The sequence below is a fragment of the Carassius gibelio genome, chromosome A9 (genome assembly GCF_023724105.1).
Source record: "Carassius gibelio isolate Cgi1373 ecotype wild population from Czech Republic chromosome A9, carGib1.2-hapl.c, whole genome shotgun sequence".
Classification (NCBI taxonomy): domain Eukaryota; kingdom Metazoa; phylum Chordata; class Actinopteri; order Cypriniformes; family Cyprinidae; genus Carassius; species Carassius gibelio.
The window spans coordinates 15,503,001-15,746,983 of record NC_068379.1 but is presented as its reverse complement, the minus strand read 5'-3'; the positions used below and the strand labels follow the sequence as shown (position 1 = coordinate 15,746,983).

At 38.2% G+C, this 243,983-nt stretch overlaps 7 protein-coding genes across 11 annotated transcripts; 2 read left to right on the top strand and 5 right to left on the bottom strand.

Annotated features, from left to right (window-relative positions):
- Window positions 1-10,152: 10,152 nt before the first annotated feature.
- On the top strand, window positions 10,153-69,581 carry LOC128019727 (nebulin-like). Its single transcript, XM_052605894.1, has 139 exons — window positions 10,153-10,270; window positions 10,981-11,093; window positions 11,354-11,416; window positions 14,956-15,072; window positions 15,447-15,554; window positions 15,760-15,864; window positions 15,980-16,084; window positions 16,179-16,283; window positions 16,469-16,573; window positions 16,866-16,970; window positions 17,100-17,207; window positions 17,807-17,923; window positions 19,206-19,307; window positions 19,387-19,494; window positions 19,591-19,695; window positions 19,784-19,882; window positions 20,449-20,553; window positions 20,957-21,064; window positions 21,166-21,279; window positions 21,372-21,569; window positions 22,272-22,379; window positions 22,475-22,573; window positions 22,667-22,771; window positions 22,864-22,971; window positions 23,074-23,385; window positions 23,666-23,872; window positions 24,011-24,115; window positions 24,211-24,318; window positions 24,409-24,720; window positions 24,823-25,029; window positions 25,124-25,228; window positions 25,539-25,646; window positions 25,768-26,079; window positions 26,174-26,380; window positions 26,469-26,573; window positions 26,692-26,799; window positions 26,924-27,235; window positions 27,331-27,537; window positions 27,666-27,770; window positions 28,038-28,145; window positions 28,239-28,550; window positions 28,647-28,853; window positions 28,942-29,046; window positions 29,125-29,232; window positions 29,334-29,645; window positions 29,713-29,916; window positions 30,014-30,118; window positions 30,307-30,414; window positions 30,503-30,814; window positions 31,020-31,223; window positions 31,315-31,419; window positions 31,529-31,636; window positions 31,725-32,036; window positions 32,180-32,383; window positions 32,488-32,592; window positions 32,682-32,789; window positions 32,924-33,235; window positions 33,326-33,529; window positions 33,623-33,727; window positions 33,820-33,927; window positions 34,036-34,347; window positions 34,447-34,650; window positions 34,883-34,987; window positions 35,153-35,260; window positions 35,472-35,783; window positions 35,886-36,089; window positions 36,232-36,336; window positions 36,450-36,557; window positions 36,649-36,960; window positions 37,052-37,255; window positions 37,409-37,513; window positions 37,630-37,737; window positions 37,912-38,223; window positions 38,307-38,411; window positions 38,518-38,616; window positions 39,169-39,270; window positions 39,372-39,479; window positions 39,566-39,877; window positions 40,026-40,130; window positions 40,241-40,345; window positions 40,446-40,550; window positions 40,643-40,750; window positions 40,960-41,070; window positions 41,190-41,387; window positions 41,466-41,570; window positions 41,664-41,768; window positions 41,887-41,991; window positions 42,078-42,185; window positions 42,284-42,397; window positions 42,481-42,678; window positions 42,825-42,929; window positions 43,020-43,124; window positions 43,218-43,325; window positions 43,412-43,519; window positions 43,602-43,709; window positions 43,801-43,905; window positions 44,003-44,107; window positions 44,216-44,314; window positions 44,426-44,530; window positions 44,633-44,737; window positions 45,354-45,458; window positions 45,561-45,665; window positions 45,758-45,862; window positions 45,949-46,053; window positions 46,150-46,254; window positions 46,363-46,467; window positions 47,300-47,404; window positions 48,453-48,554; window positions 48,700-48,807; window positions 48,904-49,008; window positions 49,091-49,195; window positions 49,287-49,391; window positions 49,475-49,579; window positions 49,671-49,781; window positions 49,885-49,995; window positions 50,067-50,168; window positions 51,964-52,068; window positions 52,511-52,600; window positions 53,695-53,808; window positions 53,916-54,020; window positions 58,830-58,934; window positions 59,471-59,575; window positions 59,977-60,087; window positions 61,097-61,207; window positions 61,652-61,765; window positions 61,868-61,972; window positions 62,349-62,453; window positions 62,766-62,870; window positions 63,403-63,495; window positions 63,882-63,974; window positions 64,261-64,353; window positions 65,066-65,158; window positions 65,620-65,712; window positions 66,102-66,209; window positions 67,161-67,347; window positions 67,487-67,579; window positions 67,750-67,893; window positions 68,510-68,613; window positions 68,789-69,581. Exons 3-139 carry the CDS (start codon window positions 11,375-11,377, stop codon window positions 68,960-68,962), a joined length of 18,936 nt encoding a protein of 6,311 aa, XP_052461854.1. The 5' UTR covers window positions 10,153-10,270; window positions 10,981-11,093; window positions 11,354-11,374; the 3' UTR covers window positions 68,963-69,581.
- Window positions 69,582-70,561: 980 nt separating this feature from the next.
- On the bottom strand, window positions 70,562-84,796 carry LOC128019728 (telomere-associated protein RIF1). Its single transcript, XM_052605895.1, has 36 exons — window positions 84,608-84,796; window positions 83,509-83,630; window positions 83,119-83,197; window positions 82,841-82,937; window positions 81,956-82,086; window positions 81,777-81,868; window positions 81,517-81,706; window positions 81,339-81,431; window positions 81,087-81,225; window positions 80,634-80,785; window positions 80,395-80,509; window positions 80,043-80,219; window positions 79,685-79,795; window positions 79,476-79,538; window positions 79,286-79,386; window positions 78,761-78,847; window positions 78,566-78,639; window positions 78,229-78,409; window positions 78,012-78,119; window positions 77,771-77,920; window positions 77,555-77,654; window positions 77,199-77,475; window positions 77,075-77,117; window positions 76,775-76,974; window positions 76,556-76,649; window positions 76,315-76,446; window positions 76,073-76,215; window positions 75,806-75,895; window positions 75,663-75,723; window positions 72,609-75,548; window positions 72,386-72,508; window positions 72,194-72,280; window positions 71,835-71,950; window positions 71,371-71,524; window positions 71,170-71,290; window positions 70,562-71,081 (listed from the first exon to the last, which is right to left on the bottom strand). The coding sequence occupies exons 2-36, from the start codon at window positions 83,619-83,621 to the stop codon at window positions 70,846-70,848; spliced, it is 7,170 nt and encodes a 2,389-aa protein (XP_052461855.1). The 5' UTR covers window positions 83,622-83,630; window positions 84,608-84,796; the 3' UTR covers window positions 70,562-70,845.
- A 766-nt stretch (window positions 84,797-85,562) lies between these two features.
- On the bottom strand, window positions 85,563-90,034 carry LOC128019779 (tumor necrosis factor-inducible gene 6 protein-like). The gene is made up of 6 exons (XM_052605985.1): window positions 89,916-90,034; window positions 88,647-88,784; window positions 87,706-87,867; window positions 86,198-86,426; window positions 86,030-86,070; window positions 85,563-85,870 (listed from the first exon to the last, which is right to left on the bottom strand). Exons 1-6 carry the CDS (start codon window positions 90,022-90,024, stop codon window positions 85,749-85,751), a joined length of 801 nt encoding a protein of 266 aa, XP_052461945.1. The 5' UTR covers window positions 90,025-90,034; the 3' UTR covers window positions 85,563-85,748.
- Window positions 90,035-95,908: 5,874 nt separating this feature from the next.
- LOC128019740 (zona pellucida sperm-binding protein 4-like) lies at window positions 95,909-98,038 on the top strand. Its single transcript, XM_052605924.1, has 8 exons — window positions 95,909-96,550; window positions 96,626-96,813; window positions 96,888-96,985; window positions 97,057-97,214; window positions 97,285-97,477; window positions 97,550-97,697; window positions 97,782-97,854; window positions 97,929-98,038. Exons 1-8 carry the CDS (start codon window positions 95,935-95,937, stop codon window positions 98,003-98,005), a joined length of 1,551 nt encoding a protein of 516 aa, XP_052461884.1. The 5' UTR covers window positions 95,909-95,934; the 3' UTR covers window positions 98,006-98,038.
- A 5,618-nt stretch (window positions 98,039-103,656) lies between these two features.
- On the bottom strand, window positions 103,657-133,689 carry LOC128019734 (integrin beta-5-like). 3 transcript variants are annotated; one of them, XM_052605911.1, is made up of 16 exons: window positions 133,347-133,397; window positions 133,173-133,260; window positions 132,656-132,741; window positions 132,129-132,336; window positions 131,779-132,028; window positions 128,765-128,933; window positions 127,799-127,960; window positions 126,904-126,999; window positions 126,730-126,819; window positions 125,311-125,445; window positions 120,933-121,362; window positions 108,677-108,899; window positions 107,409-107,509; window positions 105,636-105,755; window positions 105,274-105,440; window positions 103,657-104,979 (listed from the first exon to the last, which is right to left on the bottom strand). In XM_052605911.1, exons 1-16 carry the CDS (start codon window positions 133,386-133,388, stop codon window positions 104,881-104,883), a joined length of 2,466 nt encoding a protein of 821 aa, XP_052461871.1. In that variant the 5' UTR covers window positions 133,389-133,397; the 3' UTR covers window positions 103,657-104,880. The 3 variants fall into 3 exon arrangements, with proteins under 3 accessions (XP_052461871.1, XP_052461869.1, XP_052461870.1); XM_052605909.1 differs by having other exon boundaries at window positions 133,173-133,689; XM_052605910.1 differs by having other exon boundaries at window positions 127,799-127,957; window positions 133,173-133,650.
- A 9,589-nt stretch (window positions 133,690-143,278) lies between these two features.
- Window positions 143,279-154,815, bottom strand: LOC128019739 (ETS translocation variant 5). 2 transcript variants are annotated; one of them, XM_052605922.1, is made up of 13 exons: window positions 154,647-154,815; window positions 152,909-153,044; window positions 152,716-152,809; window positions 152,456-152,503; window positions 152,068-152,118; window positions 150,107-150,230; window positions 149,741-150,022; window positions 148,450-148,736; window positions 146,702-146,761; window positions 146,533-146,601; window positions 146,108-146,277; window positions 145,153-145,260; window positions 143,279-145,037 (listed from the first exon to the last, which is right to left on the bottom strand). In XM_052605922.1, the coding sequence occupies exons 2-13, from the start codon at window positions 152,954-152,956 to the stop codon at window positions 144,807-144,809; spliced, it is 1,572 nt and encodes a 523-aa protein (XP_052461882.1). In that variant the 5' UTR covers window positions 152,957-153,044; window positions 154,647-154,815; the 3' UTR covers window positions 143,279-144,806. The 2 variants fall into 2 exon arrangements, with proteins under 2 accessions (XP_052461882.1, XP_052461883.1); XM_052605923.1 differs by having other exon boundaries at window positions 145,159-145,260.
- A 2,350-nt stretch (window positions 154,816-157,165) lies between these two features.
- On the bottom strand, window positions 157,166-237,986 carry LOC128019732 (diacylglycerol kinase beta). 2 transcript variants are annotated; one of them, XM_052605901.1, is made up of 26 exons: window positions 237,632-237,986; window positions 224,010-224,366; window positions 214,726-214,802; window positions 212,682-212,702; window positions 212,091-212,244; window positions 210,228-210,485; window positions 209,925-210,071; window positions 208,707-208,756; window positions 208,385-208,459; window positions 208,178-208,297; window positions 207,970-208,087; window positions 207,677-207,765; window positions 205,946-206,062; window positions 205,243-205,341; window positions 204,304-204,411; window positions 204,151-204,224; window positions 202,404-202,478; window positions 200,244-200,329; window positions 198,322-198,411; window positions 195,783-195,943; window positions 187,040-187,104; window positions 176,049-176,139; window positions 174,877-175,078; window positions 163,654-163,774; window positions 162,805-162,865; window positions 157,166-161,655 (listed from the first exon to the last, which is right to left on the bottom strand). In XM_052605901.1, the coding sequence occupies exons 2-26, from the start codon at window positions 224,068-224,070 to the stop codon at window positions 161,560-161,562; spliced, it is 2,616 nt and encodes an 871-aa protein (XP_052461861.1). In that variant the 5' UTR covers window positions 224,071-224,366; window positions 237,632-237,986; the 3' UTR covers window positions 157,166-161,559. The 2 variants fall into 2 exon arrangements, with proteins under 2 accessions (XP_052461861.1, XP_052461862.1); XM_052605902.1 differs by lacking the exon at window positions 212,682-212,702 and having other exon boundaries at window positions 237,632-237,966.
- Window positions 237,987-243,983: the final 5,997 nt, after the last annotated feature.

Genomic DNA, 243,983 nt, shown 5'->3' with positions numbered 1-243,983 from the left:
TACACATAATATTATAAGAGTATTTATAGTGGAAAAACATTTTTCCATTATAGAGAACCTTTTGTGCAATGGAAAGAATCTATGGATGTTAAATGTTTTTCACTGAACCATCAATGCCAATAAAGAACCTTTATTTTTAAGAGTGTAGTTAAATTTAAATGTAAAGAGAAAGTGTTTTATTATTATTTAAAATGTTTTTAATGTGGATAGATTATTTTTGTAATTGAATTTGGTATCACTGGTAGAAAACACAATGGACTTTAAAACGTAAAATATTTTGCTTGAAATCTGATCAAGGAATATGTAAATATGGCATCAATGCCAAAATAAATAGCAGGTACCACTGTTCAGGATATTTTAGCAGCTTTTAGAAAAAAAAAAAGTTTATCTAACCTTCTTACCTTATTTAGTGGTAAATGTTCTTTATATAAGCCATTAATTGGTATTGTTATGGAGCTCTTATGATGCTTCTCTCCACAATGAAGAGTCCTTGACCCTCGACTTACTCTCTCCAAAAGATGATCTCATGCAGAACATCAGTGCCTAATAATGTGAGATACCATTAACCTGATAGTTATTTTTGTATCTATCTGAAGCAGGACAACATATGGATGAGGCTGTTAATATTCATAAACTCTCAGTGTACTTGTTTTATTTATATATATATATATATATATATATATATATATATATATATATATATATATATATATATATATATATATATATAACACTTCGCAATGACATTTCCACTACCATGACAGAATGATATTCCTATAAACCTACTTTTCTGGAATTTTATGTAGCAGATGTTGTTTGTGCAGACATAGTTAATTATATTTTAAGGTTAATTTCTTGAGTCATGGTATACAGGTTTTCTCTGACACAGTAGCTGCATCTGTGAGCCAGTGTTTTGTTATCCAGAATGAGAGATGTGGGTTTTATTTAAACGAGGAGTCACAGAAGGTGTTTAAATACTCCTCCTCAGCTGTTCAGACCCCCACCCTTATTACCTACTTGTTTTTTCCAGTGACTAAGCTTCAAAGCCTCATACCACTGTAGTGAAGAATTGTGCATAAACTCAGTCAACAACAGCATATATGTTTTCACCTGTTCCCAGTATTGCTTTCCATCCTGTTAGTATGTACACTTTATAGTGGTAACCTGCAATTGTTACCTTAAAATCCTAATGGTCAGACTTCAGTTTGGGGGCCAATACTCACTATTAACTACAGCTTTTTACAGTTTAGTTATTGTGTGGGATTAAGGGATCTTAAATATGGTTGTGCAGAATAAGGCATTAATATGTGTTTTATAAGAAGTAATAAACCGCCAATATGCTAGTTATATGCAAGCTAATAAACAACCAGTTAATAGGAGAATCTGTCCCTAAACTAAAGTGTTACTGAGCTATTTTTTTCTGCTTTAAGTTTTGTTTATATAAATGGATGAGTTTATGTTGATTCAGTGGTGCTAATTTATTTATTTAACCAGTTAATTTAGATGTTACCTTACCTTTTAAGTGTACTGATTAGGCCAGTCTTTGATATTGTTAAGATATTATCTCAACTGATATGAAGACTTGTTCTAGTGTGACTGAATATAGCTTAATTTAAATATTAAAGTGCCCCTATTATGGATTTTTGGAAATGACCTTTCATACTGTGTAACACAGCTCTAGGTTAATGAAAACATCCTGTAAAGTTTTAAATCTGAAAATGCACCGTGTATAAAGTTTTCATCTCTCAAAAGAAAGCGTCGACTCTGAATCATTGAAATAAGTCGTTTTTTAAACGAATCCCAAGCCATTTCATGTTGATGTCAGCATGAAATATTGGCATATTGCCTTCCCACTTATTGGTCTGAATGAAAATGGAAATTAATTATTTGCCACTAGCTTCTGTTTTTTTTGAGTGGTAGAATCATAGACTGTAAAAAAATATGGACGTAGTGTCCGTGACGTCACCCATAGACTCCTCAATAGCCGTTTTAAAGCCTAAAGTGTGCAGAGCGGACCGTCGCCATCTTGGAATCCACCTGTCACTCAAGTGACCACGCCCTTAATTATGCAGAACTTTAAGGCTTAATATAATTTAAAAGGATGAGTTTTAAAAATTTTTACCCCCCTCACAGTTGTCATGAAGGGCAAATTTAGCAATATAGACCAAAATCATTTTTTTAACCAGGCTGTAAACATGTTTTTTTCTGCTGTAAAGTTGGGCATTTTAACATGGGGAGTCTATGGGACTGACTCCCTTTTGCAGCCAGCCTCAAGCGGCCAGTCGATGAATTGCAGTTTAAGTCACTTCCTTATTGGCCTCACGAGAGAGAGCGGGAGGTTGCCGCTCGGGTAGAATAGCTGTTTCCGTGGTAATGCTGTACACAAAGCAGCACTGCTCAAAAATGTTAAGTATGTTACTGTGGTTCCGTGAATTTCAGATGACCACCAGAGGCCCTCCAAAAGACTCAAAAACATGGGAAACTAAGGCCTGACTGGCCATTGAGGTGCAACAAGTAAGGATCTGGGATTGCACTGTGCTGTCCTGTGCAAAGTTTCCTACAACAGCGGAACAGGAGGGAATGCATAGAGAAGGCAGTCTGGCCATTTGTGTGACCAAGCATCCTGCCCCAACGGACTGGATGTCTCGATTCTTGCAAACCACAAGCGACAGTGAGTGGTTGCCTCTGTTTCAAAGCGGTCTATTTCTGCTCTTCTGAATTTTTGCCATATCATCTGCACCACATTCAGTTAAAGCCTCCATTCCCCCGGTGCATAAGATTCTTAGAATGAGCATCTGCTACTTGGTTACTGGTGCCCAGTTTTTCCCTTAATAACTTAAGGTGTGATTTCCCCTTACCTAAGGGAACAACTTAAGGGTTTTGCATATAGTCCCTTAAACACTTCCCTTAGCAAAGGGAAACCATTAAATATTTCATGACAGTGACCCAGGTTTTGCCTTGGAAAAAAAAAAAAGGCAAAAATATATACCTAATATGAAAGAGAAGGACCAGACCAGATTATCAAACTCAAATTGATAATCCAAACGGAAAATTTAGAAAAATAATTTACTCACCCTCACTCACTTTTATTTGTATCGAAAATGGTGTGAACATTAACGCATTCATACTCGAAGCCGGGAGGTGCTCTCGTGCTGAAAGTCCAAACTGGATTCATAGAAGAAGCCTATCTTATAAGCTGAATAAAAGGCAGAATTTAAACACAATAAAATCAAGATTGCAGCAATACATGGTTTATGTGTGTTTTTCAAGTTATCTCCAGGTAATATGTAGGCGAATACAAGAATAAAAAAACTATGGAATATAAATTTGCTCTCTAGTGTTATGCACTGACGTTTGAGCTAATTATGAGTCGTAAGACGTATGTAAATTAAAATATGTTTAACATATAAAGCTGCCGATCATGACTTGTAGTAGATTTTTGTGTTACACTTAAGGTGACATTTCCCAACCCTTATGTTATCCTTTGGAAAATGACAGTTAAGGGGCTTTATGCAACACTTGGGTTTTAAGGGATAAGTGACTCTTAAGGGTAATTTTCAGCAAGAGTTTAAGGGAAACTTAAGGGTGAACTTAAGGGAAAATTACACTTAAGGTGTTTTATACAACCGGACCCTGAGAGGTGAACTGCCCTTAGCAATGCTAGACGAGGAAGAGACCATGTGAGGATCTTGCGAGTGGATGCAGAGACCTGAGTGACCTTGTTGAGCCACCTTGATGATTCAGATGAAACCCAGTCAAGGTGTTGTCTGATTTAATGAGCAAATGGCAACCTGCCAGAATCGGTAGAAAACACTGCAGGTCAAGGAAGGACTCCACACAACTGCAGGAGATTGATGTGATCCCTTTATCGAACTGTAGACCATTGGCCACAGACACCCCTGTGGTTCCATGTGGCTCCCCAACCAAGGAGAGAAGCATCATTCGTGACCACTTCTCGATGAAAGGGAATGACCCCTAGCGATACTCCTGACATCAAAAACTTCCGGGGATTCCACCGTCTTAACACCTGAATATATCAATATGTGATAACTATTAAGTGATGACAATGTCATCCACTGAAGCGGCCTGAGGGGAAGCAAGCCCAGTGGTATCACAGAAGTGGCCGCCATCAACATATAGAATATCGAATCTAAAATATAGAAACTTTCAGTGATGGGGAAAAATCAGAATATGAAAATAAGCATCCTTGTAAACAAGTCTCCCTTCATACTCCCACGAAAAATGTTGGCTGCACACAACATCCAAAAAGGAAGAGTTTTTCAAAAATTTTCAAATGCCTCATATCTAGAATTGGACGAAAACCGCCATCTTTTTTTGGGAACCAGTAAGTAAGTTGAATAAAACCACCCCTTTGAACAAGGGGGTGAACTCTTTCTGTCATTCTCTTCTCATAACAGCAAAGAAATTTCCTGAGAGAAAGCCTTTGAAGGAACTGCATCTCTTATTACAGTACGAATAATCCTTGAGAGATTTGGTGGCCGGCATCTAAACTGCAGGGTATAACCCTTGCTCAAAGTAGTGCAAACCCAAGGATCTACTGTTGTTTGCCTCCAGTACTGCAGATGTCCAATCAGATCATGCCTTGTGTGTGCGGAATTTAGCGGCAATGGGAGGACATTGAAGTGGGCCACCTGGCACTTGCCAGTGATGTGGTCAAAAACCTTGTGTGTCCTCAGTGACACAAGGTCTCTGTGGACACGGAGACTGTGGAATAGAGCGCTGACAAAATCGTTGCTCTGGCCTTGCAAAGGGTTGACGAACCTGAGTGTGTGGCACCTTGAAAACAGGGCCAACTGACACATTGTGTTCCCAGTGAGGGTTATATATGTAGTTGACTCAATCCGAACTGTTCGGTTCACTCAACACGTTTCGGCACGCGCTGGGAACACGGTTCAACTTAAATCTGACAAAGCATTTGTATTATGGTTAGCAGTAGCACGTAAAACAAACTGGGTTCAATTAATATATGCTTCTGTTGATGGATGCGTATTCTGGATTCCCACATATTACAACAATAGCGATGAGAAAAAAAAAAAAACCTGGACAAACCATTCACTCTTGTTCAATGTTTTTGTATTCGGATGCTGATAGTGCGTGCGCACAGATGAGACCTGAACAGCACACGTTAATATGTATTTAAACTAAACTCATTTAAGATTTGTCAGTTTAAACATTTAAGAGCCAGAGGACGCGAGCTCGCGCGCGCAGTGAGAAGATTTGTGCATGCGCTCATCTGAAGTGCGCAAACCCGCGCCTCAGAACGTGCATTAATATAAGATCTCTCTGAAGTATTGTGTTTAAATGGACAAATTCACACAAAAATTATGTTAAAATGCCCATCTTGGTAAATATCCTACAGCAGACATGGCCGGCTGAACGTAGGCCTGCTGTATCAGTGCATTCTCTTAAAGTGACAGTCTTTATATTAATCGAACAGTAGGGGAGAGCAGGGGCGAAAGTACCATTTTTCAGAAAAATATCATTTTGAAAGATCATGTTGTAGAAAGAGATATATTTCTGGTGTGGCCAGTAACTCAGAAGTGTGGTCTATCAATACCAGGTGGTATTTTGTAGAAATGCAGAAAGACTTCAGTATAATTTCACTTTGAAGATAAGTTGCATATTGTTACTTTCGACCCCATCGGTTGGGACGAAAGTAACACAACAATATAAGCTAGATTTTTTGCTGTTACTCTTATTTTTCTTAAGAACACCTGATTGTGACCTTGTTAATATGTAACTGCAAACATATTTTGTCCTTTATCTTTGCAAAAAAAAAAAAAAAAAATGACATCTTCATATTTTCATTTTAAATTTAAGTTTCATCAGATGTCTCAAAACATGACTGTATTTTTTTATTGTCAATTTCAATGTATTTGTATTAAAACAAATTCAACAGAATGTACAATATAAAAAACTCAACAACAAATTTTACTTTCGTCAAGACAGGAACTTCTGACATTTAAACTCGATTTAATTTTATACAAAAAAATCTGAAAATGCAAACTTTAGGATGTGTTAAAGCACTAAATAACCTGTAGATTGATCATTACTGTGATCGTCACGTAGCACTTTATTTTACAGTCCTGTTCCTCATGTACAGTATTGTTCAAAATAATAGCAGTACAATGTGACTAACCAGAATAATCAAGGTTTTTCGTATATTTTTTTATTGCTACGTGGCAAACAAGTTACCAGTAGGTTCAGTAGATTCTCAGAAAACAAATGAGACCCAGCATTCATGATATGCACGCTCTTAAGGCTGTGCAATTGGGCAATTAGTTGAATTAGTTGAAAGGGGTGTGTTCAAAAAAATAGCAGTGTGGCATTCAATCACTGAGGTCATCAATTTTGTGAAGAAACAGGTGTGAATCAGGTGGCCCCTATTTAAGGATGAAGCCAACACTTGTTGAACATGCATTTGAAAGCTGAGGAAAATGGGTCGTTCAAGACATTGTTCAGAAGAACAGCGTACTTTGATTAAAAAGTTGATTAGAGAGGGGAAAACCTATAAAGAGGTGCAAAAAATGATAGGCTGTTCAGCTAAAATGATCTCCAATGCCTTAAAATGGAGAGCAAAACCAGAGAGACGTGGAAGAAAACGGAAGACAACCATCAAAATGGATAGAAGAATAACCAGAATGGCAAAGGCTCAGCCAATGATCACCTCCAGGATGATCAAAGACAGTCTGGAGTTACCTGTAAGTACTGTGACAGTTAGAAGACGTCTGTGTGAAGCTAATCTATTTTCAAGAATCCCCCGCAAAGTCCCTCTGTTAAAAAAAAGGCATGTGCAGAAGAGGTTACAATTTGCCAAAGAACACATCAACTGGCCTAAAGAGAAATGGAGGAACATTTTGTGGACTGATGAGAGTAAAATTGTTCTTTTTGGGTCCAAGGGCCACAGGCAGTTTGTGAGACGACCCCCAAACTCTGAATTCAAGCCACAGTACACAGTGAAGACAGTGAAGCATGGAGGTGCAAGCATCATGATATGGGCATGTTTCTCCTACTATAGTGTTGGGCCTATTTATCGCATACCAGGGATCATGGATCAGTTTGCATATGTTAAAATACTTGAAGAGGTCATGTTGCCCTATGCTGAAGAGGACATGCCCTTGAAATGGTTGTTTCAACAAGACAATGACCCAAAACACACTAGTAAACGGGCAAAGTCTTGGTTCCAAACCAACAAAATTAATGTTATGGAGTGGCCAGCCCAATCTCCAGACCTTAATCCAATTGAGAACTTGTGGGGTGATATCAAAAATGCTGTTTCTGAAGCAAAACCAAGAAATGTGAATGAATTGTGGAATGTTGTTAAAGAATCATGGAGTGGAATAACAGCTGAGAGGTGCCACAAGTTGGTTGACTCCATGCCACACAGATGTCAAGCAGTTTTAAAAAACTGTGGTCATACAACTAAATATTAGTTTAGTGATTCACAGGATTGCTAAATCCCAGAAAAAAAAAAATGTTTGTACAAAATAGTTTTGACTTTGTACGGTCAAAGGTAGACACTGCTATTTTTTTGAACACACCCCTTTCAACTAATTGCCCAATTGCACAGCCTTAAGAGCGTGCATATCATGAATGCTGGGTCTTGTTTGTTTTCTGACAATCTACTGAACCTACTGGTAACTTGTTTGCCACGTAGCAATAAAAAATATACTAAAAACCTTGATTATTCTGGTTAGTCACATTGTACTGCTATTATTTTGAACAATACTGTACATACTATGTAATTATTATAGTAATTACAATAACTATGTACTAACCCTGAACCTACCCCTAAACCTAACCCTACCCCATGTAGTTACCTTGTATTACAGAACATTCTTAGATAAATACACTGTAAGTACATTATAAGTACATGTAAATAAACGTACTGTAAAATAAAGTGCAACCAAAAATTTTGTACTAGAAAACAGTTTTACGGACATAACTTTGGGAAACGATGAGGAAATCACGTGATATTTCTCAGCTCCGTCAAGGATTGCATGCTGAATATGCTGTCATAGCTGGGAATGCAAATGTAGAAAGAGGCTCGGAGAAAATCGCTTTGTAACTTTCGTCCCACGTTACTTTCGACCCCGCTCTCCCCTAACAACAAAGAAATCACTCACTGCTCTTGATTAGAAAGCTTTTATAACTTTAATAAAGAATACTCTTTAATGTATACAGTCCAATATGCAATGCTATTTTACATTTGCTCACTTTATTCAATTTCTGTACCTAAAAACTTATGATAGACCTTCCCAAAAAAAAAAAAAAAAAAAAAAAAAAAAAAACGGAAAATCACTGTTTATTGTTTGTATCTTTACTCTATTGTATTTATTTGTGCTGTTGCTTGTTGTTGGATAGAATATTCTTCTTTTTTTTATTAGAAACTATAGGTTTTCCATAAACATAGCACATACCGAACTGTACCGAAAACCGTGAAACAAACCGAACAGTGAACAAGTTGAACCATGCCATTCCTAATATTTATAGATAGATAGATAGATAGATATTATTTTATTTAAGGTAACATTTTTAAGTATAATAACCCTGGTCCGTAAATCTCCTGGCATCATTTAAATCTGTTATGCCTCATATATTAAATACAATGTGAAATTTATGCAAATTCGTTAAAAAGTTTTAAATGATTTGAATAAATTACTAGAATTAAAAATTTTTCATTATAGACCGAAGGTGAGTTTTGTTTTCAAATGTGCACTGCATATAAACAAGTACATTTGAGCATTGATGTGTCAGTTTCCAGTGATAGGTCTTGCAGAGATGAGCACTGAGCTTGTCCATCATTGTTAGAGTATGAGGACAGTGGGAAACACTGAGCTGACACAGCTGCTTCTGTCATTCAACTCAGTCATGCTGCCACACAATGGAGATGCGGAGAACAACAGGACTTCTGAGGAGGAATGGCTGAAGGACATCACTATAAAATCATTGTAGGCTAAATAATGTGTCTGGAGGTGTATAAGATGTATTGTATGTATTGTTCAAACTGTTCCCGAGTGGTATAATGGGCTATAGTAATACGCTTATGGCAACTGTGCCTGAAGATCATTATACCCCCTTGCTGCCGCTCAGGTTGCTTCAAAAATAGTGTCAGCTGTATTTTTATGTCCCTGAATAGTTTTAATACTATAACATGCTCGTCAGGATTAGATTATACCCCAAAGAGCACAGAAGGGATAGACAGCAGCTGTCTGTCTGCAGAAGCACAGAGACATCTATTGCAGACAACTGAAGAGGCACTTTCTACATTTCTAAAAAAGAAATTTCTTAACAATTCACCTTAGATAATCTTAAAAGAGTGATGTGAATTATAATGATTTTCAATGTTTTTTTTAAAGAAATGAAAGAAGGGGGCACATCGGTATTTCATTGGTGTTCATGCTTTAACTTGTTATTAAACTTTTAACCTTAATAAAACATTTAAAATCCCTATTAAAATGTATATATACTTACTCAAAAACGACTTTTACCAGACTTAAACCCTATAATTCAGACCCCCTATGATTCCCACTTCCCACTATAATTGTGTTAACAAACACAAAACAAGTAAATTGCTACAAATTGTATGAGAATGCTTTACTAAATGGAACTTATTACAGACATGTCTGGTCAAGAATGCAGTCAAAGAACATTTAGCCAAAATCCAAAAGAAAATCCAAAGGTAATATATGAGGATTTGTGCTGCGCTATAATGTGTTTGATGGAAAGTGCACAGGCATTGAGTATAGTAGATAGAATATGACTGAGAATCGAATTCTTATCCTCAATCGCTTTAGATGTTTGTAATTGGATGGACAAGTGGACAGTTTATTTCCCTCTTGCCCCCAGCCTTGACCTGATTCAGCCTCAGGGTTCCATGTACCCTTGGATGCAAACCAGTGACCTCAAGAAATTTCTCTGGATGTCTTCATAGAGGAAACCTAATTTTGCCTCGGGATCTCTACTACCCCTGATAATACCTCCATAGAACTCCATCTTTGACAATTATAGTTGTATTGCTGATGATTTGCTGAACAGGTGCACTTTTGTGAAGGGGTCACTGATGTATATTTAGCTTTTGAAACCTGAGAATACTGGCCATTGATTGGTGAATAGGAGCACATGATAATCGGAGTGCCGTTGCAGCTGTGAGCTGTTGCAGCTGTGAACTGTTGCCCAGCGTTTCTCAGGAGGGAAGAGTTGGGGAGGCTCTGGCAGCTTGGGAAACGTTTTAACTTTAAAGTCACCGGTAAGCAAAGGAAAAACTATGAAATCAAACTGCGCACCAGATTTCACTCTCTAGCACTCTTTGCATGACCTGCTAAGTTGGATTGACCATCTTCTACAACCGGTTGGTAGATGGATGTGATGCTCAGGGTGATGCTGACCACGGCCTGATAAGAATCAACTTTCGAATCGACTTTATTGGCCATCATTGCAGGAACAAATAGTTTACCAGTTACTCAAAGCTTATTCAACTTATTCCTGGACTTTGTTCTTCCTGAAAGACTATGTGAAGCATCTCATCTCACGGGCAGGAGTTGGTTATTAAAGTCCCGTCCACGTTCCTCTCAATCTTTCTGATGAAACTGCACAGAATACCACCATTTGATGTCATTTTCTGGGATTTGGGTCCTAAAAAAGGGTAGTTAGTGGTCAGACCTAAATTTAACCTGCAGCCTCAGAAGGCATTGAAGCTCCTCTAGCTAAACAAAGCCAGCCAATCACCCATAGCATTGGCTTACATGACAAATAGCTGGAGCAATTCAGAGCAGCTGTCGCAAGGCTTCAGCGAGGAGGAGCAGCGTTTGGGGAGTCTTAGGTGTTAAACCATCTCTCCTCCCAAGGCCTGCAGAAAGATTCCAGCCTAAAATTAGGATTTTTGCTTTTGTTGGTCCACCCACACTAAAGCATCAGCTCAGTCAGAACAGAACTGACACGTTTTTGTCTTTGTTTAAGTTTGCAGGAATACATAAAGTGGAATAGCAGATTGGGACACGAGTGGATGGAAAGGGAATACCTTTCTTTACTGTAGGGTTGCTGAAATTCTACTGTAACCTTCTATAGTAAAGGTATGTCTTTAGTTAGTTCTTTAACTTAACAGATCATTCCTGGTGTATTGTTAACATTGTGAGTGTCCTTCAAGTGCTAGTGAAATTCAAAACCTTCAGTGAAGGTCACTTTTAACTTCCTATGTTTTATTTGCCTTATCTATTTAATTCTCATCGAATCCTGCAACAGAAATTAGTTTCATGCTGTTAGTATTTAGTTACATATGTACTATACAGATTAGCTTTGCAAGTGTCTCACCATTTTTAATGTGCTTGTGTAGACTCACTAAATCAGTTTGAAGATGTCATCAGAAGAAGAGTATGAAGAAGAGATCGTGGAGGAGGTAAGATACAAATCTGATTCTTTGCAATCCATATTTTATCATCTGTTTAAAGGTTGTCCACTCATTTATTGAAAGAATGACACTATTGCTGCTCTACATTATATTGCTTTAACCTTTGAATAGCATATATATCGGCTCTTCAACTTAACGCCCCCTAGAACTCAATCCTATAGGTATAGTGGCAAACCTTATGAATAGTGATCTAAGATACCTCCACCATCTGCAGTTTAGTAGAAGCTGGCATGTTGTATATGATTAGCATTGAATCTTATTTTAAATGACCTCTTCCATGGAGGCTGTAGTGCAGTAAATTCCCTTCAATGCATGTTTTATTCCCAGTAATCAATGTATCAATGCAGTCGTTTCGATCGATGTAATACATTTAATACCATAAAGAGATGTCAATTAGATATTTTGCAAACCGTCATTCACATGACAGTTATGTAATGACCCCTGCAGCAGTTTCTCATAATCTGATAAGATCTTATAATGAACATGCTAATGCAATTTTTTTCCTGATCAAACCAAACAAGCCTGAATGGAAATAACCATTGTTAGATATAATACTCTCAGCTTTATACTAACAGTGGGATTATGGTCTGTTCAGAGCACTAAATCGACTGCAAGCTTCATTAAGAGCAGAAAACATTAGTGTTGTTTCAAAGCAAATATGTACTGTAGTCAATTTAATCACAATTGCTTAATCAGCATAATTTTGCGTATATTCCATGTTTTGTAATAGTTCAGCTCCTCCTGAAGCTTGCAGCAGTTTTGTTTACTTCAATGTGTTTCTGTCATGTTATTCCTTGATATAATGTCTGTATGAATGGTAAATGTGTCTGAGTGTTCAATGGAAGAGTGAAAGCAGAAGGTTGATACTTTAATTCAGTATTTCCAAGAGAAATAGAGTTAAAGTAGACCTTGTATACTTTCGTGTCCATTTCTGATGTAGATATCTTACAGGGGTTTACCAAACTATTGCATTAACATGACTTCTCATTATTTACTGTAGGTACTTTTGAAAGAACTTTTTAAACATATGCTTTTGTATTCCCCTTTAACATATCCAGGAAATGGAAATTCGCCCATTTTGCACCTCAACCCAATATTTTGGAATATATACGCTCTGATTTCACTACTACTTTCATCTACACTACACAGAATAAGACCTGAAAGACATCAGCGTTAATTCAGTCGGCTTCTTTCATTGGATCTGTGGAAAGCAGAGATTCACATTTTGTTATTTAATATATATATATATATATATATTTTTTTAAATCAAGTTGTTGATAAGGGAAACAAATATTATTATTATATTATATTATACATATTATATTTTTTCCGGAAGTTATTATTTACAGGTTACTCAAATTTCTGCAAAGATTTGTTATTTTCCCCCATTAATGGAAAAGCAGCCTTCAGCGATGGCTTAGTTGTTCTTTCCAAAGATACAAATATAGAAGTTGACATCTATAACAGACTCGCAGAGAGGCAAATGAGCCGTGTTGTGAATTGCACTCCTCTTGCTGTTAACGTCATGCAGTTAGAATGCTTTTGGGGGAGGACCTGTGGAAAAAAAAATATCTGTAAGTGGTGGAGAGAGAGAGAGAGAGATTTAGATTTACCATGTATTTTATTGAATATTCACAACTTTCCATCTCCTGTATCTTGTCTGTTAAGTGAAAAAGTATATACAAATCGCAGGATCTTAAAATATATGTATTTTGGCTATCCAGTGGTCCAAATAAAGAAGCTTTAAACTCCTGTAAAATCATAGTTTTGGGGTGTTTTTTCCTGCTCTGGTTTCACACTATTTGAAGCCTCCTGTGATGTGGCAGCCAAGTACTGAGAGATTCTGTCATGATATCTGGCTAAATACCAGAAGGTATAGTTCTGTCTCTAGACAGTTCAGGAATCACGTGTATGGCTAAATGTGATACACTGCTTTCAGTCGTGTATGTGTGTTTGGGTTGGAATTTGTTCCCTGACCCGCTGTTTCTATTTCCTACCATGACAATAACATTAGCTGCAAATAATAATAGGGTTGAGGTCATTAGGGTGCTAAAATGTTCTTAGCACCTGCCAGTCGTTCGGCTCTGTCAGTCATAGACAGAGGTCTTCTGGGAAAATGGCGGCATTACTATATTTTTATTCCCTAACCAACTCTAGCGATTCATTTTACAGCAAGTGAAGAGAAGGAAACAACATTCTGGGCGGAAAATGTTCAATATTTAAGTAGTGTTTTTATAGATCAATATAGTATTGTTTAGAAAGACGCGTACCACAGATTATTTTTAGGTTTTAATGTCCCAAATTACGAAGCACAGGACATTTTGGGGAAAAAAATAGGATATCATGGTAACGAATTCCCAATCATAAGGGATCAAAAAGGTACAATGTGGCCACAAATTTGTTAACTATAGGAACACATTCTTAATTCAAAGCCACAGTATCTGTTTTTTTTCCCTCTGCATGTCATGTGCAGGGCTCTGTACAAAACCAAAACATAGCTACACATTTATTTGTGATATGTTAAGCCTAAAATGTTACTTGTATGGGTGTGCGAGTATTTCTATTCCCAATGGTTGTCCCAATGGTTGTTTTAAACAGTCTACAACAACCAGAGCAGGAAAAAGTCACTTTCCTAGATTGTAGTGTTTTCCAGAAGTGTGTGACCATCCATTTTGAAAGCCCAGAGTTTTTCCTATATTTATAGTACTACTATGAGGAGGGTCCAACAGTCACCACCTCGACCACCTCAATGTCTCATGGTGTGGAGGTAAATGAATGAAAACTGATGAAACAGATCTCTGTTCCTTCCACATGCCATGGGGGCTATTCCATTGTCCTTTCAGATACTTAGAGTAGTTTTGATTAGTAATATCTATCCAAATGGTATACCGACTTAAATAGTGGATTATTAAACAAACTCCCTTGTTTAACAATTCATGGGTCAATGAAAACAGAATACATTCTTTAAGTTGTGAGAGTAGCACATTTTCAAAAAATAGCCCCCATGATTCAGAGCCACGCAAATGCCAGCGATGACAGTGAGGTTGTTTTAATAGAGCTTTCTGTATGTGAGTTAATGTAATGTTTACTTTAGTTTGTCTGTCTAAAGCTGTAGTAGTATGTGGTATAACCTATGCTTAATGCACTTGGTTTGCTTGTCCCAAAAGTGCATATTCTGCATGTAAAAAAAAAAAAACATTTTAATGAAATACCTGTTGAGCCAATACTAATTTACTGACCTATCAGTGAAATATAAAATTTTCTGAATTCTGTATAACCTGTTCACTCATACTAATCTGCATGGTAAACAAACTAATTAATGTTTGCAGAGGACTTTGAAGGTAAGTGTTGGAAAATTCAATGTAGTATTTGAAAATTACATGTTTTGGTCCCCCAGAACTGTTCCACATAAAATGATGTAATGTTATCTTAAACTGCTTGGCTTTCAGTGATGAAATTCTGTAAAGTGAGAGATGTTGCTCTTAACCACGTGCATCTGTCTTAAATGCTGATTGCTATTTTTTAAGCTTGGACCTGGTGGCCTTCCCAAACGCGTAGTTAGGAAGAAGGCGAAGGTGGACACCTCCAAGTTCATGACTCCTTACCTGGCACACAGTCAGAAGATGCTGGACCAGTACAGCCATGTAAGCAAATGACAAAGGAAATATGTTTTGCTATTAATCCATAAGCTACCTAGACGGCTGTTTTGTTCTTATTTCATTGAAAGGAATTAGACCTAACTGTTAATGATCCCAAATGAAAACTGAACATGAGACAACAGAATCAATCATGTCCGCAGGCCACAGTTTGAGAACCATTAGAATAAAAAAATATATTAGGTAGAATTAGAGTCGGTAGGGGTTTGATTCAAAAGTTTTGAGCCAGTAATTTAATAAGAATAAATTAAATTAATATTTTATTCAGCTAGAACGCATTAAATTAATCAAAAGTGACAGTCTGCTCTATAATTCAAACTGAATTTGTATGTTTATGTTTTATTTATTTATTTATTTTTTAGAATAAATACAGGGAGGCATATGAAAAATCAAAGGGGCAGCCCTATGACATTTCGGCTGACACACCAGAGATGATTCGCATCAAAAAGGCCCAGGAGCAGCTCAGTGAGGTATGTACCCCTGATCGATCATATCAGTGCTTTTCAATCTGTCAGAATATAGTTTGCAAGATCTATGTATTTGCATGGGGTGTTTTGACTGATGCTTTTTTGAAACCTCCTTAGTTTAGATCTCCTAATAAACCACAACCAGACACTTCTTAATTCTGGCAGATGTTGTAAATTGAACTGACCGTGAATGGTTTTGGTTACCCAGGTGAAATACCGTATGGAAGGACTGAAGGCCAAAACCACCAGCCTTTATGATGGCGAGGCTCGTGAGATTGCCCATGTGAAGCACGCCACTGAGCTCATCAGCAAAGTAAGTGCTTGTGTCAAGACAGTGACTACCCAACATCTAGTCAAATCCCGATTCCTTTCCTTGTTTTTATTATCATCATGTCATAACATAAGTTCTTTACATATGCTTTTTCCAGGTTTTGTACAGGCAAAAATGGGATGAGACCAAGGATAGGTTCTCGCTCCCTCCCGATGCCCCCGAGTTGGTCCTTGCTGTGAAGAATGCAGCAAATTACAGCAAGGTAGACCTCTGATTCCTGTCTTGGCACTAAAGTGATATTTATACTGTCATTACTGGCTGATTTACCTTCTACGATGATTGAATATCCCTACCAGAAACTGTACACAGAGGCATGGGATGATGATAAAACCATGTACTATCCATACAGTGACAGCCCAGAGCTGCGCAGGGTGGCCAAGGCCCAACAAGACCTCAGTGATGTGAGTAAACTTGTGATATTATAATGTGGAACTTGAAACAATTTGGGGAAACAACACTTTTTGTTTCTAAATGTATTTATTAAATTTTTGTATTTTACTATCCCTGTTAAAAAATACTGTTACATGTGCTCTATTGCTCTTAGAACTGCTCTTGTTTCAAAAAGCTTTGTGCTTCATCTGTACAGATTGTTTACAAGAAGGGCCATGATCAGCGCAAGGCAAAATACACGTGTCTGGCTGATCCCCCAGAGGTGCAACAGGCCAAGAAAAACTTCACCAATCGTAGTAATGTATGACTTCCCTGGTTTTCTTGCTTTCTGAATCAATTTCCATTTTCTTAATTGTTAATAGAGGGTCATTTTTAGTTTCCATCTATCAGAGGGGTTTGGTCTACAGTATTACATTTTATTTGTATTTATTGTAGTTTTGTATTGTAATATATTTTACAATGTGAACATCAGGGTCTGATAATCATGTAAATATCTTCTGTCCCTGCAAGAATAGATTATGCTCGCCAAAATAGTCTCTGGGAATGACATGTGAACTATAAAAATAATGAAAAACACACACAATTCTTCACAGCTTAAATATCATGAGGATTACAACAAGAATGTGAAGGGCAAATGGTGTGAAACCCCTTACTTTGATGTCGCGGTTGCTAGAATGGCTATGGACAACATCAGTGATGTAAGTGCAAGAAACCCAGCATGCTTCAAAAACATATTCTGTTGAAATAGTTCAAATAAATGCATTAATCAAAGTCGAAAATGTTTTAAAAATTGTAAAAAGCTTAGTGTCACTTTGATTTCTTTCCAGAAAAAATATACGTCTGCTTTTGAAGACATGAAAGACCAAATTTATTTCATGCAAACAGACACCCCAACATACGCTTCTAATAAAAAGGCTCGCGAAGCTGCAAGTACGGTAAGGTTTTTAGAAGGTATTTTTTTTTTCTTCATGCATATAATGGAGTCTGTAAATCTGATACCACACGAAAAGCTGGTATTTTCTGTCATTTAAACTTGGACATGAGCTAAATGTTTCAATGAATTAGTTTCTAGAAAATGTCAAACGAATTTAAACATTTTTTTAACATTATGTGCATTAACTCCCAATGAAAGTAGTACTTACTGATGCTAGACATACTTTTTTAGTCTCCATTGCATGGAAACAACCTTGCTGTGACGACTCTTTAAACAGATCATGAGTCAATCCAGAGATTCACATGTCTGATCTGGTTATCTCTGTTGATCCGTGCTTACTAATTTTCATTGCCTGCATCACAAGAGAGGACATAAAAAAAACAAAGAGGATTAGATCCCAGGTATTTTCATGCACTGTAGCTATAAAAGAGACCAGAGATAGGTATCAAATTATATTTACTGAACTTGTTGTGAATTTATTGTGTTGTCTTAAAAGAGAAAAGTCCTAAATAATCTGTAAACAGTGCTAGAAGAACCCAAGAGTCATATCAATTTCACAACCGTTTGCCATTTAATATATGTATTTCTCCACCTCAACAGGTCAAATATAAGAAGGACTATGAGAAGACAAAAGCAGTGTCCGATTACAACGTTCTCCCTGCTACAGAGAACCCCCTTCTCAGACAGCTGAGATACGCAGGCACCATCTTGAGTGATGTATGTTAATGCAGATCTTAATCAAGTGGTCTGCTTTGTCAGGAAATGTTTATGCTCTAAAAGGTTGTGCATAATATATTGCCACAAGGCAGCTGAAATAAATGATTTAGCAAATACAAATACTGAAAGCATTGAAAAACCAAAGATGTTACATTGAGTTCTTCTCTAAAAACGAAAGATATTTAGCAATGCTCGTATCATAGTGTTACTGATTAAATGATGGTGTGCGTTATATCTTTACATCTTTAATTCACACTGTAAAAAATTTCTTGTTGTTTTTACAAAAACTTTTTGGCAGCTGTGGTTGCCAGAATAATTTTGTAAAAATACAGAAAACTGTAAACACATTTACGTCAAAAACTGTTAATTTTACAATATAAAGCTGTAATTTACAAACAAGAAAATGTGAATATAAACCAGTAAATTCAACAACACACAAAATTAAATCTGTTTTGTACCTTGAAAATACTGACAACCACCATAATAATAAAGATGGTACTGTATAAGAGAAAGCCACATGAAGTATCAAAGCTCATCACAAGTAGCTTCACCACAAGCAGAAGTATATATTAACATATAGAAGGTGCACATTTATGGAAACACAAAACACCATCATGGTAACACACGTGATACTTAAATAATGCAAAAAACTTTCATTAAGCAACAGAAGATGTAACATAAAGCTCAAATGTACATAACTGATAACAAGAACTATTTAAAAACATGATTATTTAAACAAAATACTTTCAAACGTGGAGTGTCACGCAGGGAATTCTGGGAATATCAGTTTACAGTTTTAGACTGTAAATTATACATTGATTTGTTCTTTTTTTACTTCTAAAAGCTGTATAATTAACAGAATTTTACTGTAAATTTACATTAAATGCTTTGTTAGATCTTTTACAGTTTTTCCCTGTATATAGTACGGGAACTTACTGTTAACCTATTATCAGTTTTTTTCCGTAGCGTTTTTACAAAATTTTACAGTTAAAATTACACTTATTTTTTACAGTGCAGTTAGTGTGAATATGCAGCTCATTTAAAATGACCACATCTCATTACACCTGATAATTGAATGGGATTCTGTCTGTGTGGCCACTGTTTGGCACACGGATTAAACCAAAACCTAAAGATTTCTAAATGAGGATTATAAAGCGTGTCTTCTCATCATTTACTAAAGGTGCTATTTTGAGAATTTAAACATACTTGTATTGAAATAAATGTAGTTTATATCTCAAACTGTTGACTTATTACTGACATGCCTTTCTTTTGCCTTTTCTAGAATGTATATAAAGCGAATTATGAGAAAGCGCGGGGATTCAGCATCAATTACTGTGACACTCCCAAATTCAAGATGGACAGTGTCTTGAAGAAGTTCAGTGATGTGAGTAACGATTTCATAACTTGTTGAAAACATCTGATATTTCCTCATATCTCAAGTTTATGTTGTTCTCTTTCCTCAGGTCCGTTATAAAGAAAAGTATGAAAATGAGGTGAAGGGTCATTATGTTGGTAGCTATGAAGATATATTTACAGTTCACTGTCAGAAGATGGAAGAATTAAAGAATGATGTAAGTTACCTTAATGTAGTTTTGTGTACATTTAATCTTCTTGATATAAAAACAATTATGTGTGTATTAACACTTACTTCCTTTGTCTTTTAAAAGCAAATCTACAAAGCTGATTATGAGGACATAAAGACAAGATGTTTCTTCCCTCAAACTATGACACCTGAATATGAAGCCACTAAGAAGCTTCAGCAATGTCAAGATGTAAGTATATATATATATATATTTAATGGCATGGGTACAGAACATGACTTTACGTGATTTTTGTTTGTGTGTGTGTGTGTGTTTGCAGAAAGTTTATCGTCAACATCCAGACAAGGTGAAGTTCACACAGGTGACAGACTCACCTGTTCTAGTGCAAGCTGCCATCAACGCCAAACAGCTGAGTGATGTACGTGAAAAAGCTTTGATTACTACGACTAAATAAAACCAAAGACACTGTAAAAAGTTTACCAGGTGGTTCGTGGACCTTGTCAAATGTTGCTCTAGAAAAATCCCCTCATACATTATTAGAGCACAGTTGTCATCTCAGTGCTGCTGATAAAAGAGTGAATCCCTAGACATATTATTAGAACTGTTATTTGTGCTATTTTGAGTTTGAGTGGTAAGTCACAGGCAAACAAAGCCTGATAAACAACTGACCAATCCTTTTGAGACCGAGGAGCCATCTGGTGGTGTTCATCGAGTTCATCATGTCTCACTGAACACCAAAATCATGGAGCAGTAGGGAAATATGGGGAAATTTACTAGGGCAACATGAGGCATACATTATATATATATATATATAGAGAGAGAGAGAGAGAGAGAGAGAGAGAGAGAGAGATGATTATGTATGAACTTATATGTAAGATTACACTTTCATTAGCCATTATAATTATACATTTGGTGTGGAATGCTGTATATTATCATTTTATTAACACTGTATATTAACACTTTTTTCTCTCTTTTTTTTTACAGCTCAACTACAAGGAAAAGTATGAGAAGGAGAAGTTTAAGTGTTACCTCCCTCCTGATTACCCCTTCTTCATTCAATCTAGAGTTAATGCGTATAACCTTAGTGATGTAAGTTCATTCGTTCTTCATTCATGCTCGCCATGATTTTGCCAAGTAAGACATGTTCCTGGATCAACATCTTCTGATGATCCTGGATCAACATTACTGTACAAAACTACAGACTTAACCCAATCCCTATCCCTAACCCTACCCATCATTTATTCCTCAAATTAGTAGGAAATGATAGCTGATTAAAAAGGGAGCACCTAACGCTGATTGTAAGCCTAAAACCGATATTTCCTGAAATGTTATATCTCATTTCTGACTGGTTGATTGGAATGTTGTTCCAGGATCAACAAGGATGTTGATTCAGGAACATGTTGTAATTGGTGAAATCACGTTCACCCTTCATTCATAGCAGTGAACTGAACCCTGATCATAATGCACTGTTTTCTCTATTACATGTTCACAGACGTGTTATAAGTTTGAATGGGAAAAAGCAAAAGCGAAGAAATTTGAGATGAAAGGAGATGCAATTTCGATCCTTGCAGCCCGTGCTCACACTAACATTGCCAGCGATGTAAGTAAATGGGATATTTGGGTCATTTACCTGACAGTATGTAACAAAACAATGACAAATATTTCATGTAATTGTGACAATGATGTGGTCTTTCATTTTAGGTGAAATACAAGAAAGAATATGAGAAGAACAGAGGACAGATGATTGGGGCCCTCAGCATCAAAGATGATCCCAAGATCATGCATTCAGTACATGTTGCCAAGATCCAAAGTGAGGTACGGTTAGTTAGTGCATTACTGATTACTTGTATACACAATCATGAAGTTTTTTTCTGTACTAACAGTACATTTTTGATTCTCTGAAATAGCGTGAGTACAAGAAAGACTATGAGAAGATGAAGACCAAGTACCATTCTCCACTGGACATGATGCTTGTGACTCTTGTTAAGAAATCTCAGGCCATTGCCAGCATGACTGGCTATAAGAATATCCCAAACCGTTACCTCCTCCCTTATGACAGCATACCACTGGTCCTGGCAAAGAATGCCAATGCTCTTCAGAGTGATGTAAGGATCCCTGCTGCTTTAGACAAACTAGAATTAGTACAGATTGACAAGTTCTGTGTTGACAAGAGCAGTCATTGCTATACTGAAGTATTTCCTATTAAAACACGAAGTTGGGTGAGAAAGGCTTATTGAAAATATTGTCTTTTTTAAATGGTCAATAACCTAACATCACAGCTGTGAACAAATGCAAACCATGGTATTTTAGTCAGAAGACTTACATTACATTTAGATTCGTGCATTTAGCCATCTTTCCCCTTGGCTGACTGCCTGATGTTCTTTTATAATGTAATAAATGAATAAATACATTCTAATCAGAAGTGGGTGGTATCAGAGTGAGGAGATATTCTTATTCTAGAATATTTAAGAACTTGAGTATACAACATTTAAGAGTGCAAGATTGCCCCATTTTGGTCCTGAGAGAAAAAGACAAAATTTTACATGCATATATCTGCTAAAATATATATATGATATATGGGCTCCCTGTTCTAAAAGAGATGGACTAAAAGCCACAAATACCAATTTAATTTGCTCAAATACACATAATTTGTCATCTTCTGAACTAATTTGTATTTTTTTATTTATTTTTATTTTAGTTATGTTTATCAAACATGAACCAAGTCCACATAGCAAAAGTTCATTCTATATATCAATCATACCTTTATTTTTTTGCGTTACTGATTTTTCTGTCATTTGTAACCACAGAATGAATACAAGTCCGACTACAATAACTATGTCAAAGGAACACCTTGGGTGCCTTACGGCTCCATGGAAGTTGAGAAATCCAAGAAAGCAGGGGACATCTTATGTGAGGTATGACACATTATATTTTATCTGTATAAAGAAGAAATTGATTTCTATTGTTATCAATAATGACACTTGACTATATCTTTCTTTTTCTTACTTAGAAAAAATACAGGCAGCATCCAGACACCATACCTTTTACTGCTATAGATGACCACCCTCTCCAGCTGCAAGCTAAAGTCAACCAGATGATAAGAAGTGATGTAAGCAATATAAAAAAAATAAATAAACATGTTGCTCTGAATAAATGCTAAAGCAGCATGTTTATGTGATCTCTGAATATTCCCCCACTATAGCTGCACTATAAGAAAGGTCTGGATGAAGTCCATCAGAAATACTCCCTCCCTCCTGATGTCCCACAGTTCCTTCAGGCCAGGTGTAACGCCTACAACATAAGCGATGTAAGTGAAAATGCCCTTAAGATGTTTTTTTGTATGTAGTTTTTTTGCAAAGTTGATGCCTCTGTATATCTATTGCATCTCTTCTTTTCCAGAAATGCTATAAGCTTGAATGGCTGAAGACTATTGCAAAGGGGTATGATTTGAAGTCTGACGCCATCCCTGTACAAGCTGCGAAGGCGGCAAGACATGCTGCTAGTGATGTAAGAGATCCCTTCATAAATCCATAAAGAGGAACAATGGATGGGAAACTCCAGTGTGGAACGGAATATTAAATACACTGTTTGATTTACATTGTCTTTCAGGTTCAGTATAAGAAGAAGTATATGAAGGAGAGAGGCCACCACGTTGGCTTCCGTAGCCTCCAGGACGACCCCTTGCTGGTGCACTACATGGCGGTGGCTAAAATACAGAGCGATAAACTATACACAAAGGATTATCACAAGGCTAAGCTGAAGTACCATACACCTGTGGACATGTTGAGTGTCGCACATGCCAAACATGCCTCAAAGGTTCAGACATATACGGGATACAAGCAGCACTTCCATCATTACACCCTGCTGCCCGATGCAATGAACCTGGAGTTAGCTCGCTCCATGAACATCAGCTCCAGTGATGTAAGAAACATTTCAGAATATATGTGTGACTCTCTTATCTAGATTTACCAAAATCAATCGCATCATACATTTTCCTTAACATTGATCAAACCGAACATAGCTTTCAAGATTTGGCTTAAAACCCATCTATTCCATATTTATTTGACCCTCTAGCTTTAGCACTCACTATTCTAATTCTATTCTTAATAAATATACATCTTTAGTATAAAAGATGTGAGATACTAAGCAGTTGATATTTCTGTGAATGTTTTATGTAATATGTGTTGTTTGATTCCAACAGGTCCAATATAAACAGGATTATGAGAACTATGTAAAAGGCACTGGCTGGATCCCCATTGGTTCTCTGGATGTTGAGAAAGCCAGAGTTGCTGGTGCAGCTCTCAATGAGAATAAGTACAGGCAGCACCCAGACACTATCAAGTTCACCAGCGTTCTGGACACCCCAGTCATGGAACAAGCCAAACTGAACGCAAAGCAGCTAAGCGATGTGGGTGAAAAATGCATGCTGTTTGTTCTGGTGCCCATGATTAGTGTCCACAATGTTAAACATGTTTAACAATGCCATGAGGTTGAATATGTTAAATTGATGTTTTACTTTCTGAATCATGTCAATTTTGTTTTTCAGAGGCTGTACAAAGCCAGTGGTGAAAAGTTCATGCACACTTACCATCTCCCTACGGATACACCAGAGCTTCTGCAAGCCAAATACAATGCTGTCAATGTCAGCAAGGTAAGAATGCTGCGGATCTTAAACAGTATATAACAATGAGATGGTTAACGGTATCAAGTTCAACTGAAAGCTTGTGTTTTCTTTTGCCTTTGCAGACCTACTATACCTATGCACACAAGCAGGATCTTCTGAAAGGACATCATATGAAGCATGATGCCATTCCTGTTGTTGCTGCAAAATCCTCTAGGGATATTGCCAGTGATGTAAGCAAGCATACATTTAGTTTATTTATATTTAATTTGTTTGAGTGCATTGTTGACTTACTTGCAACTGTGTTGCGTTATTTTTTAAAGTACAAGTATAAGCTTGCATATCAGAAGGCTAAAGGTCACCATGTGGGCTTCCGTAGCCTTCAGGACGACCCCTTGCTGGTGCACTACATGGAGGTGGCCAAGATGCAAAGCGAGAGGAACTACAAGAAGGATTACCACAAGGCCAAGCTGAAGTACCATACACCTGTGGACATGTTAAGTGTTGTGCAGGCCAAAAACGCTTCCAAGGTTCAGACATATGCAGGATACAAGCAGCACTTCCATCATTACACCCTGTTGCCCGATGCCATGCACATTGGACTGGCTCGCAACATGATGGAGATCCAGAGTGATGTAAGAACAACTGAATAAGGATATGACAATGACCCAGTCATCCAATGACAATCACCCACTGTTTTGTCAAAATGAATAACAGGTAATTTTTTTTCTCTTCAGAATTTGTACAAATCAGATTTCAACAGCATCTTCAAAGGAGCAGGTTGGGTTCCCATAGGTTCTTTAGATGTTGAGAAGGCCAAGGCTGCCAATAAAGCCCTTGATGAGAGGTCATACAGAATTCACCCCAGTACGCTAAAATTTAGCAGTCTAACAGATCAGATGAACATGGCTTTGGCCATTAGCAACACAAAACTACAAAATAAAGTAAGTGTACTTTGATAATTTATTGTGAATGATAATAAGAATGATGATCTAAAATTGACTTGAGAGTTCTTGCTTGCTTTTTATTCCATTTTAGGCTGCCTACAAAGCCTCTGGAGAGAAATTTATGCACACCTACAATCTACCACCTGATGCTCCAGAGTTCCTGCAGGCTAAATATAATGCGCAGACTGTTAGTGAGGTGAGTACAATAGCATGTCAAATCTCATAAAAAAAAAAAGATACACACTTTTCAATAGGGTTCTATGTGTTAACATTATTTTGTTAATTTTGAACTATTGCATTAACCGGTTTCAGCACATGCACTCTAATCTTGTTACTACTAAAGTGTCTTGCAGGTTTTCTTTTTTTTCTCAAGTATTTTTTTAATGTTATTTTTTATTCTGATTTGATCAGTTAATTGCATTTAATTGTATTTTAAATTTTTGTTATTTTTATTGTCAATGAAATAATAAAATAATGTAAATGTTAAAAAAAAACTTATTTTATAGTCACGCTACAAGGCACAGTGGCTTGTGGACATTGCCAAAGGCTATGACCTGAAAGCTGATGCTATTCCCATTGTTGCTGCTAAACAAGGAAGACACATTGCCAGCAATGTAAGTGTAAAATGTATCTTGCCTTGAAATGCTGAAGGACTTGTTCAGCAATACCTATATATATTGCAATTACATGATGAATTTTCTGGACTGATTAGCATCCACTGTTCTTTGATCACAGTATCAATACAAAAAAGCATTTGAGAAAGCAAAAGGCCATCATGTTGGCTTCCGTAGCCTCCAGGACGACCCTTTGCTGGTGCACTACATGGAGGTGGCTAAGATGCAGAGTGAGAAGAACTACAAAAAGGATTACCACAAGGCCAAGCTGAAGTACCATACACCTGTGGACATGTTGAGTGTTGTGCAGGCCAAAAATGCCTCCAAGGTTCAGACATATGCGGGATACAAGCAGCATTTCCATCATTACACCCTGTTGCCTGATGCAATGAACCTGGAGTTAGCTCGTTCCATGAACATCAGCTCCAGTGATGTAAGTCCATCTTATTTTAGATCCACACTTCCCATATGAAGGGGGTACCATGGGATTAACAAATGATTCAATCATTATGTTCATTATCTCCCAGGTTGAGTATAAGAGTGAGTACAATGCCTCCATGAAGGGTATGGGTTGGGTGCCCATTGGTTCACTGGCTGTAGAGACTGCAAAGGTTGGGGGAAAGATCCTGAGTGATTACAACTATCGCACTCACCCCTCGAACCACAAGTTTCACAAACTTATGGATTCTATGGACCTTGCATTGGCTACCGCTAATAATAAGATCATGGACAAGGCAAGTCTGGATTAAGTTTATTTTCATTGTTTTGACTGGTGTAAAAATAATGGTCAATCTATGAAAACTGAATTGCTTTTGGTTGCAGAAGTCCTACCATGCTGCCTGGGAAAAGGACAAGCTCAAGATTCATGTGATGCCTGACATTCCTGAAATTGTCCTGGCCAAAGCCAATGCACTTAACATGAGTCAGGTAAGACTGACTAATACATGTATTCAAATGATTCTCATTAATAACCAGAGCAACAACAGCAACAACAAAGTCTAGTGCAGTACAGGATATTCAATTTTTTTTTTCTGTGTATTTTCAGAAACTCTACAAAGCTGGCCTTGAGGAAATGTATAAGAAGGGCTATGACCTCAAACCAGACGCTATTTCAATTGTGGCTGCCAAAGCCAGCAGGAATATTGCCAGCAATGTAAATGTCCTATCATCTTATCTATTGGTGTCTTAGTACTTTGTTTTAAATGTCTGCAAAATTATTCATGTGTTGGCACAATGCCGTAATCTTTTCTGATAAATCCATGTTTCTGTAATGACAGTACAAGTATAAACTTGCATATGAGAAAGCGAAAGGCCACCATGTTGGCTTCCGTAGCCTCCAGGACGACCCCTTGCTGGTGCACTACATGGAGGTGGCTAAGATTCAGAGTGAAAGGAATTACAAGAAAGATTACCACAAGGCCAAGCTGAAGTACCATACACCTGTGGACATGTTAAGTGTTGTGCAGGCCAAAAATGCCTCAAAGGTTCAGACATATGCAGGATACAAGCAGCACTTCCATAATTACACCCTGCTGCCTGATGCAATGAACCTAGCGCTAGCTCGTTCCATGAACATCAGCTCCAGTGATGTAAGTCCATCTTATTTTAGATCCACACATCCCATATGGATGGGGGTACCATTGGATTAACAAATGATTCAATCATTATGTTCATTATCTCCCAGGTTGAGTACAAGAGTGAGTACAATGCCTCCATGAAGGGTATGGGTTGGGTGCCCATTGGTTCACTGGCTGTAGAGACGGCAAAGATTGGAGGAAAGATTCTGAGTGATTACAACTATCGCACTCACCCCTCGAACCACAAGTTTCACAAATTTATGGATTCTATGGACCTTGCATTGGCTGCCGCCAATAATAAGATCATGGACAAGGTAGATTATATAGAAATTATCCATAATTTCTGAGATTTATGTTCATCTAATCTAATTGATGGAAGTTTTTTCTGGATTACTTGGCTGGTCTGATCAATATATGATATTTTGAATGTGTTTTGTTATAGCAAGCATACACAGATGCTTGGAACAAGGACAAGATAAAGGTCCATGTCATGCCTGACTGTCCCGAAATTCTACTTGCAAAGGCTAATGCAATCAACATCAGTGAGGTAGGTGTACTCAGTGTATTTGCAGAATCTTCACAATTTTTACAAGCATATTTTAACAATTACTTATGGAGTAAGATAAATCTATGAATAACACATAGTAGAGGTGTTTTCTTTGAGTGAATGTATCAGTCATTTATTAAAACACTCACATTTCATCACTTATGATGTAACAGTGTACCTACTTGAAAGGGTCACTGAAAAATCCCCTGTTCCCTTTAGAGATTTTATAAAAGCAATAATAACATATATAACATGTTTTGATTATAGAATGCCTACAAAGCAGGACTGGAAGCCCTAAAGAAGAAAGGTTATGACCTCAAGGCTGATGCTGTATCAGTGGTTGCAGCTAGGACATCCACAAATATTGCCAGTGATGTGAGTTGCTCAGATAGATAATTAAAATGTTTCTGTCACTAGTGTTATCCAAATGTTATCATTTCTTACCTCTACAAATATTTCTTGTTATAGTACAAGTATAAGAAGGAGTACAATAAAGCAAGAGGACACCATGTTGGCTTCCGTAGCCTCCAGGACGACCCCTTGCTGGTGCACTACATGGAGGTGGCTAAGATACAAAGTGATAAACTATACAAGAAGGATTACCACAAGGCCAAGCTGAAGTACCATACACCTGTGGACATGCTGAGTGTTGTTCATGCTAAGCAGGCTACGGCTGCTCAAACCTTTGCTGGATACAGGAACATCATTACACATTATAAAGTTCTGCCTGATGCCATGAACCTAGAACTAGCCCGTAACATGCAGGCGATCGCAAGTGATGTGAGTCAGAATTGTGATGTTGTATTTTAAATGTTTATTACATTTGGATTCTTCAATAAAATGCTCGATTTGATGGCATTCTATCTAATTCTACAGAACATCTACAAATCTGAGTATAACAGTTACATCAAGGGAGTTGGATGGATTCCCATTGGATCTCTGGATGTGGAGAAAGCGAAGACTGCTAGTCGGATAGGCAGCGAGAAACTGTACCGCACACATCCTAGTAACTTCAAGTTCACTAAAGACATGGATTCCATGGATCTGGTTCTAGCTACAGCCAACAATGAAATCAAAAACAAGGTAAGAGTTGAAACCATTTGACACATAATTAAAAATAGCCAGTATGTTTCAGAATAATTTAAAATGGACCCATTTACTCTTCCTTCAGCAAAAGTATATTGCAGCCTGGGAAGAGGACAAAACCAAGATTCACATTATGCCAGATTCGATGGAAGTGGCTCTTGCCCGTCAAAATAAACTTAACTACAGTGAGGTGAGTGATTTCGCCAGGTTCATAATTGTTGATTGATTGCAAACAGTGTTTAAAAATTATTTTCATATTCTTCTTTAGAAACTCTACAAACTTGCCAATGAACAAGCAAAGAAAAAGGGTTATGATCTACGTGCTGATGCTATCCCAATTCAAGCTGCAAAAGCATCATGTGCAATTGCTAGTAATGTAAGTTTATTATTATTATTATTATTATTATTATTGGACCCAGCATTTGATTACTGTGTACATAGCCAATTGTAATGGACATTTTAATGGACTTTTTACAGTACAAGTACAAGACTGGTTATCGTAAGCAAGTTGGTCATCACATTGGAGCCCTCAGTGTCCAGGATGATCCTCTGCTCATGCTGGCCTTGAACTCAGCTAGGATTGCTAGTGATGCCCTCTACAAGAAAGACTTCAACAAGTCCAAGACCAAGTTCAACCTCCCAGTGGACATGATAGCTTTTGAGTTGGCCAAGAAGAACCAGATCCAGGTCAATGATGCCAACTACAGAACCTACCTGCACAACTGGACCTGCCTGCCCGACTCTAATGATGTTGTCCAGGCCAGACAAGTCTATGACATCCAGAGTGACGTAAGTCAGATTTTACTGCAGTTTTTAGAGTTTTTAAAGCACTCTTTTCACATATTTCTGCTCTTAGGCGGTGTACAAGGCAGATCTGAAGTGGCTAAAAGGTCTCGGATGGGTCCCCATTGGTTCACTTGATGTTGAGAAAGCGAAAAAGGCTGGAGAAGTCCTAAGTGAAAAGAAGTATCGTCAGCACCCAAGCAATTTCAAGTTCACTTGCACAACTGAAGACATGCCACTGGTCTTGGCCAAAGCCAATAATGAAATCATGAACAAGGTATCTTTACATTTGATATGTATACCCATATGGAAAATATCTCAGTTATTGTTTGTGATATCAATTTTGGTGCTTAATTCCCTCTTCATTCTTGCAGTCAAAATATATTGAAGCTTGGAACAATGATAAAACAAAGATTCACATAATGCCAGATGCAATGGACGTGGTTCTTGCAAAGCAAAACAAAGTCAACTATAGTGAGGTCAGTGTTTCAAATTTAAAGTTGTATATAAGAGTATTTTTTTTTTTACATTTAAGCAAATATTCCAAATATAAACAATGAGTCTATACTGTATAGATTAAGAGCAATGAGCACTGCTTTTATGACAACAAAAGATAAATGATATGTATTTAAGTTTGTTCAAAAATTTTGTCTCATTTGCTCTGCAGAATCAATATAAACTTGCCAATGAAATAGCCAAGAAAAAGGGTTATGATTTACGCAATGATGCCATACCCATCATCGCAGCCAAAGCCTCCAGGGACATTGCTAGTGACGTAAGTATAACAAACTCATAAGGCAATATGTGACACATTGAATATATGCTTTCATTTGCTACACTAAGGACATTTACTTTCTTTGCAGTACAAGTACAAGACTGGTTATCGTAAGCAAGTTGGTCATCACATTGGAGCCCGCAGCATCCAGGATGATCCTCTGCTCATGCTGGCCTTGAACTCAGCTAAAATTGCTAGTGATGCTCTCTACAAGAAAGACTTCAACAAGTCCAAGACCAAGTTCCACCTCCCAGTGGATCTGCTGTCTCTTGAGCTGGCCAAGAAATGTCAGATCCAGGTCAATGATGCCAACTACAGAACCTACCTGCACAACTGGACCTGCCTGCCCGACTCCAATGATGTTGTCCAGGCCAGACAAGTCTATGACCTCCAGAGTGACGTATGTAATATCCAGTTTCTATTAAGAGATAATCCTTTATCCATTTCTGGCTCTTCATGGAATTGACTTTCTGTTTTATACTTTAGTTTGTATCTAGTTTGCATTGGAAAAAGCCAAAACATTTTGTTGGTCTCTGTTGTATTCTTTATATAAACTATATTGAGTCACTAACAGGTATTCTTTCCATATATGTGTCTGCTCTTAGGCTGTTTACAAGGCTGATCTGAAATGGCTTCAAGGTCTCGGATGGGTTCCCATTGGTTCAATTGATGTTGAGAAAGTGAAAAAGGCTGGAGAAATTCTGAGTGAAAGGAAGTACCGCCAACACCCAAGCAACTTCAAATATACCATGACAACTGAAGATATGCCAATGGCCTTGGCTAAAGCCAACAATGATGTCATGAACAAGGTAACTACTGAACTGATTTTATTTTAGGCAGTTTATGTCTGTATGTTAAATGTTTTGTTGATATCTTTAAATTCATACTCTTATTTGACAGCAACAATATGTTGATGCATGGAACAAAGACAAGTCAAAGATCCATATAATGCCAGATGCTATGGACATTGTACTTGCAAAACAAAACAAGGCCAACTACAGTCTGGTAAGTATGACACAACATTTGCCTCTTTGTGATGCATAATGGATGTTCTTGATTAATAATTTTTTTTTTTTTTTCCATAAAATAACTGTTTTAATGAATGTTTTCTAAGAAATTATACACGCTTGCAAATGAGGAAGCTAAAAAGAAGGGCTATGACATGCGAAATGATGCCATCCCCATCAAAGCAGCCAAGGCCTCCAGGGATATCGCCAGTGATGTAAGTACATTGAATTATAGCATCTAAAAGTGAATAAAACATTCCATAGAACTAAGTCATGCCTTAAACTTCTCTTTCTTTTAAACAGTACAAGTACAAGACTGGTTATCGTAAGCAAGTTGGTCATCACATTGGAGCCCGCAGCATCCAGGATGATCCTCTGCTCATGCTGGCCTTGAACTCAGCTAAGATTGCCAGTGATGCTCTCTACAAGAAAGACTTCAACAAGTCCAAGACCAAGTTCCACCTCCCAGTGGACATGTTGACACTTGAACTGGCCAAGAAATGTCAGATCCAGGTCAATGATGCCAACTACAGAACCTACCTGCACAACTGGACCTGCCTGCCCGACTCTAATGATGTTGTCCAGGCCAGACAAGTCTATGACCTCCAGAGTGACGTAAGTATGCTACATTTAAACATGGCAGATTCATGATTTGATAAGTAAGATTCTCAAATTCTCAGATATTTTCAAATACCCAGTTTATGGAAGAGTATTGTATCACTACTTAATGCTAATTTTTATGCTATGTTTGTTCTCAGGCGGTATACAAAGCTGATTTAAAATGGCTTCAAGGTCTCGGATGGGTTCCCATTGGCTCGATTGATGTTGAGAAAGTGAAAAAGGCTGGAGAAATCCTGAGTGAAAGGAAGTACCGTCAGCACCCAAGCAACTTTAATTTCACTTGCACAACTGAAGACATGCCTCTGGTTTTGGCCAAAAACAATGCAAGCATTATGAACAAGGTAGCCTGCTTTGATCAGCAGCATAGTTTTCTTCTAATTTCCAATGTAATATGTAAAGATACTTTGCATTAATGTTTTGTTTTTTATTTTTCCTTACACTATAGAAAAGCTATGTGGAAGCTTGGGAAAATGATAAGACCAAGATCCATGTGATGCCAGATACAATGGAGATTGTGCTTGCTAAACAGAACAAAATTAACTACAGTGTGGTGAGTCATTCATTTCATGTCTCCACTTGAAGATGAAAAGCTATGTTTGATTTTCCTCATATTTCCATTTCTACCTAATCATATTCCAGAAACAATATACGCTTGCCAATGAGGAGGCCAAAAAGAAAGGCTATGACATGCGTGGTGATGCCATTTCTATAAAAGCAGCTAAAGCCTCTAGGGATATCATCAGTGATGTGAGCGCTCTTTTCCTTTGTTCTTTGTTATTTGTTCTTCTTACTTAGTCTTATAGTTTATGGTCCAGAATGTGTAAAATTGTTTATTTAGATTTTTTTATTATTTTTACTGTTCTTTAATTCTTCAACTGTAGTACAAGTACAAGACTGGTTATCGTAAGCAAGTTGGTCATCACATTGGAGCCCTCAGTGTCCAGGATGATCCTCTGCTCATGCTGGCCTTGAACTCAGCTAGGATTGCTAGTGATGCCCTCTACAAGAAAGACTTCAACAAGTCCAAGACCAAGTTCAACCTCCCAGTGGACATGATATCTTTTGAGTTGGCCAAGAAGAACCAGATCCAGGTCAATGATGCCAACTACAGAACCTACCTGCACAACTGGACCTGCCTGCCCGACTCTAATGATGTTGTCCATGCCAGACAAGTCTATGACCTCCAGAGTGACGTAAGTCTTATGAAAGAGCTCTTGACTTTTATTGACATTTTATTATTTTATTTATTGACATTTTACATTCTTTTTTGCATGACCATTTAGGCAGTGTACAAGGCTGATCTGAAATGGCTTCAAGGAATCGGATGGGTTCCCATTGGTTCTATTGATGTTGAGAAAGTGAAAAAGGCTGGCGAAATCCTGAATGAAAGGAAGTACCGCCAACATCCAAGCAACTTCAAGTTCACACTTACAACTGAAGACATGCCAGTAGTTTTAGCTAAAAATAATGCTACTGTTATTAATAAGGTAAATCTACTCAGTAGGCTTCTCAACACAATAACCCTAACCAATAGCTTAAAAGTAAAATGTCTGACATCTCATTTAATGTAACTCTTATAGAAACTTTACACTGAAGCCTGGGACAAGGATAAAACCAAAATCCATGTTATGCCTGACTGTATGGACGTTCTGTTGGCAAAGCAGAACAATATGAATTACAGTGAGGTATGTATATGTCTTAAAAATTTACATTTTTTCACATAAAACGTTTTTAAACCTGTAGTGATGACACTCTGTAAAATATTTTCCAATTTTAGAAAAGGTATAAACTTGCCAACGAAGAATCTAAGAAAAAGGGCTATGATTTGCGCAGTGATGCTGTTGCTATCAAAGCAGCGAAGGCATCCAGGGATATCATCAGTGATGTGAGTACCTATTAGAAAATCATTTTTGTCAAACATACTTTACTGTGAACAATCAACTTCTAAGCAAATGTTAAGATGGTGTATAATCACCATCTCTAATCTTTTTAGTACAAGTACAAGACTGGTTATCGTAAGCAAGTTGGTCATCACATTGGAGCCCGCAGCATCCAGGATGATCCTCTGATCATGCTGGCCTTGAATTCAGCTAGAATAGCCAGTGATGCTCTCTACAAGAAAGACTTCAACAAGTCCAAGACCAAATTCCACCTTCCAGTGGACATGCTGACTCTTGAGTTGGCCAAGAAATGTCAGATCCAGGTCAATGATGCCAACTACAGAACCTACCTGCACAACTGGACCTGCCTTCCCGACTCCAATGATGTTGTCCAGGCCAGAAAAGTCTATGACCTCCGTAGCGACGTACGTTTGTCAAACTAAAATGTCATTCAAATGTCAGATAGTTGTCAATTAAATATGAATTGTTTAGTTCTGCAAAGTCACACTTTATCTCCACCTCAGGCTGTGTACAAAGCAGACATGGAGTTTATGACTGGTGTAGGATGGGTCCCGATTGGCTCGCTTGATGTCCTGAAAGCAAAGAAAGCAGCTGAGATTCTCAGTGAGCGACTCTACAGACAGAAACCAGACACATTTAAATTTTCACAAGACATGCAGTCGATGCCATTGGTGCTTGCCAAGGCAAATGCACAAGTTATGGATCAGGTTAGTAGAATAAAAAAGTCATATGTATGGAATCCAAATAAACCATGTCAACAAAATTCTCTGGAGAGCAATTTAGGCAATATATCAATTAGAACATAAAGTTTAATATATACTAGTTTGAATTAATTATTAATTTATTTTTTATTTACTGCAGGATATTTTAATTTCCACCATAACATCTCTCACAGCAATACATTTGTCACTAAAACTTATATATTTTTCCCCATTTTAGCATCAGTATCATGCAGCATGGGAGCGTGACAAGGTCAAGATCCATATCCCTCCTGATACCCCAGAGATTGTCCTCTCAAGTGCTAATGCACTGAACAATAGTAGGGTAGGTATCACTTCTGAATGATTGTTCGTTCTTCATTATATATTTGTTTTAATTGTTCAAATAACATCTCAAATTCATGCATTCCGTTTTATTTCCAAAATTAGTCCTATTCATTGTATTACTCAAAAATAATAATAATAATAATAATAAAAATTTTGCTTGCAGAAACTCTACAGACAAGCAGTTGAGGACATTTTCCGGAAAGGCTATGACCTCAAACCTGATGCTGTTGCCATCAAAGCTGCTAAAGCATCCAGAGATATTATTAGTGATGTAAGTGTATGCCTTTTTAACATTTGCTTAGCTGACTGATACATTTTCTTTTTTGTTGTCCTGTCACATAAATATAAATAGGATCCATCTTTAAAGCTAAAGCATCATGTGCCATTTCTAGTTATGTATGTTTTTCTTTCTTATTGAACCCAGCATGCAATTGCTGTGTACTTACTTGAATGTAATATATGTTTTAATGGACTTTTCACAGTACAAGTACAAGACAGGTTATCGTAAGCAAGTTGGTCATCACATTGGAGCCCGCAGCATCCAGGATGATCCTCTGCTCGTGCTGGCCTTGAACTCAGCTAAGATTGCTAGTGATGCTCTCTACAAGAAAGACTTCAACAAGTCCAAGACCAAGTTTCACCTCCCAGTGGATCTGCTGTCTCTTGAGCTGGCCAAGAAATGTCAGATCCAGGTCAATGATGCCAACTACAGAACCTACCTGCACAACTGGACCTGCCTGCCCGACTCCAATGATGTTGTCCAGGCCAGGAAGGTCTACGATCTTCAAAGTGATGTGAGTTTATGCAGAATTTTAATTTGTAACCGGTATAAATAGACCTATCATATACTACCAGCATTGTCTTTTTACCATTTCTCATGTATTTTCTTCCATCAGGCTGTGTATAAGGCTGATATGGATTGGATCAGAGGTACAGGATGGGTTCCGATAGGCTCAGTCGATGTAGAGAAGGCTAAAAAGGCTGCTGAGATTCTGAGTGAAAGGAAGTACCGACAGCATCCAAGCGATTTCAAGTATACAAGCAAGACAGATGCCATGCCTTTTGCTCTTGCCCAGGCTAATGCCAAGGTCATGGACAAGGTACTATTTTCCTAGACAATTTAACTAATCTGTGTAAAATTTTAAAATTAAATTGCATTTTGAAATCACTGTTGCAGGCTGAGATTTGTACTCCATAGGTGAACATATCTAACTTTTTGTCTTCGTTATTATTGCATTGCAGAATGCATATGTTGACGCCTGGAATAAAGAAAAGATCCAAATCCACGTCATGCCAGACACCCCTGAGATCATTCTTGGAAAACAAAACAAACTCAACACAAGCATTGTAAGTACAGCAGCTCTGTTTTGTAGTGACCATTAAATCACAAATACATGCACACTGGTATAGTTTTAAATCACGTTAAATCAGTCTGAGTTGCTTTATAATGTTCTGTGCAGAAATATTACCGTCAAGACTATGAGAACAGCCTTAAGAAGGGCTACCTCCTGCCTAAGGATGCTGTCGCAGTGAAATCTGCCAAGGCCTCCAGAGACATCATTAGTGATGTAAGTCTTACTGTGTATCTCATCTAACACATTAAAAACATACTGTTAAATGATAGTGCTCAAATTTCTTTTATGTATTAAAACCTTCCAGTACAAGTACAAAGCTGGATACAGGAAGCAGCAAGGGCACCACATTGGAGCCCTTAGCATCCATGATGATCCCTTGATCATGCTGGCCTTTAACTCAGGCAAGATTGCAAGTGATCTTCTGTACAAGAAAGATTTCAACAAATCCAAGACCAAATACAACCTCCCAGCGGATCTGCTGTCTCTTGAATTGGCCAAGAAATGTCAGATCCAGGTCAATGATGCCAACTACAGAACCTACCTGCACAACTGGACCTGCCTGCCCGACTCCAATGATGTTGTCCAGGCCAGGAAGGTCTACGATCTGCGAAGTGATGTACGTATATGCGTCGTTTCACACGCTGTGCTGTTTACAGTGGTTTGTTATATTGCAACATTAACTACATTGTTGTAAACTTTCAAACTAGGCTGTATACAAAGCTGATCTTGAGTGGATCCGTGGATGTGGCTGGATGCCGCAAGGATCTGTTGACGTGCTCAAAGCCAAGAATGCTCAGGCTATCCTTAATGAGAAACTGTACCGCCAGCCCCCCAGCACTGTCAAGTTCACAAGTGCTGTGGACCTGCCTGCTATTGTTCTAGCCAAGCAAAATGCTGACATCCTCAGCGATGTAAGATGATTTTCTTTAGTTGCCTTTAAAAATGCCTTTAATAATGAATGTGCTGAAAGAAAGTAACAGATGTGTTTTTCCTGTTTTTTTTTTTCATCTTTGTGTGGCAAACAAGACATTTAACCTTTTTTATTTGAATTATTTTGTTTTCAGAGGAAATACAGAGAAGCATGGGAAAACGATAAGACATCTATCCACATTATGCCAGATACACCTGCCATTGAGTTGTCCAGAGCCAATGCCATTGCCGTCAGCAATGTAAGCAAATTCACATGCAGGACTGCTGAATGTAACTAAAATGAACTCTACTTTTTGAGCATATTATGCTTATAAAATATTGTTCTGAAATTCCATTTTCTTTTGTCCTGTTGCAGAAAATGTATACCAAAGACTGGGATGCTACAAAAGCAAAGGGTTACCAAATCAAAGAGGATGCCGTGTCTGTGATCAAGGCTAAAGCCTCCAGAGAAATAGCCAGTGACGTAAGACATCACAAAGACATGTTTTTGTGTTTTCTGAATTTGATAGTATTTTTATATTGAGAATATCTATATTGAGAAGTATCTCAAATTTTGTCTTTTATATCCCCTTTCTGTTATTTAAGAGTAATATAAATACGATTTCTTACAACTGATCCGATCATCTTTCAAATACAGTACAAGTACAAGACTGGTTATCGTAAGCAAGTTGGTCATCACATTGGAGCCCGCTGTGTCCAGGATGATCCTCTGATCATGCTGGCCTTAAACTCAGCTAAGATTGCAAGTGATGCTCTCTATAAGAAGGACTTCAACAAGTCCAAGACCAAGTTTCACCTCCCAGTGGATCTGCTGTCTCTTGAGCTGGCCAAGAAATGTCAGATCCAGGTCAATGATGCCAACTACAGAACCTACCTGCACAACTGGACCTGCCTGCCCGACTCTAATGATGTTGTCCAGGCCAGGAAGGTCTACGATCTACGCAGTGATGTAAGTTGAGCTTTGACTGTGTTTAAAAAATCTTTAAAGCACAGTGTTATACATTGTTTCATTTGATTGTCTTTGATGTTTAGGCTGTGTACAAGGCTGACCTGGAGTGGCTCAGGGGATGTGGATGGATTCCCCATGAGTCTGTTGACGTTGTCAAAGTGAGGAATGCCCAAAAGATTCTGGCTGATGTAAGTCCTTGGGCACTATATACTGTAATTATTTCTACCAGTGAGTTTCTTTTCAAATTATGCAGTAGAGAAAGTAATGAATTGCTGTTTTTTTTTTCTGATTCAGAGAGGCTACCGTGTGAAAGTGGATGAGCAGAAATATACAACACCCATTGAAAGAGTTGACTTTGTGTGCTCCAAAAATGCTGCTGATGTGCTCAATGAGGTAAGTAGTAAAAGTAGTAAAACATATATTATACAATTATCCAGTCATAAAAAGGAAAACAATGTTAATTTTTTTGTTACTTAATTACTAGCTCTGTGGTAATTGCATATGTTCCTCTGTTGTAAGCTGCTTTGCAAAAAAAAAAACATAGTCTAAGTAAATAAATGTACATTTAAATACTTGCTTGATTGTCTAAACATAATATACAAATATTTTATTTAAAATTTGAATAATATATACAAAATAGAGCAATAGTTTGAGGAAAAACATATTTTAAAGGTCAATTTTAAATGATTTAAGAGTATAAAAAATAATAAGAAAATAAAAAACTAAAAGAAATAAAACTGAATAAAGGAATAAAAGTTTATTTTGAAGATGGAAAAATACAAGTGAGTCAAATAAGTATTGTTTTGTCATAGTTACTCAGAACTATTACAGTATATGCATATAAATCATGTTCTCTCCGCTGAAATGCTGTCATGCCCAAGACATTAGTTTCACACGTGCTTTTCAGATGCGACTCTTCTCTAAATATCTCTTTTTTGTTCTCAGGCTAAGTATCGTGAGGCCTGGCACCAGGACAAGATTAAATACACGTTGACAGACTCTCCAGTTTTGGCTACAGCCAGGGAAGTGGCCAAAATGTACCACCCGGTAATGCATTTTTCTTTTTGAGAAATAAATGCTGTCTGTAATGATTGCTTAGTAGTGAGGATGTGTAGTAACAAAAATGTCATTTTAAACATCACTCATAGCATTTATACACCAAAAGCTGGGACAAGACCAAGTCCACATCATACTTCATGCCCGGAGATGCAGTTCCGATTAAACAATGCATTCAGACCACAAAAGTACAGAGTAATGTAAGTAAATAAATAAAGCTATACATAAAACCATTTCACCTTAATTTAAATAATGCACACAAATAAGTTCTCCTCTTTTTTTCCAGTACAAGTACAAAGAGGGCTACCGTAAGCAAGTTGGTCATCACATTGGAGCCCTCAGTGTCCAGGATGATCCTCTGCTCATGCTGGCCTTGAACTCAGCTAGGATTGCTAGTGATGCCCTTTACAAGAAAGACTTCAACAAGTCCAAGACCAAGTTCAACCTCCCAGTGGACATGCTGTCATTTGAACATGCTAAGAAATGCCAGATCCAAGTCAATGATGACAACTACAGAACTCGCTTGCACCAGTGGACATGCTTGCCTGATCAAAATGACGTCATTCAGGCCCGTAAAGCATACGACTTAGCCAGTGATGTAAGTAATGGGTGAAAAGGTTTTTAAATCAAAATATTTTTTCTTGTTCATTAAAATATGAGTATGAAAGTAAAGTTTTGTTTTACGTAAAAAATGTTTTTTAATTAATTACAAATTATAATACTATATAAAAATACTTTTCCTCCAGAATGTCTACAAAGCAGATCTGGAATGGTTACGTGGTTGTGGATGGGTGGCCGCTGATTGTGTGGATCATGTCAAAGTCCGAAAAGCCCAAGAGATTCTGAATGATGTAAGTTTGACCAACTGCAGTTTTTTGCACAAAGTCTCAGTTAAAACGGAAACCTTAAATTATAACAAATTATAAAATTATAACAATGCCTGTTTATTTTCCCCACGCAGAGACATTACAAGAAGGATGCTAAGGAAAACTTTAGCAAATTTACCCACGTTGTGGATCGGCCTGAGGTTGTTCTTGCCAAGGTTAACGCCTTTAACCTCAGTGATGTAAGTGTGTCTCAGATTTGGGAAATTTCATCATCATAGTGAAAAACTGTCGTCGAGAGGTTAACTTATCTACCACACCAATCTTTCTGTTGTTACTCAGCTGAAGTACAAGGAATCATTTAACCTGGAGAAGGGCCACTACATTGGATCTGATGATACACCACAGCTGGCTCACTCTAGAGACGTTGCAAAGATGATCAGTGAGGTAACAATGCATATTCCAGACTTATTTGTGTATATTTGCATTTTATTTATGTGATGCATAACATTCAGAATGTTTTGTTTTTGTTACTCTAGAAATTGTACAAAGTCAGCTGGGATGAGAGCAAAGCCACTGGCTACCAGCTGAACCATGAATATATACCAGTACAACAAGCCAAGAGGACCAGAGACATTATCAGTAATGTAAGGATTAAAAGTGAATAAATTAAATGGAATATACCCTTTAAGTTTCGCCACAGATCAGTGACAGGGCAGTATCACATATGTATAATAAAATCTTTTTAATATGGTACCCCTGTTGATGTCTTTTTTTTTTTTTTTTTTGGCTTCAAACACTGATTTAGAAGTGCTGTAAACAATTGTTAATTGTTTCTTGTATTGAAATACTGCAGTGTAAGTACCTTGATAGTCATGAGAAAGCCAAAGGCCACTACATGGCTTCAACACTGGCTGACTTCCCTGAGGTGGTTCGCTCCGGCCAAATGGAGAAAATGAAAAATCTGGTGAGTTGTTTTTATTATCACTATGCCTGAGTTCTAAGGTCGCTGTTCTTTGATATTCACTCGTTAACATTTATATTTGAATTCCTCGTTAACCAGACTTTTTTTGATCTGTCCAACAGAGAGACTACCACAAATCTTACAATGAAACCAAAACTAAGCTCCACATTCCCTCTGATATGGTCAGCCATGTGGTTGCCAAGAAATGCCAGGAAATCCTGAGCGATGTCCTATACCGTTCATACCTGCACCAGTGGACATGCCACCCTGATCAGAACGATGCCATCCGTGCACGCAAGGCCAATGAGATCTTGAGTGATGTAGGTTATTATTGCAATGATATTTAGACTGGACTGGGTTTGCTGGATGGCTCCATTTGACTAATTTCTCCCTGACAGGTATTCTACAGAGATGACCTGAACTGGATGAAGGGTGTTGGCTGTTACGCCTGGGACACTCCTGAGATCGTGCGTGCCAAGAAGTCATACGAGCTGCAGAGTGATGTAAGTAAAAGTTTTGAGTCTCATCTAGCCGTTGACAAAGAAGAGACATTATGTTTTCAGCTGTTTGAAGGACAAATGTTTGTTTCCAAACAGATTAAATATAAGGCAGAAGGCAAAAAGGAGTGGAACAACTACTCCATTGTGACAGACACACCTGTATATGTGACTGCTGTCCTGGGCCACACTTGGGCCAGTGAGGTTAGTAATCCCATTAATCTCCATTTAATTGCTTACTGAAGTATGTGAGTATTATAAAGAGCCCATTATTTTTGAGTTTACTTGGTACCATGGTGCATATTTTATGTTTTATCCACAGCTGAACTACAGAGAGGCATATCATAAGGAGAAACACATTTATACCACTGTTCTGGACACCTGCGACTACGCAAGATGCTTTAACCTGAAGGAGATCTACAGCACTGTAAGCCTACGGGAAAAGCTCTGAAATGCTGAGTTACTGCTTTTATTCGTTGTCCCAGTTTCTGAAATATCTTTGTGTACATTCAGAAAGCCTATACTGCGGCTTGGGACAAGATCAAGGCCAAGAGCTACAACATCCCTCAGGATTCCCATGCCTTAGTCCATGCCAAACAACAGAAGGTCATCATGAGCAACGTGAGTCCCTTCTCCAGTTCTTACTAATGCCTTCATAGAAAGAGAACTATCTGAATGTCCAAAACATACAAACGTTAAAACTTTGTTTGATTCTATAGATTAAATACAAGGAAGATTATGAGAAGTTCAAGACCCTCTACAGCTTGCCTAAGTGTCTTGAGGATGACCCTGCTACTGCAAGATGTATCAAAGCTGGAAAACTGGTTCTGGATGTGAGTAAAGCATCAGCTGAGGTTCAGTTTTGTAACTTACTAAAAATCTAAACAATTAAACCTTTGTATGCTTTTTCCATTAGCGCCTGTACAAAGACAAATATGAGAAGACCAAGGCAAAGGTCCATGTACCTCCCGACATGCTTGACATTGTATCCGCACGCAGTACCCAGAAGATGGTCAGTGGGGTTGACTACCGTAAATATCTGCACCAGTGGATCTGCCTCCCTGACATGAAGGTGTACGTGCACGCCCGGAAGGTCAACGAGCAACTGAGCGACGTGAGTTATACCTGTACCTCGAAAACCGTTTCATATTTTCATGTACTGTAATATGCAAATGCAAGTTAGGTTCCACTGGTTTAAATGCAATTTTGAACTGGCTTGGGGTCTCTTTGAAGCTAACCTTCACATTGATGTAATTTCAGATCTTCTACAAAGATGACCTCAGCTGGATCAAGGGTATTGGCTGCTATGCTTGGGACACTCCTGAGATTCTTCGTTGTAAGCAATCTATGAAACTGCAGAGCGAAGTAAGTTTCATTTCATTTTCTTTCAGTTTACTCCTCCTTTTCCATCAGCTCAAATGTTGCCGTCTTCTCCTATGTGCTGTTCTCTTTCAGAATCTTTACAGAGCTAAGGGAATCGAGCACTTGAAGGACTACACTGTGGTCACGGACACTCCTGTCTATGAAACATGCAAGCAGAGCGCTAAGAACTTGAGCGAGGTATCTTCTAAAAAACCATGCATCAACATACATTAAAGTGCCTTCAATTAAATTAAAGCAGAACCTTCTAACTCTTAAACTTCCTGACTACAGCTCAACTACCGTCATGACTACACCACAAATGTCATGGGTAAAAACACTTCTCCTGCTGTGACCGTCGATACTGAAAGGGCCCGTCAAGCTAACTACATCCAGAGTGATGTATGATGCCTCTTACCAATACATAAAAATGTGTGCTGATCTCTCCATTGATGTATGCTTCATATCACTTTCTTTATTTCTTTCAGAACTTCTACAAAGAGGCCAATAAGATAATTATGCCCACCGGTTATACTCTGCCCTACGACACTCCCCTAAACAAACAGGCCAAGGCCAACAGTCTAATCACCAGCAATGTACGAGAACACCTCCATTTTCATAATAAAAAAGCCATTTAAGGTTATGAATACATCTCATCTTTTGTTCCGATGTCTGTAGATGAAGTACAAGGAAGCCTATGAGCTGATGAAAGCCAGGAACTACAAACTAGATCCTGAAGGTGTAAACTTTGTCACCATCAGGAAAGCTAACAAGGTCACCAACCAAGTAAGTGCAAGATAAATATAAAGCTTTTAACTCTGGAGATGTAAACTTTGTCACAAACGAGGGTTTTAACAAAGGTTTCCTTTTGTCATAGCGACTGTATCGTGAGAAATATGAGAAGGAAAAGGACAAGATCCACTCCGAGTATGACACACCTGAGATCCGACAGGTTAAGGCCACCCAACAAGCAATCAGTGATGTAAGTATGTCTTTATTATGAATACATGAGTTCTGTCTCGCATGTTATTCCACCAAAATGATTAAATACTCTAATAATGGTTCTTTTCCACCTACAGCTGTGCTATAAGGAGAAGTACTTCAACAGCAGAGGAACGCTTCTGCCCATGCCCATCACCCCAGCGCTGATGCACTGCTTCCATGTCAACGAGATCAACAGTGATGTAGGTGTCCCTCATATATGCACCTACATTTACTATGGCGTACTGCAAGCAATCTATTTCCTACCTTGACATTTGCAGGTATGTTAACTGTGTTTATATCTTCTGCAGCTGAAATATAAAGAGGATCTGCACTGGCTGAGAGGTCTTGGCTGCTTTATGGTGGACTCCCCTGAGTTGGTCCGAATCCGTGAGATCACCAAGTTTAGAGTAATTATTCATTCACTTATTATCATGCATGTCATGTTTCATTCATTATGCTTCATTTTGATTATTTTTGGTACTAATCAGGATTTTTTTTTTTAAAAACCTATTTGCTAGAAATCATATGACATTGATGCCAAGAAGAACTATTCCAACTTCAGTGTAGTCCTGGACACACCAGAGTACAAGCGTGTGACTGAACTCAAGACCCACATGAGCAATGTGAGTGATTTTATATCAACCTCAGGCCTGACTTCTCACTTTTAGACTGTTTTAAAGCCTGTCCACATTCCTAAATGTCTCTTCATCTGTTTCTATCCACAGATTGTGTACCGAGCTGAGGGCAATAAGGAAAAGACAAAATGTTCTACTACTGTGGATGCCCTGGAAATTAAGAGAGCCAAGTGGGCACAGAGTCTGACCAACAAGGTAAACCATTTTTAGCCCTAAACCTAATTAAATCTACATAATGACTTGTTATAATGCATCAAGTTAAGAGAACATGCTCGGTGCTGAGAATTAAATGGGTCAGGTTTTACAAATGACACTATGACCCTCACTGATATAACTGACAAAAGCGGTTTCCACTCAAAGATATCCAAAACATTGATTGAAGAAAACATCTGGCTGGAATACACTACATGACTTTTGCACAGATTTGCAATCTTGACGGGTCCGCAACAGATGGCTGTCATAATTGACAGATTTCATAGAAAATTGCTTAGTGTATAATGGGCACAGACTCATTTTTTAACTTTAGACTATGATTTCATCCAGTCTGAGGATATCAAACATACTTGATATTTTGAGCTGGTTTTAGAAGCTCAAAACCAGTTTGTTGTGTTCAGAAAGACTTTAAAGTCTGGTATTGTGATCCTTATTCGTTTAGTGAGTGATGCCCAGTTGTTTCTCTTAACCATTTACAAAGTTGGAAAGTGTATGATGCCTGGTGTTTTAAAATCTGTTCAGATTTTTTAAGTTGTGTAAGGTATTTCAGCTTTTACGTGTCTTTTACCAATCTTTACTTTTATTTGTGACTTCACAGTTTCAGTACATTGATCTGGCATCCAAGGAGAGGGCCTTCTTCACCCCAGAAGCACACACTCCCATCTTGAATCACGCCCGTTCCATGAAAGTGGTGTACAGTGAGGTAACTGGAGCTTTTTTTTTTTTTTACAACACTAATACCTTTTTACCACTAAATAACGTGTTTGCAGACAAGCATGTAATTCATCTTTTGTATCATCTTTAGAAAAAGTACAGGGAGCAGTATGAGAAGATGAAGCACAAGTATACTCCCATCCATGACACACCGATCCTGGTTCGTTCCAAGAAAGCCTACCTCAATGCCAGCGATGTAAGTCAACCAGATGCTTTATTTCTTCCTTTATTGGCCTGTTCAACATCAATTAAAAAGCCCTTCTAACAATCTACATCATTCCTCTCCAGTTACGCTACAAGGAGACCTTTGAGCTCTCTAAGGGACACTACCACGCTGACAAGGACGCCCGGGATATCCTTTGTGCCAAGAGGGTCAGAGATGACATCAGTGAGGTCAGTAAACTAAGAGACTTTTAGTTTGCTTTAAACATAAATGTGGTTTAGTGAGGAATTCTTTCACTCACTTTCTCCCTTTACAGGTCAAATACAGGGAGAAATACATCAGCACATTGGGCACCTGGAAGTCTATCCCTGACCGCCCTGAGTTCTTCCACAGCAAGATTGTGAGGAACTGCATCAGTGACGTGAGTATAACTATAAAGCGGCCCTCTTGTTTCTGCAACTTGACAGCGTGCAGAGTCATTGACAGAAACTCTCTTACATGTTCTTATCCAATTTAGGTCAAGTACAAAGAGGATCTTGACTGGCTCAAGGGCATCGGTTGCTACGTGTGGGACACACCTGCCATGGTGCATGCTGAACACAACAAGGCCCTCTACAGCGATGTAATGAGAAACCAGAATTGTATTCATTTTTACTCATTTCGGGCTCATTTGTACTATGGTATATAACAAAGCCTCCTTCTACTCTCTTCTATCTGTTTTTGATAACAGAGACTCTACAAAGCATCATTCGAGAAGAACAGAGCCAACTTCAAGTACACATGTGACACACCATTCTTCGCTGCTGTCAAGAACGCTTCACTTTTGATCAATGATGTAAGTCAATGAAAGCATGCCTTTGTTTCATAATACTCAGGTATATTAATGGCTAAATTCAATGTGAGTGTTGCGAGAAAAATACAAAATGTATGCTTACATAACCTGTTTCTCTTCCACTGCCTCTGTAATGGCTACAGCTTTAAGGGTAAACTATTACAACATGCCTATTGCCATCTCACATTGATGTCTGTTACTTTTATATGTCATGTTTTTTCTTTACTAAGATTTAACTTTGAGTTCACCTGTTATGAGACTTTTCTCCCCTGAATGAGTGCTCATCTTCACTGCTCTCGAGGCAGTTGTCTTTAACTCCTGTTTTGAAATCCTGAGCAGAGGTCCTACCGTGCCAGCTATGAGAAGAATAAGGATAAGTACACCGTAGTTGTAGATGACCCTAGAAACGTCTTGGCTAAGGAGGTCAGCAAGCTGAGTCAGGTAAAGCCACCAGGTCCAGCTGCTCCCTACGGGTTCATCGCCTGCCACATGACGGGCCCGAGCATGAGATCGTCTCCGATCCACTGGATGACTCTGTCGCATGGCTACAATGTCTCTCGATCGTGTCTCTTTCTCTCCCCTGATTTTGGTGTCTACTAGTGCTCCAAAACCTAAACAGGACCGTGCACAGCTTCAACTAAATCTGTGTGCTCCAGATACTGCTTCATCTGAACAGTTTGGTGGTAGTTTTATGAGTTAAGGGATAAGGTTTTTGTAAATCTCTTATCTGGCGTACACAGTTTAGTAGAGCATCTCTACCTGGAGCCACTTTCCGTCTCTGTCTTCATTTGTGGCATGATTTGTGTGTATGTGTTTTTTTTTTTTCAATGTACAGGGAAACTATAAATTCAAGGCCAAGGAGTTACTCAAGAGCGGCTGCAATGAGCTGCGCCGTCCTGAAATTCTTGTAGCCATGTACAACTCTGGCATGTGGAGCAAGGTAACCATCTGCCCACTGGTAGTCCTCCAGGCCCTATAAAATTATCATCTCTTCATCAATGCACCCCTAACTTCACCTTTAATGATCATATGCAGCCATTTACTACTTTTGATTTTCTACCATACCCTGCTTTTAAAACATATCTAATGATCACTGTCCATAACTCCATTGAGTTTGCTAGGAAATGGGTATATAGGAGAGACCGACACTATTACACAGTATGACCATGCTGGCATGCATTAATGCAATTCAGCTATATAGATTAAGCTAGGTAGATTTTAACTGAAAGTTCAGCTATGTTATGTTAAGGATGTTTTCATAAATGTCACATCACAGGGCAAGTCGTCACAATTTGTGAGGGCAAGATGTCACACGTTTTACCTTGAACCATATTCACTGGAGTAACAGGTGTGACAACTAGCCCGATCTCCTGTACTTTAAGGTGTCATGGTGGGGTTCTCCTCTAGTTTCTTTGAATCAGGTTATTACTTTACATAGAACAAAGAAACATTGATGCATCTTTAAATTAATTAATTAAAATCTAATTTAATAAAATAAATTATTTTGCTTTAAAATACATTTAGTTATTTTATAATATCTAATATGAAATATTGTTTTTATAAACAAATCATTCAGAAATGATATGCCATGTTCAAAAGTTTGCAGAAGAATAAGCATAGAGATGAAGACATTATACGTTAGCAGTAACTTGTGTCTAAGTGTCTTTCTGAATACTGTTGCCTGAAGCTGCTTTCCACTTCCATCTTTTGGCTCACTGCATATTGCATGTATGTACTGTATGTGTGCATCTTTATGGACTGCTGAATATCCTAGTATCCATAAACCATTATCTGCATGCTTTCCACTGGATGAATTTTGTGGAAGGCAAATTTCAGTTTAATGAAAAGTCATGTCATGATTATCCCTTCCCTTTTAATGCATGATATTGCTAGTTATTATACTACTTGCCATAACTTTATAATAACTTATTTAAGATTCGCAGAAGTGCTTTCCCTGACTATCATTTCTTGTCCATCAATTCCTGTAGTGGAAGTACAGGGAGCATTATGAACGTGCCAAGTCAAAGTACACCGCAGTGCTGGAGACCCCTAATTATCAAGTTGTCAAGCGCAGCAAGCAGACCAGCGATGTGAGTATCACCAACATCTGCCTTCCATAATGTGGAAAGCATTTCTACATACATATAGTAGACGTTCCAAATTTTCAGTGTCACTTGAGAATTACTCCAATTGTATGTGAATGCATTCATCTGGCATCCCTGTTCTCCTTTTTAGATCAATTATAAGATGGACTACAACAAGAATAAAGCGACAAGTTACACTCTTGGACATGACACTCCCTCGAGCCAGCACATGAAGAAGGTCAAGGAGCTCACCAGCAATGTAGGTTTACACTTATTAACATGTAGTACAGAAAGAGTTTCTTTTTATGTCAGTATATATTTCATTTTAAACTTCCGTTTTGTTTTGTTTTTACAGATGAAATACAAGGAATTGTATGAAAGAAACAAGGCTCACATTAACATAGCACCTGATGCTCACGACATTCGTGCCGCAAAGGAGGCCTACACGAACATCAGCAATGTAAGTCTGCATTGATCTGCACTGAGCATCTATGAAACTGAATTGCAAATCAGTGTCTCATTTTGCGTCTTATTATGCGTAGCTTTACTACAAGAAGAAGTATGAGGCCACCAAGAACAAATGGATCTGGACTGTGGACAGACCTGATTTCATTCATGCAGCTAAGAACAGCTTCCAGCAAAGCGATGTCCGTGCCGCTCCATTTTCTACAACAGTTTCAGTTATAGAGAAAATAATTCCAGATTAATGAATTTAATTGTTTTGCTTGTAATCCACAGGTTGAGTACAAGTATGATAAGGAAATGTTGAAGGGCTGTGTAATGTCGGTTTCTGATGATAAATACACCATTCTGGCTAAGCAGAACTCTGAGCTTTCCAGCACTGTGAGTGACATTTTCCATGTACATTTTCCATTTTTGAGAATCAACATATATCATGACTAACGGAAAATGTCACGGTTCTTCAGGTGAAATACAAGGAGAAGTATGAGAAGGCCAAGGGCCAGTGCATTGCTGTCCATGACACTCCTCAAATCCTTCATGCTAAATCAGTGGCTAAACTTGTGTCTGAGGTATGGCCCAATGTAATGTTTTAATGTGAGCAGATTCATTAAAGCACTGTACAATATTTAGAAAATTCATGTTTTGCAACTTATTCTGCAGACCAAATACAAGGAAGCCAGCAAAAAGGATCACCAGTCAGGTGGCTTCACCACTCTTGCAGAAACTCGCGACACTGCCCACAGCAAAGAGGTTGCCAAAATCACAAGTGCTGTAAGTCTAAATAAAAAATGTTTCACCCTTTTAATAAAATTAACTTTATTTGTAGCGATTGTATTGTGAATGGCAATCATAATCTCACGTGAACTTTTCACAGAAATTGTACAAGCAGAAGTTTGAGAAGGAGAAAGGCAAGTCTAATTACAACCAAATGGTTGCTCCACCTGATGTGCAACATGCCATGGAAGTGGCCAAGAACCAAAGCAATGTGAGGAACTAACATTTATCTACCTCAAATAATAGTCTCAGAGTTTATTTTAAATATCTCTCTTTGTATAGATCGCCTATAAGCAGGAGGCTAAAGCCAAGTTGACGTACACTTCGGTTGCTGACCGCCCAGACATCAGGAAAGCCACTCAAACTGCTAAGCTTGTCAGTGAGGTGAGGGTCACTTTAAAAGGAGATTCAAATTCTGTTCACCTACTCACCCATGTCATTCCAAACACACAAGGCTTTGGTTCGTGTATATATATATATATATATATATTGTGCTTGACGCCCAAACAAACCTTGTTTTATTTGGCCTTTTCTCAAGGCCGTGGAAGCCTTTTTTGACTTGTTCTTATTTATTTGATTTAATAATTGATCAACAAAACATAGATTCAAATTAAGATACAAATTATACAATACGGTTTTTTTTCTTAGGAAGACTTTTCACAAAATAAAACTTATGAAGTGGTCGAAAATTGTGTCTGACCCACTTTATGTCTCCCGTAGTATCGCCGTCCAATTCATTATCACGCCCTTTATGGCATTTACAAAATAAACAATTTTCTTTCTGAATTAACAGAAATTGAAACAAAATAAATCATATTATGACATTTAAACAAACAAAAAAAGTATTTTCTTGAATGGCTACAACAAACCTTACTGGTTCTCGCACATTAATGCTGCGTTCCAGGCAGGTTTTTGAGCCCGTAAGTCACGACTTCAAACCACGACTCACGACTTTGTAGCGTTCCAGGCAAGTCACGTCAAACTCCCTGGGCGCAAGAAATTGTATGTAGATTATTAATTTTATTGCAACGTTATAATGTCCTAAAATCGTTTTTTCAATGTGTACCACTTGCATAAACATTGCATCCATTTGCAATATTATATGTAGGGGCTGCCATTGTTGTTTCACGTGCTGTGTGACATCAGAACTCGGAACTCAGAGTACATCGATCTAGCAAGAGTTCACGGGTGGAAGTCACGTGTTTGACTGCCGTTAAAGTGCACTTTCATGGGTATAATGTTGGAAAAACATGGGTTACTGGTTGCCTGGAACGTGGCATAAGCAACACATTTGAGCTTCCGTGTTTACGGAATGTTTTTTTGTTTTGGGGGGAACGGACTTTCAGTGGAGGTTTGGAAATCTCTCAGGTTTCCTTAAAGGTGCTGTATGTAGGATTGACACCGAGTGGTTGAGCTAGGTATTGCAGTCCAAAAAAAAAAAAAAAAACTGTTCCTTCTATTCTGGCAGCCAAAAACGCAACAAGACGATATTTTAAAGAGAAAAAACCTCAAACTTTTAGCGCGCCTGATTTGAGTTCTTCCCATAGATTGTATAAAAACAGGTTATTCCTTATGTTTTGCCTCCAGCTATAGCGGTGATGTCACAGTGACGTAGGCAATAAAGGGGTCTATTGGACAGGTTTTTTTTTCAAACAGCTTCTCCTCCTCAGACTTGACACTCACGCAGGTTGCGAGATTGATGACACTAACAGGAACGAGCGCACTTGACAATGAATTAATTGAAATATGCTGTGTTTTCTGCCAGCTGGCAACCCGGGTTGTGAAATACAATTGGGTAAACTGGCATTGGACGGGTTTCACAAACCAAAACAAATACAGACGTTCCGACCTGGAATGCACATTTTCAAAAGAGAATAACTGACTTTAGCATTGTTTTTCAGATAAACAAGTATGTTAACTTAGCATGTTTCTTAAATATCTGCAAACAACTCATGGTATTTGTTATGCTTTAGTAGAGTCAAAAACTTACATACAGTACCTTTAAAAAATATTTGTGTTTCATAGATGAACAAAAGTCCTATGGATGAGTAAATAATGACCAACTTGTAATTTTTGAGTGAACTATCCCTTTTAGTAGGCAATCCTCTATATTAAAAACTTGACAAAAAGCATGTATTGTTGAAATAGTAGGTAATGGTTGCAAAAACTGTTCTTGTAGATCGGATACCGTGATAAGGCTCGCCAGGAGGCCAGCCGTGGTGGAACGCTGATCTGCCGTCCTGATATCACCCTGGCCACCGAGGTGTCCAAACTGAATAGTCAGGTAATATTGTTCGCAACTACACACTAGACACGATTCAGTCCATAGACTTTCAAGGTATTTATCCACAAGGACCACTGGGGTTTAGTTTGAAGCCACTGTATATGTATTTTGACAATAATTTCCTTACACAATTACCATTGTTACAGCTGCATGTCATCATTATACAGTAATACTCAAAATGTAACTGTAGAAGTAGATTCTAATGCCTCAGCAGTGCTTCTCATGCCCATCAGCATTAATACCGTCATTGTCTATGTGAGCCCTAAGTGTCTCTTGTAATCTGTACCACCCCCATCTGCTCACTCTGCCCTGTATTTAATCATGTGTATCCATCTGACTCTCCTTTCTCTGTATTCCATCCATCTGCTCATTCAGAAATTCATTTTCACTGTTCTGTCCCATTCTCATTGACGTTACCCTGCCATTTCACTGCGCTTTTTAGGTGGAGGAAAAACCTTCCCTCCATGGCACTGCCTCCTTTGACACTCCTCAGATGCGGCACATTAAGAAAATGAGTGCCATTACTAGTAATGTAAGAAGGGTCCCTGGCCCCTGGGGGCAACATTTGCACTTAATTTGCACTCTGTCTGCTGTCTGTTCTCTTTCCCTCTGGCTCACCTAGTTGTTAAACTCTAGTGGCACTCAATTTGAAAAGATATCATGAAGATTTCTGGGTCCAGCAGACATTGAAATGTTTTTGTTGGTTTTCAGTGGTTTTGCCCACCCAACTTTTATATCTATATATTTTTTTGGCCTCTGATTTTGTCTCTTTATGTTTGTCATGCAAGCTTTTGCCTTGTTGCCAAGCATAGGCTTAACACTTACAGTCACAGTTTTTTTTTCTCATCAGTAGAATTTTTCCCCCATTTATTTGCCTGGCATGTTTAATCACTTATCGCTCAAATTGTTAGAACTGGTGTCTGGTTTTCTGTTGCAGTCCTTTGGCATGCTGTTGTGTTGAGGAGTGTGCAGATTCAATAAGCAACTATGTTATTTATTAGCTATGAGATGTACAGAAATAAATATTAAATCACTCATCACTGCTGATTTAGAGACCAAAAAGACACCTATGATTGATTTTATTTTATGCTATATTTAAAGCAACTATTTGGTCTACACACTCCTCGTGACTCTCTTTGTTTTATGTCATAAACTTGATTCCTCCACAGATGTGGAGATTTTTCAGAATCTCTGAGAAAGTGATTCCACCTCTCTACTACCTTCCTTCCAGTTAAAGCTGAAGTGTGTCATTTTTCTTTTAGTATGCCATTTCTATGATACTTTTGTTTTGTATGTTTTGTGGCACAGAAATCACACACTTCCGGTTTAATACCCAAAAACAATTATACGTTGATGTGATGCAATGCGTGATTGAATGCTCCGATATTTATGTTGGTCTTCCCATTTGGGACTAGTACAGTGTGAACATGACCTGATTGAATCATACTGTATTAGACCCAACTGAATCCCTGTTGTAACGTGACTCTTCAGTGTCACTTTTTGATGATTGCATGAATCTGTTTATTGGATATTCATGTCTCTGTGCTTCTGCAAGCATTTTGGCACCATGTGACAGAGATCAAACCACTACCAGCATCTAACAATGTCACTGTCCTTTGTCAAAAGTTGAAGTACAAGGAGAAGTTTGACAAGGAGATGAAAGGAAAGAGACCACAGTATGATTTGAAGAACAGTAAGATTTATCAGACTCTGAAGGATGCCAGTGAACTTGCAAGCGAGGTGATTAAATCTTTTTAAAAAACATTATGAACTGTATTTTACCAATCAAATATCACATTGAAGGTGTTTCATATCATGCTGCATGTTTGCTTTTATATATCACGCAGGTGAAGTACAAAGGTGACCTGAAGAAGATTCACAAACCCGTTACGGACATGGCAGAGTCTCTGTCCATGCAACACAACCTGAGCACTAGCAAACTGTCCAGTGACGTAAGAGCTCTAAAGATGGCTTCATTTCCCTCTCATCAAAACTGCTTTATCTCACACACTGTAACAATAAAATATCGCATCTTCATGTAATATCACAAGATCCATCTATCATCCCTATAGAAAGCCCTCATTTAAACTATTTACTCATTCCAGGCTATCATTTGGTAGTGACCCTCATCCAATTTTAAATGTACTGCTACTAGCATTAGACTTTAACAATCTCCATTTTTGCTCACACGTGACTCTAGTGCTAGTCTTTTCTTCCTTTTTCTCCTTCTTCTTTTTTAATTAACACACCTACTGCCTAAAAGCACTCTAACATCTCATTTTTTTTCTTCAATTTTTTACTTTTAACAACATTCCCAGCTTAATCTCTCTCCTCTGGATGCACTTTTTTCTACCTACCTTTTTAATTCCCATTCAAATGTGTGCATAATAAACTAGAAAAGGAAAGCCTACCAATGCAAACCATGAATGTTTACATAGTTTTCTCTGAAGATTAAAAAAGGTTATTGTTATGGATAACAATTGGACTTAATAATTGGACAGTTGAAAACAATTGGCAAAGGGTTTATTTTTAAGGATTTGTAGATTTAATACTTACATTGATTGAAGTTTGAATGCTACATATGCTTTATATACTTCCATAGCTAATGTGTTCTGCTTGAGCATTATCGGTGGTCGGTAGGCAGTTGTTAGGCCATTCTGAGTGGTTGCTAGGGCATTATAGGTGGTTACAAAGCCTGCGGAGTAAAAACTGGCTGAAGGAAGTATAGACCTGTATTCCCGATGGACTAGTACGAAACCGTGGAGAACGTGTTCCCCCTGGCGATTTAAATAAGCCACCACCATCTGACTAAAATGTGGTGATTTCGTTGGAACTGCACAAAATGTTTCAATGCTAGAAACACTGTTAACAGTTTCAGGAAGTTTATATGCGTGTTCTGTAGCGAGACGGGCCATTTTCCTTTCACTATTCTGCCCTCGCACACTGCACCCCCATCTGTGAGCTACGCATCTGTCATTACTACTTTTCTCAGAGAAATCTCTCCCAGTGGAGTCCCTGATTCGAGAAAAGCATGATCTCTACAGCAGCAAAGAGCTTGCAGCCAATGTGATGACTCTATCGCTTTGCAGTTGAGGTGGTGCTTTGAACATAATCGCTGTTCTGCAAACCAGCACTGAAACTTTCTCATTCGCAGCAGTCCCAATGGGATGACAGACACTGCCAAGGCCATCAGCACTAGAAGACATAAACATAGTCTGAATGGGACTTTTGTCCCTCTCTGGAAAAGGGAGAGACAACCACGAATCTGATAGAGATGCATGATATAGATACAGTATTGTTCAAAATAATAGCAGTACAATGTGACTAACCAGAATAATCAAGGTTTTTCGTATATTTTGTTATTGCTACGTGGCAAACAAGTTACCAGTAGGTTCAGTAGATTGTCAGAAAACAAATGAGACCCAGCATTCATGATATGCACGCTCTTAAGGCTGTGCAATTGGGCAATTAGTTGAATTAGTTGAAAGGGGTGTGTTCAAAAAAATAGCAGTGTGGCATTCAATCACTGAGGTCATCAATTTTGTGAAGAAACAGGTGTGAATCAGGTGGCCCCTATTTAAGGATGAAGCCAACACTTGTTGAACATGCATTTGAAAGCTGAGGAAAATGGGTCGTACAAGACATTGTTCAGAAGAACAGCGTACTTTGATTAAAAAGTTGATTAGAGAGGGGAAAACCTATAAAGAGGTGCAAAAAATGATAGGCTGTTCAGCTAAAATGATCTCCAGTGCCTTAAAATGGAGAGCAAAACCAGAGAGACGTGGAAGAAAACGCAAGACAGCCATCAAAATGGATAGAAGAATAACCAGAATGGCAAAGGCTCAGCCAGTGATCACCTCCAGGATGATCAAAGACAGTCTGGAGTTACCTGTAAGTACTGTGACAGTTAGAAGACGTCTGTGTGAAGCTAATCTATTTTCAAGAATCCCCCGCAAAGTCCCTCTGTTAAAAAAAAGGCATGTGCAGAAGAGGTTACAATTTGCCAAAGAACACATCAACTGGCCTAAAGAGAAATGGAGGAACATTTTGTGGACTGATGAGAGTAAAATTGTTCTTTTTGGGTCCAAGGGCCACAGGCAGTTTGTGAGACGACCCCCAAACTCTGAATTCAAGCCACAGTACACAGTGAAGACAGTGAAGCATGGAGGTGCAAGCATCATGATATGGGCATGTTTCTCCTACTATGGTGTTGGGCCTATTTATCGCATACCAGGGATCATGGATCAGTTTGCATATGTTAAAATACTTGAAGAGGTCATGTTGCCCTATGCTGAAGAGGACATGCCCTTGAAATGGTTGTTTCAACAAGACAATGACCCAAAACACACTAGTAAACGGGCAAAGTCTTGGTTCCAAACCAACAAAATTAATGTTATGGAGTGGCCAGCCCAATCTCCAGACCTTAATCCAATTGAGAACTTGTGGGGTGATATCAAAAATGCTGTTTCTGAAGCAAAACCAAGAAATGTGAATGAATTGTGGAATGTTGTTAAAGAATCATGGAGTGGAATAACAGCTGAGAGGTGCCACAAGTTGGTTGACTCCATGCCACACAGATGTCAAGCAGTTTTAAAAAACTGTGGTCATACAACTAAATATTAGTTTAGTGATTCACAGGATTGCTAAATCCCAGAAAAAAAAAATGTTTGTACAAAATAGTTTTGAGTTTGTACAGTCAAAGGTAGACACTGCTATTTTTTTGAACACACCCCTTTCAACTAATTGCCCAATTGCACAGCCTTAAGAGCGTGCATATCATGAATGCTGGGTCTTGTTTGTTTTCTGACAATCTACTGAACCTACTGGTAACTTGTTTGCCACGTAGCAATAAAAAATATACTAAAAACCTTGATTATTCTGGTTAGTCACATTGTACTGCTATTATTTTGAACAATACTGTATATAGAGATTGTCCAAATGAACTGACACTCTGAGACCCGCTATTCTTGGGTCTAGAGCCTAACCAAATTGAACTATCAAAAATTAGCAGGCTGTGCCCTGAATGTCTGTGTGCTGGGTAAATACTTATGTGAAAGTAAGCATCCTTCAGATCTACAGATGTAAACTGGCCTCTGGCCTCTTTATTATTTTTATTGTGAGCATTTACTTTCTGAGGTGTTTGTTGAGGTTTTGCAAGTCCAGAATGGGGTGGATACCCCCACCCCTCAACCCTGGGAATCACAAAGTACAGGGAGTAACCTGGGGGTTGCAGCTCTTATCTGGGAGTATCTGTGTGCATTTTTGTTTTTATTTTCACACAAAACTGTCCCCTTGTCCCACTGCCTGGATGCACAGGAAACATTTTTATTTCTTTCAAATGGAAACACTTGTGTAAACTTTCGTACCTTCTCTTTCCTAACCCCTCGGGTTGAGAGGGGAGAAACAGCATGTGGGGCACTAGATGAACTGGTGCCAACACTTCAATGAGAGAATTTCCTTCCTTTGAACATTTTTCTTGAACCACACTCCATTGCTTCTTTGCTAGAGGCGGGGAACAAGACTCCTGTGCTGTGCAGAGGGGTGCTACAGAGACTCCATAAGTCCTGTTGTCCCTCTTTTAATTAAACCCAGACCACAGGTTAGGTCGTCCACCTCTTTTTGCCTCCCTGAGGGTTAGCTGGTTGATGCTTAGCCGCTGCTGCCGCAAATGAGGCCTTGATTCTGGGCTGGGGCTGTTTTGGGTGAACCTCTGCCTGCATTGCCTCAATGAGCGCAGGTTGAGATCTGCAATCTCTTCCCACAATGCTGAGTCGGTTGACCCAGCATCAATCTGCCTCCTTATATCCTCCATGAGCTCAGCCTGGTATGTTGTGAGCAGTGAGGTGGTATTTAGGGCTCTGACAGCTAAGGCAGCGCGGACAGACTCAGGTTCCCCTTTATTTTTATATTAGACAAAATCATAGACCCAAAAGTACACAGTTGAGAGGGATCTTTCCCCTTCGCAGTGCCACTGGATGAGCAATTATTCCCTTAATGTGAAGGGATATTTGAGTGAAAGGAGCTATAACTGCTCGATAAAGAAAATGAGAGGGTGTTATAAAGAAAATGCAAGGATGTTATAGCTAGGTGACATGGACCTTACTATTTCATGGATGTACTGGGGTAAATATTCTATATAGGCTACTTTTATGTGGGACAGAACATGGACTGGACAAGATAACACATTTCTGTGGGAGTGGGACTGAAAAATCAATCCAGCACAGGTCCCTGGTATCAAGTTTGATGGGCATTGCTTGAAAGCTTTAGAAGGAATTACTTAATGCATTATCAAAGGAAGTCTTGAGAGATTTCGGCTAACTTTATGGCCCGCTATGGGTAAAATGTACATCTGATGAATTTGAATCAGTATAACATACTAAGTAACAACAGTCTGTAGGTTTGTTCTGGTGTGGTTTAACTGCTCTAAGAGGAGTGGGTTTACTCTTGGAATAGATTTTAGTCTTGGGATAGCAATTCTGATATTAGAATATTTAATATAATATAATGATATGTGGTATTACATAATTTGACTTTAGAATATTTGAAGTTTACAAAAAAAATCATTCAGTTATCAGTGCCATTTTGTCAATATACAGCTTCCTTCATGGAATGTGAACATGACAGTCATTAGTCTTTCTTTGTTTTTGGTCCCCACTTTTTTCATTTTTTTGGTCATTTTGGGCCTTTTTAACATGGGAGAAATGAAGCACTGGATTTCCTTTTTGTTTTATTGAGCTGCTTTATTGGCCGTCCCTCTTTAGTATCAATACAAGAAGAAGTTTGAGGAGAGTAGGGGTCACTACCATATGATACCCGACACACCTGAGCAGCTTCACCACAAAGAGGCCTCAGAGCTGCAGAGTCAAGTAAGTCCCATCCAGTTCTGGAGCTTTCTGTAGCCGATGTCACCTGCTTCTCTGTGTGTGAAACCAAGACTGATTCTACACTTATTGGACCTGTTTATTTCATTATATCCACCTTGTTAGACTCATGCATCTATGAAACATTTAGTTATCATTTACATTTTATTTGTTTGGGTTAGTGTGTCCTGTAAAACTGCTTTACAAGGCATCGTTTCAACATGTAAAAACAAAGCTGTAAAAACACGTCACTTCATTATTAAAACCTCAGACATGTTATATTGTGAAAACACCATAAACATCCATTGCGTTAATTAATTTTCCACACTGTAAATCCTATAGTAAACTATGTTCTCTGTCTCAGTGCTTAGGAACATATACAGCAAATTAATTGACAACCAGTAAAAAAAATACACTACAAAAATATTCAGTATGCAAAGAAAGCTTTAGTGTTTGCTTAGCTAGCATCATTTAGTAAACCATTAAATTAAGCAGCTTTTTTCTGTTGTATGTTCCTCACCTTTGGGCTTTTCTGACTACAGGTGAAGTATAAGGAGAAATATGAGAAAGAAAGAGGCAAAGCCATGCTGGACTTCGAGACTCCTACTTATGTAACTGCTAAGGAGGCTCAGCATCTGCAGAGTGAGGTAAATACTGCTGCCCAAGCTTATAGTATTCACTACAGAACAAATGGCAGTGTACATATCCCTCAAGAATTCTTTGTAACCCAGTGTGAACGACTGAGAAATGCTAAGTGGAATTTAAACACTGTGCTTTTATGTGGATACAAATATTATAATGCTGGTAAGTAATAGGGACACCACAATTTCTGACCAAGACCCATGGATTTATGGTAGGCATTTATGTGTGTCATGTATTTATAGATTTATAAGTATTTTGATAGTTTCAATGAACTGTTCAACACACTGATGGGAGAAAGCAGTTTAACTGAACATCAAGATACTCAAAACATTATGACCATGGTGTACCGGAGCCGTATTCCAGAAGCTTCATGTATCTCTCACTCTTCTATCTTTGCGGTGGATAGAAAGAGTATAAGAAGGACTATGAGATGACAATGAAAGGAAAGAACCTCTCTGGGTTGGAGGTCACCCCTGCGATGATGCATGTCAGACACGCCACGAAAATTGTTAGCGAGGTAACATGAAGCCCCTTATATTCTCTTCTTCCCATCCTGGTAATAATACTAAGACCACATACACGTAATAATCCTTACATGAGTGAGTGTCTTTGAAGTTTCCATTACACCCAAGTAAGTTTTGGTTCGTATGCATGAACCATCCTTCCACTGTAATACCCTTCCCCTTCCATCATCTCATCTGTGTGTGTTTGTTTTCTTGTTTTTTTCACAAGGTTCCCACAATAATGGAAAACCTGGAGATAATAGGAAATTTAGATCCAGGCCAGGATTTCTAGGCCAGGAAAAGTTGTGAAAACTAACAACGTACTAAAAAGTTATGCTTGGCCAAAAATTATAATTGTGTCTCTTTAAAATTATTTTAAGGAATTCATTAAAATTAACTGAATAAAAAGTGTGGGAACCCTGTTATTAAGGTTTTTCAAATCGTTTATGGTCATATACCTTGGAATCTTTTTTAAAAAAACCTATGTCCACTACTTCCACTCTACTTCAGTTATACTGAGCATGCACGTTAAATAACAATTTATTTTTTAAATAACCTCTTTAGATCCTTTAGATCTTGGCTACCCTGAGCATGTACATGAAAACATTTCATCTTATTACATATATATTTTTAATTCTATTATAACCTCTTTAGATCTTGGTTTGGCTTAAAAATCATATGAATGTTGCTACAAAAAAGCAATGTACATGTTAAAGAGTCTCAGACAATGTTTTTTTTTTTTTGTCAATATTCTTGCCTGTCAGATTTCTGATAAATGTTGTTTATGTCTTTATCAGGTTGCTTTTCAAACTCAGCAATGCCTTTGCTCTAAGTAGATTTTGCCTAGTTGCTTTATTTGTGTATGGAAAACATGCACCTTGATTATATGAATGTAAAGCTTTAACTCATAGTCAGAGCAAATGCTTGGTGATGTTGAAATAACAATGAGTGCAATACTGCACAAGTACTGTGTCAATGTCTATGTGTCTGCTATGTGTCTTTCTGTTCTTCTCCGCCTTGTAGAAAGAGTACAGGAGGGATCTAGAGGAAGGGGTGAAGGGTAAAGGGCTTACAGTGCTGGAGGAAACTCCTGAGTTACTGAGAGCAAAGAATGCTACTCATATCCTTTGTGAGGTAGGATGGCTAAAGATCAGCTGAAATGTCTTACCTGCAGTCCTCTGCCTCAACGCTACTTTCTCCTCAACACACTAATCAGGCAGAAATGAGTCCATTTGAGAAAACTAATCAAGCTAATGGAGTTTCCTTGTGATGCGCCGCCTAACTAGGTTTGGTTAAGCAACTCTGCTCATCCCATTGAGACTCCCCCTAAATGTCATTTTGTCTTTCCGTTCCCTTATTTATTTAGTTTTCATTTACAGCTCCAATGTTAATATCCTCTTATTCTTTTCAGGTTTTATTTTTGCTGATTTTATTTTCTTTTATTTGTGTGTGTGTGTGTGTGTGAGTGAGAGTTTTTAGCCCACAGGAATGTTTCTTGGTGTGATTGTAAAAATCTCTGATAAACAAACCTATGTACATGCTCACATGAGTATGATGATGTCTGCCTAATTCCTGCAGAGAGAGTACAAGAAATCACTGGAGCAAGATATCAAGGGAAAAGGCATGTTGGCTTTGGCTAATGACACTCCAGACTTCTTGAGGGCACGGAATGCCACAGACATCCTCAGTCAGGTACACAAATGATCTCCAAGCCATAATTCCAGTATTTCAGAGATCAGCGCCAACATTTCAACACTGATCGATACATCCATTTGTTTTGAATTGTTTTTCCAGACCAAGTACAAGCAGAGTGCTGAGCATGACAGAAGCACATACACCACCGTCATTGACACCCCTGACATCCTCCACGCCCAGCAGATCAGGAACATTGTGAGCCAGGTATGAGGATTGCATCTTTGTGAAATGCTGTGATTGTTTGGTTTTTATTAAATTTGTACGTTTTGATGTTTATTGCTTGTGTGTTGGTAGAAAGTCAGGGAATCACACAGCAGACACGTTTTGGTTGCAGTTCATATATTTTTTCAGCTTGACCTCTTGAGATAGACAGTGAACGGTTTCTGAAGGTTATTTACCATAAATTCAACAAAAAGACTTTTATACATTTGTAAAAGTTTTTTTTTTTTTTTTACCTTATTAATGGAAAGTGAAAGTCTTTACGCTATCGCTACGCTATTGTTGATTATTAAAGTGTAATCTCATGAACAACTCAATTTTGTCAACTCAGAATCTCTGTGTTTTGTATTTTATCTTATAGAAAAAGTACAAGGAGGAGGCTGAAAAGAATATGTCCCACTATGTGCCTGTGATGGACACTCCTGAGATGCAAAGAGTGCGTGAGAACCAGAAGAACTTCAGCACTGTAAGTGTTTCTTCAAGGGTTTGAGCCAGTCCATTTTATGTCTGTTCAGTCCATATTATGTTCCTGTTTTAGTCATCTTAGCTTAAAAATGATGTTTGTACCCATTGTTGTCTTTGGTCCTTGTCTTTCCTGTTTGTCTAAGAAATAAAGCTCAAAGAGTAGGCAGATTCCACATTTCTTATGCTGGCTTAGTTACAGTAGTTGTCTATATTGCAATTCTATCGAATGATTTTGAAAATTTTTGGTTGCTCTGTTTTCTCTTGCTGCATTTTTGTGTCATTTTTGACTGCCTTTGTGCTCTTTTCTTTTTAGCTTCAGTACCAGATTGACCATAAAAACAGTAAGGGCAAAGTTTCAGCAGTAAAGGACACCCCTGAAATGCTTCGTGTTAAAGAAAATACAAAGAATTTCAGCTCGGTACCTACTGCCCAATGCCTTTTTTTTTCTTTTTTCTTTCTACATTCTAACCACAAACCTTTTTTTGGTCTTTTTCTGTTCTCATTTCTTGCTTTACACCACCTTTTAGTTTTTTCTGTACTGCAACCACAAGTTAACATTTCTTGTTAACTCTTTTTATATCATGTAAATGTAGATATCCTAAACAGACCTTAGTCTAATATAGTTATTAACTTGTCATAAACTAGCAAAGGCACTAACGGTAATCATCAAATTTGATGCTGTTGACCTTTCTTCATCCTAAATAATATCTCTAACCATTTTACAAGCTTAATATTTACATATTTGACGTCTTACTCGTGTTGCTGTCTTCAGTGATGTGTTTGAAATGTTTTTGTTTCTTTGTTTGTCCTTTCCTCAAATGTTTAGTCTGGTTTTAATGTTGAAAAAGAACACTCTGAAGCGTCCCCAGACAAAACAAATGAAAACTACTTATCCCAAGAGATTACAAAGACAAATGTTAATGCCTCCTTATGCTTGTACAATCCCAAAGATCCGGTACAAGGAGGAGCTTGGGCAAGGAACAGCCATATCTGAAACCCCTGAGATGGAGAGGGTTAAACGCAATCAGGAGGCTGTTAGCACGGTACACCGCGGTGTGACCCCATCATTCACCCTGCTTCCTGTTGGAGTGTCCCAAAAATATGCCCCCTGATTTTAATCAAAATACTGTCAGCATCCTAAAAATTTTAATATCAAACACAAGCAATCATTTTAATATATACCATCTCATATCAGTTTACAATTTGAACATCTCGCTGAGTTGAAATAATAGCCTCTTCCTCTCATCATTTTAAATAACTTAAATTAACATGGCCCATACATTTTTCCCTCTTCATTTGACACCGGTCCCGAGACTTGACTAGTGCTGCATTGTTTAAAACACTCAACCTCTATTTTCTTCTTAATCTTATGCATATGTGTCATTATCACAACTCTTCCATGCTGCTAATGGACTGAAATGTGTATTAGATTAAATACAGGGATTCCGTAAGTCGAGGCATATCTATAGCCGACCTTCCCGAGGTGAAGCGTGTACGGGAAACTCAGAAGAACATCAGCTCGGTAGTGTTTTTTTCTCTTTAAAGAAGACTTCTTGTTCTGACAGATTTATACTCTCATTCTTTAAAGTCTCATTTCACCCTCCTTCCCTCTTTATTACTCCACCACATTTTTTTCTAGCTTAATATCCATGTTCTTTTTCTTACATTGACATTTTCTTCACTTTTGTTTCCAGGTGTCTTTTTGTTTTATTTCAACAAAGTTTTGTCTTTTGGTTTTAAACATTAATATTCAAATGATTATTGACATTTTTACCTTTTTTTGCCCCATTGCCTCTTCATGCTTAAAGATCCAATACAAGGAAGATTTGGGAGTAGGAACAGCTATTTCAGAAACCCCAGAGATGGAGAGAGCTAAACGCAATCAGCAAAATATTAGCACGGTACACTACGGTGTGACCCTCTATCCCACCCTTAAAACATTCCCTGTTCCTCGTCTCTCCTTCATCTAAGAAAACCTTTTAGCCTCCATCTGTTTATACTAGTCCCTCTAGTGACCCTAGGAATACGTCACTGCATCAAATCCATCATTTATAACAATATGTGTAACTCTCATCTAGCTCATGTGACAAAATCCTGTTTTCCCTTTTTTCAGTAATACTTGGTAAATACTGGATGTAGATGTAGGCTAATAATTAGCAACTGATTCTATCATGTAATAATAAGGGTACCAATCAGGTACCATAAACTTTACTTCAGTTATTGTTTATTTATTTATTTTACAAAAAAAATAATATCTAGTTTTGTATTGTCAACAACATTATCGATTTCTTTAACAATGCAGTTGTTTTGCTCCAAAACCTATCAAGCTGCCTATGTAGAAAGCATTTTAAAGCATGCTCCAGGTTTTGGCACCTTTATGTAATTTTATGCTGTCTTTTGTAACATGAAAATGAAGCAGTTGCTTATGAAGAGATGTACAAATATGGCAACCTAAAACCAAATTTTAGAAGGCAGCTGGCTATGTAGGCATCTAAGGGTTTGGAACAGAGCTAATATTGTTATGTATGTTGTCTTTGTGGATGTTCGTTTTTTCGCTGTTTTGGTTCATGTTTGTGTTGTTTATTTGATATGTCGAAATTGATCCTTGGGTAGATAAAATACAAGGATTCGCTGGGTCAAGGCACAGCCATACCGGACCTCCCCGAGATGAAGCGGGTCAAAGAGAATCAGAAGCACATCAGCTCGGTAGTGGAAGCTCCACAGGGTTTACTTGAGAGTGGCTCTGATCCCATTAACGCTCCCAGTATACTGTACTTCTTAATTTGCAATTTATACAATCCCATCACTGATGCAAATCAATTAAAGCATATGAAATGTAATGCTTAAACCCCATTTTCATCTAATATAATTAGATAACCACTTCATATTCCACCTTAGTAAAGGTCCCCTTTCTGCTGTGAGTTCTTAAAAAATTATGGGATTATTCATCTCCAGACATTGTTGCTAATCCAATATCAGATGAGCTCTTGTATCCCACATTTGTTGTTTTCCCTTCCCAAACAGGTTCCTATTTTTTTTTTAAATCTGGGATATAAGCTCATTGTGTGTTGTGTGTGAAGTTTGATGTGACTGATCTCCAAAGACTTGTGTGTCAATGTGTTCGGTTTCTGACTGGCCTCTTGGGACGCTCTTCTTTTCTGCTCTAGGTCTTGTATAAGGACCTTTCTGTGAAGGGAACGCCTGTGGTGTTCACTCCAGAGATGGAGAGGGTCAAACGGAACCAATTGCAGATTAGCTCGGTACTCACAGCCACAGGACATGAGTGTGTGTGTGTGTGTGTGATGTGAAAATGTAACCACTCTAATACCTTCATTTCAATTAGGAGGCTAATAATATTAACTGTACTCTTCCATATGCTTAATTTAAATCTGTAATTGATCATCATCACTACAAACCTTCACTTCGGGACCCATCTACTTTTAATCCAACCCTCTGAAGATCCTTCTAATTCATCTGTCTGAAATCACAATAACACCCAGGGTTGTGTTGATGGATGTCATATTCATTTCCTTTGTCTGGCTAATGTCCGGATTTCCTGGCGTGTCTTCCAGAGTGTGTTGACACATAATCATAATCCAGAATGATATGGTTTCTAATATATGTATGTGCTCTGTTGTCCTTTGTCCAGGTTCTGTACTCGGACAGCTTCCGTAAGCAGGTGCAGGGTAAGGCCGCATTTGTGCTGGACACCCCTGAGATGAGACGTGTTAAAGAAACTCAGCGTAACATCTCTGGAGTAAGATGACTTTTAAATCTTGACCTTTAGCAGTATATTGCAAGGAAATTATTTTTTTATTTTATTTTATGAAGGTCAACCTGTTGCATTCAAAAATGTTTTGGAGTTGAATGTTACGTGGTTAAGGATTTTGAACGATGTAATATACCTTTTTTATATATATTTTTGCACAATCCAATATTATCTTCTGTCAGTAGTCTTGACAACAAAAATTCTAAGAACAGAAACTCAGAAGTGTCATAAAATTAATATTCATAATAGTTTTAGCTGTATGGATTTAATTTATAGTATGAGTTCAAAGCTGTGCATCAAAAGACTGGAAAACACTACTCGACTTTTAAATCCTTTTAAATTTAAACAGATTTGCACTCAGAAAAATGTGCCTCATTGCTAGGAGACTAATGACAAATGAAAACAATATTTGTTGTAAAATCATTTAAAAAAAAATCAAACATGTTTAATCTCCTCCAACTAAATGAAATCATAGTTTGAGTCTGTGTCCATTATACACAGTGTCATTTTCTGTGAAATCTGACAGGCCTGAATTCAAAATCAGGATAAAAGTCTTGTTGTTTATTTAAGCTTTAATGTCACAATGAAATCAAATTTGACTCTTCTTATTTTTTAATTAAATATTGCAGAGTCTATTATATATGATTAATCTGTACACATAATTTAAACTCATTTACTCTCTAATCTTGAATCCAAAAAAATCAGTTTCTTCTTGCCTTAGTGCAGAGATCTCTTCTCTGATAACGGGACAATAGTCCGTCCTCTCCAGTGAGATCATAGACAATTCCCAGTATACAAAATCAGTTTTATTTCTCTTGGATATATGTTCAAAGGGGAAGACAGTCTCAACTTCCATTTCATGTCTACTTTGAAGCAATTAAAACCGTAGCAGTTTCTTTCTCTCCCACCTCATGTTTTGCTGTCTGTTGGTCTTCTCAGGTCAAATACCACCAGGAATTTGAGAAGAGCAAGGGCAGCTTCACCCCCACCATCTCAGACCCCATCACTGAGCGCGTGAAGAGGAACACCCAGGACTTCAGTGACATCAGCTACCGCGGCATCCAGAGACGTGTGGTGGAGATGGAGAGGAGACGTGCAGAGGAGCACGATCAGGAGACCACCACTGGTCAGCTGACATGCACTGTGTCCTGTACACACTAAACACACTTCCTATAGAAACACATGACATATACAGATCATACAAGGAACCAAGTGAGTTTTGAATAGAAATGTATAATAAAACTGACTTACCTTTTTCCTCAAAGACCTGCGTGTGTGGCGCACAAACCCCGGCTCTGTCTTTGACTATGACCCTGCTGAGGACAACATACAGTCCAGAAGTCTTCACATGATGTCAGGTAGGACACTCCTCCGCTGTCACTTAAAAGGCCTTATTAGAACAGTTCTCTGAGATACTTGATTCTGATGATTGGAAATACTCTGGATGCATATTTATCTGCCAACTTCCTTGATTAAAGGCAGTCTGTCAAAGAGTTGGTAACGTTGACATGTTTGTCCCATTCTTCAGTCCAGGCCCAGCGTCGCAGTAAGGAGCACTCCCGCTCCACCAGCGCAATGAGTGGTGTGGGCGATGAGAAGTCAGAGGTGTCTGAGAATGTGGACCACCACACATCCCTCTACAGCAATGGCTTTGGTGTCTCCGCTCTACACGGTACATGTTTAAACTGCTTGGTTTGCCTTCACCCTAGGTTTAGCTTGATAGTCTGCAATTTATTTTCTGAATGCATGTCAGTGACCTTTTTGTAAATGATTTAGCCATGTGTTTGGTAATTTTTTAATTCAAATGTTGTAACTGGATCTTTCAGTGAAATGCTAGACTCTCTGGTGACATGCTAGACTTCTCCAATCTTTAGATCCACTTAAACTCCACCCCTTTCTGGCAATCAACTGCAAGCTGCCCACAAATGCCCACATCTCAAAATCCAGAACCAAGTCCCAAATCCTACATTTTTTTTTTTTTTTTTTTAATATTTCATTTCATTCAGACGTGTCACAATATGGAAGAGAGAGAATCTGTCAGTACTTCAGTTTCATCGCAGCATTAAAGATGGACGAAAATAGATGAACAAATATCGAATAATTCAGCTTGTTTTATATGCATGGAATGTAAAACTGCTAATCTGGCCTACCATGTCTGTATATAATATAAGGAATATAATGAATAATGACAGCAAACGGCTTATAGGAAGTTACAAAGGGCAAAATCTGAATGCTAACTAGTGCCAGAGAAATATGTAACATTAAATCTGTGCTGTTGTGTCAAATAGGTTACACACAGACCAAGACGATTGAGGTTCAGCAGAGATCCTCCTCTGTGGCAACACAACAGACCACCGTTTCTTCTGTCCCCTCACATCCCTCAACCACTGGAGTAAGAGAGACCACTGCTAATATCAGTATCATAGTAGTATAATATGCTAATATCATATGTGTATTTATATATGCTGTACTGTACATATAATATCTTAAACCAAAATGTAATGGCATATTCACTGTTTATTTGATGGTGAAGTTGTTTTTTAAATATTGTTCTCTGTCTTCACCAGAAAACCGTGCGTGCCATGTATGACTACTCTGCTTCAGACAACGATGAGGTGTCCTTCAAGGACGGTGATGTCATTGTGAACGTGCAGGCCATTGATGAGGGTTGGATGTATGGCACTGTGCAACGTACTGGAAAGACTGGAATGCTGCCCGCCAACTATGTGGAAGCCTTCTGAATACAGCTACTGTCCTCTGATATCCACTCAGACGGAGAAAAAAAAAACTATTTAATGTGTACTTATGTTAGTCAAAGTAGTTATGCTTCTGTTTGTCCTCATTACTCTTAGGAAATTTAATTTGTGCCCATGTCATAAAATCTATTGTGGTTGTGGCATGAGAAACTGAGAAGTTATACATACCTATATAAGTCACAGACAATTGTATTTATCTTTGTTGTTCTATTCTAGCAGTTAAATAACTGGAGCCCATTATTTTTGTATATTGCAATCACACTACATTTCAAAGAAGTAAGTTTTAACGTTGAAACATTTGCAAAACCAGAGATGGGCTCATGGTTCACTTTATACGTTAAAAGGAAATCCTGAAATTCAGTGTTTATGAAAACTGAACTGAGGCACTAAGGTTGCCACGGGAAAATGTAAAAGGAAAAAAAAAAGGCCATCAGTACCTCTAAAGTGAAAAAGTCTTGTTATAAACAAGCCTCCTCCCTCCCTTGCTGAAGGCTGGCTACTATTTGCATGTGTTTTGTTTCTTTGATTCTGTAGGTGTGGGGTTAGAGGAAGATGTGTACCTTGAATCATTAGCTAATAAAGCACACCACGCTTCTGCAGTCAATCTGTTTTCTGTCATGGATTTGAAGTTTGTTTTCTTAATTGACCATCAAAGGGTTGAAGTTTAATCAGATAATTCACCCAAATATGACAATTCTATCATTTATTCACCCTCATGTCATTCCAATCCTCTATGACTTCCATCTTCCAAACAAATTTTTTGTCTGTGCATTGAAATTCAAAAATATAAAAATACATAAGTCAATATAGCATTAAACACATTTACACTTTTGTCATATCTGAAATGCTCAGTGTGCATTGAATTGTCGCTTATGTATGAATAAAAGCTTACATTAAATATTTATCACAAAGCGTTCATGTCTTCAGAAGACTTATTAACCCACTCAATTCATGTGGATTATTTTTACAATGCCATTTTTTTTTTTTTTTTTAACTGGACAAAAAGAGACTATAAAAAGTATCTTAATATGTTTCAAAGATGATCAACAAAAGGGAGTAAAATACAGAATTGATGCATTGGCTAACATTAACAATCTATTGAAGTTTACTTCACTTCAGGACATTCGTTCACAGACTTTCGCTATGCCACGGCCTTCAGAGTCTTCACACACACACAAAATTTACTATAGAAGTGTATATACCCTTTGTGAATAAATAAGATTTAAATTCACATTTCACACACTAATGCTTTGAATTAAACATTTTCACTCCCTTCGAACTGGAATCGTAGCAGAACATCTGGTGATGTCCACTTTGCAGGGCACTTACAGTTGAACAGAACAAACTTTTGAAGTGGTTAGAGAAATTTACAAAATTTGCAGATCGGTGGTATGTTAGGATGGAACTGAAAACCACTGAACTAATGCAAACAAATGTTAAAACCTTAAAATCATTGTAAAGTTAGTATAATAGTTAGTAAAATAGACTTGCAGCAATAAAAAAAGCCATCATTGTATTTGTAATTTGGTCGTTTGTTCAAAGATCCATCCAAAAAAAAAAAAAAAAAAGCTCCGAACAAGGAAAAACAGGGATAAATGACATTTTTTATTAATACTATAACTTTATTTAAAAAAAAAAAAAAGTTTCCTTGGCATCTCAGCACAATTTTACAGTCTTAAAAAGCACTCCATAAAATACATTGTCACTTGAGTAGCACAGGAAATGGCCATTTAAGTCTATTCTCTGAAAGAGCATAATTAAAAATTCATCTACTCTAAAATTTAAGCTAAAATTTGAGAAATGAGCAGTCCACTGTTAATCTTCAAGTTAAAAGTGAATTCTGATATCAGGAAAATGTCTCAATGTCCTTATGGCAAGCTATCATCAAGATTACTCAGCAAGCGGGACTGCATATGGGTCACAATGCTTCTCATCATCCCGCTCAGATGTTCGTGCATCTGGCCCAGCTGGTTGGGTGAACAGCGGCCAAGTTCCTCTGAAGTTAGGCATCCACCAAGGGCTACGACATCTGATAGCAAATCACAAGATTTGTTCTCCTCAGCCATCAGTTCTAAATCTACACTCACCTCTGATGGTTTGTCATCTGCAAAAAATTGGGAGTCATGAGTTATGCTGAATGTATCAGCAATGATGGATTTGACAAAAAAAAAAAAAAAAAAAAAAACAATTACCTTGAGCCTCTCCTGATGTTTGTTCCTCATCTTGGTTTTGAGGAAGCTCCACCTCTTCAGGCTCAGATGTTATTTTCTCCATTTCGTCAAAGCTCTTCAGGTCATCAGAACGCCCTTTTCTCTGTATGGCCAAATGTGAAGTGTAAGAATGATCTCCCATAATTAAAGGTGAAGAACTAATGTAAAGATGATGTACTATACCTGTTGTTCATGATAGGTTTTAAGTGCTTTCCTCACATTGGACAGCTTGGGTGAACGAATAGGAAGAGACTTGATTTCACTCGGAGTAAGGGCACTCAGGTCTCCAACCGTTTTAATGTTTCTAGCTCTAACAAGCTGACCAAAGCCACGAGGCCTAAATACACAACGGAATAAACATGCGCGCAAATTAATTACATTCTTAACATTATCACCCCAGAAAACAACCTTCAGATCTGTGATGAAACCTACTGATGAGAAGAAATGGCTTGTACGGTTTGGATAAAGAAGAAATGGTATGTGTACTACCATTGACAGATCTCGGCTGCACTACACAATCAATACTTAAACGTATTTGGAATTCACAAGGTCAGAACATTTTTTGAGGATTTAAATTAAAACTGAGGAGTGAACTTAATGAACTGAACCCAAGCTGTACTGGAGGAGAAATGGGCGATCTGGCTTACCACATGTTGGAGGATATCTGCGGTAAAACAGCCTCTATTGGGGTAGAGCAGCCAACAAGTGCTGGATAAACACAATCTTTAGCAATAGGACGTGGCTCCTGACTCATTTCAGAAATCTATGATATAGAAAGAGGAACCTTTTAACACCATTTCCACTTGGAGCTACTGTTCAAATAAACTTAAGTCTGATGCAACTGAATAACAGTATTAAACATTAACAACTTTAGTCTTAATTTCTCAGAATTAAGATAATAAAAAAATATTAATTAATAGTTAATAGTCAGTAATAATATTAATAGTCAGACTGCATGAGTAATATAAACCGTAGCAATTGAACTACAAGGCAAGGGAATAATTACCAGGCATTTTTTAGAGCTTTTGGATCCAGGGCTACGGAGGTTCCGTGGACTTAAACTTGAATAGCCTTTTGTGGGTGTAGTGATATACTGGAATGAAATTGAAGACATTTAACAATAGCCCATGAAAGGTTGAAACTGAATCACAGTTTTAGATCCCAGATGTACTCATTTCAAAACTAGCATAGCACACACCTTCGATTGCCCACTCAAGACTTTTGACCTAGGCGAGCTTGTGCGAATAACTGGACTACGTCGATCAATATCATCAGCCAGTTCTTGATGATAAATTGGAGTTGCAAAAGACACTCGACGAGACTACAAAAAAAAAAAAAAAACATTGTTACAAATAAGGTTAAACTGCACTTGTTTGTTTTTAAGTCCATTTTCCTACATATCAAAGTATACTGTCAAATACCTTATTAAGGGGGGAGGGTGTATCCTCTTCATATGTTCTCTTTTGTCCCTTCTTCAGAATACTGGTGGATGGAGAAGCGGATGGTGACCAGACACAAGATCGGTTTCTGCTCGGACTCTGGCCAGGCTCTAGCTCTCCGCTGAGAGCGTCCAAAGGTTTAGGCTTGGGTGGAGAATCTAAGCATGCTTCAGATGTACTACTCCGAGGTGGCACAGACAACGACTCTAGTGAATCCACAGGAATATTGAGGTTGTCTACAGGAGTGTCTTCATCCTTCTCGACAAAAGCAACATCCTTGGCAAGCAATTCTTTGTTATTTGACTCTTCTGGCAACACCACCTTTTCACCACTTGGCTCTGAAACAGCAAGGTCTTCACATTCCTTCACTACTGGGTTAACTGCATCCTCCTGCTGGACATGGGAAGACTCTAGTTGCTCTTGGCATATAGGTGCATCTTCCACTGGACGACCTTGACTTGGAGATGTGTCTTGAGGTGTTGAACTCTGGAGATGTTCTTGACTTACTGAACCATTTTCCAATCTATCTTCTGCTTCGAGCTTTTGACTACCTGCACACCCAGAACTCTCTAACTGATTTGTTTCTGCCTCTGGGACCTCTACGTGCTCCTTGTTCGATTTTTCTGTAAGTTTAGACAATTCAAGCGGTGCTCCTTCCTGTGCTTCAGGCAGCTGAGAAACAATTACACCAAGCTTTGCAATGGGACTTTCAGAAGGCAAAACCTCAGATTGGAGCTGTGCAGGCAAGCCTGAAAATGTATGAACATCAAAATCTGAGACATCTGAAACTTCTGAGCTCTTGCTTTTCTCCGATACAGATGTTGTGCTTGACTGCTCAGGTTGAGAGTTCAGGGCATCAGAGGCAAGTGGAACCTGCTCATTTTTCAGATCCTGCGATTCTTGGAAGTCACTGTCCTGCGAGAACACATCACGGTTGTTTGAAAAGCAGTTGCATGTTCTCGATCGTCTACGACCACGTCCCCGTCCGCGCCCCCTGGTATGTGGGCATTTACGCAAAATGTCAGTTTTCTGGGTTAAATCTTCCGATCCAGTCTGTGAAGATGAATTCAATTCTTCACCCTCCGACTTCGCAATAATGGCCTCCTTTTCATCTGTATCAGTTTCAATTTTGGCATCTTCTGCTCCTTTTTCAGAGGAAATCTGTTCATGTGGTGCACCATTAGGGGAGGGGACCTCTTCTTTGGTCTCACTGACAGAAATATTCAAACTAGTTTCATGATCTGCCTCATCCTGTGACATTTCTATTGAAACATCAACACCCTCCATATCTGGCACCATCTCAGTACCTTTCAGTTCTTTGGCAACTGGCAGAACCTCTGTGGATAATGGTTTCCGGAGTCTCTTTTTAGGCCTTGGTCCATCTTCTCTGCTATCAGAGATTTCAGACTCCGTGTTGTCGGTAGGAGCCAACAATCCTTTAGATCTTCGAGTTCTGTATCTACCAAGACCTTCAGAGGAATCTTGGCTTGCACTTAACTCCTCAGCATTTACAGTTGATGTGGCATCTTTATTAGAGTCCGCCTCATCTTCTGCAGCTCTCCTCCTCATAGCTCTACCTTTCACCACTGTGAGTGTTTGAGAGTCTGTCTGACTCAAGTCATCTTTGGTCTGCGAACCAGACAGCTCCAGTAATTGAGATTCAGATCTCCTTGATCTTCGTGTTCGGACAGTTTGCTGGCCATCAGCCTCAGAATCGGAAAGAGGTGTCTGTGAATGTTTCTTTTGCAAAGCGGTTGCAACATTTTGAGGAACATTTTGAGAGTTTTTATCTGCCTCCTTGTCTATTGACTCCTCAAGGTGCATTTTGGTCTTCCTTGTAGTTCTACCCAATGAAACGCCCTCAGACTCATTCAGAGTTTGTGGTTTCTCTTTGCTTTGGCGATTGGATTGAGTTATAGGAGAACTCTCGGAAGAGGGCACAGACTGGTTGAGCATTTCATTTCCAGGCATAACTACCTCATGTGGAACTGCCTGAGGAGATTCTCCAGAGGAAATCTGCGAATTACTTTGACTAAGCTCTCCTTTAATTATTTTGTTCGGCTTGTCTCCTTCGGCTTTACTGTCCTTAATAGCCTTACTTCTTCCAGTCAAAGTGCTACATGGAGACAATAATGGTGTTTGTGTATTTGTCAATATGGAGTCTGCAACCTGTTCTTGACATTTGCTTTTCACCTCCCCTGAATCTTCTCCTGGGCGTAAAGGTTTACTTCGCCTTCTACCCGACCTTCTTAGTTCTTGACTAGCCTGAGAATCAGCAAGACTCTGTGAATCTTTTTCAGGAGAATCTTGTTCCTCTACATTGTCTTTAGACACAGGACTGTTCTTAAAACCTGATGCTTCACCAGATAATTGGGTCTGGGTATCTGGGACCACATCATCCTCTTCCTCATCTGTACCTTCAATGTGATGACCCGTTAACATCTCATTTTTTGCTTCCTCATTTTGAGCAGATGGGTCAGTGCTGCTCCTCTTACAAGATTCCTTAGAGTCCTCTTTTGTAGTCTGAAGTTGTGAACCATTTGGAGTAGACTCCGATGCCTTTGAAGAACTTAGTCTACTTGATTTGCGGGTGCGTGGACCAGCAAATGCAACACTTGCTGGACTTGGTGGTTTCCCTTCTTCATATTTCTCTAAGGTTATAAATGACTGACGCCTGCTGTTGGGTTTAGGTGGTGTACCAGATATCATATCAGATGAACTTGAAACATTAGGGCTGGTAACCTCAACTCCACTTTTCTTATGCCCACTCACATCAACCGAGATGTCACTCAATGGTGACCGATTCTTCTCTGAAGTTTGATCTTTATTTTGTGTATCTTTCTCTGGTGTTTCTACAGCTGATCTGGTGCCTTCTTGCGTTACTCTAACATCTGTGATTGGTTCCTCACTTGCAGAAACCTCCTTTGGGGGAGGAAACATTACAACCAATTAATTCCTTTAACAGAAAGCATGCACACATCCTCCACAATCAAAACATCAATGCCAGAGTAAAAAAAAAAAAAAAAACTGTTTTACCTTGAGCTGAATATCAGCCTCTTCCTCTGGTTGATGCTTTTCATCTTTTGTCAATTTGTCCCTAAAAAGAAACTTGTTTACAGTGGGTAATATACGCATACATTTGAGTAAAACAAAAACAAAGTCATAACTCTAATACATACATGGACTCCTCTTGACTCTGAGTATACTGTGAAAAGACTGTGGTGTCCAGGGATGCATCCAGATTATTATAGAGCGCAGGAATGTCAACCCTTACACAAACACAAAATCAAGGCAGAAAACATCAACAAACAAAAAAAACATAAGCCCTGACAAATTCTTATTTTCAAAATGCTTAGAGAATCTTAATGGTGACATCTTTACTACCACAATTAAGATTTTAGACATCTGCCATGCCATGAAAATGAAAGAATTTAAACCAAAATTACCGTTTAGTCCTTTTGACCTCTTTCTGGTGCTCAGTTAGCACTCTATCCTTGGTCTCAGGTGGAATAAAAACAAAATCCACTGAAGCCTCCTCCTCAATAGCTTTCCGCCTCAATGGCTTGGGTGATCCAAAATCCAGCTTTACCTAGAAAGGCAATAGGTGATTTGTTGAGGAACCTTTATGCTAATTAAGTGACGCCATTGATATTTTCAAGTTTAGATGCATTTTCACATTCATACTCACAGACACTGGCTTTGCAATGGTTAAAGAGCCTCTTCCTTTAAGCTCTTCTGCCTTCGCCAGGAGGGAGTCCCTCTTTCCCACAGAGGTCATTTTTACCCCGCTGATCTGAGGGTCCAGCTGAGAACTCTCACCCTTATAAGAAAACCAAACATGTTTGACTGAGCTAAATTTACAGCCTGTTTTAATAGAACATATCACTGCAGGGACAATAATTTGCACATGATGAAACACTGAACTGTACCGTATACTGTCCACTGCAATCATCTGGTGCATCAATAGCTTCAAAACCAGGTAAAATCAATGGAGTCTTTTGCTTGACCTGACTTAAAACAGACCTGAGGAAAAACATATACATTTAAATACAAATTTTAAGACAAGCATTCTTAAAAGATTTAAAGATCTGAAAATGTGCCTATGCTACATTTTACATAAAATACCCAACAATTGAATGAAAACATACTTAAGAGGATCAGGGTAAGTCAAGGTGAGTGCATTTCCAAAAGTGGCATTCCAGAACTGTGTGACCACATTGCGAATGTGCTTGCTCTTGTGCAGAAAAAGCACGCAGAGCAAGGGCGACAACATGGCAAGCATCTCATCATCATGCAGAGTTGATTGTGTTTGAAGGCAGCCAAGCAGGTCCGTGGCCAGTTTCTCCAACTACGAAAAAAACAGCAAATAAATACGAGAGACAGCCAAACCCTACATAAAAGACACATCAGACCCGTGGTTTTAATTTCAAAGCTGGGTAAATTCTTACCTTGGGTCCTAGTGTTGCACTGAGCTTTGATGGTTCATCATGACTTTTATAAATGAAAAACAGTGTTAGACAATGAAAAAAAAAAAACCATTCCAAGTATGAAAGATAAGAAACCATCACACACCTGGAGACCAGTTCAAAAAGGCGCGAGAGTGGTTTGGTGAGGGAGGACAGCACCTCTTGTATGAACGTGGGCAGTGTGATATTAGTGAAAACGGTTGACAAGTTAGAGACCAGCGTCAAGCCAATTCCATTTAAAACTCCGGTGGACTCTACAGATGCTTCTGAGAAGTCCACAGAAAGGAATGCCTCTAGAGTCTGCACCAGGAGAGTGTGGAAGGTCGAGAGATTCCCCAGGGCTTTGCTTCTCTTGCGCACCCAACTCAAGGGTGTATGAGGAGCTAAGAATCAAAATTGAAAACATGGTGACACAGTGCCATTACACACCTTTCCCATTTGAATCTGCAGCAAGCGCCTTACATTTCATCTTCTGCTGGAACTGTGGGGTGTAAGGAGAGAAGTCCATACTCTCAATGATGACCAGCAAGATACTGGCTATTGCATCTAGCATAGGCATACTCTAAAAAAAAAAAAAAAAGTAACACAAATTACATTTAAACACATACACACACAGAAGAGAAATTAAAATATACACAACATCCCAATTAGGTGCACAACTGAACAAATCTTCCATACTTTAAGAGCCTCACTGTCTAGAGAGGCACAGATCTTGGCACACAGCTCTTCGCAGCTTGTGTTCTCCTCCGCTGTGGCTACCAAAGCGGAGCATCGAGCAAACGCCTTGTATAGCCTGGACCAGGTACCGATCATGGTCTTCTGAGTGGTCTATTAAAAAAAATCAATGTCAAATAAGGACATATGAAGTATTTGCATTATATGGCAGAAAGCATCTCCACAAAAGCTAAAACGCTCTTACTTGGGGCAGGGGCAAACCAGGCAGCAGATGAATAACTGGGAACATCAAGGCACTGTAAATGGCACTGAAATTATGCTCCAGAGCATCTCCTTGATTCACTTCATTGGTCTGTGTTGGAATAATGAGTTTTCACTTAGAAGTGAGACACGAGGTTTGACTAGCACTGAAATGCACATTCATGCATCAGCAGACAGCATTGAGGATCTGAGTTTAGTACCTGAGTGATTGTGTCTGTCAGAGGGTTTACCACCACACTCCACATCCTCCAGAGCTGTTTCTTGATCTTAACAGCCTCCACACTCCCACTTATCGCTCCTAAAACAGCCTCTCCAAACGCCAGGGGAGATGTAGGTCCACAAAACCCACAACTCACAAGGGTCTCCAGGCTTGAAAAAAACCTGCCAGATGCAAGAAAATGTTGCACCCGTTAAGCAATCAAACTAGAAACACGAAAGGTATTACTTTAAAAAGGTGTATGCAAAAAACCTCTGAAACAGAAGTTGTGTTTTCTATATTAGACATTGAAAGACTTATCTTAAAGGATTGATGCTTACCGGTCATCTTCAAGAAAGGAGGAGAGCTGGTTACTCTTGTAGAATAGCAGTATTAGGAAAAGTGCTGGTGTACCCTGAAAAATGTGGAGAATCTTACAGTCATGATCTATAGCCACGCATGAATTCAAAGGTTGAACATTTTATGAAAATAAACACAATAAGGGGTAAAAAAAAAAAAAAAAAAAAAACACTTACATTTAACACATCCATGTTTGCCACTTGATAAGCAGCAGAACCAAGCACCTTCTGAGGTAATCCATTAACAGTGGCTTCCAGCAAAAGCTGCAGCAAATAATAAAGCAATGAAAATGTGTTCAAACAAAAGGGTCTAACCAACAACCTACACAACCTTTGAATACACCACGAAAATAAAAAAATTACATTTTAACGGCAAAGCTTTTGAAGTCTCATGCTCACCAAGGCATCATTTATGATTAAAAATGCAGTAAAAAGAGTAATAATGAAAGCCTTATAATTTAAATAGCAATGTTTTATTTAAATATTTTTAAAATGCAATTACATCCTTGTGATGTGATCCAGTCTTCGGTCTTACAGTCTTTCAGAAATCATTCTAACATGCTGTTTTTGTGGAATGGGAGGTTATCTCACTGAATCTAAACTTTTAAAAGGTTGTATGTGTTCAGCATGCCAGACTGCAGCTGGGTTGGGTAACACTCAGCATTCAAGCCATTTAGCAGGTCATTTTCACCATGATCTTACCAGGGCACGTTCAGCAGGCAGAACATCTGAGGACAGGATGGCCTGCAGAGCCTGTAGAAGCAGCGTGAGAACCTCGGACCCCTGTCGTTCCTTCTTATTACCTGTAAACAAATTACTATGAGCCAGTATCCACAACACAAAGTATCTATGCAAATGATCTGACTCTTAGAGAATGTAAATGTTAACATACAAGCTTCTATTGTTGTGCTGACAGAGCAGATCAGGTTGCTCCAAATGAGATTAAGAAGCGCTTCTGTGGAAAATAAATACTCATATCAGGTGAAGGACATGGACAGCATCAGCACTGCTTTCATTTCCTGATGAACTCAATAATAAACCTTTGATCTCAAAGCACGGCAACAAGAGAAACGGCTACATTGTGCATGTTATGTTGAATACCTGGAGCATGCTTTCCCACAGTAATGAAGCCTTCTTTGACAGCTGATATGAGGGTGGAGGCATGTCTACTGAAGGAGGAAGGGCTGGTAAAGAGCGGGTGCGTCAGGGGCTCTGGAAACAGACAAATGCTACACTGACACGGCTAGTATATAGTAATAACAAATTTCATAACTTTTTCTAAATATTCTAGGTTTATTTTCCCAGGTTTGCAAACCCTGTATTAACATACGAACATTACGATTACTAATCAAATGACATTCACAGTAACTAAAATGTCAAGTTGGGTCCACTTTACCACAAAGGCATAACTGATAGAAAACAACTCTTAAAGCTCAGACAATACTATGCGTAAAATTACCCAGGCTAAGCTGAAGATTTTCTCTAGCTGCTGTGACTGTAACCTCTGGACCCACAAGCCAGTGCAGGAGCATCTCTAGTCCCAGGAGCTGAATGGAGCGGTAGGTCTGAGCCCCCAGCACACTGCTGTTCAGATTCATGCGAGGAGTAGCGCTTGGTGTGCTGCAGGAAGGAATGCCTGGAGAACACAAAGATGAAGCATTAAGTATTAAAAAACAACAACGGAAGGTAAGATTTATAAACACGCATTTAGAAAATATATGGAGTGAACTGCCACTTCATACCAACTTGAGATATAATCTCCTTCATAAGAAGGCACAATGAGAAGAAATGAGCTGTATTTGTCACTTTACCTGATTTGGGGGTGTTAGGGGTGCCACTGCTTGGGTTAGAGGTTCTAGCAGGTGTAGTCGGAGACGGCAGTGGAGAATCAGAGGGAAGTGTGCTGTGCAGTAGCGGTACACCAACCTTTAAGAGAGAGAGTGATGGGAATATACAATTCTCTCAGTAACTAATATATGACCATGGACATACAACGGTTATAATTGGAACAAAAAGCATAATTCATCAATGTAAGCACAGTGAATTTTACCTGCTCAAAGTTAGTGGACAGGTTGGGTCCGAGCTTGACTACAAGGTACCACCACACCTCCAGCTTGGTGAGCAGCAGAGCTTCAGTCCTGACTTGGATGGAACTGAGCGGCTGCATGAGGAGCTTCAGACGCTTGCTGCTGCACAGGATTTCTGCACAAGAGAAAATATTACAACTTAAACAACAGCTGAGAAAAAGCAAGATGTTTTACAAAAAATTAAATAACAATAGAAGAGCTATGAACTGTTGCTATCTAGGTCCAAAAGGTTCCCACATCTTTTGACCAATGAATTTCCATCTCAATTGAGGTTACTGAACTCCAAAATGCAAATTTACAGCATAACTAGAGAAAAAAATTAAAATACTTTCCTGACTTTCCACAAAGCAAAGTTATGTAATTCTCTAATGTGTAAGTCTTCAGTGACTATACACAAAGTAAATAAATAAACTTGCCTGAATTAAGGGCGAAGTTGTCAATGAGGCTCTTCCAAGCGATGAAGGCAATCTTCTTAATATTAGGAGAGGAGTTGCGAAAACCAAGCTCCTCTAAATACAGCAAGGAATTAATGAAAGCACCACCTTTGTGGAGCAACTGAAAAGAGATGCATACAATAGAAACGCATGCTTATCCACAATGACAATCTCAAGATTCAGAACTGAAATTGTGAGACTTGAAGAGCAGCGCATGTTGACCAAGTATTTTACCTTCCCCAGAAGTTTCACAAACAGAGGCCACAGCTTCAGCATATTGGTCTCGTTTTTAGATGCAAACAGCTTCTGCATTTCAGGGATGAGCATCTAGATACAGCAGAGCATTAGAGAAGCACTATGGTTATTTATATATGCACCAAAAAAACAAAAAAAAACTGTTGTATACACTTACAGAAGACATCATTGGCTCTACAATGGCTGCCACCTCCTGCTGTTTCTCCAGAAGAAGAGGCATGCCCAGCTCCAGGGCTGCTGCCGCACGCAAGCGCACTTTATTGGCCGAGTGGATCACCAGAGGAATAACCAGCTTGGCCCAGCACACGGCTCCTGCAGCCATCTGAGACGGGGCCTGCTCCAGCAACCTGATGTTCATCAAAAAAAAAATTAACGGCACTACCATGATAGTGAGAAGTACGGGAAATTGCAACAAACCTTATGATGACATTAAGTGATTCATGTTCAATGAGGATGGACTGAACCTCTCTGGTCTGCATGGCCTCTAGACTCTTCAGAATCTCTGGGACCTGAAATTTATTAAGCAACATTTTTTAGTCACAAAAAAAATTAAAAAAATTAAAGCTCTAGGGACTGACATAACCAGGTAAACAAACCTTTTTGGATGCCACTTCTGGCGGGAAATTCTGTTTTGAAATCACCCATAATGCTCGAGTGCACGTAAACTTCTCTTTTGATTTTACCACCACATTACAGAGCGTAGACAGTATATCTTCGGAAATATTTGCTGCAGCAAAGAAACAGATGATGGAGGCTAAGCAAATTAACAAACACTTTAGAACAAATATAAAATAAACGTAATTTATTCAGCTACAGTAGGTTTATATAGCATGTAAGAAATATTACAGAAATCAAATAAAGTGTATAAATAAAACACTGCATAGTCTTCACTGGATCAACCAAACATGAACGGATTCTTATTAAAGATCCAAAAGTGATTCAGTCAAGTCCAGTGAGTGATTGACATTAATAATGACAGACAGCAGCAGATACATTAGACTGCTGTCCCTGTTTGCTTAACACATAACCAATTGTGTTTATTGGAATACTCCACACAACGGCATTTTAACATAATTGTGTGCATATTTAACCACTCAAGAATGAAAGAACGGTTTTAGTGATCACATGCTGTTTGAGAGAGGCGTTTAGCTGTGTGTCAGTCAGCACGAGAAGTGGACAGTTCTTTTTCACTGCTTATTGCGCTTACCTTTATTAAGTGCCAAATTCGCAAATGCATGCAGTCTGAAAGAGGCGCTTTTCTGAGTGTGTGTGTCAGCGCGAATGTGTCCCAGTCTTTATTTTCTCATTCATGCAGGTGTGCTTATCACTCAAAGGTGTATATAACTTTTAAGCAATACTGTTATGCAAATATATTTGCCTACCAAAGAATACACAATATAGTATAATCTCTAATGCCCAGCCCTAATGGAAAGTAATAAAAAAAAAGTATATTATACTAAAGAATTCAACAACTTCTATACCTGGTATGACTGAAACAATGTGCGAGTGGAAGACACAGAATCCCAAAGCCTGCAATGCAGCCTGACACAGCTCCTCGTTCTCACTGGAGATATGAACCTGAAAGGAAAAACATAATTCATCTGCAGGGCTGATGACACAGCAAAGACATAGCTTTCTGAATGAATAACTTTTGCCTATTTTTACTTACAAACAAAACAAAAATAAGTGTCAAATGTTCAGTTAAATTAAAAAAGTTCCAGTATATGAGTCTGGTGACCCATAGAGGAGAACAACTTACCAAAAGGACTTTACTTAGACGTGCAAAATGCTTTACAACTACAGACAGAAACTGACGCCCCTCGTCTCCATTCAGGCGGCTAAGAGAAAGAAAAAAAAAAAAAGAAAGTCCAACAATCTAGAAATACCTTTATAAGTTACAGCTCAACTGCATGCCCACTAGACATGCAAGAACCAATAAGGTTCATTGTAATGCAGAGCATGTACATTTGAGTTTGTTTACCATAATCAATATGCTCTATACATACGCAGTGATCCATACTTGCAATACGAACCAACATGTCAAAACAGTATCACTACAACACTAAATAAGATTTTATCATGGAGACATCCATACATGACTAAAACTCTTCTATACTGACAGACATAAGAACTGTAGGTTAACACTTACTTTGCGATGGTGATGTAGGCATCCGTCTTCTCTGACAGCCCGGCTGCTTCATCTTCCAGACACTCCAGAAGAGAAAGGAGGCTGGCACTAGATAGAGGCACTGCTGCCATCATCCTCACAACCTGAAAGGCAGGAAAGCACATTAAAGTCATGCATACAGCATTGACTACAAGGAAGAACGAATATAACGCAATAAAATTTGATTTTTTTTCTGGTTCAGTTATTTAATTGTAGCAGGTCATTAAATGGCTTCAATTGCTTTGTTGCTTTAAATAAAATAAAAAAAATTGAAACTCTTCTGCCCCTTGGACCTGTGGGAACCAAGAATGAGTCTTTCACCTTTCACCCCCTTAAACACAGAGTTGAGCATCAGATGTTTAATAGTCTGCAATTGTGCATATGAAATACTATGCATAAATGTGAACGTGTGAAAAGTGAATATTCTAACTATTTAAATGTTATTTTGGTAGTGAGCTGGAGCCAATGCATGCACTGCAAGCAGAACATCGTGTGCTCTCGATGCACACGAGATCTCTGATGAACAAACGGCAATAAGGTCTTCAAATAAAGACCATGAGATGTAAATTCAGTCGTCTATGTCTCCTTACTGACACATATGTGGAAAATAAAACCTCACACGCATCTTAAATGTGTTGTTTAGCTAACTTAGCAAGGTGCTCGTGAGGCTAATAGGAACAAACCACCTATTATTACCAAAACTCTGCCAAATATCACAATATATTTGCTTTTAAATACTATTTTGTTTTACTGGTGGGTGTGCCCAAATTGATTGAGCTGTCCGAAATGCAAACATTAGACAATGTAGTTGTTTGTATCTTTAAGCTATTGTGTAATCATGTGCGTTGAGCGTAAAACTTGTGGGCACCTCGCGTGCAACAAACACGGATCAAAATATGCCGTTTATTGAAACATTTAAACCGTCGCGTATGCGTTTGCTGTACTCAATCTAATCCAACAAGAACTTCCCCTACAAAGACTGCAGAGTTAGCGAGCTAACGATAGTTAAGTTACCCTCTTCATGTTACCCACCCAACCCCCTGAGTACTCTCATCGACACACACAACTCAAGATGTCTCACCTCGCGCCTGAGGACTCGCTATCGACCACTGAAAGCGATCTCATCGACACACGAGCTTTATCAGAGAAATCAGGGAAGTTTATAGCACAATGTTTGTAAATGATCAAGGCTACGCAGCGTCTGTCCAGTCCTCGCTCCCCGCGAAAATGCTGGCGCCAAACATGACGCGTTGAAAACGTCACCTTCAACCCGACGTCATCTCCTCCCTCTCATAAATGACGTATTGAATGAATTAAGATGCTTTCCCAAATCTTTAATAAAAAATGTAAGCAAATTATTAGGACACTTTGGTCATGTGTTTTGTCTAGCGCCATTTTACAGTAAGGTCTCATTTGTTAAATGCAATAGTTAACATGAGCTTAGAATGAACATTTCTGCAGAGTTTATTATTACTAGTTCATATTAACTTCAAAATGTAATAAAACTTTTAAAATCAAACATTTGTTAATGAACTAACGTACGAACAATAAACAATTGCATTTGTATTAACTGATATTAACGAATATATTCTAAGAATAAAAATAAAAAATAAAACCTTTTTTTTTTTTTTTTACTGTTTAGCTTTGCTAAAAGAATGTACATTCTTTGCAGTCTGGAAAGAATGTACATTTAATGGCATTGCATTAACAAAATCTGATTTTATTTATTTTTTCTGTTAGTGTAAATGTCATGTTATGTTATCTTTCAGAGAAACAGAGTAAGTGAAGTGAAAGTGACATACGGCCAAGTATGGTGACCCATACTCAGAATTCGTGCTCTGCTTTTAACCCATCCAAAGTACACACCCACACAGCAGTGAACACACACACACCGTGAACACACACCCGGAGCAGTGGGCAGCCATTTATGCTGTGGCGCCGGGGGAGCAGTTGGGGGTTCAGTGCCTTGCTCAAGGGCACCTCAGTCATGGTATGGAAGGTGGAGAGAGAGTAGAATACTAGTAGAATACATAAGTGAGAGTGTGAAAACTTTGTTTTATGAGAGTTTATTTATTTTTTTAAGTTCACATGCCTATAGACTTACATTTGTTATTATCTGTAGCTTTAATATTGCACCCTTGATTAAAGAAATACAAATATCAACAATTACAGTTGTGGGTTTGTGTGTATTAAAGAAGTGGGTTTGGGGCATTAAACATAGGTCAAGTGAAGGCATCAGTGTGTTTATCAAAGAGCTGAGAGGAGTTGACAGCAATGTACTGCAGCTGAAAACCTCCACCCGTCACCGAAGAATCAGAGAGGAACTTCAGAGTCATGACGTTTCCTGTGCAACATATAACGTAGGGGCATAGAAAGAGAGAGAAAAAGAGAGAGAGAGGAGGAGAGGGAGATATTCTAAAATTATTTGTAAGAAATACATTAAAACGAATGTCTTTTCCAAGAAAAACACACTTTTGAAATTAAAATCACTGCAACAACATACCTGTACTTATGAAGTCCTCTGGAAGTTCATCCCCACAGTATCTTTCCAGAACAGACACAATTATTTTATTATTTTTGAAGCTAATTTAGATAATGCCAGAACTGTAAACTCTCAGTAGCAATAAAAAAATGGAACATAAAGGTCAATGGTAAAATGTCTGTTATTTACCTTCCAACAAAGCCAGAAACATCATCATAGCTGTCATAGATCTCCAGGTAATCACTGATGCAAGCTGTGTCCTCCTCAAGATCAAAGTCTAGGAAGTGCAGGCGGATTCGTTGGCCATAGCGCACACGAATGTGCCAGTAGCAAATCTGCTCGTCCTGGTAGTCCTCTGGATAACCAGGAGAATCTAAAACCTTCTCCTGATCTGTGTGCACTCCTCCACACTCCTTTGCTGTAAAGACAGTAGAAAATCTGTACAAATTAATACATGCAAACAATTGTGATTATGTGATAAAGTGGTCAGACCTACTACACCCTACAGTTTGATTAGTTTGAATCATGTGATCTGTTCATCTTTCCACGTGTAGCAGAAGTATAAAATAGAGTCAAAGGAATATAAGCACTATGCCTATGCAGACAATGACAAATCCAAACTCTGTCTGTGGTTTGAGTGGGTGCTCAGTGACACACACAACCGGTGCCCTGCCCTGAATGAGGTAGTGACTGGACACAATATAGAAAAGTACATTTAGACTATAAAATATTCTTATTATTAATAATATTAAAATACACCCCATCCTCTTGGCATTGTATTGTACTGAACATCAATCTACTTCTTGGAGGCAAGGCTTTGTCAATCTAATATTAAAAAGAAATTTTTCTTTTGTGTGTTGATCTATTAACAGTTTCATCAGATGAGATGATAGTCAGGTCGTAATGACTGCTTATACAGTATGTGATAGTGAGCTTACTTTGTATACCACATTAAAAAAGACACAAAAATGTGTTCAAAAATGCCCATACCAGCATCTCTCACAGGACATCTCAACCTGAAAGCCTATCACCACTATTTTGACTTCTCTTTGAGTTCACTGTTAAGTCAAGTACTCCATTGGGAGAATTTCTTTCACGAGCTCTGGGGGAAAGTGTCAGTCAAAAACTCAGCTGGGTCTCTGGTAATGCATTACCACACCTTGTACAACTTTTACGGGGCTTCATTTGGATTATTAACGGTGTGAAGTAATTTTCATTAGACTCTTCCATATTAAAACAAGAGAAATCAGCCAGAGAAAACAAGCAGGCATTTTACAAGAAATGTATTATGTGTTTGTTCTCACTACTCCACATCATTTGTCCTTCATGTAACAAATAATGACCTGTGCTGAGGTTCACTGTCCCCTGTTTCTGTGCATCTGTCATTGTGTGTAATAAAACAGCCATCACTTTTTTCTCCAACATTTAGTCATGGTTGTCTTTGTCCAGGCCACAAGTTATCCCACCCTTATAGAGCCTGAATTATGATATAAAGTCATTGTCTTTAACCTATGGAGATTTATACTTTTCTACAACACTAATTCCTTTGATGAGTCAGCTCACTCTGGGGAGCTTTCAAAGAAAAAAAGTTACAAAACTATATGATTTGTTTAACTATTTTGTCCAAATTTTCCAAATCTCTCGACGGATGACTAAAATCCACCCAGGATTGCCTAACTGCCGTTTCTCAAACTCACCCTCAGGGTTGTAGCAGTAGACGTCCCACTTCTCACTTTTGTTGAGCCGGTATCCGTAATCAACGATTCCAACCTTTCCGAAACCACAGTTGGTGCCAGCTTTAACAATCGGATAGCCCACACGTCCTTTGTCAAACCATCCAGCTGCACACACGTGGAACCCTTCGGGAGAAAGACAATGCTGTAATATTGTGGAATATCAGGTATTGTGAAGCATCTCTCTGTCAAACACATTTGGCATAAATGTTAACTGATCTAAAATGCAATTAATAAAAATATATCATTTAAAATGATAACTAATAAAATAGAACAATTTATAAAATACTGTTTTAACCTAATGATCAATAATATTTAGAAATATTACAGTACAATTATAAAAAATATTAGTTAATGTTGTATTTCACAAACAGGTTCCATCTTTTTTAAGGGGATCATGAATAAAGGGCTTTTGTGCACTGAGGGAGCCATGGGCACCATTTGAAGGCTGCAAACAGAGACGATTAAAAGAAAGCCAAGCAGACCTCCTACATAGAGTGCCACAAGCCTGAACTAACCACATAATGTTGGCATTACACTTCAGTCCTCATGTCTGGAACAAATTTACTCTTAAAAAAATTGTTTTACAAGAAAACAGGTGTTACTGCTCAGGCAACACATGACAATGACTTTTACAGTTCAAACAGAACACTGGTTGGCACTGGGGATGGTTTCTAACTTTATTTATATGATGTGTGCAAATATTTATTATACTGTATATCTGTGAGAATGCTGGTCATCATTCTGCTTGCTGCTGGATTCAGATGTAGTTTACTGTAAAGGCTATTCAGTATGATCCAAGTTATGACTTGTTCAGATTTCAACACTTTCGCTGTAGGACAGACCCTCCATTACTGTTTCTTTTGGCATCTGATCTTCATGAGATATGTAAGTGTGATACAAACCAATCTGGCGAGCTGCTTCCAGTTGATTATATGTCGCAAGAGTGCCCCCCTCAAATTTGCACACAGCCTTGGCTTCCCTATACGTCAGCTGATATCTTCCTTTGCGAGATTCACGGTGGTAAACTCCGGCTGCTTGCTCTGTAAGGAGAAAACGTGTCTCATTTGGCCACACTATCAGCTTCGAGGACTCATGTGGAGTTATCTGGGTCTGTTCAGTCTCTCAATTCTACTTGTCTACTCAAATTACATCAGACCTAAAAAGGAAATTTATTTTAGAAAATGTTTTACCCAACATAGATGTTTTATTGTACAGGACATCCTGAGTACATAAGGGACCAATAAACTGTACATCCAGTTGCTGATGGTAAGATCACTAAAGCAGATTTTGCCTGTTTTGAGCTCTGTGTGCTGCTCACAGAACATCATGCTGCTTTGCAGTTGTTCTCAAGCACGCATGCATAACCTTAAAGAAGTTGGATCCTGTCTCAAATAAGTTACAAGCCAATGCTTTTACTGAGCTGCCTTCAAACATCAGAAGATTGCAACCATTTGTGAGCTCCAAACATGTCTCGGAGAAAAACACTAAATTGTAGAATCATTTGACACATGTATGTAGCTTATTTAAGTGTTTTCAGATGTGTAGTGGTGGTCAAGCCACTATGTCATGATAAGCAAATAAAATAAAAAATTGCTTAGAGTATTGGAAATAGCTTACAGTGAATTTTAGTGGGGTTCAAAAAGTTTTGCTTTATGAAGACCTAAATCAAAGGTTAAATTTTCAACAAAAAAACAAAACAAAACAAAACAAATCTTTACTGAAATGAGTTTGAAAACTCTGCTGAAAACTAAATATATTTCGACACACTGTTTTGACTTTCTTTGTGGCGTTCAAACCATATTATTTTACCCTATAACCTGCATGTTAATTAATCACTGAATCATTTGAAAGGGTTTTGGGGTGCAGTGGGGTAAGCTGCAGTATACCGTAACAGAATGAAGTCATTTCCCTGTGTTTACAAGGTTCCTTTGGACTGGCCACACATCAGCTTCACAGAGCCATAAATATACAGCTCTCATGACATGCAATATAATATTATAACATTTAAATCCTGTTGGAGAGTAAAACCCATTAAACCATAATGCAGTATATGAGAGGGAAATCCTAAAGAAACAACAATAAAAAATAAAAGTAATTTTAAAAATCCATAAGTCATGTATCATTGATTCTATGTAACATCGTTTGAATCAACACATCAGAAATAAAATTACCCAGCCAGATAGAGTTGTGCAGTATTCCATTCTTGTAACCCCAAGCTTCAGCCTCATTCAAGACAAATATAACGGCGAATATGACGATTAACACGCGCATTTCTCTCATTCCGCAGTGGATCTATACAGATGTTAGCCCAGCTGTCACGCAATGAACTGGGCACATCATGCGCAAGCCAAGTTTAAATGCTTTCCTGCCTACTAGACTCCTCTACGTGGGGTCTGACGTCTGATTTCAGTAAACGGTGACGATGGTGGAAAGGGCTGGATCGGGAAAGACCCCCAGTGCAATACACTGCGGTTACTACTTAAATAAATAACTGAATGGACGTGAAATATTGATTTGAGTTTAAATGTGCAGATTTAGATTTGCTTAAAGCGATAGTTCACCCAAAAATGAAAAGTGATATATACTCACCCTCATTTCGTTCTAATCCTAAAGTCTATGAGTTTCTTTCTTCTGTGGAATATAGCTAATGATATTTCCGAAGAATGTTGCTAACCAAACAGTTTAGCAACATTCAAACACTCAAACAAAGTCATACAGGTTTGAAACGAATGAAGGGTAAGTAGCTAAATGATTTGCAATCCAAGTTATTTTTTCCTACTGAATACTTAATTAAACACACACATATGTGTGATAACTCAAGAGTGTGTGGTGATGAAATTACTTAAACTCTTCCTAGTTTTAAAGAGATTTTCAAATCTCTTTATTTTAGTTAAAACAAGAAAACTGATATTTTCAATCAAGAAATACTTAGCTGTGAACCTTCCTCTGGAATGTACGATCTCGTCTGATGAAAAGATGACATGCCTTTTCTTTATTTGATTGGATGGAAAATATTAGGTTATATAAGCTACAAACTGTTCAGTGATATATGAATTTGTATATTCTTCTATAAAAAAAAAAAAAATACAATGTGACTATTAAAAAATGACAAAGAGCCTATTAAACATATTTTAAAATAAGATTTTAAATTAAAAATCCATAATGAAGGTCTTTGGGGCCCCAAACATAAAAACCAATCAACCTTAGCAGAAACAACAGAGACAGTTAAGAATATTTGCTAGCAGACTTCACAAAAAAAAAAAAAAAAAAAAAAAATGTGCCCAATCTTTTGTGCTCTGAATTAAATGTAAGAGGTGCTGAGTCACCCCCTCGGTTAAAGTCGTGAATTTAATCACTTATGATTTAATACCATACAGTAACCTGTAACAATGTCCAGCTCACTTTGTGGTTTCATACAGTCAGTTTCTAGTCTGTGAGTCTAAGATGTGCGTACACACCCTGGAATACATCATGAAAACTGCCAAAGTAAAAAAAAAAGTTCTTCCAAGAACTTTGGACATTTGTCAGCCTTATAATTCATTATATTCATTGTGGTTTGTACGCCATACTTTGTTATAAAAGTTAGAGAAGAAATTATTAGATCACGATTACTAAATTAATTCCAGATTTACAGTTTAAAGGGCATAGCTTTATTACGTGCATGTAGTAAGATTGTAACTAGACATAGAGTGTAGGGTTGTAACTGTTTCTTTCCTAAAAGTGGATAGGAAGCAGAAATTTGTTTTTGTTGTAGTGTGCGTAACTGCGAAAAAAATACAGGTGGATATGACTTAACTACTACCATCTGCTTGTTTGGGAACAAACCAGTTATGTCACACTACTGCAAACAAACTTATTTCAAGAACTGGTCTCAGTCTGCAGGTCACGTGAAGACATGTGTCTTTGAGCTGCTCAATTGCATCACAGTATAGAATTTTATCAAAAATATTTTCTGCCTCACTGAAGAGACAGAAGCAACAGTTTGTCATGAAGTGCACACAAACAAGAGGATCCAAAAGCACTGTTTTATTAGGGTAATCCAGAATCATAAATCAGCCAGGCAAAGGTCAAAATCCAGAAAAGCAGTCCAAAACAAGAAACACGACAAAAACCAGGGAACACGAAAATAAAGGATGACATTAACCAAGGACTCCATGACAATGACCGAAACAAACAGGGTATATATATAGACAGGTGCAAACAATGTGAGTGGGAACAGCTGTGTGCAATGAAGTGATTAGTTCAGATAAAGGCTTGTGAGAAATGCAGAACTGAAGTGGGGTGATGATATGGGGAAGTGAGACCTCTAGTGGACAAACAGGGAGACACAGACCAGACACTGTGACATTACCCGCCACCCCCCCACCAAGGAGCAGATGCTCCTCTGAAAACACAAAAAAACAAAAACAAAGATACCAGGAGGGAGGTGGAATGGTGGAGGATCAGGGGGAGGGAGAGAGGGCCACGTCCGTAGAGGGGAACAGGAACAGGAAGTGATGGCTTAGCAGGTAGCCAGAGTGGATCAAACAGCTCAGGGGCCCAGGGCAGTGCTGACAGAGCAGGAATCCAGGGTTGAGCAGGTGGAACTGGAACCCACCGGCGCGGCACAGGTGGAACTGTAGCCCACCACAGACAAGCAGACGGGACTGAAGCCCAACAGGGTAGAGCAGAGGACCACCACAGCCGAGCAGATGAGACAGAAGCCCACCAGGGCGGAGCTGAGAACCACCACAGCCGAGCAGACGAGACAGAAGCCCACCTGGGCGGAGCAGAGGACCACCACAGCAGAGTCGATGGCCCAGGAGAGCAAGTCTGGTCAGGTAGGACTGAAATAAAGAACATGAGCAGGTTAATGGCGGCCTCCGTGGCCATGATGAGATGGTAGATGGCCTCCATGGCCATAATAGGACTGGCAATGAGTTCATAAGCGGCCTCCATAGCCATGACGAGAGGGTAGATGGCCTACGAAGGTTCTGCAGCAGTTTCCGCAACCTCTGTAGGTTCCACTGCCGTAACAGTCTCCTTGACACCATTAAAATGGATAGAGGTAGCATTGCTGGGTTCATCAGACAGGATGTGACGAGGCTCTGGAAGTTCAGCTGAGACGTGACCAGGCTCTGGATGATCTGTGTGATATAACGAAGCTCTGGAAGATCTACTGAGACGTGATGAAGTTATGGAAGAACGATAGTGATCTGACTGGGCTCATAAAGACCAACGGTGACTTGACCCTGTTCACGGAGATCAACGGTGACCTGACTTTGTTCATGGAGATCAACGGTAACTTGACTTGACTCATGAGGTTTAACTGAGGTTTTACTTAACTCATGGGTGTTAATGGTGGCTTGACCTGACCCTGGACGGTCAATGGTGACTTGACCTGACTCTTGATGGTCAATGGTGACTTGACCTGACTCTGAACGGTCAGTGGTGATCTGACTCGACTCTAGGAAATCAATGGGGACCTGACTTGACTCTGGAGAGTCCACAAGGACCTTACTCGACTCTGGCGAGTCCACTGGCGGCAATCTTGTCTGGAGACACAGGCGTAGAGTCGGCCATCACCCCAGCCCTACTGCCATGGTCCAAAACATTTGAGCCAGACCACCCACCTCACTCCCGCTTTGACGGAGGGTGGTTAAATTCAAGAGTCTCCCCCTCCGCTCCTCCATGGTGGCTGGTGAATGGATTTGAAATCCCACACTGCTGGATCTGGGCATGATGGAGTCCTTCTGTCACGAAGTGCACACAAACAAGAAGATCCAAAATCAGTGTTTTATTAGGGTTATCCAGAATCATAAATCAGCCAGACAAAGGGACACCCAGGGATACACAGACCAGACACTGTGACACAGTTTTCCCAGCATTCATTTTGTTCATTCTGTGTTTGTCCCTCACCAGTGTCCCATTGACACTCATAAGGTTTTGTCAGAGAACGGTGTGATAATCAGCGGTATTCCCATGCTGCCCGTGTTCCTGCACCGACCCCTGTCTGAGATCCGTTTGCTCATGGAGAAACTCAAGTACCCCATTGCTCCAGCTACCAAGAGCGTCCAAATCCACAGCCCACCTGCTAAACCCAACTGCACCGCCTGGTTAGGAGGTGAGCAAAGAAAGGCACGGCCGAGGCTTTGAGACTCCTGTCCTCTGCATGGGACGAGAAGAGTTTTATAAAGCAGTAGTGACAATGAAGATTTGCTGAAAATGAGTTTGTTTCTTCATCAGGTTTGTAGAAGGAAAGAAAGGAAATTCTCCAGAAACGGTTTTACATGTCCATTTACAAATTTAGGATTTGTTCCTAGAATTATTTGGAAGGGTCATGAATAATAATGTTGAGCTCTGCTCTGATTGGCTGTTTCACAGCACAAATCTTTTCTGTCCAGCATGAACGATGGAGAGATTAGGCATCCAACCTGATATGTCTGAGCCTGTATCAGACAAAGATACAGATTTTAAGAGATTTTGAAAGAATGTTTAGCGTCCGAGTGATCGATGCTTGAGAGAGTTGTCGGTGAAGATGTGGACGCAGCCTCTGTGTTGCTGTTATAAGCATTTTTGCACTTATCTTTCCCACTTTTTTTGACACTTTAGAAAGTTAATAAAGTAGGACGTTGCAGTTTAGGGTCAGTGATATCTTTATCTATCTTAATTGCTAAATATTTGAAAACATTTCGTTTTTTTTTTTTTTTATTTATCAGTTTTAATAGCAATATCTGGCAACATTGCATCGATGTGCAGGTCTTGCTGGCCTAGAATATGGGCTGGAAAACGTTATGCAAATGTTGGGGTGTAAACATTAATGATCCCTACTGTGATGTCACAGTCGGTGTTATGTTTGGATTCGCCTCTTTTTCAGTGGACTATTGCAGCACAAGATTTTCAGTGGTGTTTGAGGCTCTTCATTTTCATGTACATAACTCTTATTCAACTATGCCAAGGTAAATACAGTTTTCCATTCTGTGGCACCTTTAACAGAAATATGTTCAAATATTATTTTGCAAGCTTTTCCAAGAAGTTATTAAAATGTTGATTTTTGAATGTTCACTGGATGTCCAGCTTTTTTTTTTTCTGGTTATGAGAAGGTTAAGGGAACATTTGATCAGTTTCCTAACATTATGGAAACGTTACTTTTGAATGTTCTCTGAACATTGTGAAACAAGTAGAAATATTTAAAAAGATTATATGAATAATGTTTTTTTTGCCAACATTTTGAGAACACTATTAAAGAGTGGATAACTTTGAATGACAATAAAAACACAATTGCAATGCTAATTGACAGGAAATAAATAAACATATAACAATAAACAAAATAAACATTCCAAAATTGGTGTTTGCAGCTGGGGTCTTCTATTGTATTTGTCCATTAAGTGTCAACTGATTTAGTCATGTTAACTCAGATCGCTCTTTTCTTTTTCTTTTCTTTCTTTTTCTTTTTGCAGTCATGTTTTACAAAAGAAAGTTTGAGGTCGGATCATAAAATTCGATAGGTTCGATAAACTTGCTGACAACCTTCTATGGATTCTATGGAATTATGTCCCCCAAAGAATCAAAAAAGTCAATTTGGAGAACAAAAGTCAGCAAACTTGATATATTAGCGGACTGTGAGATAGATCAGTCGTGACATATATAGTCAAAATGAATTTAACTATTTAAAATGAATATTTAAAAATATTTTTTTCTTCTCTATTTATTTATTTAGTTTTTTTTATTCTGTGGTGGAAATAAGCTTCTATATACTATATAATAATTTACTGCTTAATATAGTATTTTCCTCATATTTGTAGGAGCACACTTGTCTGTGGAGAGTGGTAAGGAAAATGGCACCAAAGAAAAACATCTACTTTTGGCAAGTTCCAGTAAACATTGGACTTGAACCATTCTTATTTGTTGTCAATATGACATTGGACTCCAGAAACACCATGTTAACAGAAAATGAGAACCAATTACAATCAGATAAGATAGTAAGATTTTTCAAATTCAGTTTGTGCATTTATGTTCAAAATAGGGAAAATAAGAATTCTATCTTGGGATCCAATGAGAATCACCCAGCTGCATAAGCTCCCCTTTCTGCAACACATGAGAACCATGAGTGTTAATGAAGAGGGAGGGACTATCGTTAATTAGCTGAAATCTGTAGAATACAAAAAGACCAAAGGGCAGTATTTCCACATTGTGTTTAGCTGTTAAACAATGGCTGGAAGTTGGTGTTTGGTTCAGATTTTGCTGGTTTGTGCTTTCTGCCATGCTGTTCCACACTGGAGTAAATCGCTTCAGGATGTTCAATCTCTGATGACCCAGCAGTTTCCGCTTCAGAAGCCAGTTCAACAACCAAGTAACCAGCAGTTTCTGGTTCAGAAGCCAGTTCAACAACCAACTTACCAGCAGTTTCCGCTTCAGAAACCAGTTCAACAACCAAGTAACCAGCAGTTTCCGCTTCAGAAACCAGTTCAACAACCAACTTACCAGCAGTTTCCAGTTCAGAAGCCAGTTCAACAACCAAGTAACCAGCAGGTTCCTCAGCAGATTTCGCTTCAGAAGCCAGTTCAACATCTACCTAAACCACAGTTCCCGCTTCAGAAACCAGTTCAACAACCAACTTACCAGCAGTTTCCGCTTCAGAAGCCAGTTCAACAACCTAAACCACAGTTTCCACTTCAGAAGCCAGTAGTGCAGACCGATCCTATTGATAAATGTGCTGTAGCTGATTCTGAGCAGATTCAATGTGGTCTACCTGGCATCAGTGGTGCTGAGTGTGAAGCTATCAACTGCTGCTTTAACGCACAGCAGTGTTACTATGGGAGGACTGGTAAGTGTTCTCTATCTTATTCTGTTCGTGTTAAACTGATTCTCTGCATTAACCTGCTCTTGTACCTTGTTCTAGTAACTGTCCAGTGTATTAGAGATGGTCAGTTTGTGGTAGCGGTGTCTAGAGACGTTACTCTGCCTCGACTGAGTCTGGATTCGGTTCATCTACTGGGTGGAAATGACCCACCTTGTGCTCCTGTGGGGTCCACACCTTCCTTTGCCATATACCAGTTCCCTGTGACCGCATGTGGCACGAGTGTGATGGTGAGCAGCTGCTACTGGTTTTATTCTGCATTTGCTTATGATGGACTGGATGCTGCCACGGTTTCTGTTCACAGGAGGACGGTGGATATGTGGTTTATGAAAACCGAATGACCTCATCCTATGAAGTGGGAATTGGACCATATGGTTCCATCACAAGGGACAGTCATTTTGAGTAGGTGATCTATGACTTGGTGTGAACATTAGTCCCTAATAAATGCTACAAGCTTGCTGTGTGTTGTCCAGGTTCCTCTTCCAGTGTAGATACTCTGAAACTTCTGTGGAAGCTCTGGTTGTGGAGGTCAACTCCGTTCCTCCACCTCTACCAGTAGCTGCTCCAGGGCCTCTCCGGGTGGAGCTCAGACTGGCCAATGGCCAATGTGTCACCAAAGGATGTGCTGAAGGTAAGGTCTTGTCCTGTGTCTGCCTAAAGCCTTTCAAACTTGAGTCCGGTTAAACCCCAGTGTTCCTCAGGTGATGAGGCCTACACGTCCTACTACAGTGACGCGGATTATCCCATCACAAAAGTCCTGCGAGAGCCTGTGTATGTTGAGGTGCACATTATGGAGAGGACTGACCCCAACATTGTCCTGATGCTGGGACGTTGTTGGACGACTTCAACCCCCAGTCCACTCAGTCTCCCCCAGTGGGACCTTCTGATCGATGGGTGTGTATACAGCCGATCTTTATCCCATTAGTCTGCTGGGAGACCCTTTCTAACCTTCTCTTTTGTCTTCAGATGCCCTTACCAGGACGACCGTTATCTGACCACACTGGTTCCAGTGACTGGATCATCTGGTCTTCAGTTCCCAACCCACTACAAGCGCTTTGTTGTGAAGATGTTCACATTTGTAGACCCAGCCTCACTGGCTGCTCTGCAGGAAACTGTATGCCCCCACCCCCCTTACTTGAACATATTTGTATCTACTACTTGTGGATTCTATGACTTGAGCCTCTTTCTTCCCTGTCAGATCTTCATCCATTGCAGTACAGAGGTGTGCCATCCATCATCTGGCTCTTGTGAGCAAAGCTGCACCAGGAAACGTGAGTTCTCGCTTTCTCTTGACAAGAGGTACTGAGCATTTTAAGTGGTCTCACTTCTAACACTTCTCTTTCAGGAAGAGATACTCATATCAAGGCTGTTTCTGGGGAGCAGACTGTGGTTTCTAGTGGAGCAGTTACTCTGGTCATGTAAATCTAGTCTTGAATAAACTTTGCAGAACCCCGAGGTATCTCGTCTATTGGTGTTCTGTAGAATCCGGTATTAAATGCTCGACTTGACAGGTTATATTTTCCCCACACTATTAAACCAAGGCTCCACAACCTTTTGTAAGATCATGCATTCGGAGTCCTTTATCCATCCTCCAGTTGCTAACCTGGAGCAGAACAAGGTTTTTTTTTTTTTTTTTTTTTTTTTTAAAAGGGTTAATTGTAAACCGGATGTTTATCCCATGCAAGAGCACATACACATTTTGCGGGGGAGCAATTGGTGGTCTGGTGTCTTGAGCTGAAACCCCCCACCCCCCCAACTGAGACTTGAATCTGTTAGCTTTAGGTTACAAGTCTGACTATTCAACCATTGGGCTGAGACTCAACCACCACAACTTGTGGGTCATATTCGATGCGTCTGTCAGTCATCCTATTACTATCTGCTTGTATGGGAAAAGATTTGGTTGCAAGATGGGCAGTTGTGAACTAATGGTTTAATACTCCAATAGCAGTAGGGAATGTAGGTTAGGGATCAACTGAACTATGCTCCCTTCCACTTTCAATACACCCAGTTGCTCCCCCGGCACCACAGTGATTGGTGGTTGCAAACGGCACTGGGTAAATTCACTCACTGCTTTTAATGTGCATGCAGTAACTTGGAAGTGTTAAAATTGCAGGACAGTTTCAAGTATGGGTTGCCATACTTTGCCTTTGCTGTCCAGTCAAAAAGTGTTGGTTTTTAGAGTTTTTCTAAGCACTTCTTTCCCACTTCACACGAAAGTGATTGTGGCAAGTAAAATGATTCGCATGTTTAGCTGAGAGGAAAAAATCTTGGAGCCAAACCTTCTGACAAGAAACAAATTAAAATACATATTTCAATAAATTTGAGGCATTTTTATTTCCCCATGCGTAAAAGGCTAACCTGCACCCTGGGGCTTAATATTTTGGGCTATACCGAAGGCAGTGTGACTTGAGAGTAAAAAAAAAAAAAGGTTTCCTGAAAAAGTACTAGACCCCAGCAGGAGCAGGTAATGAAAATATCAACAATTCAAAGTTTTATGGAGTATATTGTATAAGAAAGTGTACTGGGGTTTATTTTTATTAATGCACATAGGCTGTATGTTATAGTATACATTTAAAATACTATTTTGGAGAACACAAGTTGAAATTAAAATTATTTTAAATGTGCTTTATATTGATAAATATATAAAAAATAATTGTACTTATTTAAAATACAATATGTAAAATGTATGTCTAAGTAATAATTATCATAAAGTGCACTTAAGTATGTTAAGACCTAATGTGATTTAAATTGTAATCTCTTTAAGTACACTTAAGTTGCCTTTAGTTTAAACTATGTTATTATCTGCAAATGCACTTTAAAAAAAAGTACACTTTTAATACAATTAAGCACACTTCTTTTTCACAAGGGAACTTTTCGTTCTGGAGGAGGGAAGCAGAATTTAACATGGTGACATGTTATTCCATGACCTAACATCCTGCTTCAGTCTACACCATACAGCAAAGACAACACCAGCCAACACCCCCAGACCCAGATCCTCCAGTTATATGAGTCACATAGACTCTCACCTCTTCCTCTTCTGATTTAAAGGAATAGTTCACCAAATATTACAATTCTGTCATAACGTTCTAAACCTGTAGCTAACATATATCTCCAGAAAATCTGCAACACACGACATTAATTATACTGATTACATTTATATACACCCTATCACAATTTAACCAGGAAAACCATCATAATGACACTTTTTGTCTGTGAAAATGCACTACGTCACTTCATCCAGTAAATGGTGCTATAGGACAGAGCACAGGGGCCGAGGCGCACATCGTTTCCATATTCACTTCAAGACATTACCAAAAAGATCATTATTTGTTCCATAAAAACGTTGTAAATAGTTGTTGTTGTTGTTGGTGGTGTGTGTGTGTGTTTTAATTGTTGTTATATTTGATTTAGTTACAAAGGTAGCATCACTGTTTACTGCAAATATGTATGTTCAAAAGATGTATTATGTAAAACCTCGATTAGCTGGACCAGGTATGTTTGATTAGGGTTGGAGCTAAACTGTGCAGAGCTGTGGCCCTCTAGGAATTGAGTTTGAGACCAATGATCTAGACTGTCTATACTAATGTAAAGTCATCTCTGGTCAGTATTGCTCAATTTCAAAATCCAGAACAAAGCCCCTAAATTAAGTAAATTTGGACATTTGTTGATGTTAGTACCTGATTGATCCTTCAGTGTTACAAAGAATATAATGTGTGCAGGACATACAGAACATACTAGCATGTCTTGTTGACTGTGTTCTTCATGTGGTAATGAAATACCAGCGTAAAAAAAAAGTTGATTTAAGGATTTATTGAGATTTGGTCCCGTTAATGAGTAATGCTACTGACAAAGATCAGACACTCAAGCATAAAGACAAATGACTCATAAATACCCTAATTATTGTTTATGGATAAACACTATGCCACCCATGTAAAAACTCCCGTGTACAATACTGTCAGTGAATCTGGACAAGGCAAGTAGGACACAGTTTACAAAAACATTTATATCACAAATGATTTATCAGCGGTGCTGAATGTGTGCTGCAGCTATTGTTATTGTTTCGAAGGTTCACAGAAAAGCATATGTGTGAAGGTTAACATGGGCACTGTGCATCCCAGTCAGCATTTCATAATAAACATAAAGAAGCTGACCGCATTAGTCAAGGTTCTAAACAATCCCTAAGAGAGTGACTGTCAGTCAGACAGACACAGGTTCATTAGGTGAGTAAGACAAAATAAATGAAGGAGGTTAGAGTCTGAGTAACAGTGATGCAGGACATTCCATGCATGTCATTAAGGCTCAACATTCACAGTTATCGCTATGATGTGGCATCATTATAAGACATTGACATATTTGGCACATCTAGATGGCTAGAAAATGCCATAATGCGTAATTCTCCAGTTTAACTAAAATAAACTACTATTCAAAAGTTTAGGATGAGTATGATTTTTTTTTTTTTTTAAAAAAGAAAGAAATTGATGTCAGTAAAGTATTTTTTTTTTTTTTTTTACAAAGTGTTTCTATTCCAAATAAACTGTTTTCAACATTAATAATACATTGATACATTTCAATATTGATGAAATTACTCTTGAGCAGCAAATTGGCATATTAAAATGATTTTTATAAGAGGTCATATCATGTGACTGGAGTAATGATTCTGAAAATGTATCTTTACATCGCAGGAATAAAGTACATTTCAAAATATATTTCAATAGAATCAATGGAAAAGCAGTTGTTTGTGCAAAAACCTGATGTTATACAGCATGATCTGAAAATTATCTAAAGAGCATTTTGTGCTTAAGTGACTAAAAAACCATGACATCAATGTGTCAAATTACACCCTTATTTGATTAGTCACCTAAAAATAGTTAATAATCGTAATTTTGCTTTGTAGCTTTTGCTTAAGACCGTCTGTTTATTTTTAAGGAAATATGAAATAGATTTGGTGAAAAAGAGAGGGATCTCATGAGAGAGCATTAGATCAGGCCTTCGGTCACATCTGTTGCTGTTCAGCTCCTAATGACTTAACTCAGACATTACACCTAACACACAAACCTGCTTTCTCTTCCTGTATTCAGAGCAGGACTACATGACTTCACTTCTGTCTGAATGCTCTGACTGTTGACACTGGCTCGCAGCTCTGGAGGAAAACAATATTTTAGTTCCTCAAACTCTGGGAACGTGATTTATGAGCAAACCTCAGGGTTGACATCCCAACAGGGAAGAACCACTGGAGCTCCTTACATATATCTGTAATTTTACATGCAACTCTCATCTCAAAATGTCAGCCATGGCCGTGTTGTGTGGCAAGAGAGCAAGGAAATAGTGGCAGTGTGACCACATGGTGGTTACATTTGATTTAGAGAAGGATTTAAATTAACCATGCAAAATTTGACAACAAATATGACTTCTGCATGCACAGAAAAACTGAAAATGTAAAGTCCCCCTGCACGCATTTGATTGGATCGATGGCAGACCACCCACCAGACCTGATTAAATACTCTTAGGGACATCTGGTTTCACAGTAAAGCAACACTGAAATCAGTTTTCAATTAGGTTCAGAAGGCGTTTGCACTTTCCCCATTGCAAACACAGCTGCTCTCTGGAAGCTGAGGCCTTTGACATGTCACCAAACACACACACACACACAACGGCTGGTTTATATTCCCAGTCTTCCTCACTGCAGGTAAAAATCACATACCCACATGTGAAGTAAAAAACAAGCTGCCTTCACAGGAGTCAAAGCATTATATGACAAAGAAATGGTACTAAACAACCTCAGCCCATTAAGCCCCTCGCCCACTCCAGGTGCACGGCCCTCTTAGATCAGAGGCTTCTGTCACCTCATTGCATTAAGTCAGATTTTCCTGTCAGCTGTCAGAGAGTTGCTTGTGTCATTCCCTGCTGTGCTGACATGCTTTGTTAGCATCAAACAAAAAGACCTTAAGATTATAAGAACTAGTTTTTGCACACTTCAGCTTCAGTCTTCATCCCTTCAGTGCAAATATAAAGGACTAAAGGTGTAACTGAATTCTTGAAGGATTAAATGCATGTTGCATGTCACTTCTGTCAGAATGTCATTAAGCAGAGATTACATTATCTGTTAGGTCTATTAGTCTGACTTTTAATTTGTCAGTGTTGTTATTCTGTGTACCCGGTGATGCTATTGGCTGTTTTCAGATGCTGCTGTCATCTTCTAATCTTCCTGACTTCCATTGTTATCCATGTAAACCTTTTTTTACAGATGCATTTGACAGTTATACCCGCATCTTGCTTCTTTTGCTGTGACCCATATATGACACCTAATTCTAAAAACATGGCGCTCCTGCTAATAATTCAACTTTAGACCCCGCAATAGTGTGAACCTGACGAAACTCTTGTCTTCTAGATATATTTCTTGACGAAATCAAATTTGATCGATATCTGACAAAACTTCAGTTCTGTCTGCTGAACTGACTCGAGCTGAATAACATCATCTTTTTAAGAGCTCCATACGGATTAACTGAATTTATTTCATAATTGAGGAACTGAAATGAATCAACACTCAACTGTCTTGAGCTGGACAATGACGCTGTTGTCTTTTTATAGCTGTTTGACAGCAGTTCCAGTTGTATATTTTTTTTGCTTTCACATTTTCTCATTTCAGCGTTCCATTCACAGCCACTGCCTTTCATAATGCTATTACTACCAAACTTTTAATTGGACTCTTCTCATTCACATTGAAACCATCTATGATTTAACAACTTATTTTAAGGGTTAATCAGTGAATCATTTGGCTTCTATACATTTCTAGAGACATGGATTTTGTAGAATTGCAATTTCCAAAATGGATAACCAAGTAAAATTAATTAATGTAACAGTATAAGCAATTTAAAACAGATAAGAATCACAATGTGTGTATAAGAGAGAAAAATTTACACAGAGCAAAAGACAATCAATAAATGTGTGTCAGTTTGAATCTTCACCGTTTTACATTACAGTATGCCGTGTGGGTCTTACTATGGTAGAGACCGTCAAAGTAATGTAAGTCACCCAAGAAAGGAGTAAAACTATACTCTAGATGGACACATATGGAAAAGTGACATCATTTACTGTATTGGAAGCAAACTGTTCTGCACAAAACCTCATGGCAGTGTTATATCTTCATCACACCACACAGATAGTATTACAAACTTTTACTACGGATACTATAACAGTTATTCAAGTAATGAAAAAGTTATTGTTAATAGTACTCAATTAAAAGATCATTGTTGTATTTCAGCAAATAATAGTCTCACTTTATTACATAGATCTTCTGTTTTGAGACGATGATGTGGACTGAAATGATTTATAACCAGTGAAAAGCATTAGATATTGTAGTTTCGAAAGATTGATTAGCAGTGTGATCAGTTTGGATTTTTTGTACACCTTGTGTAAAACATGCACCAAAAGGAGAAAAGACTCAAGCATGACTTGAATGACTAAGCATCAGGACGGGGTCAGTCTCAGTTCTTTCTAGAAGATAGTGTCCAGCGGCTAATTTTTTTATTTAGTCCAGGTCCTGGTGGGATGGGTGTGGTGGGATGTAACTTGTTCAAGAATAATCAAGACGCTCTTGCATTATCAGCAGGCAGTGTTATTGCATCACAATGTATATTTAAAGATCATCATGAAAATGTGCAACCTGTGTCAATACACAAAAGACTAGCATTTCTTGCTTTACTTTATAAACCTCACCTTAATATACAACGTGCAAAACAAGAGTTAAGAGAATTATTGCTCTGGTTAGGTTAGTATTCATCTCTACGTTAAAGAGTTGTATAATTTAGCATTTTCTTCATGGCATCTGACTACATGTAGTAAAAAATTGATGTCAAATGTGTAATGGCTGGCAAAGGCACACTGTTAAAAATATACACTTGAAAATGTCTTTTTCCCTATGAAACAATGCACAGCAAATCCATCATAATGTGCAGGAGGTATGATTAGAACCGGAAAAAAAATTAGGTATTATATTCAATCAAGCGCTCCATAGTCTATCGCTCATGGAGGTTTCTGGAAAAGGCCGGTAAGCCCGGCCAACTCCAACTAGTCAAGCCAATTCTCTTCTCAAATTCGGCATGTGTTCATCTGCTGCACGTCAATAAAATGTCATTACCAAAACCAAATAAAGATCAGTTCCAATCCTCAGGAACTACACGAAAAAAAAAAAAATGTTTACACTGCAAAAGACCACAGCATTTGCTCTGTCTCTGTCCTCCACTGCAGAGGTGCGCTGGACAGGTCCTGCCATGTCCCCCAGTCCAAATACAGGTCGATCAGTGGACTCCTCCGTTGCATGACTTGATACTATGCATGTGGAAATCAGTCTCCACTGGGTGAGAGCGGATGGATTGCTTATAAACAGGATTAGATGCCTAGAAGGAAGACGAGGAGAGAGACGGAGTAGTAAATAGGTCGGATGGGTTGATTGAAATGCACACGGTTAGAATGGCAGAGCGAGCGGAGTCTTTGAACCACAGCCTTGGAATGATGTTATCCAAAAGGCCTCATGGTTTCAATCATTGCACTGTGAGATGGCAGTTCATGCTATTTGCATTTTTGCATTTCAAAATGTTTTGTCACAAGTATTCCAACACTTTAAACTGTCACAAGTATCAGATTTCTATATTTTCTATTACATTTATTGCAGTAGACGGACTAAATCTCACCATCTCATATCGCGCCCGTGAACGTGCACTCTGGAAGCGTGCGAACTCGCGGCGGTCGTGGACGGTGATGACCAGTTTCCAGAGGGCTAGCAGCACAATGCCCATCAACAAGATGCTGCCAACAACTGCCAGGAGCACCGTCATGGCATCTGGAGCTACAGCACATTCTGTAAACACACAAAATACAGAAATGCATGGCCATAATGTATGATATGATCCCATTAGAAACAATGTTTGTATTAGAAATGACAACACTTTTAGTCTGACCATTTCTTCTCTTATACTTCCCAAAGATGAGTGTGCTTAACATGACTCTGAACACAGTTTTTTAGTGAGGTAGCTGTGAAGTGCTAAATCCTGACCTGGCTCTTTAAGCGCGGTGAGCACCGACTGGCCGTTGGCATGTTCAGAGTAGGTGAACTTCATCACACAGTCATTCTCGGTCTTATACACACATTGAACAGTGTTGGAATCATCCGTTTCTGAAACAAAGAGACATTGAGTAAAAAAAAAACTGACTCGGGCAATAAAATGAGAAACGCATGGTGAACCAATAGCATAAACACTGAAATTATTGTTGGACCAGACCCTGCATTCCTCAAAAAGTACCCAGATTAATCAAGAATGTTTAAATGTCGTCATAATTAAAATACCCAACAGACTAGGAAATCTCTCCCTTCTCAACAGTCATTTAACTATGGACCATCTCTCTCTAAAAGAGCTGGAGGTGTCCTGTATGCACATGTGGAGTCCATTAAGGAAGTCAGCTGACTGAAACGGCAGAGAAATGTTGTGAAACATCGAATCCATAATGCCTTCTAATACAATTAAGGGTGACATGGAAAGACCTTAAAGAGTTCACAAGCGTCCTGAATGTTTCACTTCAGCAAAGTCCAGCTTCATATTGCTCAACAATAAACATTCATTCATGCATTCCTAGACACATGTAAAAAAAAAAAAAAAAAAAAAAAGAAAAAATCCTTCTGTAATAAAACAGGTTATAAAAACCCCGGAGAAGTTCTCATAAACTTTATTAACAGCTTTCAGACTTTAATAAAACATTCAGAATTATAAATAAATAAAACAAATGTACAAAAATATAATAAATACAAATAGCTATATACATAACAAAAATAAACATCTAATTGGCATTTTAAATTAGTTGGGTGCCTTTCACATGTTAGTGGTTTGTGGTTTAATAGCAGGGGTTGGGAGGGAGAGCAGTAAACACAGGCTTTCACAGTGGGACACAGAACAGTGTTACTGAGACGTCCAGACTTCCATTCTCCAGATAATAACATAAACAGAGCTGGCCTTGATTCATCATAAACTGTGCTTCACCCTGCTGTGGGTAACACATTCATGACCTGGAAGCACAAACTGTAGTGCTCTAGTAACAGTGGGTCCTGATGAGAGGAACTGCGTTCAACTTTTCTCTATGACTGAATTTAAGGAAGATGTATGTTAAGCAACCAGTGTGGATGAAATGTTTAAGTTGAAGTTGTTGAAGTTTAGTGTTTGCATGTTCAGAGAATGTTCCCATCTCATTACCACTCTTTAACTATTCCCACGCATTACACGGCAAAGGTTAATGAACTCAAATACAAAATAAACAAACTTAAGCCAAACTTATAATCCATCCTTAACCACATGTTTTATTTCACAAGTACAAGTAAATTAACCCTGATGCTCAAATGCGTTTCACTGTAAAGTAGGATCCCACACTACACCATTAACTTTTTGGCAAGTGAAACCACATTTGCACCACTAAGACATTTTTTCTGCTTACTTTAGCGATCCCTATTTCTGCTTTGTCTATTATACCAGCGGTATGAAAATGACAAATGCTGAAATTCCTTCCCTACATGCACAAGCTTTAAATAACATCTGAAAACTGGGTAAAGTTTTAGCATGCCAATCTTTTCTCAAATGAGTCAATTGAAGTACTGTACAGTAAATTGAAAGCGGAGCAGAACTATACAAATAAAATAGATTTGTTCTTTAGCTTAAACAATCCATATATGTATTTGTATCTGAGAAAGAAGTGTGTTTGTGTAGGGTGGAGATATACAGTGTTAGAGAAGCCACCCCAAAACATCATTCAGTGTGTAATGCGGTTTTGAGTGTGCACTCACTGAGTGTTTCCACGGTGATGATCTCATCCTTGCACATGCGCTGACAGGTCTGGTTATCGGCCAGTCTCCCCGAGTTAAAGAGACGACACTCGATGCATTCCCTGAGAAAGATTCAAATACAACTATCACAATACTGAAAAAACTGACAAGACTGAATCTAAACAAAAGTCAGTGATGAAGCAAAGACATCTGCCAGTCAGCACTGAGGAGTCTAATGGAGACCACATGTTGGTTTATGTAGTGCAAATGACAACTCTGCTGACATATCTTGGGGCACGCAACCTAATACACTGTTCAGACAGAATAGAAACAGCATTTAAACATACATGCTAATGTTAGAGTTCAATTGTTTAAGAATTGCTTTCTAGAGGATTATGCATATGCTTGTGTGTGTGTGTGTGTGTGTGTGTGTGTGTGTGTGTGCAGTATTGACGGCATAATAGACTATTTTTGACTGGTGCAATATTTGAAAATCGATAATTATTTATTCATTTATTTTTATTACATTTATATCTGAATTTATGTCAACCTATAGACTTTCAAACATCAAAATGTCATGAATTAATGTGTATTTGTGTACAAAATGTCATATGAACATATTGTCCTATTCTATTTTGCCTGGAAACGCTTCCAACACGTTTGCGTGTCACGTTAAAAATAGGCATCGGTTCTATTTCTAGCATGCACGCAATTGACGTGCGTCTCACGCAGGCAGACTGCAAGCTCTAACCTGTTAACATGGGAGCCGAATTAAAAACGGACACGCCACGCAGCTGAGACGCTTGTGCCACGCATCCAGTGTGTCGCTGGCATTATAATCCGGAGCACCTTATATATGGATCAAGGCGCTCTGTCAAAATGTTAACATTCCCTTTAGCACAGCTCCATCTAGTGGATGCATAACGCAAACGTTTGACTGCAGTATCTTCTATTCTATGCGCCTTATAATCTGGTGCACCCTATATATGAAAACAGTTCTAAAATAGACCAAACATTGAAGGTGCGCCTTATAATACGGTGCACCTTATATTGCGGAAAATACGGTACTAAAATGCCACTAGTATGTGGATACAACATTTTATGAAAAGGCAGTTTCAATTTGAAGTAAAATAAGGATGAACTGAGAAGAAACTGCAGGCTAAAAATTCCCATAGGAATTTATTTACAATAAATGTATACACTTTTGAAGACAAACTTCACATTAGAAATTGGAAATACTTGTGAGTTTAACTTTAGTTAAGTTAGTTTCAGCATCCTCCGTTTCATACCTCTTTGTTCCACAAGCATCTGGACAGGTGGGACATTTTTCGCATGTGTCCCCAAATGCCCCTGGCTCAGTGCACTGGCACCGCCCACACACACAGCTGCCCCGCCTGCTACAGATCTTGCCGTCATCCGACACACAGGAAGTCGTCTCTGTAGAGCAATTACAGTTGTCTCCAATATAACCAGCATGGCATTTACACTCACCGCAGTGGCATTCTCCATGGCCTGGAAAACAGGAAGAGAGACAGAGAGAGGGGTTCAGAAAAACTTTATATAACTTGTGACACTGCAATTTTGTATCAAATGGCTGATTTGTTTAAAAATGTTGCACTTATAAATGTGGTTAACTCACTGGCATAGACAGTAGGTATGAACAAAAATACTTCTCAGAAAAACAATACTGTCCACACAACTGCACACAGTGAGAATGAGAGCATGCATCTAACCAACATTCACTGACATTTGCATAACATATTTCTCTGTCCCAACACAAAGATGGCTGCAGTCTCCTTCTCCCACATTCTCTGAAGTCTCTCGGTCCACGGCTGTGCACATTCCAGTGGACTGATTACAAGCAGATCTCCTCACTCCAACACCAAGGATTCTTGGCTAGCGTCTTCATTAATGAATGTGAGCAAAACTCTTTTTGTGTTTTGAAGTAAATGTGCAAATGTGACTCAAATTTGGCTGCAATAACTCTGATGTAGTACTTTATGTGCGGAAACATGAAGGGTCTTGCAGCCAAAATGATTAAAAAGAAAGACACGCTTTCATGGCAAACCAGCTGTGAACAGATAGAAAGCAGCGGTGAACACTTGGTATGCCATCAGCTGTCACTGCAGCCTCACACTGCTGACTGCACAAGAACTTCAAATTGCTGGGAAAATTGAGCGCACATGCTCCAAAGTTGCAGTTTTCATGCATGTTTAGTCCAGAGACGTCATATTAGCTTGTATGAAAGATGAGGAGATCTGCATTAAAAGTTACTGTTCACCCAGGAATTAATGTTCTTTCATTATTTATTCACCCACGTTGTTGCATTATTTAATTTTATTTATTTCCTGTAAAGGTAGAAATTTTTTCATGGTATGCAATTAATTATATATTTTATAATATTGCCCTGTTCACACAGAGCCAAAATTTATTCTGATAACTTTCATGTGACTGATCTCCCTGTTTCTAGTATGAGTAATAAATGCTTTCTTCTGTTTCCAGATTTGACTGCAGTAATAATAACGGACACTTCAAATCAACATTTAAGTGTGAACTTTTATTAAACAGTCTTTAATAATGTATGAAAATATATTCAAAGGAATAACCTTAAATCAAGAAATGTGCTTTATGTCCTAAGTTCTCACTCTGCAGCAAACGGTTTATAGCCATTTATTGGTTACACTGTGATATTGAAGATAATGGTGCATAAATCACAGGTTAATGTTTAGTAAAATCCCCTTAAGAAAAAAAAGAAAAAAAATATATTGAACTAAAACAGAAAAAAAGAATTATTTGTTTTAATAAGGGCTGTCAATAGATTACGATTTTAAATTATATTAATTTGATTAATCACAATTAATTGTACACTTATGAAATTAAGCATACCATTTATCTTGTTTAGCACATTCATTTTGTCATTATTTACTATATCCAGCAAGATTTACCAAAAGATTGAATGGTGATTCATAATTAAGAGAAGAAAAAAAAAAAAACATTCATTATAAATCCTTCTTTCTAATAAATATCTTTAATAAAGTAAGAGTCCAAGTCTGGTAGGGTTATGAGGAACATAAGAGAGAAAATTTCTGCTAGTTCTATTTAAAGGGAACCCCAAATTTTATTTTTATTTTTATTAATCACTTACCCTGTGGTGTGTTCTAAACCCGTAAAATATACCCTTTGTTCATCTTACATTTACACTCTTCTATGTCAGCCGTGCCACAAGGATGCACTGTTTTCTTTCAAATCAAAGCATAAATACAAGTAGAAAACGTATTTTTGTGGCATGGCTGAAACAAGAGCGTAAGCTGCCTACGTTCAGCTCATATTCTCCAAAATGGCGCTACACTGATGTGGAGACACACAGAGGGGACAGATTGTTGTTGTGTTGTTTTCTTCACTACAAACAGTATTCTTGTCACTTCATAACATTACGGTTGAAACACTGATGGCAGATGAACTATCCTGATGATGCTTTTCATACTTTTCTGGACATTGACAATGTTTTTTACTTGGAAGTCTATGGGACAGACAAGCCTCCCGGTCTTCATCCAAAAATATCTTAAATTGTGTTCTGAAGACAAACAAAGCTTTTACTGGTTTGGAACGACACTGTGGTAAGGAATTAATGATAAGATATTAATTCTGTGGTGAAGTGTCCCTTTAAATGTAGTATGTATTGTGTTTGAAACACTGAAAAACCTTTACTGAATGAATGAACCTCTGAACGGATCTGGTAATGAACAAAGACACGTCGTGGCATGTTCCCCACACCCGTTTTCTAAATCTCTTTTTAAAAGGTGTGTGTATGTGTTACCGTACTTTTACTCTAAAATAACAGCATCCATAGGTTTCATGTTCAATGTTTTAACCACAGATTTTCAGAACGGACATTCTTTAAATTGAATACACTGACCTAGAATATAAAGCCATCATCTAAATGCAAATAAAATAAAAAAATGCTAGAGAATCAATTCAGACATGCTCTCCCAGCATTCCTGAATCCAGTCTTTTATTTAGGTCACTGAGTAAATGTGCTGTTGTCATGCCAGAAAGGCAGATCCATGCCTCATGGGAATGAGCCTCAGCCCATTTCTACCACAATCCCAGTTAAACTAGACAAATTCACACATGAGCGAGTCTAAAGCCATGCTAGCACTGAAATATGACAATTACCATCGACCTCAAGTATCAGGTTTATTTAAGGGTGTAAAGTTTCACAGTCAACACAGAGTCTGTGCTTGTAAAATGCAGTTTGAGTAGCATAAACTTGAGCTCTACTGCTGTGAAGTCTACATGAAGGGCATAACCATCTTTATGTGATGAAAAAGTCATTTTTTCCTTCATTATAAAACTAAAATATGACCGATTGAGCTCAGTAAAGTGGAAGGTATTTGGTAAAACAGACCCTCCCTGGATCAGAACGTCGCTCCAAACGGGATGAAAGAGCCAGAAGAAAACTGGCCAGAGATACTGGAGGCCAAGAGACCTACAGCAACTGTGAAGCAGTTGCAGGAATTTATGACAAAGAGCAGTCATTGTGTGCATGTGACAACAATATCACAAATTCTCAACAGATGTGGCTTATATGGGAGGGTTGCAAAAAAAAAAAGCCACCCCTCAAGAAAGGCCTCATGCAGTCATGACCGAGCTTTGCAAAAACACACATTGAAGATTCTGAGGCAGAGGAGACTACAATTGAATTATTTGGCATCAGAATATAACTGCATTCCTCCAGTAAAGCATGGAGGTGAATGGTGAATTTCTTTGCATGGCCTAGTCAGAGCCCAGATTTAAACCCCACTGAAAATCTGTGGAATGACTTGAAGACAGCAGTCCATAAACGCTCACCATCAAATTGAACTGAACTTGAGCAGTTCTGCAAAGAAGAGTGGGGAAATACTGCAAAGTCTATATGTGCAAATTTAGTAGAGACAGACTCGTATACCGAAAACAACTGTAATTAAAGCAAAAGGTGGTTCAACAAAATACTGACAGAAAGGGTGATTCTCACTTGGATGTTATAAGTTGCACTGAGTAAATACCGCCTGATAAAACAAAAACTGTGTATATAAAGTAGTTTGCAGAAGTGAACAGACTTGCAGACAGATGCCAGATCAAATTGATAAAACATGACGTGGTCATGGCTTGTGGTTGCTCTGTCTTTCCTGTGGTGGCAAACTTGAAATAGATCCTCCTTTGGATCTGAAAAAAACTCTAGTGGCAGTGGCGATCTCTGCCACATTCTAGTTCTACCCAGTGAGGAACCACCAGCAGAACACAGTTCTGCTCCAGAGACATCTCACTTCCCCGTCTGGAGCTGTGAGAGAGAGAGCCCTTTTTAAAGGAACGCTGATCAAATAATAAGCAAGCTACTTAAAGGTTAGTTCACCCAAAAATCAAAATTATGTCATTAATGACTCACCCGCATGAGTCAACACATGAGGAACACAGTTTAAGATATTTTAGATTTAGTCCGAGAGCTTTCTGTCCCTCCATTGAAAATGTATGTACAGTATACTGTCCATGTCCAGAAAGGTAAGAAAAACATCTTCAAAGTAGTCCATGTGACATCAGAGGGTAAGTTAGAATTTTTTGAAGCATCGAAAATATATTTTGGTCCAAAAATAGCAAAAACTACGACTTTATTCAGCATAGTCTTCTCTTCCGGGTCTGTTGTGAGCATGTTCACAACACTGCACTGTAGTGATATCCGGTTAGTGAACGAATCATTATATTTAACCGGTTCTTCTTGAACCAGTTCACCAAATCGAACTGAATCGTTTGAAACGGTTAGCATCTCCAATAAGCATTAATCCATTAAGTAATCAAATGACTTAAGCCATTAACTTTTTTAACGTGGCTGACACTCCCTCGGAGTTAAAATAAACCAATATCCCGGAGTAATTCATTGACTCAAACAGTACAGTGACTGAACTGCTGTGAAAAGAGAACTGAAGATAAACACCGAGCTGAGCCAGATAACGAACGAAAGATTGACTCGTTCTCGAGTCAAGAACAGGTTGCATGGGTTTTCGGATCACCAGTAGGATCACTTTCGGGCAGTTCGAGTCAATAAACTGGTTGAAAAAAAAAAAAGGTTCTTTTGCACTTGACGTAATGATGTCATTGGCGATGATTGGCCTTCATTCAAGCCTTCAGTTTACCCACACTCATAACATTAGATGGCAGCATGAAAACATGCTGTAGTTTATGTACCTCTGGACGCTAATGTTAACGTGGCTATGAAATAACTTTGTGCTCTTATCAGCAAATTACAAACCCTGCACCCGGATGGAGCCTTTATTGTTGCTGGGGACTTCAATCACTGCCCTTTAAGATCTGTTCTCCCTAAAGTTCATCAAAATGTCTCCTGCATTACAAGGGGACATAAAACATTGGACCACGTTTATACTAATGTGACTGATGCCTACAAAGTCACACCCCTCCCCCACCTGGGTCAGTCTAACCACCTATCTTTAGCCCCATTCACACTGCATGTCGGACCCACAATATTTCCGGAACATTGCCGGGTCGCCTTCTTTGTGAAAGCAACCACGTCCCGGGATTGATTACCGCATTGAACCTGGGTCGGGGACCTAGTAACATTGCGGGGTTTGACCCGGGACGAGCGCTGTGTGAACAAAAGCCACAGGGCTGCGTACTGAGCCCAATCCTGTATTCACTGTTCACCCATGACTGCGTTCCTGTTTATGGCTCCAACACCATAATCAAATTTGCAGATGACACCACGGAGGTATGGTCAAGGATGACGATGATTCAGCCTATACAGAGGAGATGCAGCACCTGGCTGTGTGGTGTGCCACCAACAAAGGAGATCATTGTGGACTTCAGGCAGAATAGGAGTCATGCACACACACCCATCTACATCAATGGAGCTGTAGTGGAGCATGTGTCAAGTTTCAAGTTCCTTGGCATCCACATCTCAGATGACCTCACATGGTCCCATAACATCTCCACCCTGGTCAAAAAGTCACAGCAGCGCCATTACTTCTTAAGGAGCCTTAAGAAAGTTCACCTGAGTCCCAGGATCCTTGTGGAATTCTACCGCTGTACCATTGAGAGCATCCTGACGAACTGCATCTCAGTATGGTACAGCAATTGCTCCGCATCTGACCGCAAAGCACTCCAGCGGGTGGTGAAAACTGCTCAATGGATCACCGGCACCCATTTAACTTCCCATTTAACACAAGCGCTGTCTGGGCAGGGCAAGAAACATCATCAAGGATGTCTCTCACCCTAACCATGGACTCTTCACCCTTCTCACAAATACTTAAGTATTTAGACTTAATAGGCTATTTATTTTCAAACTTTTTTTTTCATTTTAATCTGGACTAAAACATGCCCTAGATATTGTTTTAAAGTGTTTTGATTCTTTATTGTTAATTAACACTTTACATTAGTTCATTAGTTAACATAAAATGCCAATGAAAAATTCAAGGGAAGCTGCCAAACAAGCTAACAGCTCCTTGCATCTTCATGTTTTTTTTTAATTACTTCCATTCCTTTTTTTCCACACTATATACCATTCTTTCTGGTCGACAACACGCAAAAGCAGTGTGTTGTCTGACTTTACATTGAAGGAACAGTATGATCACTGTTTTTGGCTTAAGAAGTAGAACTCATTTGTCAATAGAGAAACATGTGCAAGGCAAGTATGTAGGCCAAGACATGGCAAGCTGCCTCTTGTAGTTGCATCTCTTGAGAGGTGACGAAGTCTTGGCATTAAAAAAAAAAAAAAAAAAAAAAAAAAGGTCTACAGATGCTTGACATGTGATGTCTGTTGCCTTTACAAGATTCCTTAGCAACCTCAATGTACTCCAAAGAGAATAAAATACGTTAAAAATAATTGTGAAATGACTCACATGTATCTCCAATTAATGAGGAGCACATCTGAACATTTGAGGCTTTTGAGCAGAAAAATTGCATTTGAGACATTTATTGCAGTCATAAGTTTAGTCTCATGTGATTGCAGGGTAACATCAGAGACAATAACAATTACAGAGCAAGTGTGCAAGATAAATACAGTTATCTTCTGCCACACACCCTTCTGACGCCTTTTAAATCAACAGGTAGACGGAGGAAAACAATGCACAAAGTAATTCATATTATTTTTAAAAACAAGGCCAGATGACTTTAGTTTGGGCCTGTGTTACATCTATAAGGTTTCAGGCTAGGAAAAAGCTAATGTATTTCCCTGCATGCTTAACTGCTGGTATGGTATGGTGCTTTACACTAATTACCATTTAATGAACTACAGTGTTTCTGCTGCTCTACAACACACGTGTGGGAAGTGTAATGGCAAAGAGCCAAAAAAACACCATGTCTAGAACTCAAAGAATTTAAAAAAAATAAAACCTGTATAAACGGTCTAAACGAGAAACGCATAACAGTTCTTTAGTTTGTCTTAATAAAAATGACTATGACTAATTCCATGTGTGTTGGAATCCAAAGACAGAAAGAATCTCCTCACAAAGCTAACTATCTGCTGAGATGGTGTTTGTGTGCACAAGGATTGGCAGACTTTGACTCATCACTAATTATTTACCCTTTCTTGCTCTCGCCAATGTCAAAATTGGACGCAGAAGATAGCTACAATACATTCAAAACAGCTAAACAACTTGTGTCAACATCAGCACATCAGAAATATGTCTGTGCGCACACAAGACTATCAACAAAAGACTAGTCCACTTTCCGAAACAGTAATTTTGCATTATCATTATCTCGTTACAATTTGTTGCCCAGAGCTAGTTCTGAAACTAGAGGCGCAGTAATCCCATTGTAGCAATGTTGTCACTTAAAGACAGATTTGAAATGCAACTAAACAAGACCAAGATGAACAAGTTTGGGTGTGTTTTATCAGCCCTCGAGGAGACACACGTGCAAAGGGACATCTGAGATTTGTTTTCTAGCACTGGCTGAATGCAGTGTACTGGTGCGGTGATGATACTCTGATCTAAAACTACTGAAACAAACCAAAATACCACCCAGCTTCACACACTGACATTTAAAAGGCTTTTAAAAGTATTTTATACATTTAAATCTGGAAAAGCCTGAGGCGTCACTAATCATAATGTAATAATATTAACATTATATTACAACACAAATTAATGTTACTTTTTTATTATATGAATTTATAATAATGATTATATAAGATGGTAAAAATTGTATTTTTTTGCTATGTTTAATATAATATTATATCAGAGAGAGAAAAATGTAACTTTTCACTGGTGGTCTCAGGCTTTTGGACTCCACTGTTAAACCAGTTTTATCAGATCAAAAACATCCTCAGCTGTATGCATCAAAATACTTTTACCAAGAGCATCAAGTTAGAAATCACTCACATATGAACCACTGCACCAAATCATGCAGTGACATGCAGAAACCATATTCAAGAATCCATAAAACCTTCTGTTTGACAGCTGTCTTGACCTCTGACCTGCCCAAAGGGCAATGCCATTTTATTTATTTTTTTTAGCAATTTTTATCTTTGCAATAAAAACCTAGTAGCTGAGATTTGGGGCGTGGACGATAGGCAGAATATTTCAAAGGATGAATATGAATACCCGCAAACCACCCATCAAGGGCAGCTTTTGGCAGTCTATTCTTTTGAAATGTTTCATCTAAAGGCTTGGCTTTTAAAAGTACGCCAGAAAAGTCAGAGGCAGGAATCATGGGAGATGTTTTATTTGTTTAGCATGCTGATCCAGATCCCTGAGGCTCCTACAAGACCCACATTCCATCCTGACTAGGTTTGTTCAGCTGAGCTTTTCATTTTGCTGGTGCATTTAGGGATGCTTTTCAGACACTAGAACACATCCGAGTAAATAACCACAAACTCCAGTGTTTGTTAAAATACCTCTGTTGAACTCAATGGACTCCTCTGCCTGTAAACTGAAAACACCATTATCATAACCAAAAAAAAATAAACTTTAATCAACAATGTTACTCATGAGAGATACTGAAGATGCCTTTGCATAGACATAAAATGGATCTTTCTGCCTCAAACATGCATTTCACAGAGCTCTTCTGCTATCAAAACACTTACGGCAAATCAATAGACTAAGGAGTGTGCAATGAATCCTATTCCAAACTTAAGAACCAGTTTGCGTCTGGTTCTTGACAGCTCTATTGTTCAACATGTGACCACACTGATCTCATAAATTGTCCCACGCTCCACACCACAAACAAAAACAGATATGAAGTGTTTATATCCAATCACCCAATGCACACCAGAGTTTCCTGTATTTCTGATGATGGTAAAGCGGTGAAGGCCTTGTCTGTTTGTTTGCTTCTGAGATCATTGTGTTGCCAGTTGCTGATGTCATTCACTGGGGTAAATGAGGATGCAGGGGGTGGAAAAAAGATGTCAATGGTAAGTGTACAGTTACAGAGATGAGTTGCTGGAATGTTTGCCAAACGTTAAATGAAACCACATTACATCCAAATTACAGCATATGTTTGGTATTCAACATGCAACATCCCATCTGCCCCCTGTGCTTACTGCTAACATAAGCTAACATCTGAAACATCTGAAAAACAGCTCCAAAAACAACCAGGTGTCTAGGATATTGCTTGGATAGATTGCAAATGCTTTTGAGAAAAAAGTAAAAAAAAAAAAAAGTAAAAAAAAAAAATTGTATATGCCCACAACAACAAACATCACTTCTGGGATGTTATTACAAGTTGGTGACAACAGTTTAAAAGCCCTTGTTTGATTGTATACTGCTCAGGGTCGAGTGCATTACATTTGATTTCTTGTTTGTACACAATCCCGATCAAAGGTTTGGGGTCAGTAGATTCTCTTAGAAGTCTCTTATGATCACCACAGTTTCCTTCAAGTAATCAAAAACAATGTCAAACAGTAATGCCTTTAAAATACCTTTAAAATTGTAATTTATTCCTGTGATGCACAGCTGAATCTAAGCAGCCATTACCCCGGTCTTCTGTGTCACATGATGCTTCAGAAAAACCTTGTAATGTGCTGATATGGTGTTCAAGAAACAAGCTTTACTATTAACAGTGTTGAAAAGAAAAATAATGATGCTTTTTCAGGGTTCTTTAAAGAAAATGAAGCATTTGCCACTTTACTTAATTTTTGAAACCGTATTGTAAAATAAATAATTAATTGAATAAATAATGTGAAATCATGACCCGGATTTAAAAAAAATCTATATAAAAATTGGGTAAACACTCAATTGCCAGCTTTACAACAGACACAAACATGTTCACATTTACAATGTTAATTGACTAGGTCCACACAAGGCTGAAGATTTAAAGAACAAAAAAGGAGCACATTTATATGTCTGAGGCACTTAGTCACTATTTCTAATGCTGTGTTATTAAGCAATTTAAATCAGCAGCAGATGTATAGAACAATTCTACAAAGCTGGGGTTTACTAGGGGCACCATCAAGAACAGCTCCGAAGCTTAAACTTCCTGTCATTCTCACTTAGGACTCAAGACACATGAATGTGTAACCTGTGCTGCGCTGCCTATCAGCACCACAAGCAAGGCCACGGTGATCACATCTGACCAACATTTCAATGACAGATTTAGAGAGAAGCACGTATATCTTACGTAAAAATAAAAATGGTTAAACAATTTTTAAAAAAAATAAATGCACAGGTCTCTGGTTGGTCAATCACACCATTCTGCTGTCAAATATTTTAGTCTGATAACTGACCTGAATAAGCATTATAACTGAATAACTTCACTCTGTGCAAGTATTTATTATTAATATTATTAATTAATTATAGTATTATCCTTTACATGACATATACAAACAAAATCAAGTCAGCTTAAAAAAATATACATATTAAGAGTTACGCAACACCATTTTCACAAAACCAGCTTATTCTTGACCAGTTCTGTATTGTTGAGAAGCTGTCAGCCAGTCAGCATTCAGTCACAACATGCTCACCAAGCCCATTGACCCAGTAATAAAGTGGCAGAGGGAGTGGCTTTAAAGTGACTCCGCCCCCCTCACGACTGTTTGACTTCAGCACAGCTTCCTTCTGACCCTTCAACCGGGTCATGTTTACTCCTCACTTTATCACAACTATCTACACTATAAAGCAAACAAGCCAAATCCTTCACACACACAAAGGTTTCAACACTCATTTAACATTAAAATGAAAGTAAATAAAATGTTAGACATGCACCAAATCATAATTCTAGATTCTTACAAGTTACATGCTAAAAAGGAAATCTGTTGGTGTCTGCACTACACTCCAATAACACTCCTGCCATTGGTCCTGAAAACAGTTTAAAAGCTTTTATAGTACAAGTGGCTTATGATGCAGATAAACTGTGATTACACATTTAGGGGGTTTCAACCTATGGCCTACGCATATTACTGTATGTGTTACAGGAGGAAGTATTTAACAAAAAACAAAACAAAACAAAAAAACAAGTTGTCAAAGCTACTTTTGAAAGCCAAACCCCTTAGACATAGAATCTCAGGCGGTACTTCAAGAAAATATTTTAAAGGATTAGTTCACGTCTTCCACAAAGAAAAATGTCATCACATTCAGTCATTCCTACTATGGAAGTCAATGGTGCTCATCAACGGTTCAGATACTAACATTCTTCTGAATATCTTCTTTTGTGCTCAACAGAAAAAAAGAAATTCAGAAAGGTTTGGAACAAGTGGAAGGTGAGTAAATGATGACAGTATTTCCATGCCCTGGTGTGGGTTCATCTTGCTGGCCTGCTGGTTTGAGAAGCCATAGCACTCTCCTGATGAACACTAGCTTTGGGGCTTTCTTTTCGATTCTAAACACCTTGCAACTCCCATACTGTAAAACAAGCTGTTCGCGCCGAAGCATAGCCAAATCAAAATACCACAAAGCATGTTTATGAGGCCTTTAACAACGAAACCTGCAGAGAACTCTCATCAACATTTGTATTTTCCCACAGCCATTATTAGCGAGTTTACAAGAATTGGCCCAGTTAATTCACCATGGCAAAGTGATGCAAAAAAAAGCAAAATCACCCAGATTCATTAAGGACTAATTACTGCAGACAAGGAGTTTTCCATGGCTGAGATAGCAGGAAAGGGATATATCCTCAATTCTAGCAATGGCATTATTGCTACAGAAGCTCAACAAATGTCCATTTTGAGCTGGGCTGACAGTTTATGCTGACTAAAGAAAAACAGAGCTTTATTACTCATAGATCAGCCATTGTGTGCTTGGCTAAACAAATGCTGGCTTCTACAAAGCTCTCACTGTTGCACGGCAGAGATGCGTCCTGTGGAGAGGGAGATGGGGTGCCAGGCCAACAGCTCTTTGGCAAGAAATGACCAAATGCACTGGGCACAAATGTAGCATCCTAAAGTGGCCCATGGCAAGCCAAATAAGCAGCTGAAAAACTAGGACATGGACCATAAACTTCCACATTTTGTATTGAAAATTCAATCCACTTTGCAAGGTGCAGGTAAAAACACATCATGGAACGCAAATGCAAAGATTTCCTCTTTGAAATGGCAATCAAATAAGCAAATAAATTCTTTCATCTTACCTGAGCATAGTATACCCTTGTGTCGGGCACAGGAGAAGTCGTCACACTCGCAGAAGGTGCCATAGATTTTGCCGAACTCGGACTCGTAGCATAGACACTGATTACAGCTGCATTCTCCGCGGCCGCTGCACACCTGCTTGCCCTCAGCCTCACGGCAGGCACTGAGATACTGGTGGTCCACCTCACCCTCCTTGCACTCGCAGCGGGCTCCCAGGTGTCCGGGCTCACAGCCGCACATCCCACAGCTGTAAGTGCCGGCAGAGTTGCAGCGGCTGCTGTTGGCCTTGGTGAAATATGTGCAGCTACAATCACAGTGGTAGTCCACAGAGACCTCAAGATGGTCTTTAAAACCAACAGGCCTGATGGTGAAACTCTTCCTGGTGCCTTTCGGAGGACATCCTCGAGCATCTACCGTTACGTTGAAGGAGACCTGCAAGAAAAAACAGACAATAAGGTTGTAACTAAATACACAAACTTTATACCAATTCAAATGCTGCATTACGAGCCCAAATGCAATGCAGCAGCACTTTACAGCAAGCTCCTTCAAATGCAGCCTTGAAATGAGTGCTTTGTTTCCTGGGCTATGAAGGACACAAGGAAGGGAAAAACAAAACACTTCAAAAATGTTTTCAAATGTTGACTTATATCTTACCAAGATGCAATTTTATAGTTGTACAAAAACAGAACAAGGTGAACATATGTGACAGGTTGCGAACCCCGCTTTGTTTTTACTTACAAAAAAAAAGTCCACTATAGGCAAAACTGTAACATTCAACAATGTTCAGTTCAAACTGAAGGATACAGACCTTGAAATGGGACACTGCTATTCATTGCTAGAGGGATGACATTTTTTTTTAATTAGCATGTCCCTGGTTAACTTGACAAAATAAGATTTTCCATTAGCTTTTGGATTATTGCTGGAAAACTCTGTGACCAACAAAAGTTGATTTTTACATTAGTTTGCCAAAGCACAGGTATAAACACAACAGGCTGTAAAAGCAGACTAGTAGCTTTAGTGCTTGGCGTAATGATTGATGTCCCCAACAGGCTCTGTAGTCCCATTTAGCCACTAGTTGGCAACTGCTAACATCAATCACAAGCGGGGTATTATTGATGCATTTAATAATGTTTAATAAAACAAGAAAATATCTTAAGCTTGCGTTAAACACAAACCTTATTTCAGACATTTAACCAAAACATTATTTTGGGACAAGTGAACCAAAGTTTCAGAAATGCTAAATCAAAGGAAGGCTAATTTCCCCCTGGTGGACCGTATGACAAACAGACTTCACTAACTGATGTAGATCATACTTGTCAGATTAATCACAGACCTTCAGACCAGAGGAGAGACAGACTCCACCCTGATGATGACAACCCAGAGGAAGGAAGGCTTCAACATCAATCAGTTCATGGTAAGATAAAATTCTAACTCATTTCTCAGATTTTGTATTCTACTTCAGATGTGGTTTGAGTGTCTTACAACTGCACTGGATTACTGTAATGCACCATGCAGTGCAAAAAGAGCCTTTATCACTTTATCAATTAATTTCCCAGAAGTGAGCAAACTTTATGTGGATCCTCAGGGACAGAAAACCATACACCTTCAAAAACATGGAGCCTGGCTGGCCTTTGATTCAGAACCACCCAGAGGAGAGAGGACAAGCCCAGCGTGCTGAGTCTGAACACTTTGAAGTAGTGTTTCAAATCAGTGAGCCCTCCAGACCTGAGAGTTTAGAGCTCAGAGCTGGGCCAAAGAGGGTCATACTGATGGAGTTAGACTACAGGCTCACATCTTCTTAAGTCACAATTAGGCTGTCAGTAAAGTTATCTGAATGGAAAAGGGGGTGCTGTTACTTTGACATTATTAGTCACCCTACAGTCAAGTAATAGTCTAAAGAAAACACACATTCACTGTAAAAAATATGAAGAAAAGACTGGACACAAATGGGAGGCAAGCAACAATTCAGCAAATATTCAAAATGTCTATTTCTGTTCAAGTATACTTTTTACTGTTATTCGTGTGGGAAAGGGTCTTGTCCTGGCATGCCAACTGTTCATGAAATCTTGAATAACTGGGTAATGTTTCGGACCTGTCCAGCAAGCTTAATTTAATATGATGATTTGATTTTGTTCATTCTTTCTAATATGCCAATTTAAAGCTCAAGAAACATCTCTCATTATTATCAATGTTGAAAACGGTTGTGATGCTTAATGTTTTTTTGTGGAACCCATGATATTTTTCAAGATTTTTAATAAAAAAAAAAGAACATTAGCATTTAGTTAAGATAAAAATCGTTAATATTATAAAATGTCTTTACTGTGGCTTTTGGTGTGGAATGGTAGTGTATAATAATTGGTGTAAATAAAATTAACTGTTGAAAAACCAACAGCATCATAAAATTACATCAAACAAAACCATATTTTATTGCATTAATATGCTACTCCTTAGAGATCATGCTGAAAACAACTAAAGAAAAGTAGGAAAGTGAGGGGAAAAACAGACAAAAGCACAGCAAGTAGTATATCCTCAATGAGGCAATGAGCTGCAGAACTGGATTAAGGATACATGCAAGTCACGAGTACACGGCAACAGTCAGATGAAGACAGGCGGCATTAGAAAACTCCATGAAGTCTGTGTGGTTATGCAGTTAATCTAAAAGTTCACTTCAGGAATGAACAAAGTTGCAACGATGAGTTTAAAGTACGGTGTGTGGGTAGGGGTCCTGCTGTGATGTCCCAACCAAAGTCAAAAGCAAACATATGCCATTGTTCTTCTTAAACACTTATTCCTATATCTAAAATATATCGCTATATCAGAAACTTTGTACTTGTGCTCCTGACTGTACACTTCCCCATTCCTTAGTGTTCTTGCATTTGCACAACAGTGAGCAAAGCTTTAGAAATTCATGGCAAACAAAGTCTATCCAAAAGTAAACTGATGTTTCCTGGGACACCAGGCAGCTTAATATAGGATTAGATGAATGTGGTACGTGAATGGGACATTTTAGTAGTCTCTTGGGGCTTGGATCTACTTCTGTGAAAGGAATCTAAGCTTAACTTTAGAATCTGGGCTGCTGCCTCTGTATCTAAGGCCTATGTTTTTCCACAGAAAGAACTCTGTGTTATTGTGTGAGCACATTGAAATGCAGCAGCGACTCCTCAGAGGGTTCGGCAGAGGACCGTGAGTGACACATGGGATTCTGTTTGGGTTGTGCTCCCCTTTCTTAAAGCCATGATTGGCACTTGGGCACAGTGTGACAAATTTCCCTCGTGGATGAGACACAAAGGCCCTAGACCTATTGGAGCAGCTAGAAAACTTGGGTCGCTCCATTCAGAGAGGGTATTTAGTTCTACCCCTCCACTTTCCCCTCACAATCCTTCTCTGCATTCAATTAGGCAAAATGGGAATGGTACAGGCAAGAGTGGAGAACTCTGCTTGAATCCAAGGGTCAGATCATGGCATGGTGACATGTACCAAGTAGTTCTATGGAAGTTTTGCCATGTCTGACTAATAAAGAAAAAGTATGGGAGATGCACTGACTACAATCTACACCATATGAACAACAATGATGTGAGGGTGCAGACCATGGCATATTCAAATCGAACATGTTATTGTTGAGAAAATAACTCTTCATCTAACACAGGAAGATCTAAACAATATGCCTGAAAGTGTCTGACAGTATTTAAGCCATGTTACTTATACCTGCTGAAAATCACACCAGTTATCTGTAAATGGCCACAATCCATGCACACAGAACATCTGAAATGTGTGTGTCACTGAACTGCACTGTCATTAATTCTAAAAGGCATTTCTGGCTCAAATAGAGCTTCTTGTATGAAATGACCAAATTTATGATTCCTCTTACGCAATCATCAAAAATGCAACTGAACTGGAATGAAAAACAAGTCATGCTCTGAAAAAAAAAACAACAACAACAACAACAACAACAACAAGAAAACATTATTTCCATTACTTATTTTGCAGCATTTCCCTGTCACTCTATTTCACTTCCTCAAGGAAAGTGAAAAAAAATATCTGTTGCTTTCACTTCCAGGATATTATATGTAGGTCAACAAGGGTCAAGTTTCAATCTGAGTGCAAATGTGTTCTGAACACTTTGGGAAACTGTAAGGTTTAATCTTTTGTCATTTTCTCTACATCCTCATTAAGATTGTGCCTACCATCAGTTCTCTTTTAGTTGTACGAGGCAACAGGATACAGCACCATGTGCTTAAATCCAAGAGGTATAAATAAAGATCTGAGCTGCTTGCCATAGACTTCACATCAAACGCTCAGGTTGCAGACAGAAGGACAGGATCAGCTGTTATGCATTTTAACAGTTAACTGTTCACAGGCAATATTTGATAAAATACTAACAGTGTCACCAATTTTGAGGTCAGCACACTTGCGGAGACCGGTCAGGGGCTGGCCATCTTGGCAGGTGGCGGTGAAGGCCAGATTGAGATCTTCAGGATGGTCCCACACGCTCAGCTCAACTTTCGACCTGATGTTCTACATTAAAGAAAAATCAAAACAAAATCATGCATGAAATTCAAAAGCCTCTAATATCACTAGTAACAATTTCAAAGGTAATGGAGAAAATGACATACTTGGTTTCTATAATGCTCTAGCACCAAAAAGTGAAACCACAAACATTCAATCATATTCTTGGACAGCATAATACCACTAAAAACAACACATCATATCCATGAAAGCATTCAAAGCCTTTGACATATTTTGGTGTAAACGGACAGTCAGGAGAGATAAGTAACTTGGGTCAATAAAAAAATAACTGGCTTTATAATTTGCATCTATCACCAGTTATAAACCGATTATTACATTTTTCATATCCCCACATCATCATTTGTTTTTGTTTTTTTCTTATGATGCAGCTTCCCATGCTAAAATGTGTTTGCAAGACTTCAAGACAAATTTCCAGTGGATCTACTCTACTGTACAAAAGTTTGGGGTCAGTAAGACACTATTTCTGTTGTACATTCATAAGAACAGCATTTATATGAAACATAAATATTTTGTAACATCATAAAAGTCTGTACTGTAATTTTTGACCAATTGAATGTGTCCTTGCTTAAGAAAAGTATTCTTTCTTCTTTCAAAAACTAACATAAAAGAATAATATATTCTAAACTTTGGAACGGTGTTATTCATGTGAACAACTTTTTAGGTTTAAGTTTATATAAAAATGCATGTGTAAAAGTTTCCTCAATTACAAAAAGAAAACATGTTCAGCCAAAGAACATCTTTAGAGTCCATTTCCTAGAAGACAGCAGTGCTCTTCCAAAACAGCAATACCAGACTACAAAGCTTGTTGTGAGAACCAAAGCAAACACATGGACAAGCCCATCAAATGTTCTGCACTGACAAAAACAGGAAATTTCTTATCTTATGTAATCATGTGACCACCCAGTGAAGACACAGCAAAAGAGCAAAGCTTTCCTAAAAATCACACTCAACAACAACATCTGTTTCTAATTCAATTCCTAACCATTTATTAGCTGAAAACAATGGGTAATTGGTTCAGTTGCCAATTAAACTGCAATCAATTTGCATTCTTTTTTTTAGTAGTCTACTGTTATAGAACAGTTGCCTGACCCTGAAGCGTGTTTACCATTCCCTGAAAATGAACAGTGCGTTCACAAGAGGCTGTCAATAAACATCACAGCTTCAACCTTGAACCTTACAATACACATCCTACATGAAGGGATCAGTTTTTTCTACAGTTTTTTTTCTTTTGTGTGCGCCCACAGGTACAAGATGGTAATAAGAACAACTTACATTGTATGCATTCACAATTAGCTGAATAATGTTTTTGGAGTCTTGGTCCAGAATTTCCACTGTAGTCCCAGGGATCAATGCTGTGAGATTCTACGGGTAAAAAGACATTGAGAACAAAACCAAACAAAACCAGCTCAACACTGATCAAAATAGCTCATGGTGAATGAAACATACCTTGTAAAGAACATAGTGTCTTTTGGTCACAGCAAAGATAAGGAAAATGTTGTTTTCAGCCAGTTTCTCTCCAAGTAGAGCGAGTGAAGGGTAGTCCTGTGGAGAGACAGCACATGTCCATATATCAGTAGGATACATTTATTCGCACTCTTTTTGTTGGGAAGTTTGCAAAAGGAAGTCAACGCTTTTCTGATTCCCCTCCATGGTTTCTATTACCCTTCCCACCCATTTCCTCTGTATTCAGCTACAGTTGTCCTCTGCTACTGAGCTGCTTGAGAATCCAAAGAGTTTGTGCCCAATCTCTTTAACGAATGACCAGTGATGTGATAATCACTAAGAGTGGCGTTTTCTTACAGAACAAGATGTATGCATAATGTATGCAAATATTAGATCTTAGTTCGCATTAGAAAGCATACACTGCTCCTGGTTGAGAATTCTCTCTCTCTCTCTCTCTCTCTCTCTTAAAACACTCAGCTGCTTTAGATGAAACCCAAACTGCACGAGACGAGCACAGCATTTGTTCTTGCACTTCGACAAAAATTTTTATTTTAACCAGTTCAAACCCTGTATAAATGTTCAAATAGACATTAACTGGTAAAAAAAGGGAAACAGTAAGTGCAAGAAACCTTACAACCAAATTATCCACAAATCCCTTTAAAGGTTTCTTAATACAGTTTAGAAAACCGAGAACTCCTGGGGTTTAAGCTTTTTAATCTCAAGCATTTATAGCTGACGGCAGTTAAAGACAAGCCAATTGGGCATTAAGTGCATTTCCAATAAAACAATCTAATCTCATCCAAACAGTCAATTCATTTACCCAGACGTGTCTCCACATAAACTTGAAGAACATTCGTTTGGTTCGGTTTATATCCATTTAAAAGGATAAAAGCTTTACCATCTTGTTTGCAGCACTATACTCGTTCTTGTCGTTCAGGTGACACTGTCCATCGTGAGGATACACTAGTCCACCGAGCCTGCCATCCAAAGCCAAGTGAGGGACGTCATCGGTGGCAAACACCAAGAGATGATAGGCCTCTTTCCTCCAGCCAATCTTCTCCTGCCACAATGAGAAGAAACGCTCACTTACGCCAGCATATCTCGTCATCTCTCTATACCATGTTCATTTTAATATTTCATAGTGTTTCTGTATGGTTGATAGATTGTCACATATGAATGTGTATTCACTTACGGAAATTATTAGAGGTTTCCAAATAAAACACATCTACGATCGCTTTTGAGAAATAGATTTGTTTAAAAATAAAAAGTCGTAGTAGTATAAATGAGCATATGAAATAGAACTTTAAAGCATTTTGGCAGCTCTTTTTTATTATTGTGCATACAGCTTTTATGGCCTCCTATTTATGAAGAGACTAAACGGAGTACATACATTTAAACTGGTGTCTCAACACAGAATTTTATTCACAATTGCATAAGTTTTACATACAAATATGCAATGTACAAAAGTCAGAGAACATGTTGACTAGCGTTTTAGATGGTTGAATAGTCTAAAATAGGATGTTCAAGCATTTCTGAACAACTGAGAAACCCATGGCAAATTCAACACACAAGACCTCAATAGTCACACGAACAGGAGCGAGCACTGATTAACACACACTGTACGGTGCATAAATGTCTCTTCCTCTCATGCATGCTGTGATCGTGCCTTTCATGCCAAAGCAAATATTTGTACAGTCTATGATGTCAATATTAGCATGTCTCTTTTAAAACTCAGACAGCAAGACACTCTCTCTCTTTTCATTAAAGCCTACTGGACAGGATTCCTGTCTCTACGGGGAGTTGAAGGAGTCAAAGAAGCTTAATGATGAAACAGCAAAGTGACCCGTCTTTACTGACTGCTTACCTTGCAAACTGCAGCCTGCAGAATGGCATCAAACCCCCCCTCTGGTGCGTCTCTGTTCCGCGACACCATCTGCTTCTGCACTTCTTCATTAAAACGGTCAACCTTGTCCGTAAGAGACAAGAGATGACGGAAACCAAACGTAGGGACACAGTTTGGAAACAACTTGTATCTGTGAGAGAAATTATAAAAACATTGAAAGAAGAAAGAGATGAAGAAACCAGAAGCTTAATCAGCAACACTGAAACGTCATTAATTAAAAGCACCATTTTACATCCAAATGGTATAACAGATTATGTATATAGCAGTGTTGTGTACTCGAGACTCGGACTCGGTCTTGGACTCGGTCTCGAGACCGTATTTTAATGGTCTCGGTCTTGTCATGGACTCGTGTGCATTTTGACTCGGTATTGACTCGGACTCGAACATATTAGGAATCGGACTTATGCCCGAGTCCACTCGAGTCCCAATCAAAATATTTCATGATTATTACTGTATTGTTAATGTTTATTTGAATTGATGTTAAATTGAAATTGATTGACACATCCAATGACTGGTGATTTTCTTTTGACGTGAGACGTTAAGCCAGCGACACACTGGATGTGTGGCGCAAGCGTCTCAGCTGCGTGGCGTGTCTGTTTTTAATTCGGCTCCCATGTTAACAGGTTAGATCTTGCAGACTGCCTGCGTGAGACGCGCGGAAAACCCGTGCATGCTAGAAATAGAACCGACGCATATTTTTAACGTGACACGCGTGCATGTTGGAAGCGTTTCCAGGCAAAATATACTAGGAAGATATGTCATTTTGTACACAAATACATATTAATTCATGACATTTTGATATTTGAAAGTCTATAGGTTGGCATAAATTCAGATATAAATGTAATTTAGAAAATAAATTAATAATGATCGATTTTCAAATATTGCACCTGTCAAACATACTCTATTTTGTCCTATCAGTAGGTGTGTAAAAAAAAAAAAAAAAGTTGATATTGTTGTCATGAAGACAAGAGCCTGGTTTTTCGGATGCCTCCCTCTATGTCACCTACAGCCGCAGCAGCGCGCCAAGCGCCGCGTGCAGGCATATTCTGGTGTGTAAAGACACAGAAAACGCGAAGCAGCCACCACGCTTCTGGCACGCAGCAGAGATGCCACGCAGCCAGTGTGTCACCGGCCTTAAGTTACCCTCCTGCCATCCGCCTGTAGTGATCCCGCTTTCCAGAAAGCCACAATGCTACATTATTTCTCTCAACTGTGTTATTTTTTACAAAGTAGGACAAAATGGTCACAGAAAAAAAAAAAAAAAATTGTTTAATTAAATTATATAGACTGACTGTCTCAACACTAAACATCTCCCCCCCAAAAAATGTCTGACAGAATGCATTGAACTTATATGGCATTTCATCCAGCTTTCTTCCCCTGGCACATACACACTTTTGGATGAAATTTTCCTGGACAGTCAGTCGGCTCTTGTGTGAATGCCTTCCGTAACTAAAAAAAACTTCGACTAGTGTGTATTTTACCCTTAAAACGCACCATCCAGGGAAATTAGCATTAGACTATCCGATGCTGTTACAGAAAGTGATAAAATGGTAACTGTTGTCAGTCTCCGCTTCCTCTGCACCAGTAGAGAGAGTTTTTAGTCTGGGTGGATTGATCATGAGACCACATCATGCTTGGTTGGGTAGCAGGATGGTCTCCTCACTTATTTTTTTGAAAAGTAGTTGTAATACTACAGTTGCCCATCTGTAATCTTCACAACATCTAAAGTGAACATAATCCAAGCCATTGTAAGGATATTAGCAGTCATTAGTTAAGCTTCAAGGTTAAAAGTTATGTAAAAGCTGTTACAGTTGAACATTTACAGGTATAGTGGTACAGTTATGTTACTTGTACTAGAAGTGTTATGTAGAATTACAATATAGAGTCATACAGTAATGTTACTTGTACTAGAAAGGTTATATGGATGTGTATAGTGGTACAACGATGTTATGTGAAAATGAGCACTTAATATTGACAAGTAACAATTCATAATACTAATAAAATTAACTTTACACCACATACTATGTGGCCCTTTTACCCTTTATTGTTTCCACCTAACATTTTACATACTCTTGAAGATTTCTTTAGGTCTTGTCTCAGACCCAATCTCTCTGGTCTCGGTCTTGACTCGGACTCGACCCTTTCTGAACTCGGTCTTGACTCGGACTCGACCCTCTCTGGACTCGATCTGGACTCGGACTCGAATGAGCTGGTCTCGACTACAACACTGGTATATAGTATCACAGATCAAATGTTTTAATTAGTTGAATTACTCTATGAAATATTGTAAAAAAAATATTAAATATAATGTATAGTAGTAAATAGTTCTTTTTGAAAGGGTAGTGTGACGTGTATTCCTTGCAGGATAAGGTATATACCTTGTCCCTATGATATCTGTTGTGGTACAGTGAGCATTTATGAGGACTGAAAGCATAACCTACATGGTCACTGATGCATGATGGGCAGGGGCTGCATGGTGTAATAGCTTCTCTGGGCCATGTGCAGTACTGGCTTTGCAAACTCAATCTGCTCTGTCACACTTTCCAAAAGTTCTACCACTATTCTGCATTGGATCAGAACGATATCCACCAGTGAAAGCAGGACAAAATGCCTTACTGTTTCTCTTAACTAAATTAAGGATTTATTTTAAAGTGTGAATTAAGACTGCGGTAAGACTTAACAAGTGCAGAACTGTGACATGTCAAGTGCTTTTGGATTTCCAATGATGCACTTTCCCCACAAGACACGGCTATGCCAAAGCAGGGCTATTTTCAGTAACACAAGGGAAAGAAATTATGACACATACACTTCACCAAGTGAGAAAGTACTGTGTCCAAAAAGTTCTCACTAACAAGTAGCTGTTCTCTTCATTGCATTACAAAGGGCATTAAAGGGCAAAAGGCATGAGAGACTTTTTGCATTTGAATTTAGATCCCAAATCTATTTACAGCTCATCTGAGAGGTCTCTTTCTTACCCATTGCATGGGTTGTCTTGGTACTTGGGGGCTGTGTAGGAGAAGGGTGAGATGTTCTTATCCACAAAGGAGCCAAAGCCAAGGCGGAAGTTACTTGTAAGCTTCCTCATTTCCTCAGCCAGCTTGGTGCCCAGGTTGCGGATTGTGTCCAGATCGTCCTTCATGGAAAGCGAGAGGTCCATCAGGTAGTACAAATCAACAGGGTAGTCTTGCACAGGACGCACTTGTACCTCAAAAGAGGTCTGGTCACCTGAAGGATGTAAGAGTAATTATGCTAACACGCAATTTCAAGGTATCTACAAATGTTTTTTTTTTTGTTTTGTTTTTTTTATCTATCAGCAGAAGCATACCAGGCCTTAAGCTGAGAGAGATCTTCTGTGGGTATATCTGGATGACATCATACTGGGTCACCCCAGAACCTTTGGAGCTCAGAGGTTTGCTCTGCAACAGAGAGCTGTCACTCCTGGGATTTTCTATAAAAGGTGCATCGCATCCTCTTTTCAGTAAGTTCTGGCTAAAATCACATCGTGAGTTGAGAGTTCTGACCTGTCCAAAGTCCTGAATCAGAAAAAAAAAAGTTCACTGTTGTAAGTAATGTGAGGAAACCATTAAATAAATTAGCAAACCCACAAATGAGATGAGGTACAGCTCTAATGCTCTTAGCAATCGGTCAACAGTCAGAAGCACTGCATTATGCAAGTGTATTAAAATTAGAAATAAATCAGCGGCCTGTCTACCTTACTAGACAGTATTTTAATAAGTCTATGATGGTTAAAAATACTGTCTAGGTAGGCGGCTCAGTAGGTTTTGTGACAGTAAGAACTCAAACATGAACTGTCATTACAACAGATTCTCGCATTATTGTGCACGCGCCTACCTCTTGCGCGCACCAGGCGCAGCTCGGGTGAATGAGGAGACATTCTTCACAAGATGTGGCGCTGCCGCTCATGCAAACATTGAGACCTTAAAATACATCAATCAATAAATAAATAAACGATCGATTGCAGGTCAAATCGGTATTAAGAAAATATGCATTTAACACTTTTATTTAAAGACCCTTACAACTGAGGAATACTACGACACAAGTGATTCATGCTAAAAAGAAACGATAGAATTGAAATGTTTAGAAAAATAAAAACTATGGCAAACTGTCCTCCACGTATTATCATGGCAGTAAAATAAATACGTAAATGAAATACTAAATAAACTGATGCAATCACTTACTACAGAAATTAGGGAACATTTATTTTAAGTTTATTAAATGTAGGACTTGTTTTCACAAAATCCACAACATTTATTTCATGTATTCACATTTACTAATTTATAATGTATTAAATCTATTTGCGTTGTTATATGGCATTTTGATGACAGATGTGATTTCACTAAACACTTACCTCTGACGCTGTGAATAAATATATCCAAGACTATGTAAACTAGAAGAACCGGGCGACGCGTAAATGGGCAAGTTTTCCACATTATTCCTTACAAAATGAAAAGCCCGTTTAACGTCAACTGGGAGTTTTGTCCAACTGTATTAAAAGGTTATATTATAAATGTCCGTTTTTTATACAGTGAGTGACTGAGATCTTCTTTGCGTCCATCCTCTCCATATCACAGCGGCGCACACATGACTGAAGTTAGTGTCCAGTCCAGATAACTGCTCTGTAAACACATGAGTGAGATCCGAGGCGATACTGCTACTCCACATTCGAAGCTGAGTGTTACTGTCGCACACTGTCTGAGGTCCACTGCAGTAGTTACTTAAATATACACTGTATCCATACTGAGTTTAAAATCAGTCGCAAGAACTTTTCGTAAACAGATTGTTTAATTCACCATCCGGTAGTTTTCAGCGTGGAAGTTCAACAGACGACTGCGGACCGCGTCCCTCACAGTACTTTAAACTCCGCCCATGGGAGAAGAGACTGGACATTCTTTTCCAGTTTTCACAATAAGCCACGCCCCCTACGCTGGGATTGGCTGGTAGTCGACTTCAAACCATGCACTGATTGGACAGTAAACAGGTCATTCAAATATCTTTACCAATCAAATAAAAATAGCAATCAGGTGAAGGGCGGGGCTAGTAAACAGAATACGAGGGGAAACAAATAACGCCGACTAGGACGAAGCAATTTAAAAGGAACTTTAACCCTTTAATTAATTGACTATAGTAACCAATGCAGGTGTTTTGTAATGGACTGAGCAATCACATTTTGCTCTGAAATGTGAATCAATATCTCACATTAAACTTTCAAATTACACGAGAAAAAAATATTTAGTTGCATGCTGTTTCTTCTTAAAGTTGTAAAATTAGATTTAAAGCATTTTATAAATGTGTTTGATATGTCAGTAGTACATTAAACATCTAAATCCTTTAAGATCTGCACTGGAAATTTAATCCAGCACGGTCAGCAGACACGTGACCACCACTAATTACATCCCCACCTGTTTCACAGAAAGAACTGCTGAAAACCTAGGTATTGACATCAAATATACACACACACACACACACAATTTTTGTTCTGGTTTCACCGGACCTGACAGGAGTGATAAAAAGGTCCCTCTACCTCTGACAATTTTTACAACTACAAAAGACCATTGTCAGATTGCTTGAAATGATCCAAAATTTGAACATCTGAATTGAGGAGCTCTACATGGTGCCTGGGCTTGCACTCATCATATCATTATAGGAAACACAGGAAACTGTTTTATTCAGGAAACACATTTATGCACTTATAACTGACAATAGCAGAGATGAAAATCTGAAAAACCTGAAATGAGTTCAAAAATTACTCCAGTTCCAGGAGAAGGAAATGCTCTGAATAAAGAATTACAATGAAATGGCTGTACATAACATAAAAAGTAGTTGCAAAAATTGAAGTGACAACTGAAATCCAGTCAAACTGGTCAGGGAACTATTTGCAAGGCATTTACCACTGCTTAAAGCAGCACAAACTCAAACACATGATGGGGTAGAGGCCTGTGTGAGAAGCTCAGAAGTCATATCCACTATAGATCTCAACTGAATCCCACTGAGGCCGCGGGCAAGTCGCAGATATCGGTTAACCTATCCACACTACCACGGTGCCAAGTCAAAAACATAATGACATCTTAAGGGTTTGTAATAGAAAAAAAAGAATGTCTGATATTAGCAATAATTTAAACTAATTGATTAAAAAAATATACAATTTTAAATATATTAATAATAGTAATACATTAGTTACTATAATTATATTTGTCAGTAGTATAACATATATTAGTCATTTTTAGTCAATTGCATTTCAATCCTCAAAACAAACAGATTTTGGACATAAGCTTTCTAAAAAGCCTGTCACTTCATACTCACTCCATGTGATGAACTGTAGGTTACACCCTTAGTTCCGGTCCACCCCCTGCAGTTTCAGCTTTATGGGTTTATGAGCTGCTGTGGGACAGAGCACTGATCAGTTTAGGATCAGCTGAACCAGGCCCACAGAGTGCTGGCTGCTGCCTTGGCACCACTGGCGCTCTTGAGATAGACAATGGCTGCCCTCTGAAAGCACAGTCAAGATTGCAGTTCATTAATGATAATCTCTAATTATGTTTTAAAACCTGGAACTACTGCATTCAGAATTACTACACGATCTATCAATATTAATATATAAATGCTAAATGATTTAATACATGCTACTGCTGCCAGTTTAACAACTGACCATCACACTCTGGGTGTGGAGCTGTAAACTCGTGATTGTTGTTACAGATACAATCAGATTAGGCTAAATGAGTAATCATACCAGTTCAGCAAGAAATGTACACGTTTTGCGGCTGGAAACTTTTTTAGACCATGTTTATTTACAACCTGATACTTAACTTTAAAGGTTTGACTTTTACTGAGATTCTGATAATTAGTGTGTCTATGGAAAGTAAAATGCAATAAATATCATTTCACTTGAAAACTCCAAAAACCTAAAGCGATGGTGTTGATTATCCAGTGTTTAATCTCAGCATTTGGGCATACATTAGATCAATTTAGCATGTTTAAGAATATGCTTACCTTATACTGTTGCTGAAAGTGTAGATGGAGACTTTTGATGCATTGTAGCTACTTCTCAAACTAAAGCAGCAATTCACGCTAGAGAAAACAGAACATTTAGTGGTGGCTGCTGCCCCCTAGAGGTCATAAGAACAACATGAGGGTGAGTAAATGACCGTTTCCATTTTTGGTGAACACTTTAACACTTTCAGCACATTACCTTGTCTTTCTGCTCTTCAGCTGTTTCAACTCATTTGTTGTCTCTTTTAGCTTTATGAATTCCTAAGAGTGAATGGTAAGCAAGTACACAGCTCATTTAAAAAACAAACAAACACCTACTCCAACAGTCCCATTTAGGAAATGAATATAATCCCTCAGCAAGGACATCTAAATCAGACATGCAGACTTCAGTAATGTTGTTCTTTTCAGACATGGCTATTTGCGTGTGTAGTGTATGTATCTTTTTCATGGATGACAGCTAGCAAGTCCATGTCATTGGTAACATTTTTCATTTGGAAAATCTGAACAACCTCTGTTGGAGTTCTCACATTGATCTCCTCAATCTGTTGCTCATATACTGAGTCATGCTTCTTTCTCAGGTCTCCTTGTTGGTCTCCTGACTCATTATCCAGCTCAAAAGAATTGCTTAAGCAAGAGAAACAATCAACAGAGTTTGCAACAGTGGTTCATCTGATATTTCTGAACTTCCTTTGGTGGCCATGACTGGATCTTTGTAGTCTGCCTCTGTACTCCGGGTGCTTTGCTCCATGCGGTGGTCTAAGCTGGTTTTACTGGAAGTGTGTTCTGAAATCGATCCCTGATCCAGATTGTGGTAATCTGCTTCTTCTATTTGTATATAAGATTGGTCTTGGTAATTTTGGGTATAGTCATTCCTCTGAACCTAACTCTGCATATCCAACTCCATATTGAGGGAGAAGCTCACCTGGGCTGCTTCGTCCTTAAAGTATTTGGTGTCCTTCCTGTTCTCTACTTCCTCCCACAGCTGAGACAAGCACTGGGCATGGGGACATATCCTTTACTGTATGAAGAAGGATGTGCAGCAGGGCCTCTGTAATCATAGCTCTGTGAGCATCTAGTTTTCTGAGTATTAAGGGTGGTCTGCATGCAACCTACACTGATGTCATTTTAGGCAGTTAAGACATTCTCACCTGACACATCTGAATTCACTGAAATCTCAATTTGAAAGCCACAACATCTGCACTTCTTGGAACCAAATAGATAACTGGTCCCATGATTTTGACAGTGGGATGCACCATAAAACAATGGGCACCTTGAACTTTAAAACACACATTCACATAGATACATATGCATACATATATATGTACAATGAACAACAGTCAATGCATAGTCCCGAGCCTTCATTTTCTAAATATATCTAAATATTACTCGAAAATTGTGCTGCTCATTTTCACTCTTTTTGCATTTACATTACCTTCGTCATCATTTATCACTCACTTTAAATTGATCTTAACACTGTTAATTGTAATGTTTTGAGCAAATCTCAAAAGATGATCATACTGTACATCATAATGTTGTGATGCCCAAAATCACTTGCAACATTTAAAATGACTGAAATTAATCTTTAAGGACAGATTGTTAATTTATTTTGACCAAATACAGAACTTTAATACTGGACATTATTGGCTTTCAGCCAAAACAGGAAAATAATCATAGCCTTATCAATATTAAGCAAATTTTTTAAGTTAAAATAAAGCAGAAATAGTGACAGATCTTTTCTTCCATACTGAGACATACATCTGAGTGAAATGGATTATCAACAAAGACAAAAAATGTAGGTTGATTGAAATTTTTTTTTTTTTGTTAGCAGTGAGTTTAATGAGACTTAATGATTTGAGAAGCCAACGGATATATGTTTTACTAGTTATGACATTTTCATAAAAATGACCAGGCCAACCAAAATAATTAATGAATTTTCATTTCATGCCGACTTTAATTTCAAAATAAATATATTTATTTATATGATGATATTTATTGTATAATCAGCTTTCACTGTGGATGAAGCGGAGTTCAGTCCCGGGTCGTCACAAGGTTGCTGCAAGCTCCTTCTACAGTCCGCCGGCCGCACCGTTCTCAAGCTGGCCTCCGCTCACTCCAGCCCGCTGTGTGTGACGCTGTGTTTCGTTTGGCTGTCCAAAAGAAGACACAACTAGAAACTTTTCAGACTGATGAGCTTTGTAAAATTCGACTGTTTCAGAAAGGCAGGTCTTAGAGGAGAAACAAAAATGTACAGTATGTGGAAAATAATGTGTTTTTTAACCTTAAGCCACATGAACACATTTCATTACAGCAAATATACATGCTGTATATTAGCTTCTGGGCCAAATCCTGACTGATTGCAATCCATTCTTGCCTTATTAACTCTTGGAGTTGATCACAATTTGTTCTTCTGCTTGTCCACTGGCCTTTTGAGGACTGACCACAGGTTGTCTATGGGATTGAGATCCGGGGAGTTACCTGGCCACGGATACAAAATTTCAGTGTAATTATCTTCAAGCCACTTCTTTATCACTCTTGCTTTGTGCCATGTTGCTCCATTATGCTGTAAAATGCACGGATCATTACCAAACTGCTTATGGATTGTTGCAAGAATGATTTTGATATCATTCTTTATTCGTGGCAATGTTTTGGTGGCAGAATTATGATAGAGCCCACTCCCTTGGTTGAAAAGCAACCCCACACATGGATGGTCTCAGGATGCTTCACTGGTGGCACAACACAGAATGGTAGCGTTCACCTTTTCTTCTCAGAACAATCGATTTTCCAGATGTCCCAAGCAGTCTGAACTTTGCATCAGTCTTCTGCTGTCTTATCCTTGTACTTCCTGAAGAATTTCAGTCTGTCCGTTTCTTGAAGAGAACTGGCTACTTTGCTGTCCTTCTTGACACCAGGCCGTTGTCTTAAACTCTTGGCCTCATTGTGTGTACAGATGCTCTCACATCAACCTGCTGCAGTCCCTGAGCAAGATCTGCACTGCTGGAGACACGATTCCAGCTGACTCCTCAGGAAGAGACGGTCCTGGCGCTTGCTGGACGCTCTGGAACATCCTGAAGACTTCTTCACTGCAGTCAAACCACTCTCCTTTAAGTTCTTGATGATCTTGGTTCTTTCAGGTGCAATAATCTTTGTAAAAATTTCCTTGCATGTGAGGCCATTTTGATGCAAAGCGATGATAGCCGCACATGATTTTTTGGTGATAGCATTGCTAACAAGAACAAAATGACTGGAAGCGTTTCTTCCTTCTTTTATAGCCATACATCTGCTCTTACAATCTATTTAGTATGATAGTGATTTTACCTGAATAGTACTCATTCACACTAACACGTGTGCTGCTGATATGATTAGTCAATTAATGTTAGCTGGTCATTTTGTGCCAGGAAAACTTTAGCAATTATTTAAAATGCATCTGATCGCTATACACAATAATCTAGAAACTTTGTGAATGAACACCACAACAGCTGAAGCAGCAAACTTTGCAAAACACAAAACTTGTCACTGCCAAATCTTTGGGCCACGAATGTATGTTGATTTTTTGTTATAAAGATACTGTTACAAGGGTACCGTATTTTTCGGACTATAAGTCGCACCTGAGTATAAAGCCGCCTTTCCACTGCACACGTCCTTCGGACACAATTGTCGCATTTCTCCCTCTAGCGGCAGTCGCGCAGAATTTTCAAACTGGTTGTGCAGCAACTGTTACCTTGGCATATTCACCATGGTAAAATTCATAATTTTAATGAACATAGTTAATTTATGAATGCATCTTCACAAATCAGGTGACCCCCAAAATAAAAACAGTAGGTTTTATGGGGCTAATCAACGTAAATAATGGTTTAATAATTATTAAATAATTATTTCTGCCATAAGTATTATAATCCACCATTTTACAGAAATAGTGTTTAAAGGATAATTTTAATGTTAACAAAATATTGGTAATTCTGACCTCGCACCGATTGTTTTGATTAGAATACATCACATCCGGTCGGGCGTTCGCATACGGTCTAGTCGCAGAAGTTCAAATATTTGAACGTATCCGAGGCTCAAATCGGATCCGAAATTTCCGCATACGCATGTGATCAGAACTCCACGCAGCTCCCGCATTACTTTCCATTGGAAATGAATGACTTCCGATCTGTCGCTTGTCGTTCGTCGGAGACAGTGGAAAGGCGGATTAAGTCGCATCAGTCCAAAAATACGTCATGATGAGGAAAAAAACATATATAAGTCGCATTTATTTAGAACCAAGAATCAAGAGAAAACATTACCGTCTACAGCCGCGAGAGGGCGCTCTATGTCTTCAGTGTAGGCTACAGGAGCAAAGTGGAACATAGAGCGCCCTCTCGTGGATGGAGACGGTAATGTTTTCTCTTGGTTCATGTCAAATTAATTTTGATAAATAAGTCTCACCTGACTATAAATCGCAGGACCAGCCAAACTATGAAAAAAAAAAGAAAATTAGGTATTTATTGTGATTTGAAGATGAGTTTAATATAACCACAATGCAATTAAAACAACAATAAAAATCATTTAGGCCATAAATATAATTTATTTAAAACCGGACATGACTAAAACTGTGCATTTTTACATTTATTTAATTAATTAATTTATTATTAAATATGGTAAAAGCAGGTAAAGATTTTTAATACAATTTCTCCTTTGTCCTCTGCTGACCATACCGATATTTATCATTAAATGATTTATGAATACCTTTAACCAACTAAAATCATCATCTTTCAAATGACACTGCCAACTGCTCCAGGCACGTTAGTTCTTATTTAACCTAATATTATTTTATAAAATGAGCACAGGTTGTGATTTCTAGTTTGCAGACTGCAGAGCCTGGTGCGTGTAAATACAGTTATTAATATGCAGTTATTAATATGGCCACTAGAGAGAACACAAACCACGATGAATGAACTCTCTTCATGACTTTGAAACAGGAAAAGCCATTTCACTGGAAAAGCCACATTTCTGTCCTGTAACATGTTTTTAAAATTAAAATTGTCCACACTTAACCAGTTATTGAATAATTTTTTTAAAGTAACTCCTTTCCCTTTTACATTCAAGTTCATTTTAAGAATCAATGCTTAGGATAGCCTACTATGTCATAGGTAATTATATTAAAGTAAATGAATGCATCACTAATTACTTAATCAATTGAAATAAATTAAAAGATCAATGTCTAAATAAAAAAGGTCAAGCTCTGAGTGCCTGGCAGGAATTGCCTGGTCGGAAGTAAAGTTTATCAATTAGAAAATGTATTGTAATAACAGTTAATTGAATTTCTGTCTGTGTCTCAGCAGATAGACAGCTGCTTACAGGGCAAAATAAACAGTGAGTTAGCTCTGTCTTGCTCCATTGTACTAAAAGATGTGTCGTAAGCAAATGGTGTGCATTAGCTGTCGGTCTGCTAAGTGAAATCAATACTTCACTAAAACAGTCATTAGCAGAGCGTAGTGCAAAATATATGTGGATGGAACTAGCCATTATCTACTTCGCATGAATGGATAAATAGCTTATAGTGTTCTACTCTATTGCTTTAGTCAGTTATAGAATACAGCGTGAAGTCGGTTAGAAATAAAACGGTTGTGTTGACTGCAGGGTTATTTACAGGGAAGTAGGCAGGTTCAAAGGTTAAGTGTCTTTCTAGAGCGGAGGGGGGTAAGGAATGTTACCACAGTGCCTCTGCTGCTGCATCTCTGTTTTCAGTTCCTACATCAAATTCTGAATTCAGCCTTGGTGTAAGAATGAAAAGATGAGGGAAAATGCTTGAGGCATAAATGCACAGTGTTGTGTAAACAGTATACAGCTCATATATGTGTTTGGATGAATAATTGAGGCTGTTGATGTTATGACATAAGTGCAAGTTCTAGTATCACTCATGCTGCTCACCCATCCATACAAAGTTATTAAATAATCATAGATGGGAGGCCTACAGCATGAGCATATGAGCAGACACACATTAGCTAACCATCTAAAGCCCTGATGAAAGGCCAGTGTGGCCCCTGGGACAGCAAAGGGCCTTTAACTGAATAGAGGCGGATCGATAGAGAATAGAGTTTCAGATTCAGTGCAAGACAGCAATTGCCAGCTAAAACGGGCTTCGTAGTTCTCACATATGAGCAGAATAATATATGCATAACTTAGGTTATAAACAATTAAACAAATTCTGTATATTATTTGTTGAAAAAAAAAACATTAACTTTTGCTCAGAAAGGATGTGTTAAATTGATCAAACGTGGCAGTAAAGACTTTCATATTCTTTTATATTTTATGTATACATTTTCAAGTTCTTTTGAACTGTTTATCACAGAATTCGGAAAAAATGTCAATCAAAAATAGGTTTAGACAAAAATATTAAGCAGCACAAGTGTTCTGAACATTAATAATAATATAAATGTTTCTCGAGCATCAAATCAGCTATTAGAATGATTTCTGAGGGATCATGTGACTGAAGACTGGAATGTTGACTTGAAAATTCAACATTATCACAGGAAAAAAGTTATTTTAATAATGTTATTTTATTTTACTATATATATATATATATATATATATATATATATATATATATATATATATATATACACACATTGCCACTTGAAAGTTTGTGAACCCTTTGCAGAATCTGAAAAAAAAATTTTTTTAACAAAATAAGAGAGATCATGAAAAATGCATGCTATTTTTTATTTAGTACTGTCCGGAGTAACATTTTTTTCAAAAGAAAAAAATAAAATTGAAATAACCCCATTCAAAAGTTTGGTTCTTAATTCTGTGTGTGGTTACCTGGATGATCCACGACTGTTATTATTATAATTTTATATATATATATATATTTTTTTTTTTGTGTGTGTGTGATATCGGTTCATGAGTCCCTTGTTTGTTCTGAATAGTTAAACTGAGCATTGTTCTTCAGAAACCTCTTTTCAGGTTTCCAGCATTCCTTTTGCGTATTTGAACCCTTTCCAGCAGTGACTGTATGATTTTGAGATCCATCTTTTCACACGGAGGACAACTGAGGGACTCCAACAACTATTAAAAAAGGTTCAAACATTCACTGATGCTCCAGAAGAAAATATAATGCATATTAAGAGCCGGCGTTAAAAACTTTTTGAATTTGAAGATCAAGGTACTTCATTTGTTTTTCAGTTAGCATGCAAGTGAAGGGCAGTACTAATTGAAAAATAACATGCATTTTGTATGAGCTCTCTTATTTTGTTAAAATTACTCCCATTTTCACAGATTCTGCAAGGGGTTCACAAACTTTCAAGTGGCACATATATATATATATACACACACATTTACTTTTTAAAATAATATTTTACACATGTATTAATTTTTGTAAAAACAAAAAAAATTGTCTCCACAGTCTCACATGAAGTTAATCAAATATGTGGCTACTCTGTCATTGTAATTGTTAGATGTGGGAGAAGAAAAAGCAGAGCACAAGTGTGCAAGTGAAGCAGAATAGACAGTTTATTGTACCCAGTACAGATTATAAACTCAGCAGTGTAAAGAACACATTGTGAGGGGAACAAGGTTAAGCCTGTACAAGTGCAGACAACCCTTATATGGTGGATGTTGAGACAAGCCCCTCATTCCATGAGAAAAAAGGTTATTTTAGAAGCTGCACCTCTCATTTAAAAAGGCACTGCTCTCGAACCCATCAGGAAAGGGCGTCTGGTAACCACTGGTGTGCAGTCACTGCGACACAGGGATCCACTTAAAACATACATAGAGTATCTGTTACAGGCAGAACTATACAGCTTATACAATAAAATCAAATAAATGCAGACTTTGCAAAAATATATGTTCATCTTTTCAAAAAAAAAAAAAAAAAAAAAAAAAAAAGAGAATACAAATGCAGAGAACTCCACAATTTCTTCCTTGTCCAGCATAAAGCGATATGTTGATGGACAGCTGATCACTGAATATGTCATGCAAAAGAAAGCAGTGGTCTTTCAACTTGAGATTGGCAATGAGTAGCTGACAAGGAAATTTTATTTTTTTGTACCTTATTGCATGCAAGGCCCTGATACTCCTGCTTTCCTGGTGCAGTAAAATATAAAGTAATGCCAAAAATTATGTTGTTTGACCTTCACTTACACCAAGCATGGACAAAATCTGACTAGTGCATCCCTTTTGAATGTTGAAAAATCACATGTACTCTGTAGTTCAAAATTTGGCTTTTTGGGAAGTGAAAACAAATATTAAAAATCGCAACAGGTTTACAGAAATGAGTTAACAGTCCATGAAGATGACTAAATATACTAAGAGTGCCTCTGGTTTAACTTCACATCAACAACCCTTGGGTTAACCAGCATGAAAACAAAAAGTTCATATAAAACCAACACGCAACAAAAGGACTCAGAACAAAACCAAACGATACAAAAAGAACATGTTCTGTATTCCTCTGCATAATTAAAGCTGTCCACATTTAGTTCAACAAAAAGTGTTGTATAAAAGCCAGCTTTCTAAAGAGTCTGAAGAAACAAATGGGTCATTTTTCTCATTGTAAAATAAAGCCCTTTTGACTTCTTGTCTACATGGTTTGGAGGTAAAACTAAATTAATTTGGACCAAGAAGGCAACTATTAAATAGTGCTGCATTTCTGTGAGGTTGTCTTTTAATAATTTGTTACCAATTTTTCTTTTTTTAAAAAGCAGATTGTCAAAAACAGAATTGCTACAATTCTCGCAGTGAGATCTGTCCGTCTTTCGGCAGCGGTCGGCTCCGGCTCAACCTCTTCTTCTCTGTGGCAGTGGCTGTTTGCCACGAGGAAGGTTTAAGCGTGGGAAACCAGCTTTCCTCACCTCCTCGACACTATTCTCATGGGCTGACGCCAGAGAAAAGGTGGCTCGCAGATTTCTCCTCATTCTTTTTTTAATGATCGGGAGGGTTAATCTGGAAGTGGGCAACAGTTCAAAAGGAGTTGAGGCAATAGGGACAGATGTGTTTCAGTCAGAGCAACGGTTCAGGTTCAATACACGTAACCGTCAGGGAAAGGCATCCCAGCAACACACTGCTCACCACCGTCGACCAAATATGAAGCCCCCTCATCATAGTGCGCCAACGGAAGTGTGTCGTCATCCACTCCGGGCAGGCCGTCGGGGTCTGCTTTAAGGTTGGGCCTCTGGTTGTCTGGGAAGGCCATTGAGAAGAGGGCCTCGGGATCACACACAAATTTGTACACGTACCTCTCGCCAGCAACCTGAAAAGAGAGAAAGCCGTAAGATTATCCATAAAACAAAACAAAAAAAAACTTGGTATTGTAGCAACTATTGTGATTATGAGCAGAGCATAGAGTAAAAGAAAGGGGAACCTGCCTTTACCTTCTGCATGATTCCCTTCTCGTAATAGTAACGCAGTGAGCGACTGAGTTTGTCATAGTTCATGGCCGGTCTGTTCTTCTGGATGCCCCAGCGTCGGGCCACCTGAAAACACAGATGATGATTGTGATTTCATTAGCTGGGTTTCAATTTAGTTGGCAGTATGCAACAAAGAGAAATTCCAAAATATACCATCACTTTCAGAGAAAATGACTGTAGTCACTAGTAAAGCCACTGTGGCCTTTTTTCATTAAATGAATTACTTTCGATTCAGAGCACTCAACCAGTCTGGAAAAATATTAACAATTAGTGGCAGATGGCTTTTGTCAGAAAGACAGTGTGTCAGACAATAATCTGGGCAAGGTTTTCAGACACGACTTGTTTCTCAAAAAAGGTCACGTGACTACCGTAGCATCTACCGTGTTCCTGTAGCTCAACTGGTAGAGCATTGCGTTATCAAGCGCAAGGTTGGGGGTTTAATTCCCAGAGAACACATGATAAGTAAAAATTGATAGCCTGAATGCACTGTAAGTCGCTTTGGATAAAAGCGTCTGCTAAATGCATTAATTTAATTTTACTCTACAGTAGCTTATTCTTTAAATGTCCTTTCATTAACAAAATGCGATTCACAGCCAGACAAAAAGGGCTTTTTTAAAAACTTGGTTGTATAAAAATGTGAAAGTAATATCTGTAGCTTTAACAAAATCTGCAAGGATTTACAAATACTACCAACTATTGCCCATAACATAAAATCCACCTCAAGCGTTTTTAATGAGCGGTTTAGAAGTTCTAGTTGCATTTTAATGTTACCATTAGCATTTTTTCTGTTATCCCAAAATTCACTCAAAATACATGAATAGTACCTGAAAAGCTGGAAGCGAGAACATACAGGACTACTGTAAATGGTGTGTGACTGAAAGTAAAAAAAAAAAAACTGATCGTTGCCGCTCACCTCCTCTGGCTCAATAAGTTTAAACTCCATTCCACGTCCTGTCCAGGCGATGAAATGACCGTTAGCAGGATCATCCAGCAGCGTAACCAGAAACTGCCAAAGCTGGAGAGAGCCGCGCCGCTGGTAAGGCGGGCCGTCACGATACACTGAGGGCTCTTGCTTTAGCTTCCCTGTCAGGAACAAGAATTCCGAAGATTAGAGTTTTTTCCTGGAGCAGCGTGAACAAGCATGAGAGAAATGCTGTCACAAATGTGGCTCATGTGGACACAGTCTTCATGTCACACCACTGTACTAGCTCTCTCTCTTCAAAGAAAGGAGTGCCCTGCTGAATCTGTACAGTACAGACTGAGCACTTGACAACTACTGAGATGACCATTAACCTGTCTTTGATTTGAAACTATACATGACTTGTTGTGAAATCTTACCTTCAAGTCTCTCGGGAACCACACAGGTGTCGTCGAAATACAACTGCTGATCTCTTTCAAATGAGAAGTCTACAGGCAGAGGGAAGAAACAGAGACACCGTATGTTAGATGAAGACAGGACAAGATGATTTTAGCATGCTGGAGCTGCTTCAATGGCGATGCCACTTACTCTCATGGCTTTGGTAGAAGCTTGCTGCTCTCCCAAATGAAGACTGACACTTAGGCACTTCTGCAAAACAACATAATAAAGTGGGGTTATTAAAAATGAGAAATTACCAATGATAAAGGAGTCAGACGTTCCTTTAAAATGAATAAAAGAAAGGTATGAGGTATGATTAAAGATCAAATAAATTAAAACCTTTAGAAAATTGTTAACTGTTCTCAAGGTTATTATAGTTGACTGAAATTATTAAATCTGAATTAACTATATTATTACTAATTAACTATACAAAACATTTTGTTACTAGAAACTAAAATAAAATAAAATATACAGTATAAAGAAACCTTAAACTTATTTCAAATTCCAGGGAAATTTTTTTTCTTTTTCATTTATTTAAAGTAACAAAAAAATAAATCTGAAATAAAAATAAAACATATAGAGAAATAAGCTACACCAATATTGAAAATAACATTGTAATAGAGCACAGCAATGTTAAAATAACAGTCTGCTCCTTAATTCTAATAAGGACAGAGATTGAACCGAGGTTTTATAGGAGCTCTGAAAAGGCAAGAGGATGAACAATAGTAATTCTGGTACTTTTAAAACACTGATGGAACAGCTGGGTCGTAAATGTCCAGCCTCACACATCTGATCTGGTAGCGCTGGCTAAGCTCATATCAACACACCAAAGAAACATGCAGCATTAGCAGTGAGCACTGAGTCACCAAATAGGATTAGCCACCATGACAATCAAGTTTGATCTGTCCTTGTGTCCTGGTGATACGCCAGGCCACTCCACCCCTCTCTGTCCTACTTTGAGTAAGCGATCCTCATTGATTGCATCAGATGCATCATCTGCCAGGCTGCTGTACAGATGAAACCACTCGGTTCAGCTGCCCCAATGCATATGTAATGACACACAGATTTTTTAAGAAGGATGGTAAGAGGATTTAGAATGACATCAGTTACCTGCAAACATAAACCTAGAAGGAGAGTATAACACTTGAAGTGTACAAAGCTGAATATATATCACAAACAGGAAGCTCAGCTAAGCGGACAGGTTTAAGGATGCATGGGGTTCCCCTAATCTCACACAGGAAAAGAACAAAATCTTCTGATGTGGAATATGCCCCAATCTCCCTCAGATATGATCTCTTAATGCGACCTTTCAAAACTTGTTTAAACAATGTTTAGGACTAAATATCCACTTTAAATGACACATTCATATTTTGATTATTATTTCCATTTATTAATAGGGCTGCCAATTGTTTAAAATGTCCAAAATCATTAGTTACATGTTACTTTATTTATAAAATTAAGCAGAATTAATTGCTTATGAATATTTCCTGAGAAGCCCCACTAAACAAGAAAATTCAAACACTATTACAGTGACATAATAATAATAATAATAAGACAATAAAATTTCAAGATAATTCAAAAGACATTACCGGTATATATACTGTATTATTTTATTTATTAATAATTTTCCTTACAGAACTTACAAACAGGTCAGGAGACAACTATGTTAAGTTACCATGGTAAATTGACAGCCCTGTTTATTAATAATGCTGCTCTTAAGGAATGTCTAAGTATGTGAAGCGTAGCCTTCTCAAGAAAGTGTCTCAGTTACACGCAAAGGTTCAAGGTGTTCATATACACCTCTCTAAACAATGCTAAAAGTCACAGGCCAGAGCAAACACACAAAATACATTCCATGCCCTCATGAAGCCCAGTCTAAGAAATGGGACTGTCCTCACCAGAGTCGAAGCAGAAGTCTCGTGGCTCTTGCTTGATGGTCATCGGGTGGAAGGCAGCCTGGGACGGGCCCATGTTGGGAACACCTTGCTCAGCGTAGCGGGGGTCTAGGAGCTCCTGTTTGAAGCCCTGAGAAGGCACAGGAACCAAGGGCTCTGACATTTGGCGATGGTAAGGTGGCCTTCCATCTCTTGAAGAAGTACTGGGGACCTGTGGCATAAAGTTGGGTCTTCCTTGGGCGTCAGAAGGTGGGAATGGGAGGCAAGGCTCTGAAAGCTGTCGCTGAAACCTACAATAAAAAACAACAACAACATTCAAAAATCAGAAACTGTTTTGGAGTGAATAACACCGGTCACTTTCAGTTAAATCCATGCAGATGCTTATGATTGAAGGAAGTCATAAACAAAGCATGTAAAACTATCAATGCATTTGTCATGTGACACAGGATAAATAAAAGAGCAGCTTAGCACAAGAACTTTAGTGTTTTCTGCTGCTGGCTGTAAATGATGTGCCACACATTCTCCAGCAAGCTCCAAGGAATTCAGCTACAGGTGGCAAGGCAGGACGCCACGGGGGTCGTATTATTATAGCCCCCCATCAGTGATGTGACCGTTAGATTTTTGGTCATCTGCCATTTAATATAATATATTATTATATCAAATGTTTGGGTAGTGATATTTAAATTTTTTCAATTGTAATTTTAAGGAATTAACTAATTAAAAAAATATATATAAATATTCAGCAAAAATGCATCAAATATGAGAGTTAAGACATTTATAATGATACAAAAGATTTCCATTTCAAATAAATGCTGTTTTTTATATTCTATTGATCAATGAATTTGGGGGGAAAAATGCAAAATGGCTTCCACAAAAACATTAAGCCTTGATAATAATGAAATGTTTCTTGAGTACCAAATGTGATTTTTGAAGGATCATTTTGAAGTGCTTTTTTTTATATACAATATTACGGTTTATTTCTGAGCAAACAAATGCAGCCTAAGAGACATCTTTCAAACTAATTAAAAAAGAAAAAAGAATAATCTTAAGCTCAAATTTTTTATCGGCAATATAGCATTCCAATAAATGGATACTACATTTTACATTCAATAAAATACAATATATATTATTTATTTCTACAGGATAGATAATTTTTTTCCTTCATGTTCATAGTAAGGCAAGAAAACCATCACAAAAAGTTTAAAATATTCCACTGAGGTAAAAATATAGCAAATAAACATGCTGAAGTGCCAGGGTTCAAGTTCAAAGGTCCTGAAACCATGCAGAGACTGACCTAGGTTCATTATTGAAGTGAGTGTCACGGTTTAGGGGTGGACAGGGAACTGCAAAAGGTGGGCTCTGGCCGTGGTGAGGGAGTGCCTGCTGGCTGGGGGTGCTCTTGGTCACTGAAGGCTGCCCATGAAGGAGACGCTGTCCTAATGTTGTGTTGGAGATGGAGGGAGGAGTCTGTTCATGCAGGGGACGTGTCCCCAGAGCACTGGTGGGGCCACATGGCGAGACGGGCGTTGAGGGAGGAGTCAATGGCTTAAACCCAGTGGGCTTCCTTTCATAGGCACTGTTTAGAGGAAAATTAAGACAATTAGTCACCAAACAGACGAGACGATCTCAATGACATTGAGATGGATATCTAAGAAAGTACCTGTAGCTGTAAAGGCACTTCTCTCCATATGGCATGGGACTTCTATCCTGGCTACAGGGGGAGAGATCTTCGGAGGGACTCAGTTCCCGTTTGATCTTCCCCGGTGGTGGGCCATGAAACATCACTGTGAGAGAAAAGAGCAGGAGATGTTTCTAATGAAGCAGAGTGTCCAGTCGAACACATCAACAGAAGTGCAGTCACATGCCTAAGAAGGAGGTTCTTCTCCAGCTTTAAACCACCATATTTCACGGGTAATAACAATCGACTGCGAGGCATAAAAGCTCTTCGTCCTGCCCATCAGTATCATGGTGCAGAACAACACACGCAATCAAAGCGCTCCCCTCAGATTTCCATCATAGCCGAGTCAATACTCATGAATCAGTGTGGTCGTAATTCAATGATTGTGAATGATTTTCCTTCCCGCACTGTAACCATTAGCCCCTGGATCTCTGCACCAAGCTCTCACGTCCGGCGCCACATAATGGCCAACGCAACTGGATCCACACAAGTTGAGGCAGATAAATCACCCAGACTGTACTTATAAGACACTAGGTAAGGCATGTGAAAGCTCAAAGCATGGGTTAAAGTGCTAGTACACCCCAAAATGACCACATTTGATATGTTCTTGGATTAAGCTGCTTTATTCATATGAATCACATTTAGGGTCTCAACGGTTTTGATGGGTTTCATTTTTGTGGTGTGAGCTTTCAGCAGGAGGACAGAAATCTCTCAGGTTTCATTAAAAATGTCATTCGTGTTTCAAAGATGAACAAAAATGAGTAAATGACAGAATTAACATGTCTGGGTGCATGCTCTTCCACATAAACGATCAAAAGTAATTGTTTAAGCGAGATGATTTCCTGCTCTGTGGTCATTGGGGTTATTGCTAAAGTGGCCACTCCCCATTGATACAGTACTGGGATTGTAGGAGGGCATGGGGTGCCATGAGACGTCCAGATGACCCCTTGATACTCAAAAAATAATAATAATAATAAAATAAAATAAAAACTTTTGCACTGAAATGCCGCATGAAGAAACCTACAACTTGCATTAAAAAAGTGGCTGATTTTACAAAAGAGCATGTCACAAACCTTTTCAGTAACGCCACAGTAACATGCCAAAACTGGACCAAAATGCATGCTCTTGTATGCACCCCGTCTCCTAGCCTCAACATCAGACGAAAACAAAAACAAACTTCAGAGACAAAACGGGGGAGGGGAAATAACATAAAATGCTCCGCCGAGCATTCCTCAAGTAGTTCCTTTGGCTTTGATACCTGCGGCCAGGCTTTAACAAATTGGGTGCGTTTGGACTGAGAACCCTCAATGAAATGAGCTTCAGTGGCTGTGGATTTGATGGGTTTAGGTAGACTGTGGGGGGGGAGCCTATTCCACTCACCCTTCCTGATGGAATCCAGTCCATTCCAGAGTCTGAGCGGAGTGCATGAAAGTGTGAAATCTGATTATGAGCTTGGATCATGTGATGCTGATACCAGTCGGCTGATTTCACTGAAAAAATAGATGGTCGAGGGGGTTCTCGCTGAGATGATTCAAGCAAGAATGAAAAGCGGAAGACCATTTAAGTCTTTATAAAACAAAGCACTATTTGGTTGAGTGTGAGGGAATGTTAGACCACTGACCAAGTTAAAGAGTATATCAATTTCTTTAAAAGTTAATGCATGCTAAAACATCTAATATATGCATTATATTATGAGCTCCATTTGAGAGTATGACTGCTGGCATCTTCAACAGCTCAAATCAACGAGACTGTCTGGCACACTAGACACCATCTTAGTCTAAGATCTCCTTTGTTTCCCATGTAACTTTGGCTTTGAATTTGAGCAAGAGATGAATAATAAATAGCTCCAAGAGCTCAAACCCTGCTGTTTTCCCTAGCCCTCTCTGGAATGCATCCAAAGTACACTGCCAAGGAGAATAAATAATATATCTCAAGGTACTCACAGCTCTCCGACTGGAAATCTGGGACAAACTGTTCGTCATCGGGCACCTGAGCTGTGGAGAGAGATTGGAGAGCATTAAAGACTTGCAAACAATGCGCCCTGCTGATAAACAATCTGAGGATCAATGTCAATTTGTCAGACAATGTTTCTTTTGGGATTTTTTGTATCTCACTGCCAACTTTTTGGAAACTGCCGGAAAGCTAGTGCAGCGGACCAAATTAAATGGCCCGAGTGTCATGAAAAATAAACAGCAGCTGGGGCAAAGTGCATCACTTAGACATTAAATATTCCACATGCATATATTACAAGAAATATGAATGAGTCTGAAATATATATGTCAGCTGCACGACAAAGCAATAATGACATGCTTGAAATGTAATGTTTCGAACCTTCTGCGATCCAGATCTCCTGCAGCTGGCTGAGGTCCTGGAATAGTTCTGCGGATGACAGGCAAAGACAAGTCAGTCTGAAAGCATGAAAAGCCACTATGATCCAAGTATCTGATAAACCAAAGGCAGCCTTCAACAATCACAGCATCGCTCAAACTACACTGAGCACATATACTTCAGCTCTCTTGCTGTTAATGCATCTCAATAATCAGATCCGTCTGCCAAGCATGCATTAGTCATGTTCATTAGGTTGAAATTACCCTCTGTGTCCTGAGCGAGTTCAGTCTCCACTAACTTTCTTTTTCTGTCATTAACTGCTCGGCTATACGGCTCCTCCACTTGTAATGACTTTTGCTGTGGAAAAACACTTTGGTCAGTGTTGCCTAATTTAATGTTGAAAACCAAAACACCATTAGCTTCACGCATCTATAGGAAAACAAGAAATGTACTTACATTCGGTGGGACCATAAATGGTACCTGCTGGTCATAAAATCCGTCCATGTCACCTGGGTCTTCAAGGAGGCTCCCAGAAAAGGGTCTTCGCTTAAAAGCGATTGTTATATTGACCTCTCTGGGTCTTCGGTTTTCTCTAAAGAAGAAAAAAAATTGATGAATCACGCAGTAGATCTACTGGACAGTCAAGCGGGTCCCACATCAAAACACCAAGCCCAGCATTGAGGCAGACAAAACCCTCAGATCCATCTGATCCTGTGTATTCATCCTCCCCCTTCTCTCTCTCTCTCTGTAACCCATCAAAACATCCCTCCTGACAGAGCATATGAGTAAAGACAGACAGGCAGGCACAGAGAGAGAGAGAGAGAGAGAGAGAGAGAGAGAGAGAGAGAGAGAGAGAGAGAGAGAGAGAGAGAGAGAGAGGCAGAGCTGCAGTAACTACAGTAGAGATGAATGTTAACCTTACATAAGCAAAGCCAACCATCTGCGCCTCTATGAAAAGAATCATGAAACTTTTAAGATAAACTGAGAAAAATTGTAAAGCATCCATTGCGTGTTACACTTCACTGATATTCAACTTATATGAGTAGTTTAGGAATAAACAATATAAAAATGTAATTATCTTCTCTTTGATATATAAACTCTCTTTGATACGAACTTACTGGATCAGCTGCACAGTTGGAAGAGGAGACCGTGAGGACGACGATAGCTTTTCTTCTTACGCTTCTCGACAAAACAATTCTTTACTTGACCCTTTCAATGTACTTTTGTTTGTAGTGTAATTATATATGCTTTTATTATTTATTGCATTTTTATTACACTGACCTCTCGTGGGAAGCATAATTGTTAAATAAATTTTTTAACTGTTACGTGTGACCAATTCATAAAATAACAACATTATTTTTATTGCATTATTCTATTTTTTATTATTTAATATCGACATACACACCTACAAAATCTTAATAGATGAGAAACTATGTAAGTTTAACTAACATATAAAATAAAAACCAATTAATTTTAAAATGCCAACAACTTCCACGAGCGAGGGGAAAACACGAGCGGTTTTAAATGTTTAGGTTTAAGTGTAGTTTACACGGAGAATGAACGATAGTTAAAACCACAGCTTGTTGCTCCAAAAACGCATAAAAATAAATAAGAATCAACTAAAATAAAACACACACACAATAAATAATATGACCAATAATACTAGTTAGCAACAAATAATTACTTGAAACCTCTAGCATATATATATATTTTGTATTATTATGGGGTAACAAATATACCCTTAAATTAAGAGATTAAAGTAAATATAAGACTGAACGGGGTGAGGACCTCCTCCCTCTCCGAGCCCCGTGACGGCCTCTTGTTTTTCTCAATGAAGTGAAACTCGATCCGTGAAGGGGGGAAAAGAGAGACTTCCATTCACAAAACCCTGCACCGTTCAGATTGCACAACCGAACTCACCTATAAATGTCAGTAATGCTGAACGCACAAGCTTCTGTAACGACTGCAACGACGCAAAATATTTTTTTTTTAAAACTTAATGCATTAAAATGGTTGCCAAACAGTATAAATCCTCTCTTGGAGAAAATGGCGTTCGCTTTCCCCCAAGGCGAGATCGCCGTTTTTGCAGTTGCAAACCCACGAAAAACTTACGCGCTGCACAGAAACAACCACTTTCAAACTGATATTTTAGCAAACGAGGTGGAAATATTTGAGGAATGAGGGTTAAACTCACCGTAGAGATGACGCGTCTCTCGCAGTAGACTAAAAAAAAACACGTTTTAATCCCAAACGGATGCGGTCCGCTCGTTGTGATTGATAGATGCGCTCTCTCCAACGCTCAAAACTTGAATTAGGTTTTGTAAATGGACTGCTCGGTTTTCCCCTGGGCTCGAGAGGCACTTGAATCTGGAAGCTCATTGGCTCCGAGCGCACGTCATTTAGATCTCTAAACCAATGATTTGCGAGCATGACTTTGAATATTTATTAAGAGCTCAACGACCAATCGAAGCCCCGTCTGTTCTATTTTTATGAATGGCTGAGTTTCATTCACTTTCAATATTTTTCCCCGCACGTTTCCAGAGGCTCTTAAAGGGCCAGAGAGCCAGAAGTAGAATCGCCAACGAAACACATCAGAAGTTGGAGGACAATTCACTAGGCTATAAAAAGCTATTTAAGTATACAATGCAGTATAAAATATTAAAACAAAGCCGAGTTGCGCACAAACAAAACGATTTAAAGGAATAACAAGTGTTGTTATTTCATATCTCAACAGACTTTCCATACAGCTTACAATGTGAGTATAAATATTAGATATTATAAGTTTGATTAGTAATTTCGTGAGTAGAAAAAAATATATATGTGGTTAACATTACTTGAAAAGACTGTTCTAGAGAATAAAACTGTCAGAAAATTAATTAGTAAAAATCTAAAATAAAAATGTAAAAACAGGCAACACAGCAAACAAATTAGATTATTTTAATAATAAAGCGTTTTAATATAGCGTTTTATTATTATTGCTGTTATTTTAATAGCTATTCTATTTTTTATTGTTATTCTTTTATTGTTATTGTTATCTGCTACACAGCGAACTGCACAATCTTGTGATGCGCAAGGGATTAACAATGTATTATTGTGGTCAAGGCCAGATGTCCTAGAATCTATATTTAACGAAGCGGTTTCTGTGAAAAAGAGAGGGAGAGAAATCCTGCATCAAGTGTGAGGAGGATAATCTTCAAAATCCTTCTAGCTTTCGAGCGGAGCCCACTTTCACAGAGGACAATGATAGCATGAAGATGATGTGCAGGATGCAGTTACTGGTGTCATTGTTTCACCGGCTTGACGCTGCTAAATCTGGGCTTTTCAGCTCTGCCGAGCTGTCAGGGTCTACTTTTTATAGCACCTTTCACTAATGTGGTGGGAGGTGGGAAGGGGGTGGCCAAGAGCATATTGTTTTTCCATTAAATCCAGAGTGGTGGTGACACAGCTATCAGCAAGACATTTCTCTTTAATATCTTACATTTTCTTTTAGGGACAAATATTGAAAGGATCCACTATCAATCACTCTGATAATGAGAAGGGCTGTCCATGGGTGAGTGTGACAGTTCTGGCAGCCTGCCCTTCTCTGGAAATGTGGGCTATTCCATTGAAGGAGAGGAACCACATATGACAATAGATTTAAATGAGGGGTGACGGACAGAGCAGCAAATCTGATCTCTACACTGGTATCATATGTAACACACAGAAAAATCTCAACTTTTAAACCTTGTCATTGTGTATGCAATCCATGTAATATGATTGGCATGTGCTGAATAAATGAATACACCCTGAAAACTCTGTAAAATCAGCTTGGTACAGACAGTCAATGAAGTGGAATGAAGGTTAACGCAGCCTCGGGCCAATGGTGCTCTCCCAAAAAGAGACATGATGGGACTTGATGACTATTAATAGTTCATGGAGAGATAATTCCTGCCTCATTGTCTTTCCACACCCAAGACGCGTAGGCTTCGCCCCAGCTCACAGCTTCTTGTGTCATTCATATTTTTCTTCTAAACAGTCATACAACCTCACTCAAGCATCATACAGTGAATGACACTGCAAGTGTTGTGATATTACACCTGAATAATCCACAAACATATATTTTCCCATTGATAAGATGTCCTCCTCCTTTTTTTTTTTAAGTGTAGCAATGTGCAATGCTAGTGTTTGGTTATATCACAATAATAGCTTTTAACTGGGGCAATACCTTCCAGAGGTGCACCTATACCAAATCAAAATCTAAAGGGTGCATATTATTAGCATCCTTTGAGCATGACCCAATTTTGCCCCTAAAGGTACAATCTTCTGAGTCTAGAGGAGGCCACAAAACCTCATTAAAGCTTCTCACATCACATCCATAACACATCCATTCATTTGGAAAGATTGAATTAATAAAAGCTGCCAATGTCTTGAAGTTGCGACATAATATGATTTAAAACTCTCTATATATAGGTGCAATCATGACTGAAGGTGTTGTCTGAGAGATGGAAGCAAGTGTGAAAGTGTGCTGACATGTGGATCTTAAGTACAGCGCTAAAATCTCACAGTATTTCTCCCGAGTGCCTCATATCATCAGCACAGGAGCACTGAAATCTGTGATTTATTATGTGAACTGAAATTCAATCACATTAAGTAGAGGATTGTGTCAGGTGCCTTTGCCGGATGTGAGTAAGCATCCCAGCCGAGTCTGCCAATGACCCACACCAGACGCAGGGCTTCAGTCTCTTTGTTTATTCAATAAAAACATGGATGCCAACAGCTTACAGAGTAACAGAGTCTAAAAGGGGCTTTCAAGGGCACAATTCACCCATTAACCCCATCCCAGTCTGCAGGACTCCTGTCCTTGAACCTTGTTGCCTACCACACAGATGGACTGCTACAAACCACACTAACCCTAAGGCAGGAGTAAGACAGTGAGTTAAACACACATGTAGAACATCACATTCAGGATATGTGGATATGGGCTGTACTTCATCAGTGGCAGTCAATAAGGCTCATCTGACCCAGCTAAGAATGGTGCTACACTGAGATTAGCCATACTGCCTCTTCAATATTGACTCCAGGATTCTGCTTCACTGTTCTTAAAAAGAACATTCCTGATTTGGTCTCAATATGCCAGGGTTGGGCAAAATTCAGAACTGAAAAAAACAAAAAAAAAAGTTGTCTCCCTTTCAACTCACGAGTTGAATTTAAATAGAATTGCGAATGCCCTACATGAATTTGAATCGGAATGACAGGAGAGGAATGTACTGTATTTTAACTCAAAGAAACTCAACAGGCAATGCATCCTGGGAAAAAGTTTTTCTTCCTTCCTTCTATCCATCGTTCTCTCTGTCTGGGGGGCCAAGAAAAACCCCTTAAACTTCAGGGTGTCTCAGCAAAACGTAAAAAAAAGGCAGTTATTCTAGTTATACATCAAAATTATATGATCTTCTTTGAATTACAATTCATTTTTAATTCAAAACCTCACATTCAGAATTTAAAAGGCATTATCAATTCATTTTTGAATAGAGCACAACCCTGAAAGAGGCAGCACGGTTTTAACAGATAAACTCATATTATTGTTATGATAAAAGAGACAGTCATGGGTAGATTGAGCAATTAGGACAGCTACAAAATAGATAAAAGCCTTCTTGTCCACAAATGAAGACAGATGTGGTGTCAGAGATATCATGGAGCTCATCTGTGATGTGCAGGACATCGCTCTATCACCACTTTTCTCTGAGATTAAGTAGGCAGGAACGATGACACTAACAAAAATGAGTTATTGCAACACAGCAAAACATGTTAACCTCTCGTTTTATTCCCTCTATTTTGTTCCATCATTTGGGTTATTTTCTTAGTGACTTATATTGCAAAAGTCTTTGCTCCAGGCAAAATGCTATTTTGTACTGGTAAGTAAAGGCTATCAGCTATTCACAGAAATTATACAGGAAGTGACATCAGTACGATTTAGAAATGACATTTCCCAAACATGACATTTCTCAGTTGCCCATCGATCTGCATACATTGGTACTTGTACAATGAACATGCTACTAACTGATTGAGGAAAAGTACAGTGGGTAGACACAAGGGGCCTGGATAGGGTGCAAAAATATAATCATGTAAAACGAATAAAGTAGCAACAATCAGCTTGGTCTCTCTTCAAGCAGACATTGACTTCTTTGTTTCAGCAGGCATGCGGTGGTTTAACTTTAGAGAAAATATAAACAATTTCTATATATACATGACTGTTTAAAATCATTCTAGACTGTTAAATGAAAAGTAGTTGTAAACATGCACTTGTAGGCAAACCGCCGTTCTTTAAACACCAGAATGTCATGCAGGATAACCATCCGTCCAAAGACCACAGAATCAATGGGGCTCTTTTAGCCAAATTCACCATTAACTTCTGATAAACCGATAGTTCTGTGGTCATAGGAAGAGATGAGCATTTTTTAGGACACTGGTGTTGCTTCTGCGGTTCAGTTTTCTTTAAAGGGAACATTAACCTGCTAACCCTGGGAAGAGCTCAGTTTCCAAAGTCGACACCTGAACTTCAAGTCAATCTGACCCCAGTTCTGTGTACTGGTGAAATACATATATACAGTTCTAACACCCTATGGCACACTGCGAAAGCATCTGATGATCACTGCACATTCATACTGTATATATGCACACAAGGCTCTTAGTTTATATAAATACTGATACATAGTGGGCATCTTTAAGTCACACACTCTTTATGGGCCTTCTCAGAAGGGCTAAAAGATTACAACGCTCACTTTTTGGATCTCCAAGTCAGCTGTTGTGGACGGGAACTGTAAGTAACTTCCGTTTTCTGCATTCATCTAGGCTGCTTTCAAACCCGCTTAACTGTCGACCTGAAATTGCGAGCTGATGTTTTCATGCTGCAATTAGGAATAGTGTTTCATGCCCTGAAATAGGAAGTTAAATTTAGGCTCCGTCCATGCAGCAGTAAATCAAACCCCACTGCAGTAGCTTGTTGTGACAGATGGGGACCAGAGGATTCAGTCTTAATACCAGCGCTAGATCCATTTCAGCCCGCCTCTGAATGGAGACCTTGTTTTTCTTAAAAATGTGTAGCATATTTTTCCTTAAACTATTATTTCTGTAACAAAATATAATATTTAATTTGTTAACATTGGTTAATGCATCAATGAACAATTCATATTGTTACAGGATTTATTACTCCTGGTCAATGTTAATAATGTATGCACTATATTCATAGATTTTCAGGTTGTATTAATCAATATTATTAAACATAATATGAATATAAATGAATTAACAATGAAATCAATTTATGGGGTGGAATTGAACTTGGACCAAGCAATTGAGTTTATAAATGAAGGCTAATCTAGATTATTTAAGGCTGTAAATATATTTTCAGCGTTAGTTGTTGACATCTAATGCATTAACAAATCTTAACAAATTGACCCTGAACTTAAAGTTTTACCATTGCATCCTTATTGTTATATAAAACAATTACTAAAATCATACTTTGCTGATAAAATGCTTAAAACAGCCTAAGCTGGTTTGATGGTGTAAGTCCTGTTCATACCAAGACGAAAAATCAGTGTTATATACATTTTAATTTGAATAAACGGCTATTAATGCTTCTGCTCAGATTTAGACAAACATTCACACAGATTTTTTTTTTCTACAGAAATATTTGGTCACATGCCCTGAGTCGCTGCTGTTACATAAAACTAATTTTCTGTAAGTGCCATCTACTGCCATAAAGTTAAGTTGCATTTTTCATTACTTCATTCTTCCATTATTCGCATTGGTCTGAACAGACAAATCACTTGCCGAAACTGGACCGAATTTTCATGCCGTACGTTCATGTTGGTGTGATTACGGCCATTACGATGGTTTTCAGCTGGTCTAGCTGGGTAACCTGCAAGTCTCCGAGCCTGACCAGCTCAAAAATGCTCAAACTAGCCAACAGACCAGCATAGCCAGCATAGGCTGGTGTAAGATGTTTTAAATCGACAGGGAAAATCACACAGAATCTACTCCCCAATGTAATGGCACGATATTTTGATTTGGCTTAAAAAATACGATAAAATCTTCAAATTATTGCACAAACTGCCACATTGCTACGATATAAATGCTAATTGGTAAAACTCTTTTGGTCCACTGATTCTCTCTTCTAAGGGTTCTCTAAACTCCTTGCATTTTTGAAAGACCTTACGTCCATTCTGCACACTGAACACGAGCATTGTTGTTTTAAAGGGCAGTATGTGAATAAATAATCATTCAGCGAACAGTAACAAAACTTGCACTGGTCAACTGGCGAACAGCAGTACTGGCCAGAGCAAACAACAGAAGCTGAAATATTTCATCTCATTCAGGCCAGTCTAACCTGTTTCTATCAGCAGACCCCCATAAACATTTTCACAATGGATGAGTATGTTGCTTCATCTCTTTAGTGATGGCATGCTGCAGGGCCTTGGAGAGGCACTGGAATGAATGCTTTGCATGCACTGATGTATAATTCAGTGAGCTCCTTTAAGAGGAAAGTTTGTTCCCTGGTCCTGCTAGGCTAGGCCAGGGCCTGGTGACGTCCATATGTGCACCACCAACTCTCATGCAAAGAACATCATCATGCCAGAGTGTCTCTTACTCTCCATCTCTTTTGACTTGAACACACTTCTTTTGCCTTTACTCTGTGTCTCTTCACTACTGGTCCTCCCTCTTTTTTTCTCTTTGAAATTGGCCGTCTCTTCTGATGAGCCATCTCAAGAGGAGGGAGAGGGCACACAGTGTGATCCCAAGGCAGCGGCCTATTGGGAGGGGCGATTTAGTTGGAATTGAGTCATAGCTTACAGGTCACAAGCCTGTGATAAGATGTTCTGGATGATAAGACACAGGAAGTGGTCATGACACTCAGAGTGGTTCTGGTTCAGCCCATGTGCATCTGACTGTTTTCGGAGATGGAGTCCATTAGAGTGTTGTATTTGTATTGATTCGTCTCACAAAAGTGATTGAAAGGTGTCTTCTCTTTGGCTGCCACCTGCCAAAGACGAAGGATTAGCTGAGGAAGGTGGAGATGTTTGAGTGTGTTTGTATGACTGCAGAAGAGTGGTTGAATTTTGAAGTCCCCACATCTAGTCCCGACTTCTGTTGCGCTTCTTGAAGAAGAAGAATGTTTTCTGTGGTGGTCCCAGCAGCATGGGAACTTGGTTCTTATGTGTGATCCGTATCTGCAAGAAAGAAGGCAAGATTACTCTCTGAAGACAACCAAATCTGAACAGTTGGTTAAATCCTTCTGCTTGTTAATTACTCACTGTTTTAAGCAGTTGTCTCGCTCACATTCAGCAAATGAGCTGGCAGAAGTCACACGTGTCCAGATTAACAGGCACAAATTTGAGAAAGTGAGAGCTGACCTTGAAACTGAAATAACATCCCATGTTCCCCTCTGCACAGTTGGGCAAATTAGAGAGGACTAAAGGCACAGCAGCACACTTTTTATAGAGCTTGTGCTGATAGAGATGTATATATAGCGGAGGACATTGTGTTGGCGCTATGTGCAGATGGAAAGCTGCATGTTTATTCCCCTCTCTTAATGACATAATCAGTCAATGGCAGGGTGTGACATGACAGTGTTTTAATTAACAGTCTGCTTGCTGGGGTGGGTGAATGTACAAAGCTGCAACAGACTGGAGGAGGCAATTTTCTGAGATGGAAAAAAGGTCCTGCTCTGAACTGAAACCTATCATTGAGCATTGGGTGTATCTGACTTCACATTACATCACATTGTGTACTTTAAAAGCAGAGAATATGGTTTTTAATTATAATATTTGGCCACTCGGACGTAGTAACGCAGAGTTATTCTGTTGCAGCTCCACAGAACCGACAAGTACTTGCAAACAAAAAAACAAAACGAAACAAAAATCATCTTGAATGCAGTCTGATTTATTTTAGATAAAAGCATAAAAGAAAATATAAATTAAAACATACCAAAAAGCTGATTTGAAGTTTTATCGCCCAAGTCTGTGTCACAACATAACATAATGCACAAACCACTAGGCCTCAACTCTTGGTTTTGGACATAATTTTTCAGGTGGTTTGGCTCAAAACTAAACTTAGACTATGTTCAGGTTAGACTTGTGCAATTAATGATGTATCATGACCTAATTGTATTGTGGGTCGGACTCAAAAGCCCAGACCTTTGGCGTGGAATCGAACTCAGGTTTGGACCAAGCAATTGAGTTCTAGGTGAAATCAGGGAAATGTCTTGTCTTGTTTAATTACAGTGTCGTGACACATTGGCTGGTGTTGGTCATGAAAAAGTCTAAGATATTTGCAAAAAAAAAAAAAAAAAAAATCAAAGCAAAATCAAAAGAGCTCACCGTGCATGGAGGCTGCATCCACGGTTCCCCATCAATCTGCATGGGCAGCAGCCGGGACGTCCTGTGGACACAGAGACAAGGACAGAGCTGTTACGGGTCAGGTCACTGACCAGGCAGATTGTAGGCACGAGGCTCATATATACAACACTTTTCCTACACGGCTCTGAACACTGTGCTCTTTGTTCCCACAGCCCTGTTCCCAGCCGGACCCCTTACTCTCTAAACGTACACACTCGCTCAGTTCAGAACCTCCATTCCCAAATAGTTACAAATAGTTGCTTTAGTCTTTCCAGCAGGGCCACTACAAGCTAAAGCAACACAGTATGGGAGAATGACAATGATGAATGCACTATTAATGCCTATTACGGAAAGTATTAGGTCATAGGCAGAACGGCCCTGTGTATAGGTGAGGAAACATCAGTGAAAATTGTGAATAACCACCTCACTTCCATTCAGAACTAACTGTTAAGGACATTATAAGTGCTAAATGGAGCAAAGCAGACCAAGGCAACACAACCTTGTGAACTAGCACCTCGGAAAAGTCTCCACTGGTTCATTTGCATACGTCCGGAGTGTGTATGTGTGTGTTTAGACATGCTACAAACATCATTATTCATAAGTACGTGAGTGTGTCAAGAATGTTAGAGCTGTTGGCTAAGCGAGTGACAGCAGGTTAAAGGTCTGATTTACTAGTTGCACTGGCCAAGAGAGGATGTCCTGCTGACGGGGAGGGCGAAGAGAGATGTTTCAGAGTCATGGAAACAAGTCACCAGAGGGTTTGCCTATGAGTTCAAGTATCAATTCTGAACTTTCAGTCAATGTGAATGTGGACAGGCATTAACTGCTGACCTGATGGTGACACTAGAACACTGTGCAAGGCGCCGTCCAGCGCTCTTGAGACCTGTGTAGATCTGGCCCATCTCAATGGCTCCCTCCAAACCCACCACCTCCAGAAGCTGATCACTCAAATCTGCCAGAGAAGAAGAAACAAATGGTTACGTTTCATTTAAGTATCAACTTTTTCTCAGATGCTTTTTCCTTTAAAATTCCCTAGGAGAAGTGAAGGGAGAAGACATTGTTAATATTAGTTCAATTGGATGTCATGGCTCAGATTATTTGGTCCTGTAAAAACCTGATGACAAATTCATCGTAAAATCTTTTGATTATATATTTTGTGAGCAAAGTTTGTAATGTCATTAAATGTAACATTCACCCAAGATTTTTATCTGTCATAATTTACTCAATATTATGCCATTTTAAAACGTTATTCTTAAGGGTTTTATCTTATCACATACAAACACAAAGGGACAAAAATTTGGAAGGTTTAGTTAAAAATATCTTAATTTGCATGTGTGAAGATGAACAATAAAGGTTCGACATGAGAGTGAGATAAATCATGACAGAATTTCTATTTTTGGGTAACTAACAATTTAAGAACTCTTCCGAAACTCCAAAAGAGAAACATGCTGAGAATGCTGAGAATTGAGAATCAATAGCAAACTCTACACAATGGGAAAGTAAAATGAAATTCAGCTTGTAGTATGAGAAAAAAATAGATAGAACTAGATGGGAAAAGGCACTGAGGTCAGTGGTTAAGCCTACTAGTAGACTAAGCTTTAGTAAATGCTTGTGGAACATTGTTATCCCTTTACCCACTCATTAACTTTCTCTCGCTCACACTAGCACACACAACAGGGTCATGGCAGCAAGTGTCCCAAGAAGAACTTGGTCTAATGTCCATCTTCATTTGCAAAAGAGAAGCAATTAAAAATGAGTTTACTAAAGCTATATCCAAGACTGAGAATTCATTTTCAAGAAAATGAGGCATGCTATACTAATACATTGCAATCCATAATACAAAGCCACGTAATACAAATCTCTCTTTTCTTTCACACTTCATCCATTCTAAAAGTTGACCCACATTAATGGCCTTATCAGTGGTAGCTTTAAGCCATCTTTTCAGCAGATGGATGCACAACATCCACACAAGCCAGAACTACTCATCAGTTCAAGCCAAATACACACCATACAGAGTGATCTGTCAAAGAGATGTTTCAAATTTACTCAAGCTGGGTCCGCCTATAACATTCAAAGCTCATCCAGCCTATCATTAACAAAAAGGTTTCTAAAGTGTGTGACGTACTTAAAGACACATCTGCAAACAGCTTATGTTTACTCCCATCAGCTGCTAGAATCCAGACAGCAATGGTTTGTTTAGATGAGAATGTATGTTGTTTAACAGTGTAAACACAGTTAATAATGTCACAATTTCACCTGACAGAAAACATGGACACTTTTGACTTTGGCTTTCAATTAAAGTTTTTTTTACAGCATTTGTTAATCTAGGCAAATTTTTATTAATGAATGTATTATTGCTCTTAGTTAATTCATGCTCATTCATAATTAAGTGTTTTAATTGTTTTTTATACCTTGAAATGTTTAAGAAAATCTTAAAAAGTATTGTTTGTTGTTAATTCATAAAATTTAACGCACTAATAATTGAACTTTTTGTAACTTGTAGCCACTTGTGGCACAGTGGTAAAAAAAAAAAAACAAAAAAAAAAACAACAAAAAAAAATTCCCATGTCCTGGGATTGATTCCGGCATTGAACCTGGGTCGGGGACCTACATTGCCGGGTTCAATGCCAGGACAAGCACTGTGTGAACAAAAGCCAGATCTAATGCCGTGTCGTAGCGATTTTACCGGCTGTTTTGAAGGAAAATGAACGTTCGCGACAAAAATATATGTGTGAACTGTAAGCAGAGATCAGTTAGTTCCTCACTTTCCGCGCTGACGCCGAGATCGTTCGCTAGCTTCAGTGAAAGTATAACAATGCTTAACAATGAGCAATTGTTAATGAGACATTTGCAACAGTATTTATTACTCCTTGTTATTAATTTAATAAAAATAGAACTGTTCATTGTTAGTTAATTTGAGTTCAGGACCATTAAATATTAAGATACAACTTTTGATTTTAATAATGTATTAGTAAATGTTGAAATTAACATGAACTGTGTTTAAATATTATTGTAAGTTCATGTTAACTAATATAACCATATTATAATTTGTTACCAAAATCTGCTTAGTAATGGCAAAACCCAGAATTAACTCAGCAGACACTGGAAACATTTAAAATAAAGACTTGGTCTCCTGACTCCAACCATACGAACTACACAAAGAAAAGTACAATTCTGTTCCTGATTTCAGTGTTACTGATACTGTGAGATAATAAATTCAGCAGCTGTTAATACTGCATTTATCACACATATCACAAAACTTGTCCTCAGTGAATGTGGCCAACTTCTACGCTACAAAGTACACTCCAGGAACGCCTACTCGCTCAACAGGAACTTCTGTGAGAAGCTTCGATTCATTTCATTAAGCAGAGGCCTAAATGTGTCAAAGAGAACGTAAAAACTATTGCTTTTTTATTATTATTAAAGATTTTATACAGTAAAACCTAAAAAAAAAAAAAAAACTGCATCTAAATGGCTTTTAGGTAACATTTTATTTAAATAGTCCCCTTTATATATTCTGCTGACCATAAATAACTTTGCAACTACAAGTTATCCAACTAAACCTAACTCTAACCTAATAGTCTACTAATACTAATGAGAGTTAGTTGTAGTTGTTATGTAGTTGAAAAGTTACTTGCAGTCAGGAGAATGACCAGAGTGGATTAGCAAAATAAAATTGGTTTCCCGAGGCTCTTGATACTGCTATTTTTCAGCATGTGGTATGACCTATGAATATCTTTTGTTGAGTCATGACCTGGCTGAAAAGAAAAAGCTGCCTGCCAGTGTTTATAAAGTGTTTATTGATTGATGAGAAGTGGAGAAGTCTGAACCTGCCTGACTGTGCAGCTTTGCCGGGGGATATTGTGACTCTCTTCCTCTGAAAGGTCAGACAGGAGAGGTTTGCTGAGAGGTGAACAAACCTTATGCTTTGCTTGGAGGGCTGCGAAGAGCCCCAACAGAGAAATCTGTGCTTGGTATCCTGTTATTCACCTCCACAATGCCACTATTTGACAAGTATGTCCAAGATCTTGATGCTTCCTGATCTCTATACGTCTCAGGAGTTTTCCCAGAAAGAATAATAGGATTGAGGGCTTTAAGAAGAAAAGAGGGAGGTAAGGAGGGCAGATTAGGACTTCAGCACTGACACTATGAAGTGACATGAGTGACGAATGGCTCTTTAACACCACACACTGCAACAAAATTCAGCCTCACACTGATCTACATGGACTCTGAACACTAATCTGCCAAATTTTGCAAAATGCAAATAGTTGTCATTCAAAAAATGTCATATGTTTCTTGTTCCTTTTTTGTTTATTCAATATTTTGTATAACTTAAATATTGTAAATAGTAGGGGTGTAATGGTAAATTTATGCATATGGAAAATGTTCGGTATGGATCTTTCGGTTTGCAAACATATATATATATATATATATATATATATATATATATATATATATATATATATATATATATATATATATATTGTATATACTGTATATATAATATACAGTAATAATATACTGTATTCTATATTCAACTGTGTATTTACTGTCAGCCTCGTCTTTGGTTTCATGGAACAAACGTATTATTATCAAACACATGGCTTCTTGTTGACTGTCCCAAAAGCAGCAAATAAAATAATAATAAAGAGAGGGAGGGGAAAAAATTGACGGGAGCCTTATTTTCCTCACGACAAGAATATTTCCCGCTCTGTCAGGTCTGGGCTTTCTTATTCCAGGCAGCGCATCACAGTGAGGAAGCACTAAGAATAGCTCACAAACGGCTTCTTATGTAACCGTGTCAGAATGCATCGTGTGGTGGATATTTAGTCGCGGCTAAAAGGATCTTGTTGAAGGTATAGAACAAATGATAGTGATCTAAACAAAACACATGATCCACACTATAACTGTGTTTGCAATAGAAAATGACACACTTTAGCTGTTCACTGCCATTTATTTAAGTGCAAGACCATTCTCAGTTAACAAAGTCAGTCAGTGAAAACTACTGAGGTCAGCATACTCTTTCAAGACTTTCAACACATCTCTTTTCATTGTCAACACTTTCAACACAAGTTATGTACACTTCTGCAAACTACACGGAGAAATGCTGCTTCTGACATCTTTTCTAGCATACTTCATTCAAAGTCTTCTTATGCACTCTTTACTGACTTACTTAATGAGATTGTCTTCTCTAACCACGCTTCACTCTCAGACTCTTTGCATGAACTCTTCTCGGTCTCTAAGAAAATCCAAAAATGCTCTTTAAAATTTAGTTGTTAACAGTTGTTAACTGTATGCATAAAATGTCTGTAACATACTTTGGTGAAAATTCTGTTACTTTTCCATTTGAATTGGTTCATTTAAAAGTATACATTTCACTTTTCAAATTTTTTTTACGTGCTCAAGTTCACAGAGACCTAGACTGCAGAAAGCGCACCCTGTTTGCTTTCATTATTTTACAAAAGCACAACGTTTTGTTGTTGTTATTGTGAGTGCACAAACATAAAAGTAAATAGCACACACTTTTTAGGTTAACGTCAGAGTGAGCGGCCGCATAATGTAGCTACTAATTACTTTAATTAAATTATGCTTTAGATAATAAGCCACATTTGAGGTTGATGAACGAAACAAACATTTGGATGTCTGATGTACTGTAATTACCATAATAATCTGTCCATCACTGACTTCATCACTTCCAGTGGAATGTTTTTCTTTTTTTTCTGCAACTAATACAATTTTAATTGACTAAGCCTTAGTCGGCTATTAGGGGGCATCCCTAATATTTAATTTATTGGGCTGTTTCAAATATTAAGCATTAAAGTATTAGCTACATATAAAACATATTACTAATGCAAGATTTTACTTAATCTGGCAAATTAATTTTCTTTAATATCATTTTATATTGAAAAAAATTGTCCTGAGGAGCTTGCTACTTAAGAAAGTGTTAATAGATGTGCAAATATATTATTCACGTTAGAGCATTTAAAAGCAGCATTCAAGTAAGAAATGTCTTATTTCTAAAGCTATAGAATTTATTCTATCATTAGCAGTGATTCTCTGTTTTTATTTATTGTTTGAGTCATATTAACAGCATAGACAGTGGCAGGTACTGTATGTTACGCTGCTGTCACTTAATACACAGATATAATATAAGCATGCAATTTCCTTCCCACCTTCATAGACATAAACGACTGCGTTTTTATAACATGTTTTCCTCATAACCTTGTGTGCATTTGACAGTTTAATTGCAATAAGATATGAAAGAAAACTTAGTTTAGTGCTTACATGCTCAGAAAACCTTACATCAGAAGTATAAACTGATATGGCTATAAAACGCATTATTTCAGCATGATATACATGATAATCAAAACCAAACAAATTTTTATTTTTGGCAGAGTATTTGAGGTACGAGCATTAAGGAATATCTTCCAAAGGAACGTTCTTATGAACTTTCAGAACTTTTTTCTTAAAATGTATGTGAATGCGGGCCCTGCACATTTACTTTCTTGAGCACGCTTTCAATACTTCAGCCCTGCTCTACTTAGACAACATACTCCTCATGACACACTTTCCCATGCTCCTATTCATTAAAAGCGTTCTCATTATGTCAGTATTGTGACATGTCTTAAAACAGCCTCACACCGCGGCAGACATTTCAGAAGCGCTGTGACAAGCCCAAATGAATGATAGGTGTTAATTTTTACATTGTTTGGGATTTCATAACTTGTCATGATTCACATACAGAGGAGGATGTTATTCAATGAGAGCCCAACTGATAGTCTGCCACACTGCTTATGGCCTCCTCTGTATCACACACTCACTGTACGGATGCACTCTACCCGCACACGCTCCGTTCACTAGCGCTCTGCATGCAAAAGAGCTCCCCAGTCTCCCAACCTCTGTTCCCATGCCATTCACAAACAAAGCTCCTCTCACAAAGCAGGCCAACAATCACAACTCTCATGACGCAGATCATGGGAAAGGGCCCCTCAGGCCAGAAACATCTTCAATGATTCTGAACCCCTGATGGGTGAGAGCCACTCTTCAAATGTCCATCACTCTTGCTAAAGCGAGGACACTGAGCCACAGCGGAAAGTGTCCCTTTCGTCCACTAAGTCACCGTGTTCCCACAGTGCTCTTTGGGTGGAGAGTTTCACTTCTATTCCTGTCATGTGAGGACGGGAGTGGGGAAATACAACACAAATCATTTGCTGTGTTTACGAGGATCTGAGTGTGTGTATGTGTGTGTTTGTTTGTGGGATGTAACAATGAATGGCCCCAGTGCCCTGAAATAGCCGTCAGCACGAGGCAGTGTGTGGCAAGATCGCTCTGGGAAGGGTGGAGTGACTTGTGTACGAGCCATAAAGAGAAAGAAATAGGAGAGTTCAAGGGTGTGGGAAGCAGGTAATAGGACAAAATATCCCTCTGTGACCCTGAAATAAAGAGAGGAAAAGGGAACAGTCGATTTGAGATAAGAGATGTGGAGATGCTGTTTACCACACAAATACTCACTCATTATTTCAGATATTCCTGGAATATACAAACATGGAAAGGAAAGAAAAAAAATCATGAACATTTCAACCATGACTAATTGCAATTTTTTGGCAAAAACAGACATAATTTCTGCCAAGATGATCATGATGATCATGATTAGGCAGCTTTTGCATGCTTTCACCTAATCATTTCATGTTCTATTTAACTCACTATCGTCATACGATTCTCGTCACATGCAGAATGTTAAAACTATAACCCCTTAACTGAGGCATGCTTTGAGATTACTAGAACAGACACTACCATTCAAAAGACTTGAGTTCGGTAAGACTTTTATATCCATTTATTCAGGATGCATTAAATTGATCTAAAGTGATAGTAAAGAAATTTACACTGTTAAGTGCTGTTCTTTTAAAGTTTACTGCTGTTCTCTGAAAAAAGTATCAAGGTTTCCACAGCAATATTATGCAGTAAAAAAATTAAATAATAATAATAATTATATATACACACATATATATAAATAATTGAATTTAATTGAGTCTTGGTGAGCATAAACATTAAAAATCATACTGACCCCAAACTTTTGAATTTTGTATAATGGCAGCAAAATCTATTTCTTGAACTCTCCCAACCCCTTCTAGGGTCAACACTATTATAAAAAAATTAATATTTTTTTCATTTTGTTACATGTAATGTGGAAATTTTATCTCTGGCATGGAAATCTGCACTATGCTTATTAGTAAATATTCTAATGTGAATAGTGAGAACGAAAACAACTTGGCATTTGGTTACTTTATGATCAATTTAAACAATTGTTAAAGCGCACAGTTAGAAAGAAATCTAGGGGGAAAACATGCAACATAATATCAATGGAAAAACAACTCTAAAATATTAGCGTCATTTCATAAAGCAAAGCTACCAACAAATATAAATACTTCAAACCAGAGTTTAACTTTTAATAAGGTTTTTAATTTGGCTAATAATGCTGCCATCAAGGATGGCTAGAAAAGACAGTAAAACCGCTAACAAAAAAGACACAGTGATAATGTGACTAAATATAACAGCATCCTGTGTAGTGGCAAGCTATTACCCAAATATAATACCCACCCAAATTTGGGAAATGCTTGTTTATTATGGCCAAAAATAAACCTCTACAACCTTCAGGACCTATCCAGGAAAAGATTCAGTGCTACTAATGCAACAGTCACATGCAGACATCCATTAGGACCTGAGTCATGTGGAAGTTGTGTGAGTGAGAGGAATTCTCTATTCATATAAACCTCAAAATACACTCCATTGAGAGATGAAGATGAGGTCATGCTCTTACAGCTGTAAACAGCAAGTCGTTTTCACAGAGTGTAACGTGTTAGTGAACATGTGGAGCGAGCTGGCAACACCTCCATGACTGGTGAGTTATCAGAAACCCCACAGCACTAAATCCTTCATGCAATGGAAAAAGAAAACCAACTGACTAACTGACAGAGTGATCACAGTTACTTTAGATGGGATGTGGCTACAGACCTCTGTACTGTTACTGTATGTGCTGTATGCAGTGCTGGTTGAGTATATGTGCCTGAAGGCCAGTTAAAGATGACTGATATGAGTCACACAGCTCAAAGCATCCCACTCTCTCTCCCTCCCTCTCATTCTCTTTCGATCCCTACGCTGTTCCTCAGTTCAGGAGGGCCTGGGGGTCTCCATGGTAACAGTATTCATGTGAGTTCAGTACAGAAGAGCACAGAGAGAGAGACAGGGACGAGAGAGTTGTAAAAGTGAAGAGAACTGGAATGGATCAAAAATAGAGATTAGGAAAGGGGGTAACACTTTAGTATAGGGTCCAATTCACACTGACAACTAGCTGCTTATTAGCATGTCTATTATTAACATATTGGCTGTTTATTAGTGCTTATAAAGTACATATAATGCATGACATCCATAATCCTACCCAATAACCTAAACTTAACATCTAGCTTATAAACTATTAATAAGCAACAAATAAGGAGTTAATTGAGGCAAAAGTCATAGTTAATGGTTAGTTAATAGTGAGAATTGGACCCTAAAATAAAGTGTGACCAGATTTTCTTAACAAACTTTTTTGCATGCTGATTAAAAACTGGAGTGCAGCTTAGAGCCAGAGACATACAGCCCCTCTTGTACATAAGCAACTACCTTCACCTGTGATATAAAGAGGAAGAAATACGTGTGATTATATATTATAAGAAAATGATGACAGAATTTGTATTTCTTTTGGACAAAACACAGGCCCGGAGCTGCAGGCTGAAACAGCTGCTGTTGCTCTGACCTTGGGAGGTAGAGACACATCCGAGCTCTGATCTGTGCCTGAGACAGCTGATGGTGACGCCGGGGCCCTGGAGGCTGGCGTCACAAGGGCGCCTGTGCTGACTTACCCTCCCCAAACGGACATTTAGTAGGATGGTGACACCAACCTCTAGTGTGGGATCTGGAAAACTGGTACTCTACTCTCAGTGAGGCGCTGACACAGATAGCGCTATCCCTAAATGACGATTAGCACTGCTAATTGAGCTTCACACTCTGGGAAACTAACGCAGGAAGTCCCAAAACACAGTGAGTCTGAACATCAGTGTAATGAGCAGCCGGAGAGGCACCCATTCATTAGCGATGGTTAAAAGCTTTCAGCTGTGAGTCAGAGCTGCATATGAAACAGCTCCACATGATGTGCTGATATACCGATGATGGACAGTCATTTGAAATGTATTAGAAGTGGCAGGAAATTAGAGGTTTCAGTCAGTTTTATCATCAGCACTTAAATGTACTACAATTAAATGGTCAGAAGCAAAAACAGTTTTTTTTTTTTATTCCTATAGAAATATATCGTCATTGTTGCATCGCCACAAAAATGTATTATTTTCCTTTCTTTTTAAGCCATTTTAAGCTTAAATCATTCTAATATTCTGATTTGCTGCTCAAAACATTTATTATTATTATTATTATGTTGAAAACAGCGGAGTAGAATTCTTTTCAGGTTTCTTTGACGAATAGAAAGTTCAGAAAAACAGCATTTATCTGAAGTCTTGTAACATTATAAACGTCTTTATCATCCTTGCTAAATATTAATAACTATAATTTCTTTAAAAAAAAAGAAAAATAATATAGAAAATTAAATTATACTGACTCCAAGGTTTTGAATGGTATAGTGTATAAAGTTACAAAAGCTTTTTATTTCCGATAAATGCTGATCTTTGGATCTTTCTTTTCATCAAAGAATCCTGAAAAAAAAGTACTCAACTGTTTTAAATCATAATAAATGTTTTTTTAAAAAGCAAATCAGAAAATTAGAATGATTACTGAAGGATTTTGTGACACTGAAGACTGGAGTAATGATGCAAAAAAAAAATCAGCTTTGAAATCACAGGAATAAATTACATTTTAAAATATATTCAAATAGGAAGCAGTTTTTTTTTTTTATAGTAAAAATATTTCAAAATATTACTGCTTTTGCTGTATTCAAATAAATGCAGGAGAGAATTCTTTAAAAGTCATTGCTGTTCAAAAACTTTTGACTGCTAGTATGTGTATACAGTATGTGATGCAATCTGGGAAAATCCGTCGGATATCGCGCTGGGACGTTTTCAGGAAATTTGAAAAATAAGTCGTATGTAAATCTTTTGTCAAAATTAGGGTTTCATTCTTTTAAATATCCTGAGAAGGCGGGGCGCAGGAAAACAACACAGTCTGAAGCTGCTCACTTAGACGATCTTGCTCCTCTCTGTCTGCTCAATCGTGGTGATGTCAGTGCCCTAAAAGATGTTATAATGGACTATTTTACATCCAGAGATGTAGGATCAGATGAAGTTACTAAAGAGGAGGGGTCCGATGACAGTCTGTTATATGCACAGGTGCGCTTCACTCGCTTACAAGATACATTATTCATGCTATCCAAACATACAAGGGGTGATCAAGAGTTCAGAGACTATGCTCATGGTAAACAACGGAAAAGTCCTCTTTAGTGTAACGTTAGTCTGTTTGTGTAATGATGCAGTATGGCGCTCCTGACAGACAGCGATCATTGAGTACAAGTGAAAAAGAAATCGGTCTCACTTTAAACTCATTTTTCTAAAAATTCCATTCTGGAAAAACATAGCGATCTGTCAACTTCAGACAGCCATAACTTGTGTTACGTTCAAGCTATGGACAATGGTCAGCTTTCACATAGTATCAAAACCAAAAAAAGGTAAAATTTCACCATGTGTTGGGTTTTCCTAGATCGCATCACACACACACACACACACACACACATATACAGTATATACAAACATAAACAAGTGTGTATTTTATTCACATATCTTTATTTCTTATTATCTTTTGTTTTCTCTGTGTACCGGAAGCTTCTGTCACTAGAACAAATTCCTTGTATGTGCAAACATCCCTGGCAATAAACCTCTTCCTGATTCTGATTCTTTCTGACGGTAAAAGGATGCTGCGATCATTTCTCTGCTATATTAAGAAACTTGTAGGTTGTAAGAACATTTCAGGAGCAACCCAGATCTTTTTCAGTAGTTTATGTTCTATGGTCTGACTCACCTTGTACACAAAACTTGAGCTCTTTGGCATCGGTGACAGTGCTGCCAGTCATTCTCTCTGGCACTTTCTTACTCATGCGATTGTAATTCAGTCTTTTCTTGGACTCGCCCCACAGGTTGGAGCCCCCATGCATGCTGGGAATATTGAGCACAGCGATACCCTCCAGAGACGTGCTGCTGAGATCCAAAATGATGCCATCACACTGGGACAGAAACAAAAAAATCATTATACAGCATATATACATTTATATATTTTACTCTTTTTAACATTATAATGTCTTTGTTGTAATTTTTGACAAATTTAATGCATCCCTGCTGAATAAAAGTATTATTATCTTTACAAAAAAATAAATAAATAACTGACACCAAAATATTGAAGGGTAATGTATACTGTATAAAACAGAATGATAAAGCACTTAAAGCATTATAAACTGCAGTAACTATTAAGAGTGGCACATCAATAGCAATCACACTCCAGACACGAAAGATGTGAAATTAGTCTAAAAATGCCTGCGGGCGATCCAGAAATAGAAATGCTGTTCAGTATTGTATGATGTCAGAGACCACCCTGAATCAAAGGGCGTCAGTACAGTGGAAAAGCACACAAACTTCAAAAGACAAATGCTGACATGTTTATGATATAATGCGATAGCTTGATCCACGTGAGATCCCACACAAGAGTGGGAGAAAGAAACTTTTCTTTTGCTAGCTGAAGTTGTTTTCATAGCTCTTCTAACTTCATAAGCGTATTTATAATGTCTCTGCTTAGATTACATATCAAGCACTTTAGTAAATAGTGTTGTAGCAAACAGAAACACTCCTCATTATCACTGAAACTCATTGCATTCATTATGTATATCTAACCACAGGCACAAACTGGCCAGTGTGAAACTTTCACATGCTGGGAACGCTGTCAACAAAGGTCGTCTGCCGCTGTTTACTTGTCATAGAGACGTTCTGACACATTCCCTCAACACATAAGAGCAGCCTGAAGTTTACTGTAGATACTGCAGCCAGCTGCACATGAATGAATCACAGTTTGTTGAAGGAAGTATTCAGTGGACATACTGACCATATACACAGTTAAAAGAGTGTGAATGTGGCTGTATATAATTACAACATTTACTGTCAAGTAAAACAAGGCGCTGTTGAGGCTAAATGTCCTGAACTCACCTCCACCTCGATGGATTCGTTCAGCTTTTTACAAGTGGCTGAGATGGTTTCTGTGGTGCCAAATTCAAAGTACCACAACTTGTTTTTCATCCTGAGGAGAGAGAACAAAAGTGATTAGACGTTGAACTAAGATTTATCCAATACATTTTTGGGCTGTGACATTATGAAAAAAGCTCATGATAAACAACAAGGCTATGCGTAAAAAAGTCAACTTGATCTTTTTGCGGTTCTGATAAATCAAGAATCTATGTGATGTATTAACTTGTATTAACTTAGAAACCAGTTGTACAGTATTTGCTGATTGTAAGACAAAAAATGCTAACACGGCAACAATTTGGCGAGGTTCCTGTCATAAATAACAGCTACGCGTCTGAATGTTTCAATATGATCTCAGAGGAGCAACTGACAAAAAAGAAATAATGTTCAACAGGATTTAAAATGCAACATCTCAAGTTCAGTCATAATGAGAAAAAAATGATGACTCCGTGCGCAGCTGTTCTGTCACTGGAACAACAAACAAGTTTGCGTTTACACACCCCAATGTTAATGCTGGCGTGAAAATAAATATTATGGGATGAACAGAGCCTTGGGCTTTCAACGGATTAAACAGACAACTGCTCTCAGATCCAACTTTGCACAAAAAACTCCCAAAAGTGCCTCATTTGCAACAACACATAACATTTTTTTTTTTTTTGATTAATAGCTGAATTCTGATTTACGCCATCAAATTTATAATTTGTTAAGCCAAGGAAACCATACGCATCTCTTCGATGGTAAATCTACAACCAATTTGCACTACATCAATCAAAAGTTTGGGGTCATTAACATTAATACATTAATGACATTAACATTAATGACATGAATACATTTTTTTAAAAACAAAACCTTTTAAGAAAGTTATTTTAAACTTTCTATTTATCAAAGAATCCTGAAAAAAAAAAAATATGTATGCACATAAAATATTCTAAAAAATGTTCTGAAGGATCATGTGACACTGCTTTGTCATCACAGGAATAAATTACATTTTGAAATGTATCCAAATAGAAATCTGTTATTTGAAATTGTAATAATATTTCACAATATTACTGTTTTTACTATATTTATTTCGGCAAATAAATGCAGCCTGGTTCAACATTAAAGACTTCTTTCAAAAAGATTACAAAATCTTTCCGACCCCAAACTCTTGAACTCTGTCACATTCATTTGAATTAAACAAAATGTTACGAGGTGTGCTTTCACATTGGCCAGTCTGTCTCATCTTACCTATTACAATCTTTGATTATTCTTGAGGGCTGGTTATAGTTAGGGCAAGGAAAGAAGCCTTTGGCCCAGTTCACTTTGTCACCCTCTGGCCTTCTGAAAAATTGATGCGCTACAAGGAAAGCCGAGGCAGACAGGTGTGAGAGGACATGAGTGACAGTGAACTTGGCCTCAGCTTCCATGGAGAAACCAGAAGCACCATCGGCAACCTGAGCGCAACCTGACATTAACTGCCTGGGACACTGAGAGGAGCCTGCGGAGGACAACAGACACTGCCAGTATATCACACAAGGGTAGGACTAATCTATAATGAAGACCTTCTGCTTCAGCTCAGATGATTTTATAACACCAGGACCCTATCAATCCTCTCTCTAGTCTCTACTCTAAATGTGTTGCATTTTCACTTTGGTTATGAAACAGGGTAATTTACACTCATCAAATGGTGACAACCAGTGACAAGGCCCTGCAAAGGGGTGTCCTGCTGATAATGACAACACTATTGTTTGCATAATAGACAACGTGCAATGGGGGCTTCTCCAGGCTCACAAGGGATGGACACAGAGCAACCATCAGTATCAACCATATAAAATATGTAATCCGCTGAGGTACAGGACACAAGAGCCACAAGCATAGGTGAAGCCTAAACTACTGATGGCAACATGCTTACGAGTCTAAACAATTCATGATTTTTTTTTAAATATTTATTTGACTAATTAAATTTGATTTAACTGCACTGTTAAAAATTTTTTCAAAGTTGTTAATAAGGATTTGGAGTAGCTTTTATAAGAAAATTAATTTCGTTTTTTCTACTTCAAAAATGTACATTTAATTTGATAGTGTTACCTGTTGTTTCTAGACCATTTTTTTCAGTATGGTTTGACACTTAATTTAAGTCAAACTATGCAAATGCAATATGTGAAAAAAAAACATTGTCAAAAGTTATCAGAATCCATGTTTACAGCATTTATATATATATATATATATATATATATATACACATATATATATATATATATATACATATACATATACATATACATATACATATACATATATACATATACATATATATATATAAAAATGCTAAAAAAACAGTTTTGGGGAAGCAATGATGATTTTTTTCCCTTCAGTCAGAACAATATTTAATACCATAATTATTTAAATTAAATATTATTAGATCAGGGGTTGAGTGCAAATTAAATTCATGAATGGCAAAACGCATAATGTATCTCAAATGCATTAACGTAAATAATATATATTTTACAGTAGTGTGATTATCCATTACCTTCATTTTCTCAGCTGTAATACAGATCAGTAATGCCATACAATGTGACAAACATAGCAATTTTGAGTTTTGTTGTGATATACTATAACTGTTTAAAACATTTGCTTGTTACTTGAAAAGCAACTCTGTTTTGAAGTCCATAGCATTGCTACCGTTCCTTTTAAAACTTAACTCTGTCATCCACTCCCTCAGTTTATACTCCAGCAACTTGCTACCTTCATTCAGTCAAATGAAGGGATTATGAGCAGATTTGAGATCACAATTAGACCCACATTGTGATCTCAACGGGGTCAAGCTGCCTAACCTCATTAGCTAACTTCCATCTGAAAAGCTCCGTAAAAAAAAAAAAACACCATTAGCCATGGGTTTCTCTTTCCGGTCCACCCCCAGCTGAAGTTTGAAGTGGAGTAAAAAAAAAGTTATGTTAGCAGCCTGTTAGAGAATTGTCTTCTGAGCTTTGTAAAAGCACAGAGGAAGCAGCAAAGACTTAAAGCTTCCTGGTAAGAGCATCTTAAGGTTAGTGTTTTCTGTGCACAGCTAGGTCATCGGACAAAAGTGAGCATTCAAATAGCAGAGATTTAATCTATTACGCTAAAATCCTCTTGACTATAGAGTTGTGCTTGAAATCTGGATCAGCACATAAAGATGTAGATGTTAAGGGTCAGCGAACCTTTACATTTAACCAACACATTCCTCTAAAACAATCACAAACACACACCCTGCTGGTCATCGGTCCAGATAACCATCTCCCATAATCCCTTCAGAGACTGATGACTTTTTGACCCGTGAGATCTCTGCCCCTGTATCACTACAGCAATCAGTCACAGCGCAGCTCAGTCCTTATCTTGCTGATCGTGACTCTGATACAGCCTTTGACTGACAGCTCGAATGGGAGTGAGTTTAAGGACGGGGGTTCTGTAGAGGGAGAGGGGCATTTGGGGGTTAAAGATAAGATGCGATGAACCTCTTGTGATGGGAACAAGAGAAGAAAGACTGCAGTGAGAATATCCCCACTGTAATCTGGCCACGCTGAGCGTCCTGTCAGATGGATCAATGTGACTCCTTTCCATCAGAACAGACTTTTGCTGTTGCATATTTCAGTCTTTCTTTGCCGAGTTGTCTCCTGAAAGCACTTTGTAAACGCTACCAACATTAATAACAAAAACATTAAAGGGGTGGTTGATTGTGATTTCATTTTTTTACATTATTTCGTGTGTGATGTTGCTGTTTGAGCATAAAAAATATCTGCAAAGTTGCGGCATTGAAAGTTCAGTGCAAATGGAGAAATCATCTTTTAACATTCTGGCAGTTCAATGCTTACAAAAACGTCTCGTAAGGACTACAACGAGTTAAAAAAACTCAGCGGCGGGAACATGAAGCTAAGGGGGCGAGGTCATGCTGCGCTGCTTTAGAGAAGAGAAAGAGAAAACTAGAGGTGCACGTAAAACTCTATTCATAAATTAATCACAATTCTGTTTTTTTAACAATTCTAATTGATTCACAAGTATCAAAACCAATGTTCTAAAGCAGCGGTTCTCAATCCTGTTCCTCGTGTTGCTCTGCATCTCTCTCTCTCTCTCTTTCTCTCTCTCTCTCATTTAGATCACCAGATCAGCTCCAACAATTAATTGTTTAATTTATACACTTATTTACACATAGCTATGAGAAACGTTAAACATGGATGCGCGCGCAGTTGCCATACTGTACTAAAACTTTAATCAGGATAAAACCATACATTAAAAGCTAACAGAAGCAGTAGCATTTACAAATAACAGCGTATCTAAAAGTATGAGACAACAACAAACAAAAACAGGTAAAAACAGGTAATATCATCTGCGTCTCAATCGGGATTAAACTGCAATATAGCAATATAGATGATGCCATTGTTTACAATACAACCGGGGCACATTCTGAGCTTGAGGAGCGGGACGTTTAGATGCGCACTAGAGGTGCTTTAGCCAATCACAACACACTGGACCAGCTAACCAATCTGAGCCCATTGCGTATTTCTGAGGGCGGGGCTTCATAAAAGCAGCCAATCATCAGAGCGTTTCTCAGAGAGGGGACAGAATGGTGTGGAATAAAGGTAAATTATGTGAAAAATGATGTGCTTTAAAAAAAATAAAAAAAAATAATAAAAAGATAAAGCATTAACACATGTTAGACTGCACCCCTTTAATATGAATGGTGTGATTCGTTGCATAATACTTTATATTGTGATCATTTAATAATTCAGTATATCAGAGTGTTAATAATACAACTACTATAACAACAATATAACATTTTAATAATTTTATTTTTATTTAAACTAATTTTTGAATCTCTTATTATTCTATTTCTTGATCCAACTATTCATTTCTGAAAAGCCCTTTGTAAGAAATAATAATAATTTTTAGGGCCGGGACTTTAACGCGTTAATTGAGATTAATTAATTACACAAAAAATAACGCGTTAACTAAGATTAATTAATTACAGAAAAAAAAAATTCCCGCATTTTTAATAACTTATTTTTTGCACCGCGGAACGTTTCTCACTGGATGAGTTTCGGCGGACCGATTATACTGGAGCACCAACTAGCGTTCGCACATCACCGTAGCACACATCGAGCCTCAAGTATCACCTCAACGCAAAACATATAGCAGCTAGCGTGGACTTTACACTTTATGTTGAACTATGTATTATTTTGTTGGTGCAACAGTTTATGTTGAACTCTTTATTGTTTTGGCCAAGGTTATTGAGAGTTGGACTTAGTATGTTATGGCCTCTGAAGCAACAGAGAGATGTTTTCTAATAGTCAATGTTTCCAATGTTCTGAATGTAATTGACAGTATTGTGTATTACTTAAAAAAACACTTTACAGAAGGTTCCAGCACCTATAAGCTTCCTGCATTTCTGAAATGTACTATTTGTAAATTGTTTCTAAATATGCTATTGCTACACTTCATGGCAAAAATTGCACTGGTCTGCTAGACTTGGTTGAACAAAAATAAACAATATTTTGTTGCTTAAGCTTATGTATTCAGTCATTATTCAATGGTATACTATAAATCCATGTGAAAATTTAATTAGATTAATTTTTTTAATCGAGCCCTAATAATTTTATATTCATTTGACACCAGCCAATAAAGATGCTACAATGCAAATTTTTTTTTCAGGCATGTTCTTTTTCATTAGTCCTTTTGTTGACCACTTCTGATAAAATAAAATGGTTAATAATGATAATTATTTTATTTATTTTTTTATTATTATTACTACTACAAATAATAATAATTATTATTGCAGCCATATTCTTTATTAGTCAGTGTGTTAGTTTGTTAGACAATTTGTTTATCTGACTAATCACTTCACTAAAAGCATTTTATAATGTAGTAAATTTTTTAAAATAAAAAAACTAATAATAATAGTAATTATTAATAATAATAATTTTTGAATTGCGTTCTTATTAGTCAATTTGTTAAAATAAAATGTAATAGAATATATAATTATTATTATTATAATTGGTGGGATCAAATTAACAATGTTATAGCAGTTAATCTTCAGCTAACTCTGTGACTCTAGGGTCTGATTCGAGGTAGCTCTTGCTCCTCCACAGTCTGCCTGTGACCTGCTCCACAGCAAGGGGGTGTGTGTGTGGGACGGAGGGTCAGGGCAGGGGGTATGTTCTGTCGGGCTGCTCTGTTGGCAGCAGCCAGAGACAGTGAGGAAGGGAAGCATATATTTATTCCTCCCCATCATGGGCATGGAGCAGCAGGGAACAACAGGTTCCAGAACACAGCCACGCTGGGTTTCTGCTGAGTCCGGCACACACACATATGTGCACGGGGAGGGATTTACGCACATTCACACCCACGCACACATACGGTCCATGCACTAAAATACACAATGAACTGGCCAAGGTACACACACAGAGCACACAAACATCCTTACTCACATAGACATAACCTAGACACCTTCTTAGGGGTTATGAAACACATGCTCACATGCTGGGCAGACAGACGGCAGCTTGGGTCAGGACCATATTTGGCCTTTTCCTTTCTCGGTCACATGATCAGAGGAGGTGTCGTAATGGTACAGTCATAACGGTACAGACGCAACGCGCGACATTTATTATGTAAACCAAATTTCACCGGGATGAAAAAGTTTATTTCTATTCATTCAATAATATCGTCATTTCTATCTGTCTGCAGTATAACATAATGCAAGATTTACATCCAACTTTGAACCAATGACATTAAACTATCAAAATCTGTTATAAAGACCTGATATATTTGAAAACTGACTGAGTATAATCATTAATAAAAATGTAACTTCTCTGCAAAAGTGTCTTTTAGCAAAGATTAACAGATGTATGAACTTATATAGTGTCTGCAAAGAACACGGCTGTAAAAGTGAAAAAAAAAAAGGAAAAAAAAAAAGATAAAAGATAAAACCGTTTTACCACAGGACAGATGAACAGCCATAGCAGCCAAATGTCTTTCAAAGCGCAGCCGCTAATGGCATGTTTAATGTCATATTTAATTTTTATGGTGCAAATGACATGCTGCAGAGTAAAATGGGACATCAAGGAACAAAAAGGGACCTCAGATAGCCAAACGCTTTTCACAGATCAATGTGAAAATACAGTAGTCTAACTAACTTGCCCGTCGGCCACTTGCATGCGGAGTTACATACTGATGATCAATCAATGGCTATTTGAGGCAGAAATAAATACATTTTAATGCACTCCCCACCCTTACTCCCACACCCACCGCCTTCGCCGCTCTGTACCGGCAGTCTGACAACGGCTCTGTGACCAGTGCCGAGGATGGCTGCAGGACCGGATGACTGCTTGCCTGCGCTGGATTACCTCAACCCCCCCACTCCCTTCCCCGGTTGCAAAGTCATGTGGTTATGCTGTATTGATTATGTGCTTTTGTTTTTTTGCATAGTCTGCGTGTTGTTGTTTTTTTCTCTAAGAGGGGAAGTTGTGGCCTAATGGTTAGAGAGTCGGACTCGCAATTGAAAGGTTGTGAGTTTGAGTCTCGGGCCAGCAGGAATTGTGGGTGGGGGGAGTACATGTACAGGTCTCCACCTTCAATACCATGACTAAGGTGCCCTTGAGCAAGGCATCGAACCCCTAACTGCTCCCCGGGCGCCGCAACATAAATGGCTGCCCACTGCTCTGGGTGTGTGTTCACAGTGTGCACTTTGGAAGGGTTAAATGCAGAGCACGAATTCTGAGTACTTGGCTGAATGTCACGTCACTTTTCTACTTTAATGCTATGCTGTATTACTTCCTCAATTCCCTGTCTTCTTGTCCTGTCTACCCCCCTTGTCATATTGTATGTATGTTGTGTATATGTATGTAAGGACATGTTTAAGGCTAATTTCGCTGGTAATTGTGACTAGTGACAATAAAGGGCTACTACTTCTACTACTACTACGGACCGCAGCATATATATATATATATATATATATATATATATATATATATATATATATATATATATAGCACCAGATTCTTTCTTTTTCGGTACATTTTTCTAAATTGCATTTACACATTTAAACGAATAAAATACTTTGAAATTAGTCTTCAACAGAAAAAAAAAAGAGAGGCAAGAATTAAAGTGTGGGAATGTAATCCACCACAATATTAGGAGAAACAACACCCCTCATGTGCCCCCACTCTGTGTTCAGCCCTGCCTCTCATCTTCCCATCATTGTTTGCTTGAGAAACTGACAGTCCACAGAGCCATCATTGTTATTTTAATCGAAAAGACAAAGGCATTTTGGAGGTCTTTTTTCTTTTCTATAGGGCAATTTGACACCTCTTTATCCAAAACTTCCTCTGGTGGTCCCGTAGGGAGGAGTGGACACAGAGGCGCAGGTCCATTGAGCGTTCGTGGTCATTAGCACCTGGGCTGCGGGTTCACTGTAGACCCGACTGCTGATGCAGATCACCAAGCACCGAAGCAAATGAAGACCCCGTGTTTCACACGTCACTGTGGGAATGTGTGTGGATGGTAACACATGCACGCACATATGAACACACCTGAATGGAATTTGCATTTGATTTTAAACTGGATTTTTAACCAAGTGCATCACTATGCTGTTCTGAGGGCCTGCTAAAACTAAAAGCACTGTTTTCATGGGGGTGAAGTATAACAGGTGGACTGAAACATGTCACATAAACAGGTTCGATGAGGATAAATCACGAAACTCCATGGCAACCATCATTTATGTACCATCTGGTGGCACGCTGCCTCTGAGAGTGCTTTCTCAAATCCTAAAAACACTGAGGACAGCCCTCACTAGAAAGCCATAGATTGACAGATGCACTGGCTGGCTATTCTAAATCTGCAGAACAAAGCAAAGCAGATAAAGCATTTGGTTTGGCAGTGTTTTATATTGTGTTTCTGGGTGACTCACTCTGGGATTAAAGACTGAATGATTTAAATGGGCCGAGGACACAATTACATTTATTCTTATTTTGGACTCTCTGTCCGTCAGTCATTTAAAGATAATTTGCAATTAAGCCACATTTGACTGTAACTTGCAACGAGTCTAGAAAACCCTCATTGTGGAGAAACAACACTTCTAATGTGCTGTGGAAATCACGGTGCATGAATTATAAAGGACTGAAACGTTAACTAGTTAATTCAGCCAGGCAGGTTCCATAATTCAGATCGTGTATGAGTCATAAGGGACTTAAAGTCATTAAAAAAGCTGTGCTGCCATGACAGGTTCTCACTCTAATACGTAAAACGGTGTGACGGTGTGTGTCATCCATCTTTATATAATCCCAGCATCCAGAGCTCTGTATACAGGACAGATTCTCTGTCGCATCATAAATATGAGCTCAGTACATTTTAAATTACAGATAACTTTCAAAATGTACAAACATACTTTGATAAAAAAAATTCAGCAAATTAAAATTAAAATAACATTTATTCTATTTAAATACATTTTCAAAAGCAATTTATTCCTGTGATGGTAAAGCTGAATTTTCAGCATCATTACTCCAGTGTCTAATAATTCTTTAAAAACTAATTCTAATATGCTGATTTGCTGCTCAAGAAATGTTTCTTATTACTGCCAATGTTAAAAATATGTATTTTTCAGCATTATTTATTAATATAAAGTTCAAATGTGTGTATTATGTATTTGTATTAATTATGTGTATTAAATTACCAGTGGAACACTGCTTGGCCAATCACATCAGATTATGCAACCAATAAATAAATCTCAATATTTCTGCAGCCTCGTTGAGTTGAATGGCAACCTAAAATGCCTGGAGTCTACTGAGCAGGACCAATGATGCTTATCAAAAAGCCCCATTCTTTGAGAGTGCTTATCAGCCAAGGGCTGCACAGGCTTTTAAAAGTGTTTCTCAATAGAGCCATCAACCAAGAGAATAGACAACAGTACAACAGACTTGAAAGAGACCCACATCAAAGGGAGCTGAGAACAGCTACTGTAAAGTGCACCAGGGGCTCTGAGGGACTCTTCCTTAAGATAAAACATCATATTTTATGGAGCTGTTAAAGTCAAACCAAAGTACTGTTGTAGGATCAGTTTTAGCAGTTACCCTTTTATCGCTGGAAGACTGATGGAGGCTTATTGTAAACTACACTTATGATCTATTATCTGAGCGATGCTGATTTCACTGCTATCCTTTCTCATGCCGAATTGCCTTGCTAACGTCATCCTGATTCATTCTACCTGCTCAACTCAAGCATTTCTCTTTCCTCCTACTTCAATGATCCAACTGAGTGGAGATAATAGTAGAGGGTCCAAATTAGACCGTATCATTTCTAAATTACCACTCTAAATGGCCTTCTCTAAAGGATATATGACCGACCAGTTTACTTTCCACCACTGAAGCAGAGAAGCAATGCATAACATTTTATTAAAAAACATTCAGACTGACTCCACTCAAGCTAGAAAAGAAATTGAAACCGTCAGCCGGTCGCCATTGTGCTAGAACTGGCACAGATACAGGCTGCTTGAAGAGACGCATAACACAGAAGAGTGATTCATCAGTGTTTTTGTGCTTAAAAAGAAGTCTCTTTTTTGAAGGTCAAATGATAATGATTTTGATCTCTGGACACCAAACTGATAGAGAAAAGGCTTGAGTTTATATTCATGCCAAGTGTAAAAAGTGTGTTTTAGACCAACAAAGCTAAAGATGTTTCAAATATGAAAAGAGTGGCAATGACACAGTAAAGTGAAGCTCATTTTAAAAGTAAAAAATGTTGGATCAATGTGAGTTTTTGCTGTGGGTTGGGCCATGCGGCATGATTCAGCAGAATTAGAAAACAACGTAGTTTCTACTGGTTTGAACAGGAACTAGGTTTTAGTAACGTCCTTTCTTCTCATTTGTGTCATTCATCTGCACCGTTTTTATCGAAATTCCCGTTTGTCTTCTTTCCATTATGCTCATTTACAAACATGCATGTTTTCTTACCTGCTGTTAAACTTCTCTGGATGTTTCTCCCTCATCAAGTGGAAGCGATGTGCTATGGATGCATCCTGAATTGGGACACAGAAAACAGGAAACAGGTTAACTGCCTCTCTTTGCTTAACATATAAAAGTCTTTTAAGTCTTCGGCTAATAAGCTACAGACAGTGTTGTCAGATGGCTGAAGGAGCCACATCCTAAATCAAGTGTTCAGGGCTGGGATGAAACAGAACCTCTGGACCAATAAGGACAGCAATAAAGATGCTCAGGAGCTATTTACTCATTAATATTTTCAGAAACTTTTTATATGTTTTGCCTGTTCATTTAAACGATAACAGCATTTTGGGGACTGAAAATGCATATTTTTGAAAACAGGTTTCAAAGTGCAAGTTTTTGAAAATGCCACTGTTAACGATTCTGTGTAAACACTCACTTAAATTAGAGGACAAACTGACGAAGTCGAATTATAAAATATACTTCTATTTTTATGTCTTTAATATTCTATTTTATGTCAAAAAATTATTAATCCTGCAAACTCCTAGCTTGCAAATAAATTTTAATATGGATTTTAAAACATATATCAGTCAAGTGACCTTCATCAGGCATTCTTTATCAGGCATCTAGAAAATAAACATAATACACTAGTGTTAAAGTGGAAACCTTCCAGCTTGGCTCACTGAGTTCACAGACTGATGATTTCAAATTGGTGCTTGAGATGTGATTTTCTCTCTGGTGCAGTAAAAATAGCCATCCCTAGAAAACGAGAGCTGCTCAGGTATTAACAGACCACTGTTTCACATCATGAGCTCATGTGCTGTGGGGGAAGGCTCTGTTTGTCTGCTCAGTTGCTGTGGCCTGAGGGGAAAATGATCGTGCAGATAGGCCTGCTGGACAAAGTATACAATTCTGGAAATATGGCCACAGCACTAGAGTGGCCTGAAAAAAATAAAAAAATAAAAATAGAGTGAAACTGGACAAATAAGTGATGGTATCAGCAAGAAAGAGGCTTTCCAGGAACGCGAGAAGAGGATGGGGATGGGGATGGGTGGGGTGGGGTGAAAGAAGATGATGCTGAAGACCAGAAAAACGTAGACAAAGACAAGTGACAAGAAAGCTACACTTCATCAGTCCCATGCACAAACAAAAAAATCAGGCGTTTTCTGCTACAACTCTAGCAAATACTTCTTTCGGATGAAAATAAAGGTTGATGGTTATTCAACGCCATTGAACAAGTACAGAAAAAAAGAAGTATCCCACAATGCTTATCACCAAGAGCTGCCTGCACAGTATTCATTTATATATTTTTTTTACATTAGCATGAAAATAATGTGGGGTAATGACATCAATTTAAATCAATGATTCAAAGGTTAAATGTTTTAAATATCAGGGCAAAAAACTATAAACAATTAAAAAATAAATAATTTTTTTATTTTAGTTGCCATCAGCAATCTGCACTTGCTGTGCAAAACAAAGCTAAAAGAAATACTATAATTATACAAATACTGTAAAATACAAAGTCATCATAAATAAAACTACATTTTATTTATTATTTTAAATAATATCGGAATTCACTGAAATAAAGCTTAAATAAAATTAAATATATAAAGAAATTAAACTAGCTGAAATTAAAAAATAAAAATAAACAAAAACTACGGTTTATCTTTTTATTTACAAATAGTTTAACTAAAATAAAAAACAACAACAACTGAAAATATAAAAATTCTAAATATTTCTAAAATTGTTGAATTTTTTTTGGTATAGAAATAATAATAAAATAATACTGAAATATAATAACTATACCACAGAGGTTTTTAATGTTAGCGTAAAGGAAGCATAATGAAGCCCAATCACTCAGAATTAAAGCAAATAACTCTTTAACAAGCCACACAGATTGAGGTATCATTCAGTAGCACAAATGGTGCAGGACAAGTTATGCACCAAAGACTATTACTAGCATTTTGTTTAAATCTTTAACCCTAGCTTTAGCAACCAATTATAATTAGAAGCACTGCCACAATGCCTAGTAAATTGACCACATCGGCTACTTCAAGGCCATTATCCTGTCAGCTTGAACGATATGAAGGAGGACCTAATGGCAGCTGAGAGCATGAGTGATCAAACAGTTGGTTACGAGCACCAGAGTTTGTTTGCTCATGCAGCATCAACTCAGAGCGGAACCCACTCTCAGCGAAGCAGCCTTGATTAAAATCAAAGCAACAGTGCACAAACAGACAAGCTAATTGATGAATCAGGTCTGCAGCCGTAACTGATTATTTCTATATTTACACGCGCGCATGTAAAAGACAGAAGAGCTCAAAGCCACCACATCCTTCGCTAGGCCCGAGCCTGAACACGTTCACACACACGTAACACCTGTCGCGGAGTTTCGCTGTGTAATATAACGATGGGTCTCGGTACTCTGCAGTGCTCACCGTGTCACAGACCCAGACAGGGAGGAAGTGTGCGAGTGTGAGATTCTCAGGGTTTGATAGCTGCTGGCACGCCAATCAAGCCACGAGCGAGCGATGCTACGTTAGCACCTGTGCTGGCTTCCTGCCCGTGCTTGCAGGTGCTGCAGGGCTCACATGGGAGAGGGTACAGGAAGTGTGGGGGGTGGGGAGGTGACATGGACCCGTATCCCTCATATCCAAACCAATGCTATAATGCTGATATTTAAACATTTTCTATTGCCTGCTGAGGTCTATGGATGCCTGGTATTACTGAAGTCAGTCAAAACATCACAGAATAGACAATGTCTACGTGACATTTTTTCAATGCTCAGAAAGCCCATGCAGGTGTTCCACAAACTGGCATGTGTGATACTGGAAGAGAAGAGAATGCACTGTACCTCAATCACAATGACACAGAACGGGCACTGCACGACCTTTCACTTTAAAGAGCAATACAACTAATGAATGCCAGGAAGCTGTCCTCAAAAAACAAGGCTTCTATTCAATGATGCTTTTATTTCCTTTTGTGGTCCGAGGCATTAGGACCTCATTAATTCGTCATTTTAGACTATAACAAACAGCAAACAAATAATAAATGGATGGCTCTCCCTGAGTCATCTTCATGTTGTTTCAAACCTGCATGACTTTATTTTGTGGAACACACACATACAAAGAAAGATATATATTTAAAAGAAATAATAATAATTTGACTTTTGTCCATACAGTGAAAGTCAGTGGGGTCCAAATCAACATTTGATCCAATTGACTTTTATTGTATGGATCAGTGTTGTTAACTATTAAAAACGGTTTGTTAATTGAAATAAAGCTCTAATAAATCATTAAAAACTAATACATGAACATACTTTTCAAAATATTATCTACAGACGCTTGTTCTAGCAGTGCATTTTAATCTTAACAACTCATTAATTTTCATTCACGTCCATACAACAGCACCCAAGAGTCATGAAGCTCTTACTAATGTAGGCCGTAATGTTTAGTCCTCATTCAAAACAGTTTTTTCCCCTCTGCAATAGCTTGACATATCAGACAGAATAACCTTTGGGCATGCACAGATATAAATTAATCTTTAAACAGCCCTTAAAGACAAAGATCTTGTTCAGTTTCACGATTTTCCATCTTGCATATTTTCAAAAGGTTTAGCTGCCCAGACACAAAAATCCTCTGGGGTGTTACGTTATGATTCATCCCAAAACTGTGCACTATGGGAGGACAGGGACACCATGTCCTCCACTAAGACATATCATGTCCCTATGGAATGGAACTGCGGGCTTAACTGTTCTTGGCATTCCCCCATTCACTATCTGAACGGGCTAAAGGTTGTGTATCATCTCAGAGTTTGTATCATATACAGTTAGATGACTTCTGCATATCAGTGGGCGAAGTTCAAAAATGAATTCAGTCCAAAAACAGATATCGCTCTCCGGGGACAGTATCTATCATTGGGGTGAAGAGGTGAAGGGTATTAAGTGAGGTGATATTCAGGTCCCTGTGACTGGTGTGTCCAGACCGGGTTATTGTAGCACTGTACTGAGGCAGTGCCCATCTGTGCTCCTGTCAGCACGGCCGCGAGCAGGTGCATGTGGGACCTACGCTGAGACTGGGAGTGTGTTTGTGTTAAAGTCTGCATAAGTGTGGGAGTGAATCCTGTGAATACTCATGTGAATACTAATCAAATGCATCTCTAGAGTGCATGTGTGAGGTGAATGGAGAGGTGGGTCCTGTTTTCCTACAACCTTTAAGACTGGCCAGGTGTCACTCAGCACGGCCATTCATTATGGTGGTAACCTGGTCCGATTCTGGCAGTCAAACACTTCCTGTCACTGATACTTCCCCTGACCTTCAGTCCGTGCCAGTGTTATACCCCTCCGAACACACACACACACACACACACACACACACACACACACACACACTGATAGGCTCGAAAATAAACACTTATCACAAAGATGAGGTTGAAAGATTGTGTAAATCAAAAAAGTTGTTTGTTTAGCTACCTATTGAACCGGCATGAGCACAATCATATTACAATATGACAAAATATACCCTTTTCACATTTCTGAGCTTCTCAGAAGCAGAAGTTTGGCAAATTTTCCATAGTTATTAACACCATAAATCTAGCAATTGAGAGTGTTTGTAATACAACGGCTTAGTGAGCGACACCACATTTGACATCTTTCGCTCTTTAAACTAAGCAACTAGAACTGCTGTCCCAAGACAGAACTGACTGTGTCACTGGAGACGAAGGTGTGCATGACACCACACCGGTGAGAACATGATGGCAGCGGGGCAGTTCTCCAAGCACCATCAACACGGGGAGGGTGAGAGGCTCACACAGATAAGTCGTTTATGTCAAGAGAGGTGGTTCCATTTCAACTCCCAGGCCTGGAGACGTACATGGAGAGACATCTTAAATGGTAGCTGACGAGGTGTGTTTGCTGTCCTTAATTCCTCCGCAGGATTCCTTCCAGGGGGAACTGGTTCACATACCAGTAGTAGGATTGCAATGCCATGCTAAGATGTCTGAGAAATCAGATTCTCATGGATGTGAAGCACTGCTTTCCCCTACCAACTGGTACGGTTTGGAGTTAAGGTTCAAGTGAAGAAGTCTATCGTTCCTGGAGAAAGCATTTCAGTCTTGTCAATAATAGCTGCTCAACTAGTGCACATTTTTCTAAAATATTTGTATGTTTGCAACTTGGGACAGATTTGTGTTCTTCAGTGTTAGCATTCGGATTAGCCAACAAACAGCACCACTGCATTCATTAATGTATTAGTTGGTAGATTATTTAGATTTATTCAATTTGTTCCCTAGGAATCAATCCTCATGACCTTGACATTGTAAGCACCAAGCTCTACTAGTAAAGTTATTTTTCAGTCCCACTTCCTCAAGATTCTGTCCTGTTCCTGCCCGCAACTGCCACGTTTTGCCCAACTCCCACCCACAAATCCCAGAAAAAGACTTCTGCACAGATTTTTATTTCCAGACCACTTTGGATCTCAAGAGCCTGACTTGTGTGTGTTGTATGTTTGCACCTTATTGCTAAAGAAATGTTTTCCACAGCTGATGCATATATTCAAAAACACTGAGAATATCTATCCATGTTCCTTTAAATCATTTTATATATATATATATATATATATATATATATATATATATATATATATATATATATATATATATATATATATATATATATATATATATATATATATAAATTTAATGACTTTTATTTCATTGTTAGATATTTAGATGAAAAATAATTATACACCTAAATATAATTATAATTGATAACATTTATTTTTTTCTATTCACATGGATATTAGTTAAGCTGAAGAGAAAATGAGCTCTCTGAATGTCACAAATATTGAAAAGCATAACCTTGGTGAAAACAGCCTGAAACCACAAATGCCATGGCAACCTCTATGGAGAGTGGCTGGAAAATGTTGAAGGCTGAAACAGCATTACTAATGATTACATCAGTGCATGAGTCACGGCACTGCTTTACTCAGGTGTCAGTGGCACCCAATGCGGAGCCATCTGTCCTGTCCTCCTGGACTCGCAGCACCCCATCCCTGTGCTCCAGAGCCATGCCACACTGCACCACACACCACAGTATCGTGATTTCAGACACCGAAGGACCCCTACAATATTGCTTGCATCCTCAGTAAAGTCCATCAAACTGAATTCAAAGCATGCATTTTTAGGTACTGCACTGCTATCATTCATTCACGAATAGTCAGTTATGATATGACAGAGTTTAATATCTTAAATAGCTTAAAGCAGAAGCCACTAACATCACCAAATGGAATTACAAAAATTAACATGCTTTCATTATTTAACAACATCTTATGTTGTTTTAAACCAGATGTGGGCCGGATCTGGGCCGAAACTGCTTGCTGTCTGGGATCCAGAATGCAGCAGTGAGGGTCATCTTCAATGAGCCAAAAACACTCACGTTACTCCTCTCCTCATCAGGTTACACTGGCTAAAAGCAGCCGCTCGCATCAAATTCTAGGTACTGATGCTTGCCTACAAGACGACCACTGGCATGGCATCAACATACCTAAACTCACTGGTTAAATCTTATGTGCCCTCCCTCCAGAAGTTTGCGTTCTACAAGTGAACGATGCCTTATGGTGCCATCCCAAAGAGGTTGGCTACGTGTTCTGTGATGGACTAACTGAGACTTGTCATGCCGCTTTTATACTATTGATGTTCTCTTGTTGATCTGATTGCTTCTATTGTTCTCATTGTAAGTCGCTTTGGATAAAAGTGTCTGCTAAATGATTAAATGTAAATATAAATGTAATGTAAATGAAAAATATATATATACAGGTTTAAAAGATGAGGGTGAGTAAATGATGATAGAATGTCCATTTTAGTGAATTAGCCATTTAACCTACAACTAGCAGAATTTTTATTATTATTTTTTTTTACTTGTCTTAGTATTTTCAAATCCAAAAATGACATACAGCTTAAAAGAAAACGTCCAGCTCCACCAGTCATTCTTTTAATATATAGTAGACTTGTGAGAACTAGCATTAGTGCCAAGCCACACAAGGACCCACATGGCACAGTCAGTCCACCCCGTCACAAGACTCAGGGTTCACAGAATGGGCCATTGTCCATTCACAGTCAGCACTCCTTCACGTTCCCCAGCCTCTTCAAACCACCACACTGTATCATCAGATGGGCTGACACACACCTGACCAGAACAAACATCTGCGTCTCCGCAGTGTCTATATTTCATCGAAACTTTTCCCCAGCATACCTTATTTATCATAAACAAACAAACTATTTTTCTTCTACAAATTTCTTATGCTCATCAAGGCTGCATTTATTGTTTAAAATAATAGTTTTCTATTAATACACTTAAAAATACTCTAAAATATAATTTATTTCTGTGATGCAAAGCTGAACTTTCATCTGCCATTACTCCGGTCTTTTTCAGTGTCATAAGATATGTACATTAATTAAGGGTCTGTTAAGCATTATAATAATTGTGAATTATTTTTATTTCATTCCCCATAAAACATGGGCTAGATTTATTATTTGCACATTTCTACAACAATTTCTCAAGGCTCCTACAACAATAACTCTTATGTGGTCCGTGTCATTGGCTGATGAACACAGAGACAGCAGGACACTAAGCTGAGTTACATAACAGCCCTGAAGTGGCGCATTCCTCCATGCCACCTTGCGTAAAGCTTGTATGTGCCTCCTGCCACTCTTCACTACCATCTCAACCAGGTCAGGTGGCCCGAGTCAGGCCGCGACACTATTTCTGGCCATTCTAAATGTGGCCTGACTACTTGGCACATTACAGCGTGATAAAACAGCAGTCATCGAACACACCTGGGATTCGGCTGATTAGAATAGAATATTGAACATTTTTCAGAAATGAACGCAGACTTTCTATAAATAGTGACGGGTTCTAAAAACAGGACAGAAATTAATCATTAGCTAAACAAAGGGAGGACGGCAGGCTAACGGAGACACGACTGGCCCCTGTGTGGGTAAACTGTGCCAGCGAAAGGACAGAAATTTGTCCCTTGTTGTAAATAACCTCATTGGCATTCACTTTTGAGTCTCTGAATTTTGATTCCCTCTCATTTCATAATTATGGAAGATTCTGAATCGTCTACATCAGTAACTTCTTCCAGTAATAAAAAGTGTCCATCTGGCAAAAAAAAACTATCGAAAAACATATACAAAAAGAACTTATTTGTTTGTTATATAATCTACCCCACAAGCTGGTATATATAAAGAAGTAGAAAAAGGTTATGTAACTACTTTCTGAAAGTCTGAAAAAAACTAAACAAACAAATACATACTAAATCGACACTGAACTGCTCTGATAATAAGTGCTTGATTATAGCAGCAACATGGGATATAACAATCGAACAGAAGAGGGTTGCTAAGCAACTGTGTGTGAGAAGGAGAATTCTGTGCAATAATACACTGAGTCACAGGCATGAAACGCTTTCAGACGCAGTAAATCACATCAGTAAAGTTTGAACACGTTGTTCCCCTGACAATCATAATTGATTCTAATGCCACATGAGAAACAACATCTGATTAATCCTAAATTACTTTAAAGAGAGGTTTGGCCTGAGGCTTTGGTATAAATACACACTTATAATGGGGAGCAAGAGGTTTTGACTGATGATGAATGTGGATAGAAGGAGGAGGTTTAATATAACAGCACTTTCAGGAGTTCTGATATCGAGTCTCTTTGAGCTGTAAGCATTCGTGTAAAAGTGTTGTATGTTCTCACCACTCCAATGGAGAAGTAGTTGTTCACTATGCTGTTGGGCACAGGGTCGCCCTTCTCCTCCTTATCGTCTGGGACAATGTCGATGTTCCAGCGGTCAAGCATCAATTCGGTGCTGTGCTCGATATCCCTGAGGAACTTGACCAGATTGCCTCCTTCATAGCCTGTCAATCACAACAGACACCGCATGAACCTACAGAGCGTGTAAATGATAGACTTGAACTGATGTATGGATACTGCTGCAGACATACACATGAAGAATATCACAAAAGCTCCTTTTTATCTATGAACAAGAGCAAGCAAGTGTCCACGCATAGAAACGTAAAAAATAAATAAAACAAGCACGATTCAACTTTTGTTCAACTCGCGACAATGAAAGACTCACATTATCTCAAATCCAAGGTTAACACGGCTTATTTCAATTTTCAACACAGCAAGATAAGATGATTAAACTTGCCTTAGTAACACAATGCTGTGTAGGTATAAAGCAGCCTTTTCTCTGACAAATGCCAGATCATAATTGATTCATTTCCAATGGAGAGTAGTACAAGAAGTCTGAATAATGTATGTATAGCAAATTTTCTGATCCAATTTGAGTTTCAAGTGATCTAAAATTGTATGCAACCACCTAACTGCATGTATTTTAATCAAAACTATAGGTCTGAAGTGAGAATGAGAATGATCATCTGCTCTCTATAACAACACTGATGTTATATTTTACTGTGATATTACTGCGAATAATACTGAGTTATAACTTAACTCAAATCCAGTCTGTTTCACACACAAACTAAAATGTATGACTTATTTGACTAAACTGTATGGTGCTTTTTGGTCCTAGGTATTATTTTTGACCACTATATTCTGATTTTATTGTTTTGAATTTATATATACATACATAAAATTAAACAAAAACACATACACTCTCAGAAAAAAAGGTACAAAAGCTGTCACTGGTGAAAAGGTACTGCCCCAGTGACAGCTTTTGTACCTTTTTTTCTGAGAGTGTACTGTATTACATCAAGGGATTTTGTCAATGCCTGGCAACCCTTCCAAATGACATGAAGGGATCCTAAGAAAGGTTCCCTGAGGTGGACGAACTGTAATTACTTCCTAATAGTAATGGGCAGGACACAGAGTTTACTTGTTAGGTTGTTATCATAAGAGGCGGCATCTCTTAACAAGAGCCGTCATGCTGTGAGTCAGATGAGGATACTGGCTCCCGCCTGGCAACCCAAGCAGTGAAATATCACATGTGTGATGACACCCAGGTGCTCAGTCTGCCTTTCTGAACCAGATGCTTCCAATCGAACGTTACATGAACGGACGCTCACATGGCAGCTCTGCACTGAATACAGGTGACACACGTGTTTCAAACTCAATCTACCATCCAAATGAAATTAAGAATACATTCATGCAAAACCTTACCCGTTTGCACAAACCACACACATGCTCACACAGGAAACACTGATACGAGGCCAATTAATAGAGAAGCCTGTACAAGGCCATCCACACCTGCCTCACAAGCAGACGCAGGCTCACTGATGCATATCATTCCATCATAACCTACTGAATAAACCCACATATCTAATCAAGAACAAGCATATGTAATCACACAGGAATGAAACCGTGCAGGTCTCTTGTTGGCAAATGATTGGCAAGTCTATATATATATATTCAAAGAATAGTTTATTTATCTCTTGTTAGAAATGACTGTAACTGAATTCATTTTTAACTGTGCTGTTGTTACTATAAAAATATATTTTTCGGTGATATAGCTGAAATAAAATGTAATACATACATATTAATTATGTACATGCTGTTGAGAAACTTTCAGCTTACTTTAAATGAGAAATTTTGCCTTGGCCACTAACTAAGATAAATAATTTTAAAGGAATAGTTCACCCAAAAATGTACTCAACCTCATGTGGGTCCAAGCGTGTATAAGTTTCTTGATTAAGCTGAACACTAAAGAAGATATTTTGAAGAATTTTAGTAACTAAACAGTTGCTGGTAGCCATTTAGTTCCGCAGTATAGAAAAAAAAAAAAAACTATGAAAGTCAATGGGTACCACCAGCTGTTTGGTCACAATGGTCCAGTCGCAGCAGTATGAATTAAAAAAAACTTGAAAAATAGCACACAGACTTCTTTTATGGTGTCAGTACATTGTTCAAAAGTTCTCCTTTTGTGCTAAAGGCAAATAATGAGAGATAATTTTAATTTCTTAATTTACTTCATTGGTTTGGCGTGGTCTTCTGTGGGATGACGATTCAAGTGTGGTCTCTGGAACATTCAGCTAACTACGATCAAGTTTGATTATTACAGTCTGGCTTTCCGTTGAGTGCCGTGTGTGGAAATGTTTAAAAGAAAGCAGTCTAAAAATCCTTTTGAAGGGTTTATGCAGGATTGCGCTGAGATTAAAAAAATTCAAAGCCTAATCTCAACTCGAGCGGTTATGTGAAGTTAAGTCCTTTAAGTTTCATTTCAAAGACCTTGAGTAATTCATTGAAACTGCTGGTGGGCAGTCTGTTTTTGATTCCTCACCTCCACCCCAGCGCAGGCAGCGAGCGAGGTCGTTCCCGGTACCCAGTGGCAGGATCGCAACAGGTGGATGTCGAGCAAAACTGGCCTTATCTGTTGAGAAACAGAGAGCTATTAAAGCTGCTGTGTGGCATTTCCATGTTAAAACACTCTCTATTATCCCAGTTTAATGTGCAGAGTTCCTTAAAGAGTGTAAACACAGGGGCTCTGTGGTGGCCAAAACATTGTACACAGTAACACTGGCTCGGCGTTTTGCTGTAGATTTGGGGCTAGATTATTTGTTTGGCTTAATAACGTAACCTATTAGAAAACATTTTCATTTATATTTGGTATAATTCTGGGATCAAAAAAGGTGTCCGCAGTGCTGAAGGGGGGTCAACCAATTATTGTTTCCTAATTATTTTTTTTATGATTTACATTTTTTGTGAAAAAGAAAAGAAAAAAGAAAATATGCACTCATACTTTGCACCTCGAGAAACATTAAAATGTATTACTTTAAGTAAACATTTAATTTGGACATATTTATGATTATATTTAATGGATTCACATGAACAATACCATTCAAAAGTTTGAGGTCAATAAGATTATTTCATGTTTTTGAAAGAAACCTCTTATGCTCATCAAGGCTGAATAAAAATACAGTAATAATGTGAAATATTATTATTATTTAAAAAACTGTTTTCTATTTTAATATATTATAAATTACAATTTATTCCTGTGATGGCAAAGCTACATTTTCAGCAGCCATTACTTTAGACTTCAAGTGATCATTCCAATATTCTGATTCATTTTTGTAAGATTATACATCTTTTCTGCCACTTTTGATCAGTTTAATACATCTCTGCTGATTTTAATTTCTTAAAAACTTTTTTCGAACTTTAAAATAACTGTATTAAAATGGAACTTCATATTATATTCTTTTTAAACAAAATGTAACAAGGAATCCTTCCATGGCCTTGTTGAAGAACTTGATCTAACGTCTCCCTTTAAAAAGGCATTGAAGTTACATATAAAATTGACTAGTGCTTCATGCATCGATGGGTATCATTCCTCACAATAATCCACAGTAAACGTGTTTGCTTCTCTTGTTCTGAGACAAACAGCAGAGTGTGCATTCTGCTGAAAGGAGGCAACATGATGAGTTGGATCTTTCTGTCCTCATGCTGATGGTCCCAGTGTGGCTCATTGCTATGTGCACAGGGACTGCGGGGACATTGTTTTCGGGGCTGGTCCGTATGGCGTGATGTACTGCCTAACCGCAGGGGCTCTCTGAGTAATCGTCAGCAGCAGACATTTTACCAGTCAAGCTCATGTGGGAGAACAACAAGCAAGGACTGATAGCAGAGCGGCTTTCATTCACTTTAGGGCTGTTAGGAGGACAAACTCCCACAAGTGTCCCTGTCCTCCTCAATTTGCCAGGCTAAAGACTCTCTAAAGGGATAAAGCCCATTGCAATTTCAAGCCAAAGGTTTAGAGACCAAACTGATTCTAAATCACTTAGTGGCAATATCTAGCACCGCCCACACAGGTTCCTCTCCAGCACTCGTCCATTAACATCAATACTGCTGTCAGGAGAGCGAAAGACAGCCCATTATACAGCATCTCCACTGTTATTCTGCATTCACTCATATGAAAGAGGTCACAGATGAGTCAACGCGCTTCCTAGAAACAATGATTTGTCATCTTTCTGATGGTTATTCGTTATGATTCTATGTGCCTTAAATTAGAGCCAGCCTCATGTAGCGTATGGAAATATGCCCTAATGTTCAAATGTTTGTCAATGAATTGGTTGACATGCTTTATTGATCTCTCAGCGTAAATGCAGATGCAAAATAACAGGAAATATAAAGTGATAAGGCATTAAGTCCATGTAACAATGTTAATTATTACGGCTCTAGAAAGCACTAATGCTGATGCGTACTCACCAATGCAGTCCAAAATCCACCCCACTGATCCATCGCCTCCACAGGCCAGCACGCGGAAATTGGGCACGTCTCGAAAAAAGTTGAGCCTGGGAGACATAAAAACAATGAGATGGAGTCTTGCCTTTTAATGTATTTGCTTGGAAACTTTCCTTGGTCCTATAATTAAAGTGGTCCCGTTGAGTGACAACACTACAGCAAAGCAAACCTACCCTACAATCTACAGCTTTCACACTATTCCCCAGTCGCAATGTACTGTTTACTATTCAGTGCTGTATGTTTGATCTGAAGGATGTTACAGAAGATTTGTGCGGTTTTTATTTACTGGGTCATGGGAGAAAAACTCTGGAAGTCGAACCCATTGAGCCTCGAAATCATAAGTTTCTTTAAATATCAACTCATTTAGTTTGCATTGTAGTCTCTACAGTTCTGACTGTTAAAGTCGGAGTCCTATAACTTTGACTTTTTATTTGTTTGTGAACTGGTCTAGAGCTATGAGACAAACACTTGAATAAAACTTATTTCCTCAGCTATGACAAAAAAAAGAAATGAATTCAAATGGGAGTCAGAAGCAGAAACAGCTGACTGCACAAAACAATTAAAAATAAATAACCAAACAATTATAAATCCATATGTTTTCAAACAAATGATCAATGTAACCCGTCCTAGCATAATAAAAATCTTAATTAAAAATCTCTCTCTCTACATATATGTATGTACTTGAGCTCTATCTCGTACTCTTCACAATCAGAGGCTGAAGAAGACATCACCCTCTGCTGGTCAGGAGCGTGTACTGCTGCACACGTCCTGCATAGACACATGCCAGATTTGCTATAGTACTGAGTGTAGCATGCCAGCAGAGCTGACACACAAGTGTGTGAAAGATTTATACTGTGTAACCTCTTTTGATGGCTCTGAAAATGCAGGATGTTTTATGTATGCAGGACAAGAAAAGAGTAAATGTGCTACTACATTTACCATGAAAATGCAGTCAATTCAAGCAGTTCTGTTTTTTGTATCTTCTCAGGTTTATTTCTGTATTGCCATGGAAATGTTCAAACTATGTCAACAACAACAACAACATCCTCGCCATGGATGAAAAAGGCCCCCGGAAAAGATATTAATGTCTCAAACTGTGCTCAGATTTGACATCTTTAATATGAACATAAAAATGGTAAAACAAACAAAAAAAAAAATCCTTAACCCAGCCTGCTGTAAACTGATTTAAGCTGGTCTTTCAGTTAAGTCAAGCTAGTTTTTGCTGGGTGACCAGCTGGTGGGAGCCTAAAGCCAGCCAAAATCTCTCTAAACCAGCTAACAAACCAACCTGACCATGCTAGGAGACCAGTTTAGATCAGTGAACCGTCCTAGACTGGTTTAAGACCTTAAGATGATTTCACATCAAGTACGTCTGAGGTCAAAAGATCTATCGTATACCATCTTAAATATATAGTTCTATATCATGGTTGTTATTTGTAACTAAAACTATTGTTGTGCTACTCATCCACTGCATCCAAAAGGTTTTCGCTAATCAAAATGACTCAATCAAAAATAAACATTTGATGAAAAACTAATGGAAATAAGAAATGTTGTCATCTACAGTGGTCTCGTTTGCATTTATTTCTCCAAATTCAAATCTATAATACTTAAAACATAAGTATTTGGCGTTCATGAAATCATTTGTAAATATGAACCTCTTACAGTGACATTCTCAGAATCCACTGCTGCACTCCGGGTTGAAACTGATTTGGACGACCCTGAACTTTCCTTCTGTTAAAGGCAGGTGAAGAGGCTTTAGTAAAATGGACTCGCTTAAAGTGGTAGCCTCGTCGTGACCGACAGGCTCAGAAGAACATTCAGTGCTTGAATGAATAGATTTACTCAGCAGGGGGCTGCTTGAGTCATAGTAAACGTCTTATAGGTCTCTCAAAGTCATCTCTACTTTGTGAGTGGTTCCTCTCTCAGGCCAGCTGATTGCAGGTTGGCTCACTTTATTGCAGGTTTGTAGAAGCAAAAAGAATAGAGAGAGAGGGAGCCATGCCAGAACAAAACAACAGTGAGAATGTCAAGCTGTTTTTGAGCAATTCCCCGCCAAGACTCAAAAAAACGTTTTATTCGCACATATCTCCCTCGAAATTTGATGGTGGCTTTTAGTAGTCTTACCCCACCATGGGTCCTCCTCGATCCAGACTGTACACCTGTCTGGGGTTAAGCAGGTACTGGAATTTCCGTAGCACTCTGTTGAAGACAGATGAGAGCAGAAAAGCATTAAAAGACACACATAGAGGAATGACATTTTAAACATGTAATCACTGTGAACTTTACATTACGATAGGAGGCTTGAAGGGATAGTTCAGCCAAAAATATCAATTCTGCCATCATTTACCAACCCTCTTTTCATTCCAAGCCCAAATGACTTTCCTTCTTTCATCACACACAAAAGTTACATTTTTTAAAGATTATCCTGGTCAATATGTACAAAATTAAAATGTTATTAGAATATCTTGACGTGCATCCTATCTCTTCTTGGCACCTTCATGAGAGAATTAAGATGTTTTACTAATCATAAACACAAATTCTTTACATTTTTATGTCAAATCTTTTCAACGAATCATTGATGCGGTTCACCGCATCATGATCAGATCATGATTCAGACCGATCCATTTCCTGCATTGGGATCATAATGTGAATTTTGTTTGCTTGCTTGTTACATCTAGTTTGCTTGGTAGTTTTTTTTTTTGTTGGCCTAAATCGTTAAAACAATAAAACAGTCAGAATTATATTCAGCATATTCTTGTGTTATCTGAATAACACATATACTCATTTGGGTATAAAATAACATTTGGCCTTTCCCCCCCTAATGAATCGAATCAACAGACTGTAAGACGTAGCTTTAATGTTGGAACAACATGAGGATGAGTAAATGATGACAGAATGTTCTATTTTTGGTTGAACTGTTCCTTGAGAAGACACAGATAGATACACATATGGAGGAATGATCTTCTTAAAACACCATCATTCCAATCCATTATAATAAAAGACCGCACAAACCTGGGAAGCAAAGAAGTCAAGAAAGACACACACATAACAGATTGCACGCTGTTGCAGCAGTGCTCCTCAATAACTTTGAAGCAATAAAATGATCATTGAGTACTCTGCGATGTCCTTCACTTCTAACTGTGTTAGCTACTCTGCCCCTTTAGTATGCAAAGACACACAGAGGAGGAGAGAGGAAAATAAGATGGGCTGTTAGTTTGAGGTGCGTCACAAGCTATGCTTTTATGTCGGGGTGATAATTTGTGCACTTATCAACTCTGAAGAATTCATTCATTCCCTATGCAAAAACAAAAGAGTAAAAAAAAGTCAAGTATCCGATGTCTGACCTATGAGCTTTAAATACACTGCTCAAGGTGAATATGGTGGAAAAATACACTTGGTAGAGTATGATTCTACGGTGACCGTTCTGTTCCTCTGTTTGCATCAAAGAACCACTAAAATTGTCTTTCTTTTTTTAGGGCCAGGGCAGTTATCACGTCTTTGTTTGAGCACTGAGTCTAATAATGGAGGATAACCGGCCAATTAATGGTATTTTAAACAGTGTTGCTATGGTGATGCCAGCTCAAAATCCCAAAACTGGTCTCCCGGAGGACATTGGGTGGGTGGTGAGAGCTGAAACAACACCCACATTCTTCCTCCTTTAACAGCATTACTGTCTCCTGCTAGCTTTGATGGTATTTAGGACACTGCCAGTGAGCAAGAAAAAGAGTGGGACTTTTGTTAAACGTGTCAATGCAGATTCGACTGACTTCAGATGTTTCGACAAACCTCCTCATCGGAACCATTACAGCAGTATAAGGTCGGAGGATATGAAAAATGATGATGCAAGAGTTTGAGCTTCAAAGACGTTTACCTCTCACCCTGCCGACCACCACTTTTAGGATTAACCAGCACAAGGAGGGGGTGCGTTCCAGGCAGAGGGGTGATCTTAGAGGCAGAAAGGGAGAAAAATGTTACAAGACACACATATGTGTGCTGCACAGATTTGCAGTCTGCTGAGGGTTACCTGCAGTGCCTGACCGTCACCGGTGAACTTGAAACACTGGCTGGTGTCCTCAGGGCTGGTACTGGGGGATGATTCTCCTTCACCTCTTTTGACAGCAGATTGACGGTCCTACAGATACAGAGAAATTACAGTAAACATCCACAAACAGAGATGGAGTGAGGCAGATCTACATATTGTATGAGATCAAAAAGACAAGACCAGTGTAATTTCAGAATCTACCTCCCTTTCTATGTGCTTCAGGACATTTTACATACATACATATATATATATATATATATAATGTATGTATGTCTGTCTGTGTGTGTGTGTGTGTGTGTGTGTGTGTGTGTGTGTGTGTGTGTGTGGGTGTGTTAAAGTGACAGTGAAGACATTTACAATCATTTGAAAAATGCCCATTTCAAGTAAATTTTCAAATTCTGTTTCTATTTGAAAATCTATTTCACAATAACTGCTGTTTGCTTTCTATTCACCAACTGTAATGTAGCCTACATCCTTGGAACTACTTCATAGCTGTGCATTTTTGCATTTCCTGGACAATAATTTAATCAACCAGAATTACGCATTCAATAGCTCCATTGTAAAATGCATAATTTTAGTTTTTTCTTTCTTATTTTTTTTACATTTTTTTTTTTTACTGTATCCAATAAATGAAGCCTTGCCCAAACATAAGAGACTTCTTCCAAAAACTAATTTTGAATGTTTGTACATTTCCTTGATTTCCTTGATTACTTATTGAAAAGACTTTTACTGGATACATTTTATATGGAACACAATTACTTTTAAAATGAATATTTAATTAAAAAAGTTTACAGTACTCTTGGGTCCTAGTAGAGAGTAGGCCCATGAAGAATTTGTCCAGGACCCACCCATGAAAAAATTGTACTGGGATCCTTGCATTTTATCATGTTAAAAAAGTGCAGTGGGAGAGAACGAACTCACCAGAACAACAGGGCAGATGTACGACGGTAAGAGTGTGTGATCTTTTAATGGTCCACCGTCACACTCAGGCTTCACGTTAGACGCACACTTGTTATGGAGCTGGAAAACATACAAATATTGATGAGGACTGGTGAAAAAAGAACATCAAGAATGGACTGGATCTATTTTTTTACTTCTTGGTTTATCCTCACTAATCAGAATTAGTAAGAAGACATTAAATGGTAGGAACAAAGAGGACAGCATAATCTGTAGTTGATAATAATTAAGTTGCAGGTTTAGAGTTGAAACTGTCAGGAGAGATGGTTCAGAGAGAGTGCAGGAGCATATAATGTGATAATAAAAATAATTATGCAGTGAAAAGGCCTTTAAATGAGTGGTAAGTGCTGACACTCATCTTTATTAGGGCTATACTGGTCACAGCCACTAAATGGTGTGAAAGTTTAGTGAAGAACGCCACCTAGTGGTGTGAATAAGTTACATAAAAATGGCTTTTAGAAAAATAGAATATATATATTATATATATATATATATATTATAAGTTATTTTTAATGAGGAAAAAAAATAACGAAATACATTTCCATTAGTCTTTGCTCAAGGCCTCTTTTAAAATAAATCAAATTACTATTACTAGATATTAAATATTACTAAAAAATACAATATTACTAAAGCTAACACAAAAGTTTTTGACTCAGTATATACTCACAGTGATTTGACACCAAACACAGTGAAGGCCTGTTAGACCTTGATAGCACTTGATACTGCGGTGACATTTGTCACATTTTGTTGGGGAGTTGCCCTCCATCCAAACATGCTGCATAGCCTAGAAACACATTGAACAGAGAATCATTATTTATTATTTAGTTGGGAAATAATCCAGCAGCCCATCTATACATTACTGAAATTGTTATCATGCTCTGTCATGCATTTAAAAGGCATTTGCACAAGAATTATATCACTATCTGCAATATTATTTTACTTAAATTACTAAAACAATCACCTCACAAGGTAAAACCTCAAGTGAGGAGGTTTTATTATATGTATAGAATTATATACATTTCCTTGAATACACAGGATATTAGTAAATAAATAATATGTTGGAATGTACTAAAAGAGATGCACCCATGTGTTATGATATACAGATGTTGTTGTTGTTGGTCAAAGCATTCAAAATTATCCTCTAGGAAGAACTGCAAGGGTCTGGCAGATTGCATTTTTACTTTAGTCTTACAACTAATGTTAAAAAGTCACACAAAAAAAATAATACTACAATATATAGTATGTGAGATGAAGGTAAGACTAATGAAGAAACTTAAAGCACATTACTTGATAGTGTATAATAGTTTTACACAAGCCCCAAGTCTTGCGAACTGACATTTTCACTATTCAATGAAAGTGAATTGTTTTTTTTACACTAAAAGTACATTCCACATCACTTAATGCTGCAGTAGGTAACTTTTGTAAAAATATATATTTTTACATATTTGTTAAACCTGTCATTATGTCCTAAGAGTAGAATATGAGACAGATAATCTGTGAAAAAAATCAAGCTCCTCTGGCTCCTCCCAGTGATCCTATTGCCATTTGCAGTTATGGACCGCTCCTGGTAAGAAACAACCAATCAGAGCTGCGGTCCGTAACTTTGTTTGTGTTCAAAATGTAGAAAAATGTATATAATAAGCGAGTACACCATGAATCCATTTTCCAAAGCGTGTTTTTGGCTTGTCCTGAATCACTAGGGTGCACCTATAATAAGTGTTTATATTCGGACTATTTTACATTGCTTCGGGGGTACCGCGGCGGAGTAACCCAGTACCTTTGTGATTCTTCATAGACATAAACAGAGAGAAGTAGTTCCGGCTACGATGTTCTTCCGCAAGACGCAAGCAGTTCTGTTTATTAACCGCTAGAGCGTCAAAAGTTCCCTACCGCAGCTTTAACACATCACACCATACACTCATAATCTAATGACATTATTTTGTCATCTCTGCAGTAGTTACTGCATGGGGAGCACAAGTTCTAAAGAGGTGTCAGTGACTAAACGGTGCTGTGTGCTCTCAGTCTTTCCCCTCTAGTTCTCAGTACAGAAAAAAGACCTTACACACAGGATGTTCTCATAGCCTTTCTGACATGTCCACAGAACATGACTTTGAGGTTAAACCATGAGTTATGGGTCTGGGAAGTTGCCTTGGGTGAAAGCTGAGCTGGACTTGCGGTCAGTGGATAAAATAATCATAACACGAGTCGTCTACTAATAATAGAAAACTGTGTTTGTTAGCACGATGAGCTCAGTCCTTAACCAATCAATCTGAGAATCCCAGTTTCATAAACAATTAAAAAATGTCTTCTGGCCTTACTGTAAACTGTTAGAGAAAACACTCAGTTTAAACACAGTGAGAAGTGTTCATTTGTAAGCGTGTGTTGTTTGTGCACTCACATTGGTGTGCCTGCGGGACTTGGCGTAGGTGCTAATGCAAGGAGCAATGTCTTTGGACACACAGCGCTCGTGGACTGTGTACTTGCATACTGCCGAACAAAAGACAGGACTGTGAGAGATGGAGCGCGAGAGACTGAAGGGCAACATTTCAAATGACAACTACACACCATCAGGTCAGACACATCAGAAAGGTGAGAGATAACAGATGGACAGAACGACAGAAAGATAGATCAACAGACATGATTCGACCAAATCAGAGATGATAGATAGATGACAGAAAGATAGATACTCACGTGAGCAGCAAAGGCCCTGTTTTCGTACTCCTAACAACATAGTGTGGCAGTAATTACAGTAGGCTGGCTTGTTGAAATGCTTCAGTCTCCATACATGCTGCCCATCTTCCTGTACATTCTGAATATTCGTGAAAGAGATACAGGAAATAAGATACTGTATCTTAATGCATAGTTTCCGCTTTATGAGTCACAGTTAGTTTCTCCTCACCGTCTCCATTCCCAGCAGTACCAGGAGTGGTATGGTGGTCATTCCTCCTCTGATCCATTCCTCTAATGTGACCGTTCCATCCCGGTCATAATCAATCTCCTCCATCATCTCCTTCAGAATCTACAATAAAAAATAAGGGACAGTAACATATGGATTCCACTATGCATGATGGGATTGCCTGGGGGTAATGTTTAAAGTGATTCATACTGGTTGTAGTTCTGTAGAGTCCCATTCTAGGTACTCAGCTACATGGACCATCTGGTTTATGATGCGGTCGAGCTCCTAAATCGAACAGATATAATTGCCTTAGACATTATACGCTATAAAGCATACAGTTTTCAAATGCACTTTTTTATGAAGCCTGATATTTACAGCTTCGCCAAACTATCGGTTTAAAGTTACAAAAAAAATAAGATCAATAATATTGCACCGTGCATTATTAACTCCTTGTTGTTTACAGTATCTAACCACAAAGCCAAATAACTGGACATTTAGACATTACACATTATAATGGAGATTGCAGACTTACCGAACTGTCCAGCAGACCATTGCCATCGGTGTCGTAGAGCCTGAACATGACTTTAGGGTGAGAGAAGTGAAAGATAAGAGACTGTATCTTTTTGTCGTGTGGCAAATATTTGTCCAGTACAGAGCCCATGCTGGCACCTGGAGCTCAGGTTATCAAAGGGCAGACTGAGGCAGCTAGTGAGGATTAGCTTTGGGCAGAAATAACTTCCTATGCTAAAGAAAGCTAACTCAATAGGGCCAGGAGCAGAGATAAGCCCTTACGAAATAAGAGGAAGTCTCCTGTCATTTTCACTAAGTGTAGGTCAGAGGTCAATTAAAACACAGAACTGACAAAGGTGTGTTTGAATGAACCTATATGTAAAAACAGACTCAAACTGATTTAATAGCTAATAACTTTTTTTTAAGAACATAATTCTTTTATTCGTAAAGAATGCATTAAATTGATCAATAGTGACAGTAAAGACATTTCTATTTCAAACAAATGCTGTTCTTTTGAACTTTCCATTTATCAAATAATCTGGAACAAAAGTATTCCCGTTTCCAAAAAAAAAGTAATAATAATAATTATATATATATATTAAACAGCACAACTGATAAGATAAGTTGTTGAACTGATAATTCAACACTGATAAGAAATTTTTCTTATGTACCAAATATTAGGATGATTTCTGAAGGATCATGTTACGCTGATAACTGGAGTAATGGAAATTCAGCTTTGTCTCACATAGGCTACAGTAACTGAACTGAAATGGTCTATTCAAACATTTCAAAAGATCCATATCTGCATTTCATATGCTGTGTTTAAATATGAACTGTCAGTAAAGAAATGAAATTTGCGACAGCCATGAAAGAGGGGACTTTTCACATAGCATTAGTCACTACTGACTGATACTACTGTATGCTTTGGCACGACTGGTTTGGAGACATAATTTACAAAATTACTTAAAATACTGTTGGTTTTTCTTTAGACGAACTTTGGAAAAGTGGGAATTAATGAGGATATGCTGTCTTACTGTAAATAAGAAACCTAATATGTCCTCAATATGTACAATAAACTATAATAACAAAGAAACACGTTGATCATGAACAAGCTCTAACATCAACTATCAATATGCAAAAAAAAAAGTATTTAAAAATTAAATCTTAAAATTAAGCCTTCTGAAATTTTCCCAAAAGACAGCAAAGATAAAAAAATTTTTTTGAAAAATGTTTAACTTACACTCAAGCTTGTCCTCTGGTGTTCCCCTTTCCAGCAGGGACAAGTAGCACACAATGTCTTTAAGGAAGACCACTTGGGGTGATGGAGATCCTTTTTGTGGAGAAGAACTCCTCCGGAGAGATGTACGATTTTCAGATTGATTACGCTCTGGAAGTGTGTTAATTAGAATATGTATAGTATATGAGTAATGACAGCAGATATAACACGAAAGTATCATGATTCCGATCAGCCAATATTGCTTTATAAGTCATGGATTACACGTGTAAAAAGGGCAGTGAAGATAAAAGTTGTCCCGACTCTGACCTGGGGAGAGGCGCGGGGAGTTGGTGGTTTTGGAGAGAGCCAAAGCATTGCTGCTGCTACTGCTGCTCGCTGGGGGATTGGGCTGTGTGCCGGGCGACCGGTGGGGGCCTCTGGGTGTGTGGCCCCCTGTGCCTGAGCGTTGTGAGGAGGAGCGGGAGGAGCAGGGTGATGTGGTGGCCCCTGAGCCTTGAGTGATCCCTGCAGAGTTCTCTGGTGTATGTCGGCTCATAGCACTCAAAATACTCTTCCCATTCATACCTACCATGAAAAAAGCAGTACAGGAAGATAAAGGGGAGAATGAAAGTGCCACTCTGAAATGAGAGAGGAAGCAACTTAGCGCCGGGCCTCATTCACTGTGTGTACACACAGATTTGTGTAAAACCTGTGTGAACATTGTAATACAGAATATTGTTGCTACTGGCCTGTTACTGGTCTGTTTATACCTGGACAGTGCTTTGAGTTTGAACTGTTCAGATTGTGGGAGGCTTTGGAAACCAGACAGGTAGAAAGACATTTTTAATATTGCATAAGGTACTGAGGAGGAAGCTGACGGTACATCACGATTGTCACCACAAATGCACAGTGATTGACTTGACACGATGGATGAAAATCATATCTGTCAGTGGTTGCTTTGTGATGACATCAACACATAAACATAAAAAGAGCTGCCAAGACACGCCAAGACAACACATAACAACATCAGGTGAAGTAACATGTTTGAGTCACGTGATTTAAGGACAGCTTAACAGCCACCAGCCAGGACAGCTTAACATGGCAGATTGATCTCTACAATAATGAGTTTGCCATTAAGTGTTTACATTCACTGACTGAGTTGCATTAAAGACAAATGGAGCAACAGAAAACACTGATTATACTGTATTTGCCAGTCCAGAGAAATCAAGGCACTAGATGGCACTGTTGGCTGTCTAACTATTTATTCAGTCAACTAATATTTAAATCACCTCAGGCCAACAATGATAGAAGTAATTCAGAGCAAAGCCACTGGTGCACTCTTGCATCATGCTTGCCTTCATATAAGTTTTTTCTTTATAGAACAATGGCTCAAGAGTCATGAAGAGCCTATAAAGCGGGCTGCAGGTCTCCCGACAAGAGCAGGTTTCTCCAGACATCTGCCAGTTCATTATCTGAGGCTGAGAGTTTGTTATAAACAGCTTTACAAGCAAACTGGTCATGCAGTATAATAATCTAATCTAATTCAAATGAAAAGATAAAGTGGGATCTGAGACCAAATGTGGAAGTACTTTATTTTTTTATGTTCATCATCAACATGTTTGAGTCTTGAGCACCAAATCAGCATATATGAATGAATTCTGAAGGATTCTGCGACATTTAAGACTGCTGAAAATTTTGCTTTGCCATCATATAAATTAAATGACATTTTCCATGTTATTCTACTTTTTTGAGATGCACCAAATGTTTGCACAGTATGTTATGGATTTTACCAACCTCAACATTTGAATGGTAGCGTATATGTTTTCCATTAGAAAATAAATAATCAGTAAACTGAGTATTTCCAGAATAATTTATTTTTATTTGGTTTGTACCCCTTTTCCATTAATGGCAGCAGTGCCCAAGCTGAACTCCAAAAGTCTGATTAGTAACTCTTAAATATTTCTTATTTTGCGTCTTGAGGTTCAAAATCTTATTTCCAGACTTAAAGTGGATTAGAATCTGGACCCAACTGTAAGAGTGTTTCACTGCACTTGCTCATCCTTAGCTCCCAAAACAGTAACCTCAGAAGAAACTGACACCTGTTTCTCCCATTAAAATGGAAATCTGAAATCCAGATTTTTTACGACCCGTTATTGATAGAATAAAGGCTTTTTAAAAAATATGATTTACCTAGTATGCCTGCTCCAGATCGAGAGGTGTCGGGGGAGCTGCCTCCACCATTCTTGCTCTTGAAGGAGGTGAAGAGGTGTTTGCAAAGTTCCTCAGGGATGTCAATCTCCAGATAGGTCGTCATGAATAGCTGGAAGCCCTCATAGTCGATGGGCTGCAGGAGACATGTGGAGAGATGATGAGACACAAGAACATATGTATAAATATGCAGCTTCCTGCTCCTTTATGTTTTCAGGAGAGAGGATGTTCCTGTCTTTGGGCATGAATGACACGCTCAAGCATTTCATTATGACACATGGCAACAAATATACAGAGGGAGCCCACTGACACACAATAAAGAATAGTAAAAACAAATTTTTTTGCAGCTGAAAGAAACAATCTGCAGTTAGAAAAACACCATGATGAAGATCTCGTTAACACAATTGAAAGTATCACAGACACATGGCTCACATTAAAAAGCAGTGGGTGTGACCTTTGACCTTCAGTAGACATTATAGCAAGACTATCCTGTCAGACAGGAATGGGCCGGGGCATGCAGTCTGTAGACACATTGAACCACAGAACATGCAAACCCAGAAGTTAACATCTTACTTGGATGAGAACATCTTGCTTCTGTGTGGCAGTCAGAGATATATGAAGAGGGTAGAGGGAAAGAGGGGTTATATACACTGAAGTGTTTGTTCATGCAGAGGGAAGGGATCAGTGAATGGTGTTACCTTTCATATCCTCATTATTAAGTATTTAATGCTGTTTTGCAGGTTTAGTGGCAAGATAATTATTTGTATAATTCGGACTTTGTTCTTTAAGGTGATACTTTTCTCTTAGTAATAAAAAATGGAAAAAAAAAAAACAACAGCCAAAAAATAAATAAAGGACTAAAAAGGGAACAGCGATATTACCGATGATGAAAACTAAATGAAAACATTCTTGTTAACTGAAATAAAAAATAGCATAGCTGGGGAAAAAGAAACAAAACAAAAATACACTATTTTTAAGAGCAGATTAAGAGCAGTAAGTAACTATTTTCTGTTTAAATATATTTAAAAAAAAATTCATGTTATGGCAAGGCTTTTATTATAATTATTCATTTTGGTCTCAAGTTTATGTTGCATAATTGCTGCTTACAATTTTTTTGGAAATACATTTTTCTGTATTCTTTGATAAATAGCAAGGTCAAAATAAATAGACATTTTTTTTTTTTTTACATTATGGGCCCTGTCATACACCCGGCACAATGCGACGCAAGGCATTATCTTGCAGAGTGAAAACTAATAAAAACAAAAATTGCAAAGACAACCTGAAAATAAAATAGGAATGAAAACGAAATAAAAAATGTAAAGCCAAAAGCCCTTGAAGAGAATTAACTAAAAAAGGGGGTTTAAGCACATGATTCAATAAAGAAAATGTGCAAATCGGACATGGGTACAAAAGCACCCACAAAATCTGTGCTGAAGACAATTTAGATGGCATTGTGGTTGAATTCCCCTTCAATCATACCACTGCAGAATCCTTTGGATCATTCTTGTTGCTGAAATGAAACTCTGGAAACGGGCAAAAAGCCAGTAAAGCAGAAACAGGCAAGGCATGTAGGACAGAATCAAATGGTGGTAAAAAAAAAGAGGAACTTGAATGCAATTTAAATGTAGGCTATGCTTGAGGGACTGCAAACGGTGGGCAGATGCACACCACAAACAGGAAGGTTAAAGTAACTGAACCCAAATGACTCTCTTTGTCTCACTATTAGCAAATGCGTTTATATGTTTTGCTGGTGTGAAAAGCAGCACAGCCAGCAGTGGCTGTAAGAGAAACTTCCTGTCTGGCTTTCAAAAGTGCAAAAACAGAGAGTGGCCCCGCTCTCAAATGATGCAGGAAACAATGAATGGTTTCTTGAACCTTTCACTGGCGCCCATTTTTATAGACAAAGGTTACAGAGTCACCATAATTAAACCCTATAATGAAAAGGCACTCAAACTAGCTGTGACTTTTTGAGGCTGTGATGAAGGATATTTACAGCCCAACCTCAGTCAAACAGTCAATCATGACTGTATCCATGAGTGAAATACAAGGCTGTCATCGGAAGTAGGCAGCACAGTGGCACTCATGGAATGTCACCTTCATTTTGTGATTCTCCCAGACTTTATGATTTAAAGGTGGTTGCGATTGAACTGATGAACAAAGCGAAGCATGCAATGTCACACCACAGCCAACCTGGCGTCAGCTTCAGAACCATTAATTGCCACCGGTGTTTATTCACTATTGATTCAGCCATGGCTCTGGGTAAAAACCTATGGCGCCAAACCCCGAGCAGCCTCTTATGTATGTCAGTGTGGAGAAGAGGAGAGAAATATAATGGTGACACTCCATAAAGCAAATTATAGATGTGGCTGCCCGCTGGCTTTGTTGTCACGGCAACGTGATGCATGGGCTTCATGATGTCAGTGAGGACCTTCTCTAACAGGAGGCAATATCTGGCCACTTCGTTTCAGGGAGCGGATGACTAAGCATTTCCTGTAATGACTTGCGGCCTGAGTCAGGTTGTATTGGTGTTCTGTCAAGTCACAGCCAGAGGCTCCACTGCCTCTAAACAGATCATTTAATCGGGCGAGATCACGGATCCGCTCCTGCCATTACATACCTGTTCAGGGTTGTACTTGGAGAGGACACCATTTCCGTGAAACTCTTCCAGCACATCTTTAAGCTTCTTGGAGGAATCTGGAGAAAAACAAAATGTAAAGGAAAACACTTAGTCAGATATACAGCTTTACTCGCAAGTTGTGGATACTCTTTGCAAAATATACAGCAATGGAAAAGTTAGATTCACTATACTGTTAAAAAGTTTGGGGTCTGTCAGAGTTTTTCTTTCTTTTAAGGAAATAAAATTTTGCACAAATTTGAATTCAATTAATAAGAAGTGACAGCAAAGGCATTTATAATGCTATAAATAATTGCTGTAAATGTAGTTCTTTAAACTTTATATTCATCCAAGAAACCTGAAAATGCAGAACAGCTGCTAGACATTAGACGCTAACAGATTTAATGGCACTTAACAGCCGACAGTTACACTTTTGTGTGTTGTCTTCCACTCAGAAAATATTTATCAATCCATTTTATATATGAATATTCACTTATGATAATATTTTTTTGATCAATTTTATTTTCTATAAAAACAATAGAAATTAGAACTAGCATATGCCATTAGCATCTTCTGTTAAGCAAATAAAAAGCATTTCCCAAGACAGCAAATATGGATTTTGCTAACTAGATAACTAATGTTTTACTGGCAAACTGTAACTGTAACTTTTAGCTCCCAACATATTGGCTGATGTTCTACAGCACATCTCCTTTTCATGAGGCATTGTTAATCAAATTAACATTTGTTAATCTTGCGTCTGGGTGTGTTTCATAAAAAGAAGAAGAAAAAAATAAATAAATACAAAATGTAACTCATATTTGCATTAGTTGAAAGTCTTAACGCAAAGTTATCTCCAAACACAACAGAAATGTACTTGAAACATAAACTACAAGCATCATTATTTATAACATTTTGAAAAAAGTTATGCCTTGCATTTGGTGTAATCCGACAAAACAGGCTTATTAGCAGAGATAATAGCTGAGCAATAGATGTCACCAAAGCTTATTAACATTAGGACAGGAGAAATGAGCCTGCGGCCCCAGGCTTCATTTTTATTTTCCATAAGCTTCGACTTGGTTGTCAAACGTCTTCTGTCTGCTGCCCGGGGGGCAGAACAAGGTGCTTACCTCACAGAAGCTGCTAATCTCCCCCCAGTACTGATAGTAGTCATCACCGTCTACTATTGACTAGCTACATGTATTTTAATGTTTATTATTCCCACTTGTTAAATCTCTTTGCTTTCAATTTCTGCAGTTTTTTAGTGGCCTTTAAGAAAATAAACAAAATCCACATTTGACTTAAATTCAATTGATTTGTGCAGGACTGGCACTTGACTAAAAAAACTAACAAAAACTGTTTTTGGTAACTGAAATAAAGCCAACATTAAATTAAATAAAACATATTAGATGAAAAACTTAAAAAGAAAAAAACCTTAAAAAGTAAAAAATTAAGCAGACACAACAGTAAACTAATATAAAATATTAAAGTACTATAATAAGTCTTAAAAAATAAATAATGACTGCAAACATTGTCCATTTTGATGTCACCGCTACGCTCCTCAGCTACTCAAGACAACCCGTCTGAGTGTGAGAGACAAACTACTGCAGAAATTAAAACAAATGAGCGCCACAGCACACACAGAAAATTATAGATGCATACTGCGCTAGAAATAAAATTATATTTATAATATATGATATAGGTAAGCAACATTACTCAACCAAGATGTTTCCCCGAATATCAACCAATGTGACACTTATTTTATACAATAGTAGTTTAATAAACAAGAAGTTAAAATTAAGTGACTTACATTTTAGACACAATATTGACATATATATATATATATGTTTTTGCTCAATTTCACAAATGCAAATAGTTCCAATCATGTGTGTCTCCCAGCAACACACAGTGGCATTTTGTTACTGAATAAATTCACATTTTGAACAAATCGATTGAGTCAATAATTCAGTGACCCATTTATAAAGACTGAATGAGCGTTTGAACGAATTGGTTAAATGAATGACTAAATGACTCAAAACTTGTAATTTGCTGCCACCTACAGGTGGTTTGGTTTCATATTTAAAAGTATCATTGCATTTTTCCACAACATTTCAAATCTTTATGTAAGAAAAAAATGTAAAACATTAATCTTACAAAATTATTTATGCATTTGCAATTTTGCTGTGTAAATGCATTTATGGCACCTCAGCTTAATCCAACAGTCTCTGTAAATACATCTAAAGATGTACTTGTAGTTACATCTGTAACTTATTCCAGTTTGGGGGAATTCTAATGATTGATAATTTATATTATTATGTAAATCATTTGTTTGCATTAAAAAAAAGTAAGATTTTTGTTTGTATATGCTCTCAATAGTTCTTAAAAAGAAAGTGTGAATTGGCATCAACGTCGGAATCAACAGGTCACACTTATAAAAAGTAGAATATTCAAATATTCATTTATTTAAATTAAGTTTAATGAGACAGACGTTATTTTTCAGCAACATTTATTGTTTCCGTCATTTTGAACAAGCTTACACACAATAAGCTTGAACATTACACATCGTGTTTTGTAGCTGAAAACCTTTAACAATGCGTGCAAACAAACAAAAGTACAGATTAAAAGCAAAAAAAAATAAAAATAAATGTGAAAGAAGAAAAAACATAAAGCAGCCTGCAGCAATTAGGCTATTGTAGAACATAGCTTACACTTAACTTTGAAACTGTCAGCAAATATTTTTTGCTGTTTTTTTTCTATTGTTTTACATGTTCTTGTTAAGAAATATGGGCATGTAAACATGATCGGGGGAAAGTTGGCACCTTAGTCTGTTAACAATAAGGCCGTTCACAGAGAAAACGAGCTCTGACGGCACAGACATTGGCGGAACTCACAAATAATGGTGTGCTAAGTGAATACATTTTGTGATGTGCTTCGTGTTTTCGTTTCACCACTGAATGGGATCCTCATCTGGTGGAATACATGGCTCCAGCAAGAACTGTTCCCGTCTCGGCTGGACTCTATGTAAACATCGCTGAAGAACTGGCTCAGCCTTTTCCGACGAGTGGGCATTGCCGGATCCTCTTCATCGTTGGTGACTCACCACTCGCATCAGGGAAAATGTTCTGATAATGTTCAAAAAAGTTTTTTTTCTTACTTCTCATGTTTTCATCGAGAAACCTGAGATGTTTGTGCCAAGGGTCTAGAGCGGACACGAGAAGAGGAGTTTTCCCTGCATTCTCCAAGTTAGCGGTGTTTATTCGTTGCATGAGAGATGCCGCAACAATGTTCTTGAATTCGGTCATTTTCTGTGATTCTCCACGGCATATTTGAAGTGCTATAGAAGACCAAAGTTCTTAGGGGCCGTTCACATATTGCGTCTTTTGCGTGCTCAAGTTCGTTATTTCCAATGTAGGCACGCAGTATGCGGGCTCATAATGGAAGCGACGTGCACACGGTGTGACGCGCCCATTTTTTCCAGGCGCGTCCGCACTGCATCGAGTTAAAAACATTTCAACTTTTCAGAATGCCGCAAGAGCACCGCAGGTCATGTGACAAGAACTAAATATTCAGCTTCATCCTTTCCCGTAATAATGTTGAAAGCTCAGCTAAGATGAAGGAACAGCTGATCATAGCTGTATATGAATTGCCATTTTGAAATAAATTTAGTAGCAGAGCTACTGAAAGTGTTTTTTGTGCTGCAAATCCATTTATCCTTTGCTGAAATCTCTGCGTCTCCATGGAGAGAGCACGTCATTGGCAAATGCCTCAGGAGTGCTTCTGCCCGAGCGCTTTGGAAAGAAGGAAAAAGCGGCGCACCTAGCGTTTTCCACGCGTTTTTAGGCACAATATGTGAATGGCCCCTTATTCATTCATTAATTATTTTTTGGTTGCATATATCTTCAAATATGCCGTGGAGAAATCACAGAAAGTGACCAAATTAGGTTTTATTGTGAACTTTTAAAAAAACAAATGTGCGAAACTAGGGGTGTGCCGGTTTCAGAATTGGTGATGACGGATCTGCCGTAGAGTCAATTGGTTGTTCTTGGAGATAGCGGGTTAACTCCGTATCAGCGCCACTCTGATCGGTAAAGGGGCAGAGATTTCAGACCTCCGTTTATTAAGGACATCTGTCACAAAACTCATCATCCGCACCAACGTTTTTTGAGCAAATTTCAAAGCCGCACCCGCCCGCCATCCACTGATTGTTTTGCGATGCAATGCTTTGCTGATGCGAGCCGCAAAAAAAGCCATTGTCTGTTCTAGAAAGGATGCAGCAAAGATATTTAATGCTAATGTATGAAGCATAGGCCTACGCTGAGTTTCATTTACGATGAGATGTGCTCTAGTTCACAGTGCAGTGCAAGCGGCGCGCTGGTGCTTCCATGTCACGGTTATCATTGTCTGCTATATTTGCTTTTTATTTATTAAAATACATGCAATTGGTTGATGAAACATTTATTAAAATTAAGATAAAATTTGTACAAAACGAAATTCGTCTTTAAGAAAGGTTTTCTACAAAGCAAAATTTTATGAAGTGGTAAATATCATGTCTGACGATTTACAAAACTTTATTAAGTGGTAAAAACCATGTCTCCCAATATATTGCGCATCTTATGATCCTATCTAAAAAATGAAAATAATTTTTGATAAAAAATGTTTGTAAAAAATATTTTAATGACACGGTTTTGGCGGTTAAAGAGTTCTAATGACGGTGTTCAACTATAACCGCCGGTCTCACGGTTATATACTAACCGTCACACCCCTATGCGAAACTCGAATATCATTTTTATTTATCGAATAATTACAGCAGAACCAATATTCAAATGTTCAACTATCCGTGCACCCCTAATAAAAAGAATTGGAAATCAGAATCGGACAAGAAAACTGAAATTTATGCATCTCTAGTTTTTATCTTTTTTGAGGTTGACAGATCAGTCACTATATGAACCGACATTATAAAGGAACAGTTTATAGATTCTTTCAAAATTCATGTTCCATTAAATAAATAACAGCATACAGGTATAGTACGACACGAAGGTGAGTCTAAAATGACACAACATACATTTGGGGTGAACTGTCAAGTTTAATTGGAAAACGCACACCTAAAATGAAGTCAGATATTCAAATAATAAGTAGCAGTGCTAGGTGAGTCCTTATATAAGCCCCTTTCACACTGTAACTTGGACCTGGAAAATTGATGGAACATTGCCAGATTGCCTTCTGTGAGAACGCAAACACTTCCCGGGATTGATTCCTGGGATCGATCCTGGGTTGGGGACCTAGTAACATTGCCAGGAACAAGCTCTGTGTGAACAACTAATGCCGTAAAGGGTGTGTCATAGTGATGACACATGTTATCATGTGACTCTTTTACTGGGAGTTTTGAAGGAGATCAAAGTTTGCGCAAAAAAATATGTGCAAACTGTAATGCAGCAGAGATCAGGTAGTTCCTCACTATCCGCACTGAAGCTTAGATCTTTCAACAGCTTAAGTGAAAGTTAACGTGCCTAGCGTTTGCGACTTGTGTTTTCGACATCCTGATATCACGTGTCATTACGGGACCTTTGCGGGTTATGTGTGAATGCACGCACAGATTACGGGAAATCACTGGCAGTGTGAATGAATCATAATAATACGATCCGGAAACAACTGCTGGGACACATTACCCATGTATTATCCAAAATCTCTGTGTGAAAGGGGCTATAGAGACTCAGTGGTTAAGGGAAAAACAGGTGGGGGAACCAGGCAATGCGACTGACTCTCATGAGTGAAAACCAAACTGCACCCACTGTTTCATCTGAGCAAAACAAGTCTTTCCTCAACACGTAAAACCCAGAACAAAGCAATTTGGTGATTTCTGTGGTCGGAAAGATTGACATCACACTTTTATTATCAATCAGAGGTTTACAAACTGTTAAAGTTTCAGATCCTGAATCACAAAATAGCATAATGTCAGAGGTCAAACACACAGAGGTCATAGATCTCTGGTCTTTGGAATGGGACATTTTGACTGACAGTATTAAATGTATAAGACTTATCATTGATTTAAAGACTGACGCCAAACTCCAAACTGTTTGTGGCTTTTGTGGGCAGCAAACAGATCTTCTTACTAACAGACCTGTGTCTCTGGGTTTTATAATATTTGGAATTCCTAATGCTGTGACTGTGGATGGAGTTTTTCTATAAGCTCATTACATAGAGATGACAGATGTATTCCGCTGATTATTAACACCATGGAATCAAAAGAAAAGTCTTTACCACCTAATTGAGCCCACACATTACTTAGTGGCAAGAATGTACATATGGTCTCCAAACCAATATACTCTATATATATATTAAGGCATCATGATTAATCACATGCATGTTATTCACCTGCGATTATGAACGCGATATTGCGTTTCTTGTCAGCTAACTACTGCTCTGTCTATTAAGCACCGCTCCATTTGAAAGCAAGTGATGGACATTTACCGCTAATCACAGAACCACTTTACTAACGAGACATGCATGACAATAGCATTTGATTAATCGTTTATATATATATATAAAAATTAAATTTAAGATTAATGCCTCATTTTACACCTACTGAGTTCTTAATGTCCAGTATCCCAGAATATACTCCACATCCTGCATTTGCTATTTTTGAAGCCATTATACCTTAAATATGGCATGCTGGCCGAGTTCAGGGTGAGAGCACGTCTGATTGATTATTCAATCTTCACTGTTTCTCAAGGGTTTTTAATCAAATTTGATACCAGCGGTTGCCCTCAACGAAAGGAGAGGAATTATACGGACTTCATGAGGATTTCGATTTATTACCAGGATCCTACAAGCCAATTAACCTCACAAAGCACTGACAGATGCTTCATTTGGAAATTTCATGGTAATTTTACAGGTAACCTCTTAAAGTGGCACAAAGGACTCTTTGAAATACATATTAGCCAGTGCAGCCTGTGCTGATAATAACAACAATAGGAGCATTAAGAGGTTTAGTATAAAGTTTATTAACTGTTCATTAACATTGTAATATATATATATATATATATATATATATATATATATATATATATATATATATATATATATATATATATTTTTTTTTTTTTTTTGCCATTTAAACAAAAATAAGTCCATCAAGCAATTATTATTATTTTATTCTTTATATTTTAATCTAATTAATTACACTATGTGCTGACATACTGCATTTGACTGGTTTTTAACCAAAAGTCTTACACTTATACACTGATCTCTACTAGGGCTGCTCGATTATGGCAAAAATCTAAATCATGATTATTTTGGTCAATATTATAATCACGATTATTTAACACAATTATGAAGAGGCCATACTGTATGACCAAAACTTTATATGAGTGATTTATTTAAAGATACTTATCAAATATGTACTTCCTGTAAATAAGGTTGCTATGACATCTACATTGTAGAGACCAGTGTAATTTCAAACAAAAACAAAAAGTCCTCAAAATTATTACAAATAATTAAACTGTCCGTAATAAAAAGCAAAGGACAGATACAGTAGAATAAAAAGATATAAATGAAACAAACTTTTGTGATTTAATGTTTATTTTATGCAAGTCTCAACAGTTTACAGCGTACTACAAAAATGAATAATCAAATGTAAAATAAAACAGCATAGTCTTCACTGTAAGGATTAAACTTTGTTTCTTAATAAAGCTAAAAAAATCCTTCACTCAAGAGCAGTATGTGATTTTGTCTTTTTTTGTTTGATTAATAAACACACAAAGCAGCAGGAAAATCACTTTAAGTGCCGCACGGATGTAATTTACCGTCACGCAAGTATTTTCATTCTCAACTCTTTACGTTCATTTATTACAGGACCGACGAAGGTATCCTTAAATAATCACTAAGCGCCGCATTTTTACACATTTTTGCATGTTTGACCGTTTATGCGTGCACCTTGAGGTAAAAGATTTTACATGTCCGTGTTCTGTTCCATCTCTGAGTGCATATCTCCTCCTGAGGAGCAGCGCAAGTTTTCTGTCAAGCTTTTAAAAACATAAAAAAATATATACTTTCAAGCACGTCCCATTTTGCAAATGTCATGTTACATGATTTTACTGATTTGCACGTGTAATTGGGCTTTTATGGAGGAACGAAAGTGCAGCGATGCAAAAGGGGGCGGAATGTGGCATAATAATCGTTTTATCTCGATTATTGTATTTGCATAATCATTGGAGGCCAAAATCGAAATTGAAACCGTTTTTCGATTAATTGCACAGCCCTGATCTCTACATTGACTGTCAGCACCCGCCAGCATCAAACCAACATCACTGTTTCTGGCAGCATGCAGCTAATATATACATACATGCATACATTATATATATATATATATATATATATATATATATATATATATATATATATATATATATATATATATATATATATATATATATATATACACACACACACACAAACCGCAATGTTTGCAAAGACTGCTATAATGTTCGTCTTGGCACTTGAGTTCAAGCCACCTGCTTTGCTGTCTGAAAATTACACAATATGCACATAATTTGTCTGCAAAGAAAACACTGAAAGTATAAATGCTGATGCGACTAAAGCTTCCTCTCAAGCTGAACTGAGTAGTTAGTGAGAATGGCAAAAAGCAGGTCCTTATTGACCAGATGAAGCACAATCTTCCTCATTACACATGCATATGTGCTAGCAAAGCCAGTCCTATAACACAATATGAGTCAGATTTACCGAAAGCCCTTATAATAATAGATATTTCTCTGAATTAATATCCTGCTTTAGCATCCGATTTCAGTCCCCCCCCCATCAAATCAATAAAACCATCCTGCATTCCCTCAAATCTGTCTGCAAAATAAATAAACTGATGATAAGCAAGACCGTCACTTTTTAATGTTATTGAAAATTTCATATGCCTGTTTAGCTTATAAAGTGGTCTGCATCAATAACTGCATTAAACGTTGTTAATCAATAGCCTACCGATGCAGAGATCACTGGCAGCACACTGATGCGTTACGTCAATATAGCCTACATTCCTAGCAGTGCTTCCTAAAAGTCCAGCGGCTTGGCTGCAGAATGCATCCTACTACATAATATATTAAACAAAGCATCATCTTAAACACAGGAAGTTGAGAAGTGCAGTTGTAGAAAAGGATGGCGAAGAACCAACTAAATGAACCAACAAACCCTCTTATCCATGCTTATCCACCTAACAGCCCCAAAATAAATTCCAATCAACCTGCCAGAGGTCAGAGGAGAGAAGCTTCTTGTGCCCAGATACTTACACTCACTGTACTGCTGCAGCTGGGAGAATTCAGCTGGGCTCAGACAGACCCAATCTCCCATCTCAACGGTCAGAGTGCTTGCAGCGAGCCTGGGGAACCACACTGATCGTCCTCAGGTGAGGTATGAGAAGGACATGGTACGATCTGGCATGATTATTTCGACTTTTCTTAGTGACAGATGGTGAATTGGCGTCCCCGATGTGGAGTTGTGAAATGACGGAGGGCCACAAGGACGAAGGCAGTGTGAAGGTGAGGCGTGCTGCGCCACCGGTAGGGGCTGGGATTGGAGTAGCTCTGCGGCGGGGAGGTGCCAGGTGCACACGGAGGAGCAGCTGATGACCTTTCAACTGATGTACTCTATAGAGAGAAGAACCAGAGTTAGAAACGCCAAAAGCAGAATTACTAAGAGTTTTGGTAGTCAATTTACTGGTATTTGCACCATTATTTAATGCCCCCCAAAAGCAGGACTTAACCATTTTGCACTTGTGGCCTTAGAAGAATACATAGAACTGGTTATCATTGCCTCTGCCGGTTTGTGACCCTGTGCTAATTTGAGCTGCTGTCGGTTGACAGTGTTGGTCATTTTGGATGTGAACTGACTGTGTCTGTGTCCTGTCAGTAGATCAACCACAAGACTTTTCACTCCCATCCACGTTTTTATGGAATTGCTCTCCCAAACTAAATATATATACTGTATATATCCTGCAATATAATCAAATCAAATGAAATGATTTTTGGTTTTAGTTTTATTTTCAGTTAGCTATACTATATACATATTTGTATTTTACCTCATAGATTTTAATGTGAAAGGGACAATTAAGCTAAACTTCACTATTGAAATATTGCATCTTTGTTCTGTTTTTCATATTCTCATAACAATATTTGGCAGAACCCCTACAGCACCATCACACGCCCCATTTTGAAGCTGTTTCAGTTTCAGAGGAAATCTCAAGAATAACATCTACAGTAATTCTCTCATTTGTTTCCATTCAAGAGATTTTTTAATTGAAAGAAAAAAAATAAAAAATAAAAATAATCTTTGTCAGTTTGACAACACAAGGGATGCAAAAATCCTTCACAACACATGCATATAACGAAACGCACTGCAAATCCTCACAACACGTATATATTACTTAAGATGGCTAACTTTAATATCCTCGGCTAAATATAATTTCAAGGTTGCAAATCCTTCACAACACATGCATATAATGAAACGCGCTGCAAATCCTCACAACACATGTATATATTACTTAAGATGGCTAACTTTAATATCCTCAGCTAAATATAATTTCAAGGCATTGAAAATAAATTTGCAATGCCTCATTAATTGTTTCTTAATGTGCAAAGTGCTGTGAGGATTTACAGCGTTTCTTAATTTGCATGTGTTGTGAAGTATTTGCAGCGCGTTTTGTTATATGCATGTGTTGTCATGATTTGTAGCGCGTTTCGCTATATGCATGTGTTGTGATGATTTGCAGCGCGTTTCGTTATATGCATGTGTTGTGATGATTTGCAGCGCGTTTCGTTATATGCATGTGTTGTGATGATTAGCAGCGCGTTTCGTTATATGTATGTGTTGTGATGATTTGCAGCGCGTTTCGTTATATGCATGTGTTGTGATGATTTGCAGCGCGTTTCGTTATATGCATGTGTTGTGATGATTAGCAGCGCGTTTCGTTATATGTATGTGTTGTGATGATTTGAAGCGCGTTTCGTTATATGCATGTGTTGTGATGATTTGCAACACTTGTGTTGTCAAACTGATGAAGATGTTTTCTTCATTTGCTGATGTTTTTTCAATTTGCATGTTTTTTCTTAAGTTGCAGCGTGTTGAGCTCTCTCGGCCACCGTAGATTTTAAAACAAACATCAAAGACCAGGTTAATACCTTACAAACAAATGGGAACAACATTACTATTTTACTCCTGGGAGACAGTTAAAAATAAATCTCTCTCTCTCTTTTATTTATATATATTTTTTACAAGGTGTACAAGTCATACTGTATGCTGTCTTTGCCTTCATTTGGACATCTCGTTTGCTCCAGTACACTCAGTTAAAAACAGCATAGCAGAGCTCCTCTATATAGCTGAGAGTTCAAAGGGCCGCTCAGCAAATGACTCACATGGGCCTGGCCAGCTTCTGTGCTCAGCATGCCGTACCAATCAATGTCTCTCGCTCTCTGTCTGCTGAATACTCCTGTTCTGTCTCTATTTCTCTCTCAATTCTGTTCCTCTCCCTGTTTAGACACTCCCGATCAGTTTAAGCAGAGAGAAAAATCATCAGCAGTTTGCCAGCTCATCCACAGGGAGGGAAGAAACTGACATAAAACCTTTTGCGAGGAGCAAAGGCATGAAAAACTGCCGTGATGAGAAGAGGAAAAGACAAAAATCAATGAAGTTGATAGCGCTGCCATGAGTTACAGCATGCCAGGGAGTAATGCCCTCTGGTTTAAAAAGCATAGAGTGATGTGTGATGTTTGTTGTACAAAGTAAAAAAGTTTGAACACAAGGGAGGGCGAAGACAAGGAGTATCATGTGGCCTACACACATTGTACAAAAGTCATTCGAAGGAAAATAAATCATTCTTGGTTAAACATTAAATTGGATTCAAGAGGCATGTACCACATGACCACAAAACAGCCTTTGACATCACCAGCAAAATATATCAGAAGTTTTAGACTTCACAGACTTCACTAAATGAGTGTTGGTTCACACATACATGTCAAATAGATGAAGTGGAATAGTATGTCAGTGCAATAATTCTGCCTAAATGTACAATACTTTGCATGTGAAAGAACTTCAAATATCTTTCTAAATTTACAACAGAAACTGTAGTACAAAGAGTGTTGCATCCAGTTGCAGCAGTAAAAACAGACTTTATTTAAAGACAAAGCCATAGTATGTTCATCAAACCATTAATTAATTAATTATTAATAATAATAATAATAATAATAATAATAATAATAATAATAAATAATAATAAATAAAAAAATTCCCACGCTGTACTGAAAATATACTTGACTCGAACCATGCCTTAAAAACACACTGAACCAGTGTTTTTGTGTTCTGTTACAGCCCTAAAAATGCACAGGTGCTTCTCAATGAATTAGAATGTCGTGAAAAAGTTCATTTCAGTAAAGCCCCTTTCACACTGCCATTCCGGCAAATACAGGGGTAAAGTGTTCCTGTAATTGCTCCCTGGTCGCTAGATTTGGCACTTTCACACTGCCAGTGATGACCCGGTATATGTGCGTGCTTTCATACACAACCCCTGAAGATCCCGTAACGACACGTGACATCAGCGCGTGACGTGTAATGTACGAGTCGACAACGCTTGGAACGTAATACTTTAACTGAAGCAAGCAAACGATGTCTGCGTCAGCGCGGAAAGTGAGGAACTAACTGATCTCTGCTTCATTACAGTTTGCACATATGTTTTCGTCGCGAATGTTGATCTTCCTTCAAAACAGCCGGTAAAAGAGTCGCGCGATAACGCGCGTCATCACTTCGATACGGAATTAGATCTGGCTTTTGTTCACACAGCGCTCGTTCCGGATCGATTACCGCAATGTTACTATGTCCCCGACCCGGGTTCGATTCGGTAATCAATTCCGGGACGTGGTTGCTTTCACACAGAAGGCGTGATTGTGATGATTTAGGCTCACATTTAACCAAAAAAAAATAAAAAATTCACAATCTCAAGAAATTAGTATACTCCATAAGACCAAAAAAAAAAATATATATTGTGAATTGTTGGCCTTCTGGAAAGTATATTAATTTAATGTACATGTACACAATACTTGGTAGGAGCTCATTTTGGTTTAATTACTGCCTCAATTCGGCATGGCATGGAGGTGATCAGTTTTTTGGCACTGCTGAGGTGGTGTGGAAGCCCAGGTTTCTTTGACATTGGCTTTTAGCTCATTTGCATTGTTTGGTCTCTTGTTTCTCATTTTCCTCTTGACAATACTCCATAGATTCTCGATGGGGTTCAGGTCTGGTGACTCTAGGGCCTTGGTTTCCAAATGAAATACAAAACTTCCCTCATTTGAAAAAAGGACTTTGGACCATTGGGCAACAGTCCAGTTCTTCTTCTCCTTAGCCCAGGCAAGACGCCTCAGGAATGTTTTTTTTCTTCCACTCAACTTTCTGTTAACATGCTTGGATACAGCACTCTGTGAACAGCCAATTTATTTGGCAATGAATGTTTGTGGATCCTTGTGAAGGCTGCCAAAGATTGTCTTCTGGACAACTGTCAGATCAGCGGTCTTCCCCATGATTGTGTAGCCTAATAAACCAAACTGAGAGACCATTTTGAAGGCTCAGGAAACCTTTTGAATTGATTAGCTGATTGGCATGTCACCATATTCTAATTTGTTGAGATAGTGAATTGGTGGGTTTTTGTTAAATGTGAACCAAATCATCACAGTTAAAAGGACCAAAGACTTAAACTACTTCAGTCTGTGTGCAATGAATTTATTTAATACCCAGGTTTCACAATTTGAGTTGAATTACTGAAACAAAACTTACTTTTTCACAACATTCTAATTCATTGAGAAGCACTTGTACTATTGTAACTGATAAACAAAAAATGAAAGAGCAAATAAAGGGCAAAGTATGGCCATCTGTTGTGAATAGATATAGATAAAGATCTTGGTGTAGGTACTAGTACAGCTGTTTTGAAACAGAGAACTGAGTGGAATCTTGCCTGTTATTCTCAAGTCCCAAAATAAATCATCCAACCCAACTAAACTCTGAACTGACTTGTATTTATGGACCTTTCAGACAAGAGAGCACACACACACACGCTAATATATATTTAGCATTTTAAAACATTATTTAAAAGCCAATATAATCATAAATACGTGCATATAACCTCACTTCAGAAAAGACGTCCGTAATTCATATAATTTCTTCAGCACTAGAACAGACACAGAAACACAATCCTCCAAGTAATAATTCTAAAACAATAGTTTTAATCTCATATTTGATTAGTTTAATGTATTTGAAAAGAGTGATGCATAAATTATGTGCCACTCCTGGATAAAACCACATCAGCAGAAAACAGGATCTTAATTGAAACATTGCTTTAAATTAAGTTTGATCATCGATGATTATCTTTGTATAATTAAATGATCTATTCAGTAATGAGGAATCAGGCAAGCTTGTCTGGTAGCAGACAGAATAACAGAAAGACAAATAAGTCAGTGATAACTCATGGAAACACTGACATTAGTGTGTACTGTAAGCATAAACAGCTTACATTTCAATTAATAAGAGACTCCATATGAAACACCATTGATTTTCCCCCATAACTCATTTTACTTCACAAGGATTTATTGGTCCATATATCAAGGACGTCATTTTTGTTACCATCTGTGACTTCAGAGGGAATTTGCTTTTCTCTTGTGGAACATTTCACACAGAGAACCAAAAATAGACCTGAATTATTCCTGTGGGACATGACCCAACGCAATAACTCTGAATTACACACAATATTTTGATTCCCAAAATTAAACACTCTTTTCAGCTTTGCAAAAATGCCATCAATACATGATCTAGGATAAATAATATAAAGACTTGTCATAACTATGCTAGCCACTTGATAGATATGTTCCAAATCATATCCATAGCAAAATTAGTGCAACATTGTAGCGAACAAAAAAAAGGTTGGATTTGAGCTTTAGTGGTCTAGTGAGAAGGCCTGGGTTTCTGCCAACCCTTAAAATAACTCCTGTTTCACACGTTATTCACAATCTGCAAGTCAGAATCAAAATAGCCAAGCATATATTTATTTTATTATAGAGAGTTCAAAGTGGATTTAAAAAATCCTGCTCAGAGGAAGAGGCGCAGATTTCTTCTGCGTTAAGTAGGGTGGGGGTGGGGGGTGGGGGTTATTATTTTACAAATCGTAATTTTAGGAATTTTAAATTTTCAAACATAAAGGAAAATCGATTTTTATAAAGCTATTAAAATGATCATAAAATGATTGATACAACAAAATAGTTATTGTTTTTCTGGACTAATGTGTCCAACACATGTCCTGGTCCATTCGATGCAGTAATCATTCATCTTACCTTCACATCCCTCTTTGCCCTTAACATCCCTCTTACCTTCACAGACTTCACTTAAAAGTACATTTGATAATGTTTCATGTGAAAAAACCACCATTAACCGTTAAGCGTTTTTCACATTAAGAGTTTTAGAATGTCAGCACATTACACTGGAGGGCCATTCGCAGACAGTGGTTTTGCATTCCATTGCACTTCTCTTCCATTGCTTTCCTATGTAAATATGCGCTAGATGGATGTTTCTGGTCTTTGCCCTCATATTTCACATTTTTCAAGTCTGATGTATTGCAGTTTTTAAGATGTTAAAGTGTTGAGATAAAATAGGTTTTCTCTTCCGTATCAAGAAACGCCCATGCAATATTTATGTAACTTTGGTTAGGGACTTTAGAAAATGTTGGTTTTTATGCAGACTAAGGGCATTTCAGACCTGTATATTGTTTGTTTTGTTCTGAAACAGGGACTTAATTTCTTACAATGTTGCCTTTTCTTCTTGGTTAGGCTTGCTTTCACAAGGCAACATTACAAATTGCACCAACTTTGTGAGTCACATGTGAGTAAAACTGTCCTTTAATTGGTCAAAGTTTACTTGTTTACTTTCCTCATCAAGACTTTTGCCTTTTATCAAAGAAATAATAAAGCACCATCAGGTGTTGATGAAATAATAGGATCACATTACTGTGCCTCAAACAGAAAGGCTGAAAATTTCGCTTTATCGAGGTGATGTAATTTCCTGCTGCTAGAACACTGCAAAAATTAAATCCACCTGCACTGTCCTAATGAAATAAGACATGCTGTACTGAGTGCTAAAATGGAAAATGGAAGGTAGAGTCAAGGTGAACAGATGAAAAAAAAAAACCCACAAAACAAGAGTACAGACACTATAAACATAACTGTCATCTAATGAGATGAAAGGTTTGTGGTGACGGATTTAATTCTAGTATCGCCACACAATGGAAAATATTTCTGATCCTCCCACCATGCAAAATGCCTTTCTGTTTTCTCTATTCCCCTTTACAGTTAAAAATAACCCAGGTTTCTTCCTGTGTGGGTTTCCCTCATCACTCATAGTATTTTCTCTTGCATCCTCCTCCTGACAATGTAAGCTATACAACCCTACGTTATTACTGTCAAGGACAGAATTCACTAATAAGCCAGTAAAGGAAACGTGTACATTAAAGGAAGGATCAAGAAACAAGGTTAATGGCTGTATTGTGCAAAAGTGTCTGTATGTGTGCTAATGGGCTGCTGGAGCCACGCGCTGATCAACAGGATCGGGCCTCCCTCTGTGTGGAGAGGGATTCTGTTTGCTCAGACAGTTTCCTGGCAACCTGACGTCACAAGTTAGCAGCAAGGAGATGAACTGAAAGCGGTTGTGGGTTTGTGTGTGTGTGTGTGCATCTGGAGGAGTTTGTGTGCACTGGTGCGTTATGTGTATGTACCAGGCCATAAGACGTGTTATCATTCTCATATTCCCTTAGCATAAACATAAAAAAGGTACAGGAAGTGCACTGCACCAATATTTCGACAGGGAAACCCATATATAAATTGTGCATTTATGCTTACAAACCAACCTAATGGACTTGCAAAACTACGAGTTTTACATTTATACCCTTCCCTCCCTCACCCCAATATTCCTGCTAACAAATGCAAAAAGCCCTGCAAATTAAGCATGCTCCGTAGAATTATTGTTTTGACATGGTGCTTTATGATTATGATTTCTATGTATATACTGAAGCATACTCAACACATTTTCACTTAACAATTTAAGATGTTAATATGATGTAAAAATCTTAACTTATGACATGTATATATATATATATATAACATTTTTACGTCATATTAACATCTTAAATTGTTAAGTGAAAATGTGTTGAGTATTTATATATATATAAATTTATATATATATATATATATATATATATATATTGTTGCAATTTATATATATATAAATTGCAACATATTTTATTCTTATCCATACTTTATAATTCTGAATAAATATCAAGTAAAAAAAAGAAAGAAGTACATTGCAATAATAGCAAAGAATAGAAACATTTCTTATCATTGTTCTGCTTGATATTTTTGTGGAAACTGTAATTTTTTTTCCATTTGATGAATAGAAAATTCAAAAGAACAACATTTACTAGAAACAAAAGTGAATAAAAGCACTTTTAAACAGTAGCATATACAGTACAACCAGAATTCACAGCTACAATTTGCAATACATCACAGTAACGCATAAACATGACGACAAACACAAGACGTAGTAAAACACAGCAGTGACAGTTCCATCGACTGTTTACAATCTTTCTCACACTGAATCCTATCCGCTGAACCCTGAAGGTGCTCTTAAAGTGTCCACCTGACTTAGAAGCCAGTGGAAGCTCAAAAAAAAAAACTCTGTAGACCAGACTGCAACAGGAACGTGGTCTAGACTGGGACACAGAGCATGTTGTACAACTATAGGCTTGTTCAGTGAATGCAGATCTTACTCAGAGTTACTTATATTGTCTCTCAGTCCCATTAAACAGAATGAGCCTCGTTATTTTCCCTCTCCCCCCACTCTCTCCTGTCTAGCAGTGAAGAAATGCATGTACCTTATTCCATTTGCCTCTGTGTCTCCAACTGACACTCCATTATCCTCCAGCCCTGGAGTATTTATACCATTCCCTCACATCCCTTTCTCTGTAGCCATCTATATTAGATCTTTCTCTCTTCCTCCCCCAATTCCCTATAAACTATATCAGCTCGGTATATGACGCATCTCCTTTTCATGTAGAATTTATGTGACCATCTTTTTGCATGTACCTCCTTATTTTACCCTTTCTCAGATTTATTATTATAGGTCATTTTATGTAACACACTGATATTTTCTCTATATAATAAGTTAAATAGTTTGTATCAGAATTGTATGATTTTTTTGGAATAATTCCTTACATTTATATAGTGATTTTCTGTGCACTGAACCATCACCAGTGGGGGGAATGTTTGAATGATTTGCACTAAGAATTTTGAATGTGGGCGCAACAGTTTCAGTGTGACAGATGTGACGGACTCCTGTACTGCCCACAGTGGAAAGGAACTTCACGGATCTAAAAGTGGTTTACAGATAGACCAGAAATCTCAGTGGCCTCAGCGATTTTCAGTTGAACTGTTGATGGGGCTACAGTATGAGCAACTTTGGTCCTCCTCACATCATCCCTTACCACTCTGCCCCTTTCGGTTTCCGATAACCATATTAATCATATTTGCACTATTCATTACCATAAGAAACGGTCTGTAGCTGTTTGTTTCACACACACACACACACACACACACACACCCCTCCCTTTGACTACTGTGTTTAAATTAAACTACTTTTATGGACTAACCCAAACAAACCCTAACCTTATTTTCGGCATATGAAAATATTTAGTCCCTTTTTAGCTCATTCTATAAAGTAGATGCATTTGTGTCCCTCAAATGCATATGGGTAAAAATGTATTTAATATTAACAGATACAGATACATTTACAAACCAAATTATATTGAAATAAATGCTAGCATTTCATCTCTATTCATTCTATACACCCAAAGACAAACACAAAAATACAGAAAAAGCAATAATACTGTGAAATATTTCATTTTAAAATAGCTATGTTCTATGTGAATATATATTTTTTAAAATGCAATATATTCCAATGAATTCACTCTAATATGCTGATTTGATGCATTTTTATAACTTATTATTTTTGTGGAACATATGTATTTTTGTGATACATTTGAAGGATTCTTTGATAAATAGAAAGCACCAAAAAAAAAAAAAAAAAAACCTACTCAGATTCATCTTCTGAGTATGACCACTGCACTAGTCTCCTGAACCACCGTGCAGAAGAACACAACCAAATTAGGACATTAATTCCGAAAGGGATAAAGAGAGAGGGAGAGGTGCACTGCTGTCCAGCTATGGCAGTAATATCACACACCTCCAGCGGGACAGCGGACAGGCTCACACACACACAGCTGATACACAGGAGAATGAGACAGTAGCTGTGATGAATGAAGAACCTGTGGAAACTAGTCGACCAAACAATGGGAGGTTAGTGAGGGGCACAGATATACCAAAATCCCAGCTTTCATAAACAGGCCGTTATAGAATTAAACAACACGGCTGGGCTGCAGAGGTCACAGTCCAGTCAGAGCCAACAGCGGCGCTGACATGTGCACCCTTCACCACTCATTACAGTTTTTACAGTTTTGCTAACCCACAAAGAGTTGCTTGTCACAGTTTGAAGTCTGATAAGGTATGGTGTAATATTTTTGTCTCAACTTCTCCACAGATAGCCTCTGCGGTCTGGCGTGCAGCCGGCAGAAAGAGCTCTGACAAAGTGGATGAAAGTGGCAGCTAAAGATGAGACATTGCCAAATCATAGGGAAGAGTCTGGAGGAGACCCGATAGGTCCATTTCACTGACAGAAAATGGCTTTTCCCATGAAACTCCCAGTCATGTGCTTACAGAATTATAAGAATGGGGGTGGGGGGGGTATATTGCAACAAGTCTAGATGGTTAACTTGATAACATCTCTTCTTACAAAAACATTTTCTTTTTCTGTTTTAAGCAGTGCATATTTATTTCACCACTCATATTAATAGGTTACAATTTTCACACAATGTGTGAGAGGACCGTGGGGGTGAATACAGTTTCAACACTTTTTTTTTTTCTTTTTGTCATTGTTGTTGTGTGTAGAGATCTGAAGGCAGTATAAAACAGATCATTTTTCTTGAAACGATCAAGTTTGTAATAGTCAATGTCACAATCTCAACAGCCATTTTATAATCAGCCCTGTGATGTCCTATATATCCATAACACTTTATATCCTCTCTACACACATATAATACATATTTTAAACTATATCTTAAAATGTATATTTATATTGGTTTCAATTTATGTTTTAAATGTATGGCCAAAGAACGAACAGTGGAACAAATCAGCAAGAGAAGAAACAACCAATTATCACACACACACACACACACACTAGAACACACAACTTGAGCAGAAATGTCATCTGATTGATGGATGCACTGAGGGCATTTAGGTATGGATCTTCTTCTGGGCCTGTGCAGGTATTGCTGTCAGGGTAAAGATTCATTTTTTCCTACTGATTTCACAGAAGCAGAATCAGCTAAGCATATCGAGGCCTAAAGAGCAGACAGAAGCGTTTAACCAGCATTTCTGTTGGTGCTTACTCCATTGCTGTTTGGCCTATCCGATGCATTTACATGACATGCCTTTTAGAGTTTTCTCTTCTCACATCAAACACAACTCGGTGACTCTCTAAGTGCGAGCAACCACAAAGCAATCTTTGTGATGTTCACAACTGTAATTACTTACAGCTGCATTTACCACTTATGCATTAGCAAAGTGTTTGCCTGAACTGAGACTTAGCATAATATCCTTAATGGTCCAAAACAATGTAATGGATGGTTGCCTTTGACATGCACTGCTGAAATTGAGCAATGCCAAATAGGCATACATAAAGCAATCAATCTCAAAACACAGATATCCCATTATTTAGGCATATGGGCTGCTTTGCAGTTGTGCCAAATCGGAAAATCGATCTAAAGAGTCTCTTTTTCTCTTTATAAATGTTTAAATGAAGTATAAATAAAAGTAAATGATGCAGACATACATATAAAAAATATAGAAATTATATTTACAGCAGGGTCAAGTTTTATTTTTTATTTTACTCATATGAATAAGTGGAAGAACACAGAATAGGGAATACATTTAGCTTTTTACCATTCCTTAAGTGACTCTCTGAGCTGAAAAAACATGAGCAATCTTTTCCTCTTTCTCTCTCTCTCTTCTCCTGGGGCCTGCATGCTCAGAAAATCCTGGGAGTATTTACAGAGGTTGGATGTCATGGCAACAGGAGGGTTTGGTTCGAAATTGCAATGCAACGAGATGGAAAAGCCAGGCAATACCTGCTCTGAGTCACAGCTTAAGGGAAACCTACTGCCCTTCAATCCGGTCCGGATGTCTATTAATGGAACTCAACATCAACAACAGAGCGCTAACGATGTGGCAGACCAAAGGTGAAAAATGACTTGATTTCCATATTTCTGAATTCAGAAAAAAAGTAAAAAATGAATGCAATGATAATGTATAAGAAATATTATATGAAATGAATGCAATTTACATTATGCAACAAATACTACATATAATTAATATGCAATTATTCTTATTTTACAACAACAGGAGAGACTTATACCATAAAAAACAACTAAAACTGCAGAAAAATATATAATTATATTCACATAATTAATATTTTTGTTACATTTAATAATATTATTACTATTATGACAGTACAGTACAGTAACTGATCATGACATGGAAATAGAAAGAGGAAATGCACTAAGGTACTGAAAACCACAGTACTATATGGTATTTCTAAAATAAAACAGCATACTCCCTTTCTATTTGTTTTGAAAACTTTCACACTAAAACAGACCGTCTGAGTGGCTTTCGTAATGTGTGCTTCCAGTGAGGACACCAGGATAAATCACTGTGCTTCTCCAACAGACAGAAACATATTCATCTACCCGAGAGCAGCATAGTAAAGATGAGAGACAAGCCAAAGACAACAGTATGATCAGTGAGTGTTTATTCAGGCTCTCCGTTATTGTGGACTCCATTAAGATACTCCGCTGCTGACTGCCGTTTTTGACCTTGGGTAGTGTGTCTTTGTTTCTACCCTGTGTGTCTTTTTCTAATGAATGAGAGCATATCGAATTGCAAACATGCATCCAAATATTTAGCCCTTTCTGAAGACTGACAACATGAATTGTGTCTTCAAGCAGCTACAGCGAAAAACTCTCTCTCTCTGACACACACACACACCGCACACTGTTTCTGCTCCACAGATCCTGTTGAGACATGAAGACCCTGTGCCTTTGGTGATTACAAGATGAGCAGTAATTAAGCAAGCCGATTTGAGATTTAGGAGCATCTCCCAATTACATGACAGCACAGGTTTGTGAAGAGAATGAATCATCCCACACATCAAAATTGATTACATTCCCTCACAACAGAGATTGTGGGTCGCTCCAGGACATCACGGGAGATGACAAACAAACCTGGTCAAATGGTCGAGCTGCATTCCCCACACAAATCAACAGAATCCATCAACAAACCATCTATCCATCATCCCATGGCACTGATCTCTCAAGTGAGTGTGAAATATAAACACTATCTGCACTCACCTCTGACATGACAGACAGACTATGACAATACAGACCATAACAAAAGCACTTAGCAGGAAACATCCTGCACGTGAACTCTACAAAGCACAGGAAACACCCCAAATCATCTCCTGTGAGCAACAGAAAACCAAAATAAAGACAAAACACACCAATTAATTCAAAAAGCTAGATAAATGAGCACGTTCTGATGCGACAGTATCATTTGTTGACAAGAGAACAGACAACGTGAGAGGAAAACAAGGGTCACTGGCTCAGCAGATTGCACTTATAAGTGAGCGAGCAGAAAACAGATGTGTGTGAGAAATCGTCCCCTACCTCTGCTTGTTCAGGTGATGGTGTGCGTCAAATCCTGCCTGATCTGAGTGCTGTCACGTTCACGGCATGGATGGGCTCACAAACAAAATGCTACAGGCAGTGGTGGAACCAGCTCAGTCAGCGGCAGAAACATCCCTTCCCTCCTGCATGAATTAATGAAACCTTCTCTCGCTCGCGCTCGCGCTCGCGCTCTCTCCCTCTCGTGATTATCCTTCAGTGTTGTACGCAACACTCGCCTTTGGCTGTAGCGGATGAAAATGTCCCTGCACTTTCTTTTCTGACAGCCTGTTTACAGAGCTCTCTGCTTCTCTCGCTCTCTTGCTCTGCACACACTCTCTCTCATCAACAGAGCAATATCAAAGTGCTTCTCACAGGGCCAGCCCTCCCCCTTGTGAACAACCCTTACCACCACAGTTAGTGCCCTCTCCAGTTATTTTTTTTATATATATAAAATGTGCTTTAATGTAGAATAAAATCTAAAATCATTTATGTCTTTAATGCCTTTTTGGCAATAAAAGAAAACTCAATAATGAATAAAGAATCTTGAATAATGTGACAATTGTATTGTTTACATCATCTTTAAAAAAAGAATGGCTTCAAAAGACATTAAAATAGCCTTTATGCAGTCATTTACTGATTTAATACATGTTCTATATTTTTCTTCTTCATTTATTTTATACAGTACTGTTAAAAAAAATGTGCAAGAAATTAATACTTTTATACAGTAGCCTAATGATGCATCAAATTGATAGACATTTATGTTAAGGTTTTTTTTCACAGCTTATACTAGGCTATATGCATGGTTTCAACAAACATTAAATCGGCACACCTGAAAATGCACCCCTTTACAATGCAAGTAAACCACTCATATGCGACTGAATCTTCTGGGTGACTAAATCATTTCTATTGTTATATTCTTCGATTTCAATCCTCAGTGTGTAAGTTGGAGGCTAAGTACAAGTTTAGCACAGATATATTTTCATTCGCCGAACACTCCATAGTTTCATCTTTACTTTTACACTTCATCTCAATGGATGCACAGCACACCTGTGTTTGACGTACTGTAAACTCCAGAGTGAAGGCGCACAACTCACCATCGCTTTTCTGAGAGCACTGTTTCTCACATAGAAACAAAGAAAGAGATAGAGAGACTGATAGAGTCTTATACGATGCAGAATTGATGCGCTACATGTAAACAATATTCTTTGTTGTAATTTGCTGTAAAATGTAGAATTATTCAGCTTTTAAGAACAAATAGAAGATATGCCAGTTTCTCCAGTAGTGGACAGAACTAATACACAAACTGCTATCTCATTGGCTGGCTCTCACCTTTCATCCCTATTTTGATTTAAGGAAATCAGTCCAAGCGAATGCTGACAACATGATTAATATTCATGAACCCAGAAGCTTAATCCTTGGTGCACTTTTTTGTTATTAGTAGTAGAATTAGTAGTAGAAAGAATCTTCTTCCTCTTCTTCTTCTTCTTCTTTTGTATACGGTGAACACAAAACACAAAAACAGCAGTAGAACAGCAATGATAATAACAGCAATGCAAATAAACAGCAATGAAAATAAACAGCAATGACAATCTGAAAAATAGTAGTAGTATTTAAGCAGTACTAGCATGCATAATAATAATAATCATAATAATAAAAATGGTGATGATAACAATAATACCTTGATGTGATGAAAGGCAACATTAATATCAATAAAAAAGTAATACTAATAATAATAATAATAATAATGTAATAACAATAGTAATAATAATAATGTAATGATGACTCACCCAACACTTACCACACCTATCCTCCCTTCTGTGTCAGTGTCATGTTTTTTTTTTTCATTCACAGTATGATTACTTTATGTAAGCTGAGGTGGTGCATTAAAAGAAGGGTGTGGTGCATTAAAGTGTTGTATATGTTGGGTGCAGATTTTATTTAGTTATATCTATATGTTTAAAGTATATATATTTAGTGTTATGAGCTTCATTAAACAGTTACCGTCCTTATACAAAATATCATCACATCAACATCATCTTATTACTGTTCAATGTTTCTATGATATTAATAATGATAATAATATTGGAAACACTCATAGTATTACTAAAAACTTGTGTAAATATGTATAATAATATGTGAATAAATAAATAATTGGGACGAGTGTGTCAGATTTGTAAGAGTTAAATGAGGTCTGATCTGTTGTGTTGTGGTTTCGAAGTATAATTCTAAGGAGGTGAAAAATGTTCATTGAACATAACTGAAACCCTGTAAACCCCAAGACAGCAGAATGTTAAACCTTAACGTCTCTCCCTATATTAATCTTGTGCAAAAACACACAAAATAACACTTCATCTAGACATTTATACTCCTTCTACAGTCTGATGCAAAGCATGCTGGGAACTATAAATCTGTTGCAACTTAGTCAAAAGTTTAGCTTACTACAATCAGATTTTGAGTTCACGTAACTTTTTTCTATTAAGTACAATGAACTTTCAGAAGGTTATACACAGGAATTACACAGTAGAGATGAAATAATAACACTAATATAAGAAACACATAATATTAAATTATGCAGTAAGAAATTTAAAACATTGCAATATACTATTTGGTGAAACAAACTCATTTTATTACATTAATTTAAACTGTTTGGTTTTACAGCAATTAATGAGCCCTTATAGGACATTTCCTGTTTCAAAAGAAAAATCCTTGTCAACACAGAAAAAGACAACAGTGCTTGTTGAATGTTTTCATGGGGGCTTAAGAAAACCATAAACACAAAATTGATTTCAGTTATGTCAGTTGGGAAAGTGAGCCACAAAGCTTTTATTCAATAGAAAATTTATATTTCAGATTTCAAAAAATATTGATGGGACATTCATAGATACTGAAAGTTTTTTTGTTTGGCACTTTTTGTATATAAGCCGCTTTTTGGAACCTTTATTTTTAAGACTGTAATAGTGAGAAACTTTGTCGATGTCACATTGGGATGATATAATGGTCCCTCAATGGATGATGGGATGAGACCAGGGCTTATCAGCTGAATAGGGAATTAAGCTGTAACACCATCACTCCATCACTTAATTTGACAAGCAGAAAAGGGGACAGAAATAGCGCTGGAGCGCTCCTCCCCTGCTCCGATGATCAAAAGCAGACTGTTTATGTCTGGCCTGACTGTCACCTAAGGTATGCCATCCCCTTATCATTTTTTCTATTTTTTAAAAAGGAGAGCAATCATGAATTTGCTCTAAAAGACCTTTTTAGGTAAGTGGTTTCAATCAGAGCACATGTGCTGACCCTTAAGCCTCTGGCTTGTTGAGATTTTGCAGTTGAAGGACACCGAGAGATTAGATCACACACTCTTACTATAGACAAAAAAGGAAAATAAGAAGACTAAATGATAAGACGGTCCTCACTGGGATCATTTCAGAATGGTAAGCTGGCTGTCTTGTGCATACAGTAATCAGTGTTTAGGAAACGTGTAGGAGTGTCAACATGAGGAGACGTCTGTATTTCCTAGAAGAGTGGTAGAGGTAACAGAAGAACCGCATCAAAATGCTTTTTGCACTTGCACAAAACAGCACATTATCAGAAAAACCCACAAAGTGTTTTCACATGGTAAAATAGACACAATTTTTAAAAAGACGAGAGAAATGCAATAAGGAGAGGAAAATGTATATAGGTCTACAGGGCTGCGTAAGGTGTCTGTTCTTTGTCTCTGGTTTTCTCTAGTGCTCTCTCGCTTTCTGAGGGGACTTTCCCCTTCGCTGTTAGAGCTGGAGGCGTTGCCTTGTGCCAGCAGAGTGTATGCTTTCACTTCCTGTCCCTATCTTATTGTCCTCTTTGTTTAAAGAAATGGAAAATACTGTAATGAACCAAGATTATGAATGAGAAATCTCAAGGTCGGTTCTCTATCTATCTATCTATCTATCTATCTATCTATCTATCTATCTATCTATCTATCTATCTATCTATCTATCTATCTATCTATCTATCTATCTGTCTGTCTGTCTGTCTGTCTGTCTGTCTGTCTGTCTGTCTGTCTGTCTGTCTGTCTGTCTGTCGGACAGAAACAGGCGTTTGCTTCTGAATCCAGCACTGGGTTGATTATGATCCAGTGTGGGATCCTGCATAGAGTCTGTGGGGAAGACAGCAGGCTACCGGGAGAGAGACCCTCACACAGTGTCCAGAAGGACAAGAAAGAGCTTGGGGGTGGAATTCACTTGCTATTTTTATCCCTCCAGCTGTCCCATCTCCCCAGTGAGCGGAAGTGCTGTCCTTCGCTCCTCACCTCAGAGTCCACTGGGAGCGGTCACCTCATTCTCATCACGAGTGAGAGCACCCTGGGAATAAAACTTCCTGTCTCACTTTTTTCCCCCTCATTTACTGTGCAATCACGCATGAACACGACAGTCTGCAGTTGTATCTTGTGGTAAAAGCAATGCTCTCCTGCCATTGCATATGCCACTTAGCATCAATTGCCTTGTCGGACATCTTTCAAAGAAACATATAGTAGGCCTTTAGCAGTAGTAGTATGAGTGTGTGTGTGTGTGTGTGTGTGTGTGTGTAGGAGGAGTGTGAATTGTAAGACATGCATGGAACAGTATCAACAGACAACGCAAAAGAAGCTGAAAACAGACTGCAAATCATACAAAATAATATTTTGTTACATTTCTGTCAGTATATGTCATGAATAGTGGTGTATCTGGTTGCATGTTGTAGTTATCACTTTTTAAGTTGTTAAAAAAAAAAGACTCCCACACTATAATCAGAAGACACTATTATGATACTGGCTTCTCACAAATCCCACTGAGGAAAGATTTGGGATGAAGCCTATAGTAACACCATTCAAAAGTTTGAGTCAGTACAAGTATGATTATTATTTTTTAATTAATAATTGTATTCAGTGAAGAATAAAACAAAAAGCTAATTCTGAACATATAAATGCAGCACTGGTAAAACAGACTTAAAAAACTTTTGAATGGTAGTGTATAGTTAAGTGAATACACCATAATTATAATTAGAAAAATGTGCAGGATTTAAGGTTCACTTCATGGAGTATTGCATTTCAGCAACAACAGGAAGTGATCTTTCCCAATACAGTCTCACACTATGTTCCAATTAAAGTGTAAACAATCCAGCATTTTAATTCCAAATTTCCGCACTATTAAGTAGTTACAGATGTGAAATTAAAAATAGTAAGAAGACAGATTAGGAATGTCCTAAAGGCTATAATTTTAATGGGGGGGGGGGGGGGGGATCAGCTCTGCATTAATGCACAACTTAGCGGGTGACAGACAACCATGGCTCCATTACATCTCCACCCCATAATGAGATCCAATGCTACATCACTGGGCTGGCAGGCTCATCCCCAGAGACTCCAGGACAGGAAGAAGGGGGATGAGAAAGAGAAGATTCGCACAATGAAGTAGCATTGCACAAAACAAATCTAACAAAGCTGACAAGCTTACATTTCATAAAAACATCAGGCTTATCCAAGAACATTATAAAGGGAATTCTTGGCCCACATCGACTGTGTTCAAAAAGATGTTTTCAAAAGAAGTTGCAAAGAACATAATACATCATGGTTAAAAAAATAGAGTCTCGATAAAGCAGGTCTAAGGCATGTATAGTCATAGTTCAAACAGAATCCTGAGAAGCCTGAGGACTCCACGAGCTCTTAGAGAGATACGCTCTTTTCTGGGAACACCAGAGCAGTGCAACACACATGCACAGCCTGATACTGCATATTACTGACACCAACATATTCACACATGCACAAAAGGTGAAATATTGACTGTATCCTTTTCTCAAGACAGGACAAGAGTAAACAAACCAATTGGTTTTCTATTGCACCACCTGTATTATTGTGGTGGTTATCAGTAAATTTTAAGTCAAAAAGCAGATTTTGTTACACTCTTTTTTTATTTTTTTATTTTTTTTTACCCCTGAAGTGTGCATATTAGTATCTTAAAATATCATATTATCACATAAAATGTATATATTACTACCTTTGGAAAGGGTACTGCCCTACTGACAGATTGTTTACCTTTTCATTTGAGAGTGATAGATAGAGTACACTGGAATATTCACTTTATATATGATTAATGAATATACTGTTATAATTTGTAAAATTTTCAGGCACCAGTACCTGATATGTAATACCTGAAACAATGTCACTGTATTCTGTGCAGTAAATTCTGGCAACAGGGTTTTATTTGTTTTTAACAGTTACATAAAGTTAAAGTAATCAAAGTCACATTCTCTGTTAGCCATTATTATCATACTAAATATAAACTAAAAGAAAAACTCACTGTACAAAGTTTCCTGCAATTGTTACATTGATAAAGGCAGG

What these genes read in the sequence shown, in the direction of transcription:
- LOC128019727 (XM_052605894.1), top strand. Translation starts at nt 11,375, where the DNA reads ATGTCATCAGAAGAAGAGTATGAAGAAGAGATCGTGGAGGAG. An exon ending in TGAACATCAGCTCCAGTGAT is followed by an intron (nt 23,386 to 23,665) that starts GTAAGAAACATT and finishes TGATTCCAACAG; the next exon opens with GTCCAATATAAACAGGATTA. An exon ending in ATGCTACTGTTATTAATAAG is followed by an intron (nt 33,530 to 33,622) that starts GTAAATCTACTC and finishes TAACTCTTATAG; the next exon opens with AAACTTTACACTGAAGCCTG.
- LOC128019728 (XM_052605895.1), bottom strand. Translation starts at nt 83,621, where the DNA reads ATGATGGCAGCAGTGCCTCTATCTAGTGCCAGCCTCCTTTCTCTTCTG. An exon ending in TCACTTAATGTCATCATAAG is followed by an intron (nt 81,707 to 81,776) that starts GTTTGTTGCAAT and finishes GATGAACATCAG; the next exon opens with GTTGCTGGAGCAGGCCCCGT. An exon ending in TGTCCACTAACTTTGAGCAG is followed by an intron (nt 80,510 to 80,633) that starts GTAAAATTCACT and finishes TCTCTCTTAAAG; the next exon opens with GTTGGTGTACCGCTACTGCA.
- LOC128019779 (XM_052605985.1), bottom strand. Translation starts at nt 90,024, where the DNA reads ATGAGAGAAATGCGCGTGTTAATCGTCATATTCGCCGTTATATTTGTC. An exon ending in GCACAACTCTATCTGGCTGG is followed by an intron (nt 88,785 to 89,915) that starts GTAATTTTATTT and finishes TTCTCCTTACAG; the next exon opens with AGCAAGCAGCCGGAGTTTAC. An exon ending in GGAAGCAGCTCGCCAGATTG is followed by an intron (nt 87,868 to 88,646) that starts GTTTGTATCACA and finishes TTTCTCCCGAAG; the next exon opens with GGTTCCACGTGTGTGCAGCT.
- LOC128019740 (XM_052605924.1), top strand. Translation starts at nt 95,935, where the DNA reads ATGGCTGGAAGTTGGTGTTTGGTTCAGATTTTGCTGGTTTGTGCTTTC. An exon ending in ACAAGGGACAGTCATTTTGA is followed by an intron (nt 96,986 to 97,056) that starts GTAGGTGATCTA and finishes TGTGTTGTCCAG; the next exon opens with GTTCCTCTTCCAGTGTAGAT. An exon ending in TGGCTGCTCTGCAGGAAACT is followed by an intron (nt 97,698 to 97,781) that starts GTATGCCCCCAC and finishes CTTCCCTGTCAG; the next exon opens with ATCTTCATCCATTGCAGTAC.
- LOC128019734 (XM_052605911.1), bottom strand. Translation starts at nt 133,388, where the DNA reads ATGGAGAGGATGGACGCAAAGAAGATCTCAGTCACTCACTGT. An exon ending in GCGCCTGGTGCGCGCAAGAG is followed by an intron (nt 132,337 to 132,655) that starts GTAGGCGCGTGC and finishes TTTCTGATTCAG; the next exon opens with GACTTTGGACAGGTCAGAAC. An exon ending in GATGCTTGTGGAACAAAGAG is followed by an intron (nt 107,510 to 108,676) that starts GTATGAAACGGA and finishes AATCTTTCTCAG; the next exon opens with GGAATGCATCGAGTGTCGTC.
- LOC128019739 (XM_052605922.1), bottom strand. Translation starts at nt 152,956, where the DNA reads ATGGACGGATTTTATGACCAGCAGGTACCATTTATGGTCCCACCGAAT. An exon ending in AAGTGCCTTTACAGCTACAG is followed by an intron (nt 150,023 to 150,106) that starts GTACTTTCTTAG and finishes TCCTCTAAACAG; the next exon opens with TGCCTATGAAAGGAAGCCCA. An exon ending in CTTCTACCAAAGCCATGAGA is followed by an intron (nt 146,602 to 146,701) that starts GTAAGTGGCATC and finishes CTCTGCCTGTAG; the next exon opens with ACTTCTCATTTGAAAGAGAT.
- LOC128019732 (XM_052605901.1), bottom strand. Translation starts at nt 224,070, where the DNA reads ATGGGAGATTGGGTCTGTCTGAGCCCAGCTGAATTCTCCCAGCTGCAG. An exon ending in GCTGCAGCAGTACAGTGAGT is followed by an intron (nt 214,803 to 224,009) that starts GTAAGTATCTGG and finishes GTTTTTCTCCAG; the next exon opens with ATTCCTCCAAGAAGCTTAAA. An exon ending in CCAAGTACAACCCTGAACAG is followed by an intron (nt 212,703 to 214,725) that starts GTATGTAATGGC and finishes ACTGCCACACAG; the next exon opens with AAGCAAGATGTTCTCATCCA.